Source organism: Cyanistes caeruleus, chromosome 8 (genome assembly GCF_971803275.1).
Source record: "Cyanistes caeruleus chromosome 8, bCyaCae1.hap1.1, whole genome shotgun sequence".
Classification (NCBI taxonomy): domain Eukaryota; kingdom Metazoa; phylum Chordata; class Aves; order Passeriformes; family Paridae; genus Cyanistes; species Cyanistes caeruleus.
The window spans coordinates 9,914,039-10,180,099 of record NC_141708.1 but is presented as its reverse complement, the minus strand read 5'-3'; the positions used below and the strand labels follow the sequence as shown (position 1 = coordinate 10,180,099).

At 42.4% G+C, this 266,061-nt stretch overlaps 3 protein-coding genes and 1 long non-coding RNA gene across 29 annotated transcripts; 3 read left to right on the top strand and 1 right to left on the bottom strand.

Moving 5' to 3' along the window:
* Window positions 1-19,466: 19,466 nt before the first annotated feature.
* Window positions 19,467-112,825, top strand: ADD3 (adducin 3). 22 transcript variants are annotated; one of them, XM_086900351.1, is made up of 18 exons: window positions 19,631-19,747; window positions 30,177-30,320; window positions 53,091-53,136; window positions 87,534-87,757; window positions 98,638-98,776; window positions 100,159-100,310; window positions 100,425-100,505; window positions 101,560-101,709; window positions 102,561-102,704; window positions 102,793-102,891; window positions 103,921-104,103; window positions 104,349-104,606; window positions 105,679-105,798; window positions 107,084-107,173; window positions 107,900-108,020; window positions 108,944-109,039; window positions 109,745-110,039; window positions 112,321-112,825. In XM_086900351.1, the coding sequence occupies exons 4-18, from the start codon at window positions 87,563-87,565 to the stop codon at window positions 112,349-112,351; spliced, it is 2,154 nt and encodes a 717-aa protein (XP_086756477.1). In that variant the 5' UTR covers window positions 19,631-19,747; window positions 30,177-30,320; window positions 53,091-53,136; window positions 87,534-87,562; the 3' UTR covers window positions 112,352-112,825. The 22 variants fall into 22 exon arrangements, with proteins under 22 accessions (XP_086756483.1, XP_086756490.1, XP_086756491.1 ...); XM_086900358.1 differs by lacking the exon at window positions 112,321-112,825 and having other exon boundaries at window positions 109,745-112,134; XM_086900370.1 differs by lacking the exons at window positions 108,944-109,039; window positions 112,321-112,825 and adding an exon at window positions 69,953-69,991 and having other exon boundaries at window positions 19,651-19,747; window positions 109,745-112,134.
* Window positions 112,826-130,272: 17,447 nt separating this feature from the next.
* Window positions 130,273-185,536, top strand: MXI1 (MAX interactor 1, dimerization protein). 2 transcript variants are annotated; one of them, XM_086900347.1, is made up of 7 exons: window positions 139,693-139,856; window positions 140,131-140,353; window positions 141,096-141,228; window positions 157,285-157,314; window positions 180,999-181,113; window positions 182,323-182,494; window positions 183,657-185,536. In XM_086900347.1, exons 2-7 carry the CDS (start codon window positions 140,281-140,283, stop codon window positions 183,818-183,820), a joined length of 687 nt encoding a protein of 228 aa, XP_086756473.1. In that variant the 5' UTR covers window positions 139,693-139,856; window positions 140,131-140,280; the 3' UTR covers window positions 183,821-185,536. The 2 variants fall into 2 exon arrangements, with proteins under 2 accessions (XP_086756472.1, XP_086756473.1); XM_086900346.1 differs by lacking the exons at window positions 139,693-139,856; window positions 140,131-140,353 and adding an exon at window positions 130,273-130,538.
* Window positions 185,537-189,161: 3,625 nt separating this feature from the next.
* On the bottom strand, window positions 189,162-199,475 carry SMNDC1 (survival motor neuron domain containing 1). Of its 4 annotated transcripts, none has more exons than XM_086900350.1 (6): window positions 199,234-199,475; window positions 197,971-198,090; window positions 194,417-194,559; window positions 192,604-192,765; window positions 191,648-191,801; window positions 189,162-190,890 (listed from the first exon to the last, which is right to left on the bottom strand). In XM_086900350.1, the coding sequence occupies exons 2-6, from the start codon at window positions 198,088-198,090 to the stop codon at window positions 190,753-190,755; spliced, it is 717 nt and encodes a 238-aa protein (XP_086756476.1). In that variant the 5' UTR covers window positions 199,234-199,475; the 3' UTR covers window positions 189,162-190,752. The 4 variants fall into 4 exon arrangements, with proteins under 4 accessions (XP_086756476.1, XP_086756474.1, XP_023785606.1 ...); XM_086900348.1 differs by lacking the exon at window positions 199,234-199,475 and adding an exon at window positions 198,721-198,896; XM_023929838.2 differs by lacking the exon at window positions 199,234-199,475 and adding an exon at window positions 198,211-198,731.
* A 7,678-nt stretch (window positions 199,476-207,153) lies between these two features.
* LOC111931304 (uncharacterized) lies at window positions 207,154-264,822 on the top strand. The gene is made up of 12 exons (XR_015290045.1): window positions 207,154-207,296; window positions 207,978-208,108; window positions 253,215-253,307; window positions 254,416-254,599; window positions 256,307-256,478; window positions 256,873-256,971; window positions 260,430-260,676; window positions 261,214-261,335; window positions 261,671-261,733; window positions 261,818-262,087; window positions 263,160-263,308; window positions 264,757-264,822. It is a non-coding gene; the product is annotated as an uncharacterized LOC111931304 (long non-coding RNA).
* Window positions 264,823-266,061: the final 1,239 nt, after the last annotated feature.

The window sequence follows — 266,061 nt, the reverse complement described above, 5'->3', positions numbered from 1 at the left end:
TTTCTCTCAGACTGTTCTCCAGGCTCAGCAATCCCAGCTCCCCTGCAGTCAAGCCTGGCCAGCAACTGGGGTGTTCTCCACACTGCAGATCCTTGGAATGCAATGTAGGGTACAGCACAGCAAAACTTGTAACCCAGTAGAAGAGAATAAAAGGTCTGTCCTGCAACCAGCATCCCAGCATTTGGGAAGGGTCATTGGATGGGCTGGGATTGCAGACTGTCCCTGAGGAGGGACAGGAGAAAGGGGAGTGACCAGGACTGTTATAACAGGAAAATTTCTTTCCTCATTAGCCTCCTTGGGTGAAGCTAATTGCTGTTTCCCTATTATTCTCATCTTATCTTCCAGCCTTATCCACAAGGGACTCCTACAATCCTGGCAGTCTGGGCCAAAAAGGCCCATTTAGTTCATCATACATCAGTGTCCCCCTCGGGGTAAACTACAGCCGTGTTTTGCCTTTGTGTTACTGACCACATTACGCTCACCCTGCAGAATATTTGCTGAGAAGATTCATTTCTTGGAAACCAGCCAGAATCCAGTGATGCTCACACTAAAGCACGTGTCAGGACATTTTAAATGCACTGCAACATTGGCATGATGATCACGGAAATCATTTGCCAATGGTGAACTCTGCAGCTGAATCTAATCAGAGTTGTGAAATGGTCCTTTCAGCCTCCTCTGACTCATAATAACAGTAATAATAATAATTTGGGGTTAGATTTTGAATTTGGCTGTGGCTCTTAATAGAGGGTTGTGGAAAGCTGCACCTGCTGGAGCTGTGCACCAGCCCAGGGAAGGGAGAAGGATCAGTCAGAAACATTTCAAATGTTTGTCATGTGCCTTTCCAGCTCTCCAAGTGGGGACGCCTTTTCCTCTCCTGTTCTGTGGCATTTTTAGTTTGTTTGAATTTAGGACAGTGGCTAAACACAAGGTAATCAGCCTGTGACAGTGAAATTGTTTGTTTGATTACTTTTTGTCAGCAAATCATTATTAAAACACGTTGGGCTAGCTGATGGACCGTGGGAGCAGTGGCAATCAAATACAGGGAGGAAAGAAAATACTTTTTCTATGTGGGAGAGTGACCTGGGGAGCGTGAACAGTATGAAATAATCAAGCTGCTGGCAGATCCCAGCGACCCAGGGGGAGGACACGGGAGGGGAAAGCTCAGCATTTTCGCAGAACTTGCTCCAGGTCTAGAGATGCCATTCTGCCTGTCTGCAGCCAGTCCAAGGAAAACAGCTAGTGTGAAAGCAGGTCTGTCCTGCCTCCTTTAGCTACAACCCCAGCACAAACCAGGAGGATTGAGTTTGATTAATTTTCTCTACTTTGGACCCAGCTCAGGGCAGAAATAACAAGCATTACTGTGGACAGACTATCAATGTGATATTGATGTCTCTATGTAATTTAAAATTAATTAAACCACTCAAAAACACCTTACTGCATTGTCTGGTATGTGCCTCCATTCTGTCTTCCTCATCAAGCTCTTTATTTAATAAAGGTTAAAAAATCTGTGTTCCCATCTCCTAAAAATATGCTAAGGGAAGCAGAAAACAGAAGGGAAAATATTGATGTCTGGAAGAGCTTCTAGGTTGTTACTGAGTGCCTGGTATTGCAGAGCCACATTGTTAAGGTGGTACCCAGAGGTGACTTCTAACTGGTTCTGACTCATTGAGCACTAAAATTTAGATAAATTTGCTTTCCTTCCTTATAAAATTAATAATGACAAATTGATGGATATTCTGCATAGGATTATCATTCCAGAAGAGTAATGATCTTGTAAGAAAAGAAATTTTCAGATCACAAAGCATTTTGCAGGCATCTCCTGCCTGTGCTGGTGACAAGTCCCCTGCCCTGAGCAGCCATGTCACAGGTGGAGGTGTGACTGTGCCACCTGAGCTGCTGTCCTGCCTGTCTGCAGAGACCTGGGTCTGAACACTGCAAGCATCCCAGTGCCACCTGAGCCAGCAGGAGCAGTGTTAAACCCATGGATGAGTCCTGAGGGGGTCTGGATTGCATGGGGGGGTTGGTGCATGCCCAGGCTGAATGAGACAGTGGATTGCTGCTAAAGGCTTTGCCTGGATGAGGAGACAAGGCAGTGCTATTTATTTCATTTGAATAATATATGACTAATAAGTTAAATAAGAGAAAGCAGAATGAGCTTTCCGGTTAAGTCAAAATGTTTGATGCTTGTTTCCTGGGCACTTTGAGTCTCTGGGAAGCTTTGAAGTGGTCCTAATGAACTTGCCAATGTAGATAATGTAAAATCTTTAATAATTAATTTATCAGGCTATCTATGATATATGTTCTGAAATGTTTAAAGAGATGAAACTATCCTTTCTAAGTGGTTGTTTGACCTCAAATAAAATGGTGAAAATTCTGATGCAAAGATCATTTATGGAAGCACTTGAATCTACCTTTCTTTGGATTAATTTTTCCTAGTTGGGCTATCTTTTATGTCCTGATAATGCTTCTTTTGCATCAGATAACAAAAGAGAGAGGTGAGGGAAAAAGACCTGAGGAATAGCAACCAAAATTCCCAGAGACCAACCTCACCAAATGACAGAGCCATTAACTGTTGTAATCTTGATCTGCATCAAGTGATCAAGGCCAGGAAATAAGCCATAAAAGAACTTGCTTTATCTTATCAACCCTCCTATACCCATTATACTTTTATTGTGGTTGTAACTTTCATTTCCTTCACCTTCTTTTGGACACCTGTGGTATTTAGGTTCCTGCTTTGCAATCTAATCACCAAAAGTGATTCCTGCCTGTCTCAAGCATCCCACAGCCTTTTGATGGCAGATCAGTTTGACACCTTGGTGAGGTTGTGGTGTCAGAAGGCGACCCAGCAACCAGTCTGTGACCAGGACTTTTTTTTTCCCCCTCAAAGTAGTGCAGATTGTTGTAGGAAAGAGGAATAGAAACTGGGGATTTGTAGCAGGGGGCTGAGCATCTACACAGCTCTCACCAAGGACAGGGGATGCCAGTAGTGTCTGCCAGTGGCTTGGGACATGTCCTGGCCACTGAACAGATAAAAGGGTGCTCTCAGCCTCACTTCCCTGACACAGAGGCTGGTGCCACCAGCACCACTGGGCTCTTCCATTGCCGTGGCCCCAAAGTGCCACAGCCTCAGCATGATTTCCAAGCTGGGAAACACAGCAGGAGACACGCAAGGGGTTGTGTGGGATCGCTTCCTCCCTGCCAACACGGGTCCAAAACACATTTTTACAAGGTTGCACACATGACTGAACAGTCCCTCCCATCCTGTGTGAGTGTGGGACAATAACCCACCCTCTAGTGTTTGTATTTCCAGGGGCTGTCCTGCAAAATGTCACGTGGAAGTTGTTTTACTCACAATAACCCAAGTGAGTTTGGCCATGCTCACATCTCAGTGCTGGCTGGGCAGGGTCACATACTCCAGCCCAGGGGCACACCTGTGTCCATGTGGGGGACTTTAAGTTTTATAAGCCCAGTTTTCTTCCTATTTCCACCCTAGAAAATTACCTAGCAACAGTTAATGCCGGTGTTTTGGTAGTATATAACAGCAGTGCTGTAATGTGCCAAGACAAGGAGGGGCCTGAGAAAAGCAAAAAATTGTTTGTATTTTCAGCTCTCAGCTCTGAGTTAAATGAAGGTTTCAAACATGTGGCATGAGTCCTCTTGGATCATGTTTAAAATAAATTTTGTATGTTTGGAAACAGTGAAACTAGAAACTGCAACAACAAATGTTGTGTTTGGGGGAAAAGATAGCAGGGAGAGAAGAAACAAGCCTATCTAGAGATCTTATCTTCGTTTTTCTTGGGAGGACAATTTATCTGGCCAGCACTGGAAGCTGATCATGGCTGGGTGGTTCCCAGCAGCCACATTTGGAAAGGAAAGGGAGGCAGCAGTAGGCCAGGTAGATATCTGAGTACTTCCACGTCTGCTCTTCTAAGTTAAATACCAGATGTTCAGGCTTTGCCTATAAACCTTTAACAACATGGATGAAAATGAAATGTTTGCTGCGTTCTCTGCCTGGCTCCATTTCAACACCAAACAGTGCACACACATCCCCTGTCACCTGCACTTGCCTCTTAACAAATGGCCCAGATTTGAGCCTTGTGGCTATTTCCAGGACTCCTTAGTTTTCCCCTGTCCATTCTAGCAGGAAAAGGGATGGGAAAAGCTAGATCTAATGTGTGCAAAAGAGACCACAGTGGTCACTGGTGCAGCACTTGTGCCAAGTGCTTTAGGAGATCATTTGTTCAGCCTGCATAAAACTTCATTCTGCTAAGGAAATATATCCTGATGAATTGCATGTATTTATGGATATATTTGATATTTAAATTTTAAAACTGTGCTTATCACACAACAGAGAAAGCTATCCAGTTTCTGTGCTGCCATTCTTCCTCAAAGTCTTCACTAGCACAAACATTAACAGGGCTCAATGACCTGCCTGTGTTTTGGTCTGACACCTGGGAAATATTTTTATTACACAAGGTTTCCTTATCTGCTCCAGCAATAAAACTAATGGAGCCAGGTGTCTGCAAGGTCCTCTCTGCTTGGGAGGCAAATGAGAGCCCTCCTGTGAGTTCCTGCTATGGCTTGGGATAGTGGCACTTCTCCCAGTGTTAACCCCAGTTTGGCATCTGGGATTGCCAGTGGATTTTGTTTCTAATTAATATATGCAGGGTAGCAGACATTTTTATTTGTACAAACATATAAAAGGGCCACATTTTACAAGTCCCAGCTCCCACCCGAAGCCAATGCCTTTGCGAGTGAGGCCCACTCACCTGCTGAAAAATCCCTTGAGCCTGAACGTGTTGAAATAATTTGGTGTCCCGAGCTGTATAATATATTAAATGAATCACAGTACAAGAAACAGATGTTTATTCCAGTGAGTGCAGGAGTCCAGACACAAAGTATTGGGTTACTGTCTGTCTCAGATAACAGTACAAAGCAGAGAAAAGTTGGGATTAAACATTCTCCATGTGTTCAGTGTAGAAACTTTAAACCTTAAAAATGTAGCCCAGGTTCTGTGCCTGGCTTTATGCCATGAGGCATTCCCTGGTCAGCACCTGGGCACAAACCTGGATGCTGGCACATGCCCTGCACATTACACCAAACTGTGAGGTTTAGGTGCTTTGCTTTGGTGTCTGGCCACATTCCTTAACTCTAATGGCCAAGGGACAGTGATCTGTAGCTGATATCTGTGAGAGATTTGGGACCATCTGAGATCTCATCTATAACATTTCAATTCTTTAGACACTGCTGTCCTGAGATCTAATGGCAGAACTGGGCTTTTCAAATTTGTTGTTTTCCTTAAAATAAAGGCTCATTATAATTGATTAGATGGTTTTGTCTGTTAAACCAAAACTCTAGATTAGGAGTGAGAAAACCTGGGCTGATTTTTTTGTTTTTTTTCCCTGTATGAAACATGAAATATGGGGCACTCCAGAGAAGTCTGGGGGCTGGGGCATCTCTTTCAGGCTGTCTGCTTGACTCTTAGGAGCTCCATACAGGGAATGTTTACTCAAAACTCTGTACAGGAGAAAGCAGGAGCCTGAGACAGCAAATGAGGTAATGAAACAGGTTTCTGTAGAAAGATCATGCATATCCAGGAATGCTCCTTGCCTGCAACCTTTGTGCCCTGCACTGATTCCATTATCATCAGCATTACCCACATGGGTCCTGTTTGGGGTCATTTCTAAAAGACCTGCGGTCCAGGCTGTGCTCTGTGCTTAGGGACACAGAGGGATCTTAGCCTTTGGCCCCACAGAGCAGCAGTCAGTGGAAAGCACTGTGACCAGAACTCCAGCAGCTCCTGTCACCTGCAAGCACTGTCCTTCAGCTGGCAGCAATGGCGGAAAATGGAAAGCACCGTTTTTACATTATAAAATCTGTTTAAACAAACAGACCTTTGCTCAGAGAGAGCTTTGCCTCCTCCCACATCCCACCAATTGCTGTATCACAGGCAGTGCTTCCTGGCTGCAGAACCTGAGCTTCACTCATATAGAAGGAAAGATCTGCTGCTTCTTTTCTGTTCCTGTTTGCATCCCTCACCACACTTGAAATGAGCTGTATCCTGAGTTATTCTTACACAAGCCTTCCCATTGTTCATGTCATGGGTTATGAATTCTCTCCCTTTGAAGAAATATGAGCCATATTATGGAAAAGTGAGAATGATGTTGAGTCTGCACGAGATATTCATGGATGTGACATACAGGAAAAGGATGAGTGCTTTGCTCTGTCCTCATGAATGAAGCCACAGGAAAGAGGTGTGACAGGGCACTGGGTGAGCTGCTGAGAAATTTCCATGGTTCCTGATTCTGCACTGGCTCAATTTGCATCCTTGCCCTGCATTTTCATTGACTGAAAATGTTTCTCCTAAAGGGCTCCTTTGGCACTAAAAGTCTTGTTTCTGCTAAAAGTTGTTTTTTTTTAAATAGCTAGCACTAGTGATTCACACTTAATTTGTAACATTTGTGTCATGACAGCCCATGCTGATCAGGGCACATGTACCTCAGTACAAACATCACCTAGGATTGAGCAGGTTTTTTATATGTTGGGAAAAAGAGGCTGGGAGCAGCCCCACAGGAAGAGATGTGGGGCTTCGGGTTGATGGCAAATTAAATATGAGTCAACGGTGCTTGTCAGTCAAAAGGGCCAACCATGTCCTGGGGTGCATCAGGCACAGCATCACCAGCTTGTCGAGGGAGGAGATTGTCCCACTCTGCCCTGCACTGCTGCAGAATACTCTGTGCAGTTTGGGGCTCCTCAATATAAGAAGGACATCAAACTATTAGAGTGTGTTCAGAGGAGTTCAACTAAGATGGTGAAAGGCCTCAAGGGGAAGACTGAGAGGAGTGGCTGAGATATCTTGGTTTGTTTATCTTGGAGGAGACTGAAGGGTGCCTTCATTGCAGGCTACAGCTTCTTCACAGCAGGCAGAAGGTGGGCAGGTGCTGATCTCTCTCAGGTGACCAGCAATAGGACAGACGAATATGGAATGAAGCTGTGTCAGGGGAAGTTCAGACTGGACATTAGGAAAAAGTTCTTCACTGAGAGGGTGTTGATCTCTGGAACAGACTCCCTGGGGAAATGGTCATTGCACCAATTCTAGAGGATGCTCTCAGTCATATGATTTATTTGTAGGTGAGGAGCAGGGAATTAGATTCAATGATCCTCATGGGTCCCTTCCATCTTGAGATATTATATGATCTTACGACAATCATTGGTCCCTTGCCCATCCCTCCACACTACACTGCTCCTATATTCTCATCAGTACTGCCAGCTGAGCATTTGCAAGCATGGGAGGAAACACTTTGTGCTGACAAAGTCCAAAAGTGCCTCTCTGATGGCTGCAGCCTCCTCCCCAGGATGCTATTACCAGTCACACAAGGGTGTATTTTGCTGGAACAGGGGAAAAAACCAAAATGCCGCAGCCAAAGGCCTAGCGCAGGCAGGTGTTGAGCATCACCAGTCCGGAGCATTTGGAGTTTGCTGCTGGGGCTCTGTGCCTTGTCCCTGGGATCACTTGGCATTTCATTCCCCCAGCCCCACTCTCAGCACTGGCTCACCAGCACGGGCTGCGCTGCCCTTTCCGAGCTCCTTCCCGTGCTCGCGCCTCGCTCCTGGAGGCTGCTATCATGTGCAAAAAGGAAGGAGAAGGCAAAACAAGCGCAGCCAGGAATCACATAATATTACTGCAGTCCTGCCAGGAAACAGACTCTGGAAGTTCCTGTATTTAAAAGCCGGGAGATGAGTTTTATTGTTAGTAGTTGTTATAGCAACCTGAGGTGCTGGAGAGTAATACATGCTCGGCGCCTTGCAACAGACTGACAAGTTCAAGGCTGCTAAATCTTGTTGCCAAGGCAATGCAACACAAGGCAAGAGCCTAGAGAAATGAATACTGCTGACAGCTCATGCCAGCAGGCCTGGGCTGATTAAAAGGGAACTTTTAAAAGTGATGTTAACTTTAAAAGCACAGCAGCAGAAAGGAAAGGGGAGCACAGATATGGAGGAGAGGATCCAGAGGAGGAGAAATGGGTTAATGTCAAGCAACGGGTAAAGGAAAGTGTTTGATTAAAAAGCAATGTGGCTGAACAAGATGTCTTAGCTTGTGATGCAAGAAATGTGCCACATTTTTGGAGGCAGTAAAAAATAAAAGTCACAAAATCCTCACTTTTTAAATTTGTTTAGCCTGGGCACTACTGCTGTAATTTGAATGGGAACTTTGGCTTTTTCCCAACAGTGTTGACAGCAGAAATAATTTTCTCAGTGAATTTGTTTAGTGGCACGGATATTGTTGCTGCTGTAGTAAAAACCATCAAGTAGCTCAGTCAACTTTCAATTTTATGTTCATTTCCAGCCTTTCAAAAATGCTTCATGGCGAAAGGTTAGCTGGAAAAGAGATGAAGCTGCAAGCTGATTATTCTCTTCTGTCTATGATTCACTGTTAATGCTGACAGTATACTCTGAATTGAAGGAAGAATATTACCCCAAGGACCACAGAGTCAAAATAAATGATCAGTGCTGAAGAAATCAGGTAATTACATTAATTTCAACTACACATACAATATTTTGACATTGCTATGGGATACTAGGGTTCTAAAATTCAAATACTGCAGAAGTATCTCAGATACGCAATGATCTCAGATGAACTTGTTGACTTGTCAATTGATTTGTGAATAAAAGCATAACATTTCTTGGACAATTACCACAGCAGTAGTCTGATCCACTCCCACTCATGCCCCATATATTTTACATTTCCATGAATTATCAATAGCTAAAAATGACCTCATGGTTTCCTATTCAATGACTACTCCATCATGTGCAACTTGCAGTACAGTAGTACTTTACCTGACCAAATGCCCTGTGTGGGAATTTGTCCTTCTGGCACCTGTTGTGGATCATGGAAAAGTCAGGCCTGCAAGTACTTTATATTGTAGAAAAATGGGAAACCAAGACATGGGAAGTGATTTGCCAGTTGTGCTGGATTTTTTTTTTGTGTGCACTCCTTGGCAGAGCCACATCTATTGACCTTCATAAAAGTCAAGTTTTTAATTAACTGTGAAATATTTTTGTACTATTTTGAAGTTCTTAAGCTGTGGGCCAGGAAGCAGGCAGGTGACTGGTCATATGCTTGTAGCTATCATTTGGTTTTCAGCAGCTAAATTATATTCAAAAAAAATCTAGCAATGTGTTACTTGCACCCTTACTACTGTTACTGGCATTCTTCCACAATTGCCATAGCTAGCTGTGAGATATTATACAATCAGAAAGAGGGGGAAAAACTGGTTCAGGCAATTGTGAAGGGAACATGGCATTGCCCCAGAGGATGTTTTTATCTGGAGACTGTCCATTAGATAAAGAAACTTGAGAATACGAGATCTCGGCATTAGCTTTTTTTGTTTGTTTGTTTTTCAATAAGAAAGCAAAAAGAAATTCTATTTTTAGTCTTGGTTTAATTTCTCTGCTGGTGATTCCACAAGTGGTGTTATTTCTTAATATATTCAGGAGAAGATTTTGAAGCCCTCCAGAATCTCCTTCCTTTTTCTGAAGGGAAGCATAAACAGAAGTCAGGCTAGTAAAAAGGCAAAACCATATGGGCAGGTCACACAGCAACATCAACATTTAGTTGAACTGCAGGACCCCAGAGCACTTCCAAGACCTGGCTCTCCTATCTGCAAGTCCCATCTGCCCCTAAAGCCTGTGACAACAGGATCCTTTTTGGAAGCTTTCTGGACCACGTTTACCTGTTATGTTGTGTGATGGCTCCTCCAGGACAGATGGGATGCACAGGGGAAGCTCAGACCGCCCAGAAGAACCACGACTGGAAAGCACTGCAGCTAAATGCACCTTGGCACAGCTTCTAAAATAAGGATGCACAGCCCAAGGGCATCCCCCTCTGCTTCCTTCTGCCTCCTGTCCCCATTCCCTGCTGTGCACTTGCTCGAGAGCCACCCCCAGAGAGCAGGGAAGCAATGTGGAGCTGGGACAGTGTGTCATCAAGACAGCTACTGATAGCAGAGCAGACAGAGCTATTTCCAGAATGATTAATACTATTAGCACATGCTGAAGCTTAAGGCTAAACATAAGCTTTAGAGGAATGGATTTTGATGTAAAAAGTGAATAAATGAGACAACTGTCAGAACAATGAGTGGTGAACCCAGTAAAGATTTTTAGAGTAGGAGATGCAAAGCACTGCCTGCTGGCTTGTTTTCACTGAACCTGCTGGTAAAATTCCCACTGCCCTTCAGGTTGGAGAAATAGCCCAGAAATAGCTTGTGGCACAGAAGTAACCCAACCAGCAGGCACCAAGGCTGCTCCCACAACTAATTAACTGCATGGCATTTGAGCAGAGGCACAGCAATGGTAACACCCTGGGATCCAAGGCACCGATCCTCCCCCAGCCCAAACCATGCTCCACTGCTCCTGGAGCCTGTTTGAAGATCTTTGTGCTGCCCTTTACTGTACATACCTGGAGTGCTTTCAGGAGTACCAGTGTGAGGGCTCGTCTGTCACTGAATAAAAAGCACGTCTCAAAAGGGCCATCTGACTTATCCTGTCTTCTCATAATCCCCATTCCAGAGGTCTCAAATGCCATAATTGAAAACCTGCTGTTCATCTTCTGAAAGTCAGGTTTAACTTATTGTAAGCAGCTCCCAGAAGGACAGTATTTTGCATAATCAGTTACAGGGGATATGTGTCGTATTTTTCTGGTTTTCTTCTCCTGACACGTTCCTCACAGGAGAGCAAGCAAATAAAATGTAGGCATAGCTGTGCAATGTCCTCTTCCCTAATTCCCTTTTTTACCCCAATCAGCAAATCTACTTGTTTTCTTACAGCTAGAGCATTGTATGTACAGTTCTTCATTTCCTTTTTGAAAATTTATTCTTTTTTTCCTTACATAAGACATCTCGAGAATAGATATCTTGAATGGATTGACCAAAATCAGGTGGGTTTGTTACTTTAGATCTGTGTCTGCAAAGAAGTCCCAGGCTCAGGGCGTTTCTCTGGAGTAGCTAATTCAGCTTGGGCCCAGCCACATGATCCCCCTTTTGACTCTTGCCTTATGGCCTCTGAGGAATGCTGCATTGGCTGTGAGGGAATTACTAGGTCTTGGCAAGACATGTTAATATCTTTGCAAAGACTTGTTAGGGACCAAGACTTCAGCCTCCAACTATTTCCTCTGATAAAGCAGGGTATTCACAGCAGTTCATTAGTCTTGAATCACCAGTTTGACTTTGAGAGAAATGAAAGTTCCCCAGAAATCAGAGGGACTCTGTAAGTAAAGCTGGCTGATGGTGCCTGCAGGCTTGGAAACAGAAGCACAATGTTGGATCCAGTTAGACAAATCAGTGGCTTTAGTCGAGGGTTGGGAAAATGAACACCCAGGTAGAAGAAAGGTTATGAATTATGTCCACACCTGCTGTAATGGGATTTGAAAGAATCTGTCAGGACACTGAAAAACTTGGACGTGGGCATGCGAATTTGACATTTTCTCCTGAAGATCTGCCCATGTTCATACACCAAGTTTGTAGCAGCAACAGAATTACAGTCTTATTTTATTACAACAGTTGTTTTGGGTATTTTTTTAACACTCAGTGCTATCTTTCCATTAGCATCCAACATTATATTGACAATCCTTGAAAGCATCAGAGCATGAGTATCATGTCTGCAGCTTGATCTCTCTGCTAGGAAGATTGTTACACAGCATGGAAAGAATTTTTTCTATCTCATTTTGAATCATTGATAACAATATCACAAGTGAAGGGACTGTATTGTCCATCCATGAGATGGGAAGGAATCACTCCCACAGCCCCTGCACATTGCTGTCCCAAGCACCTCCTTGCAAGAGAGGCAACATCTGAGTTACACCTTTTGCAAACCAAGAGCAGTTTTCCCAAAGTGTGGGGGGCACAACACTGGTGCACAGGACAGCGGGTCTATCACAGAACAGGTCCCTCCACATCAGCTTCCCAAAGCGCTTGTATCATTGAGCTGAGCTTCAGAGCACAGAGAAGAGAATATTAAAGGAACCTGAGAGCTGGCCCCTAGCAGCAGCCAGCCCCAGCAGCTGGAGTGCTCGATCTGAGGAAGGGTATCTATCAGTCAGATGCTCAGAAAATCCCAGCTGACTCACGGCCCCATTTCTTGGCTGCGTGCTGGCCTCTTTACACCTCTGGTGTTGGAAAAGGAAGCGAAACAGCCGGTTCTCATGCATACGTTCAACAGCTTTGAAGAGCCCCCCAGTTGTAGAAAAATGCAGCAGAGCTGTGAGGTCTGGAGCTGGTTTCCTATCTGAAAGCCAGGCAGGATGCCGGATCTGTAGCTGCACTTCGGCTTGACAGAGGGCCAACTCCAACACCGCTGTTCTCATCTGCTTTAGTGTCAGCTGAACATTTGTGTGCCATTTCCCCATCCAGCATCATACGAGCCTAAACCAGAGACTAAAGTTCCTCCAGCTTTCTTTAGAGTGGTGACATGAATTGCAGTCTTTGTTCAGTGCCATTTGCTGTCACCCAACTGACACTGGGATACAAATCAGGGCCCCAGTTCAGCAGATACTCAGTGACTTGTCCCGTCCCAGCCTCCCTTGGCCTGTGCATGTCCCTAGCTAGACACGTTTGAAGAACTCACTACAGCCATACTTAAGCTCTGAGAAGAAAGCATCCCAGCAGAGGGGCAGAGAACCAGCTCCATCACACCACTCACAGCAGGATGTGTTCAAGCCAACTAATGGGTAATCCTGTGTCTGTGTACCACAAATACACAAGATAACCCACTGTCCTGCTTGGCAGAAGAGTGTTATTGCCTCTTGGGGAAACAAGCCTTCCTGGTCAAAGATCATCCTTGTAGAATAAATAATCAAACCAAACTAATGCATGTGTATGTGTATATATATATATATTACATATATATGTACAGTTCACTTGGACTCATATGACATGTTGCTTATGCTTATGTGAGTCCATCTGATGGGGGAGAAACTGTTAGGGAAGTTGTAACTACACAGAAAGAATGGGAATTTTCTGGTGAGCCTCAGCATGGTAGAGACTGTTCTCAGAGGTCGTAAAAGACTTCTGCAGCCTGCTAATTATACACTAGCCAAATCTTATTACAAACAAGTAATAAGTATAGGCACGTTTGTTGGTTTTGCTAATGACATTAATGTCCTTCTTGATGATTTGCAGAGCTCCAGGAGGCCAGAGACTCAATTTGTACTGATGTATCTCTCACTCTGGTAAAGTCTAGGAAACTCTGAATGTTTGATAGCTTTTCACCATCTATCTTTACACAATCCAAGGTCTGTTTTCTGCACAGTAGTTTGAGCTGCTTCTTCTGCTGTATAACACACGCATTCAGAACTCTAATTAGATAGTGGATCTGTGTATTATTTTCTGGTATGTAAGTGATGGTATGTAGAATTACACATTATTCTTCTTAAAGGGAAATTGTGCTTTTACTCCTCCACAATTTCCTTATCTCCCTCAGCAAAATGGCTGTGACACTGAAGTCTGCTGTTTAGATTAATTTATCTTTCCCCTGTGGAGTCCCAAAGAGTTCAGATATCCCAGTTAAGACCACAGACTTTGCAATTTAGGGTAAATCATCACAGGGTAAAAGACAGACTTGGAATTGGTTAGTACACATTCTGAAGAATTACCAGGATTTGCTGGGCAGAGAGAAGCAAAGGTTTTTCTCTTCTCTCTATCCACATACCTCTGTGACTGATTTGTTTTGAGTTTCCAGTGTCTGTTTGCACAGACCTGATCCTCGGTCCCACTGCCCTTCTCCACTTCCTGTCTGAGAACAAATGGAGACAGTCAGCAGCAGCAATCTCACATCCTTTCATATGAAAACCACTGAACACAATTTGTCCCGCCAGGGAAATCAGTGCCTTAAGTATGTGAGCAATCCACTGACTTCATAGGAATATCTCTGGATGGTTTTTTCTGCCTGCTCTCAATGGCTGCAGTGACAGAAGGACATTGCCCTGAGCACACTCTTGCCTGCTGCTCTCTGTAGCCAGGAGCTCTCTGTAGGCACTGCTGGCCCGTGCTGCAATTTGGGGAGCCCTGCTGTGCTGGGGCAGCGAGCTCCTGCCCCAGCTTTCCATCCAGCCATTCCTAGCATTACACATCCCTGGGAATACACTCAGAAACTACGGATGAGGTCATTCCCAGGAGTCTGCTTAGGTATTTGGGGCCCTTGACACTGAGAGGAACTAAAATCTTATACTCTATGAATGGTTTTTAAAGGGAAAGTGGAACTCTTTTTATAGTACGTTAGCTGTTTGCTAATCTTGAATTGGTAAATTATTAACTCCTCTACAATTTGCTTATCCTTTTTGTTAGATACTGCACTAATACACATTCTTCTATCTTACTTGCCTCCTAAGAAGCTTTGGGAGTGACAGTTACTTATCAAAATCCAAAATAAAACATTATTCAGTAATTAATATTGTTTATGCTTATTAAGAAATCTGAGGCTGATTTCATTGAGCCGTGCTGTCCTTCCAAGAGATCCATCAAGTATGAAAAGCAACAGTTGGCCCAAACAGCTCTGAATATGACTTGATGCTCTAAACTTCAAAACATTTGTCCAGGAAATTACACCACATGCTCCTCTGTGGGCCCCGAGATAGAACAAAAAGCACAGCGTGCAAAGATAATCTCACCACTGAGGATGGGGGATGATTGTCATATATTCAATTTGTCCTGGGGTAATGAAGAAGAAAGTGGAGCTCCAGGATAGCTACAGAGGACCTTTTTCAGACTTACTGAGTCAATGTGCACATCTACCAGCCTCTGACCTTAGGCTCCCACATTTCCACATTCCTCTCCCCCAGCTGGTGTGTGTCTGGTGGCAGCACACCCATGTCAGAGATGGCACCTGAGTTCAAGTCACCATAAATGTGCTGACAAAGGGTCCCTACCTTGTTGTTCAACCAGCATAAACCTTTTGCCTGAGTGTAGATGGTGCTGAGCCAATAAACGTGGGTTTCTTGATGCAAAGGACACGCTGTGCTCCAAATGCATCATCAGAATCACAGATTAGTGATGTCTTTTTAAAAATGTGCTCTGAACATGAGTTTTTCCTTCCAAAAATAACTTTTATTTTGTTCATATTAGAAGAGCAGGATGTTCTTTCCTGTCCAGAAGGGATGAGGAGGAAATGAGAACTATGGAGTTATTTTATGGTATGAGCTACTATTCTTCTGGACTAGTTCTGTGAATCTTGATTTTTTTCTCCCTGGGCTTAGCATTTTATTCCCCATGGACCTCATTTTGCATTCATTCATGCTGATGTTACTCCAGTGAAACTCTCTTAGATATCAAAGGCATTCCTCCATGTTTACAACCTCTCTCATCCTAGGGCAATAGGCACTAGAAGGGAGGCAACCTACTGAAGACAGTGCATGCTAAATGTCTCAATTCCCTTTTCAAATGAGATAAAGTCAGTTTGCGAGACATGAGCGGGGGCAGAAAGCATCCTTTCCTGTACTCTGTGTTCAAGGAAAGAGACAGCAGTTTGGAGGAAATGTGAACGTAATAGACTGTACATTTGTATCCCATTGTACCGAGGTCTGACAGGAAACACTTGGGGTTTGATTCAGGAAAAAGTAAATCGTATCCCTTTATAATAATCTCATAACCCTGGTTATCCTGCAGTATTTGACTACATCCCTGTCTCTAATGTATATATTCTCACAGCTCTCTCCAGAATACCAGAAGGAAATCTGGTCACTAGGGAGCAGGGGAGGCATGGGAAGAGATTTTATAACATTTTCCATCTGATGGCCTTCCTGAGTGGCAGCAAAAGACCAGCAGCTCTTCACTTTTAAACCAAAGGGATTCCTGAGCAGCTGCCGGTATTGACTGCCACCATAAGCAGCTCCTTACATGAGGGAAGCTGCAAACACCAAACTTTGGATAATTTCTGAGAAGCCTCTGCCAAGCCCGTGAGAGCTTTTTGTTGCCATTGGCCTTCACTGTAATGCGTAGATAGTCACAGTGAGTTCCCACTGCATGCACAGGGCCAGAGACTCCTCAGCAGGCACTGGAGAACCCCTTGGTTAGAGGTTCACCCCGCAGCAACATGGAAAAGGTTCCAGTTCTCGGCATTTAGCAACTTTGTTCCTCACACAGCCCGCTGAGTTCTGTGGGATCTGTGCTGCTCCCCAGAAATGCCTTTAATCTCTCCCAAGGGAGCCTGCCTCCCGGGATGAGCAGGGGCAGGGAGTTGTTACTCTCCTTTGGCTGTGGAGAACATGCAGTACCACCAGGCTTTGGCATTTTGCTGTACAGCTCACAAAGCTGCAAAGATTGCAAAAGAAACCAGCCCCCCACACGTGACCCAGAAGAGACGGATTGAGGACATAATGCCCTTGATTGAAAAGGGAGGCACCCAGGAAACCTTGTGGTATATATATATATTTTTAACTAGAGCTAAAGTAATTTGGCATGTGTGTCCCCTGAGCTGCTTCCTAAACCACAGCTGCATGAGGAATTATCTAGCTCTTAGCTGAAGTAACTTCTCAAAAAAAAAACCCTAAAAACAAGAACAACCCAAACATGTAGGTCATTAAAGTGCTAATAAAAAAAAGTTGATGAATCTCTGAGCAGTGCTCTGATTATCTCTCTGTGGGGAATGAAGAACTCATTAACATGAGCTGTATGCCACTCCCTCCTCCTTTCTCTGAGTTTGGCATAAAGCAAGGAAACAAATGTTTGTGGTTTGGCCAAGTTTCTAATGAGTAGCTCAGCTAGGTCCACTGATTAGACACGTGGCTTTATAGGGGTGAAAAGGCTGCCCTACCATGTAAAGTGGCAAAGAGTGGCAAAGCATCTCTGCCACACTGGGTTCCCAAAAAGGAAACACTTTACTTCTTGTGTGGATTTTTTTCATTGTGTTTAGCAAGAAATGTACACAGAGAGGGTTTCTTTGACATGGCCAACAGAGAGAAACAGTGTGAGGTCCAGAGAGAGTAACAAAGCCGGATGTATGTCTGAGGACTCGCTCTCCAAAAATTGTTGTTGCAGCTTCCTATGTGTTTGGTTTCACTTGTTAATGGGGGCTTTTAAATGCTAAGATACAGTCCTGCCTATCATCTCTCCTCCCTGCACTAGATGTTACCTGTCCCAGTCCACAGAAGGATGTCTGCACAGCAGCCCCCAGGCACTGTGGGAGCCCACGGGCAGAGGTCTCTGTTTGCTGCATCACCTGCAGAGGCTGCAGCACAAATATCTGCCTAACTGGAATGGCCCTGACCACTGACTCTCCAGGAGCACCTGGCAGTTGTTTGGAAGGGGGGAACAAAAGCTCCAGAACTAATGGGAGAAGTCTCTTCCATGCAGGAATGTTTCTTCTTGATCATGCTTGTAATCCATTTATAGCCTGAATCATCAGTACTTGTCAGCTTCATAATCTTTCCAAGACTAAAGTAAAACTCATCTACATGCCCAGGAGAGGAAAACTCACCCTACAATAAACCTGAAAGGCATCTGCTGGGATAAGCAATTGCTGCCTCTGAAATTCAAATATCAGGGTGTGTGATCAATGTCACGCAGCACCTTAGCACTCAAATCAACCTCCTGAGACATCAAGTCTGTCCCCTGCTGCTGCAGACAATGCATTGTATAATGACTTTAATAAACTACAACTCAAAAGCAGTGAGATTTTTTTTTCCATTCCAAATACCTCCCCTGGAAAAGGCAGTATTTGATTGCTCTAATGGTTAACAACTCTTTTCTGGTTTACAGCTGAAATCTGTGTGTGGTCAGTTCCTATTCAATCCCTCATGTGCCAGCACCCTCTCTAGCATAGCAGTTGTCTGGGCCAGAGCTCAGAATTCAAGGCAAATCCCAATCCACCAACTGCATTCCAGTATCACCCTCACTTTCAAAACCACACCTAAAGTTTGTAATTTCTTGGCCTTTTCAGGTTCAAAGTTTATTAAAACATGATACAGCTGTAAATTTTTTTCCAAAAGGAAATAAAAATGAGGGGATGAACATGGATGGAACAGTCCAACTAATTCCACGAGTGTTAAACTGAATTAATAGGCAAATTGGAGAAAGCAAATTGCTTCAACCTTCACACATAGTTATATATTCTTCCTGTGCCCAAGGTAAGTTTAGATTTCCAACCAGATAGTTAAAAGTCATGTATCAAATAACAGATGCTATACCACCTCATCCGCTAATTAGTGGCCGGTACCTGCAGCTTCCCATGGCACTGGTGTGGTCAGGTGGAGCCACCTCAGTGCTATGCACACATTTGCAAAGTTAAAACACGTTCTGCATCCTCTCCCTACTCAAATCAATTTCCCTGTGGCTGGGCAGTTTGGTGCCTCAGACACGTTTTTCTCCAAGAACCTCTCTAGCTCCCAAGGGCCCTTGCTCACTTTTCTGTGAAGGTCTTGTAGCTCCAGCACTGATGTGGTGCCAGCAGCCTGCCGTGTCTGGAGCCTCTCTGGTCACCCCATCAGAAGAGGGTCCTGGCACACAGGATCTTCATCCTACCCTGCTCCAGCCCTGCTGCTTTCCCCATGACCACAGTCCTCGAGGGGCTCTTTAAAAGTGAGCAGTGCCCAGAATTAAAAGGTTTTGTCCCTGAACCTACACGGAGTTAGTTAATGTGTGTAATTTTACACCTGTAAGCAGCAGGGCTGATTTCAAAGGGACCTTCTAAGACTTTCAAGCATATTTTACGAAGTTTCTACTTGAGCCTGCTTGTAATTAATTCCTAGCCTGGATCATGAGGACTTGTTGGACTTGAGGACTTCTGCATCTTATAAATACTTAAAAACATAACTAAAATACAAAGGTTTTTTGTTTTTTTGTTGGTTTTGTTTGCTTGGGGTTTTTTTGGTTTTTTTTTTTTTGCATAAAAGGAGAACTATCACCCAATGCTTTTGTGACTTCAAACGCCTGTTCAGAGCCGCTCAGATGTAACAACACCAGCCCTGAGACTGAGAAACCAAGTAACTTTGGGTGGGGAACCAAGACAGGGATGATTTCAGCTGCAAAACGGAACAACTACAGAAAGCCAAGAAAACAAAAAACGGGGAGGGGAAAAAACAATGAAAGAAAGAAAGAAAGGACAGTGTTTGCCAAGATGACTTTAGCATTTTGTGCAGCTTTTTTTAGCCAGGGCTGCTCTCGGCAGAAAAGCTTTCTCCTGAGCAGCACGAGCCATCTGGAGGAGCCGTCTGCCGCCTTTCAGCCCCGACAACTGTTTCAATTTCTCAAAATTTCACTTCCAACCCAGGGTTTTGTTGTTGTGGTTTGTTTGGGGGGCGTGGGCTCTTTATTCATTTTTCCCGCACGCAGCTCCCTGTATCCCTGTATCCCGTGGGGTCTCTCCATCATCACGGATCCCCTCGGGGATCGGTGCTCCAGCCCCGCACTGCAGGTACAGCCGGGGCGCGGGGCGGCCCACAACAATGGAGGGCAGCCGGGGCGGAGGAGGCTGGCGGTGCCGCCGCCCCTCGGCCAAGTTGGCAGCCGTGGAAGGGCGAAGGAAGGCGGCAGTAATTCCAACTTGGCCGAGGGGCGGCCGAGGAAGGGCGGCGGGCGAACCCCGGGCGCTGCCAGATAGTGATCCACGGCGGGCGGGCAGGCGCGGGAGGAGGAGCCCAGGTGTCCCTTCCTGCCACATAGTGCACCGCCCCTTTCCCCGCCCGCTCCCGCGGTGGTGCTGGCGCTCCCGCCGCCGGCCGCGGGGATGGACTGCAGCACAAAGGCGCGGGCCCGCTGAGGTAACGCTGCCCGGGCTGCGGGCACCGGGAGGGGGACGGCGGGCGAGCGGGGGATCTCCCTTCCCGCCCAACGCGGGGCCGGGGCCGCCCCGGAGCCGCGGCCGGGGAAGGGAAGGGAAGGGAAGGGAAGGGAGGGGGGGCGGCGGCCCGAGGCCCCGAGCGCTCCCCGCGCTGCCGCGGCCGCCCCGGGGCTGCGGGGGGAGCGCGGGGCCGCAGCCGGCGGCGGGATGGGGCGGTGCGGGGGCAGCGGGGCCCGCGGGGAACTTGCCCGCGGGTCTACGCCAGCTCTCCGCCGGGGGAGATGCTGCAGTGCTGTCGTTCTGCCTCGGCGCCGGGCTGAGGAGGAGGACGGGGCTTTAAATAATGCGCCTCCGCTCCGAAACTCCGCTAATCAAATAAAACCTCGGGAGTAATTGTTGTAACTACGCTCTGTCCTTGCTCCACCGCAAGGCTCCGGACTCGCTAGGCGTCTCGGAAAACTTCTTAAAATCTGCGTTATCTGGGGGTTTCGTGGTGGCGCGCAGCTCCACCTTCGCCGTGGGTCGCGGTGCGGGGAGCCCGGGGTTGCGCTTCCCGGTGCCGGCTCCGGCATTCCGGTCACGGCAGCGCGGAGCCACCGGCGTGCCCAGCATCAGCCCGGCAGCGCGGAGCCACCGGCGTGCCCAGCATCAGCCCGGCAGCGCGGAGCCACCGGCGTGCCCAGCATCAGCCCGGCAGCGCGGAGCCACCGGCGTGCCCAGCATCAGCCCGGCAGCGCTCGCTGCTGCGGGTCGCCGTGCCCAGCCAGCCCCCTGCTCTGTGCGCACTTTGGAGTTAGCTCCGTTCTGTGCTTGTCTGGGCCAGGAGCAAATTCAAGATTGCTGCCTTGAACTTTAGGCTCCAGAAACGAGCCGTTTGAAATGAGGATTTACGATGGGCCTTTTGGGAGTTTGTTCCTCGGTGTTGGTCAGTTTCCATTTCGCATTAAAAAGCTTATTTAGGAATTCAGAGCGGAGTTATCGGTCAGTGTTCGCTTCAGACTTCAGGGCAGGCAGTGTCTGCATGGCTGAACGATGGGATTTTGGCAGGGAAGCCTTGGAGTGGCTCTGTGTGGAGGGTAGAACATGCCTCAAAAGCAGCAACCCGGTCGTGGAGGTGTGCTGCCTCTGTCTTCTCAGCATCATTACGTTACAGCAGGTTGAGCCAGAATCTGCTGGTTTTCATTCACATGTCCTCAACCCGTGTCTGGAGGGTAGTGATGAGATACCAAGTGGAGGGAAAATGTGTAGGCATGTGCCTCATCTGCGTGGTTCCAATATGTGGAGGAGTTAAGTTTAAAAAAACAAATAGATAAAATCAATGGCAATGAATATCCGGGCCAAAAAAAAAATGAATGGCCAAGGGTTATAAAAGCATGAATGTATGGAATTGCTGAACTGTGTGGGAGAAGTTGCTGCTTAAATGAGCTTTGGTACCAGAGGAATGAGGCTGACAAATGTAACCTTAGCCTTTCAAAGAGCACTTTGGTGTGCCTGGGGCAGCTTCAGGCTGTCTCGCTTACCTTCTGGTCCAGTTGCTGATGACAGGAGTGAAGCACAGGTGTGGCAGAGGTTTGGCTGTGTGTGATCTGCTGGGAAGGGATGGTGGTGGCCTTTGAGGGGAGCGGTGCAAGATGAGGCAGGTTCTGCACGTGTCTACTCTGACAGCAGTTCTGCTGTGAAAGACTCCCTTTTGCCTCCCTGCCAGGGTTTGCCTTGTACCAGGGAGTTCTCAGGACTGCACACCCGGTCACTTCAGTGGCCTTGCTGGCTGGAAGCTGTGTGTGAACAAATTGTACAAACCTACTTGGTGGCATCCAGTACTCACAGGGAAAGAAAGTGCCATCCCAGGGAACAGAATAGCTCTTTGGCTGTTATCAGACAAGCTCCTCAATGCTGATTTGAGTAAGAAGTGCACGCATTTCTCAATGAAGCAAAATTATAATTGTGTGACTAATAGAATATACCAGTTTTAACATTGGATGTTGTCATGTTAACACTTTTAGTGTTGGTTGCATTATTTCTCAGAAGATATTATTACTTGTGTTTAATTTTTGCTGGAAGAATCTGATGTCCCAGGCAGGAAGGGGTGGGCTGCTTAGGGGTTGAGTGTTTAATGATAGAGGTTAGTGCACGATGATGATGATTAAGCACGTCCTTAATTCCTGACCAATAGATGGAGTGCTGCTATGCTTTAGGATATCTGGGGATTTAATGGTCTCTTGGTTAAATCAGTCATTATCCTTGACTCTTGCCTGAGGATTGAGGCAGCTGACATTATTTAAGGGAAAGGTGATTTTAGGGTGGTACATTCAGGCTGTCATGTACACCATAATCATTGAACCCAAAGAGAAGGTCCAGGTGATGTCTCTGACGCCCCAGGCTTTGCAGCGCTTGTGGGGTGGTTGGACAGGAGAGGTCTGGGGGAATGGGGCGGTTTCACTGCCTTGGCCAGCAAGGTGTACTGCAGGCCTTGTGGCAACCCTTTGCTGGTTATGAAATGAGCTGTTGGACAGGGCTGGCTGAACCCAGCTGGGCTCGGTGTAGCTGTGCTGGAACAGTCCCTGTTGCATGTGATGTTAGAGGTGACATTGCACGCGGGGGCCGCCTGCTTTTGTTCAGCTCCACTTGTTACAGGCCAAATGACCTGGCATAAGACTCTATTTGCTGTGAAAATTGCGGGAAATTAACATGTAAGAGATGAGAAATTAAAACTGTTTTAAGAAAGGCCAGCATTAGTTTGGTTTTTTTTGTAAGGGGAATGTTTTATGGATCAAGAGCTGAACTGAAAGAAGGCAAAAGGCTGCTAGTTTTTCCCTTGTTAAAATCATCATTGCCAGTTAAAACTGCAGTGCTGTCCTTGATGCGCTGTGGATGGTTCTAGAATGATAATGCTTTTAAAAAAATAATTTAGAATAATAACTTGTTTCATTTTGAGATAGTACATAAAATTGCTTTTTTGCTAGCTTTTTTAAAAACTGGGTATGAATTTTAGTTTCTTTAAAAAATATCCTGTAACTTTAGCAGCCATAGTAACCTCTGGCTATTATTTCCCTTGTAAATCAATTCTGCATTTTCATAGTGCTGCAGTTTCAAAAACTGAGTCTGTCATTGTTTTGGTATTGACTTGGAAGAATGCAATCTTATATTTTTTAATAGCATTGCTTCCCATTACATCACAGGCTTTTCTTCAAGCTATGTTTTGAAATGCCTGTTGCCATATGAGAGATGGTAGGAGATGGTGGTGTGGCTTCTGGTAGGATTCTTGGGGTTTAGTGGTCTTTTGTGTAGTGTTTTTTGGCAGATGAAGATGAATAAAAGCTACTTGACCCTTAGGGAACAAGCACTAAGTTACTCATTGTTTGTTAATATTAGTTCTGTTTGCCCACAGAGTCTACTCTGCTTCTATACTAATTCTGAGTCACTTGACATGTGGGAAAACAGTTTTGTTTCTTTTCTGTATTCAAGATAACACACCATGGTACATCATCACAAATGGGATTTTGAAGGATTTAATTTAAAGATATCCTAGCAAGTACCTGGCTTTTTTGCAGATAGTTTGTGATCCAGATTATTAGTTAAGAGAAACAACACCTAATTGGTTAGATAAGAAAGTATGTTCGGTTACAGCATGCTCTTAATCTGGGCTGGTGGCAGAGGGATGGCAGTTCAAAACTTTAGAGTAAACTGGAAAATGCTGACTGCTTAAAAGTTGAGATTTTCTACAGATTCATTGAGAATTTGGATAGTGGGAGAAGGCTTGAGAGTATCAGACCTCAGTGGGAGGGTGATGGCTCCCGGTGTTTTATTCCCCCCTGGATCTTTCTAGTCTGGTGAATGTGATGTTGGTATCTGTTTATCTAGGACTCTGGGAGAATATTAAACACAGTTTGTGTCTTATGGTAGTAAAGTCAATTCTGCTTGACAAGGATGCAATCACTTGTTACAAAGTGCTAATTAGGGAAATATTCTAATAGCTTCATTCATTGTTCTCGTCTCTTAAACTGTTGTGGTCTTGGCTAGGGAGAAAATCTTTTCTTGCCTTGTATTGTCTAACTGCTAAAATCCAAGTGACATCAAAGCAGGAGGCTCACAGTTGTCCTGTGAGTCAGCAGGCTGAGGTGAAGATCCGTAAGTCACCGGCTGGTATGGGAGCTGGGGCTTGCTTTGTAACATTCCTTGACCCACAGCAGCTAACAGCTGGTAAATCCCTTCTCCCTTGTGCAGCTGGAATCTCCTGGAGTTACTTCTCCAGCTGAAGTACGTGGCAGTCCTGAGCAGCATGGAGCTGACAGCAGTTTACTGCTGTTCTATTGTACCTGGTGTTACTGGCAGCACTTCAGCCAACAGCTGTGCTGTGTTGGCCAGACCAAGAGGATTCACTGAATTGCATTGAAAGTGTCTGCTTGTTGTCTTCATCTATACCTGTAATAACTGATCTCAAGCTTTTTATTTTTCTTTTTTTTTTTTTTTTAATATTAATGCATATATTCAAGTGTTAAATGATATGGGAGTTTTGTTGTTTCCCTTTTGTTTGACTTTTCTTGGAAAAAGCAAATATCCCCCTGCATATCATGCATTGCTATTACACTAAACACAACATAGGTTAGAGGCCACATGGACCTGCATATTCTGGTTGCAAATGCACAGTAAATGTCAATCCTGGAAGGAGGGTGCTTACCACCCAACCTGCACATGTCCTGATGGTAAATAGAATGCAAAATAGGAAAGCTTACTTCATGGATAATGCTTGCTTGACTGTTCAATACAGTCAAAACAAAGAAGGAAAAATATAATTTAAAATATATATTATATTATTATATCTCCCCCATCATCAATACAGATGAGCTTTTATTTATTTTTTTTTTGGTTACAGCTCTAGAAGTCTTGGCAGAATGTTGTGGGAGCAGTTTGGTACTGAAGCTGTCTGCGTGATTCAAATAAATAGTTTCTAGAGCAATGTAAATTATAAATTGGCTGGGTTCAGAGAGATTGCTGGTATTAATGTAAGTCATTTCATATAATCCAGTATCCCAGTACTGTCTTAACAACCCATATGATGTTTTAGTCTTTATGGATGTATATACAAAAAACCTCTGTATTTATAAAGAGCATCACTAAGGCCACAAAGTCAAGTATTTGAAAGCTTGGTAGTGCTTTCCAAAGAAAATATCCTTAATTTAAGAATTAAATTACGGCATTGGAAAGTATACTTCGGAGCCCTGATGTCAGAAAGAGAGAAGTGTTTTGGCTCAGATGCTCCAGATCTATCAGACACTTAGCAGAAGCAACCTTCAGCCTAACATATGCAAGATGAAGTGAAATTGAAAATAGAATTTTGGGACAGAAACAGTGGACAATACTAGGCAGTGCATCCAGCTCATTCGGTCTGGAGCTGAATACAGTAACTCAAAAGTACTGACCTCACAAGTACCTTTGTTTTTTCCTGACTCAGATACACAACCATTTTCAGGAGTGTTAATGAATTGTATAACAATTTCTCTGGGCTCCTGGTCAAAACAGGAGTAAAACACAATTTAAGCAAGCTGCCTTTCAGTATTATTTAAATTATTGCTACACACCAGGCAACATACCATATTTTCTGTGTATTCTAAACCACCAAAACCTAACCTAAAATTTTGTTCTTGGAACATACAAACCGTATTTGGAGGTGTACCCTGTGGAGGGTCAGATCAAGTGTTCTCAAATGATAGTTTTCAATCAAGCTGTATTACAGTTCCTTGTATTACAGTTCTTTGGAGGCGCTGAGATTTAGGGTGTAAGAACCTGTATATAAAAATAATACCTGGCATTCCTATGCTACATTAGCCAATGTAGCTCTCCTGCTACAGCATTACTGCAATAATAAATGAATACCTACTTCAATATCTATTTCTGTTACTGTATTTAAATTGTGATAATACCCACAACAAGCCCATCATCCTGTTTCAGATCTTGATTGCAGATGAAGCTTTGCACTAAATACCTGGTTAAGGGATAATTGTCCTTACAGCGTTCACAGTTAATCTGTACAATTTCTGGCTTTCAATTGCAACTGTTTTTAAATGCCTAAGTATGTCTAAAAACATAGGCAAAGGCAAAACCCTTTTGGTAACTCAAATGGTTTTGGACATAGCCATCAGGGCAGAAGGTGAAGATGTTCATGGTCTTTAATTCACCTACTAAATAGAAGCTGTTCCCTCCTAGGGCAAACTGTATTTTCAGGCCAAAGTCTGTGTAACTTTGTTATTCCTAAAGTTACTGAGGTTGCAAAAGCATTTGTGGGTATGTGCTAATTCTATTTTTTCTTAAATTTTTTCCTGATTTCCCATCGGTGGGCATAATACTGAATACCAATGAGATTTCTTCTTGATGTGCTGATTGGAATGGGTTGGCTGTGCAGAGCTGTTTGTCTTTGACACGTAGCTGACTTGGCATTCAAAGGACACGTGCATGTTCTGTGTTAAATGGCTTAAGGACTGGAGTGACACAGTTGGAGAGCTTGGCAGATAGCTCTGTGTGTGTGCATGATTTGGAACAAAAAACTCCATCTTCTAAGACAAACTGTCCAAAGTAGATCTCTCAGTCAAATTTTCATAAATATTTTTATTGCAAAGATTTAATCCTGAGCATCTCAAGAAGAAAAAAGGACTTGTGATGCATGTTTTAATAATGGCTAGTACAATGTTTTGTAAAGCCAACTATGTCTGTAACCAGCAAAGACCTCTTTAGGTGTTTGTTTTGTTCCTTATCAACCTGATCAAAATCATGGTTCTGGTATGGAGCAAAAAAAAAAAAATACAGAAGAACTTGCAAATACATTGAAATTTTTGGTGTTTCAAAATAAATTAACCCAATACAAAAGCAGAAACCAAACCAAGTGGTTTTGCAGTCTGGTTCCCCTCTCCATTTTTTTACTCTGTTTCAAACTTTGTTTAAATACTTCTGTAGCATGCAGAGAGATTGAATACATCTGTGTAATGCTAGCATGAGAGAGTCTGTGCTCAAAAACAGGTTAGTTAAAGGAAAAAAAAAAAAATCTTGAAATGAATCCAGGTAGCTTCCTAGTTAAAACATATCAAATAACATAAAGCATGTGAACTCAAGACAACTCACTTTAACTATATAAAACATTTAAGCTGTAAAGCATCAAGGAGGGTTTTTTATAGGTGCCTGGATAATTTGCCCTGAGGTGGCATAGGGGCAGATTGGGTTGGTTCCCTTTTTACATCAGATGTTTTCCTGTGAGCCAAGAACTTGGGGAGAAACTGAAATACTGCTTCCTCTTTAAAGGGTTGTTGCATATACGTTATGCTCTTTGTGTGTTTGCTTAAACTTCAGTGTTTTTAAAGACCAGTGAGATCAGTGCCCCTCGTTTTAACATGTTCTAAGACAGCTCCTGGTTAAAGGCTTGGATTTTTCTTCTCAAGCACCACACCATTCAAAATGGAAGCTTTTGCTGTCTGGTCAGCAGAAAGTGTTCTTTTTCCTTACTGTTCCTAACATGAGTGTCTTATCGCATGTCAGTGCTTCTAATCAAATCAGGTGGCACTTAATGTACTGCCTGGTGGGATCCTGTGTCCTTCAAAGAATCTTAAGGCTGAAAGTCTCCATTACCTGAATCAAGGTACTGTCTCTCAAACTGTGGACCCAAAGTGGCTGATAGAGATGGTTCATTGTGGTTATTTGTTCTGTACCAGAGAGGCATCATCCAGCAAGGGTGGTCAATATTTCAGTCCAGTGCTTTGGGAAATCCTTGCTTAGATGTGGAGATTTCCATCTGAGGGGAGATTGGGCAAACACACACAACAGACCTTGGAGAAGGACGGGAGGGAGGGAGGGCTCTGAGCAGAGACAGGAGGTAGGAGTGCTCTGCTCCACAGGCAGGACCAGCAGCAGCCCAGGCTCCTCCAGTGCTTTCAATGCCAGCAGCTTCATCTGCCTGGTCCTAGAGCTGGAAGAACAGACAGCCTAGCCAGATATATCAGCAGAGCAGTGTGTGTATGGGCAACCCTTTCCAAGAACCTTGAGTGCTGTATGTATGGCACTTGTCACCAACTTTGGGTCTGTGAACTGTTTCACAGGAACCCACAAGACAGACCAAAGTGTATTAGTCTTATTGTCCCAGTACTTGTCTTAGGAGATTCTATCTCTCCACTGGAAAAATAATCAGTTTCCTTGTTAAAAAGGGTTGAAATTCTCCCCTTTATGGGAAAAACAAAACCAAACAAACAACAAAAAATGCCCAGATGTATTGCTTCCTTCCCTATTAATATTAGCTAGTATATTGCATAAAACTAATGTACGTGCAATGTTGATTAAAAAGAATTGGCCAATGGTGAGAGTAAGAATAAAAATTTATTTATAGCCTGGGTTAGCTTTTAACAAGAGAAAATAGCTTGAGGTATACCATGTAACACTAGTGTCTGGCTACTATCAAACATGCTGCAAATATATAGTAACAGATATTGTGTGCAGTAAATTTATCCTTGTAGTAGAAACCTGATGTTGTTGCTATTCCCAGGGGCTAAGTTGAATTACATTATTACTGAGGCTGAGCTAACAGAGCTTTGCTTATAGTATACATACAGACAAGGCGGTTCTTCACAGAGAGGTGACCTCTGCTGTATTTTGGTTTCAGATTTCACAGGGACCCATTTCAAAGTTTTTAGCTTCAGTCCACACCCTGCTGGTAGCTAGCTATAAAACTCTCTTTGAAGTAAGTAAAAAAAAAAAAAGAAAAAAAAAAGTCTATCCTTTATTACTTTAATAAAGTCAGATAAAGGTCATTTGTTTACTCTTTTTGTGACTACACTGCTGCCACTGTTCCTTGTCAATATAATTGATACTTGAAAGATGGAACTAAAGCTACAAAATTACTGGTTGAGCAGTGTGCAAATGCATAGTGTAAGTAATTAATTTTTTTTTATGGCTCTTCTGTTTATTAGTTAACTTGGAGAATGTGCATGAGCATATATTTGTGCTAGGGAAGCTATTATGGTTGACATGGCATAATGTAGTGTACTTCCTCCAAGGTTATTCCACCCTCTCTCCAAAGTTTTTTTTGTGTTTCTCTCTCTCTCCAAAACCAATTTAAAGAACCAAATTAAAGCCCTGTAATCCTGTTTAAGAGCCCTGTCGAATAAGAAGTCTGCATGTCACCGTTCCAATAAATATAATCACCTCTTTAATGCTGTCACTCCTCTCTAGGACTGATTTCCATCCGATTGAAATATTTGGGTTGTACATTACAGCCAAGCTAAAGGGGATATCCTGCCCTTCCCTCCTGGCCCTGTGGTCCTGCCTCATCCTCTCTTGGGTTAGCCCTGCCGCTTGCTGAACTTGTGCAATTCACTGTGAATTGCAGCAGAAAAGCTCCTCTCCCCCTTTCACTGCATTGACTCTCTTTAATAAGTTGAATTAACTCAAGAGAGGGTTGAGTGAGCACTAAGGTGTGCACAAGATGTCGAAGGCAGTGGGGAGAAGCAGGGGAAAGGGGGGATGAGAAGTTGGGGCACTGTCAGTGCCTGGCTCAGGCAGACTCCAGCCCCTTGACCATTGTGTGGTGATAGCTCTGCCTGCAGTGCTGGGAGGCAATGAAAACTGGACCTGGAAGGTGTCCTAAGCTACTCTTTGGCAAGGGGACTGACTGGTAGGACAGCAAGAATGATCAAATCATTTCTCTAGGCTTTATCATACAAGGTAGCAGCCCCCAGACTGCGAGGTTCCCACTTACCCTCCCAGGGCTCTCAGAATCTGAGGGGGAACAGTCGTGTTTAAAGGGAGATTCAGAAATGCAATGTTTTGGGAAAATTACGTATTTTTCAGAAATATTTTAATTAAAATAATCTCAGTATGCTAGGCTGTGTAGCTCCTATATCTCAGCTCTCTGGCTGCCAGTCCTGTGGGGTGTGCTGGTCTTGGGTACTTGATGCTTTCCACAGCAGCCTTCTCTTGTCTCCAGAGCCTGCAGGATCCATGCATAGCACACGATGCACAATTGAATTTTCTACAGTAAAATTCAAAGGGCTGCACAATTGAGTAGTGTGTACCTTTGTTTCTCTTACATTTTCTTTATTTCATAAGTTATGTGTAAGAAGTGGAGGCTAAATTCGGCCGTAGGAGAACTTTATTACATCAAGTAGGCAACACTGTCTATATGTATAGAACAAATTCTTTCCTTGGTGAGAGGGAAGGATGGGGCTGCTCTTGGTTCTTGTAATAAACTTCTGCATATGTTTACAAGATATAATTTTATATATAACGAATTCAGAATTCCATTGAAGAAAATGTATACAAATAAGTTGCTTAGCATATCTCAGTGAGCTGCCCAAAATGCGTAATTCTAGCTTGCAGCCTCTTACATGCAGCCTCTTTGACAATGGCACTGCCTCTCTTCTCCTTCCATCCAGGTTCTCATCAGTTAAATGATGTGTGAGAAAACCTAGCGTTGCTAGAAACAAACTTGGCAGAAGAATTGTTTTAGAAGTGTAATGCTGAGTTCCTAACAGCAGAAAGCTGTTTGCTGTTGGAGTTGACTGAAATTGTTCCAGTGGGTGAGTGATACAAGTTCTCAGTGTGAATAGCTGTCCTGCAGATAGCACTTTATTGTCTTCAGTGCCAGGTCCTCCCAGCTTTCTCCTGCACCTCTCTTTTCCTTTTTTTTCCTTCTCCTAGCTGTAGTGATGAATTGTCTTCCAAAGTTTGCATGTTCTCTGTTTCATATGATATGCAGGCTTCAGTGTAGAGACTTAAGGAGTCTTATCAAAGTAATACTGGCTCAGTCAGAGTAAAGATGCTTTAGTTAAATAGACTATGGCTGTGTTTAAAAATAACAGCTCTAGCTGTGTCAGCGTGTTGGACGACCTGATACTGACTTCAACAGAAAGAGCTTCTGAAAATTGCTTTGCCTGTTGCAGTATTGCCCCATTGTGAACTTGGTTTCTGTTGGCAGCATTTCAGTGTTAGATAAACCAAAACAGAGCTCCAGAATTTTAAAAGTGAGTAGCCAAATAGCTTCAGAGAGAGCTTGTTGTCGTGGGCACCTTTTGAATGGACAAACAGGAACAGCAGCACTTTTGCTCTTGTTCACATTGTCAAAACAGCAGTGCCTGGATTTGGCTGCAAACACCATCCTCATTTGCTTTTAGTTAACTCATTTAACTCATTTAGTTAGTTTTGGGTTCTCAGCTGTTTGATGTTCATAGTAAAAAGGTGATGTGGGCATCTTCCAGCCTCAGATCTGTGTGTGACTGCCATGCTTGCACTCATGTAGCCTGTTGCTTTCTTGTAATAGTATAATGTGTGGAGGGGCTTTCTAGCAATTCCTGTGCAATTGTCTCATTTTGCCCTAGCCCTGGTGTATCTCTGACTTCTGCTGCCTTTCTCTTGCAAAGCACTGATGCTCTTAAAAAGTCTGATTAATTAGAAGTTTTTGAAAATACTTTGTGTATCTGATGTTTATTCTGTTTTTTACAGTTCTTGTCATGTGTGGGTTTTCTGTCCTTTTTTTGTTTCTTGGCAAGGAAGACAGTATTACATTCTTGTATCAAGAGGAAGAGTATTAAGCCTACTCATAAAAAGAAGATTTATTATCGAATGTAGTTTTTCATTTTGTCCACTGGAAATTTTTATTTTTTTTTTTACTCTAACCATACCCAGATTACTGGCTTCATTCATAGGGTCATTGTATCAAGTTTGGATGCTGTCTTTGTTAAATTACGGCTCCTGAGGGTTTTCTGTTACAGAGGTTTCTTCAGTCAGGGGAAATGAGGGTATAATAAAGAGGATTCAAGGACCGGACACAATGATTCCATATAACTGAAACAAACAATGCCAGATTTGGCTGATGTTGGATTTTCCATCAAACTTTTTTATTGGCGTTCATTCATTTTACTTGAAGCAGAGTTTAAAATTGAGGCAGTTTGAGTGCCTGAAGGAACTGAGAGACCAATAGCAGATTATTTGGGCAGTACTCTTAATAACTATATCCTATCTTCATGCATTTATTTTGAATTCTGGGTTGCCTTGATTCAAATGCCATTAGAGCAGTAAATCCAACAGGAGACATCCAGATTCACTGAAAGGACTATCACTAAAGCCTGTCACAGACCTGACTGTGCTTTCTGGAGCACTGATTCCAAGCATTGAGCTCGTGCTTAGTGAGAAGCAGTGCTGTTTTCTGGCAGAGTAAGTACCTGACCTTCATTTCTGTCGCCTCTCACTTTCTGCAACTCCCTTAGCTATTACTGGTATATTTTGTGTTTTACTAGAGTTATAAAATGTTATTAACTGTAATGTGTTAAAATAGGGATAAAATAATCAGAATGCTTTTCAGGATACAAGCAAATTTGCTGTGAAATTCTATAAATAAATGACTCTCATCCAGAAATACAGTGTGTAGCAAGAATGCAGGGTATGCCAGTAGCTTTCTCTCCTTCTCATGTTGAACACTGCCAGAAGGGGAATGATGCTGAATCTGTTTTTCACGGCCTCTGCTATGCCAGAATATTAGTCTTTTGGGGTAGAGAGTGTGCACTACTGCTGTTTTCTGCAGATACTCCTCAAGGAGAGAGGAGGAGGAAAAAACATAGTATTAGTTTTGACATTTACAAACTAAGAGATACTACTGTAAAGCTGAAGTGGAAACTGTAGCTGTTGTTTAAATGTTCTTTTAATTATTTTGGAATGCTTTAGGGTATTTTTCCCCATGCTTATTCTCAAAAGCTTCTGCATCTTTACACATTGGTGAAATTGGGTGCAGTGGTTGAATCCTACCCAGTACACAAAACTTTTCTCTTCACGTCTCTTTCTGCATGTGCTCTTCAATATATCATATCCAATTCTTCATTCATAGAGTTCTAGGAGAAGCTTTCCTAATGCTCTTTCTCTTATTAGGGTTCAATAGCTTAACTTTACCTTCCATTCCTGCATATTTTCTACCTTTAGTGGCTTAGAAGTAAAAATGGTAAAAAATTAAAGCCCTTACAGTGGCCTAACATGTAGCACTTTGGAAGATGAAAACTGGATTCATCATGGAGCAGAAAGCTGTGTGTGACTTGAGTTTAGCACTTGCAGTGCATCAGCCCTGTGCATTGTGATCAAATTTATTGGACACAGTATTTTTAGTCTATTTATGCCATATGTGATGCAGGAGGATTCTGTTTCCTGAAAGAAAGAAAGCAAGCTGACAGAAGGAGTAAAACTACATATTGCCTCAAGAATAAAATTTTAGAAATATTTCTCTGGATTCCAGCAATGGGCATTACATAAGAAAGAAAAAAATCTACCCTGAAGTGCCTAAGTTATTGAAGCATTTGTAAAAGTAGGATTTGTCTGTCCAGAAATTTATTGCAATGTCTACTTCTGACCAGAGATGACACGAGTATGGATGCTTTGTAAAGTCTTACTCATCTACAGGAATCTGTGGGTTTTGAGGGTTGCAAGGTTGTGTAATTCAGTGTGAAAAACATAAAAGGCTGCAGGTAATATCTTCAGATTATTTATTTACCTTACAGTTGCGTGAAATTAAGTTTCCTGAGAGGTCTGAGTGACATTATTTACTGCAAGAGGATCTGATCTTGTAGTTGTTTGTTCTTTGTGGTAAACTGAAATAGCACAAACAACCAGAAGTGTGCAGTTGTGCAGCTTTCTAATTAGAGTGCTCTCTTCGGTGCATTTGATAGATCCTCGTTGGGGGGTGGTTATAAAAGCAGAAAGTAGAACTGTCTTGGCTGTGAGATGCAGTGATTTCCTTGTAGCATCTTATGGGGAGGAGTTTGCACTGGATTCCGACCCACAGCTACTGAGACTTTCTCTTGAGCCACAGTTCTGTCTTTGGCTGAGCCCTGGAGGGAGCAGGAGGCATTCACAGCACTATTTGTGGCCAGCTGAGGCTTTCCCCTTAATCACATTCCTGCTTTGAATTGCTGTTTGGAGAACTTGCTAAGGATGCCGGAAGCCTTAAAACAAGGCAAGCTCAAGTTGGGCTTGGCTGGCTAATTAAGGTGCCCCAGCAGAGCAGTGAATAGCACTCTTAGGTTGTTTTGCCTGCATGCAGATTCGAGGGGCCTGGATCTCTGGGTCCTCTCAGCTCTGTGCAGATAACAACTCTCTGTTAATTCTCAGCTCATTATTCAGATTGCTGTTATATTTAAATATTCTGTCTGCATTTTGGCTTAATCTCTGAGAAGACTTGGGCTGTGGGGTTTTAGGGTTTTTTCAAACTTTTTAACATGAGCTGTGTAAATGCTGCAGTATGTTATTTTTTCCCTTTTAAGATATTTTATCCCATGCTGATGTGACAGCTGTTCATGTTCACCCATCTTGGCAACAGTTAAAACCTTCATGTGGAGTAGTTGGCAACTAGTAGATGAATGAAGGTTTTGACATTTATTTATTAATGTGTCCAGAAAACACCTGTAAGATTTTGAGTTCTCAAGCAATTCCATTTATTTGTCTTCCCTCTGAAGAAAAACAATACACATCCTCATTTGTTTCTCCTACCCCGATCCATAGGTAAACTTCTCAAACTGGGGTTTCTTTTGTTTAAAGAAAACACTTTGCTAGCAAGGCTTCTGTTATAAATAGTGGGTAAGTGCACCTACACATCAGGGCTCTCTTTCTGAGTGAGGCTGTAGCAGTTGAAGTTTGGAGGTAATTTTTAGATACCCTGCAGATGGACTGTATGTGGGCAGAGTCTCTCACATGCATCACGCCCACAAACCAAAGTAGCTGGAAGCACTTGGGTGAGAGCACTGCTGAACTCAAGAGTTGGACACTTCAGCAGCCTCTCTCAGTGGAAGAACCTTTTCCTCATGGAGCAGAAACAAGTGCTTTGCTCACCTCTGGACTCAGAGTGTTTGTTTATCCATCTTTGCCTTCCTCTCTGAACAAGCCGCTAGGTCTATCCACACTTTAAATCAATCTGATTCCCCCACTAAAGACAGGGTTTATACAACCATATATATTTAATCCTGTTGAAAATTATTTTCAGAACAGATGTTTAAAGCTCTTATTAAAGGTTGCTTGGGACATTTTAAATAGTTGCGTAAAATTCCAGTTGTCCCATCTTCCTTTCTCCATAGCAAGTAATTATGTACTTCTTGATTAGAAATTGGCTGGCTGTGAGAGGATTTTAAAATTTCAGCTCCATTCACATAATCTAACACAGAATTTCTTAGGTGAAAGCAGGACTTTCCTGTTTTGATTTTTATTTTTTGACTTTTTCATCATTTCATATGACCTTTTTAATACCTTGCTTGGAAAAGATAATCTAGATTAATCAAATATCTGAGCTTTACCAATAAATGTAGGTGCTCCTAAGTGGTGTTGTCCTCTGAAAGTTACTTAGTTTTATTTTTTAAAGGTCTAATCAGAAGATAATTTGGGGAAAGGATTTGCTTTCTTTTTAACTGTTGGTTCTCAGTGATGTCACTAGTAGTTAACTAACCTAGTTTTTCAAGTATTTTCATTTCTTCAATAAATATATTGAATAGGGAATAGTCTCAATAACCACTGAACATTTGGGGGGTTTACTAGTTTAACTTCATGTGATCATAGATGTGGAGTGAGAGTAATGATTATAGAAAGCGAGAGTTTTTCTTAAGCACTGGATTCTCTATTCATATGAACTTGTCTGGTCTAATTCAGGAGTGTATTTGTTAAGAGGACTGTTCTTAATTAATTCAATACTTGGATATCAAATATGGTGAAAATCTCTTGGGTTCAGATGTGGAATGATGCAGTCAGTCTTTCTGTACTGTTTCTTTCCTGTTTTGAAAAGAGTTTGAGCTTTATTCTAATTTTTTTGAGGCTCTAGATAGGATTTTATAAATTAACAAGTATGAAAGAATGGAGTTTTTATTCAGACTTTACTGATTTTGAATTTAAGACTTATCTGTTGTTTCTGTTCTTTTTGGTGGTTGCTCAGTGTTTTATCAGAATTAAACAACCTTTTATATCCTAAGCAATCCTATAGTACACCAATTAAATCTTTATTTTATATTTTAATTGACTTACTGAGAGCTCTGAATTTGTAAGAGATTTCAAGGATGATATTATTCATCAGAAACTTTGGTATGTTTCAGTTGACTTTTAATTTTTTTTACTTAAAACACTACAAATAATTGCTTAGCATGCCTACAGTTTCCACAGTTATGCAAGCAGAGCTGCAGTAGCTATTTTTGCACTTTGAAAATCAAATTACAAGTCAGGTGCAGTCCTAGCTGAGTACTGTTTGTAGGAAGGAAGACTTAGTTGTAACCTGCATCATTGCCTTCTCACAGCTGGTATAAAGCTGCTACAAAGCAGGGTTTCCTCAGTAGCATGCTCAGGCTTTCTTTACAAGGCTGTGCTTGAATTATTTTTTTGGTGGATTTGTGAAAGGGGAGGGCATGCAACTTTTTCAGTTCTAGGAAACATTTTTTTGTGAGTTAGGAGACTTAGAGAAAGCATAGAAAATGGGTGAGATTCACATAGAGAGAATTTTTCCTCAAACATTGGGTTCAGGATGTAGGCCACATCTGTAATCATGTTTTTAGAAGTGAGTCCATATTAAATGGATTCTCTGCCAACAACATCTGGTTGCACTTTATGTACGTGTTTTCTTTCATAGGGAAAGCAAACCATATGACATAACCCCAGTCAGATAAAATGATTGTTTATAATACTTTGTTTATTTATATAGCACCACAAGATGAAATACATCTTCAGCTGAAAAACCTTGCAGCAGATTACCAAGGTGAGCAGATGACATTGCATTTCCAGATGGCTGGTCTGGGGCACTGTGTTGTACGGTTTATAAACCCTACTTAAAGGCATATAAAATTAGTAGCTGAATTTTCTAATTGAATGGGGGCTAATAATTCCAGGTGCCTTCATGGGGAATGTCCCACATTCTCTAGTGGCACTGTGATGCTGGAAGTGCTCCTGGTGCATTGCATGGGGTCAGAAAGAGTGTTACTGTGCAGTGAAAACCTTCACAGACACAATGCCTTTTAGGACTGGCAGTAACCCTCTGGTAGTGGCAACTGCTATGAGTAAAATTTGAGAGCAGTGATTTGCTTTTATTAAAATATACAGCCCTGCAGTTGCTGTGTTGAACATGAATTGTTCAGACTCATTTCAGCAGGTTGGCCTTAACTGTGATCTTAGAAGTGGCTTCTTTGCTTACGAAACAAACTGTGTGTGGGGCTTGTAGTGGTCCAGCCTGGACTCACCTCTTGGGTTCTGCCTGGAAACAAGCCAAAAGATAAGAATTGGAAATGCCTTGCAAACATCAGTGTGATATCCTGAATTAAAAAGTGTTGGGCTGTGATGCCCTGGGAGCAGGGGGAGCTACACAGTGGGGTTTCAGCTGTTGGAATCCTAAACAACAGATCTCCTCAGCACGAGCCTGCCAAGGTATTGAAAGGTGGCAGCTGTGTCTTTGTCACATGAAAGTTGAGCCACCTGCAGCTGTAGAAAAAGCTGTAGATGGAGCTGTGCTTAACTGGGCATGGAGGGTACTGTACTCCTGAATCTGAGATATTTGGAAGGAGCAATTTCCACGTGGGCCAGCAGTTATTTCAGAAATAGCTTCATGTATCAAAAGCTCTATGGGAGTTTCTCTACCCTGCCAGACCTTGTGTGTCAGTGGGGAACATACTGGGGAGGGAGGCAAATGTCATCTGCTGCAGGGTTTATTTCTTCCCTGAACAGGTTCCTATCAAATGTGCACAAGGAAAGAGCATTTTGACAATTTGTACCCAGATAAAGTATCCTTGTGTGCTTGATGATCTTGACTGAGATCCAGGGTGTCTTTCATTTTGCATTTTTTAACTGATTATTCATACACTAAAGTTCCTTAGAATATGCAGTACTCAACAAGTAATAATTTATTTAACTCTTCATTGCAACTGATGAACTTTTCTGCTAGCAACATAACTTCCTTTTTTGAGTCAGCCAAAAAAATGACAGTGGTTTAGAATAGATATTTCTTGCATTACTCAAACAAACCAGAAATTTAAATATTGTGGCTATTAGATGTTTTAAATTAGGCACCCTAATTAACAGAGCTAAACATGACTTAATTACTTAATGTAATTAACAGAATATCTATTACCTTTTTAGTTGCTAAGCTAAAAGGTTTTTACTCAAGTACAAGCTTTTGCTGTGCATGATGACCCTTTAAAGGCTTTTGGGACTCTGTCCAGCTGGCAGCTTGGCATTGCTGAGCAGATGTGGCTGGTCTCTGGAGAGCTGATCTCTACTGCTTAGCTTTATTAATTCCTGACATTCATATTGATCCGTGGGTCCAAACAAAAGTAAAGAGTCTCAGGTGGAAGTGGCATAATGTGTAGCTTCCTGTTGGCCTTTTCCTGCTTTTTTCAGGATATATTTTGGTATTATTAGTCTTAGCAGTTCTTATTTTGTTGTATGTGCATGTGCATGTTTTACTGTTTCTTGGCTTCATATTCTGTTCTTGGTGATTCATAGAGCATCAAATTCACAGAAATCATGTTCTCAGCACTTTGGAAGAGCTTTCCAAATAATTCTGCATGCTGGTTGTTCACAGGAAGCAAGTGGGTGTGCTGGAAGAGCATTCAAGTTTCCCGAAAGTGCTCATGATCACTGAGGAACTGCTGTGCAGCTCCCTTCTGAGAAGCATTCTTCGCTTCTTACAATTATTTAATAATTAAAATATTGAGGTTGGGAGGAAGTCCATTTTCCTGTAATAAGGACAGGTGGTGTTGAAAAAGCAATTGAAAATGTGTGTTGATTGACTGAATTTGTTTTTTCCCTGAGGTGTAATTTATATCCATAAAAAGCAAACCATAGTAAGTTTGACAATAAACTCAAATTGCAAGTGACAGATTTTTTTCTTCGTTTGGGGAGAGTTGTAATCAGATGTTCTGTGCATGGGAAATCTTTGTGGGCCACCCATCAATATATTATTATCACAATAGTAAAATGAAGTTGTTTTTTTTAAAAAATGTTTGTCAAATTGAAGAGTAAACATGAGGAGTTTATGAATAAGACGAGTGTGAGCAGACATTGGCATGTTGGAGGCACTGATCACAGGCAGTTGCAGACATGGTTCTGAAGGTTACAGGGGAGCATGCCAGCGGGCTGTGGATTTCCCCCTTCAAACACATTTTGTCACAAATAAACATGGTAATTGCTGCAGCAAAGGCTCTGCACTAATGCACATGCTGACCTCATCCCAAGAAACACACAGCACTAGCCAATTCCTGATATAGTTCAGGAGAAACATTTATTTAAATACTTACTGAAAACAGATGTTTGGGAATTTTGTTGGGGTATATTAAAGGCTTCTAAAAAAAAATTTAAATCCTGAACTGTAATTATAGTAGCTGATATTTTATACCTTTCCAATCCTTGGCCTCTGAGGCCATACTTTGATAATTTCTCCAAGGGAAGCACTTGCTGGTCAGACAGTAGATTCAGATTGAGACCACCCAATAGTCACTGGGTAGAAGTCGTGGCAATATGTGTGTTTTCATTTAGTATAAACATTTTTAACTTAATGACTTCCTGTTTCTAAGGATGAGAATAATCTTGCTTAAAAAAGGAGGAGGAATGTTAAAACAGGAAACTTGTGTGCAAGTTTCCCTTTGCTAGCAAGCCTATAGCCTGATGCAAACTTTAGAGAAAGATCATGAGATGTTTTGATAATTGCAACTTGCAATTCCTAAGGTATTTGTCAAATAGTTATGTTTGATTTCCTACAAAACACAAATTTGTGCATTTTGCCAACAGAAATGGACCAAGTAACAGGAGTTTGTTGAATGGAACAGTAAATGAGGAATAAGTTGATGTCCAGGAGAATACAGACAGTGTTTTAAGTGGTGTCTTAATAAATGTTACACTGGACAGGATTTCTGTTTAAGTAGGTTACAGGTCCCTGTTTACGTTTTGAAACCCAGCCTGGATTGCCAGATATTACTATAAAAGAGTAAAAAGAAAAGCTTAGCTAAAACCTCACTATTAGACTTGAATCACTAAAACATTCAACAAATTCAAGTTGAAGGTGTCTGTCCTAGTTTTGTTCACTTTCATAACTGAATTTGATGTACAAGTTCTCAGTGTGACTGCCTTGTAAAAGCGGCTGTTTTTTGCCTTGAGTTCGGCAATTTCAGCAGTGGAAAAAAGTGAGTTGCAGAGATAGGTAAGGGCTTGTGTAAGTTGGCTGAGGTGCACATACTCAGGAAATCTTATAATTCTGTTATACTGTTTTATTTTAGACCTAGGTATGGATTAATTCTGCTGGCCTTCAACATGTAGTCATACAATGTTTGCATCACCATTTAATGGAATGTTCTGTTTGATCAGCACATGCTCGCTTCCCTTAAGTAATTTTTGTTGAAGGGATCCAGGTGTGTGCAGTAAATGCCTTTAGCCTAAGCTGAGGATCTTCTAAGAAGTGCAGCTACTGAGAAGTGACATTTTAAAGTCATGTGTTTATTTTCCTATGTTGTTACTTTCATACATTTTCTTCTTACCCTAAAACTAATATAACCACAACGTGAAATTTAGTATTTTGTGTTTTATCTGTAAGTGTCAAAAGGTGTTAGAAGGCAAAGCCTGGGTGGGAAATAAGGATGAAGAATGGGAAAAGGAGAATGCTGCACCGTACAGCAGACAAGCTTTCTTGTTGCACTTAAACTTTGCTGTCACTGTTAGCCATAGTTGCCACTGAAGTTCCTTATTTTCAGTTTCCAGCCTCAATTTCTTAAGCTGTGGAACTGTCTCATTAAAAGCCTAATCTCCCCTTAATAACATTGTCATGAAATAAGGCTTTACAATTGCTGAAATTTGTCTTAATAGCATGTGGGCAGTGGCCCAAGGAATTTTTTACTACCAGGCAGAGGACAGCAATGGTTTCTACTGCCTCCCTGGCATGTCTAACCAGGGCATTCTCATCTATTCAGTTTTAGCCTTTCCTTTGGTAGGTCACTTGATTTCTGCATGGTTTCTTGCTGTGTTAGGAAGAAGTAGGCTGAAATGAAGAAAATCCTACCTCTTAAACATGGAGTGCATGCTAGGATTCATTTCCACAGCACGCATTAGGAAGTTAGTTGCTTGCTCTGGGTTTGGCTTTTTCCCTCTCTTAAGCTGGTATGTGCTCCTCAGCACAGGAACTTTTGAGTACAGCCACACTTTGTGGACATTTTGGACATAAAACCAATCACACTTTGCTTGAACAAATGTAAAGCACTGAACAAGGTATTTTTTGCTTTTAGTGTTTCTAGCAGGGCAGTAAGAGGTAGCATCCTTCTGTTTGGGGAAACACAATTCATCTCTCTTGGAATAACTCACAGAGTATGTTTTGTGATGAAAGGCTTTAAGGTTCAACAGGAAAAAATGCTTCATTATTATATATATATCTATATATATAGATATCCCACTGATTACAGAAGGTAGTCTTAAGGAAGTAGTGTGTTTTTGCCAAATGAGACCAAAGTTACTTGATGTTTCTACATTGTATTTACAGCTAAAACCATTGTTCTGATTTGCATTCAGAATGATGCATGTGACAGGCCATTATCTGGATTATTCAATGTGTATAATTAGTCGTTTACTTTCTTTTCCTTTCAGAGTATCTATGCAGATTTTAAAAATTAGAAGTAAAAATTATCTGTGCACTTTGATACAGCATTTACATAATTAATTTGAGAGGTTGGTCACAAGGATTTGTTTTGAAGCTTTTGTGCCTAAGATAGGGTCCATTGATTTATGGATAGAGATGAGTATTGATGTGTCTTCTGCAGTGGAATAGCGTTGTGGAAATAATACCCCAGCCTGTGGTAATGGACTTGGGATTTCAGGACTGGGCTCTCGCCTCTGGCCTACAGGCAAGCAGTTTTAGAAGTAGACCCTTAACACTGAGATTTTGAGGTGCACTGATGTTTTCCTTCTGAAAAGGAAAGCTCTGCAAAAAGAATTGTTGCTGCCTGAACCAACACAGCAAACCAAGGAGAATTCCCTCTCAAGTTGAAATTAGCCTTACTCAAACACCTGTATTGAAACTGCTTTAGAAACATTTTATTTTCAATTTGTGATCTAATTTTCATTGAATATAGAGGGGACCTGTATTTATATTGAAATGTGAATTTAGGATAATTTAAAAAAACAAACAACAAACCCTCTGTGTACTCAGAGACAAATTGTGTTGCTGTGTTGTGAGAATGATGGATAACAAGAATTGTTTTCCCTTTGCAGACAGGCACACGTGTGCAACCTCTGTTGCTAAGCAGTGGGTTATGTGGCTGGTTGATAGGAATGTTTCATTTCAAAGTGCACCATGTACCTCAGAAGTTTTAAGTTTTCCAAGGAATTCTGATTATTTTGGCCTGGAGGATCTGATCATCTGGAGTTCCCTGGTGGAGCGTCCTTCACGCCTGTCTGCATCCCTGCGCGTAGGGTGCAGCACCAGCTGGGGAGAACATCCAGAACAGCCCCATCCACCAGCTTGGAGGGCTGCTCTCCAAAGTCCAGTGCTCATCACTGCAGAGAAACCTGCTTGGCATTCATGGTGTGGAAACCTCTCTTGAAAATCAGCACCTTTTTCCTGACCCGCTTTGAGTTCTTGGACAGAAAAGTTTTCTGCCTTACTGGTTAAAGATTTGTTTTCCTCTGAAAGAGGAACCACGAGATGTGAGCAGTCAGATTTTCTAAAAGTCACAGCAGAGCCCCTGCACGCATGAAGGAGTAAACTATATTAAGTGCCAGCTGTATTATTTTTAGTGTCTCTTCCTGCACTGCAGTTGAGAGGAGTAGGCTGGCAGTGGCCGTGAGCTGGTGCACATCCTGCTTACCCCTCTGTGCTCTGCCTCAAACAGATGGGTGCCTCACCAGCGAGGCTGCCAGTTAAATTGCTGGTTCACAATGCCAAAGATCCAATCCCTCAATCAGTTTGGAGGAATTTTGCTTCATGTGCCTTCTGCAGGTGATGCTGTTTGCTACAGAAGCAGCACAAACACAGAAATTTTGTCCCTTGGATTCTGCCCTGTTTCCTTAGAAACTAATTTCATACCATAGCTGCAGACTGAGCATCAAGTCACTTCTTATTCTCTCAGTTAGAAACATGTACAATCAAATTGAGGCAGACTAAGTGCAAATATATTAATCCTCACTTCTTGGCAGATTCTTCTCTTCTTTGCAGCAGATACTCTCCTACTGCTAATTTTTCAACCTGGATGCTCTAGAGAACAGGGCCCATTAGGCTGTGATTGCTATTCCTTTGATTAAGCTGTGAGCAGTTGTCACTGCTGGAAGTAAAACTTATTTTTAGTAGTTTGCATGAAACGTTCATCTTGTGTCTCAAGAAAAGGAAGTTCAGGATTGCCTAAATGTTTATTGTTCATGTCTTTAAAAAGAAAAAAATAGTGTGAATTTTGGGGAAAATTTGAACAGCTTGAAATGGAAGGGAGAAGTCTTTTTTAGCAAAAGTATTGCTCAACTGATAACAGATCTCCTGGGGTTTTGCTTCTGATAAGTAATTTGGCTGTGCTTCCCTAAAGCAGAGATATGTTGCATCTTCACAACACTTCAGCTACTTTTAATGACAAACCATGTTTATTTGCACTGCTGGTCTTTTGTGAGTTTTGGAGATGAGGAAGAAAAAACTGAAGGGACAATGTTGATTCGTTCTAGAAACTGGCATCTACAAAAGAAAGCAAGCAGAATGTGATAGTGTTTGGGGGAGTTATTTCAGTAGTTATTTTTTCATATGAGCATATTCATTACATTTTTCATTCATTGTTACCTCACTGCTGTGCATTTCCTGCTCTAATGAGCTTACTGTGGTTGTGGTGTGCAGCCTACCATACATCTGTAATTGAACTTCTGCTCCTTGGTATTCCAGAAGAGCTGCTGAAGATACTTGACATGATGATTAAAAGTCATTATGCCTCTGAAGGGTCAATTTGTTGAATTAAATTCAGAGGTTCAGCTTGAAAATAAACAACAATAGGTAATTCTTTTTAAGCAAACGCCCCTCTAGAAAAGTATTTTTCTTCCTTGTGTCTTCTAATTTATGTTACACTGTAGTTCTACATTGGCATTTTCCCCTTATACAGATACTAAATTAGCTCATTAAACTGAATTAATATTTTAAATTAGTCAGATGTTTGGGTCAGGCATCACAAAGCATTGGGGCTCTTCAGTTCCTAGTTAAAAAGTTAGCTGAATGTCAAGCATCACTCACTGCTTTCATTAATTTTCCCTGTAACTAAGGCACCAATCTGGCTTTCATTTAAACTTGATGCAGATTTCTGGTGCATGTCAAGTGGAGCAGAGTAAATCTGCAAAATAGCTTTTAATGATAAGCTATAGTTGACTACCTTTGATCGAAAGAGATCATGTTCCATGAAAAATAGGGTTATAAAATACTAAAAGGCAGACTTATACTGCAGCTCAGATAAAATAAAAAATAGGTGGGGTTTAAGGACATGTGGTTGAAAGTAAAACCAGTTTGAAGTAGTTTATTGTCTTCTGCAGTTTGTGATTTTTCTTCAAGTTTCCTCAGCACACTGGATCAACAGTGATGGGAGAGGGGTCTCAGCACAGATAGTTTGATGAAAATACAATTTAAAGAAAATTGCGTGCTCCTCTGTCCTGTAGGAGCCAAGATGCAGCAGTTGCTGCCAGGGGGAGGAATACCATTAAAATGGATACAAGTTCAAAAGTAAATGTTTGTCTATGTTCCTTTTAGAATTGTCTCTGATCTTAGTTTGGCAATAGTTCATTTTATTTGCAAAGCTGTCACTTTTACTGTCTAAATAAACACTTTGGTACAATTACTTCTATCCTAATCCATCATACATGAACTTTCATGCTGTTTGTAAGGGCTTTTGTGAAGACAGTGAAAACTGAGGAGAAAAATAGTAATTTCTGGTTTTTAATTTTTTTTAAAGGCAGCACTAGGAAATGATAAGTGAAATTGTATGACATCATTAGAGCTCATGAGGGAAATTGAGTGAGGTCCTCAGAGAGAACAGTATTTTTTTAAAAAAAATAAGAACTTAAGAAATAACTATGGAGACAAGACAGAAAGATAGTAAGGAGATTTTCTTGGTTCATGAGCAAGTTTGACTTTCTTCTTGGTAATGTAAATACAGTCCAGATGGCTGGAAAGTACAAGATGCTCCCAGGGGTTAGGGTGGAGGTTGGCTGAATTAAGCTTTGCAGAAGTCAAAAGTGAGCAAGTGAGATACAGAGTTTAAAAAAAAATAAAACTGTAGTTGGATTTTATCTTTTCTGGGTTTTAGGGGCTGAATTGACTGTTTCATGAGCATGATTAAATAAAAGAATATAAAGAGACAAGGTTTCTGTTTAAAATGTCGTAATAAAGTAGGATGAATACATACGAAAACATATTTTTCTTTCACCAGTGGAGCTGGTCAGTTTGTAAATAAATCATAACCTCAACTTCCAAATACAGCTTGTTCTAATAAATAAGGGGCTTGATATTTCAGAGATGAGGAAAAGTATTTCAAGATCTTTATGAACATTATTAGCTTTGCAGCAATAATTTAGTGTCATGGATCCAGCTATGGTTTTATCCATAAGTTAATGCTGGAAGAAAATAATATGATACATTTGAGGCTTATGTTGCAAAACATCTTTTGATCGTCTTCTGTCAGGCAAAGATTCCTTGTGATGCTTTTGTTGTGTCTTGATGCAACTGGGCTAATTGCCCCGCTAATCACCATTGGGAGTGTGGGGAAAATCCTCTCCAGCCTCTTCAAACTTCAGTTGCAGGTCTTCTCTTTTATTTCCACTATTCTCTTCCTGTTTGCAGGCACAATATGAGGCAAGTTTTTTCAGTCTCAGAAAAAACTGCAGAATGCCAATAACCTTGCTGGAAATGCTTAGAAATAATGTTGCTGCAGTAGAATGAGAGTAGCACTTCAGTTTCAGAGCTAAAAGACAAAACTGTATGTGAGTGCAGGTTAAGGGGTGCTGTGGATTTGATTGCTTGCAAAATAAAACCAAAATAGCATTAAAGGAAAAGGTTAGAATGGAAAGAAATCAGTGTCTGCCCAGTTGATGGTCGTAGCATCAATTTGGCAAGATTCCCTGCTTAGTAAAAACATCCTCAATGGGCATTTTTAGGAATGAAATGACAAAGGCAGCTTGCAAAAGAAAAAAAAAAAAAATCTGAGAAATTAACCATAGAGTAAGAATGTGCTAGGTCTTGCTTTTACTTTATAGGAGAAAATGTATGGAAAGAGTCCATGTGAATATTGCCTTGCTTTGTATGTTTAGGCAGACCACTACTGTTATAACTGCAAATATTTAACTGTACTTTTTACATGTCAATCTAGTGAGAATGGAGTCTCAAATGCCTGAGTGAGTTGGGAAGTTGGTCATGTTTCCTTATGTGGGAAATGGAACCTGAGGGAGCAGAAGTCTTGCTCCCTGCAGTGCCCATTCCTTTCTTGAAGCTTTGAGGCTGTGTTGGGTCTCTTGGGCAGAGCAGGAGGTGGATGGTCTGTGTACAGCACCAAGAAGTTGCTTCCAGTTGTGCATTTGAAGTGATTTGCCAACACAATGTGTCTGAGCAGTTCTCATGGCAGGAGTTCACGTGGCAGTGGAGGAGGAGGAATGGGCTGATGGTGCTGAAAGCAGAATGCACAAGTAGCGGGACAGAAAGGACTTGCAGTGGATGGAGGGTAGGATTTCTTACAGCCATTGGTAGTCCTGGCGTTTTGGAAGGAGTATGTATTGCGCGGATCCTGCAAGCCACAAGGAGGGAGTGATTGGAGCTGATGGCTTCTGATGAGAAACCAAGAGCAACTTTGAAAATGTCCATGGCACATTAATGGGTGGGGTCAGAGGACAGTAATGGGACTGCAGTAAAAGCTAATGGGTTGAAGTTGAAAGATTGGTAGAAAATGAGAGATTTTGTCTCAGGGAGAAGAAAGCAGGACACCTGTGTTAACAAAAGGTGAGAAAGAGGTCATGCCAGTACTTCACATTTCCTTTTCTTTTTAAAAAAGAACGTAAGATGTTTTTTCTTCCAGGAGAGATTTAAAATTTGAGAGGTCTGGATACAAGAATATATGTGAAGTGAGGGGAAAAAAAGCAAAGCTGGGGGAAAAAGCGGGTTCAGGGGCATTAAATAGCAACTGAAAAATGTTAGGTGTCTCTTTCATCACAATTTTCCAAACCTTGGACATAGCTTGAAAATTACTTTGCTTTAAAGGATTTGGTGTAGCTTTAACCTGTGCTTTTTCATTTTTTGTAAGGAAGGCTAAAGGAGCACTGTCTGCCTCCTCTTGATAGGCTTTTTGAAGCTGCAGTTAGCATTTGTGTTTTGTCTGGTTTGACATACCCATTACAGGAAGAGATGCAGTATATTACAGTATATTAACACAACTCCTCTGTGCCAGTCTCAGCAGGGACCTCACCTCATTGAAGGGAGCAAGGGGAGCAGAATTATATAATGCAGAAACTACTTCCCTGAGGCCACTTAGAAGGTCTGTTGCAAAACTGTACCCAGCTGTCAGATAAGGCCATTCAGGTGATTTCTGACAGTGTCATTTCCCATTGCTTAGACTGTATTTATGTGAAAATTGAATAATGCAGTACTTAAAATACTCCACCTGAAACTAATTTTACTCTTGCTGAGAAAGAGTCATTAAGATAGATACCAGACAGCAATTCTATTCTTTACAACACGAACTGTTGAGCGCTGGGATTTTGTTCGTGGGGTTTATCAGATGACAAAGGTAAAATGAAATAGCCAGTATTGCTATAAAAAATAACCTATAAGTGTGAATTAACACCTTCATTTTCATATGTATTTATTTCAGCCAGAAGTCATAATTAAAGCTTTTACTCTTCAATAGCTTGATTTGTAATATTTTTCTAAAATCAGTCTCTGCTTCCTTATCAGCACCAAAGCTTGTAGTAATTGTAGTGCTAATTCAACTTGAGTATGAATGTTACATAAATTTTGCCTAGTAGTTTCTTGCCTTTCTGAACATGCATCTTGGCACAGTGACTGTAGGAAAAACTAAAAACGGACTGTGCATTTTAATGAAAAGCAGCAAATAATTTCTTGCTTTGCTAGGTATTACTATGTTCTAATTATGGTAATTGTGGTGGGCTGTAGCTACTGCCTTGTTTCACAGTCTGCAGGGCTTGGGTAGTTCTCTAGCATCACCAGGGAGATTAAATTGCAAAGTTTTTGGTGCATATTTTTTTCTTAGGATGTTGACAGCAATAAAAATAAAAGATAGTTTTTGAGTAATGTTCTAAATCTCAGCACATTTTGACATATCAGCTGAAGTGGGGTTTTATTATCTTGTTAAGATAAAAACTGGAAAATAAGTTTTGATCTGCTATTACAATTAAACCAAGCTGTTTCTTAGTATGATTTATGTTTAGAGCTTCAGAATCATGTAAACAGGAGGGAGGGTTCACATGTTCACAACTTCAGAAAAGCTGAATTCTCCAAGACCAGCAGTGTGCTGTAAGGTCAGCTTTTGAGAGTTCAGTGGGCATCCCTTTGAAAGAAAAGATCAAGAGATGCAATAATGTAAATAAAACCTAGCTTGAAAATTTTAGCTACTGGTTTAGTAACTCCTGGTAAATGATTTTGTATGTGAAAATATTATGGGATGTAAAGGCATTGATGATCTCAGAATATGGAAGTGCAGTACTGGCATGTTTTGTTTATGATGGTGACCTGTTCTCTGCGGAGCCATTGGAACCAGTTTGTTGGCAAAGCCTTGTGGCCCTGTTTGAGTCACTACAGACATATTCATTCTCCTTTTAGAAAATCATGGAGGATCTTTCCATGTTCCCCCTTGACAGGGGAATTCCAAAATTTGAAATCTTGTAAGAGTGGTTTCCTTGACTACAAGAGTAATAATCTCTCTGCCATAGATTGTAAACACTTCCACACAAGCAGTCTTTTTATGTCTCTATCTGAAGTTAAGACATTTGTCTGTCTCTTCTACCATCCAAAATTCTTGACTTGTTTGGCAAACTAACTCCATAAAGCTTTGTCTTTCATTGGCTTTGTTTGTTTTGGTTTTTCCTTTTGAAAACAATTTGGTCTCTTTGTAGTACATTCCAGTTTTGTTCTCCTTTTATGACTTGTTCCTCTTGCTTTCCTTCAGCTTGAATTGAGAGAATTAAGTTCAGTTGTAGCTGTGATTAAAATCTTGCCTTAATTGAGTTGCAAATTTGCAATGACATATGTTGGTCAGGGTGCTGATGTAGCACCTTTCCCCATTCCTAGTGCCTTCCTGAATTCTGACAATACTCTGTTTCTTCAGTTGCCTATGTTCATTTATCATATATTTCTCTCTTCACAGCATGAAGTTCAGAACAGAGTGTAAATTTCTTTCTCCACGTTAGTGACTTATTAATTATCTGTCAGGAAAATTAAGTCCCTCTGTAAGTCTGTCTTGCCTTTCCTTTGAGGTGTCCTTGGTACTTGGTCTCTTGGTGCATTTTCTGGTAGAATGTGAGTTCTGGGTGCCATTGATGTACAGATATACAAATATTTCCAGCTTCCTTTGGAGGGATTCATGGTGTCAGTTGGCATTGCTCAAATAATCCTAAATGGAGAAGATGGTGAGGAAATCTATCCATTAGATTTACATGGGATGTCTTCTGAGTTACAAAAAGTAACTTTGCTTTTCCTTCCACTAACTCAGTTGGGTACCAGCCCATGTTTCTGTGCCTTGCTAGCCTCACCTGCCTTACTGTCAGGGAATGTTGTGGGACTGAGTCTTGTTATTGATATACTGAGTTATGGTTGGGGACAGGGCTCTGTTTCAGGCTGACAGGGATGCTAACAGTATTTAGGGGAAATTCGACAAACAGAAAATCACCGTTTGTTGAGTCAAAGGCGCTTAGTAATTAGACAGAAGCTCCCTCTCTAACCCCTAGGAAACATGGTTTTTGTTAAGTTTCTCAGGTGCTGATTTATAGTAAAGATGTCTTGTGGCCCTGGTATGACAGTTCTGTATTCTATTATATCATCTGTTCTGTATGCTGAGTGCTGAGAATGGAAAAGATAGAAACATGGTTAGATTGTCAGTTGTTTCCAATGAAGAAATCTCTGTTTGGTGGAACTGTTTGCATTCCTGTGGTCAGCAGTATAAGGAAATACCATGTTATGAAAAATTCCCAATTGTTTCCTTAAGGGCTCTTAGAGTTGCACAATCTTTTGATGGTTTTGTTTGTTAAAAAAAAAAAAAAAAAAGAACTTAGTTGCCAGCTTTTCAGTTTTGAACTCAAAATTCTCTTAAATATTTACTAGAGTTTTGCTTTTATATTCAAGGTTTGGATTCAAACCAGAAGTGTATTTTCCTAATGCACACTGATCAGCCATTATAATATGAGTACCTGAGGAAGATTATAATTTCATTCCAGGGAATGTTTCTTTGGGATATCCCAACAGTTCCTGGACTATCTATCATTGTGATTACTCATAGTTTCTGGATGCAGCTCTAAAACATTACTTCTCTGAGAGGGAGAGGTAGCTCTCAAGTAACCAAGTGGCTTTTGCACTTTAACTCTCAAGATAAATGATATTTCTGACACACAAATTATTTTGTCCTACAGCTGAAGCTCATATTTAGCATTTAATTTGTACTTGTATTTTCAATATCCTGTTAGGATTTGTGTAGTATGTCTGATTTCTGACATATGTGGTTATTCAGTTGTATTGCAAATTTTTTTGAAGCAGTTCATTTTCAGTATCTGTCTTACTGCTGTCATCTTTTGAGTTAAAATCCATCTCTCTTCCTAATTTATTCATACAAGAATGTATATTGTTATTTTCCCTGATCTGAGAGCTGACTCTCAGTTTGTTCTTTAATGCGTGACTGGTACTCCTTTCCAGATTTTCTTTTTCCCATTCTTGATATGATCTCCATCCTTTGTTACTGATTATATAATTTTATTTTGGGCATGGAGGCATTTAACTGATGAACAAGAAAATGAGCAGAGAATGTGACTTAAACAATTCAAAGTGCAGTGAAGACATTTCCTGGCCAGTGCCTGTGTCAAAGTTTCTTGCTCATACTCCAGGGGTGGATAGAGTGAGATGAAAGACCCCAGTGGATTAAGCAGAGGGAATTAAGTCATGGCACTAAATGGCAGAGAAGTTTCATAATCATCACATATTTTTGTTGTTATTTTAATAATGAGAATTTGAAGTGGGGAGGGATGAATAGCTTGTGAGAGTGCATTGAGTGCTAATAGGGAGAAAGGATGTGAAGGAGATTGAGACAAAGGACAGGAAAAAAAATTTGCTCAATAGCGTATTATGTTTGCAGTGTCACAGTTTCTGGCTTTCCCCCTCAGTGCCTCCTTCTACTGAGAGCTGTAGGAGCTCCAGCTTGTGCAGTGCCCAGAGGTGGGGACAGAAAGCTGCCACTGCTGTGCTGGGGCTACGCTGGCCCTCCTGGGAGGGAGCAGTGCTGTGCAGCTCTGGGGAGACTGAGGTGGTGTTGAACACAGTCAGATATGGGCACCTCTGTATTCTGCAAACCAGCGCTGTTAGATCTAAAGCTAGCAAAATTGGAGAGACTATTAAATTTTCCAGTCTGAGTGGTCTGTCAATGCCTTCTGGAAACAGTAGCTGCTAGCCTGGAGGAGTCTCTTCTTGCCTGTGACGGCTACACTTAACATATCAGGAGCTTGCGTAAAAATAGCATTTCCTTATCTCTAACAGTGTGAAGTAGATGAAAAATAAACTGTACTCATGCCAAGAATAAACAGTCACGTTAGAGTGTTTAAATTCCTGATGCTGTGGAGTACTCACGCTCTAGTATGACATTTTGATGCCAGTGCATTTCTTCTTCTTTCCCCAGTCGCTGCCATTGCTTTGTGTGCTCTGCCAGGGAGCAGTTGGCAGGACAGCAAAATGAGAAAATGTGTCCAAGCCAAATATAGAGCACCTAGGAAGAGAATTCTGTCCCCTAAATCTCCCCTGAATCTGTATTCCTCTCAGGTCTAAAAGGAGACTAAATAGTCTTGTGGTTGTTTACCTTTATTACACCTGTAATACACTGTATAAGCACATTGTTCATTCCTAAATACAAACTTGATGAGCAAGGCATTGATTTTATATAAGTTAATAATCAGGGAAAATGGAAAATTTGAGGTATAAAAAGAAGCAATAACATCTTATCTTTACTTCTCTTGGAAGTTTGTTTTTTGCTTCAGAGTATCTTGTGATGATGGTGTCTCCCAGTAATTTTGCATAAGTCTCACTTGCATTATTTTTGCACACATTGGTTTTTTTGGTTAAAAAAAAAAAAGTTCTTTACTCCTGAAATTCATAGAGCACATTGAATAATCCAGCTTTTGGTGATGATTGAAAATGGGATAACCAGGCTACTGAAGCATTGAAACTGGTAAAGTATTTGTGATGTGATGCTGAGAAAACCTGAGCAGTAGTGCTTGAGGGTACTACAGTGAAGTCATGAAAAAATAAAACGTGAAAACAGAATGGTTGAGTCTGTTAAAATCTGATGAGTTAAAATGGGGTAACAAGTTGATGACAAGTAGCAACCTTGCCTCATGGTAGGCTGATCTCAGTGTTTTCACAGTGCATAAAATGTCTAATTTGCAATGTATAGATCTTAGAAAATGTAGCATATGTTTTGTATGCGTGTATGAAATGAAGGAGTCTGGCCCCTGTCCCCCAGGGTGGAGTGGCTGAGAGAAAAAGGAAGGTGATGGAAATAATTTGTCAGGTTTGACTAAAGATAACTTATGGTCAAAGCCTGTGAAGACAAAAGATGATGGAAATAAACAATTACTATTTTATTTACTCATTTTAGTTTCATGTTAGGAGATGAATGCAAGAGGAACACCCATTACTGCTCCGTGGTGGGAAAGGGTCAGAGCAGGGCGGTTGTTTCCGTCGGAGCTTTGAGCACTAGCAGCCGTCAGGTTTTGAAGGGAGCTGTTGTGTTCCTGTCCTGTGTTCCTGTCCCAGCTCAGCGCCTGCTCTGGAGTTCAGCTTCCTCAGAGCTACGAGGGGAATCGTGGGTTGTGGCTGTTACGCTCTACTTTAAAAATGCAGCAGGTAGCCTAGATTTTCTGAGTTGTAACCTGGTCAGTGTTGAGATTTCTGACTAGGCACTCTTAAATAAGACTTCCCTTTGTGATTTTACTATATGAAAAATGCATTATATGATAACAAAATAAAATGTAATTCAATGAAAAATTCTGAGAAAGAGTTCAAGAAGCTACATGTTGTCTTGATGCTTTAAGTATACAGTACATTCCAGTAATGTTGAGAAGCCTACCAGGAATCAATCATGTCTTTTTTTGCTTTACAGGTCAACTGTATTACTAGAGAAGAGAAGAGCTGCAGTAAAACTCAAGGTACCTAAAACATTTTACTGAATTATTGTTGTGTTCTAGTGTAACAGTATTAAGGAGGAGGAGGGAACTAATCAGTGAACTGCTACTTTTAAAGTGGTTTTATTAAAAACCACAGACAAAAAACCCCATCACAAAAATCTCAATGTTGTACAAAATACTTTTGTGGGATGAAGTTTTACCTCAGCTTTGGTGTTTCTGCACTTGTACATTTATTTGTAAACTTGAACAAAGCTGCATAATACTTGCTCTATATATTTAATAGAACTGTATAGACGTAAGGGTATTGAGGTGTCCTGCAAGTTCCAGCCCCAGTGAGGTGGATATTCTCTCTTTGTACAGTGGGATACAGGCACCAGTTGATGATAAATATCATCAAAGACAAGTGCATGTGGTCTTTGTGAATGTGAATTGCAGCTTTGACATTCTTCAGGACAGTTAGCAGACTTTGCTAATAGCAGTTAAGTGCTCTGGGTTCAGTTCCTAAAGATGCAAAAGGAGTGCATGAAAATGGCAGAACCTGAGCAGCAGCCTGGATTCTACAAGCTGGAACTGGGGAGTCTTTTATACATTTTTCAGACACTTCTCTTAATGTCTTACAAGTATCTCTGGTATAGATAACATATGTTGTGTTGTGGTCTTTATTTTTATAATAATAGGCAGTAAACACTTTTAAAGTGGAATATTTTAGGGAATTGAGTACCTAATCTCTTATCTGAAGTATTTTTTGTCTACACTCTTTTCTCTAGCTCCCCAGGTCTTTATTAAAAAAAGACAATGTTATAACTTGCATTTTCATGTCTGTTATGTAACTAAAAAGACTATATTAAAATAATCCTGTTGCTAGCACTTGGATAGGGTTCTTTTGGGGGATTTTTCTTAGCTGGAGAAACTTTCTTTGCTGTAAGGTATTACCTGTGAGATGCTACACATACCTTGCAAATGGAACACTATGAGGCAGAACCAAGGAAGAAGTCAAAATATTATCACTTCATCAAAATGGAAAGACAATGGCTTTCAGTAATAACAGCTGATTTTATACTACTGTGCACTTCAAATTGAGAGGAACTGAGCTGCCTTCTTCCACTAAAAGTGCATCAACTTGTTACTTGTGAGAAATGATGTAGTGAACTCTGGTTCTTTCTGTCCTGCTGGTGCTAAGTTTGTAGTTTTTGTAGCTGTGTAGGTTGCTTGTGCCACACAGAGCAAAAGCAGTTTGCTGCAGATGAGAGTACAGTTTATATAGAATTAATTTATACTATTAATACAGCTTTTAGAGATGAGCTATATCAACTCTTTGTAACTGATGGGAAACTAATGGGTGTTTTCTGTTTGTTTAAAGAGTGTGAGAATTTAAAAGGAAGGGCAACACAACTTACAGTCCTGGTAAAAACAAAATGTGTTCAGTTCTTGACCTGCTGGTGGTAGTTATGCTTACATTGCAGGTGATATAAAACTACTCATGTCTGTTATTTGGACAGAATTGATCATACAGGAGAGCAAAACCTGTCTGCTGTTCAAGAGTAAAACCAACAGTGTTGTCACTGATGTGTTCATCTATAATGCCTTTCATTTCAAGAAACAGGATAATTTCTTGGTCCTTTCACTTAGGCTTTAATATTATTCAGATCACTGGTTCTGCCTTTAAACTGAGGTCTTCTGTGATGCTTATGGTATTTAAAATACAAGATGTTTTCCTGGGATCTGGGGAGACTGCTAGACATGGAGCCCCAGTGTGACTGCATTGCCTGCAATGTTGGACTGGCTTTTCCTTCAGGCTCCTGGTAAGATGAGAAGCTGGCAAAAAGCATAAAAAGGAATTAATGTGTAGCTGGAAAAAAGATACAAGGGACTCTCAGACATTTTATCTGGCGTCTCCAGTGCTGAAGAAGAGGTTTCTATCTCTTTGCTCATTTTAGACAAGGGATTTTACTCTTGACGTTTTTTTGCCCCTCACTGTGCAGAACCTGTCAAATCCTTTTCCTGACACTTTCTCCCACATCAGTCCTTGAGAAAGACTTCAAAAGAGATTTTTTCCCGATTGCAAAAGGAACCAGGCATGGCCTTTCTTATTCACCCTGCATTTGAAGCATTGATAAGTAACATGTGGCTGGCTCCAAACTGCTGACTTTCCCAGGCATCTAAGAAAACACTGTTAGGAGTATGGTTTTAAAAGAAACTACAGAATTGTTCTCCCTTCTTTGCAATTGCTCTTTTTTGTAATGTGTCCCAAGAGGTATGATTCTTTTCTGTCTGAAGCAGTGAGAATTCACTACTGTCTTTCTGATTAACATATATTGAAAAGAAATGTCAAATTTTTAAAAACTTTTCCATATGGGAAGGTTTTCTTTATTCATAATCTGTGTCATGCTCTTCAAGTTTAACTCTCTTTTTCTTTAATGCCTTTGGATCATCACTGTTTGGAAGTGCCCTAGCAGAAAGAAAAATATTATTTTTAGAACTTGAGACTGAGTAAGAAGAGCCTGGAATTGAAATCTACTGTCTTGCATAATTGTTTAAACCTGCCACAGAGTTTGGCAAAGGTACAGACTGAGAGGTCTTTTCCATAAAAGGTGGTTGGGGTTTCATCTTTAAAGACAGGGTATGCCTGAGGACAGCCCTGGTCCTTTTAATAAGAGTTAAGTTCACCTGAAAGGTGAGGCTGAAGGTGAAGAAGAATGTAACCTGAGGAGTTTTGAGCTTATTCAGTAACTCCAATCTGATTTATCTCATTATAATGATGGGAGAATATGGTAAAATAATGGCCTTTTTATTTCCTGCTCTAAGGAACAATCTAGAAGTAAATTGTACAAAAATACAGTAAGATGCAAGACTAACATAATTCTGTTTTCCAGTCTATCACCTGAATTGATTTTTCTTTTAAAAATAACAATAAAACCCCAAGCCCTCCCTGAAATACAGACAGTGTAGCTGTATTACCCATAACCATTTAACCTGGTAAAATAAAATTCAACATTCTCTTAGCTGTAGGGAAAGCTGCACTCTCTTCATGTTATCCCACATGGTTTGTGTGAGGAGGGATTAGATCTTGAGCTATTAAAACATTCAAAGGACTTTTTGGGGCTGTTTCTGAAAACATCTCACAGAACTCTAAGATTCAGCAAGTTTGCAAAGTTTATTTTTTTATATCTCTCTCTCTCACTGATATGAATCACATTTCTAAGCTGCAGGTAGCATTACTCATTTAGACTTTTAAAATCCCCTTACACATAGTACTGAGGGAGAGGTCAAAGTAGGGCAGAGCAGGACAGTTGCCAAAGTATTTTACATGTTACCAGTGTAGAGTTGACTAAACCTTTTGTCTGTGCCTTGCTGAAGTGTCAGCCTTTAGTGTCCCATTCCCATCACTTGCACACACTCTGCTTTCCAGGACGGCTGCTGCAGCTCTGCTGAAGGTCATGTTCCTAACTAGGCTGCTGTAGGGTTGATGGTTTTGAGCCCCTGGGCTTTCTAATCCCTGAGAGAGGCTAAATGTGTTTGTGGGACTATTTTAAGCATGCTTTTGAGTGCTTTCTTCCCACCCTGCCCAGTGAATCTTGAACATAGCCTCGCCATTCTCCAAACAGCCCTCGCCTTTCCAACTCATCAAGGAGGAATTGGGATGAGCATTGGCTCAAAATCCCTTTAGGTGTGATGCTTCCTAGGGCCAAGCAAGGGAAAGTCTTTAATATGTATTTACTCCTGGATGTGCAGTATTTCATGCAAACATCAAAATATTGTATTCTCTGTCTTCTGTCGGCTACCAGCCCTGATGGAACCATATTTAATCATCTGGAATCCTGGGGTCCTCCAGCTAAATATAAATTTATAGTCCCCTCTGAGCCCCATTGTGAGTGAATTTCCTGGTTTTGGTCAGTTTTTTAATTGATGCTGTTTAAATTGCCCAGATGTGGCTCTTCAAACATCAGTGACTGTAGATAATTCTGTCTGCATGGATGATAAAACAGAATATGTGACACAAGTGTATTTCTGCCTTAAATGCCTGTTTCCAGTAAATATTAATAAAAAGAAGTTGTCTTGCAGTCTGATAACAAAGACAAAATTAAACACGGATTTGGGCTTATGCACATTTCATATAATTATGTAATCTGGTGCCTTGTTCTCTTGTGAATCAATTTAAAGCTTTTTTTTCCTGGTATGAGAGGTTTCAGTGCATAGAAGTCTGAGTCTTTGATTTAATCTCACTAAATATTTGTAGTTGCAGACAGTAATATTCGTTTGTGCTGTATTTGCAATCTGTGTTTTTCTTGTTTAGACTGAACTGTAACCACATTAATTGTGAAGACGATTTGCATTTAAAGTCCTGCATTTGCTGGACTTCTCTTTCCTGTTGAGATGAAGAAACTCTCTGGAACTCAGTTCCTGTTTACTTGGCTGTCTCAACCTTGTCCTGTACGGACGTGACAATGGTGTTGTATCTCTTCCACTTCTCCAGCTTTCCCTGCTGGTTGTAGTGTTCTTGCTGAACTGAGCTGTTCACTGTGACCAGTTCATCAAACTGGAGCTCTGCCCAGATACTCATAACAAATGAAGTAAAATGTGGGATATACATTGTGCAAGTTAAAGTAATCAAAGAGAATTAAAAACTAAAAAAAAAAAAGACAAAAGGAGATACTGTTCAACATTTCTATAGTTGTTGTCTTTCTCCTGGAAAAACACTTGCTTTTTGTGTAGCTCCTGTTGCTTTTAGTACACATGTGAAAGAGCTGTAGGGTTGTTGGTAGTGTTTTTAATCATTATTTTAAAAACACAATAATTTTCAGCATAGATTGTTGTTACAAACCTCAGCACCAAGTGATGATTTTCTTGTCTCAAAAGAGCCAAACCTAAAGTTTCTCTGGCATAAGCAGACTAAATTTGAGTACTCGTACTGCTTCTGTCACTGCAGTGGAAAGCTGGAGTAGCTTAGAAGTTGAGGATAAGGAAGATTAATAAGAAAACAGGAAAACATCACCCTAGGATACTTCCAGGATTGCTGCTACTTCGATGATCCATAGCAGTGAGGAAGGCTTATCCAAATTCCTGCAACCTTTTAAATGCGAATAGGGTGCCTGAAGCGAAGATCCCTCTTTCTCCTCAGGCATGCTGCTAATCCCAGAGTTTGTACAGAATTTCTGTAGCTATTATTTCTCTGTGGATTTAGGAAAAAGACATTCAGTCTTTCCAAGACAGCACAGCTTTCAAAGACTTTATTTCAGTTATGTTAAAATACTGAATTGTTGGTGCTGCTTTTTTTTTCTTTTTGTCTTTTGGGGTTTTTTTCCCCATGAGTACCTGGAACATGCTGAAGAGTGTTGGATTTCTCTTTGCCGTTTCCCCTTTCCTATGTCACTTTCATGGAAACAGTTTGCTGTCAGCAGATAAGTTTCTGTATCTCATTCCCCGTCAAATTCCTCAGTCCATGTGATAAAGGGAGAGGGGAGGAGGAAGAGGACAGCATTCATGTGAAGTCTGTGATTGCAGCAGGGAGCAGAAGAGCTTGGTGGGCACCTCCAGAAGGAACTGTAGGGAGTGTACATTGCCAGGCATGGGAGACAAGCACTGGAGCTCTGGCATTCACCACACAAAAACCTTTCTCAGTTGACACAAGAAGGTTGTTAAACATTAGTAGTACAGATTGTTTTATCACATCCTGTTAATTATAAATTAATGAAGAACAGCTCTGCAAAGAGAAGCTGATGTAATTCTTCGGTTGCTAGTGACATGGTGATCAGATTTTTCAGCTCTTTCTGTATGATGATGGAATTAAAGCTGGAAATGCTATTCAAAATTGTAGACTGGTATATTTTAATGATCAGGCTTACAACTGCAGGAGAACTGATCTGCCTTTGGAAAAATTAAATATTTTTCCAAAAGGTAAACTCATTCTATTTTGCTAACATTTTAGCTATTAATGAAATGGCTTTGAATGTGTCTCTCTAATTTGTACTTATTTTTTTTTTAATTGCTCCATGCCTTAGGAGTAAATCTGTTTCTGATGACTTAAAATTGCTGAATCTTTGTAAAGCATAAAAAACCCAAATGTGGCTAGATGTGTATTAGCTCGCCATTGTGTCTTTACTGTGGATTGTTGGATTTTATCTCATCTGGCTTTATTCACCAGCTGAGTAGAGTGAATGAGGAATATGTGCTTTAAAACTGGCCTTTTTTTTCTAAAGTAGTTATAAACCTTGAAACTCTCCCACTCAATACCAATTTAGCTTCAGCAACGGCCTGTGGGTTTGTGATTTCCCCACCCCTTCACTTATTGAACTGTATTGAGAAATTACAACATCCTTAGCAAATGTTGATATTTAGAAATTCAGTTTTTTGTTTCCCCTCTGCTGAAGCTGGATTTGTATAACTTCTTAACAGTTCAGTTGTAGTAACATGAAAGTTTTCTGTCTGCTAATGACTGATGACTCTTCATAGAAAAGAGTCTGTTAAATGTGGAATTAAATTCAAGACTCGGTTTTGTTGTGTCAGGTTAAAACAAACTCAGTCAAGTTCTTTGCAGCTGATACTCCCTTAATTCTTCTCCTCCTGCAGAGCTTAGGCTGCTAAACGAGGCTTGCCAACACTCAAGTCTCTGCTGGTTATCAGCGTGGAGTGCTAGGAACTGTGATTTGTGTTGTGACATCTTAGGCTGAGGAGAGTCTTGGTTGAAGGGGAATAGGGTAAAAACAATCACTAACAAAGCATGAAGGTCTGATTTCTTTATGCTCCACGTTTAGGAGCAGTTTTGCAGTGGTTGACAGTTGCTGCTACTGCTCAGTCTCTACACCTTGATGTGGAGATACAGAGGGTTTCACATCAAGAATTTCGGTTTGAAGCTTATCTATACCAGTAATTGGAGTACCCTATTTCTCTTAATTTTAAATTCAATTTAATCACGTTTTTTGGACTAACAGTAGTGCAGATATACAAATCAGTGAGTGAGTTGCTGAATGAAATGTGTTTATTCTCCCTGGAAATGTACCATTTATACTTGGGATTAGCTATTAGTTTAAATTGAATTAATTCTTCTAATAAACTAAAGCAGTCAATCCCTCAAATATTACAATTAAGCAACAACAAAACATTCTGTTTTGAGTTCCTTAAACTAAAAAAAAAAGTTTTTACTAAAAAAAAAAAAAAAAAATGTAGTTTTCAAACACTGTGACACACAAGACTACCAATGGTGGTTATACTACGTTGAACAAATCACCTTGATGTTTGGAACAGCAACCTGCTGCCATGAAGGAAGGAAGCAATTGTGTTTCCAGAGCCTGTGGATACAAGTCTCAAGCTTGTTGAAGGCAGTGACATCAGAAAGCATCAGTGTTGCTTTCAGTATGTTTGTGTCTGGGGTAGCAAAGCCCTTCTTACCTGGCTCCCAATTATGTGTTTGTATGATTCAAGTTCAGTGGTCTGAGCTGGGGGACTGAGCAGTGCAATTTCCCTGCCAGCCTTTGCTAGTCATAAAAATGGGAATGCTTGTTATAAGGAAGTTAAAGCCTGCAGGTGGCTTTTTAAAGAATGAAATAGAAGTTGGGTAAAATCTATTGAAGACTTTGAACTTTTTGTTGTTGCTACTTTTCATTTTTAAGAAGCAAGGAGAGGTTTATAGCAGGGTTTAGGAATCTCTTAGCAACAAGGAACCATCTTTCAAAAGTTGAAGGTTTTGCTGTAGAAAATAGAAGGGAAAGAAAAAAAAACCCTCACAAATTAAATTTTAAAGTATAATAAGTCTGGCCAAAAGATATTCTGAGAAACAATTTGCTAAAGATACCAGAGCCAACAATAAATCATTTAAATTGAATCATTTCAAGTGCATCAGGAATGAACATCCTGCCAGACAGACTGGAGAGCTGATAGATGACTGGAGAAATATATGGTAAAGATAAGGCACAGAACAAAAGCCAAATGATTTTTATCCAAGTTGACTTTCCTGAGAGATTTTAGGGCAGAAACTTCACTTTGTAGGTCGTATTTTGAGAATTGGTCTCAAATTGAAATGTTGTTTAAAAAGAATTTTAGAACCTAGAAAAAAGAAGTGCAAATTGCCAGGACTAGTAAGTACCATTTGCCCAAGAGAGCTTATGGTAACCACCAGTGAAGACACTGATCTGGCAACTGTGATCTGTTGCTTAAAATGGCTGTGAGATCAGAGGCAAGAGGATAGACAAACACAATTTCAGTGTATTAAAAGCATTCCAGAAATAGTCAGGGTACCACAGACCTGCAGGTCCGTACAGGCAAGTTGGTATGTTTCATTATGAACAAAGACCACAAAATTAGTAAATGCGTGGGCAAATATGTGGGCAAAAACTGATCTCAGGATTTGAGGGAAGTACTTGTGCATTTTAGATAGATAGCCTTTAACCTTAGGGTGGGACATGCAGTTATTTAGGTCTCATTTTCCTCCTCTTCAGCTTGCAGAGTTGAACTTGCTGTTGGTGTCAAATGCAAAAAAAACCCCAAGCATTTGCTTGTAATCATATAACTTTTTGAAAAATATACTTAGCACCCAGGAACAGAATACTATACCACAATGTAACTTTGTGATTAATTAGTTGGATGTCAATAAATAACTGGACTATAGGAAACAGTGGACTGAAATTAATTGTATTGCCTCAAGAACACTAAATGGCACGTATGTAATAAGAATCTGTGACTGCTGATGTACTTTAATTAGATGTAAATGTTTAATTTTGGTCAAGTTCTGACCACAAGATGTAGGTGAAGCTTAGCTGTGGTAAGTGTGGCATAGTCAGTAAGTAGACTCCTATGAAATCTGCCAAGTCTGAATTTTCTCCTGTCTTTGTATACGATTGGCACACATCACACTGAACGTTTGTGACTCTTTTTCACATTGCTGATAACACACACTTCTTGGTAAGAAGATACAAAATAAATAAGGTAAAGTGTTATCTTGGCATCATACCAGGCTTTAGGAAAAAAATACTGTTTGGACTAAAAGCAGCTTCAAGCTTTTTCATGGTTACAGCCTCTTTAAGGTACTTAATGGTGGTGAAATAGCTTTAAAGTGAAACAGATTTACAAGACCAGCCAAAATGCCCTCTCCAGCATCTGTCAGCTTTATACCAGTTTTGTACCAAAGAATTACAAATTGACCACAGGTTGCCAGAAAGGTCAGGTTACTTCCATGGAAATACTTTCTTTGACCAAATCTCTCCCTTAGGCTTTGGGAATATACTCTGTAGATAAATTTATGCTATTCTCTTTCAAGCATGAAACATGAAGTTTGCACCATTGCTATTTCGCACATGTTATGTCATATGGAAGAAAGCATATGTTTGTAGGTGGGTAATGATAAGCTTGTATGATTTAGAAAAGTATTCAAAAATCCTCTCATTTTCACCATAACTTAGTGTTTTGTGTTTGTCATGAATCATGCCAATTCAACCCTGGCTCATCTAATTGTCATATAAGGAGAGGAGCTTAAATCAGCTTTTACAAAATACACTTTAATGCAGTTTGATGCATTTCTCTGCAATAAACTCTTTATTGCTGTGAATACAGCAAGGTGCTTGTAGTGGGCTGATGGATGCAAGGAGTTTGTTATTGCCTTTACTCCACTTTCAGCATGAACCATTAAAGGATTCCCTGGTATAACGGAGTGCTTTGTTTATTTACATGTCATGCTAACATTGAGATGTAGAGACTCTAGTACCACGCTGACGTCGAGAAGCGTGAGTTGGGCAGTGCATTTGCTAACTTTTTGGCTCATTTTTCTGTTTTGACAGCAACAGTAAAATACAGAAGACAGTCTTTGAGATGCACATTAGTTTCAAGCACTTACTGAGAATGGGAGAGAAAGCCTTGTCATTACTTTAAAAATCATTTATGGAACTTCTTAAACACTATTCCCTATTAAACTTGTGTGCTTTATACTAGTCTCCATGGATGAACATTTTTGTAATCAAATAAATTTGTATTTTGATTGCAAACCCAATAAAATATGTCTGCTACCTTTCCTATGTTCCTCCTTCCTTCACTTTTCCTCCTGTTGTATTCCCTACTTGTTGAGGTTTTATTCCTTTATATTTTTTAAGGAATTGGTCATATTTTTACTTAATGATTGTTACGTTGGCAGCTCCTGCACTTGGTATTCTGAAACCTTGTTTGTGCCTGGTGACAGTTTCTCACAGCATATTTTACTCTACACTCACTGTTGCCAGATCTTGGGATGTGCTTGGCATGGCAAGGTTCTCATTTTATACTGTGTTATATCTCACTGCTGGGAGTTAGTCTGTAATGTGTGTTGTTGACTTGGGCAATGTAAAAAAGACCTCTGAATGTGAGATGCACAGAAAAGTGTATTACCCATTGTGCACGTGAACTGCAAGAATTTAATGAATAGGCTCTTGTTTTTAAATCTGCCACTTGGATTTTTTCCCCCCCTGGGCTAATGAAATAGTTAAGTGATCTCTTCTTACATGTTTGCCTGTAGCTTGTCAGTGTTTTAGAGCAGCACGTGCCTTGCATAACTTGAGATCTCTGCAATATCAGTGCCTACTTGTGGATTGTGCGCCTCTGTTGGAACCACTGTAAGTCTGTGGCGCAGCCAATGAAGTCTAGATAATTACTCACTTCATGCCAAAGAGAGCTTAATTAGACAGTGAATTCAAATAGTATGTAATTACCTAAAGTTAGGCAGAAAGAATTGCACTCTAGGACCTAATGGTTTCACAAACACAAATTCTGAATGTGAAGATGTTAAATTTCAGTACTTAGTACATAATATAGATGGTAAATAAAAACTGTTACTTTAGGACCTAGGAATTTTTCTTTCAAACTGGGAACTTTTAGATGCTGAGCAACTTTATTCCTGATTCACATCTCAAAGAGAGAAGAACTTAAGTCATCCCAAGTGACTCACAAATTATTTAACCATGAAGTATGAACTTCTCTTGCAAGTTCAGATGGTGCTATTTATCCTTAACCATTATGTGATGTAAGCATTTCTAGGCACAATCAAACAACTTCCCTATTTCAGTAATTATTCCAGCAAATGTGATATGTGTTCATATTAAGCATAAATAAAACTATTTGCATGTATTACAGCTGGATATGAAAAGTAGGGACTTTCTAAACCCCTTTTGCATTCTTTTAGCATGAAATTCTTTGCTGTGTATTAAATCTGAGAGGTGTGCACAGCTAAACCTCACTGTTACTCACCTGTAAATCTGATTTGTGACATAAGTGGTATGTGGACTTGGAACCCTCTCTGCATCTGAATTTTAGCCTTAGTGACTAAAATTTATCTCCATCTTGAAGCATCATGCCTATATTTAAATGGTAATTCCTTAAGAGCAGAAGAATTGTGGTTTATTTCTGGGATAGATCTTTCTTGCTTTTAAGGAATACATAGATCTTGGATAGGTTTGCTTCACAAGAGAGAATTTTGCTCTTGAGAAGAAGTAGCAAACAGAAGAGACTAGTCAGTGAAGAGTTGTGTTTAGTTAGCCAGTTGGCATATGTGCATTTGCAAGATTCACTTGAATGATTTCTATTTGTAGTGCACAGCTGAGTTCTACTGATGCAGTAAAACTTACTGTTACCACTTTTAACATCCATCAGTATTTTCACAGCCTTCTATCAAAATATTGCTGAACACTGAACTGAGAAACAAATTTGAAATCAATAACTAACAGCCACTCTAGTTAGTATGGCTGAGGGGAGAGTAATTTTTAAACTACATAGTTTTTTAAGGCATCTGCAGCTCTATCACCATTCCCTACTTTATTGAGATATCTTTCATTTTGAGGTAGGTCTAAAAAAGCCTTTAATCCTTCTGGGATTTTTAAAGCCTTCTCCATGTTCTGCTGTTTAAAAATACCTTTGTCTTGTATTGTCCAGTATTTGGGATGAGTAGAATAGTAAGAAATACAATTACTTGTGTTGCTGAACTTCATGTGAAAAGAGCTAATGGTCTTAGGAAGGTGGCCTACATACCTTGGAGGTCTTGGCATTGCTCAGTGTGACGTGTGATGTGATTGACTTATCACCTCCAGAAACTTTCTAATACGTTTCTAATATGTGAGAAAGCCCGGTTTTGCTGTGGCAGACAATAAGCAACATAGGAAATTATCCCCCAATGGATTTGCCCAATGTTGAGTAGCTAAAAATGAAACTGTGGGAAGAATGATGAGTCCTGTTCTTGCTTTCCAGCAGCAGTGGAACTGTTCATGCAGCAATATAGTGAGATTACATGCAGTCTAAATTGTGCTATGCTTCTGATTTAAAAATGCACTGCTTCTGTTTACCCTTTATTGAGTCACTGGTTCCAAGAGAGAAAAAAGGGATGGTATTTTAAGCTGCTTGTACAAATTCATATCTTCCAGTCTACCACAGGATTTGGATTTACTTTCCTTGGGAAGCTGTAAATTACTGAAAGTCCTCTGCTTTTCTGTTTTCCAAATGATAACACTGCATGCTTGTATAATGGTTTTGGAGATTATACCAACCTTCAGAAGCATAGCTCTAAACTTTAGAGATCCTTTTTTGATAAGGTAATGTTTAAATATTTCATCAGTCTTGTTTGCTAGAAGGGTGTTTTTCTACCATTTTATTACCGTGTGGACATGATATCAGAGTCTTATTTCTGCAGAATGTTTTTCTTTCTGCACATTGGGGCACAAGTGTGTAGATTTAGTATTTTTAGCAGACTCCGTTTATTCAGCAAAATACACAAGCTGGTACTTCATTGCTTTTTTGTAAAGGGAATAGCCCTATGATAGTTACTTCTTACCATAGGTACTGGTCTTGAAAATGGTCAGGTGAAAATACTTAATTATTTCTGTTATTGTTTTGAATACCTGTGCAGTTTTTGAGAGGACTGAGTGCTCTATCCAATGAAAAGGTGACTTGCTGCTACTGAAAATCACCGGAGCTATTTTTTACTGGTGGTGTTGGAGCTGAAGGAAAAAATGCCAGTAATATATATTAGAAGTGTTTTTGGGTTAACAGAGGAAAAAAAATATCTTTTTTTTTGTTTTTGTGGGATTTTTTTTGTTTTTTGTGGTATGTTTTTGGGTTGTTTTTTTTAGTTTTTAAATATTAGAGGAAAAAGTGAGCTGTTCATGTAAACTGGCGAGTTTAGTGGGATAAAATTTCCGGGGCTCAACAAGGTGAGGTTTGTTTATGGTACCAATAGCATCTCCCTTTTATTTTACTCTATGCCTTTCCTGAAATCCCAAGGGTGGCTTGAGGAGATTTCATTCATAGGAAAGACTCCAAAGGACTGAATTCTGCCTTAAGTTCTGGGCCTTCAGGGCTGCAAGCAGTGGTGAGATTACTTACCAATAAGTAGTAATTTCTCTAGTAGTAAGTAGTTACACCAATAAGTCTTACTCTAGAATGGATGGAGCCAAGTCTCCATAGCAACTTTGTTGGGAAAGTGTGATTCCAAGTGAAAGTAACAGCATTTGTAAAGTGCCCCCAGATCTACCTATCTGTCGTCAGCCAATGTAAAAACATCTCGGCAAAGCTGACATAGATGTGCAGGTTTCTGAGCTCATCCCACCTTGTCTCTGCCAGAGATGGTTGTGTCCTGCATGCTGAGCCTGGCTTTGCTGGCTGCTCCCCATTCTCCCTCAGCCTCCCTTTCCCCTAGATAACTTTATCCTCATAACACAGATACTCAGCACTCCAGTCTGGATTTCATTTCTTCCCCTTCAGCTCTGTGTGATCTCGCACACATTCCTGATGCGTTACCAGCAGCCCACATCTCTGAAAGTGCCGTATCAGCTTTCAGTGGCCAAAGCTCCGAGGGGAAACAGCCCAGTTCCTCCATGCACAAACAGCTGGGCAGTTGTGGATGGAATTAATTGCTGATATGCACTGGGCTGTGTTTTTCTTCTCTTGTCATTTCCTTTGCAGCTGTGAAAGGCAAGGTTTTAAGGCTTTGAAAACAGTGCAGACCTTCTCAGTGGGAGTAATGTAAGAGTACTGAAATATGTGTAGGTCAGGATTTGCATACGAAGTAAAACCTCTCCTAAGCTGTAACAGCCAGCACTGTTGATGTCAATATTCAAATTCCAGGTGCATATTGCAAAATGAATTTCTGACTTTGGACTTCCAGCTTGAGGAAAAAAAAATCTCTTTGAGGATATTTGGATTTCTGAAAGCAATAATCACTGTTTGCTGGGCACAGGACTCAGAAGTTGAGTGTTGAAAGCAATCTTTTATGAATATGGTTGTCTTCCATATATACTCTTGGAGCTAATTCATAAAATGGACTGATGCTGCTTTAGCCAAACGTGAAACAGTCAAGTTGCTGAAAGTCATGTTCCAGGCCAGCAGTTATGGGAAATTTATCACGGGGTTGGAAAATACATATGTTATCAACAGGGCTGCACGTCTGCCTCGAGGCTTCACCCAGCCCATAACAATCCGAAAACAAACCACCCATCACAAATGAAAAAATGCTGTCAAAAGATTCTAAGCCCTAATGCTGTCAGAAACTGCAACATGCTGGGCTTAGCTGTAAAATCAGTGGAAAAATATGTGGTACCTGTTGTTGAAGATAATATTTTGTGAGCTTCCAGTATGAAAGTACAACAGATATTTTTCCCCTTGTTTATTAAATGGTTTTATGGAATTATTGCACCTCCCCTACTAGTAGGCTTATGCTGCCACGCAATTTACTCAGGGGAAGGTCTCTAAGCTCTTTTGCCAAAATAATTACAACTCTCGCAGGTATTTTACTAATACATAGTATTTGCATACTGTACATTTATAAATAGTCTCATTCCTGGAATGGATTGTTTAAACAAATATTTGAAAAAGGTTTTGTTGTTTTAAGACCTGGTCTTCACAACTAAATAAATGAAGTTGTACAAATATGCTGAAAATGTCCCCACCAGCTTGGGTTGTGTAACTCCTTGTACCATAAGACGAGTATTTCAAAGGTCCCACTGAAGCCAGGGCCATTATTTGTGGTTAATACTGTGCAGAGTGAGGAAGGGTTGACAGACCAAGATCTTAATAAATAAATAAATAAAAATTGCACAACTCTTGAAAGGAGCCAAACTTTCAGTCTCAGCACCCACATCAGCCAAACTCTTGCAGAAACTGCTGCAGAGAGCTGAGGGATTCTACTTCCAGCAAATACAAAGGAAGGCATCCTTACATCCTGGTTTTTCAGCCTTCCATGCAAGGGATTTCCACTGTGACCTTGTGTCTGTCATAGCTAACAGCATGCAAGGGGACACAAACCCAAGTCTGGCTCACATGGTATGCAGGAAGTTCAGCTGTAGTAATTTGATTGTAAATCTGAGCCAGAGTCAATAACTCAAATCATGGCTGTTACTTCAAAGAATGAAGGTTGCCTCCTTGAAAGGCTTCTAGTTTTTATAGCTATACAAAAGTTAATTATTACATAAGTTGTATGTTATACATATGCATATATATGTTCATATCTTATTATAAATATACATGTATCATAGGCACCCTGTTCCGTATCTGTCATAGTAAGTACTTTCCTGGCAGGTAACAGAAGTTATGGAAACAATTAAAATTCCTGTGCAACACTGGATTACTTATTTGTTTGGAAGAGTGGGTGTTGTTATAGGGAGGGGAAAAAAGGCAGATCTCTACTTCAAAACCAAAGAGTAAAAGCATTCTGGAGTGGTTTTGCCAGGTCTTTTTGTCTGTTTGTGTTTGGACAGAAAGGTCTGAGTATCAGGAATAGAGTTCTGGGGTTTTCACTCTGGTGTATCTTGTTAGTAAATATTTAAGGAGTTATAGAGCTGCAGTTGTTTTTATGGCCAGTAACCAACTGGTGATCCTTTCAAGGCAATAAACAGTGTATGAGAACAGTGTTCTTAATTGCCCCGGCATGTAAGAAGTCGTTAAAGTTTAGAAACTGGTTGTTCTCTGCTCTGCCTTCACTTTAATCTAGTGCCTGTCTGGCTGAGAGATTAAGAGTGGCAAAAAAATCCAACCAGTTTTAAGGAACTCATATAGTAGCTGGACAATTTAATTTCACCCAAGAATGAGTATCTTGATCCAGACTGTCTGCATTTTGTTTTCCTGTGGGTTACATGACAGGTTGGTGGCGTGATTTGCTTTGCAAACCTGAAAATGAATTCATGTTTGTGAATCTTTTAGCTGTGGTTTATTTCTCCACCCTTTTCTCATGAATAAACTTGAAAAATATTTAGGACAAGATTTCTCTGGACTCACCACGTCTGATGGTATCTTTTTCAGTTGTGGTTTTTGTATATATGTACTTCTAAAACAATTAGGAGGTGTGGTGCAGTGTGCTTCCTTGGAGGGAGGAACAGTGTTACTAAAGATTACTGATCTGTGAGAAGAGACAAATGCTGAAACTAACACAGTGGCTGGGAGGAGTCTGTGGCTTTGGCTTTTAACTCTCTTTGGGTTTTGCCAGTGATTTGGAGCAGGGAAGTGTTTGGTCAGCTGTGGTGTAACACTGAAAAGATTCTTGTCTTCCTGACAACTACATTTATCAATATAGTAATAAGTTCAGTGTCTTAAACAACCACCTGACCTGCTACATGAAGAAATTGTATGCAGTTAATAAATACTTCAGATTGTTCTGTATGTGACTGACAAGCCATATTAGACTAATGAAATACAGGATTTGGCAGTACTAAAGCTCGAGACATCGTTGAGTGAACTTTGTGTAAGAGTGGGTTCATTCAATAAAAAATAAAAGGAGCATTTAAAGAGCCTTTTATTCCTGTCATAAAGATGCTTTGTGCTATTGCAGTTGTGTGTTTGACAGAACGGTTGGGGATGGATGCTGCAGATAGTTGTCTTGTAATTTGAGTGTCTTCTATTTCAGACCAGCATGATTTTTATCTTTGGCGTTGTGACATGACTGGTGAGTTACACTTTCTGTGTTTGAATGGAGTTTCCCACTGTAGCTAGTATCATGTATCCATAAATCAGTCTGTTAGCATTGGTCATTCTGCATTTACTGGATGGGTTGAGGTTTGTTGGTTTTTACGGTGTTTTGTTTTTTTGGGGTTTTTTTTAGGAAATGAGTTTTGATTTTGCTTCTGCTTAAGCCAAGGAGAACACCAGACTTTGTAGGACTGGACTCAAGATTTTTGAGTGTTTGTTGGCAACTAAAGTGAGCATAGCCACATGGGGCTCTGGGCTGATTCTGGTGCTGCAGTACAATGGGTCCCTGTAGCTTTGAGGTTTTAAGTCTGTGAAATAAAATTAATCAATTATATTTTGGTTTGTGGTTGAGTTTGGTTTTGCATTTTTTTTTCAATTGTTGTTGGTTCAAGGGTTTTTTATAGGTAGGTAATTTTGATATGTTTTAACACATAGCTCTAAAACAGCTCATTACTGGTCACACAGTTACAGCAATTGTTGAACTGTAGATCCTCATCTCTCTTTACTGTATCAAAGTAGCTCAGCTTCTGTGAGTATGTGTGCTAATGGGTTTTTATCATGCGTGCGAGTAGTAGCAGACTAGATATTCTCCCATATTAGTCATTGTAGTGTGATAGACAATAGGGAAGTCTATTCTCATTTAAAGCTATAGCAGAGTGCATGAGGCAGTGAGGCAGCCTTCATTAATGTATACTGCAATTGTATTAAATTTATTTGATTACATCAGGGAGATTTTTAGGGTAAAGGCATGACCAACTAGTTTTAAATTGTTTATTAAATTTAATTTCCTAGTATCCAAAAGAATTGGTGCAAACTGGTCAAATAAAAAAAAAAAAAAAAGCTAAGTACCCAAGTATTTTAAAGTATATAAACCAGGGAGATGAAAAAAAGCTTCTAACTTTTAGTAGATTAATCATGCTTTCAACATCTGGAATGGACATTTTTCTTAAACACAGTTTTGAGATGCACGCAATATTAGTCCCAAAGCTTTGTGAGGGCAAGCAGAGTTTAGCCTAGGAGGCAGATACTGAATTCTGGCATTAGTTTTTTTTGCATTGTTTCCACATTCTGGCACTCCACTCCATTTCCTCGCCTCACTGAGCACTGAAAGGGACATAAATTGACATAACTAGATTTTTGTGACTGGGGCAAGGGAAGCAGCCTGAAAGATAAACTTTAACCTGTCATCCTGTCAACAAATTTGCATTGTTAGAAAAGTAAGAATTTATATACCATGGAGTCAAGAATAGTATGTAGGTACAATGCATTAAGATAAAGAAAGTGCATAACTGAAGTTTTCTTTTTTTCAGCCTAAAAATAGACTCTGAACATCCCACTGTCTGATTTGCTTTCCCATTAAAAAATTTACTTTTTCATTTTTCTGTCATAAAAAAAAAAGCTTTGACTACTCTCACTGGCCTAAAGCAAGGAAGTCTGAACTATGACAAAAGTTAATGGGAAAATAATGGAAGAATTTAGTCTGACCCTGTAGTTTTGGGACTGCTAACTTCTCTTAGCAGTCTATACTGTGTCTTGAGCTTGCTACAGTTCAGTTACACAACCTTGGGAAGTTTCTCTCCCACTGAACGCAACTGTTCCTTTATTAAGGCTAATGGGAGTCATGTGTTCATGTCAGTGGGAAAGCAGACCCTTAAAAATCTTTCTGGTAGATTTGGTGGAAACAGAGCTCATGTTCGTTATTTCTGTTCTGGGCAGTTGGATGTCTCATTAGCGGAATGTTAATGATGTTCAGTGAACTTCATTATTGGACAAGAGGATGTGGTGAAAATATAAAATGAGTGACTTTTCAATCTTATTGTTTCCTGTATTGTTGGATTAATTTCTGCCTGTTGTGTCCTTTCTCCCGTCCCAGTACTTACACGTTGTTACCTGGAGACTGGTGGATGTGATGCTGGCGGTGCTTCAGCCCCGCTGTCGGGGCTCTCTGCCCTGAGCTCATGCTGTGGCTCCCCTCTCCCGGGAAACTTCCAGTAGCAACCATTAAATTTTCAATCCTTCTGCAACCTCAGGCAGGAAGGTTATAAACATCCAGCAGGTAGGAGCCAGATTTTAGCTGTGGGACCGTCAATGCAGTATCTTTACAGCGACAGTTGAGTGCAGAGAGGGCAAACACGGCTTTGCCCAGCCCCAGAGGGAAGATGATGGTGAGACCCACACCATGCCTTCAGTGAGCAGATGTTCCTGCAAAGCCCCACTAACAAAAACAAACCACCACATCCCCGGCGAGCCGCAGGATGGGCTGGCCCCGACGTGAGGCCGAGCCCTGGGCTGGCAGCGGGAATTCGCTTAGCCTCGGAAAACGCGGCCTTTCGTTTTATCTCGCTGAGGCAACCGCAGGGGAACAATGGGTTATTAGAGCATTGGAACAACACGGGCTTTGAGTGACCCCCGCGGTTCTGTGCGGTGCAGGCGAGGCTAAAAGGAGAGATCGGCTGCCCTCAGAGTTAATTTGGGAGCTGCTGCGTGGGGCCTGGGCTGGTGGTGGGAGTGAGGTGAGGGCGGCCATGAGGGAGCAGGGAGGGCTTCCCCTCAGGGCCGCCTCTGGGAAAGGGAGAGAAGCAAAACACAAAAACAGAGAGCTGGCAAAGTTAAAAGTGTTCGGTTGTTTTCTCTTTCTGGGACAAAATCTGTTTTCCTTCATTCTTCAGCTTTTAAGGCAAAACTGTTGCATTGCTGGTTTTGTCACTGACAGTAGAAGTGGCTGGAAATGGCTGAATGGCAGGTGAAGTGTCCCACCACAAGCAGAAAGGTGCTGACCTCCCCAGTTCTGTGTGGAATGGCACAGGTAGGCTTTTACATCCCATGCAGGGCCCAAAGACTTCGATCTTAAATGTAGCCTTTGGAGGTGTCATCCTCCCTGAGGGTCATCTCCCTGAAGCTGTGCATATCTGTAAGCAATTAGGTAGATGATGCCATTGATATCTCAGAAATTAGAGACCCAGAATCACAGAGTAGACTGAGTAGGGATGCACAAAAATCAAGTCCACTTCTTAGCCCTGCAAAGAAACATCCCCCACAATCACCCAATGTGCCCAGTAAATATTGTCCAAGCACTTCTTGAACTCTGTCAGACTTGGTGCTGTGACCACTGCCCTGGGGAGCTGTTGCAGTGCCCAACCACCCTCTGGGTGAGGAAGCTTTTTCTAATGTCTAGCTTGCTGTACCAAAAATTTGGTTTTTTCAGAGGAGTAGGGCAGTGTTTTACCCTACACAGTATATTCCAGGTATGTATGCTTCTGGTCTTAAAGGTGCACTTTAATTAGAAGCACTCATATTTCAATGCTGGTAAAATATGTAGAGCTACAAAGTGGACATGAATTTTGAGAAAATCCAGAAGGGACACAACATTCAGATGTTTGCCAGTAGCAATACTCTTCTTGTAAAGCAGAAACCAGGTTTTTAGTTCCTCAGCTTTCACTTGCACACGTACCCCTAACAACAAAAAAAAAGAAACCACCCCTCCTGATGACCTGATGACACTTCACTGTCTTGTGTACAATTTTCCTGCATCCAGCACTGAGAGAGGAGCTCATCCAGTGAGTTATTTGTAGGTCAGTTGGTCTTTCCATGATGAGAAATAACAAGGTGATAAAACTAGTTTTATCTTCTGGACTGGTATACCTATTGCATGCTGAGATTTTATGTGGGTTTTTTATGTGTTTTTCTCAAAGCACATAATAATGAAGAATTGTGGCATCCCCTTCCTGGGTACTTATCTACTCAATATGCAAATGTATTCCCAGTGCCCTGAGTAGAAGCCTGCTGGAAGCCTCCCAGTCAGTCCTCACTGAACAGTTCCTGCATTGCATCTGAGAGTCCAGAACCAAGGACTTTGCTGTCAGTTTGGTGAAGGCAAAACAGGCTCTCCATGAAGGAAGAAATATTTAATAGTTAGGAGGTGCACATATTCCTTTTTCTTTTTTTAATCAGTTGGGGAAAAACAAGCGGTGGCAGCAGCTGTGCCATGTGAGTGAGTGTGTCATGAGCCTGCTGGGCAAGGCATAGTGAAGGGCATTATTCTGCTGGGAGGTTGGCACTGGCCATGGCCCTCCAGAGTTGCCACAAAGGATTTTCTGTTCCACATCTAACGCAACAAGCACATTCATATGTTTGCAGAGGGTTTCCATAGAAACCATGTAAACTGTGATGCTGGCAGACAGAGGCAAAGGTTTTACTATTGTAGAGGCCCTTTTGTATTCTCTTTAAATGTTTCAGAGCAGCTATATTTCTTAACTGATACTCTGAGCCTGTGCAGCAATTTGTTCAGATTTTTGGTTTGGTCTTTTGTTTTTCCTCCTCCCCCCCACCCCCCTTGTCTTTTTCATGGTTGTACTGAGTGGTCAGATGAGATGCAAGAATAACAATGAAAATGTAGGGGGTTTTTTTGGGTTTTTTTTTGCTTTTCCTCGAGTATCATTATTTGAATTGACTTATCTTTCTCTTGGTGGCAATGATGCAATTGGAAATGGAAGAAGAGGGCACAAAAAAAAAATCAACCCCTACTAGTTCATTTCTCATTTTTGTTGAATGTTTTTATTGCTCAGGTAGAACTAACTCGGATCACTGCTCACTGGCACTTGGGGAATTTTGAATGTTTTTCTCCTCTCAGAACAATGAACTTACGTCATTTGTAGATACCAGTTGTAACACTGACTAGTCCTTAGTATGCTTTGGGGGTTCATGCTGTTTTTAAATTTATCCTGCAAATTTAAATTTCCAAACATACCTATTGCTTTGTTTGTGTTTCAGGAAGTTCTCCCACCATGGGCACAAATGCTACTTAATAAGAAGAAAGAAAATAATTGGCTCTTCTATAGGATTATCCAAGTTCCCCTTTGATTGTCTGTGTTTGAAAAATTATGCTTGTTCACAGCTTCTGCTTAATTATCATGGGAGGTTATTTTAAATGACTGAACCTGTGTCTGGGCTCATGCTGCAGGTCAGAGAGAGGTCCAGGTACTGCTTGTTCACCTGCTGTTCTATGAAAATGAGATCTTACCTGATCATGCTGTGCATGTATTCATTCCTGCCACTTAACTTTTGAACCTATTGATTAGTTTAAGCCAAACTTGGTACAAAGGTAAAAACAGAATTTGCTTGTGCTTTACAGAAACTGATATCTGGTTAAAGATGTAGGATTTTGATGCTGAGCAGCATCCTCAGTACTTGAAGCACAAGTTGCTCCGTCCATCTGATTATAGGGCACTGACTAAAACAAAATCCAGGTAGATAATAAGTGTAGATAATTAATTGTACTCGATCATAAGTTTGCAGAATCAAGAGACAACTGAAATTCTCAGTTTTAAAGACTAAAACATAGTTTGCTGCAAAAAGGGCAAAAACCTTTTAGGAGTATAAAATATTATGATCTTAAATAGACAAGTAACTATAAGGCATTGTGTTTCTGAACTTATAAAAGTGCTGTCATAATTACACAAGGCAGCACTTAATAATTAGTTTTTGTGGATACAAGAATGAAACAGCCAACCTGGAGAACTTATTGTTGTGGATGATCGTTTCTAACAGAGAATGAAGAGGTGCAATGTGCAGTTAGCTCAGGATGGCTGCTGATTTACTTTTGGACAGCCAGGCATGCCCATGACCTGCTGTACCCTGCCAGGAGCAGCCAGGAAGGGATAGTTTTGTTTGTTTACTTATTCCTCATGTTTTGCTATTCATATATCAGATGTGTAATTATTAAAGGCTTCATATCCAGTGCCTCCTGAATGTGACAGTTAAAAATAACTTAAAAAAAATAAACTATCTGTTTTAGTCTTGTAGAAACCACTGGTCTTCTAGTGCAGTATCACACAGTTACAAACAACATGTTGAATATGACATGAAAATGAACACAGGATAGAAGTAATGAAAACCTTTCTTCAAGTTTCATCCAGCATAATTGTATAATTGAACTCTCTGAGGGATGGGGGTTGTATGCCAGGTAGGAGTGTTTCTCATTATGAATTCCACTTTTCTGAGTTCGAAGCCAGAAGACTCAAGAAAAAGTCTGATCATATAACACAAAACTTTGCATGCTTTCATCACATCATACGGACTGCTTTGCAGTAAACTAAAACTTTGATTAGTTTTGATAATTTATCACAGAGAGAGAAACATGTACTGATCAGGCAGGCCAAAATCAAAATTCCTTAGCAATTTGCCAGAGAATTAAAAAGAACAAAATTATAAACCCACAGCAACCCACAAATGGCATCTTACATGCTTGTTTCAATACACACTGGAAACATCACTCAGTAGTTAAATTAAAAATAGAAATAGAGCTCTCTCCCTGCCCAAAATGATGCAATAAATTAGCAAGTTAGAGGAATGCATCTTACAGGAAAAAAATAAATCTAAGTACTGCCCAACTCTAAAAGCAGCACCTACTCCTACTCTTCCAGAAACCTTTGAGATCAAACTCCTAAGACCAGATTAGTCCTGCAGATTCTTTTTTTCCTCTTTGGATTAAGAAATGAGTTCCAAAAAAAATATGTGGTTCCTCCTCATCCGCACTGTGGTTAAGGCAGAGCTCTGGCTGCCCTGGGTCAGTGTTGTCCTCCACAGCATTCCAGCACGTGAGAGCTGTCATGAAGGAGCCCTTGGCAAGCATCTAATCACCTATTATTCAGCACTTTATTAATCAAGTTTTGTGGTATTTTTTGGGCATGATCTTGTATGAAGATCTTTAATTCTTTGAACAGTGTTAGTTTTGTACAGATGTTTATAAAAAAACCCACGAAGTACTAAACACAAAAGTGAAAAAAATATACCTGAAAGACTAGAAAAGATGTTACTTACCATTATTCATCAAGCAGATGTAAACTCCATAGCCTCAGACATTTTTCTGTATCATCAATAATTTTCTTATGGTATAAGGTGAAATGCTATTTACCCAGGATGATTTCCATCAGTTATTCAAATATTCAGAAAAAAAAAGCATCACCAGAACTCAGAACATAATGTCATTTTTCTAAAAATTACTAACTGACTTTTAAATTTGTTGCTTTTGATTCTTAATGTTAGAGTTGAGAGAGGAATTTGCCTCTACATTTCAGGCTCTGAACTTCAGCCCATGGGTAACGTTGGATACTTCCACTCTATAAACATACACTGGGTTAATTGCAAACAATCAAATAGCATTTTCAGGCCAGGTTTGCTAATGAGCTTTGGAAATTCAAATAAAATTACTCTTAAGTATTTAGTTTTATCTAGGAGACAGATTCATCTAATATATTTGTTGGCTTAGAATATTCTTGGAGTCCCAAACAAAAAAAAAGCCCATTAGAAGTCAAAACTGGAAGAATTGTTTGAGGGAGAGTCTTTAGTGCTGCATGTGACTGATCAAAGGCTGCACACGCCTTCAAAATTGTAACTGAGTGTCTTTTTCAAGTGGAATTCTGGTTACTGGTGCTGCAGCTCCTTCAAATCCCCAGTTAGAGGAGGAACCAGGAAGCTTTTCTTCACTTGCATGACAATGCTGTAGTGTAAAATGAGTGTCTTCTGAAGCAGTCTGGGGTGCATGGCTGCTTGTACCACCTTGGCTGCTGGGAAGTTCTGTTCTCAGTACATTGCACCATCTCCTCTTTAGGCATGAGATATTCATGCTTCATGGAACTGAGATAAAAAGAGAGCATGGTTTAGATCTCTAGGACAAGTGTTCAGTGTGAGCTGGCTGTCCATTGTAGGAGCAATCACAGATGTGTGCAAGTCCCCACGATTTGTGTAGTATGCCAGGATGCACTGTAATACCAGGATGCTCTGTAATACCAGAGTAGTTTGTTGTGGAGTGTCTTTTATTTTATCCAAGTTTCCAGGGCTTACAATTAATGATGGAGGAGGAGAATTATGGGATAACGGTAGATAATTGCTTGCTTGCACTGGAAAATAATAGTAACCTAATTATGAAATATTTATATATTCTGCTTTTGACTTTTAAAATACTGCTCTTACTATGGGGCTTGATGCTGACTCACCCTACTCCTCACTGTGTGTCTTAACAAAGCTTCTGTTAGTAAATCTTCAGCACTTGTTCAGGGATGTGCTGCCTGCTGCTCTGGGCACATCTGCTTCTCTGTTCATTGCTGTGGTTAAATCCAAAGTTAGCCCTCTGCCATCAAGCAGAGCCCTCTGCCATCAGCTGGGCTTGCTTGAAATTCAGTGGAATAGTTTTCCATTCCTGAAGGTGTAGAAGAGCTTTGACTCTCCAAATTCAATTTGCTTTTCTAATACCATGAGCAAAACATGGCAGAGACAAGGAGGTCAAGTTCAGGCCAAGTCAATTGAGATTGATGTGCATATTTATATAGGTTAAACTTTGAATGCAAATGAAACTTTTTTCACGTGCTAGTTGGGTAGTTTGTTGGGGGGGGGGGGGGGGGGAGGATTTAATTATTTTCAAGCAAGCTGAAGAAAATATTAACCATGTGACTATACACAGAAAAAGTGTTTCTCACTATTGTAAATCCTAGGGTTTTCCCTGGGAAGGATAATTAAAGCAACATGCTGTGAACGCAGCTGATAAAGTAGTTGCCTTTCCAACTTTTGAGTAGGTCAGTCAGGCCTTTGTGGTCCTTCTCTGCTCCACACTTTCCCCTGTTCTCCTTCCCCAGATTATTTTTAACTCTGATGCTTTTGTGTAATTACTGTAGACTTCAGCTTCATGGAGAGATGTGCTTAGCATAGTTAGGGAATGGTATTTTCAGGGGTGGAGGACTGAAACATGTGCACTGGGAGAGGCAGGATTGCCTCAAGGCAGCCAGGAAAACATGAAAAATTGTAGCATAAGGTATGTGTAACTTAAGTCCTCTAAAGATGATAATTTTGTAAGTATTAGGGATGCAACTATATCCTCCATCAAATTCTGTGTGTTTGTTAACTTTTCCCTTGTTATGTTTTGACAGTCACAAACAGTTGTTTGTAAATGGACCAAGGAGGGGGAAAAATGTCCCATATGCTAAGGCAAAACTAACTTTGGTAATGGAGAAAACAGAAAGTCTTGGAGTCTTGAATGGGATGAGAAAAGACACTCTCAATATAATCTCTGAATAGTGCTTTACAGTTTTTTGTCCCTTATGCCATCTCATGGCTGCTATAAGCTGTTAGTCCTATTAACAGAACCTTCCCTCTATACCTCAGTTTGAGATTGCCTTTTTTAAGCATTTGCTATAGTAAGGAGATAGCTCTTTTCTCGCAATGCCTAAGGTTTTTTCCCTTTCTAATGGCCAGTCTGTGGCAGTGTGATTGCTGCACAGTCAGGCCTGGTCTTGGTTGGCCTCATTTGTCTCACACTTTCATCAATCCCTAAAATTACTATTTGTAAATTATAGTTAAAACCCTTGAGACAGCTATAACATTCCTACTAAGCCTCTTTTTCATATGTGAAATCAGTATATGTAGTTGTGTTATTTTATCTAAAATATTTTGAAGTTTTAACTATAGCTATCATAAATCAGCTTTTTGAAATGCTGTTGTTTTCTGTTTAATGTGAGAATGATGTATAAGTCAGTAAAATGTTAAAATTCCTTTCTTGAGAGGCTAGCCAATTTATTTTGACATGGTCCAGCTGATATCGGTGTATTAATGTGACTAATGTTATTGCTCTTCATATAAAATTTATGGCAGAGTGATTCAGAAATCCCAAGATGAACTGGGGAGAGTTGTGCAGGGTGTGGTGCATAATATTAATAAAGATACAATTTGTCCTGAAGACTATATGATCGAAGACCTGGAACAATTTCATCTTTTCCTCAAGTTTCCAGTTACAATTGTCCTACTGAGATTAGCTGTTGGCCAGGTTTCCCAGTGCTCACTTGTGAGTAATGGAGGGCGTTGAGCTGCAATGCTGTATGGTCAGTGTATGGTGGTGGTCTTAAATGGGGTCTACACTGAGCTGTTGGTGGTGCTAAAGGTCAGGATTAGATGTAAAGAGAGAGGAACTCCAGGGGTTTGGCTACATAAAGGTTTTCCTGCATGCTACCATACACAAGATTGGTTGTTCATGTAAATATTTGTAAAATCCAGCAGTTGCCTTGTGTCGATCATCTGGATTGCCCACCGTCACAACCTCTGACCCTCCAGCAAAACCCAGGAGCCAGCTGCTTTGGCCATGACATTTTTCAGGATAATCAAACTGCCATAAATCACAAAGACTTTTCATGTGCCCTGGGATTGATAAGAGGTTTCCCTGCACTCCAGTGTCACGTATTGTACCAGTGACCCAGGAGGGCTCCTGCAGTTTGCTGGGAGTAGCCCTTGTTACTCAAAATGGCTCTGTCCAGATTGTCGTGAATCAATGGATTTTAAAAAACTTTAAAAAGAAACAAGCAGACTGGTTTCTTCTATTCCATAACCTTATGCAGATCTGCATATAAAGTGGAATTGTTTTCCCCTGCACCTGTGCAGACCAGGGACAGACCAAGAAAAAAGTCACCAGAGGAAGCTGGAGACTTTGCAAGAGAGAGAGAGAGAGAGGAAGAGTGTTGTGAAATATGGAAGACTGTGACTGCAATCAGCTTTTCCAGTTAAGCTTTTTTTTCAGAGAGAAGTTCTTAGTTTATACTGTGGAGGAACCCAGGTTTCATGTTTTTCAGGTGACACAAGGACATTGTTCAGCCATTGTCTCTGTGTATGAGCTGTGTGTGTGCCTACTTTCACAGCTTAATATGGATAAGTGCTACCAGAAGGTAATCCTTTAATTTAGCTCTCTGTTGTCTACTGACTCATGAAATATTTTTAGGTGACTTAAGTACAAGTGATTATGTAGATAAGCAGAGGCGAGTCTTTAAAAATAAAAAAGTGCTTTTTATTGTCACTTGCGTGAATTGTTTCACCAACAAACTGGATTTCTCCTCTGCTGCTTTTCTGTAACCAGTTTGCTTGTGTGACTGGATTTGTTCTGACTTGCATGTTTTGCATACAGAACATCGTAATCTCAAAGAGTTCATATTGTCTGCACAACCTTAACAGTTTTTGTGTAAAACAAGAAAAACATTCCATGGAGTGGAGCAAGGAAACCATTACACTGCTGACTGCTCAGGTGTCACACAATGCAGTGATGGCAACATCCTGGTTATGTACTGCCTTTCCTTGGCACAAGAGGTTCCACAGTGGGCAGGGTGGACGTTGGATCTGAACTCTCAGGGTTGTACTTTTGAGACTGGTTTTGTCTTTTATCATACTCACAGAAAAGAGTGACTGGATAACTTGCTTATCAAGGGTTCCCTCCCTTATTTTACATGAAAAGCTCATGCAGCAGAGAAGGAATAGCAAAATGTGAATGATTATAGTTTGGGTCTACAGGGTTAAGCATGCAAGTTCATTTATGAAGCTCAACACATGCAAATAGCATTTATGGCCATGTGGTAGAGCATATTGGATACATCAAACCAGCATTCTAGGCTCCGGAAGTTTTTTCCCCACTTGTGCTGAAAAATGTTGGCAGGCCAGCCTGCAAATGTGGAGGTGTAGACTGCACCTGCTACAGGCTGAGTGCATTATAAGAAACCTTCCTTCACAGAGAAAAAAACATCACCCCTGCAGTTAAAGGTAAAGTTACAGGCCTGAAATTCTCATGTTCTGTGTAGTTGTCAGCGACCTACTTAGTTCTCACTTCTTGACAATAAAGTGTGTCTGGCTCAGTTCCAGTTTACACTGAGTAAAGTGTGAGTTGCACAGCTTGACTATTTGCCTTGACTTTAACATTGCACAATATAATTGGGAAAGAATAATGCTTTAGATTTAACACAGCAACACAAAAACAACGTTCAAATGCTTATTTCATAGATAAAAAAATATATCTTGCTGCTATATAGTGTCTTTAATGTGGTGTCTGAAAAGAGATGATAATTTTATTAGCTTCCTCTATTTAAAAGCAGAGCAACTTAAATATGCAGTGCTGGGTTAGACTATTTGATTAGTAACCAGTTTGGTCTGTAGTATGACAAATTGTTTATGGCTGCATTGCTACTGGAAGAAATGGTATTAGACATTCCTGCATCATCATCATCTTTGTTTCTGAACAAACATTTGTGTAGATATGCAGGTAACTGGCAGGGTAACTGATACAGCTGAAAATTAATCCATTATAAAAAAAAAACCAACCAAACAACAACTTAAAAACCCTTAAAAGCATTTGCTGCTATGAATCTGAAGATGTGATAAAGTGAAAAACGTTGAATGTCTGGGCATTATGGTTGGGAAGAGGTATGACTACTTTATTTTTTAAATGCAAATTATTTTGTGTCAGTTTTTAAGGGTGTAGTTTGGCTTGAGTGCTAGTGGAAGGAATTCCCATACATTAGTAAAAATTAGTAAGATAATAAAATTTTGAACAAATGCTACCTATCTAGTTATTTTCAGCTCCATAAATTGAGTTAGAAAATTCTCACATCTGAACACACATCTTACCTGAGCAGTGTGTAAAGCAAGAAAATCCCAAATCCATTATAGCGTAAATTTTAAAAAATATAAGAAAAAGTCTGTCAGCTTGGATATTTGTAGTATTTGATGTCTTCATCAGGTGAATTTCAGAATTAATTTCATTTTGAGGTGCTTACCCAATTTTTTTAAATTTTTTTTTGCCTTAAGAGTTGCAATTACTCACTTCTATGTCATTACTAAAACATATAGGAGGGAGGATTAACAGTTGACTTTCTAGTGCCAGAAAACAGCATTGATGACCCTCTTCTCAGTCCATACTCTCCTACGTATTTCCCCATCCCTCTCAACCATTCCCCCCCATTCCTGAAGTGTGTTGCTGCTGACGTACGTAGCTGGTGGTGTTTGCTAAAGCCAAGTCTTTGATTCAGACTGGAACCTGTTTCATAGGGAGGCTGGAACTGAGATCAAGAGACGCCCAGTTTGCTTCCAACAAGTCTCCTGTCAGGCAAGATATTGGAGGGGGGGTTGGGGGGGAGAACGAGCAGGCTGCTCCTTAAAAACAAGCAGGCGAGAAATCGCAGGAGCAGAAGAGCTCAGCGTGCTCCTGAGAGGGGAAGCGCTCCAATGTGGGGTAACCCAGCTCGAGAGCTCAGACCCCAAATCAGTTGCACCAGTTAATGATGCCGTGCACACACTGCTGGTTTGCAGTGCTGGGAACTCTCAGTAAGATGGATTGCACTGCATAGAGAAAATGGAGATGTCTGAAACCAGCCAGAAAAAATCAGCATAAAAGGTAGGTTAATGTTCGGTTGCTAGGTGATCTAATAATTTGGTCCCTTTTCTGTTACTCTGTCTGGTGGTATTTATTTTTACATACATCCAGCACATTATGAAAGATATATCAAATCAGTGCTTTCTGGGGGGTTCTTTCTCAATATAAATATTCCTCGCATTTGGTCTCCTGCACTTTTTCTTACTTTAGTGCTTCTTGTTTCTCTGACATAATTATTTTTGAGCTGTTTTTGTGGTTTGACGTTGAAAATAGTTATTACAACAAAAGCATTACAGCAGGTTACTTAGATTTGTGTCAGATGGGGATGCTCAGGATGAAATGTCGCAACCTAAAATCAACAGTTCAAAGTTCCTGGGAAAAAACTGAAGCTTTCATTAAATAAAACTTACTCCTAAGTAAAGAGATATACAGCTTCCTAACAGAGAGGGTACGTTCTACTTTCTCTCTGTAGCCCAGTTATGAGTATAAAATACAGAACAGGATATGGAAGCCAAACCCATGAGCTATATAAGGCATCAAAGCACTGGAGGACACGACCTGTTTTCTTTTGTATCAGAATTCAGTTCAGCATGAACCGGGAGGGCAGAACTAGGAGGGGGAAGTGGCGCTAGATTAACAAGTTACGTTGTAGCAAAGACCTTGTGAGCCTTTTTGTTTTACAGCTCCTTAAAAGTATTTTCAGCAGAGATGAGGATTCTGTGTAACAAAAATTTATCCATTCTGACTTTCTGTTCTTAGTTTGGCCCCCCACTGGAGCAGTTGAACCAAGTGTGGGAAAACTGCTCTTCTTTAACTTTAAATCTCTTTTTAGTGTGTCAGCATGTGCATGATAGGTCAAAATGTGGGCTAAAATGTGTGTCTCGGCAGACCAAGAGTGATGGCTCTCACCAGATCTGAGTTTATATGTCATTTCTCTATGTATGTTTGTCCATTCTGACCAGTCTAGATATAGTGTCTTGTTGCTATAGGATCTCTCATTTCTACCTATGCCTGAGTCTCTGCAACCACTCTGGAGCATGCATAAGAAATGTTAGCTAGCACTGTTGAAGAAGTTGGTACCTCACTTTTTTTTAATTCATAAACAGCATTGGAGGGGGTGGAAACCAAAAGCAGCCTTACAGCAAAGCTGATTTCTTCTCTAGGCACAAATATCATGCAAAGGTGGGGGAGAGGATCCTCTAGCATAATTCACAGATATTAAGATCTGGATTTTCTGTAAATACATTTATCTTATTGCTGGTTCTGTGCTGAGAAGGATGTACTGATTTTTTGGTCCCCTAAAGCTGATGGCATTTTTAACAAATGTCCTCTTTAAAAAAAAAAAAAAATCAGTAGAAGATGCAAATAAATAATAAAAGAATGGTTGATTTGTTTGAAAATTTTCCAGGAAACAGTAGGGGTTATATGAGAGTCAGCCTGGGCTCAACAGAGCAGGCATTGAACCAGACCTAATAAGAACAACTGGACCCAACACTCATATTATGTTCAGTAATGGAGGGGTTTTGTACTACAAGGATTTCAATGTTGTAGTCTTAATGGCTAGAGGTAACAAACCAGGCTGAAAGGAAAGAGGAAAAACTAAAGTCCAGTGCAATTAGAAAAATCTCTTGCGTGGATCTTGTGTATTTCCAGTCACATTTGTGCCGTTTTTACAGATGAATGGGCTTTTCTGTCACTGTAAGAATGAATTGTAAAGTAATGGGCTTGAACTAATTATGTCTTATAAACCTATAATAATAACAATAAATGTGTTTTGAAGTTCAGACATGCATGTAGTTGATCCAGCCAACTGAGTCAATCAGCAGCTGAGCAAGTCTCCTATCTGGGGTTAACAGGATTCAGGAATGTTTTAGGGAAAAAGATGGTCAGATAAGACAACTCCTGGGAAGGAGGAAAAGAGCAGGAGTCACATCTGGTTGGTCACCAGTTTAGGCAAGGTTCTTGCTATCTGCATTTCTAGACTGCTTTTAGTTACCTGCAGGTGCTGGTGTGGTGTCTCTTCTGGCTCACATGGAGGTTCTTATCCCAGCACAGATGGAGAACAGTGAAGGCTGATGGGTCTGTCTCACACCTTGTGGCATTAGCCAATGATCTTATAATCTTATGTTGTCTCCTGATGCTTTTTTTCTTTTTCTTCTTAAACCTCACCATTTTGGGCAGGGGGGAAAGGGAAGGTACACACAGGACGGAGGAGCAGAGATGTAATACATAGTTATATTTGTAAGGGTATATTTTCTGAGTGGTGGTCAGATCCCCAGACACTATCCCAAAAGTTAATTCTTCAGAAAAACTTAAACTCCTTTTATACTTTCATCAGATTTTTCCCAAACTCTCACTTCCTTGAAGCAAGGCCCTTGTTTTCTCCCCAGCATCTCCAAACTGATCACACATCCCAGGCTTTCCAGCGGTCAGTCAGCAAATGCTGAATGAACTCCTACTGCACCCAAGCAGCAAATGCAAAACACACCAATGTGTTTCCACAGCCTCTGGAATGAAGCCATCAGAGTTCATGGAGCTTGTCTCCAGGATGTGAATTATACATCCCAGAACACGGTTATGTTCATCCAGCATGCCAGGTACCTCCTGGGAGCTCTGTGTATACAGCTGGATAATGTTGCATCCCAGATGATGTTTTCTTTCTCTCTCTGTCAAAAAAAAAAAAAAAGGCAGAAAGAACAAAGCAAATTAAATCTGTAGTAAGCGTTGCATTTCATCTCAATCCCAAATTTCATCATAATCTGTAATATACAAGAAAGTCATAGACTTGGTTTTCTTGGCTCTTACCTGCTAATGCTTTCCTAGCTCTGTCAGAGGTTTCTGTCTGGTTACAGGACTGCAGTGCCCCAGGATTTCATCCTTGTGCTCTCCCTTGCACTGTCAGCAAAGCTGTTTGGGAATCGGTGTGGGAAACTGGCTGAAAACCAACTTGGATCTTCTGCCAGCTTGGGTCATGGTGTGGCTGAGCAGCAGAGGGTATTACAAGGACTGAAAGGACTTGCTGCAGGCAGGAACAGGGCTTGGGCTGCTGAAGCTGGTTTTGACAGGGGTTCCCAGTGTTTCACCTGGGAAATACATGAGATCACAGTGGAAGCAGTTCAGGTGCTCCACGTTGGCTCACTGTTCACAGAATGCCCCAAATGGAAATTGCAGTGACACAGACGAGGGATGGGTGAACCGTGCCACAGAGGAAGGGCACTTTGATCCACTGATACCAGAATATCAAACCATGCTGTTGAACATAGCTTGACTTGGTCTTTTTTCCTCTGAAGATGTGAATTTATGTAACAAATATTTTTGCATGCAAATATTTTTATATTAAATGTATTATTGACTGTAGATATTTGCATGTTAAAATTTATTTTCATAATACACTTATCCTTCAAATCCTGCTTCTCTTTGTTCCTCAAACCTGAGAAAGTGTTCCTCTTCAGTAGCTTTTGAGGAATGGTGTTCCTGAGCGTGCTTTTGAGCCTAATTCTTTGTATGAAAATTCAGGTGTCTGCTTCTTTCCTTTTGATCCAGTTCTGTTTGTGTTTACAAATACTTATCAGGTTTTTTAATGAGATTTTTAAGCTTTCTACCAAGACATGAAAGTATTTTTGTTGTTTTGTTGTTTTTTTTCTTTTCCTAACGTAATGAGCTTAAGTGAGAATCTTTGCATACAATTGCACACAAAAGGAGAAAATGCTAAAGCTCAGCTGTTTGCCATGGATGTGGCCTCAATGCTGTGTAAACCAACATACAACCTTCTCTGCAATGTTCCCTCAATGTTTCCAAGTGTCTTATGAAAGAGCAGGCACCAGCTGGAGCTCTGTGGAAATTCCCTTGTGGTCCTTGAGTGTCCTGAGGCCTCGACTTCAAGCTGTGGTTATGAGATGCTTTGAAAATGCTGTAATTGAGGAATTTCTTCACAGAAGAGCAGATATTAAACAGGCCTTGTCTTCTGGGTGTTTGCTTGAACAGCTCAGGAAGAAGAGCTGTATAAAAACCTTGGGAGGTAGTAAGTTTAGTGTAAAATGATAGAGGAAAGCTTGTCATAAAATGTACAATGGTCATTTCGAGTGTCACTCCTACCTGTATGCATGTTGTTTTTTCTTTTACCTTGAATAGAGATGGTTATACACTATCAGAAAACTTACTAATGGCTTTTAAACATTTGTCTAGACTTTTCCTAAATTTTCTGATTGTGATAGTTACTCACTTGTTCTCCATTCAGTTTAGATGACCTGGAGAGATGCGAAGGGACGTTAGTTATGCACAGACTTGGATGTTACTTGCACTGCCCTCCTCTGAACTAACATTGTTCCCTGTTTTCCACTTGTTTCAGGGGAAGCCTTCCATCCACAGTGTTGAAGCATGAGTGCTGATGCCAGCCAGGTGGTGATCACTACTCCTCCCCCGGCCACGATGCCTCACAAAGAGCGGTATTTCGATCGCATCAACGAGAATGACCCGGAGTATATCCGGGAGAGAAACATGTCCCCTGACCTGAGACAGGACTTCAATATGATGGAGCAGAGGAAGAGGGTCACCCAGATACTGCAGAGCCCTGTGAGTGCCATTAATGGGGTGTAAAAAGGAAAGGGTGCTATAAAAATAGAAATCTATGTCACAGCTAGATAGAATATCTCTGGACTATCTTCTAAGAAAGGTCACTAAACAGATTATCCAGCATTTTGTTGGTGTGGTGTTTTGTCTGTGGACAAGCAGCCTTTCCTGTGTTGTTTTTTCTCCTGACACATTTATATTATGGATCATTGCAATATTGTAGAAAGACGTGTCTGGCTGCAGGGTTCCTAATTAAAACTTAGGGGCAGGGAAGAGAGTGAAGGAGTCACCAGTCAAATAGGAACAAATTAGGGCATTGCGTGGTGTTCTGCTTTCTGGGTTTGAATATTAACCTATCATTTGCATCAGGAATGTTTTAATTAACATTTATAATTGGGTTAAGTTTATTTAAAAGCTAGACTATGTTCTTTTTATGTCCTTGAGGGTGATCATACTTGGCCATATTAGCGCTCATCTACTGGTTGTGTAAGTTCAGTACTCAGGTAGACTACATATAAAACTATTACATCTATTGAGCCACTCTCACACCAGTTTTAACTTTTACATTAATACCTGTATTCTTTGAGTTTAACACGATGAATACATTGGAAAGAAATACTGTTGTCTTGAGTATTTTGAATCCATGGGGAGTGAGTAAGGCCTGTGGAGTGATCCTTTAGGGGTATCCATGTGTAATGCAAGTATTGAGGATAATGGGACTGGAAAGGGGTTAAGCAGCTTTACAGATCTTTCTGTCTTTAGTTCCTCTGTAAATTGGGGTGCTTCTGTAATTATTTTTTTTTTAAGCTTTTCCATATGTAAAGAGATTGCAAACAGCTGTTAGTAATCACCCTATTATAGTCATCCATGAATAACAGGATTGTTTGCTAAAGTGTTGTCGTGGAGTGTCTCTTGGATCTGTGTGTTGCTTTGAGTATAATGTGAACCTGTTGACTAAGGAATTTATTATTTTTCAAGTTAATTTGTGCAAGCTTGGGTTTGCAGCCAGGCTCTTTTATAAGGAAAATACTCTAAGGAGGTACTGAATAATGTTTTAATCACAATAATTTTATGTTAAATACTCAGTTGTAAAATGTGACCGGATTCTACTCATTCCTGTTAAAATACTCATATTATGAGTAGCCAGGACTCATGGAAAGACTAAATCTTTAGCCTAACTGATGAAAAAAATTGGAGAGATCATTTGGTTTTGTGTGTGAGGGTGGTTTTTTGGTCCTTCTGATGACAGTATTGAATCTGATGACTGTAACTATTTCATTAATATTTTGGGGCATCTTTTGCCAAGCCTGCCAGATGTAATTATTGTCCCTTTGCAGCAGCTTCTGTGGTGTTTTTTTTTAGTAGAAGCAGTGTCAGCATGCAGATTTAAGGAAGGGGTGTGAAGAGGGGTACGAACCCCTGAGTTTAGGCTGCTGTTTTAACAGAAGGGTGTGTGACAGATAGCTGCTGGGCTGCCGTCAGTGTCCTGCTGCAAGAGAAGCTGAGCCCAGCACTTTTTGGAAAGTGACTGTTCAGAGCTGCCAATAAGTTGCAAGTTTTTGTTGTGTAAGGGAAGAGTTGTCCAAATCAGCCAGGGGCCTGCTGCCTGCTTGGCTTAGAGAGAAATGGGAACGTGGGAGCTGAGTGTGGGATCAGGCACGAAAAAGAGTTGTCTGAGCTCCCACTTCTCCTCAAGTATCTCCTTTTATCTGCTCTTTCCCTGATACAGAAAATTTAGACGAACTGTGCTGTGATTTCTCATGCAATGAAATTAAAGCATTTTTATACAGGATCCATGACCAAATGTCCATCAAGCAAATTTCATAATTTATTTGGGGTGGAAGGTATTTTTTCCAGGCTCTAGCTGCTGTGTGCCATACTGTTCCTGGGATTCAGGACAGAAAACATTTATCTTGTTCTTCTGAATTTAAAATTCATCACACAATGGCCAGAAAGTATTGCTCCTGTTACCAGTCTGTGTAACACAGGTTTGGGATTGAATTGATGAGTATTGCCCATGGTGTTTTTGTTCTACAGATGTAGAATTATATTGTGTTAGGAATTTTCATGGAACTTAGTTGCTTTTCTGGATTCTTCCACTTGACAGAGAGAATATAGTTTGAAGAATGTTTAGAAGAATAGGAATTATGAGACACAGTTTAAGGAAGAGCTTGCTTTGCTGGTGGATGTTCACCCAGTCTTAGATATATAAAGGCATATCTTTACCAAGTCTTGTTAAATGCATTCAGATCAAAGAAACAGTCAATGACTCCTCTTCTGGCAAGTATTAGTAAATGTGAAGTGTATCTAGCAAGAATAGTAACTGTCTTATGTACTTGTGTAACTATGTTATGGACTTGAGGTGAGCTTTGAACATGCACTTTCTGTGAGCAGAGGTGCAAAACGAAAGGGTTAATCACTGTCCCATAGTAGGAAGCTTAGGTACTAATTAAATCTGGTTTTATTAACAAATGTTTTTTCTTTCTTTCAAGTAGGAAAATCTAAATCCATTAGCAAGAAAATAAATTAGAGAATATATTTCAGGAACCACAGTATATTTTACTCAGTGCATCTTATTGTAAGGGCTACAGGCCTGACCAGACATCTTCAGACATCAAGCTGCTGCATCTCTCTGATGTGCTGTTTGGTGCCCAAGCTAGTGTGCAATCTGACTACTCTTCTCTGATGTGCAATTTCCCTTTCCTAAATTAAATAATTTAAAAGCTACTGAAAAGCTATTTCCATTACCTCTGATGTTTGCTAATGTCTTGGAGTCTGTTCATAACAAACCTTAAACAAATCATAGTTGTTTTCTGACCATTGCCCATGGAGAATGTCCTGACATTATTAGTGAGTTCTCAGATGTGTTTGCCTAATACTGCATGTAGCCCCTGAGCATCTGATAGCCTGGAGAATCTGATAAACCTAACGTGTTTGCTGTTCTGTGTATGTTAGAAAGGTGGAAAGAAATTAAAATCAGGTGGGCCTGAGCAGCCTGATAGCATCCAGATGTACTGATGGCCAATCCTAGCATAATGCCATTTAGGTTTATTTTAGTAATGTCTTCAGGTTCAGAGGATTCAGGTAGCACATTGTTATTTTTAAAGAAAGGTACTATATTAATGCAGTGGACTAGTTTTATTGCTTTTTGGACTGAAGATACTTGCCCTATAATATATGCAAAATCTGAAAAGATGGGTTGGTTGTTTTGAGGTTTTTTTTTATATTTTCCAATTTAACTCTGCAATTAAAAACAGTTTTGTCTGTATGCTAAACAGTCATATGTTGCTTGTTATGCACAGTAACTATGTCTTTCACAGAGTGAAAATATACTTGCTGTACCATCAAACTCCTTATTTCATTTATGGCATACAAGTCCTTCTGGCCTTTATTTCCTTCTAGCATTTCTCCAATGCTGTCACCATAGCAACCAGAAACTCTTTAAAACACTTTAAAAAAAAAAAAGGCAGTGGTTATACAGTTATGGTGTTTATGAAAACTGAGCAGCCAGTTCGGCACTGAGGAGCTGAATGAACCTACAGACTGGGAGAAGATCCCCACAGCATCATGAAGCAGGGAAGGTGTTGGATCTTCCTGCAAAGCAGGCAACAGTGCCACACTGCTTCCAGTGCAGTGAGACCATGTAAAACAACTATCCATCCAGCAGAAAAGTAACTACAGGCTTCAGCTAATGGGACATTAGTGTAACCTAACAGGAAATTAGGATCAGGGCTAAGACTGCACTGAGGAGTGCTTTCCATCCCTTTGTATTGAGGTATTGGAAGGAAAGCTACAGCTGAGGGTAGAAATGGGAGAGGATGCATTTTTATACAAAAGATGTGCTTATCTATGAGATATACTTCATTATTTTTACTGATGTAAGAAGAAGTTGTGTGTGAAGTGATGAGTTGAAAGGCTGTTTTATGTAAACATAAAAATGCCTGGTTTGTGGAATTTAAATGTGCAGTTTATGTTTTTAATTTACCAGTGAAGTTTTGTGTGGCTTCTTGAGCTGCATTGGATATGTGCTGGCTATTTTTACATGTAAAACATAGCTATTTGGAGCTTGGGGCTTTTTTTCTTAAGTTGAGCTTAGTGTTGGCAGGATCCCATCAAGATTTATTTTAATTTCATGTTGGATCTAGAGAGTGTGTACTAACCCATTGTGACTCTGCAGGTTGTTCAGGGCCACTCTGGCTTGACTCTGCCATTGCAGGAAGGCTCAGGTTGAACTGTCTGGACTGCAAAATGTTGAGGGGTTATGCTGAGGTTAAAAATGTGCTTCTCTACTGTGCCTCCCTTCCTGGCTTGTACATGTACACACCCCCCTGCCTCCCACACTAGCTGGTCTTGCCCAAAAAAAGTGGGGAGATAACTATACAGCTTAGCAACTCTTCTATTCAGAGGTCTGCCTTAGCATATAGCATGCAGGCAGATTTTTCTCCTCAAAAACAAGCAATCCCACCCACACTTGATTTTTTTTCCTGGATATGTTATTTTCAAACCATCAGGACAGAGATGAAAGATGATTTAATTTATTTTTCCCCAGCTTTTGCAGTTGTTCAGCTTACTTTATTTTGTATTGAGTGAACATCCAGTATTTTTGCAATACCACTCCCTTTTGGAGTAGTTTATTTTCTTAAAAATATCAAAGTCCTTTCAGTTCCTCATGTTTTGGCTTTTACTGCTCTTTTCTCAGAGGTTCAAATGCCTTGCACATCCTTCAGAAGCCCCACCCCTTGGCCACAAAGGACTCACAACCTTTTACATCACCTGAGTACCTCCTCACTGGGCAGTTCTGTCACCTTGCATTCCCAGCTCTGGCTTTTGTCTTCTCTGACATCTTCCTGATACCCTGCTGGGAAGTCATGACTCTCCTCCCACTGCAATAGCTTATTTAATTTCATGCTTTCATCATACAACGTGTGCAGCATTTTGTTCACCAAAGGCAAGAGCCCAACTTGACACATTATTGAAGACATACTACAAAACGTCCCTTAAAGACCCCTGTGCACTTGTGACAGCATTTTAAGTGAGAGGGAATTTGTGGTCAGGGTAACATTGTCTCAAATCAAGGCCATCCTCTGGATCTCTGTGAGGACCCAAGAAATCCCTACAATGTATAGGTACACTGTAAATTCACACCAATGTCCTGTACCACAAGTGCACATCATGAAAATTTCCTTGCTTTCTTACTATAACACTGGGTTACCCTTCACTCCCCTCTATCTTCATATTGCTCCATTACACTTAGTTTGAATTGTGGTTTTCATTAGATGTAAATGCCAATAGATACATGTTGAACAATACCTGGAGAACCTTGGAAAGGTTGACTGGTGACTTCTCCTTGGCTGCAGGAGCAAGTGCATCCAGAACACCCTGCAAGAGCTCTGTCATCCCTCCTAGTGCTTCCTCACCACGTGTGCGTGTGCCCCCACCCTTCCAAATCCTGCACTTCCTGAAAAACCCAGTTAATTATGCTCAGAAATGCGTGAGACCCCTGATGAGCTGAAATTTCATTTCTTCTAGCACGTTACCTTTAATTGTACATTCCATTTACATTCATTACATGTCATTTACATTCCATTTAGCAAGATGTATGGTACGGTTTCACTCCATGAGAGAGCACGAGGGAGGGACCCAGACCACCATGCAGAGCAGCAGTTGTGTGAGTGGCTGTCTCTGGGAGCTGGCTGTGTGGAGATGGGCTTGGCAAAGGAGTTCAGTGCTTCAGGTTTGGCTGTAATCATGGGGTATCTCTAGGCTGCTCATCACAGGAGTGAACACTGCTGCAGCTCACGGAGGAAAGCCAGTGTGCACCAGGTTAGAGGAGCTGGAAAAACTGGCACAGGCTGAGCTCTGTGTGGGGACCGCCTTGCTGTCAGCTGAGTCACTAAATCCAGCCCAGGTACCCTTACCCTTCAGTGCAAGTGAAGAGATTATTATAACTTCAGCTAATTCCTTATTACCAAGGCTGCTTCTTTTTGTCTTAACACAGAAGCCCCATCCCCCTTGTTCTCTTTCACAGCATTGACAAACACTTTTTGTGACTCTTATCTTCTCCCCGCCAGCCTTCACTCACTGGCGGTTTTTTTGTGGCCAACTCCACCCTTTTCCACTGAGGGCACCGGCTGTTTGTATCTAAACTTCAGTCTTGAAAGAGCCTGTTAGGAGCCGTGTCGGCTGTTTCAGTGAAGGTCTTCCTCTCCCGGGCAGCTGTGTTTACAGCACAGGAACCAAAATTAACGTCTCTTCGCTCTCGAGGACAAAATACCAGTTAAGTTTTGAAGCTTTTCTTCAGTGGTGGAGATTTGGCTTAGAGACTCTGTCTGGGCATGCTTAGATTAGTTGAATTATGCCCTTTTTAAAAATGGATTTAAGATAGTAGAAGTTATGATCAAAATGGGCAAAAGTGAAAATGGTTGAATGGGTTTCTTATATTATTTGGAAGCTTTTAGTCTAACAGCAGTGCTGCTATGAAAGGTAGGGGCCTCATATCTTTTTTAGCTACTTAACTGCAGAAACACATGAAACTGATCATTACTGTATTTAGTCCTAATGTGAGAATGTGATTTCTCCTCTTAAAGGTTTGCAGTGGTAGGGAGTATTTTTAGATGACTTGTATACCATTATTATTTGCTTATTACTTTATTTCTACTTCTTTTGAGTTGGATACATGTAGAAATCAGTGGTCAACAAAAAAGAAACAACATAGATAGTCCAAATGCTTATAAGCCCATGTACTTCTTAACATCTTTAGAGAGCTGCCTAGTAAAATGAAGAGATTAATACCAAGTTTTTTTTGAAACATCATTATTCTGCACTATATATGTGTGTATCCATGTAAAATAGGTTATTCTAGCAGGTTTATTATTCTAGTTCTTCCTGCATATGTTGACTGAAAAATACTAGTTGTCAACTGGTGCATGCAAATGTTGCTTTGATTCTTAAAAGCCCAAATTTACACTGTCAGCTCACACTTAGACTGTACTTCTGAAAGAAAATGGACGTAAAAGAGTCAGAACTGAGCTTGTTAACTTCACTCTTGAGTTTCAGAGAACAATTGCAGATCTAAGTTGAAAGATTTTTCCATCTAAACTGCCTGAGTCTATGATGTGTATTTGGAAGATGATTGCAAATAGTTCTGGTTAAGTAATTTTATTATATTAGAAAGACTTTGACCTCATCATTCTACTAATGACTCCATCAAGAAAAGCTGTGCATGTTCTGCAGGCTGTGCAGTACCATGTAAGGCTGTCTAAGCTGGTGTAAAAAGGCTGACTACAGTTTTGGAAAGAGTGGAATTCTGGAAACAGATTTAGGAACAGGCTGAGCTGCCCTGTTAATTTTTATTGGTGAGTTGTGGGGAAATTCGTGTCTCAGAGCAAAGTGGTGGAGTGGCACTCAGAAGGTGGGTGAGGTGGAAGCAGAGCAGCAGCCTGCATTCTACCAAGGTCAGGCTACTTGGATGTCTAAAATAAAAGCCCTACTCAGCATCCTCACAGTTGTACATCTTGTCTGAAATGTCACTATACCTTCTTTCCAGTAGCTGTCATGGGCCCAATTTTCATACCATGGGATATTTCCTATGCAGACCTTCAGTATGATGCTTGAAGTGCTGTTTCAGCACAAACAAGGGGGGACACAATGCTTGGCTGGCAGGTGAGGGGTCCCTTAAGGCAGAAGGATGTTTGTGCAAACAGGAAATGATTCCCAGCTGTAGAGGGATGGGTTATCCAGGCTACATCCTTGCTGCGTGGAGGCACCTGCAGGTGTCGGAGTCCAGCTGGGTTGGCAGGATCATGGGCAGCTGTGAGGTGCTGTGCTGCTCACTTTGGGACTTGTACCCCCCTGTAAAAAGTCACTGCTCTTAGTGTCTCATGTCTAAAGTTGTGGTTTCAAACAAACAAAACAATACACGTATACCCAGCGAGCTTACTACGATCCCAGGGCTGAAACTTTCTCTTGATTGAGCAATTCTGAGCATACAGCTGAATAACATAATTTTTCATTCATCTGACAGCACAGTTTTTCCTTTGTCAGCATTTTCTTGTCAAATACTACATCTGAAGTTACCAGTGACCTTTCCACTTGAAAAATACCTGCTTTGTGCCAGAGCAGCACATTTGTCATCTCATTGAAAGCATCTCTCTCCAGAGTGACTAGTATGACTTTTGCTTGATCGCTGTGGGAAGTGTAATGCCCCACATATATAAATATATCACAATCTCATGAATTAAAGCAAAACCAAACCACTTCATCTCCAGGCTCTTGTTAGGTTTCAGCAGGTTCCTGCTGCTCTGGTCAGATCCCAGAATCAGAACCCTGTAATCTAGTAGTTTTACAGAAATCAGTCTTGTGCAGTGAAATAAATACCCAGCAAATAACATTCCTTTAATAGCTGTTATTAAAGTTAAATTGTGGAGCACAAGAAGGTGGTGCCCTTCATAGAAGCCCACTGGGATTACCAGAAATGGAAGAAGGTTGTGTTAGCACGTGGGAGATGGTTACCTAAGGATATACAGTTCCAAGTTTCAAAGGTCTGTAGCAGTGAATGAAATATATTGAAATATTCATAGATATCCATGTGACAGGCTGAAGGCTGCTAGAAAATATCATTATACACTGGCATGTGGATAAATTGCCTACTTGATTTTATGCACTTCATCAATATTCTCACCTGCTTTATAGCTCATCCCTAACCTCCATACTTGCCACTTTCCTGGCTCTTACCTATCTTCTCTTATTTCTAAAACTATTTTTAGGGGAAGCTGCTTGTTTGGTTTAACAAAGCTGTTGATACAACACTAAACACTTATTTCTAATAGTCTGAGAAAATGTGTATCATACTGCTGTTAGCATTAAGGTGCAAAATTAGGCTCAGAAGAATGAATGAAAATAACATGACCAAAAAGCAGAAGAATTAAAAATATAATATACAATAAACTAAAAATCTTTCTGTCAGAAATTTCCCAAAATATATTATATTACATTTTTGCTGCTATAGAAGTAACATTACTTGTACAGGTTTAAAAAAACCTCCAGAAATCTGAGTATGACTAATGAGATTTTACTATTAATGTTTTTGCAGATCTTTTCTATAGTTCTTGTTGAATTGAAGGAGGAATAATTTAATATAATGCAGAGAACTGAGCAGCCTGGTCCAGTGCTCTGCTACCCTTGATCTAAAGTCCTCCCTCATGTTGGGCTGGAACTTTGTATGTTTGTTTCAGTTTATGGCCATTGCTCCCTGACCTCCACTACTTTTCCCCTAGGAAAAGAAGTTCCTGAGGTAAAAGAAGGTTTCATTCCTCTCTCAGTTCCATGTTTTTTCTTTCCTTTTCCTCATCTGCTCCTTTCTCCTGCTACATAGACCTTACCAACAGCAGCCACAAAAGAGAAAAATCTGACTCTGCCTTTGCATCTTCAGGCTGGTGAGAGGTTGTTCAGCTGTTTGGGGGATGCCACGTGAATATTCTGGTCTACACTGAGAGATCTGTGCGACAGATCCATTCAGAGTGGGTGGGAATTTTTAGAGGCTTTACTTAAGGAAATCTGGAAGGTCTCAGGTATGGACATGATCCTGACAAAATTATTCAAAGGAGAGCACGGCTATCTGAAAAGTTGGTAATTAGTAGTCATGGAGATTCAACTGTCCAGCTGAGGAGGCTGTATCAACTAGAGTCCTGAGGATGTCTTTGTGGGGCTCAGTAGCACTCTCTCTTACTAATCAAAACTTGTTGGTGAACAGACCCAAGGGATTGGTGGATTTTGCCCAACAGAGTGGGTGTTTTGAAGGACTGAATTAAAATTCAGTGAAGAAATTACATTTGTCATACAGAACTGTTTTCTTTCTTTAATTGAGAGCAAGTGCTCTGCCAAGGAAGGCAAACTGAAAGGAGCAATTACTTACAGGGAATAGTGTGGAGTTATAATAGGAGCCAGCTGCATGGTAAAGACACCAAATGTCTTTTGGAAGGAACCAGGAGGAATGTTCACAATCTACCTCAGCTTGTGTTGTGTGCAGCTTTGGGTACTGTGAGTTTGGGGAAAAGCTGAAAGATGCTGCCAAAAAGTAATGAGAGGGGTAGAAAATGTAACCCATAAGTTTGAAGGAACAGAATGTAGTCTGTCTTTAGTCTGTAGTCTAGGAATGTCAGGACTGTAGTGGTCCTAGGACAGTGCTGTGTTGTAGGTAGGGACTAATCTGTTTATCATCCAAAGGAACAGGCTTTGTCCACAGTGCATAATATATTAAATTTGATACTATGAAAACTTTTTCATGATATATTTTGCAAAAGTTTATCTCTTGGGCTTGAAGTCACTTTATTCAGAAAAAGAAGGAAGGGTTTTTTTCCTTTGGGGAAGGAAATAAATAGAGAGAAGATAGCATTCCTTCTAGTTTTTGCCTGTCTGTGATATTACTTGAGCATGGAAGAGCTCCAGTTTTCCAGTTGTTCATAACTTTATCAAATTTGAATGGGTTTTCAGAGAGATTACATTATAAAAAAAAAATCCAGCAGAGAAAGCAACACCTCCTGATCAAATTTCAAGTATCTCTTCCAAAACATGGACAACGCTTTAATTACTGATAAAAATGGGTTTAATAATTTATAAAAAAATACATTTTATCTTGTCATGTACTGGGAAATAGTAAATCCTCTGTGATCAAACTCCTTCTTTCTGCCCTCCAAATTGCCAGTACCTAGTTTACAAAGTTTGGGTCAGATGATTAAGTCTGGCAAAGTTAAAACAGCTAAAAACAAAGTCTATGGGGAAGTTTCATGTAACATTAATAAGAGGCAAAACTACCAGCCCCACCTATAATAGAAATAAGATTATCAAGGCCAGGTTTCTGTGATGATTCTCAAATGTTTCTACAGGCTTTTAGAGAAGATCTGGAATGCCTTATTCAAGAACAGATGAAGAAGGGCAATAACCCCACTGGACTGCTTGCATTACAGCAGATTGCTGAATACATTACAGCGAGCACTTTTACAGGTTTTTCCTCATCTTCACTCAGTAAGTGAATTACACATAAACTTTTTTTTTTTTTTTTACTTGTTTCCAAGGCTTAGGAATGCTGGGATCTCCTCTTTCCTTGAATAAAAATCCTGTCAGAGCTTGCTTCAGCTGTGAAGTAGTGCAGATGGTGGCCTTAACTTGCCTTTTTAGGCTTCTTTCTCTCAATTTTTTTGACTTGTATAATGATATCCAAAATGGTTGGAATCATCAAAATCAGTTATTCTATAATTTGTAAATAAAAGTTGAACTGACTTCGGGAACAATATTTTGTTCCCTGTTACTGTTAGGAATTTAATATGAATATAAACTGAGATGTGAAATACATTACCATGTAGTTTATTTTTCTACTTGTGCATATATATTGTTACTAAAAAAAAAAACAACCAACCAAAACCAACTCTGAGGTAGGGACAATACCCCAGCAAACTGAATTCTCAGATGACCAGCTCCCAGAGTTAAGAACAGATTCTAGTCTGCACTCTACTTGTAAAGATGTCACTGGGATTTTGCAGTTAACACCCAAGTTCTTCTTTCCAAGTCATGAAGCACTGAGACATTCAAGTCAATTTAAGTTCTGTGGGTGGACTTCGTATGGGAGCTTACGAGCCTGAAGTACAGTGGCAGCTGTCAGCATTCATCATCTTTGGAGATTTGGTCCCAAAATGGTACTTCAGGGTTTATTTAACAAAACAAGTGGAAGAGAACAGAGAGCCCAAATAACCTCGTGTTCACATCTCTGGTTGGTTACTGAGACTCTGTCCCACTGTCGTCTCTGCTGCATTTGCCAGAGACAATGGGGACAGATCTCAAAGTGCACCCTCCGTTTGTTGAAAACCAAAATGACTTTTACCTCTTTTGCTCTTACCTTCCTCTCTAAGCAAAGGTTGTGGGCTGTCAAAAGGGTATCATGCATTCATGGAGGGGAGAAGGGTATGTTTTTGTAGTCACAATTCAAAGAGAGAAATTGATCTTTGTGATTTCTCTGTTAAGAGGTGATACTTCTGTCTAAGGGTCTGAGAACTCTTGCACTAATCCTAATTTCTTCATTGGGACTGAATTGAAGTGCTAAGACCAAGATATCTCTTCAATTTAGTTTTGCTGGTGTCAGAAGTCCACAAGGAATATCTTCTCCTGTAACAAAAAAACCTCAAAGTAACATGTAAAAATACTTCATTATTGACAAATGTCTTAAAGGACAGTTCCAGTCCTACGCAGGATATTGATTCAGGAGACAGCTCAGGAAAACCTTTATCCAATCTCATAAATACTGGTACTGCTTTGCTAACCATTTAAGTACACTGCATCTGGAAGGTCATGGCATAGCTGGAAATACATTTTGTTGTCCAACTGGCCATCATCTATTTTTGTCTGTTTTTCAGGCCATGGAATGATTACACCCATCAATGACCTACCTGGGGTAGATACCGCCTCGTTTGTTAAGGGAGAAAAACTTACTCGTTGCAAGTTAGCCAGTTTATATAGATTGGCTGACTTGTTTGGGTGGGCACATTTGCCAAATACCTATATCACAGTAAGTATTTTAGAGCAAAAAAACTTATTTAGAGTCTCACCTATTCATTCAAATTATTTTTCTCCCTGATTAATGTAAATTAGATCAGTAATCCATTTCCTGTCTCCTTTGCAGGTAAGAGTAAGCAAAGAACATAACCACATTCTAATCATTCCAAGAGGGCTGTCCTTTTCTGAAGCTTCAGCTTCTAATTTGGTATGTGATTCACCTGCTGTAATAACCAACAAGGCTCATCTTGTTTTCTAAAATACTTTTGTGGCTGCTTAAATGAACTGTAATTATGCTGTTGTTTGGGTTTTTTTAATATTTACCCACCAGATGAAAAGCTGATTTACTGTTTAGATAGTAGCCCCTTTTGTTGCCAGTATTTCTTCTTGGGTTTAGCTTTACTTTCTGTTTCTTTGTCTCCAGCTTCAGTGTGGAGCAGCAAAGTTTTGTTTTCCTGTCTGATGAAGCTCACCAGTAGCATCAGTGTAGCAGTAGCCTATTATAACCTGAGAGAGTGGCAATACCTGTGAAATGACTCTGTAGGAGTAGTGTTATCAGAATCACCTCTTACCTTTAGAAGTGAGGAGATAAAGTCAAATAATCTTCCCCAGGTCCAGCAAATGAGCTGGGTGAAGTTACAAACTGGTATTTAGGCAGTGATAGCTGCCAAATCACACATCTTTTGGTGTAGAGCCTGCCATATGCTCTTCATGTCAGTGCATATCTGTAAAGAAACTGCCTCAAGGTGAAAGGGGTACCAAAATGAGATTGATACTATTACATAGAAAACACAGAACCAAAATACGTGACATATGACTGTGCTATAGTTTTTTGTTGATCCAGGAATTACTGTTTTAATGTTGAATGAAACGGAAGATTCCTTGTGCATTGAATATTCTTACTGGAAATTTCTCAGGCTCTGAATTATCTTCATATTTAAAATGTAGGAAATGCTAATGAAATGCATTTTTGAAAGTCAGAAACAAGGAAAAGTCAGTTAGATTGAAGTAGAATATATCTTGTATCAGGGTCTTGTCCTGACTTCTTCCATGGTTGAACTTCCAACAGCTATCAAGGGCTGGTACAGCAGGGTGGTTTATTGACACACAGATTCATGGCTGCTCTCCTACTTTTTTTTGTGCTCTGAGCCTTGAATGTGTGTGGGGAACTTTGGTGCTAAATAAGAAGGGAAGGGTATTTTCTAGATTACTGAAGTTGTCACAAACTTTCTGAATATCACTTGTCTGTTTGCCTTTTTCAGGTTAAAGTGAACATCCTAGGAGATGTAGTAGACCAGGGAAGCACAGCTCTCAGTATTGACAGTGTGGGCTTCAGCCCACATGTGGCCATCTACGCCACCCGCCCCGACGTCAGATGTGTCATACATATACACACCCCTGCCACGGCTGCTGTGAGTCTTCCTTTGGCACAGACTGAAAGAAAACAGCTTTATCCTATGAACTTAGGGCATATTTATCCTCACAGCAGTTTCATTTTTGTTTTAATGTCGACTCTGCACAGATAAATAAGTGTGAGGTTACCAAATAGAGAGAGAGAGAGGGCTGAGCCATCACAGTGGAATGGCATCAGAATAAACTGATGCTCTGAGATTACTGTAACGAGGTTGAGGAGGTTGTAAAGCAAATAGTTTACATAGGCTTCATTTATAGCATCCTAGATAATATAATGTGCTGCATAAATCATCTTAATTTGCATTATGCAGCTCCATTTTTAAGTGGTTTGATTAGTAGTTACACTTAGTTTGGATTTACCTCAGTATTTAAATGTTATAGTTAGCATAAACTTTAAATAGTCTGTATAATAATAATAAAAATGCAAGGAGACCTGAAAGAATTGGTTTGAAATAACTGAATTCTTATTATTTTATCTAGAAATGCATATATATATATACACACACAAAGTAAAAAGGAATGTATAATTTCTTTTATACTAGCTTTTTGAAGTCATAAATGTGAGAGAGAAGGATAAACCATTAAATAAACTGAGAATTAAGCACAAATAAAATTCACAAAAATTTCCTTCAATATATATTTCCCTAGCCTACCCAGTCTACCAGACTACCCAGCAGCAGCTCTGTCACCCTATTGCAAATTAAACTGGGGAGGGGTGGGGTGGTTGTTTCTAAGCTCTCCCTATGGAGTTTGTCTCTCGTCTAACAAAGTACACCCTGATAAGGTTGAGATGTAAGTTTTAAGAGTTTCATTTTTCCCTAGTTATCAGCATTTAATTTTTATAAAACAGGTTTCTTCTATGAAGTGTGGCATCCTGCCCATATCACAAGAGGCTCTGATTCTGGGAGATGTTGCTTATTACAACTACCAGGGATCTCTTGATGAACAGGAAGAGAGAATTCAGCTTCAAAAAGTTCTTGGACCCAGTTGCAAGGTATTCAACCTCATTTATGCTCTTCATAAACAATTTTCATGTCCTGTTCCAGTTTCTACCATTTAACATTAGTGTCTTCATTTACTAGGTGTTAGTCTTGAGAAACCATGGTGTGGTAGCACTAGGAGAGACACTGGAAGAAGCATTCCACTATATTTTCAATGTGCAACTGGCCTGTGAAACGCAGGTGAGAGAGAATTTATCTGTGTTTAATTTCAAACACACTATAGAGTTACAGATTATATCCCAGAAGGGAAGATCTCTTACATTACACAGTTTTGGAGTTGTAGAATCCAGTAGTCCTGTATACTTGGTCAAAGAGAGCCTGGAATAATCAGGGAATCACCAAGGGAATGGCACAAATACTCATTCTAGGAACACTGACACAGTCTCAGTGGTGTCACACTCTGAAGGGTACAGAAGGTTTTGTTCCATGCTGTGCAGAGTGAGCCTCATGCAGGGAATCTGTCAGATAATAGATTTGCTGGTACTCACTGCATGGGGAAGTGTGACTGAAGATCTCTTGAGAGCCAGCTCCTTTACTGAATATTGTGACAAAAAAAAGAAGCTTCTTTCTGTGATCACAGATCTGTGAAACCAAATTAAAAGAAGGTCTTTAGAGCAATGGTAATGGATGGCATATTTAAAAGTAACTTGAATCACAAATTCAGTTGTTTTCATTCTTACTTTAGCCACCTGGTTAGGTATCCAGATGTTACCTATAACCCATGGAGATCACTGAAAGTGTTCTCACTTTTCATAAGCTTTAAGCCCATCCCCAGAAACTTCATCACTTTGTTCTTGTTCTCCAGTGGTCCTGTCCTCCCAAAGAGGCATTTGCATGTGCAAATGGTGGGCTCCCACTCCTTTCCTTCCTTGCCCTACCATTCATTTTGAGTTCAGACACACTTTCATTTTGAAACAGCTAGAATAATGAAAGATTTTTAATCTTGTGATGCAGAAAGATGTTTTTAAGGTACTCTTAAAGCAAGTGTTTGAATCTGTTTTTTTTTGAAATGCAATCATTAGATGTACTGTAGATGATATAATGTTTTAGCAGTCTCTTGCTATATATTTTAATACATTTTTGGACAGTAGAAAACTAGCCCGAGAAGTAACCGCAGCATGTATTTACGCAACCTCCTGGTGCAAATTCAGAAAAACAGAGAATACGAGAGCTTTTTCACAAATGAAATACTCTTCCTGATGTCTCTAGGTTCATGCATTAGCTGGAGCAGGTGGGATAGACAATCTCCTACTACTGGATCTCCAGAAGTTCAAGCCTTCCACACATGCTGTGGCAGCAATGGGAGGAGGTGGAGTTAATATGGCTTCACAACAAAAATGGAAAGTTGGGGAGCAAGAATTTGAAGCACTCATGAGAATGCTGGACAACCTGGTGAGAGCATGTTTCTGATGGTATCTATGTGATCCTGTAAGGTTTTGAGTGTAGGATTAGCTTCTGTAAAGAAAATAATTTTTTAGTGATACTGTTTCTGACAGCAGTATTCTGTCTTAATAAGAATTTATAATGCTTTGAGCTCCAATTTTGTCCCATCATCTTACAAATGTATAGTAACTTAATAGTAAAAATTTTTATTTAAATTTTTTTTAACATTATTTTCTTATTTTCCTCCTCCACAGGGATACAGAACTGGTTATGCCTATAGGCAACCATTAGTCAGGGAAAAACCCAGACATAAGAGTGATGTTGAGATCCCAGCCACTGTGACTGCCTTTTCCTTTGAAGATGATACAGTCCCACTTTCCCCCCTGAAATTCCTTGCACAGAGGCAACAGAGAGAGAAGACAAGATGGCTGAACTCTCCAAACACATACTTGAAAGTTAATGTGCCTGAGGAGTCCTGGAATGGGGAAACCAGTCCCAGGACTAAGATCACGGTAGGTTGATAGGTTGGACAGTCACTTCGGTTTTGCCCTAGTTGAAAGTAAGTTATTCACAGTTTATATGAGTAAATCTTGAGTAGGATTAGCAAATAAGTTTATTGAGCAAATTAAAATAGGCATTTCAGAGCCTTAATGGCATCAGTACTATGGTCCTCCTCTCTTTGAGAAGAGAGGGGTTAACTGTAAGAGTAACTAACACTTTATGATAAAATTTAACAATGATTTCACAGTTCTAACCATCTCTTCTTATTCCTGAAGTAGAAAACAGTTTTTCTACCACTTCTTCTTGTGCTATCTTGTACTATATTTGGTTATCCACCAAATATAGTAAGGTTTTAAGTCACCCGTGGGTTGTTCTTTTTTTACATGAGGGAGACACGAGCTCTAATTCATCTCTTGCTGCCCCTTTTCTATTTGTGAGCCTACTGAAAACAGCTTTCGAAAGGTCTGTTCGTGCTACAGGCTTTTAATGATGATAAAGATTTTCCCCCTCCTGCAGCTCAGCAAGATGCTTACACTTAGTTTCCAGTCTGCAGGGAGGTGGCCCTCCTGGGACTACAGAGCGTGTTATTGCTCTTCAGCTACTCCCAGTACAACTGTAAAAGCACCAGCTCCTCCTGCTGGCAGGCTGGCAGGTTTCTAAGCTTGAATTTGGGAAAAACACCCTCAGAACCCTGCTTGAGAATGTGTAGTCAATGTGTAGTCAGCAGAGGTGGGGAGGTTGGTTGTATGAACAAGGGCTGTTGATTGACATACCAGTTACTAGAAGCGGTTCTTTTTAAATACAGCATCATTAGTGCACAGGTAACACTGCATTTTTCAGGAATGTATGTCAGTATTTACAAAAAGTAGTCATGTTCAAGGCAACTTAAATCCTCTTGAGCAAACACACAAACCTGTAAAGGAGTTGGGATGATTTTTTAAGTGTCGTGTGGAATTGAACATAAAATCAGAAAGTTCTTTCTTGATGTCTCTTTTTTAACAGTAAAATAACACAGAGAATTATTCCTTTCCCTCATACTGGGTATTTTAGCTTCTATCTTTTTTTTTTACCCCCCTCTTGAAGTGGATGAAAGCTGATGACTCCTCCAAGACTAGTGGAGGAACGCCAATCAAAATTGAGGATCCAAACCAATTTGTTCCTCTAAACACAAACCCAAGTGAAGTGTTGGAAAAGAGAAATAAGGTAAAAAGAAGTGTAATGAAGTGAAAAATGTAACATTTCCAAATACAATTATATGTTCAAGTAATGAATCAGCAGAGCAGTAAAATAACATTTTCAAATGTTTTGATTTTATTAAGAAGGTTCTTACACTGTATGTGATTTTTGGCACCAAAAACATATTTAAATGTGTGATATACATAAAATCTGTAGATATGTATGCAATATTTATATATTTAAATTTTGAGTGCAATAATCTGATGAAGGATGAATGTTAACTATGGAAATTATAGATTGGGAATGGTAGTCCCTGTTATTTAGTATTTTATTTAGTAGATAATTAGGTGTCAACACCAACAGAATTGCTGTGTGTCATCTGCATCATGATTCAGTCTCAGACTCTAATCTTGCTCTGTTCCATTTTAATTTTCCTAGTGCTTGTTAAGCTGGAATTTCTAATGGCAGTAAAAAAGAGAAAATGAGAGATCATTGTTGGACCTCACTGTAAACAGAAATATCTCTCTGCTTTTCCCTTCCAGCATGAAAGACACTGATTATCAGACTGACCAAATACTCCACCCTCAGGATAACTATATTAAGAGATATTCAGGACACTTTTCATTTGATTGCATATTTTTTTCATTCTTGGAAAGCGCTATATCAGTGTACTTGGGGAGTGAAGTGGATTTAGAAGGAACAACTCCCTTCCTTAGAACTGGAAAGGCACCCTCTAATCATCCAGAGATTAATAGTACATGTCCCAGACAATGGTTTTTAAATTCATGCATGTCACTGGCTCATCAAGCGTTTATTCCTAATTCTGTCCTGTAGGATTTTTTATATGATTTGTATTGGTATTTATATCTGATCTGTCGATTTCTTAAGCTCTGACAATTAGAAGCTAGTGCTGTTTAGGGAAAACAATTAACTATTCACAGAAGGAAAACTTTGCCAACCCTTGTCACCACAAAGTTTTCTCCAATAGCTGAACCATGTGTCCTTTATGAGGTGGAGAGGACAGGTTCAGGGGCCATTCCTTGGAGCTTATTTCAAAGTGTTTGGTGTTGGCTTAAATGAATTGCAAGAGCTGGGACTGGGGTAAATATTTGTGAGTACTGAAAGAGCCAAACAACATATGCTGTGTATTCAGAGGTGGAAGAAGAGTTCTTAATTTTTAGGTGCAGTAGCACACAGCTTGATTCTCCAGCCATTCGCTGCTGCCTGTGTTAGTGAGTTTGCAAAGCTGATGGGCATAGGATTTGTTAAAGAGAAATATCTCTTTCTAACCTGGTTTATTTTCTCTCTATAGATAAGGGAACAAAACCGATATGACCTAAAGACAGCAGGACCTCAGTCTCAGCTGCTCGCAGGGATTGTTGTGGATAAAAAGCCAAGTTCAGTGAGTACAACATAATTAACTAATTTACAACTGTTCAGGTTAATTTGGCTGCCTGACTTTCAAATGTCATTTTGGGCCATTTTCATTCTAAATGTTTTCTTAGAACTGATTATTTTTATGCCAGTTTTAGAGGTATGATACATCTTATTAATGTTTCAGTTTAAAGGTTTAAAAGGTTAGTTTCAAGTTGAGATGTGTATGTCAAGTTTGCCACCATTTATATTAATGAAGTAGGATCTTTGTCTAAGATCATTTAAGTGAGAGAGGAGGAACTTCAGAATGCATGGGGCCAAAAATAGCCTTCATTAGTCTGTGGAAGTGATGCTTAAGATAACAATGGAGTCCCAGAAATAGCTGAGTTTAAAAGGTGGGATCTGACCATGTGGAAGACAGCTTTCATTAGAAACAGGCTTCTTATTGGGAGAGAGGGTTTCCAATTTCTAACCTGCCCATATTAATCTTTTCTTGAATAGAATATACTTCCAAACACTGCAGTTATCCTTAATAAGGTTATCCAACATATTGTGGTGAATTGGAATTGGAGTGCTGTACTTCTAAGAGTTTCCAGCTATCCAACAGTTAGTACATCTGTGTTTTAATTCTGTATTCCTGGCCAAAATTTTGTCACCAAACTTTGACAAAAAAAAAAAGAAAAAAAGGCCTGCACATTTTGCTTGTTGCTTCTTATTTTTTAACTGTTAAATTCTGTGGCTTTCTCTTTGCCAGCCAATGCAGTTTGATGATGAGCACGCACCACCGGCACCACCCAACCCATTCAGCCACCTCACTGAAAAGGAACTGGAAGAGTACAAGAAAACCATTGAGCGCAGGCAGCAGGGGTTGGAAGGTCAGCGGTGTGGTTTGAATTGCTGGGGTTTACATTTTAATAATAAGCTTGAAAATATCAACCGTAAAAATTGCGTACATGTTAATTATTAGTGTATACTGCTGGCAACAAGCTTAGAACTAATCATTCCTTGAGATGTTAGAATTCTTTTGTTAAATGTGGTTTGTTCTTTTACTTTAGTTAGTGCTGAAATTAAAGCAATGAAGGGTTTGCAGAGAAATGGGGTTGACAAAAACACAAATAACCGTGATGAATTTTTGTGTCAAAATTGTAGAATAACATAAAGCGGAAGAGTGCACAAAGGTCATCTTAATCCAATTCCTCCTCAGAGCTGACACTAAAGTTAGATCAAGTAGCTCAGATCTGTGCCCAACTGAGCAAAAGTTCACTGAGATGTTTGGCTCTGGCTTCTCTAATTTTACTTCTGTTCTCTCAATGTGCAAATCTCATTTACTTTCATTTTTCACATCTTCTTCCAATACTACTATTCCATAGACAATTACTAATTCAGGGTTAATTTTAATTTTTAACAGTAACACTTGGTGTGAATTCTTCTTTGCTAATACTGTGTAATAAAACAACTTTGCTATATAAGACAACTTTGCTGTATGTCACACTCAGGACATAGTGCAATGGCTTACTGTACCAGCACACTGTGATGAGATAAAACTGTGGGGCATGCTACTTGGAATGCAACCCTGCCACCTTTTTTGATGCTTTCTAATAAAGAACTAATATATACCAATTTTTAGCAGATAAATCCATAATTCTTTAGAGTTTCAACTGTGTATTGTAACTTCATGCTGTTGTCAGCATGAGCAGCACAAAGCTGTAGCAGATCTGTAAATCTTGTAGCACCAGCACTGACACTCTTGCTTGATTTTCACTTTTGCTTGGCTACTAACTTACATCTTGTCCTGCAGATGCTGAACAGGAATTATTCTCAGATGACGGTTCATCTGTGTCACAAATTCAGTCACAAACTCAATCCCCGCAAAATGTCCCAGAAAGATTAGAAGGTATTCCATGCAATTTCTGTACGGTGCCAAGTGCTCCAATAACCCAAGTCCTCAATTCTTCTGCTGCACTTTCACACTTGCATGAAGTCAACTGAGTCAAAAGGAGCCCCCTTTTTGCAAAGTTTGGGTGGTACTCTGTCCAGAAAACCATTTTTCTCAATTTTTTCTAGTACATAATTCTCACAAACAGAAAACAACTCAGGGCATGCTGAAACTTAGATATCAGCCAGGTGGAGCAAATAAATATCATACTTCATTTTACTGAAAATGTTAAAAATAGTTCTTTTGCCTCAGACTTTTCCAGAAGTCTAAGTAGGCATTTTAAAAGGCAAGTTCTCCAATGCCTTCTGTATGGAATGGCTGTGTTTTCATAAATCAGTCTCTTGCAGTAAAATATAATTCTGACTGTGCTTGAGGCTGTGTATGCTGTGTAGACTATATTTGTACATACTCTATAGAGCCTGAGCTGTGCATGCACCTGGCAGAGATAAGGTCAGATTTTTCAGCCCATTTTCCCTTAATGACATTTTGACTGTGTTGTCTGCTTACAGCAACTAAGATTGTGGATAAATGGGAAAAAAACACACCTAAACACTTTGGGTTTCATTCTTTGGATCACAGTCCAGACACGCAGGCTTTGTCTCAATACTGGGTTTTTTGCATGAAAGTGTACATAAATAATTGCAAAATCACTTGCTCTTTCAGAAAATCATGAGGATTTCTACACCCAGAATGCCAACCTAATATCTGTGGAGATGCCAGTTGTGGTGGTGAACGGGAAGGAGGATGCACATGACGCAGAAGAAGATCTCACCAGGAGGGTCAGTCAGTTAACCATGAGTACTGTGGAGAGCGTAGAGATTACCATTAAAGGCTCTGAAAAGATAGAAGAGGCCCTGTCCCCTGAAGGGTCACCTTCCAAATCCCCTTCAAAGAAAAAGAAGAAATTCCGCACCCCATCCTTCCTGAAAAAGAGTAAAAAGAAGGAGAAGGTAGAAGCGTAAGTGCAGTTCTGTTGTGAGGAGACATTGCACATTTTAAACGTTTAAGTTGACCATTAACGACGTAGTGTTAGGGGTGTGCAGTAACTGGACTTTTAAACTAAACAAGTAGAAACTGGAAGAGGTTTTGCTTTAAAGAAACCAAACAAAGAGGCAAACAAACAAAAAAAAACCTTTCATGTTAATTGCAAATTAATTCATCTCTCACTTAGCTGTGTCCAAAATTGCTATGAGGGTTGGAAACATTGATTAGTTTCATGTAGAACTACACTGGCAGGTGCTCAATTACCATCATAGCAAGGTCAAATACCATCACAGTATGCAGCAGCAAGTTCTGCTTGGAGTATTTTGCAGACCTGAAAATTTTCAGTACAGTTAAAGTCTTTATTAAAGTTACTGTTGAGTGATCATATGACTTTTTAAAACTGCTGTCTCATTTGGAAACAAGATCATACATTTTTGTATTGTGGTTTTTGACCATATATTTTATGTTTCTGTACCCCTGTTTGACTGGGTACGTATTAACAGCACACCTTTACATCTTTTTTAAGATTAGCTCATATAAAAATATTATACACTGGCACATAATACTAGGGGAAAAACTGTGTAAGAGAAAGTTTATTTGGAATTATACAAAATGTCTAAAGAATTCCATTATTCAATAACTTTTTTGCCAAATATTTCATTTTAGTGAAATATAATTTTTGAAGACTTCTTTTTTATTCTATCAGTTGGGGTGGGGGAAACCCTTATTTTTCAAGAAGGGGGATTTTATACACTTAACATTGATAATTTAGTTTAACTGGCAAAACAAAAAGAAGATTTTATATGTTCAAATGTTTGTATACCATTCAGTATAAAGGTATTATAAGCATGTGAACCAAGCATTTAATAGTTAGAGTGTATTTAAGAATGCTTGGTTTAGAGTATACTTAATATAGTTCAGGAATCCAGGGAGTTCAAAATCAAAGGATAAAAGCATATAAAATTGAACTGGATTCATGTTTAAAAATTATTTGTGGGTTGTTCTTTTTCTCTTTCATGGTATTGCTAATGAATGAAGAAAAATAATCTCTTAACATAACCAAATGAAGGAAACAAAAATGTTAAAAGGGAAAGTGAAATAGTAGGGAAATAGGAGGAGACAAAGAAAGTAAAAGTTCGGTGATTATTTTTTTTAAATATATGATATGGATTGCAGGATATTTTTATTAAATCAGCAGAGTGACATTTCCATATTAGATGTTTTAAATAATTTGTATGGATTCATGCAGAGTGCAACACTTTGGGTTTTTTCTTCAGTTTCATTCAAATTGTAAAAGGGTCTCGTGAATCTGTGTTGTCCTTTGGATGAACCCAGAGCAAATCAGAGCCTAGTGCCATGGGTAAGGGTGGTACTGCCACTTACTCATTTTTACTTGTGTTGTCATTTTAGTACTTTTACTGTATTGTAAATACAAACTAAACATAGAAATTAACATAGGGGTTTCTTCACTGTGTCAAATGTCTGTAAATCAGTCATCACAATAGGAAGTACATCTTTTAAGATCCATGTGATTCCCAAATTACCGGTTGAAATATTATACAATATATAATTGTTAAATATGGCTGGAGAGTGGTTTGGCATGCAAAAATGTTGATTATAGCATGTTCAGGGGCTGGTTAGCTTTGACCGTGTAAGTGTGATAATGCAATGTTGGAATGGATCCTGGAAACAATTTTCTAGCTGTCACTAAATACTGGAATCAGTGTTTTTAATCATAGTGGAAACTTTCAGTTGCTTACTTTGTTTTTTATGTTCTACATTATTTGTGTTGTATTACAACATATGTAGAAACAGTAACCTGTGAACTACGCTTTTCATAACTTTTTTAAAAATATATCTAAATGAATGCAATGTGCATAAATATTTTTTAAAATGCAACCGTGAACTATTTGCACCTTTTGCTAATGCCTCTATTTACTTGCTTTGGCATAAAGAATGAGCCAGCCAACTCTTGTGTCCTGTGGAAAATATATAAATGTTATCTGAAATTGCTCATAGATGTAATGCTAATTAATGTTAAATCACAAATAAACAGTATTTTAAATAGATGGATTTCATATAGCAACCTTTCTTTTATGCACTTACATCTCTTGCTTGTAGAGAAGATGTTTTGATTATGCACGTTGCTTCTCAAGAATTTATTCTGGAGAAGACTTGTTGCTTGTGCTTATCCTGAGAGCTCTGCAAGAAAATCACCTCATCTTGCTATTGAACAGCTTTTGTCTCTGTCACAGGTGCTGGAGAGGAAAGAGGACAGGCCCATGATAAAAGGCAGGGAGGGCACTGCCAGGCAGCTGTTCTGAGCAGGCATCACAGGTGACAGCATGAGGAACTGGGGTGGTTTTAGTGCTGAGTAAGTACAGAACAAGGTAAAACAGCTCACAGAAATTACTTTAAAAAAATTACTAAGAAAACCAAGGTTTTCTTACAGAAAAAGCTTAATGCAAAGTTATTTGAAGATATCTGTGTCACGCCCTGCCAACATATGGTATATATGTTAGAGCCTCTGAAGCTGCAGAAGTTGCAGTATTTTGGTTTTGTAGCTGTATCAACTCTGTGAAATGTCTTTAAGGACTGCACAAATGTTTATTTTCCTTGTCCTTCCACAAATCAGCCTTTTGTTCCTGTTTACAAGAAAGTCGAAATTCAGCCCTCTGAGTCTGGTGACAGTGTGATGAACTCGGTCCCCATGTGGTAGGGTAATTGTGGTCTAGCATTTTAAATAAATCTTGACCAAGATTTTAGTAATTTTCTGACTATCATTTGTCTCCAGAAACATCTACATTCTGCTTAGTGCTGCACTGATGTGAAAGTAGACACTGTATCAACACAGAGGAGCATCCACTGTAAGACGAAGGGCACACATAATTTTCTTCTTTATGCTCTTTTTATTCCCAAGAGTCTACAAACCACATCAGACCCTTTGTTTTCACTTAAATCTTACTCTTTCACAGTGTTACTTGAAGGATCTGAGATTCTGCAAGCCAAAGCATGGAAATAAAGTAGATCTTTGTAACAGGCATAATAAACATTAAAATTTTAGTTTTGGGAAGTAGGAGCCCTTGGAAAGATTAGCTTCAAAATGGATCATTAATATGATAGGAAATAATTATTGTCATTAGGCTGCCTAACCCAAGAGAGACCAGTACAGAGTGGTGAGGAATTGCATGCAAGCTACCACCCAAGAACACTGAAAAGGAAAAGGATTTATAAAGCTGTACATCCAGGTGATTGCCTGTTGTCTTTTACAGACTGTCTGTTCTGGAAATAAGTGTTACATAGCACACCATATTTTGCAGAATCTGCAGAATGAGGCGTATCAGGCTTTAGATGCCACAAGGAGACAGAATAATGTCATGCTTAGGGCTGTTATAGGCCATTTGAACTCATCTTCTCCTGCTTTGCCAGTTGAGCACGTGGCATAAATTGTTGTCATCTCTGGGGCAAGTAGTTGAGGAGTTTCTATTTTCTACATATCCAGTGTGCAAAACTGTTGAGTTTTCACTATTTCAGCCTGTGGAAACTTCTGATAGAGAATGTACTGTGAAGTAGCCAAGGACAGTGAGAAAGGGCCACGGTGTCCCATGCTGTGCTTGTGGGTCTGATGGAAACTTCTGACATGAGCGCTGATGTTCTCTCTCTTCCTTTCTGTAGACTGGCAGGGAAACACATGCCCTCACCCATGGGGTTGCTGCGTGGGTTGGTGTTTGTTCTTTCAAAGACCCAGCGTGTTAAAAGAGGTGCAGGGCTCTGAAAGGCACTGATTAGAAGCTGCCTGGCCGCGTGTGTGTGGGCAGCTGGAGCGTGGCCAGCCTGGCCGTGGGCATTGCTGTGGGCACAGCAGCGTGCTGGGAACACCAGGGAGGCATTCAGTGATGATGGGCACTTCTGGCTCGCTGGCTGTCACACAGCCTGCAGGAACTGCTCTGTCACAGACTTGCAGCTTGGCCAGACTGGCACAGACTCTTGGGGGAATAGTGGAAAGCCCATCCTCAATATAAACATCGCTCAGCCCTTCACCACAGTTTCTAATCTCTATTTCAAAGCCAGCAGTAATTTAGGTTTCTAAGAGAAAAGATTGACAGAACACAACATGAAAAGACTTGTATTTTTGTACAGCCTTGTCCTTTGGAAGTGTTGGGGTACAGTAGTTGCACTTTTTACATGTGCCAGCTGTAAATGCAAACACACAAAGCAGTTTTCACGTGGAGCACCACACAGCAAGGACAGCTTCAGTCAAGTTTGGTCAACTTAAACGCAAACAAAACAAAGCCTGATGATGGGAACTGGAGGGTGAACAAGAGTTCACACACTGAAATTGTAGTTGAGAGTCCCAAAGTGGAACAGAGCCTCTGGGAAGCGAAAATTCAAGTGGCCTTTAGGTGGCATCAGACCCTCGCGTTTGCTGCCTTTGTTCCCCGCAGACGCAAAGCCATGAACAAAGCGCTTTCAAAGAAGGTATTTTTGGTGGAGATTTTGTGGGCTTTATTCCAATTCCAGTGCAGAGAGATGAAAGCAGACATCTGGCTGCCGGACTCATTTTCTATATTGATTCATTTCAAAATCCAGCAACGGAGCAGGCTTTGTCAAGGAGGCAAGACTCCTCCTCCCCCTCCATCCTTTTGCAGCAAGCTAAGAATGTTGGTGAAGTTTTCTTGCACTTTTTAACTCACTCCACTGAACAGAATAATATCCGTTTGTTCAATATTTTCTCTCTGTCAGCCTTACCCCCAGGCCAGAGATTTCTCACTGTTTCTGGATGGTGGATCAGAAGTCATAGGAGACCCCAGTGGAAGACCACTGGTGCCAAAGGTTCCCACACCTTTTTGCCTCACCTGCTTCCATATCATGAATTCCAGGTGCATTTCCTTCCACATTTGCAGTGGTAGCTCGATCCAGCTACGTATCTCTGGACACTGCTGGAGCTTTTGCAAATTTTTAATTTGTAAATGTTATTTGTAAAAACAAAATTTGTGCCCTGGGTTATGAGGATGGTGAGTAGTTGAACTCTGTAAGGCACAACTGAAATTCTCTGGGTGGTGATGTGGTCCTGGGCATGGTCCTGACTGCTCCCAGCCCTGGCTGACATTGCCAGCTGGTGCTGGATTTGACCTTCGGCATGTCAGCTGCTGGCTGCTCTCTGACCTCCCAGGCACAGCACTCATCCCTCTCCTCCCAAAGGTACAGAAAGTTCAAACATCGACTAAAGCGAGGTGCTTAACTTAATGGCCTGGCTTTTCTCAGAGGGCTGAGCACCTAGCCGTGCCAGGGAGAGCTGCAGAAGAGCACAATGTTTAGCCCTCAGCTTGATGCAGTGAGAGCTGAATAATTCCTGAACTGCAGGGAAAATGTAGCCTCCAACACCAGCATTTTGACCACCTGTGCTTGAGGACCTTGCAGGGACTGAATTTCTCAGTGAACATCCTGTCAGCCCAGGCCCGTCCCTCTCCTCCACACCCCCATGGGGATGGAAAATGAAAGGTTGCTGCAGATGGCTGAATTTCTGTGCCCAGGGTGTTCAGAGCAACTAACTGACCCCTAATAAACGTGCCATGTTGGGGGTCTCTAAGTGATAATGGCAGTGTGGGGACCTTCCTGATCTTGTCTCATAAGCTGGTGTTTGGCACAATGGCACTAAAGCTTGGGGACACTTGAAGGCCCTGCACTGATGGCCATGTGGAGCAGTTGTGTACCGGGTCAGGTGCTGAGCTGGGGCCTCAGAGGTGCTCCAGAGGACCAAAGCTGCCTCATCTTCCGAGCTGTATCTTTGCTGGGTGCTAAAAAGGACCTACAGAGCACAGAACACACTGCAGCAGCTGCAGTTTATACACAGTGCTTTGCCCTTGGATATTGGATACTTTCAGTGCCAATCCTTCTTTAAGTGGATGGACAAGACAGAAGTTGGCTATTAAATCCATTCAGCAGAAAGGGAATGTGGGACAATAACTCCCTTTCCCAAACAGGAACTGCCAATTTCTTATTCCAGTGAGTATAAGCATCCTCCCCTTTCTAGCAGGCAGAGGTGCAGTGTTTTCAATACTTACTCCTTCCATCTGGCTAGACAGCTCTCTCAAACACCAATACCTATAATTACATATATTATGTATATTTGTATATACATATTACACATGCTAATTATATCTACAGAGGCATTAAAACATTTACCCTGCTTGACTTCAGTTTTATTTTAAAGCTGGCAACATCCAACCAACATTAGGAATGCTGTATAAATAAGTAGAGTTTATTTAGATTTATTCAACAGTGTTTACAACTAATAAGTAACCACATCCATTTAAGTCCTGATCTCCTGGCTGGCATGTCACCTACATGTGATCATTCACCTTCAGCTGGAGCAGCTGGTTCTTCCTGGATTTATTTAATGGGGCCAACTTCACAAATGACCTGGAAGAGGTGCATTGGGCATATTTTGCTCTGACACTGTCTGTCTACTGGGAGAGTATTTGGGCATTGGAGTAGTTTTCTTTTAAACAGATATTTTGGGCTGTCTTACTCTACTTGGCTTGATTTCTGCCTTTCCAGTTGCTTTACGGTGCTTGAAATGCCCCAAAAGCCTTCTCAGGGTGAGGGTGAAGGTGCTGTGTCAGTGTTGCCTGTTCCATCCTGCCAGCACCAGGTGCTCCGTGGGGCTACTGGGCCTCTTATGGAGATTTCAAGAAAAAACAGGATCTTGTCCCTTCATTGAAAAAGAGCTTTGTGGAAAGGAAGGGTGGCAAGGGAGTTGGGCTGGATGATCCTTGTGGATCCCTTCTAACACAGGCTATTCTATAACTGATGATTTTCTTATATTGGGCACTTTAAGTTTGAAAGCAACATACACTTTGCTTTCGCTTTCAGTCTCTTCCTTCAGTTTAACCCTCATGAGTGCTGGTGTGAACAGTGACAATGCTGCACAGGGAGCAATTTGGCTCAAGAAACCTCTCCCTCTGTGACAATGGTCTCATCTGAGAGGTTATTTTCAGTCTGTGGAGGATTTGTGTGAGCTGGTCAAAGGCTCTCCTGGGGGTTTCCTGGCAGCACCTCCAGCCTCCCTGAACCCCACTTCAGCATGGCACAGCTCACTGACACTCATTGTGTGCAGCCAATGCCTTTTCAGGTGGGTTTTGTGATGCCACATACATTTCATCAACATGTAAGATCAGGATTCAGCCTTTGCTCCCAGTGCATAGCCAGTGCCGCCCCTGAAGCAGAGGAGGGCTGCTGCCCTCACTTAGTCCTGCTCCCATTTAGGTCTTACCAAGACTGTCAATACCACTGATTTACTGGGCATTTGGAAAAGGCACATTTACTTGGAGAAATCAGCATGATGAGAAAACCAAAGTAGTGTCTGGGTGAATGGGAACACAGTGCCAGGCTCCGTCAGCATCTGAGCAAGTGCCTTCTGCTCCACACACGATACAGCACCTGCCTCTCCAGAGCCCTGGACATCCCACAGAGGGCACAAAAATAATGCAGGATCCCTGAGCAGTGCCAAGGGGGCCAAGGCTGCAGCAGACACGGGTTCACAGTGTCATCTCCATGCGTCAGTGTATTCAGTGGCTCTTTGCACCAGCAAGGTCACAAAACGCTGTGGTGTTTTAACCAGAAATTGTGATCTGGAGCATCTTCAGTGCTTTGATTTGTTCCTAATGAAATGAGGAGATTTTGTGAGAGGCAGCTCCAAGCACTTATCGTATCTGGGCAGGGAGCTGATGCTCTTCACTGAGAGCTGTCTGTGCCCAAATGGGCTTGAAGGTAAAGCTGCAAACTGCCCCTGTGGGATAATCCCAGCTCTGGCAGTTTTTGAGAGGAAAAATAGTTCTTACCATAAATAAATAACTTTGAGCAGAAGTCTGAGGTCTGCAATAGAGCTGTAGAGGATGGCAGAGACTCGTCCACCCTGCAATTCCTGCCTGGGCACCATCCACACTGATCCTCCAGCCTGTGTGGTGGACACCCCCAGCTGGAGTGGGATGGCTGGAGAAGGCTCAGAGCAGCAGCTGCTCAGCCCACCTCCCATCACTGTCATCTCTTGGCTGATACAGACACCAACGCTGAAGTTAAGCTGCTGCAGGAGCTGTGCTGGGCACCCTGCCCTCCTTTCTGAGCTGCTCTGGGGCACAGGCAGGCAGAAGCCAGAAAAACCTGGTATTAGGCAGGCTCTAAAAGGACAAATTCTTCAGGTCCCTGGGTCAGCAACAAGCTTTTCCCCTGCCAGATGAACCACTGAAAGTCAGCTCTGCCTGCCCTGATGCCTAAGACTTTGTAGCCAACAAATGTTTTACTATTTGGAAAATTCTGATTTAAAGGGGCATATTCCCATAAGAAGAGAAGGTCTGGCAAGCAGGAAGCATTCCCCAGTGTCAGCCCGTGGCCAGCATATGGATTAAATAGCTTTTGCTGCACAAAGCCAGGCAGGGTCTTTGAGCAACACAAGTGCATGTGTGCAAGTGCCATTTTTGGCAGCTGCTTTTAATTTGATAGATGCAGTTACAAATTGATTTTAGGATTTGGGAATTTAGACAATGCAATTCCTCCAGTCCTAAAGGAATGACAGCACCTCTTAACTCCTATGTTAACCAAAATGTTGTGGCCAGGGGCTGGGATGGCTATTTCCATGGTCCAGCTCCAGTGGAGAAGGATGGAAGGATATCCTCCCTGCCCGCCAGTGGCTGTTGGATGCCCTGTGCTGCACTTGGGGCAGCAGGACTAATGTCAAGTTATGATGGCTCCCTTCATCCCATTACTCCCCTGATGGTGCAGTGTCTGTTTCCTGTCTCTGTGAGTTACCTTGCCAGTCTCATTATGCCATGTGCCACTCCATCCAGCTGTGGTTGTCACAGCATTTAAACACAGCAAGGGGGAATGGGAGTGTAACAGCTTGTCTGAAATATCACCTAGGCAGAGAGATGAAATGCCCCTTGCATGGTAACATAGTGAACAGGAGCTGCTGCAACAGCACTGCCAAACCTCTGCCCATCCCTGCCTCCAGCCCAGTACCTTGGGAACCACCACCAAGGTGTGATTTGCCACTGGCCATGGCTCGCCTCTACTGTCCCGGCAGACAAGATGAAAGTCATTAGAAGTGAGGATGTGCAGTAAATTACCAGCAGCTCCTGGAGACCTGATGAGCAGGAGAGAGGTTCACTGCTGCATCACCTGCTCCAAAATATGCTCAGGACCACTGCTGCACAGGAACAGGACCTACCCACGGATGGGTTCTCCCACCCACCCCAGGGAGAAACATGCACTGTGGGTAATGTGCAGCCCTTTGCCCACATAGAGGCTTTGGTGTGGTGGAGTTGGAGGAAGCCAGGAAACACCCCATTCCTGCCTGCCAAGGATACAGCTCTGCACAGAGAGCAGAGACACATTCTGGAGACCCCCTGACCCCCAGGCAGAGTATTTGGCCAGGGCTCTCCAGCCAGCCCATCCTGCTCTGCCGGGGGCTGACAAACTCCTCTTCCATCTCTTGGTGGGATAAAAACCACCCACCCTATTGTTCACAGCCATCCTCTCAAAGTTTATAAATAAACCTCATTTCCCTGCTGTCTTTGTGCTTTTCCATTTTGACGCGCCCTTGATTTCCTCCTGTTCCAGAGGCCTTCAAACAAACAGCTCCTTTTTTTGTTGTTGGTTTGCTTCCTGGCAGCCCGTGTCTGAGCAGGCGCCGGTGGCAGTGCCTGTGCCTGGGTGCACGTCGGGTGCCAGGTGCCAGGATGCCGAGCGCCAGACAGGGTTATCTGACAGTTTCCCATAAATTACCCCAGGTTGTAGGTGTGGGAGTTAATGTGCAACTTGGTGACAAAGCAGCTGGTTTTATTGCATGTGCAGCATGTTAGTGATGGGAGGAGGATGCTGACAAGTCCGGGGATGGGATGTGGGAGCCTGGTGCCATCCCAAACAAGTCTTCCTTCTACAAGGTGAGGCAGAGCAGTCAGGCTGCTTCAAATCCAAGCATGAAGTGGGTGATCCACAGGATTCACCCCTTCCCAGACAGGATCACACCTCCACTGTCCTAAAAATACTGGAGTGTTCAAAACAAAGTGATTGCCCAATTAATTTTAATGGTGATACTTAATTTCTGAGCATTTTAAAACTCACTTCTTGCTGGCAATTTGCAGCCCTTTAACAGTGATTCTGGTTACCAGCATCATTTGGGTAAATATTTAAGGAACACTAAAATCCACCAATGATCTATATAACTGCCCTTCTCTCTGTATCAATATTGGGGATTGCTCATGTAATTCATGGCTGTTTTAGATGTGGTCATAAACACAGGTCTGTGCCATGGGCCAGCAAAAGGGAGGGCATGTTTTGTGTTTTCAGCACTTGCATTGCAATGACAGGCTAATTTTTAACTCTTTCCTTCTAATATTCACAGCAGGTGATATCTCTGTCCACTGACGAGCCTGGGGTACAAGCAGAGCAGGGATGCTCTGAGCATCATGGTGCTGCAGGGTGAGATGTGGGTATGAATGAAGCTTTCCCTTTTTGTTCCTTTGTGACTACTTCTGCTGAAACCAATCTCCTGAGAAACACTGAGGGCTAGCACAGGTTTTAGGACAGCTCTTCTGCTTCCGAAGTTAAAAAAACCTGTTGGGTTTTTAATATCCAGCTGGGTCATTCCCAAGCAGGAGTGAAGTTCCCATCTCCCCTGTCTTAACCACTAAGGTTAAAAAATAGCAGGGAGAGAAGTCTTAAAATATCCTGATACCTAAAATTCAAGGAGAAGAAAAAGAAAAGCCAGGAAAAGGGATGTGCTGAGCTGTTACAACACGTGGGCAGCCCCTGTGCTGGCACACGGCAGCCCAACCCTGGTGACGATGTGGGTACTCATGGTTTCACCCCAGCTCGCCGCAATGCAACCGGGTGTCTCCAGTTATTCGACATTTCCCTTCCTCCTCCCGAAGGCCGAGACGTCTGTCTGTCCATATCCCGCCCATGTCTGGAGCCACCAGCTCCAAAGGGGAGCAGAATCAGCCGGCGGAGTTTCCCCGCTCCGCTGCCTTTGTGTGCAAACCGGGTTTATCTGTATTGTTTGACCAGCGCCAGCAAATTACACCCTGCCTAATGCGTCGTTAGGGAGAGGCAATTAAATACCGACCCAACGAGTATTGCGGCCAGCGTGACTGGGGAGAAACAGCTGCAATCTGCATGGCAGCTGGGAGAGACGGGTGGAAAACATGAACCTCTTTATTTATGTCTTTGCTCTACCCTCTGCCGTGTCTGGCAGCCCGGCCGGGTGAAACCTGCGCGGGGCAGGGTTTGGCAGGGAGCGGGCAGGATTGTGCCTGGATCCAGTGAGTTTTCACAGGTTTGACTTCAGCCCAAGTGGCTGGCGGTGCCCATCCTGTGTGGTGCTGGGTCAGGTCACCAGAGGTCACAGGGCTTTGCTTTTGCCCTGCAGAGCGTTCCTCCAGCTGCTTTGCAGCCCCGTGGGCTGTTCTCGCAGGCACATCCTGTACATCCCTCCAGGATTTAGTGCTCCAGCTCTGTTTCCCATCAAATCAACCCTGTTTTTCTATGGCATCTTTTTCAGTGCCCTTGTGCCCAAGCTCCTGACACTGAGCTTGTGACAGTGCCACCTCACCAGCAACCTCCTATGCTGTCCCCAGGTGAGATTTTCTGTCCCCATCCTGCTTCACCTGCCATGACCAACAGCACATTCACATCTCTATGCCTCAGCCTCCAATGCTGAATCACCCCAAATGTTTTGCAGACCACGAATGCTGTTGCTAATCCTGGACACCCTAATGAATCATTTTTTCTCCCTGTGTGCTGTGAGCACTCTAGGGGAGGGAGCCATTTTGCTGTGGCCTGGGGTGTTTTCTCAATGTTATATGAATAAACAGGGGTAGGTTTGAACCAGGATCTCTGGAATCAACTTCCTGCAGGTGCTGAGAGAATTTCTGGGTAGATTTAGAGGGCTACCTTTGCAAACACCATCTTTAAGAATCACTGAAGTGATTTTTGTGGTGAAGTGCTCTGGCACCTGGAGCAAGTGATGAGAAAATCATAACTGGAGTTTCATCAGAGCCAAGGATTTAAGCTGGCTGTGTGGAACAAGTCATCTGCCACCAAGTTCAGCTGAACATCTGAAATGTAGAGCAGATAGTTTGTGCTGCTCGCTGTCACCAGCTGTCTGAGAGCCAACAGTCCCAGGCTGATAGAGGATTTTGTGAGCCCTAAACAAAGGGTGCACAGGGGTTTCCCAGGAAGGGAAATACCCATGGCACGCAGGGCAGCACATCAGTAACACAGAACAATCGTGTTCCTGCCAAAGCCATTGCCCACAATCAGCTGCTGATTTAAGCAAGGGTATTCTGCCAGGTTGGCCCTATCAGGGACCCACAGTCACTCTTTCCTGCCCCTGGTTTGGGGCATTTTATGTGGTTTTACTCTGCAAGTTGTTTGCTCTTTGGGTGATCCTAGAGAATCTGGGGGAAACAAGAGTCACAGGGAAGGGCACAGGGTCAAAAGTGCAATGAACAGCACACTGATTATTGTCTTTACAACCAGAGATTTTTCTAAAGCAGGCAGTGCAACAGATTAAATCTTTTCTTCAGCTATCTGACAGCACTGTGAGACTTGTCATGGGTAGAATCAGAGCAGGTGAGGATTAGTAAATGAATTGCAAAGTGAGTAACGCACTGGCTGAGGGGAGAAGAAGGGCTGGCGGTGTCACCCCCACTCAGCAGCTGAGACCTGCACAAGAGTCAGGAGCAGCAGCAGTGGGTTTTGCTGTGACATGACTGCCATACGATGCAGGGATCTCAGTCTATTGGAAGCCACCCGTGTGGGATTGCTGTGGGCAGCAAACCAGGGGCTGGGATGCTGAGACTTGTCCCTGGTGCTGGTGCAATGATCAACCACAGCCAGGGTGAAGACAGAGGCAGGATCAGCGTGGGAGGATGCACAATCCTTCTCCTTAGTTACAATGAGGGGGGCAGAGGAAGATGAGGAGAAAGCTGTAGAGAAATACTGGGGGGAGAAAATAGCTTTTAAACCACAGATAATGTTGGCACATGAACAAATGGGTATTAACTGGTGGGGGCTGCTGGGAGACTGGGAAATTTGTGAAGGGGATTATATGACGTGGCTGCCCAGAATAGTTGGACTAAATGACCCAGCCTATCCCCTCTGGTTTTGCCCTTCCCTTCTAGCACCAGGTGCTTGGAGTAGCAGCAGGGCTGGTCTATTTGTATTTGATTAGGATGTCAAGAAGTAAAGAATGAGGAAAAGTGCATCCAAACACTGCAGTGCTTTTTCTGTTCTTGGGATGCACCAGAAAACCCTCCTGCTTCTGCGGTCTAAACCTGCCTGCCAATGGCCTGCTGAGGCACAGTGAGCTGTGTTAATGGGAGATGCTTGTAAGAAATGAAGGAATTCTTTAGGCAACAGCAATTACACTGCAAGAATCACGAGTTGTCTCTTGATGCATTGCTCCAAAACTGAACAAACAGAGCTTCTGTCTGGTGGCTCTGGATGCTCCCAAGGTTCCTTCCAAAGCAGAGCTCCTCCTGGGAAGCATTGTCCCCTCCAAGCCATATGCTCCCTTGCCCAGCTGATGTCCATCATTGTGGCTCCAGGGTCTGCTTTCCCCAGCCCACTGGGGAATGGCTGTATTCCCCTGCCCTAACTGGTGTGGCATTAGGGCCAAGAGCAGCATCCTTGTTCCCCCTAGTCTCCAAACCAACCCCAGTAGCCTTTGCCCATCAGGTTCCTGCAGTCTTTCCCTGGGCACTGACTCTTTCTTCTACCAGGAGGTGACTCCAGTAACTCCAGGCCTGAGCATGACCTCTTTAGCCCATAGCATTTCTTCTTAAGTTTAACAAATTTTTTAACTTAAACTCTTATTCAGACTTTTATTTGGAATAACCAGCATTCTTCCCTTGCTTTGAAGAATTTAATTTTTCACTATTATTTAGTTGCTGCTGTTGCTGGAGTCAAGTGTCAGCTGTGTCCTGATGGATTTCCCCACCTTAACACCCGACCCAGATACTACAAAGCCCAAGTTAGCCATGAAATCCAAGGAAACTAATTTTACTGTGCAAATCTGAGGATGTCCTCTTTGTAGAAGCTGTCTGAGTCTGAGCTGCAAAAGCTTTGACAAAGCAGAAATAAGAGACAGTCTGGGGAAGCCAAAACTGAGCTCCTGCCCCTCCAAAACCCTGGGCATCATTTCTGCATGTTCTGTCTTGGGGGGATGGCTGGAAACCTCCCAGGACATTTCCCCTTGTAAAGCCTCTGCCTTTCTTTTCCTCTAAGCTTTATCTTTTGCAGTCAGTTTGCCAAGACACAGGGCCTGGGGGGGTGAAAGGGAAAAATGAGGCACCTGAGCAGGTTCAGTTTGTGCACAACCCCAGAGATGCCTGGTTTCATAGCAGTCACCACCTCAGGAAGGCTCCCCTGAGTTAATGCATCAAAACACAGGAGGGACCAGGAGGTCGTGCGCTATGATATCAGTTAAAAGGCCAGGTGAGTGAGGGACATAAGGCATTCAAAAATGAGAAGAGGCTCAAACCTCCATTGGGAGGAGGTGTGGGATCCTCTTCCTCTGCTCTTCCCACAGTGCATCCTGCTGGGCTTGTCCTAATGGCTCCTCAGCCCAAGCCCAGAAAGCACAAATCCCAGAAATGTGTTGGATGTCGATGTGTTGGATGTCACATTACTGTGTCTAACATAAAAACTCAAAGCTGAAGCATGCAAAATTGCACACTGAGAAAATGACAAGATCCTACTGCCTGGAGCAATGTCAAATGGCCTTCTCTTGATCTGCCAGCCCAGCCCAGACTCTAGGATCAATCACTGTATTCCTAGGAGTGATGTAAAGCTTTCAGTTGAACAGATAGAGAACTAGATCCTCCACTTGGCTCTTTTCACCAGGGGAGACACCCTTGGACCTTTTGCCACATCCATCCTCCCAGTTGCCTTAGCAGGTCCCATGCACTCCTTACAGAGCCACCCAGACCCACTGGGAATATTCAGCATTTAATCCACCCACCAAGAGATGTGCCTTTTTTCTGCTGGCACACAGCAATTTCAGACCATATGTGTGCTTTCCCTTAAGGGTGGGCAAGAAAAATTCTTTATTATTTTTGTATCAGAACTGCATGGCAACTACTGTGAAAGGCCAAGTGTGAACAGCAGAGAACTAGTAGGAGCTGAGATGAGCTCGTGCCATATCCCAGCCTCTGAGACAGAAAATCTACTATTACAGAAATGGAGAGTGGGGAGGGAAATTAGAAGACTGGAAGTAAAAAAAAAGCTTATTGTAAAAGCAGAGGTCATAGCTCAGGTTTGCCTGATGAATGCTGAGATCAGGGAGCACCACACAGGATTTCAAGGAGGATCAATCCTTACAGGATTGTAAGGAGGGATTTCAAAGGAAATTAAGTAGAAGCTTTAGAGGCAGGATGAAACTGTAAATAACAGCATCATAAATGGATCTGAGAGAAGCAGTATGTCAGGGCAAGGCAGGAGCAGGCAAGAGGGACCATCACCACTATTTGTAGCTTAGTTATTTTGAGCACACACCAAAAGAGAGCATCAAGATCAGACAGATCACAGAGCCAATGCAGCAGCGTGGGCAGCTGGAGACACCCGGAAAAACCACAGAGCTTCCTGAGCCCCAGCAAAGGATTGGGATTGCTCAGGAACTGAGGATCCACCTTATGCATGACAGCTGCTGGAGCAGGCACTCGAAACCCTGACAAGAGCCTTTCTCCTGGGGCACCTCTGAGTTACCCTGATCTCCTGTTTAATTTAGGGAGCAATTAGGGAAGCGAAAGGCCATTGTAATGATGGCTTCATAAGAGGGCTGGATACATCGCCCCACTCTGGGTCTAGCCAAGTGACAGTCAGGCTCTGATGTCATCCCTAAGGACATTGAGCCTGTGGCTGCAAACATCTACCAGCCCCACAGAAGGATGTGTGGCCCTGCTGTAAATCACGGTCCCATGTCACGCCTTGGGACAGGGGACAACAGGCAGCAATAGCAGGTGGCAGCCGGGGGCCTGGCAGGACAGCCTGGAGCCAGGGCTCCAGGGGAGAGCTGCATGTATTAATTATTGACTAGTGAAAAAAGAAGTATGAGATTTCACTGACCTCTGTGTATCTCTCTGTGCAGGCAGATTTCTGCACCCCAATTAAATCATGCTTGGGCAAGGAGAGGGGCAATACCTGCAGTCACCACTGGGCTGGGGCACTTGGCTGACCATAAGGAGTGATGACAGTAACACTAAAAACTTCCTGGGTCCAACAGCAAAACCAAGGTTTTAGGAGTCACCCAGGTTCCATGAGAGATCTCCCCCTCCAGGGTACAGCTGCTCCAGACCAGCTCTAGCCCATCACTACCACAACAACTGTGTCCATTAAAAAAAAAAAAAATTATATGTGATAGCCTCCAAACAATTTTTCAGTATCTTTATACCACTCCTGTGCAGCAAGAAATGCCTGCCCATGGCAGACAGGCAGCACAACTATCACTTAGAAAATGAGTTAGTCCTTCTAAAAGGACTGCAGCAGACTTTTAAAGGCAGGTGAAATTTTATAAAAGGATTACACTGGGATTAGCCTGAAAGGAGAGAGAGCAGGTGCTTCCAGGAGCTTTTGCAGACCAAAATCCAAGGTTGTCTAGGCCCTCACCCTTTAAAACCCCTCTGAACCCTGCCAGATCTGTCCAGGGGGTGATTTACACTGGTGCTACCACTGGAACAAACTGAATGGATAACACCTGCGATATGGGGAAACATCTGCTGTGTGTGATACCACCAGAACAAGGTCAAAATGCACCCACCAAAGGGGAGACACCATTTGTGCTCAGAGCAGTAGCCCTGTTTTCCTCTGTTCAGCCCAACATGGGCACTACACACAGGTGTGAGATGATTCCCATGGCAGAAGGGAAGGGAGGCTCACTCTACTCCAGGGCTTTCTCATGGCACCTCACATGACCTGGCAGCTTTGCACCTAAACCCACACCTTGCTCTGTTATGCAGCACTGCAAAATAAAGAGCTCCAGCAATCTTACCTCTTATCTAACCCAATCCCCAAATGATGGGGTTGATATTTCCCCCACTTCTACAGGTGTGAATTTATCAACGTCTCTGTGGGCAGCCAACCTCTGCACCCCTGGGCCACGCTCCCCTTGCTGTGCCACCCTGTACTGAGGGCAGCCTGCAGCCACAGGCTGCTGATAAAAGGTCCAGGGATCTCCCACACTGTGAGTGCTTGCCTTGCCTGGAAGCAGGGGCCATGCCAATGGTGTGGGCTGTGGGGCTGAGCCAGTGGCTCACCCCATCTCACCCCAACTCCCATTTCCATGGGCCCACACGGCTGTACTCACATCTTCCACTTTTGTCTGAGAAGCAGCTTTCCCATGGCCTTGCAGAGAAAAAATTGACAGTGAGACTTCAGGATGAGCTCAAAGGTTGAACAAAGTACAAGAGAAGGGAAATAAAGAGAGGATGCCCTTAACTGGCTGTATTTGTAAGGCTGCAGTGGATGAGCGTGCTGGACCACGACTGTTGAGTGTGCAGAGCTGGTAATACTGCAAAACCTCTTCCTTTATCACTCCTTCTGTGCTGCCTCTCTGTTTCTGTGTGCTTTCCGCTGCCCACCCTTTTTTTTGTACCCCACAGCCCATGTGCCCTAAAGCCTCCATTTCTCTTGAGCCAGTTCCTTTGGAATGCCTGCCCTTGGACCATTCCTTTGGGAATACTCTTCTCTGTGGAAGTGCCTTTAAAGAGAAATTATCCTGGAACTAAGCTAGAAGGGAAAGGGATCAAAATTATGATTATTCTGGGTTCAAACCTGGATGTCACACTGGAAAAGGCAGTACCTGCTATTGATGGCTGAATCAGCACCAATTCATACAAAACATTCAAAAAATCTCTAGAGGAGTGTTGTGCATGTGCACAAGGAGGACCAAGAAATGCAGCAGGTAACAGAGGATGCTGCCATTAGGCAGAAGATCTACAGTATGGACTCTGGATGGCCATACACATCCTCATCTTCTGGGAGAGGGGCTGAGATTTTTAAATTATCTGATTTTTAAGCAATCTGATGCTGGCTGCCTCTGCTGCCTTTGGTGTGCTTACAGCAATACTCTTGTACCTTAAGGTGAGGTCATGGAAAGCCTTCTGCCCGATGGTGAGCCAGCAGAGAGGTGCCCTCAGTGCCCAGCCAAGCTGGACAGCTGCTTGTGTCCAGGTCTCCAGTGGCTGCAAGCGGGGTTGATTAGAGCAGTCACACACCAGCTCGATCCCTGCACAGTTAGAAAGCCAGTGACTTTCTGACTGATGTTTTAATGGGAGCGTTCGCCCATGCACGCTTGTAAAGCAGGAGTCGTGTCTTATCTCAGCTAGTGAGTGGAGCACATAAAAGCCAAGTACATTCTGAGTCCTTCACTTGTCTGGATGTGCCCTATGGCTCAGCTTGTGTCCCACCTCCACCTCTGCTCAGGTCAGCCCCTGTTTTCCCGGCTGAAATCCTGCTCTTAGGGACGGCCAGTCTCCTGCGGGTGCTGAGCACGCCTGAGCCTGGCAGCGGCGGTCAGTCCCGCTCTGCTCCCCGCACGCCAGGCTCTGCCTTCTTCTCTTCTTCAGGCCAAAGCTAAATATTTGTGCCCTTCTCCCTACATCACCCCGTTCTGGGCTGCTAAATGCAGTGATGGGACAAGTCGTGGCATTGTTGTTGTGGCAGCAGCCATGCGGTGCTGCCAGCACGGAGGAGGTGCCATATGGCCACGGGAGAGGCTGGGTTGAGCCGCACTGCACGGGGAGCTGGCCCAGCCCCGGCATGTGCCGTGGGAAGGGCATGTGACCGATGAAATCCTGCAGCCATGCTTCCCAAAAATAGCTGCTGGCCCCCAGCAGTTGAGAGCCGCCGGGATTTCATTGCATGCGCTGCAGTCTGGGGCACCGTCCCCTCTCAGATGATTCAGGTCCCCGTGATGCTGCGGGCTCCAGGTACCAATTAACACTAATACAGCACTTCTAAACGCCACCGCCTCTCTTCTCTGCCCCCCAGCCAGTTCCGGTCCCTGCGAGACCCACGGCAGCCAGGTGTGAGCAGGTCCCCACGCCCCAGCACATCTCTGGGGCGCTGCTTCTCCGCAGCCGCTCCCACAGGGCTCCTCAGTGGAAGCAGACCAACCCGACCGGCCGGGCAGGAGCGGGCTCTTGTGCTGCAAACGTAGCGCCGTGTTTCGGCTGTTGCTGTCGCGGATGGAAGGGGAGCAAGGAGGGTGTTGGAGGTCACTTGCTGCTAGTGGAGTCCACTCCGCCTACCGCCTCAAAATTCATGGACCCGAGACTGCAAATGACTCCTGAAGTGCAAATTCTTGCCCTTCCTCTCAGTCTGGACAGGTCCTGCGCTCTCTCCTCCGGGCGCAGCTGCTCTTTCTTGCCTCCCTGACTTCAAAACAAGGGGAAAACAAGCTGTAGTGTGCCCAGCCTTGACCCCAGGTCTGCAGGGATGGATATGGAGCGGGTAAGGGAGGCTGGTGCATCCCTTGCCTGCTCTCCGCCTTACATATACTTTGGAAAAAAATAATTTATTAATCGCTTTTAGAGTCTGAGCCCAGAGAGAGCTTTCCGGGGGACAGTGCTTAACAGAGTAATGCCAAAGTAATTTGGCATTAAACCGTCGGTGCTTCATGCCGAGGAGCCCCTTTGGAGTTTGGGGCTGTGCCTGCAGTGCTGGCCCCCACGGCTGGGCGCAGCATGGGCTCCCCAGCCCGCCCGTCAAGCTGAGTGCCTGATCAAGGACAGACCCTCGGGCAGTGGCGAGAGGTGACACGGGGTGACAAGGGGCAGGGCAGGCCCGGCTATGCCTCTGGGGACGGGTGCAGCTGCGCCCCACCGCTACACCGGCACCGCCAGTGCCACCGTCCCCGGGGGCGCGGTGCCACCACCGCCGGCACCCCTTTCCAAGGGGTCGTTCCCCTCTGCGGAGCTGTAACACATCCCAGGGCTGCCGAGCGGCCACCCGCCGGTCCCCCCCGCCCCGGGACAAGCCCGGCCCTGCCCCGCCGGCCGCCCCCCCCCGCGCCGGGCGCCGCGCAGCCGCCGGCGCTCGCACTCCGCAGGCGCGGCCGGGCCGGGCCGCCCCGCCGGGGCGCGGGGGGGGCGGGACGGCGGCGGCCCGTGGGGCGACACAGCGGCGGGGCGGGCGGCGGCAGCGCTGGGACCGCGACGGCCGCCGGGCTCGCCGGCAGACGGACGGACGGACGGACGCACGCAGAGCCGCACGGGAAGGCGGCGGGGCATGGGGAAGCGCGGCCGGCCGCGGAGGGAGCCGCGGAGCGCAGGGGCGGCCGGAGGGGCCCGGTGCCCCCTCGGGGACATCTGCAACACGAGCCCCGCCGCGGGCATGGACACCTTCCTCTACAACGTGCAGGTGCTCCTGGAGGCCGCCAGCTACCTGGAGCGGATCGAGAAGGAGAATAAAAGTAAGTGCGGGCTGGCGGCCGTGGCCGCGCGTGTGCGTGACCGCGAGGCGGTCAAAGGGAGTATGAAAAATAACCCAAACTTTCGGCTGGCTGCAGGGGCCGGCGACGCAGTGACAAAGGGCGCCGGGGCCGGCCTGCACCCCCCGCGGCAGAGGCGTGCGTGCGACCCCCGCCGCCACTGGGGAGACCGGGCCCCGGGGGGAAAGTTTGGGATGGAGAGTGGAGCGGGACGGCGCGGGGAGGGGGGGCGCATCTCCGGTTCTCGGGGAGAGCGGGTCCGGAGGGGCACCGAGAGGGGCCGGGGGGACAGCGGGCCCCGCGCGGGGCCAGAGCCGGTGGCGGAGCCGGAGCGGCGGGGGAGGAGGCGATGACACGTCCCTGCTCCCCCCGCCGGGGCATGGGCAGAGTCACGTAGGCAAGTGGCAGCGCTCGCCAGGTAGCCGGCGGGGAGGAGAGGGCAGGGCAGAGCAGTGCAGTGCAGGGCAGGGCGAGCGTCCGGTGCGGGGCGGCGGCCAGCCGCGCCGCTAGCCTCCTGCTCCGCGGGCGCGGAAAGAGCGCGTAGCCCGCGGCTTTCCCCCGCGGAGCGGTCTCCCGAGCGGGCACGCGAGCCGCGAGGGACGGCGGCACCGCGAGGAGGACGCGCTTTGGGAACAAAGGGGCGGCAGTGGCCCGCGGCGGAGCGCGGCCGCGGACCCCGCGCAGTGGCGGAGCGCACTCCAGCGGCGCTGCGCGCCCCGCCCCCGCGGGCGGACACATGGTTCGCACATGGAGCCAGCGCGCCGCGCTCATTGGCCGTCGCCTCCCGGGGGCGGGGCTGCGCGTCTCGCTCCGCCAATGCGCGGCGCCGGGGTCCCCGTGTGACGTCACGCGTTGCCGAGCGGCCCGGGGGGGGCGCGGGGCCGGGGGGGGCTCGGCCCGGGGGCTCCGGGGACCTGCGAGCCCGGGGGTGTCACCTGCAAACCTCGCCGGGAGCCCCGGGCTCCGCTCCGCCACCGGCGCTTTGCCCTCGGTTTTCTCTGTTATTCTTTGTTTTGCCTTTATTTTTTTTTTTTTTTTTTTTTTTTTTTTAATTTTTTACTCTTTTATTTTTATTTCTCTGCCCTCCTCGGTTTCATGTTTGCGGATTTTTTCCTCCGCGGGAGCATGTGGTGCGTTTTGTTTTCCGTTTAACTTTACAAAGGGATCAGCGAGTCCCTCACCACGCGTCTCCATCGCACCATCACCCTCTCCTCGCCGTTCATCCCCTACGGCAGCTATAGGTCCCGTGCAGGTGACGGTATAGGGTGCCCTTGTTCTGCGGGAAAAGCTGCGTGCACGCAGGCTCCCAGGGAAAGGGATCCCACTGCGGAGGAGCTGCCCTGCCGCTAAAGCTGCAGCCAAAAGCCCTTGTTCTTTGCTCGCCCAGAACAAATCCAGGCTGCTTTTCTGTTTTTGAAAGTTGAGTTAATATTGGGGTGGGATTTTTTATTTTTTTTTCATGTTCTAATTGTTGTTTCATAATGAATCTGCAAAGCCAAGTGTCTGAGGAGCTGAGCTGCACCGCGAGCAGCAGCAGCAAGCAGGAAAATGACAGGAGACACCAGCAAGAATTGGGTTTGCATGTGAAAAGAGCAGCACCCCTGGTTTGGAAATTGAATGTGAGACCTGGTTTGTTTTTTTTTCTCAACAAGCGCTCTTGTTGTGAAGGAGAACTGTCAAAATCATGACTGTTTTTCGGGGTAGGGGAAGACAGAATTTTCCTTGCCGTTTAGATAGATAGTATCTGATCTTTTATACACTCCATTTAAAAATGCATCATTTCATACAGTTCCTTGTTTGGAACTGGCAAATGAGTAGGACAGCAGTGTATAGGATTTTTTATTGCTAGATTTTTAAAAGAGGTGTTTGTATCTAAACAACTCCATTCCTGAGCACTTGTTTTCACTGAAGCTTTCACTAGTAATTGTTGGGGTCATAATGCTGGAAATTGTCACTTTTATTAGGCAATTCTGCAAAACCTTTCAATATTTGAATGCACAATCAGGACATTTTAGGGTGAAAAGTCCCATTTAACCAAAGGTTCAGCTGGTGAACGTGCTGTTCAGAACGTGATTGTCATAAACGAGGCAGCTTTTACGTGTTGCTCCCAAACAAAGAAAAATGCTGCTGGGATTGGAAAACAATCTCTGAGCATTACTGGCCCTATCTAAACTAAGGAACAGCTGCAGAAGCGGGAGGGTTATATCCTAATGTATATACATCTCCTTTCTGGGAAGGAATTTGCATGTGGAGCTCAGGTTATTGCACCAAGAGACTGCTGTGCCCTATCGTCTGCCAGGGCAGGGGTGATTCCTCAGTGCAGCCAGCCTGGCAGAGATGTTGCTAATGGCTGGTCACTCCTCATTACAGTGTCTGAACTCACAATTACCAATAATAGGGGAGGCTAGCTCAAAAAAGTTTGGTGATGGAGACTGCCAGCCTCGGTTGCAGTCAGACTTGGTGTTTGCCTGCTTCCTGCAGGATGCCCAGGTCATTTGACCACGGTGTTACGCAGGGCTGTAATGAGCTATTTTGGTGTTACTCCCATCAGGAAGGTGGCTGAGTCACAGCCCTGTTGTGCCAGGTGCTGTACATGCAGGGGAGTGACAGTGCCCTGCCCCAAGGAAACAGTCTTAAAAAAATAGAGGTGACAGGTAGGTGTTTGTCTCTTCCTGGCCAGGATGGGTGGCAGGGACAGAACTGGGTAAAGCACCAGGATGCTGGCTGGGATCAGCATCACAGTGGTATGGAGCTGATGGGCTTCAGTAGCCAAAGGAAGGAATTTGAGGAAGGGCTATTAAGGCTCTGAGAGCTCTGGTGGTTTTCCTCGTAGTTTTACTGTTTCTGATAAACCACACTCGGTGTCCTCATTCATTCTGCCAAGCCTTTGGTGGCTGTGCTAGGTTATTCACCTTCTCAAAACACTGTCCTCAGCAGGAGCAGATGCTGATCAGTAGAGAGGCCCCCAAGAGGTTGACACAACCTCTTCTCTTGTGGATCCAAATGCTTGGATATCCCAGATGTGCATGTCACACCTCCTGGTGATAGAGGAGCAACTACAAGGATGTTTTCAGCCCCCAAAACACACCTACCCCTGTCTGCAGGTCAGTGGTGCAACGCAGACAGCGGAGCCTTCCATATCTAGGGCAGGACTTCCAGATAAGGCATGATTTTCCTACCTGCCTGAAGCTCAGGGAGAAATATGGAGACGATTATGATTTACATTTATAGGTCCCACATCCTATCGTTGTGGGCATGAATAATAGCAGAGGGGCCCTGGGTTGGCTGGGTGGTGTGGAAACAGAACCACAGGGCAGAGAGCCATGGAGCAGCATAGGATATACTATGGCAGGGGGAGACAGTGTTCAGGAGTGGCCTCTCAGCACCACCCTTATAGTATTCACTCATATTTTAAAATACTAGAATAAAAATTACCTGTGTTACAGTACAGTGACAGGGAAGGTTAGATACTTCTTATCAGACTCCTTGGGTAAGCTGGAGTATTTTAGCTACTGAAATATAACTGAATTATTTTTCTGGGTGAGAATAACAGTGCTGCCTGCCTTACTGCAGTTCTCATGGTGAGACCATAAAACCCAGTCCCAACACACCTTGCTAACTAACATGTACAGTTTTCCAAATGACCTGTTTCTAGAAATTTAAGCCTGGTATCCAAGGAATAGAAACGTCATATGAAGAAAGTTACAGTTGCTGTTTTCAGAAATGAAAGTTGTGCTATGGGCAGCTCTGTTGATATATCTGTAACCTGTGCAAATGCCACTTCATGAATAAGCATGGCTGAAAAACTGTAGCAGCTGAAATGCTGGAATTTGGAAGATGTTTTTAAAGGGACTTGGAGTAAACTCAGCTGAGGTTTAGTATGTGTCAGGCATCCCTCTGTGCGTGTGGACTCATGTTTTTGTCAGTAGGAGTTGCACAAATACGTGGTGAATGCTTCAGATACGATGACTTATCTGTAATAGGCATGGTGTGTAATGCATTCTGATCTCACTACCGATACAGACCTGTGTTGCCATATCCTCTTCCAAAAGCATGAAGGCAATCAAATCTCTGTAACAGGGGTGATAAGTTCACAAGTCTAATAGAGGTATGCATGCATGGGACAGTGGACCTTGGCCCCTCACAGGAGACAGCTAGATCTTCTTCAAGCGCTGGCTATGTTTATTGATCTTCTGACCAGGAATAACAAATGGGTGATCTTAGATTTGTCCTTTGTTCCTGAATAGTTCTCTCCAAGGGAGAGAACAACTGAGCCTTGGGGATGAGTTAACAGTATCTTCATCATGTGTCTCCTTTCATTGTTTATGTGCTGTTTAGGGTGTTTTTCTGACAAACCAAAGAAATGTCAGAAACCTGTAATTAGCAGAGGGCAGAAGAAGCTGAGACTGCCTCTGGTTTGTGTGCAGAGCTCCCATTGTGTCAGTGAGAGCTGAACACATGGCTCAAGGTCAGTGTAGATGGTCTTGGGTCTTATGCTGATGTGATATATAGAGCAGTGTGGGACCCCTTTATTTATATATTTTTCATCCAACTCACAGTAAACCCCTTTCATTCCTCCTGGTTCATGACCTGGCCACAGTGATTCATGTGTTAGCCACTTCCACGTTGGGGTATTTTGACTCATGCTGTTTGGACCTCAGCATAGAATTCAGAAGGAAGCCACAGCAGGAGAAATGATAGGGCAGAGGTAAAACCATGGAACTGTGCCAGAAGCACCACTGAGAACTGATCACATCCCTTGTCAGCAGAGCATCCTGAGCGCTGGCAGAGAAGCACCTTCTGCCACTGGCTGAAGAAGCCTACCTTCTTGTTATTTAGCTGAAGGACTCTGTATATTTTTTCTTATGGGAATTCCTCTTAATTTTGCAGCTGGATCAGTTAAGCAACTTAATCAAAATCACAGAGTAAGTCACTGACTCAGTATAAATTTGGGCACAGCACAAGTCTGAGAAAAGAGCACATCTCCTGGAGAGAAGGAGCAAGTGGCCCAAAGCGCCAATAGATCTGTGGCTTTCACCTTACTGTTTGGCAAAGCTTAGTCTTTGAATCAGTGTGCACTTTCCTGTTCAAACTCTTGGACATCCCAGAGGTTTGGTTCTGAGAAACATCTGTCCTCAGTGATGGATGGGTTCCAGATACCAGTGGGAGTGCTGAAATGGATTATCTGATGCCTTGTGAAAGAATAAAGCTTCCGGATGAGAAATGAGGCCATGTCCTATAGGCAGTTGTAGGTCCATTAGTGAAGGTATTGCAAGCCTTGGAATGGAGTTGAGTAGGTGTGACTTGGGTTGTTCTCCAGTCTGCTGCTGCAAGTCCTGCAATACTGAGCTATTAAAGTCCTGACTACAACAGAGACCTGTTTGTTACAGTGTATGCTGATATGTTGTTCCCCTCACTAGAGGAACAGGAGTGGTATGGATCTGCTGTTCCCAGAAATTTGGGGAATCACTGAATCTTTGCACTGTTTTGAGAGTGCCAGAAAATGGTTCCTACCAGGGATCTCTGTTCATGCTTTGATTGCACAAGTGTTAGATTTCAAGCATTTGAAAGCAATATTGAGAGTTTGGAGGATTTTGTGTGAAGGTGGGCAAAGGAGGCACTTATGACTGTTGCCATCTTGATGTTCCTTCCAGAGAATGCAAATGGTTGGGGATAGGAGGATTTTAGCAAAAGACAAATACAGAATGAAAAACAAGGCAGCTTAGCCAAAGGGATTGTCATTATTGAAAATAACTTCCACGTTGCAAAGCATTGTGTTATTTCTAAGGTTTGTGTTCAAAGCAGAGGGCTGGGCATCTTGATTTGTGAGGCGTGTTCCTGTTCCACCTCTGACTTAGGGTGTGTCTTCATGTGAGGAATTATGCTGCTTACACCTCAGTTTCCCTTCCTGCAGAGTGGAAAGAAAATAGCTAAAGCAATTTCGGGTTTGAGGAGCTTAAAACACTACTTTTGGAAAGCTCTTAGAAAATTTCCCTGATGGAAGTTGCTAGTTTAATGCAAGTGATGGTGATGTTGATAAAAAACAGATCACATCTGTTGTACTTGATGAAAATAGTACAGCAGCATTTCAGATGTAAATATTAATTGATTTCTGCACTGCAGATTTCTTCTTGGATATTTAAATTATTGCTAAGGAGGAGGGAAAGGCTATCAGAGAGATTAACAAATCCATTATTAAGGCTGGAAATGGAGGGTTGCCGAAGTGCCATTTAATAAAATGTAAAAAGCCCCTTTCTAAAGGGCGAAGCAGCAGAACACACAATGAAAGTGAATCACAGCTGCCAGAAGGGATGCCAAGCAGCAAGCACTTATAATCAGAAAACTGTACTTACAGATCATTCGGAGCCACTAAATTAAATGATCTCATTCTCCCCTAAAATACTCTTCTCTTAGCCCCTCCCCAATGTTGCCTGTGGATTGCTCAACCACATTTAAAATCTGACTTTGGGGGCTTTTTGGTCAGCAGTTGAATGGCATTGGGCCTCTTTGTGCTATTTACTTTCCACCCACTTTTGTTTCTGTCACACTCTGGCATTTTGCAGGCTGACCTGCCCACACGAGCACTTGGGATGGCAACTGCAAGATTTTACAGATCTGCTGTGGCTCCATGGTTTACTTGCCTCTTCTCTAGGGCTCCTTCTTTGGGGAAATGTCTCACAGTTTATTCCCAAATTTGTCTTTGTTTCACACAAATTTATTTTTTTTCTAATTGTACATTGTTTACTGCAGAAACAAAGACTTGGAAGCTGAGCTGAAGTGTAAATGCAAGGGCTTATCCTACATCATTTCACACAGAACTGATCCTGCTGTTACTTCATTCCAGGGCTGATTTAATTCACCATGTATATCATGGTCCCCCTCCTTCCTCCTCTCTTGTTTTGTATCTGTAACTTTACCTTCATGAGATGAGCATACCACTCTGATATGCTTCTACCCCTTCATTTTCCAGCCATGGCTTTCCCTATTTAATCCCTGGAGTGGCACCACATATCTCCCAATGTGCCAAAAGAAAAGCTAGAGGATGCTCACAAGGGCCTGTTTTGAAGGGATTTTGTGGCTTCATCATGAGTTTGAGGGGTTGGAGTTGTGGGGTTTTGGTTTTTTAATGTTTAGTATTGCTAATTCTGAGAGGCAAATGGCTTGCTGGTTTTGAAAGTAGGTTAAAGGAAGCACAGTTAGAGCTCAGAAATGCTCTTGCATTAACCTCACTGTTGTGGAGATATCTGTGCACCTGTGTCCTTTTCCCTAATCCAAGATCTTATGAATAGTCCTTGAGACTGCTCAAGTTTGGAATTTTCCATGTGCTTTTAACAGTCTCCTCTATGGGCAGTTTCCAATGTAGAAATATGAAGTGGGGAGAGAGAATACTTCATTCCCTGAGTTCTCCCCTGGACAAAAGCCAGTCTTTACATGTGCTGTGGTCTGGCTGGGTGTAAGTGGTGACTGTCCTGTCCGAGGAAGGGCTGGGACTGGCTTTCCCAGAATGAGGGAGGGATGTCCCTGGAAGTGTCCCAGCTTCCTTTATTTTTCAGCTATCCCACCTTAAGAGAAACAAAACAATTCAACCCCTAGAGATTCAGAGATGAAAAGGTCTGTGTTAAGAACTGAATAGTGGTATTATTTTTACCTCTATCAGCTGCAAGCCTGCAGTTTTCTGAGGAAACCTCAGAAATGGTGAATCAGCAACTCGTGTGTAGAGAAAAGTTAGCTACCCTGAATCCACTTTTTTCAGGCCTTCTCTAGCTGAGTGCTGCCAACTCTTGCACCTCCATCACGAGTCTCCTGATACTTTGTGCTCTGCCTAAAGCCCTTGCTACCAGACATAAGCCATTGATTGAGAATCTCTGCTTTTTTTTGGGACTTTTTTCAAGACACTTTTCTGTCTCCCATTGTGATGGAAGAATATTGGCAAATGTAACCAGTCATGGTCTAAAGGTTCAGAAAATAACCCCAGTGAGAACTACAAAACAGTCTTCAGACGGTTTCTAAGTCAGGCTCAGTTGGAGATTCAGATATTCACTATGGGTGTTCTGATTCTGATCTTGAATGTTCTCTGAGTGCATTCTTTTTGAGTAAGTCAAATATTTTAGAGACTGGTATCATACAATTCTATATTGTCAGGTTTTTAAGCTCCATTCCAGCTAATGGTGAAGTTGGTAAAATTCAGGGTGATAGAACTCATCCAAGGGTTTGTACCTGCATGAAAATCAGAATGTAAATACATTATTAAAATTCTGAAAAGACTGATCATACTGAAAGGTGCGTGACAGCATTTGTAAAAATGTTGAAGTGGTCACTGTTGTGCCTTGTTAATGTGCTACTTCAAGTACAGTGAGTTTGCTGTCTATGGTATCTCTTGTCTATGCTCTTAAATCATCTGTGCACATTGAAAAAATGGGTCATGCTACTCAGCCTCTCATGGAAAACAATGTATCAGTCGCTTCAGGTGGGAATTCCTGGCACCTTTTTTTTTTAGTTACATCTCCTCAGGTGAGATGTGGAAAGTTTCCACACTGTGGTTTTGTTTTTGTAGCCTCTCTGCTTTATCCTTGCCACAGCCCTGTCAGTTCCATGTGGGTGGGGATGGAGCCATCGCCTGGAGGGCTGTGTCCAGTTCTGGGCTTCTCAGTTCAAGCGAGACATGGAACTCCTCGAGCAGCTGCAGTGGAGGGCTACAAAGTTCATCAAGGGACTGGAGCGTCTCTCACCAGGAAAGGCTGAGGGAGCTGGGCCTGTTTAGCCTCAAGAAGAGATGACTGAGAGTGGGTCTAATCAATGTCTGTCTGTTTGAAGGGAGGTATCAGAGGCTGGACCAGGCTCTTCTCGGTGGTGCCCAGCAATGGGACAAGTGGTAATGGGCAGAAACTGATACACAGAAGTCCCACCTGAATATGAGGAACTGTGCAAGTAACCGAGCACTGGCACAGATTGCCCAGAGAGGTTGTGGAGTCTCTCTCACTGGAGATACTCCAGAGCCATCTGGATACAATTCTGTACATGTGCTCTGGAAGTGACCCTGCTTGAGCAGTGAGGTTGAGCTACCGCGGTCCCTCCCAACGTGATCCACTGTGTGATCCTGTGACCTGACCGCCAGCACCTCAGGGTCTGGCTGGGCACGGAGCCATCTCCTCAGGCGTGGGGACACACAGCCGTCGCCTCGGGAGGGTCGTGCGTGTGTCGCTGCCCCCGACACGCTCCGGCGGTGCCTCGGTGCTCCCGGGAACTGCATTTCCCAGCCCGCCCCGCTCCGCTCCGCCCGCCCGTGAGCGCCGGGCAGAGGTAAACAAAGTGCTGCGAGGCGGCGGGCGGGGCGGCGGCCGGAGGGGCCGGTCCCGCCGCGGGGCTGCCGGGCTGAGGGGGCCGGGGCTGGGATCCTGGCAGGGCCCGGCGCGGGGGTGAATCGGGCTGGCCGCGGCGGCAGGGCTCGGCCGGGCACTGGGGACGGGGCTGGGGCAGGAATAAGCTCTCGCCGCTTCCCGGCGGGAGCATCCCGGAGCGGGTCCTTCCTCCGGCATTTCCTCGCGTGTTCCCTTGCCGCCCCTCGCCCTCCCAGGAGAGCCGCCCCCGGGACGGTGTGACGAGGCCCGGGCTCTGGGCAGAGACGGCGATCCCCGCAGATCCCCGCCGCAGCCGCCCCCGTGTCCAGCGGGGAAGCCGGGAGCGTGGGGCGGAGGGCGGCCCGGGGCTGCGGAGCCCCCCGGCCATGGAGCAGGTCCAGATGATCAACATCCAGCGGCTGCTGGAGGCGGCCGAGTATCTGGAGCGAAGGGAGAGAGGTAATGGGGGGAGGATGGGCGCCCTCCGTGAGGGGAACGGGTCTGGGGTCAGATCCCCACCGAGGGGGAGAGTGACCCCGGAGAAGGGATCAGAGCGAGTGTTTGCTGGTGGGATGCTGGTAAAGCCCCAGCAGTGAAGGGCTGGATGAAGGATAGGGCTGATGAGTCCTCCTGGAGGTGGTGGGTGAGGTGGAAGGTTGTTGCAGAGTGGGGGGGATTGACGTGGATGTGGTTTCTGGGAGGAAAAGGGGGGACTGGTGTGAAAGTTTTCCGCTGGGCAGGAGGGATGGTGATGGGTGGCTCTGGCTCAGCAGAGACATCTGTGGCACAGTGAAATACATCTGGCTTGCCTGGTTCAGATGGGTTGGGCAGGAGGAGAAAGATGAGGCGCTCTCTGGACTGTCATGGATTTTTTTTAATATTTTCAGCGTTTGAATGGTGGTGTCCTTCCTCCAGGGTTGGCAGAGACTTTATACTTCCCTTCTTTCCTTTTCTCCAACTTCCAGTCCACTTCCCTGTGAATATATCCTCAGTCATTTCCCTGAGCTGTTGTGGTTAAGGGCCTCCCCAGCTAGGCCAACGAGTTAGTGGTGAGGCCTGTCTGCTGACTTCTTTCCTTTTCTTTTTTTTCTCCTTTTCTTTCTTTTTTTCTTTCTTTTTTTTTTTTTCTTGGTGTTGGCTTTTTGTTTGTTTGTTTCTCTTCTTTTTGTTTTTAATGCCTTGCCTGTTGATTCTCTTGCAGAGTGTGAACACGGCTATGCCTCAACCTTCCCCTCAGCTCCAAGCCCAGGACTACAAGACCCAAAGCCCACGCGGAGGCTGAGCCGGGCACGGAAATACAGCGGCAGCGGCAGCATTGCCAGTATTGCCACCAGGTACGATGTGGGCAGGACAGCACAGGGAGCAGGGCTGGCCGCGGGGTTGGAGCTGCAGAAGAAAGTTGGAGGCAGTGGGGAGAAACTTGCTCTCTTGGCAAAATGGGAAGAGACCGAACAGCTAGAGGGATTCAGAGCTGGGGCACACAAGTGCAGCGTCCATTCTGGATCCATTGCACTGGAAGTAGAGGGGACACAGGGGAGCTGGATCTGAAGTGGCACTGCCAGCTGACACCATGCCAAGTCTCAGATGCTGCAGAGGAAAGTGGAATAGGGAGATCTGTTCATAAGGTTTAGGGAGGAGGTAGGCAATAGCTATTCCCATTATATACAGCTGATGTCTTTCCAACCCAGAAATCACTGCTTTTAAGGGATAGTGCATGTGCAGCCTGGGTGCTTTGGGATTATAATGACAGGCATGATTCGAAGCAAGGAAATGTTTTGAAATGGATCCCCTACAACAAATGGGAGAGAGGGAGATGACTGACTGTAATGTACAACATGTTAAAAATTCAGTTCAGGAAAACAAAGCTGTCTTTCAGTCTGTCTTCCAGGGCAGTGGGATTTCCCAGCTTTTGATAGCTTGGTAATTGTAGAACTCCATGTTTTTGACACTTTTCTTATTATACAATGCCATGTTTCTTGGTTTCTTAAATCTAGAAGAGACAGCAAGATTAAGCCGATCGCCTGGTGCTGTGGTTGCATCTGCCTCTTACTTCTCATTCCTGTTTTTTTTTTTATTTTTGTTTGCTACCTTCTGTAGGTCTGTTCAATCCTTGTTGAGACCTTCTGGGATAGAGAAACTTCAGAAACATAAAGTGTGCCTTTGAAAAGGCATTTGCAAGCTTGCTTTTGCTGCAGCAAGGCCTGTGCAATCCATAAAATGGTGGCAGGTGGCTCAGGTGATTAAGGCTTTCTTAGGGCCATTGGGAAGGACCTGTAAAGGCCTAAGGGAAAGGTGCCTTTGCTTGCAGTGATTCTGCTTCCACAGCATTTGATAATAAAGGTTATTTGAAGTGATGGTAGGACACCTTGCTGTGGGGAAGTTTTCTTCATCAGGGTCAGCATATCTTGAGCTCTTTGTATGCTGAATGTTTGTATTTGCTTCCCTACTTCATCCAGCCTCTCCTAATTTGAGGGCAGTTGTAGCTCTTTACTGTTTATCATGAACCAAAGCCCCCAGTCCTGTGACTTTGTGTAGGAAAATGATGGCAAATGCTGAATTGAGGTCGGTATTTTTCCCTCTAGGTTTCCCACATACTATTTTTCCATCCCACACCTCTTTGTCTCAAAGGCCTTTGTCATGGCAACCTGCCCTTCTCCAGAGGAGGGCTGGAAGCACATCCCCCTCAGGAACTCCTTAGCACTGAATCCAGCAGCCTGTAGGCTGGAGAAGGATGCAGAGCACTCCCAGTCCCTGGGGCCAGGGTGCTCAGCAGGCCCTGCCAGCACAGAGCCCCAGGCACAGCTCTCCCAGGGCAGCTCTGGTGCTGACACCAGCCTGCTGGGCCCTTGAGCCTGACAGGCTGAATATGTTCATATGGGGGAAAAGGCAACAGAGAAGCAGAAAAGGCACTTTCTAGTCTTACTTAAACCTTCTTTGTACAAGGATTACTGAGGCCTAATTGAATCTTTAGAGTGAGAGTGTTCTTACCCAGAACATTGTCTCCCGTGGTTGTTTCAGCCTCAGGGACTGACCATATCAGTCTGTTCCAGACTGGTCTCTGGCAGAGACCTGAGTGGATCTTTTGGGGAGCTCAGACCTTACATGCACAGTTGGAAATGGAAGTTTCTTTTAGCACAAGTCGTAGCAGCTTGCACTTGCTGTTGGAGATGGCAGGCCTTCCAGATGGCTGAAGTGCCGGGAAGTGACAACTGTGAAGTTTAGGGTGCCTCCAAATTCACTGCAGTGTCTTTTGTGTGATGCTGAGTATAGCATCAGCCTTGTTTAAGAAAGGCTCTGTATCATCTCTTCCTGTTAAAATCAAAGGGGCAATTCAGTAAGTTCTGTCTGGTGGAGTTGGAATGGACTTTGAATTAAATATCAAGTCCTTGATGAGGAACAAAACTTACATTTCATGTGTAGACAAGAGATTTTCTTAGATTGCTTTTGTCTCAAAATGTTTCATTAGTGTAGAGAAATTATGCATTTAGATCTCACGCAGATCTTGTAATTGAACAGCCTCCTGTAAAAATGTCTCTCAAACAACCTTGGGAAAGTGACAGTGTTTTCCTTTTTTTTCTTTTATTTATACACTTTTACAAATTTGCACATGTACATTGTTGATGGTATTTATTTAACCAAAGAATCCATTATTTTGTGGTGCAGGGTGTTTATGAAGCCTAGTTGCTTGTTTGATTCATAGTTTAAATCCAAGTATTTCCCTTCAGCATTTACAGCCCAGACATGACAGCTATTTCCTCCCAACTGGCTCTGTGCTGTCATTGCACAAACACCCAGAAAGTTCTGAGGAGCAAACAGGCAGTTCTGAATGGCAGTGGTGGAGCAAATCTTGTTCTAATGGAACTATGGTGGTCTAACAGTTTCAGCAAAATAGTTATTTTCTACCCCAAATAGGGGTGTGCAGATAAGAGGGAAAACATTGCTTCATAATTTCTAATTAATGTGATGCAATTTTAAAGAAGGATGTTGTGGCTCAGGTTCTCTTTTCTTTTGCTTGTCTCCATTGTGCAACCAACAGCGTGGAGATTGCTGCAGAGGGCTTCGCACTGCAGTCATTATCTGCATGAATGTGCAGTGTTTTGTGTAGATATTTGAAAGACCTAGTGAGTTTGAGATAAAACATGAATGTGTTTAAAAATACAGTTTTGCTTTAGTCACAGATATTTTGGTATGGAATATTATCCACCTGCAGAAAATAAGTGGAGAATCACAGTCATTGTTACCTGGTCTTTATAATAGACAAGAATCCTGCTTAACATGTAGATAAAAGCTGAAACCCAAGCAAATTAAAAACCCAAATTAACCAACATGTGTTACATTTGAATTGAATATTGCCTCCTTAAATTTGCTCTTGACAAAAGAATCTTCTATTTTTTGGAATGGGATGAAAACTGAGCAGAGGTTTGTTACAGCATGTGGTATCACTTATTTAGTGTTACTTTCTTCAGAAGATGTTTCTGGGGCAGAACCTGAGTTTTAAAAAGTTCCTAGAGAAGTGGTCTGTGCTGGGAGTGCAGTTCTGTGGGTACATTAACTTGCACACAATGAAAACTGTTCTCATGAACCCTACATGTGCAGTTCTAATAGACCCAATTATTTGAAAGGTTCATTATAGTTAGTTAGGATTAGCCTGGTTTAATATTTATACATTTTGGGAAATAATTGAGAAGACTTTTTAATCAATTTAAATAATTGTGTCAGCAGGAAATAAAATAAACAGTAGGGCTGCTAAATTATTTTTTCCCCCAGTAATACCATCAGTTTAATGAAGTTAAGGTTTACCACAAAATTTGAAAATACGTTACAATATTAGATTGTCATTTGTGTTTTGTTTTTATTTAGGCTCTCAGGCATGTAGAAAGCCTGGGTTTTTTTGGTCTAATCCTGGGGAAATACCAAGCATCCTCCCAGCAGCACTGGGAGACCTCAGCTCTCCCAGGAGGCCCATGTTGTTAAAGGCTCTCAGATAATCTATTGCTCAGTTCCATGGGGGAGGATTTGATCTCTGTCCAGTTTCTTTTTCCTTTCATTTTCCTCTCTTCCCGTTATCCTCCCTTATGTTTGGGGCTGCTTCCCAAGGGCCTTTCAGACACCTACAGTCTGGTAGCAGGTTGCTTACAGAGCTTGGAGTCAGCAGCTGTGATGAGTATAGTAAGGCATTTTGGACATGTTATCTTGGAAATCTGGGTGTCTGGGTTTCTTTGCCCTTCTGGCTGTTCTACTGGTGCAGCTCCTCATTTTCTCTGTCGTTGCACTCTTATCTACCCATATGAAACTTTTTTCCCACTTCTAAATCCCATCACTTGGTTTCGTGCTGGATCTTCTCTGTAGGCCTTTGCTCTCATAGCCTTTGAAACTCTCTCTTGAGGGTCCATATGGAGACTGTACTGCTGAAACCCCCAGGTATTCTTGGCTTTAAGCTTGGTTTGCTCAGGGTGGCCCAGAGCAGGGACTGGGAGGGGTGTGTAGGTGTGCATTACGTACTCCATGAGCCTTAGGTGATGGCTTCATGTGGCACAGGTTCAGAAACACGGGTGCAGAAGCTCAAAGGATGTGGCTGCAGGTGAATCTGCAAGTCAGCCTTGGGTGTCTGGTGCACAAGAAAGATGATTTACCACAGTGCAGCTGTACCTCACTGTGCAGGGGAGGAGTAGGGGGGTTGGTGAACACTGCAGTTTTAATATATTATATGTTTTCTGTCAAAGGAGATTTCCGCCCTCTGCCCCCCACATCGTGCTGCTGACTGAGTTCTGGCAATTTTCACTCCTTCCCAGAGCCTCTGGAGTTAGGATAGTGCTGTAATTATGATTTTATTGGGAGAGAGGGTATGCAGGTGACTGAGTGGTTTGCCTGTCTTGTGTAAGGAATTTCTGAAAGAGCAAATTGCTGTGTCAACTCTTGTTGATCTATTTTTCTGCACAAAGCCCCTACCCCTTTCTTCATGTCCCAGAGACCTGGTCTCTGAGACTTTCTGTCCACAGCTTTCCTGCTTCCTAGGCTCTACCAGTTACTTGTTTCTGGATGATACTTTGTTTATTTGCTTGTGAGGTTTTTTGGGTTTCTTTGTCATCCTCTTACACTGGATCACACCTCTCTCCACAGCTAGTGGGAGTTGAGTTTTGACTCGCTGTGTGTAGGTGGGTTAGAATCTGGCCCTTGTGTAATATGGGGGCGATAGAGGCTGCGTTCTGCCTCAAGCCTTGTAGTGAAGCACTATTCATGGCTCAGGACCTGGCTTTGCTTCATAGAGTACAAATCCACACGTGTAAAACAGAGAACGTGTGAGATCTGCTGTGCCATGTTTTGAGTTATACTTCATTTTGATAATCTACAAGCAGTATGATTAGTATCTGGAATCTTCATCTTGCTGTTGACACTTTGTCTGGAAGTACTTGGAGACAGGATCTTGTCTCCCAGTAGAGGGTATACCTGAATATGCTGATTAATTTTTCAAGAAAGGGAAGCTGAACAAAGCTGAGCTGTTCAGGATTGCTTTTCTCTTAGAGGTGTTGAGGGAGACTGGCCACTAATATTGAGTATAGTGAGGTATGTGCATGAGTTCTTTTTGAGAAAGCATAATGAAATATAAGTATTGGGCTGGGAAACTGGATTGGTGGTCAATGCACAAGAAGCAAATCACCCCATATTCAAATCCCACTGTCTTTGTAGGTTTGTACTGGCATACAGGTGCTCAGAGAAAGCTGGCAGGTAGGACTGCACTCACGTAACTCTGTTCAGCCTCAGCACATCTCCTCTGCCCATTCAATGTAATTTGTAATTTGTAACTTGCAATCTGCAAGTGTAGATAAGCAACTCCCAGTGATGCTGGAGTTTCTGAACCTGCCAGCACAACATTGTGTGAGATCCTGTCATGATTTGGAAAACAAAAAGTATCCCATGTAGGTGAGGTTTTGTATACAGTGTCTTCTCAGTGGTGCTTGGCTTTGCTGTACAACTGGCAGGTTACCAGGGAAAACACAGAAAGTGGGGTGAACCCAGTAAATGGCATGAGAAGCATAAATCCCACTCCCTGGTGAGGAATGAGGCCTCCAAAAGTGCAAGAGCTGACGTAGCAATTTCCATGGATGAACCCACTGTGTTCCTCTTTGTCACCCTGTTTATTTTACAGCCCTCCAAGGAAGAAGAACCTGCAGAGCTGCAGTTCCTGTTTTCCTTTGTGTATTAGCAATATAGCTGTATCTAGGCATATCTGGGTGGCAAGGAGTCTATGCAGAAACCTACAATTCTAGGCTCAATGTATACTTTGTACTTTCAGTAGTTGTAAAATGTAATTTGTGTTCTCTTTAGACAATCCAGGTTGTGCAAAGAGGCCTTTGTGTAAACTAGAAGTAGGCCCAGTTGTTGATGTTATCTGCAACTGAGCTGTAATTCTCTGCTGCAGCATCTGTCTGCTGTGAGGTGTCACTGTGTGTGGCTGAAGGCTCATGATCCCTTTGTCCTCCCAGATTTGGGGGAATCCTCTTCAGGACTGTGCTGTTTTGCAGCAGTGGGAGTTAGGGCTCATGCTGTTCCCATTGCAGCACTGCCCAGTTAGAGCTGTGCTGCAGCTGCTTTGGGCTGATTTGCATCACTGATCACAGTGCTGGTGTGATGACAGGAAACTTCACATTTTGGTTCTCATGTTCTCAGGGTCTTTTGAAATGTGAAGCTTGTTAGACCCAGCCCCTAGAGAAATTTGGTGTCCTGGGGTGGTGGGGAGGGTATTTGGGCCAAATCTGGTCAACTGTTCCCGCAATTGTCTTGTTTTCTCTTTGCATTGAATTCGGTGTACAGGCAATTCTCTGGTTTATTGTGTATTCCTTGTCAGTTGTTTTGATTTTTTCCCATCTCAGCACACTTGTACCCTTTTTATATCTTTTCTGTGTAATGCTTCATCCACAACACATGCAGGGATTTATCTTCATGCTTTTGTTTAACCTGACCTGGTGCTGTGCTCAGCAGTGAATTGGTTGTCACCTGTAGTGTTGTCTCCATCTGCTCCCCTGTTTGTAGGTAAGACTGACTTTTTCCCTTCTTGCTCCTGATTGAGCTTTCAAATCCATTTCTATTTCTGACCCAAACAGACTGGTCAATGTCCTGCTGCTGAGTTAATTGTCTTGCTTGTTGGAGTTCCTGCTGTTCATCATCTCCTGATCCCTTCTGACAAACTTCTGCCCAAATTCAAAGACTGACTGCTATTTGTTCTCCTCCTGAGAGTGTTGGCTCTTACTCCCTACCTTCTTTGAACCAACAAAGATAGGATTTGTTTTTGTTGACTTATTTTGGGCTCTCTTGATCAGAGGCTGTGGGTCTCTGGGGCTGTGCACTTGGCTGGCCTTTGCCTGGATCTCTTTTCTATGAGACACTGCCTTGTTGATTAGCTCAGAGAGAACAGGCCTGCTTTTTCCATCTTGCTGGATATATTCCCATCTCTCTTTTCTGTGTTCCCTACTGTACTTTCAGTCCTTTCATTCTCTGATATGAAAGTGATTTCACTTCAGTTCTGTTGCTTTATGAATCCAGTTTGAAGTAGCCTTAGATGATTTCCAATATTATCTTAATTACTTGTTTATACTTTGCTGCTTGCCCTGTGACAAGCAGGCATGTGGACTGAGAGCAATTCTTTTGCCTCAGTTTTGATTAAAGTTCCTCTCCATAAAATAGTCGATTATTTTCTGAAAGCTTCTCATTTATCTCCTACCATCTGTTACACCATCAAGAAGGGAGAAGTTGTGGAAAAGGACAGATGACATTGGGATTGCTGTTGGGACTGCTGCTCCAGTGGTCATTGCCCAGGTGCCTGGGTAGCACTGAAGCAGCATTTAGGCATGGTAAGGTAACATGGCACCGGTTCTGGTTTGCCTTCAACAGTGAGGCTACAAAATGCAGCAGTTCATGAACTGCTTCACAAGCAGCCTGGCCATCTGGGAGCTGTGGGAGGTAGCCACCTTGCAGCCTTCATGTTAGTTGGTGCTGCTTGTGAGCCAGAACTGTAAGAACAGAGGAAATCGAAGCTCTTCCATTTTTCTCAGCTTTTATTTTCCATGGATTTCCCAAAAGCTGGGTGAGTGTGTCTCTGTTAAGAGAATACAGTCCCAGACATAAGGACAACTGGGTTCTCTTCCTGATTTTCTTACAACCTGTGGAGTCTTTGTGCCTCAGTTTCCCTAGTAGAACATGTAGCTAACAGTAGTGTCAATTTATTTTCCTGTTTTAAAGTGTACTTCCCCTGCCTTCATCTCCAGGCACAGTATTGCAGCAGTATAGTTGTAACATGAGAAATAACTAACAAGCCTAAATAGAAGTGAAGGAAGTCTGGCCTGGCCCACAGCCATACAAATGCCATCAGTTTCTTTTCAAACAAAGCGCAGTTCAGTCAGGTGGTGTTTACTTAAAAAGCCTCATTTTCCCCAGTGCATCTGAAGGCAGTTTCTTGAGGGCAGAAGATGCGTGTTTGCAGAGAAGTACATGTTCCCCAAACAGACTGCTGCACTGTAGAGGACACTGCCTAGGCTATTTCTGGAAATGACCATCTTCCTCAAAAGGGTAATGTTATGTGTGGGAAGAAGCATGGTATAGGGCAAGGGCCTGGCATGCTGGGCCCTTGGATCGTTTCCTGAGTCTGCTGCCGAAAGGCTGCACGATCTGGGCACGTCAGATGACCTACATGGGTCCTACCATCTGCACATTATATGGTTCCCACCATCTGTACGTTGGGGTAATGCACACACTTTTCTAATCCTGTTTTCTGGAAGCAGTATAGATGTTTTGGAGCTTGTAACTGTTTGAAAGAAGATGAGAATTAAGCTCCTAAGTTTTCTAGGTAGATTTGAAAATTGCCTCCTGTGTCTTTATTCTTTTTCTGTGAACCACTGCAATGCAGGTACCAGGAACTGGGATACTGGTTCTGATGTGGCCTTGGAAGGGACAAGTCCCTGACCAGGTAATGAGACTCACATATTCACATATCCTGCTGGAAGTCAGCAGGACAGGAACCACATAGAGAAGTATTTGTATTTTTCTGTTCTCATTCCTTGTCATGCTCTTCCTTGTTCATGGGAGAGCTTGGAGGTGCCATGGTGACATTTTTCTTCAGCAGGTCATGAAATACACAGTTTTCTCAAAGTAGTTAAAAAAAAAAAAAAAAAAGACTATAATCTGTTTACAAGAAGCTCAAACTCCCTTGCACCATGGATCACAGACAAAAATTTTGCCTTGGTAAAGGCAAAAATATTATTTTTCCTGACATGAGAATCTACCTGAATTGTCCAAGTTCCAAATTGTTATGGAAGATACTGTCTGCTGCATGTCTAAGGGGAATGGAGTAGGGTTTCTCTACTGAAATGGCTAAGGTACTTCACCAAGTGAACTTAGATCAGCCTTTGTCTCTGATCTGTGTGTACCAGCCCCTTTTGACGTGGTTAACTGTGGGCTGGGAAGAGAAGGAAGTGGTTTCTGTAGGACTTTTGCTCGCTTGTGGCAGAAGTTAGAAAGCAGACAAATGGAACAATGAATACCACTTTAGAGAACTTGCTTCACTCTTGGCTGCTGTGTAGAAGCTGTCAGCTGCCCGGTGTCCAGTCAGCAAGCTCCTTTCAGGGCCAGCTTGTTATGGGAGAACCCAAACTGTCTATTCCTCACACTGATCATTTCCAAGATAGGAGCCAGATATCTGGACTGTGGAAGTGCTGGTGGTGCACAGCCAGAGGGGGCACCAGCAGGACTTGGGTTTAGAACATGTGAAGTGGCCCAGAGAACCAGGTCTTTGGGGGTCTTCACCATAGTGCTCAGAGGTACATGAAGATGCAATTCTGATTTCTCTGTTTCTTCCAGTTTGGAAAGTGAGGATGCATGACAATAAATGTGCTTTTGAACTGCCCAGCCACTGCTCTCGGTGAGCCTGTCAAAAAGCTGTAAGGAAAGCACCAGTTCTGTATTCAGAGCAGGGCTTGGCTTGAGGCCACACGTTGAACAATGAAGAGAAAACAAAATATTGAATAGCTGCTTGTTCAGCAAACCCAGTTCCTCTTGGCCGTGCAGGGCCCTGCAGACAGTTTTTCCCTAGCATTTGGGGCTAGGATGAGCATGTAGGGTCTCAGGTGGTGCAGAAAAAAGCCTACACCAGCACACTTGCTCCCAGCCTGCACAGTGGGGAGGGAAGCCAGCTGGGGACTTCTTTACTGGCCCCAGACTGCAGCACTGAATGCAGACAACATTCCTGCTGTTACATCTGGCTTGGAAAACCTTTCCCTGCAGAGTGCCACCTTGTGCTGCTTATTAGGACGTTAGTCTGGTTTGGGGGAGCTCAGCTGTGGAGCTGGGATAAACTCTCACTCAGCAAGGAGGAGCTGTCTTCCTACTCTTTTCTCCCGTGTGCTGAAAAAGCAGAACATGCATCAACAGAAAAATGTTGCTTCCCCAGCTGAGGGTTATGTCTGATATGTCTGCTGGTTAAGTTTTACCAGTAAATAAATGCTGCTTTGTTATTGGCTCACAGTTTAGATTGTTTTCTGGCACTTTGTACAGTGGTGTTTGAGAGTCAGGTTAGCCCACTTGGCAGACAGCGGGCAAGACATCAAGGCTGGTTTAGGTTTGGGTTGTTGTTTTTTCTCACTTTCCCACTTACACTTTGCAATGGTTACATGATTTTTTGGGGGTATTTGACCCAAGAGTCAGATGGCACGAGTGTTCATGTTAGCTGTCTCTGGGATGCCTGAGAACAGCTACCTTATCCTGGGGTTCAGGGAACCCAAATTAAGTACCCTGTTCTGCTACAGGTTTCTTGTGTGACCTTGGGAAAATTATTTCTAATTTCTGTGTGTTGTTGGTGTCCCCCTGCATAAAAAGTACTATGGAAGACTTAATTTTGAAATGTTGCAAGCAGGAATAATGGTTATGGGGAGCAAGTACCAAATTGAGAGAGGCTGTGTAAATACTGTAGGTGACTTTGAATATATTTACTTCTTTAAGGGAAGTATGCAGTATACTTTTAAAAGTTGTTTCGACTGAGTCTTGCAGGAGACTTTCCCAATACTGTGTAGAAACCATGGGGTAGGGGACTTTCTAAAGTTGTGAACCACATGTAAGAGCTCTCTTCCACTCTTTGAGCTGAAAACAGACCGTGGGGCCATTTCTCCTTTTCCAAAGATGAACAAACATGAACAGATGCCAGTACGGCTGCGTTCCCTTCTCTGTTGGAGACGGAGAATGTGAACTTTGGAAAGGGTCTGGCTTGATCCTGGGAAAACAGCTTTGATCAGAGCCTTAGGAGGAATCTGATACCTTGTCCGTCTAAGAGCGACAGAAAAACTAGCCAGAGTTTGGGGCCAGGTTAATCTGGTGCATCTCCATTGACGTCAGTGAGAAGGTGAAACAGTCTGTTCCATCCCCTCACCTCAACTCCTCGTGGAGAAGAATTTACCCTGGATCTCAAGGCCAGACAGTGTAGGGGATCATGAGGTAGTAATGGCTTAAGATAACTTTTGTCTCTGGTATTGCTTGGAAGGAAATGTTTTGTTAGATTTGCTGATATGCAAGGCTGAGGTGATGTTCTTGTTAGACTTGAGGCTGCTACTTGCTAAGGGCATAAGGGTGGCAGCAGAAGGACTCCTGCTCCGGCTGTGCCATCTTCTGTTCAGCTGCATCTTGCTCCTGCTCACTGTAGGAGCTCATGGCAGTGCTGAGTACCATAAGTTGCTATGTTCCCAAGGCTCCCCTGCAGTTCTCTGAGGACCAGACTTCTGGGCCTCCCAGAGGTAAGGTATGTTCACAACTCACTTAGAAAGAGCCCTTGAGCATCTCTATCTGGGCAGGAAGAGTTAACTCTTGTGTAGCTTTCATTTGTCTTGCCATTGGGATGGAAGCCTCATGTGCTGCTGCTGGTGAAGGTTCTTTGTGGGCTTCCCAGGCTGGCTTCTGCACTGGCTTCATAAGCTACTGTGGTGTTGACCCACTTGGAGCCCTGGCAAAACACTGGGGGTCTTCAGCCGCTAAGTTCTGTTTTGTGGACACAGATGGATTTAAAATGTAAAAAAGCTGTTGATCACCCTTCTTTTCCATTATTTTATTTTGTCATTTTTGAGGAAGTACTTGCATCAAAGAGAGCAGTAATGTAGTGCACTGGTTTCAGAAGGGTTGGTTATTCTTGGCTTGGGGAACAGAAGACATTTCCTGCAGGGGAATTTAGTGGCCCAGTGAATGGGTGTCGGCAGAGCCAGAAGGTGGGAAAGGTCTGTAAAATGAAGAAGAATGAGCTTGTATATCATGTGATGATGCATAAGCAGGAAAGGTAGCTGAAACCTGAGAGAAGTAAGACAGAAAGCAGCTGGCCTGGTCTGCAGATGAATGTTCTTGTTTTGCTAAACATAATGCAGGTAACTGTACCCTAATTTTCACAAATATCCCACAAATGGTGGGATATTTATTTCATAGAAGCTGAGTGGGGTGAGTGAATTTGGAGGAGAGGCCCTGGATCTGTGTAGGCATTAAGGATGTACTGGAAGAGGGCCCTTAGTTATGGCCAGCAGCACCTCCTGAGACAACAGTCTATCTGTTGTGGTGCAGACGGAGCTCTTGGAGTCCTGGATTCCTCTGGAGCCAGGAGTTGATGCCAAATACAGGCAGGAAGATTATCAGGTTCAAGAGAGATGACAGGATCATTGGGTCTAAATGCCATCTGTGTACTACATAGGACAAGGGCTCTCGAGGGCTGTGTTTTCCTCAATAGAAAATAGTTACCTCACTGAGAACCCATACCAAAATGCAGATGTTCTGCAAATGCATGTATTGGCCCATTTATCAATAAAAAAAAAGGTCAGCTGTGTTTAATGTCATATGGCAGCTTTGATTTTAATTACAGTAAAAACCCCAATGACAAATGAATTCAGTGCTCTTTAGAGCTTGTTCCTTTCTGGTGCAGTTAGTTATGTTGCCTTACCTGTGCCTGGTCTAAGTTTGTCTGCCTCTGCCCTAGTAGAAGAGATTTTATTTAAATAAAGAAAATGGCGTAAAGTGGCAAATTAATTAAAGATTCTCATTTACTGGGGGACTTCAGTGTAGCTTAATGTTTCAGCAACATCTTGTTACTGTGTTGGATAGCAAGGTTGCAGGCAGTATCACTGTAACTGGCACAAAAAGGTTGTTGCATTTGACCTTAAATTAGAATGACTGACAATTTCTCTTCCCCTCTTTCTTCCTATTTTGTATGCAGTTTCAGGTATCTGGGGTAAATTGGGATAACTTGAGTTTGTCCTCTTTCAACTTTTTGTCACTTAAAATTTTGACAGGGACTGCTCTGCTATTTTTGTTGTTGTTTGCTTGGCTCCTTTATCTTAAGCTTCTGAAACTCATTCTTGATCTTTTTCCAAGCTGTTTTCAAAATGCAGTGAGCAGGGTCCTCCTCCTTAATAACATTTCTTCAGTTTTTAGGAGTAGTTATCAGTTTGGGTGTTTTAAATTGACTGTTAAAGAACCGACTGCTATAGAAACCTGACTTTTAAATGAAGACCCTGCAGACGGCTAGAGCTTGAGCTACTTTTAAATTACAGCTGACATTCTGAGCAGTGCCAGTACCTGTGCTTGGTCTTTTGTTTTCCCCTCTGAATGTGTTCATACCCGGCTGGCTCTGGTTTCAGCTTTGCAGGTTCTGCTTGCCCTGTCCACCTGACAGCAGGGATGTGAATTCCCCTGGTTGGTGGTCCATGCTCAGCAGCAGTGTCCTTGTTTCACTGGGTGACACAGGCTGTGGCTGTCAGCAGCAGCACAGCGGTGTCACTCTGAGCACACTGCTTACTTGCTGTTGTACAAGCAGAGTGTTCCCCAAGTTTTGGCAATAGTTTTCAGCTGTGATGTTCATGCTGTACCCATCAAAAAGCTGGTGATGGTGCACAAGGATGAGGCCTTGATTTCAGTCTGCTGATAGTCTGAGTTCTCAGTGGATGATAAGACCGGCTCACTTAAAGAGATCCAGTTACATTTGTTTCTGTATTTCTTTTTCTAGTTGTATCAGTAGAGGTTCCTCCAATTTTTTCCACTTCACTGACAGCACTTCCTTGTTTGACTCCAAATAAATCTTAGCCCAAAGATGAGGGGTAAAAACTAATCTTTAGATTAGGAGCTATAGAAAATGAAATTAATAATGAATAGAAGAGAAAGGTTTTTTTCCTTTATGTGTTGTCCAAGCAAAAGGAAACTGTTGCAGAAAATATGAGTTAGTGAATGGTGATAGTAGGGAGCAGTGCTGGACTTTTTTCCTGAATTTGGGTGAAATAAAAAATTAAAACTTTTCCAAATGGTCCCCAATGAGACTAAGCAAAACATAGGCAGGTAAGAGAAGAAGCCTCCCTGTAGGATTCATTAAATGCTGCTGAGATTCTTTTGTTTACATTCAGCTTCAGTGGGAAGGTGTTGGGGGGGTTGCTTTTTTTTCCCTGCAACAGACGTGGTTAAAAGTCACAGTGAATATTTCCTGACTTGGTGAAAAGCCTGTGACCTCTCTCAGTTGTCTTGTTCATCAGAAGGCAGATAGGTAATAAAGAGTCTCCTGTGTGAGAGGAATAAGGAGAACCTGCTGTTTTAATTTTGTTCACAGCAGTGGGCCAAACTTTGTTCTCTCAGTTCTGGCCTTGGTAATTGGCTCGATATAATATAGGAATTCAAGCCATTGCATATCTTTGGCCTTATAACTGCTAATGTCATAGCCAAGAAGAGTGCACAGTCTCCTGCAAGACCATACAGTAAAAAAGAACAATAAGCATGTTTCAAACTACATATGTGCAGTGGTTCTAATGGGTCTCAGCTCAGTCCTGATGAGTTCATTTGGGTTCAAGTTGCCTGGACAAATGGATTTTGCTGGTTTAGACTTGGGAGGGTGAGGGGAGGCATGTGGGTTTGTGAGGTTTTCTGGACTAAATATTATGTTGACATTTCTGATTCCTGGGAACCAGGGTGAAGGCATCCACTTCTTTTGGGAGGGAATTGAGGAGTCTTCTCAACATGAGGTGTTTGACTATAGTGTGCCTTGCCTTTAGGGTATCCCATAATGAGCAGGGTAGCTTGCACAGGTATGTGGTAACATTCTGTTTTTCATCTGCTCTCAGCCATGGTCAGCTAAGACTCATTTACCTTGTTTTTTGCAGACATCCACAGTTTATTCATCATTTTCAATGAGGTTCTAACACCTGTTAGGTGCTCCTCCTTCCTTTTTTTGGAGAAGCATTTAATTATGACAGGGTTTCCCTTGGAGCACATCCTCCATTCAGTTCTCTAATTGTAGAATTCTCTGTGGGATTCTCCAGATGGGGGATAGAGGATAATCTTCTCAGAGCTCCGGAAGAAATGCGATGCCAAATTAGAGAAAATAGATCCTTTTTATTAAGCTCTTGGGTTCTTTTTACTCTTATTTTAAGGTGACCTTCTGTTAAAGAGAAATGTTGGACAAATAGCTGTCCTTTTAAATAATCCTCAACAACCTTACCTGGGCTAGATAGAAATCCTGAATGGATTTAAACTTTTTTAGCCACTTATTCTATGATCACAGAGGCAAGGAGAATGAGCTTGCCTGTTTCCCCTTTGTTTCTAGTTGGTTTCATTTTCAAGCTGCAAAGCTCTAAATTAAGGAGTACTGGCAGTGTGCTTGATGTGGTGGGCAGGTATAAAGACAAAGCTCCCTCCTTTGTTGAGTGTCACAGTGTCACTTTATGGGTCACTTCACTGCATGCTGGTGTTGTGGCAGTGCTGTTCCCATCCCCAGGGGGTTTCCAGGCATCCTAAATGTGCAACACAGTGTCAATGTCTGCAAACATGGCAGTACTGGCCATCCTATTTTGTGCCCAGATGCTGGCCATGTCTGCTTCTGCTAAATTGGCTAAATCTGTCATGTGATGGCTGAAGGGCTCCAGAGACTGTCCCCACAGAGCCAGGTCTGCTGGAAGGAAGGTTCTCATGTCTTTGATGCACAAATTAGTGCTCCATGAGCTCCTGTGTTAGCAGATGATACTGATATTTTTATAGGGTGAATGAAGAAACTAAAGTGCACAGGAAAAACTTCAGTCCTGTACTAGGTTGGTGGCAGTGCCAGAAGTCTGGAGGTGGCAGACTCTGATCCCTTGTTCTAATCATTGCTCTCTTTGGGATTTTGTCTGCATTTAAGTCTCTAGGGAGTATTTCCTTTAGCAATAAGGGTACCAGCTTTTGCACTGGAGGGAAGGAACATCTTGCCAGCAAGGAGAATGAGGTTACAGATTTTAATGTATGTAGTTGGTTGGCTTTGCACTGTGATGTGCCAGTGAGGGGATGTGTACAGCTTGCAGCAGCTGAACTTTAGTGCTCAGAGATCAAAGGTGGCTAATCCAAATTATTTTTTTATCTTCCAGGTCTACGCACAACGAACTAGAAAAGAACCGGTAAGTAGCTAATGAGCTGAATTCTAAAAAATGTAGACCTACTGAGTGTAATGTGCTTTGACCTTACCCATGCAGGTGCTGTTTGATCAGCTTAGACAGCTGTGAGTGACCACACTGCATCATAGAGTTTTAAAAGTTGGGGGGAAGACACAAAAAGATCTGAAAAAGCAGCTTTGTTTTTGGTTGGGTTTTTTTTCTCTCTCTCTGAAAAGGCAAGAAGTGACCCAGTTTTGTGACTAATCTGTATGCAGAGTAAATACTGTTCTTCTCCTGACAGTGAAATCTGATTGGGGCCCTTTCCATACATGAGGTTGCTACGGGATCAGGTTTCTTGGGCACTGGGTACTATGTGTTACCATGAACCGAAGGGCAGAGCCCTGTGCTCTGCACCTTCTCCCCCCACCCCTGCACTGGGCTCTGATAGTCTCTGTAGCACAGAAGAGAATACCATTGTCCAGAGGCTCGGAGGTCTGGCTACTGTGGCACTCCTGCGGAGACTCTTCTAACCTGCTCTAGGATTGCACCTGTTTATTCTTGAATCTGATGTTTTAGCAAGCCCTGCAGTTTTGTTACTTGGCTGGCTCTGCTATGTGATTCAACTATTTTGTAACAGGAGTTAAAGTAAGACAAATACCATTGAGACAAGGGGAGCTAGTTCACACACAGATCAGATTATCGCCTTCCATTCAGGATGCTATAGTTAAGGTTGTGTCAGGGTTTCCATTATAAACTTATCTTGGCTCTTCTGTGGGATTTTAGGGGGGCTGAGGGTGGGTGTCTGTGTTTTTTGTGGCTGCTGTAACAAAGGCAGTGCTCTGGCCAGCTGCTCCTATGAAGAAACCCCCAGGGTGGGAAGGAAAGCTGAGTCTAAATAGGCTGATTGCCTCCTCTTCTCTCTTAGCAGCCATCATTTAACAAGGGATGGGAGGACTGTGAGGATGTCCAAAGACACACAGAGGCTTTGAGCCAAGTGTGTATTTTCATTCAGACAAGATCTTCCCATGTGGATTCAAGAAAATTGGAGCTGAGTACTTCATGAATTGTGTTGCCCTCAGTTTCCCCCACATCTGCCTCCCCCTAGCAGCAGCAATGCTGGGAAGCAGCTTGGTCTTTGCATGGTGTGGGTGTTTTCTTCCAGCCTGTGCTTCTACCTCATCGTATTTTTGAGTATCTACAGAGTTGCCATGGTCTTGTCTCTCTGAGTTGATGCAGTGAGGGTTTTTATTCAGGTTATGTTGCTCCCTGAGCTTCAGCCTCTCCAGTCACAGGCTGAGCTGTGCTGAGGAGTGTTGGCTCCTGGGTTTTCCCATGCTCTCTCCGGTTCTGTTTACCAGTGAGGGGAAGAAAATGCAGTCCTTGGGTCTGACCCAGAACTGAAGGTGCTATTTTCTCCATGACAACAGTAAACCGTCACTAATCTTCAATGTGCTTATTTGCATATCTAATTGTTACTGCAAATGCTGCTTGCACTCAGTACAGCTTTAGAGCAGAGCTGTCTCCATCTTTCCCTGTACCAGGCTGGTCCTATCACAGTGGCCAAGTTTGCATGGATATGTGATCATCTTCTAGCCTGAGGGCAGGTGGAAAAACTTCAAATTCCATGTGGGTGAGATCTTAGCAGCCAGTGTTGCATACTTACTGTCCAGCTAAGGACTTGTATGGACTGATGGGGTTGGGATGTGCTGGGTACCAGTTGTCTGTGTGAGTTGAGGAAGTTTCTGCCTTGATTCCCTGTCTTTAGCTGAGAACAGTAATATTATCTGAGGTAGGGATACCATAAGGACTGACTATTGACTAGCATGTCAAGAAGTGTTACTCATGACAGGAGTGTTATTGCATGAGCTTCCTCTTATGTCACCTGTTCCTGAATATTGACAAGGTGTTTGATTGCTGCAGAATTTGTCCTTCCACTCTCCGCTGGTATAATATCTCTCTCTTCCTCTCCTTTTGTCTGTTATTCTCCTTAGTCCCCTCCTGCTCCAGGCTGAAGATTCCTAACCATCAGCCTTCTCAGCAAGGTCTTTCCTCCAGGGCTTCCCATTCCGGGGCACTGTATTCCAGGTCTGTCTCAGACATGGTTTTACAAGCCTTTGGTTTTCATCCTTCTGGGAAGGGCACACGTATGATCACATTGATTGCTCTGTATAGGCAAACTCCAATATCTGGGAACTTTGATCAGGAATCTGATGTTCCTGGTTTGGGATTGTCTGTCCCTTGATTAAGATGCTGTAGCTTGATCAGCTACCCACATCTGCAAACCCAGCTAGATACTGTGTGGTGCCTTTGCTGTGTTTGCAGTGTTCATTACCAGTGATTTGGGCAGCGAGTTTCATACTGGAAGCATTTATTTTCAAACTCTACAGCAGTGTTGTCCAAGTGAGGGGGATTGCTTCCTGTGTTCTCCAGCTCCGTGTTTTATTTGCTGTGTTGTTAAGTTTGTCAGTGTCTCCAGACTTAACTGTTGCAAATATAAAAGCCCTGATACTAATGGCTTTGTGGCTGACAGGTGCTCATTTCCCCTATTATTTGAGATTATTCCTTCTGAATCTCACTGTTATCTCTATTATTGACACACACTATAATTTTCAAAATTGTCCACTATTAGGTCTCTGACTCTGTTTTTTTCCCTTCTTGTCTGTGAACAGCAGTCTTCTTATGTTCAGTTAAATTTTGGTTTAACCCATTCAACAATTACAAAGGGTTTGTTTCAAGCAGTAGCAAGAGAATATTAGTAAAATAAAATGCTCTTTTTCTTTTTGAATATGTGATTTAACTTGGACTAAGTATTGCAAAGCCAATGATGTTTTAATATATACCCCTTTAATGTAGAAAACCACCTGAAAATATATTTTAAAATATTAAAGCAATTTTTAAGGTCTACTGCTTGAAAATATTTTGCTCCAGAAACTCCACTGGTTCTGCTAAGGAGCTGTTTGATTTGGTACCAAAAATTAGCTGTAATATTTAAATGACTCCTCGTCTGGCTTTGATTTGGGTTTTTTTTATTTGAAAAGATTACAGTGACATTTATATAAGGGACTTCATTTGTTGTAAAAGATTAAAGTTAATTTATACTTATTATCTGTCATTAATCCTCACACTGAAAAATTTTATCTAATGGGTATGTGTTTCAGTTTATCTCTGCTCAGGATGAGTCATAGCTTGCGTTTAAACAAGAAACCAGTGTTCTTCTCATCTGCTGCAATACATAACTAAAATTATACTTTCTGGTCCTTTAACACACCTACCAAAAAACCTGATGTGTAAGCAACACTTCACCATTTTCTGAAAGAAAACAGGATAAAGTGTGTGACTGAAAGATGAACTTTGCAAGTGTAATATTTTCTCAGAAAGGACAACAAATTAAATTCAGGCTAAAGGTAAATATTGTATGTTGTACAGATAGTGATGTTAGCTGTTGTCTGTGAACATTTTAGACACATGCCAGTGTTAGGAGGATGTGGTCAGTGTGGTATTAAGGGCAGACACACAGCTCTGAGGTGACTTCCTGCTGCTCTGTGAAGTGGCAGTTCTGGTAGACCACCAGAGTGGTCTGTCAGAAAAGTTATGTTTCCTGACAGAGCAAAAAAGAGTTTTGTAATGCTATTGATCAGATTTAAAAAATAAAAAATAAAAAACAAAGAAAACCACCAGCATTTTTCTGTATATCATACATTGTTCTATTAGGTTTTGATGGTGATTGCTTTGTAATACAGCAGAAGGAAGGAAAACAAAGCTGAGTAATTGGGTGAAGAATGAGTTATGAGAGCATATTTTTCTTATGGTAACAATAATTCAATTCAAACAAAAGATGGATTCAAGGAGGTAAAGAGACCTCAGGATCACTTAAAATAGAATTTTCTGAAGATCTTGCAGAATTCGTAGCTCTGCAAAAATACATCATTTAGAAAGAAAAAGGAAAAAGTGTAAAGAAGACAGACTTCTAAACCAAGTTGCTAAAAGTTTGTTTCGTGTAAAAGCACAGAGTGAAGTGGTGTAACATCCTTTCTCTCTGATATCTTTTGAGATGATCGGAAGCAAAGAAGACAAACACATAGCAAGGACCAAGTACTGTGGTTTTTAGCTTGACTCTTACCAGAATCCCCCATCTTCACCCACTCCTTCTTTGACGTGAGAGACTGTTTATTGCAGAGTGGTTCTCCAAGGCGGTTTCTCACCCAGAGCTGACTGTTGTGCTCGGGTGCCTATCTGAGGTAGTGGATAAGATAAAGAAAACACCCTACTGAATGTTGAGGAGAGAACCATGACCTAGGTCAGCTTGCACTGAAACACAGGGGCCTTCTGAGGCTCTGCAGCATTTGCACCGTTTGGTTCTGTTTCATTAGAACAAGGGCTTTGAGTGTGTCTTAGGAAAAGCATTTAATGCAGGGCTTTGAAACAGTGCAGGCAATCTGTCTAGGCTGGGAAAGATAGGGGGAAGGGAAATGAAAGTATGGTGAATCCTTGCTACTCTGAATAGACAAGGATGATTGTGCTTTTGTAGTGCTATATATACTTGCCAAGGCAATCTGATCAGTGTTTGTCTTGAACCAACTAATCAATGTGGTGTTGAGTTCAGTGCTATTTATCAGGAGAGCTGGAACAAGAAACTAATCCAGTAAATTTCATTTGTTCTCTGGAGTGGGCTTTGTTTTCATGCTAACTTCATGTAGCAAACGTTGACAGTACATATTGTTTTCCTCATTAATAAAACTTGGAACCTGTGGTGTTCCTTGCAGCAGTCAGACCGTGTCCAACACAGCTGAGCATGCATCTTTCTTTGACACATCCAAAGGTCAGAGCATGCACTGCTCCTTGTGGGAACTGTAGCTGAACTCTCCTGTCTCCAAGGCCAGTGTGGAACAAGAGCTGGAGGTAGTTAGCTGTCTTCAACTCTGTTGTTTGGATGACAGATGCCTCTGTTTTCAGCTGGGACTAACAATTTTCTACAGAGCTGCAGCATGTTTCTCTGTTTTAGGAGATCTGGATAACTTATTACAGTGCTGTTCCTGTTTCTGCTTAACCTGGAGATGGTGAAGCTGGTTGTTTTTGGAGTAAGGCTGTCAGAGAGCTGTTCTTTCTGGGTATGTTCAGGCTCAGCCAGTGTTACTTAGTGTCAGTCTGCCTTTTGCTATTTCTTTGCATTGCTCTGAGAACTCACCAGTCACTGGTGTAACTGGGGAAGGCTGACCCCCACACTTGCTCATTAAAGTGCCCTGTTGGGCAGAAGCAGCATTTTGATTCACTTAAAACTGAAAGTCTGCAAAGGCTTGGTTTTACAGTGACTGGGTTGTTGAACATTCTGAACTCTGAGTACAGCTGCTGCAAAGGGACAGTTAGTCTCCATGCCAAGATTTGAAGGAAACAAAACGATCCACGTTTTATTGCAAGTCCTTTAGTACTGCTCATATAGGAATTTCTAGTTTCAATATGATTTATTTTATTATTCAAAGTGATGCAGTGAAGAATGTATGCATTCCTATCTGTCATCCTTTCTGCTCCCAGATCTCTGCACCTCCCTTAGGAATCCAATAGCCGTTGAAGAAAGAAGACGAAAAAGAACAATACCGCTATTTTGGATAAACTGTCACAAAGAAAAATGTTTTTGTTTCAACAATGTTGCACAACAAAATCACTGTTATAAGCCATTTTTCAGAAACAGATATTTATCGCAAAGCCCTTCTTAACTAAGATGTGTTTGGGACACTTTCTGATGTGTTTTTCTCCCATGGTGTAGCAAGAACTGTCAGCACAATCTGCTTGGCCTTGTCATAATGGTCTGATGCTGAGAATCCTTTCAACGTCCTGCCTCCCAGAAGGGAGACTTGAGAGGAAGCCCCCATCTTCGAAAGAAACATTCTCTGCAGTCAGATCTCTGCACCAAATGAGAGGTCACCAGTCTGATTTGGAGTGCATCATTGCCAGCTGTGGTTCCTGAATCTCTTCCCAAACTTGCATCCTCAGTTTTCTGCTTGGGTGCATTGCCATGGTTTTCTTCCAGGCTGAACCCTCTCCAGTTCTGTATATTTATGACTGTCCTCAAAAAATTATAAAGATTGGGCAAATGCCCTCTGTAATCAGTGATCTTGGACCTCTGGCTCCAGGTAGGAAGTAGGAAGTCAGGCATTCAGCTTTCCTGTTTCCATTTTCAGTCATGTCTTGGCTCTGTACTTACCATCTCTCTCCTAAATGGATCTCTGGAGGCTTTGTAGGCTTGCTTTTTTGTTGTTTTTTTTTATTCCCAGGGTGCTCTTTGAGGTGCTGAGAGCCAGCAGTCCTGATGCAACAACTTTTCTTGTTCAAGTGACTAAGATTGCTCATGGGCCTGAAAGCATTTCTAGCTAAAAGCCAGTTGGGAATTTCTGTTGTAGGGAAGATGAGGTAATAGGAATATAATTTTGAGACAGATCACCTGTTAATGACAAATTTCAGGACCTTGTACTCTTGGGGCAGAAGTTGGAGTTGTATATGTTTATCTACATCTGGTACATGGAATAATTTAGCCTGTGCAGACTTGGAATAACCAAAGGAAGTGGGATAGGAAATGAACGAAACATGCTCTTGTTCTCTTTCCTGTATGTGACCCATTTTTACCAAAGTATGACAGCTTTGATAACCTCTAACCTTATATTCCAAGGCAAGATGGGAAGAGTGAGATGGTCCCAGGTGTCTTCTGGTGTTACCTCTGCCAGGTGAGAAGCAGGAACATGGATACAGCTGGTGCCTGGATGAAGAAAGGGAGCAGGGACAAGTTTGCATTGACCCTGTCCTTTGCTCCATTGATCCACATCTCCGGCCAGCTGCTTGCCTTTTCTCTCCTTCACACAAGTTTCCCCTGTTCCACCTTCCTTCAAAACTTCATTCTCACTCCTTGTGTCCCTCTCAGTGTCCTTGTGTCCCTTCAGTGTTGGCCAGGGCCAGGAGGTGCTGCATGACACCTTCACCCATAAGGAAAGAGAAGAGGGACACAAAGTGGAGGCACATTTGCTGCTTTGGGAGGCAGCAGTGTGGTCTAATTCCTAGTTTTGGGTTCTGTGATGGTAAATTAAAGTGTGTGACAGGTGTTCACAACCTTGTCTGGAAAAGTAGAGAAGGGCTTCATCTTGCAATTGCTGAGGTTCTTGCCTGGCTGCAAGTGGTGCTGGTCACCCTGAGTAGTTTGCATAACTGTGGGCAAACAGACCTCACAGGTTTCCTCCTGAACAGTGCATGAGAAAACCATAAAACAATTAAGCAATAATAGGCAATGTGCAATCAAGGGTCAGGGATTCTCCTCACATCGAAACAAATGGATAACATGAACAGGGCTACGTCAGGGCCATGGCAGAACATAGCAGTAGATGGTTGTCATCTACCAGTGTTCCTTCTGTCCTTGGGAGATTGAACTTGTGTGGAAATAGAGATCATCTCTGCCTCTAGTGCTCTTTGTGGTTGTTCCTTACAGTGCCTATGCAAGATTGAAGTATCCTGTTTTTCAGAGGTGAAAGAGACTTGAGCCTGTTAGATGTAGGTTGAATCTCAGATAAAGATTTTGGATTTGTCTGAGTCTGGAGGAATGCAGAGGGATCCCTGCATGAGTCATGTTTTCAGCCCAGTATTCCATTAAGGAAGCCTAGGGGCTGTCCTTTGAAGCTGTACTTTATGGGTACACTGCTGCCTGAGCATCACTTCCCATTAGCTCTGTAATAAGATTTTCTGTCCCTCTTGCCTGTTAATTATTTACCTTTGAGAGTACATTCATAAAGCAACATGACTTATTTAGGGAAAAATTAAAAGCTTTTGCAAAGCATGAATGCTTTTTCTCTTTTTTTCTTCTTCTCTTTTTTTTCTTTTTTTTTTTTTTTTTTTTGCCTGGGAGTTGAGTACTTATAAGGCTCAGGATGAAGAACAGATTGCTGTGAATGGGAGATTTTGCAAATGAGCATGTTCAGCTCACAAAAGGTGAGGCAGGGAAGGGGATGTAGCAGTTACAGAGTGATCTTGTAACTGTCTGTTCAAGGGTTTCTGCACAGGAGGGGCTGAGGGAAAGGAGGATTGGTATAGAAAAGCTTATTCATGAAGCCACCAGTGGAAACAGGACATGAGTTTGAAATGCAGTGTTACTTTTATAGATGCATGGACCATGTATCAGCAGGTTCACACATGGTCCAGACTGATAGCAGTTCCTGTGGTTAAGGGTGTGGTTTTTATCATAGTAGGTAGTGAACAGCTGTACAAAATTTAGTCATGCTTACAGAGTCAAGTGCAGGCTGCTATCTCTGAGTTGTCTGGTTCCTGAGCCAGGGTGGAATATATAAAAGCATCTGAATCATTTAGAAGCACAGCTTTTAATGGCTCTTGGGTGAATACTTGCTCCTTCACTTGGGCAGTTGTTGCTCCTCTCTAGTTGTCTCTACAGCGCTGTAGTTATGCTGAGTCATTGGAGAGCAGTGCCAAGGGTTCCTTACTGTCCAGGACAGTGAATAATGCAAAAACAAAAGGAGAACATTGGATAGACACTGCTCTTCTTGTGATTAAATGAGTGTGTTTGTAGTAAAAGGGTAAGGACCCTTCCATGTGGGTGAAGGTGGCAAAGCCATACAACCATCAGGAGGGATATGTAGAAAGGTAGTTGATGCCAGACTTGATTTTGCTGCTTATTTGTGTATGGGAAGATCTCCCTTTGAGCATCCCAGGAAAGGAAAGGAACAGAACAGAAGGTTCAGAGGTGAGATCAGCCCTGAGGAGCCCACTGTGGCTGTCACTAGCCTTGAAGAAGAGCCTGGTCAGCCAAGGGTATTCCAGGACCTGACAACAGGAGGCCACCAGCATTTCCATGTACCACAGCAGTGTGTTCCTCTCCTCTTTCTCTCAGAGCTGGATTGTGCAGGAGAGATTGCTTTGGCTCTCCAAGGAAGTTCTGGGCAATGTGTCCTCCACGTTTTCCTCTCAGGAGACTTTACAGTGCTACTTAAAGAAACAACCTGCTGAACAATCGGGTAATTCATTCTAATTCCACATGGCCAAAGCCCAGCCCTTAGATGGGAATTGTTCTGTTCTTTCTAGAATCTCAATGAACTTGTTCAAATGAGTCATTCTAAAAGGAGGAGCAGTGCAGCAGGTTTATTGTAGAAATCAGAGGCTAAAACAGAGGTTACTTTGTATCTCTCATGTCTTATTTCTACCTATTTGGCCTTGTTCCCTGCGGTGGGTTGAGTTGTGGGTTGCCCAGTCAGGTTTTGCCCAGCTCTGTGGGAATCTTCCATCCAGCTTGGAAAATACCATTCATTAGCTACACTCTGGCAATATCAGGAAGCCAAGTGTGGGGCGAGTACGCACGTTTGCCCAGATGCATGGTTACGTGCAAGCACACACAAAGAGCTTGCAGTCAAAACCTACGTGCCCTTCTCTTTTTAACGGGGGAAGACAGCCCCAGCTGTGTATACAGCTTGGTGTTTCCCTTTGATCTGTATTTGTTTCCAGTGTTTCTCATAGAGTGGATCCTGGTGCTCCTCAGAGCTGTCTGCCCTTTTCCAAATTTGCAGCTGTGTAACTGCACAGCTTGCTGGGGTGCAGCCAGTTTCAGCTGGGTGGGGGGTTCCTCTTCCCTGCAATCCCTCCCGTTGTTTGCTTTGCTCCTGGTTTTTCCTTGCCACGTCAAGGAGCTGTCTCGTTCTGCTAATGGAAACAGTACCTTGCAAATGCCTCAAGATTCTCCCTTTTACTTTGCCCGCCTGCTCCCACACACATGGCACTAATGCCCTTTGCCAGCTGCAGCTGCCACTCTGGAGCAGATCTTCTTCTCTGTCACCCAGGTCAAAGCTCAGAGAGGTTTCCAGAGATTCAGCATGCTGCCCCTGCAGCTGACTCAGGCCCTGTGCATAAAGGAGAGCAAGAAACTGTGTTCTTCAGATTTCTGTGGTTTCTGAAGTTTTCTGAAGCTGTCAGGGATGGGGCTGAGAGGGACCTGCAGTGCTCATTTGGTGCCCTCATGCCAAGGCAGGATAAGCTCCATCTAAAGCTTTTCTGGCAGGTGCCAATCTAGCATGGCCTTAAAAGCTTTTGACAGCAGGATTGCATAGGGAAACAGTGCAGCCTATTGCCCTGATTAACTGTGGTTACTGCTAGAAAGTTTTGTCTAACATCCGACTAAGATAAAAATTATTTCAGCATTGTTCAAGGGAAGAAAAAAAGCTGTCCTAAGCTGAGTGCCTCTGTGAGTGTGAAGAGTTCCAAATGCTGAATATAGCAGTCAACTTTCATAGAAAGAATCACTCTATTAGACCCTCAAAAGTATGCTGAGGAGTTCTGGCTGAGATAGGCAAATGTGGGGGACAAAACCATTGATCTTTTCTTTTTCCAATGCATAAGTTTCCCACTTCACTTAACCCAAAGAGCAACTTCAGTGCCAAAAATGTGGGAAACTGGATGGGAACACTTCATCTCCCATGGATATTCTACGTAATATGACCCTCTTAGGAAATGTGCAGAGCCTGTTCTCCATATTGTGACCTCTTCCAAACTTTTCTTGGCTTGGAAAAGCAGCTTATAGGCTTGGTGTTCATTGGAAAAAGCACATATGGGGATACATTTCAGTGAAGGGATGGCAAAGGAAGAGGAGAAGTGAAATCTTATACCTAGTGTGATATACTTCAGGAAAAAATGTGAAGGCCCACTGGAGTCATGAGTGTCTCTTGGAGTTTCTTTGAGTTGTGTGTTGTGGTGATCTCTGTGAAGAGTACATGTGGTGGGGAAAGAGCAGAATGGGAAGGGGTTTGTACTGTGTGCTGGGCACACTGGAAGTATTCAGCAGAAGTCAGAGTGGAACGCTATGGTTCACAAGCAGGGGATGCCCATGATCTGATCTGATCTGATCTGATTCCCATCAGATATTAAAGGTTTTCAAGAAGTAAAAAGTTTTATGACTGCTTGATTTCAGTGTCAAAAATACAGCCTTCATCTTGTCTTCCTAATTATGACTAAACTCCTTTGAAATTCCATTTTGAGAATTTCTTTCGACACAGGTAAGAGAAGACAGATTTATGCTGCATACATGGTGTAGTATGGTTGTACTCCATATATGGAGTAGTGAGGAGTTACTGATCCATTTTGGGAAATGTGGCCATGTTGTACTCTGAGCCTTATTAATTACTGGAGAAAGGTGGCTGAATTGGCTTCCCAGAAAATTCTAGTTTCTTGGCTCTTCCCACACCCTTGTCATTGCTGAGCTACATGAGCACCTGAAAGCCAAGAGTAGCTATAGCTGTGCAGCACTCCATGAAGGAATTAGGATTAGCTCCATTTTTGTGGATGAGTGGTGTGTGCTTCAGCTCCTGAAGGATTTACCTGGGGTCATGCAAGCTGTCTGTGAACAGGTCTTCTTCCCACTTAAAGGTCTTGCCTGTTTTCTTCCTTGCCTTGCCCTTTCCTACTTGTGGAAATGACGTCTCGTTTGCTACTTCGCCCTTCCTGAAAGTGCCTGCAAGCTCTGCCAGCTCCTGGCTAGCACAGCATTAGGAAAGTCAAAAAGTTCATCCTTCTGATTTGCAGTTTGGCTCTCATGCTGAGGAGACCCACCAAGGCTCTTTCTAGGTTGTGTTTGGAGAAAATTACCTTTTTTGGTTGTTTTTTAGCTACAGTTTTTAACAGTAGTGTTTTTTCAAGCCAACAAGGGGTCATCCCCGGATGGGATGCAACACAGAAATAAAATATCTGATGGTGAAGCAGTAGTGAATCTTGCCTAAGTTCATGAGGCCCTGAGAGTAAGCACTACTCTCAGGAGCAAACAAGAGGGTGGGACTGTGATGATAAAGTGGTGCTGCTGCAGGTATTTCTGTAAGGTCATGTGGTTATTTTCTTAAAACTGCTGTGACAGCAGAGCAAATGGAAACCAGTTTCCACCAAACCAGAGGAGTAGGTGTTAGAGCTCCTCTCTCTTTTTCTTTGTCTTTTTAAATAATTTTTCTTTCCAAAACAAGCCATGAACCTCTCACTGTCTGGTTTGTTCCAAGTGGGGTCCTAACCCTTTTCCTGCTGGGAAAGTGCAGGGTCAGCAAGTGTAAAACAGCTAATCCTCCTACAAATGTTAATTTACTCAAATACAGCTGTTCTTGGTTTGGGGGAATCAAATTTGTATCCATCTGAGACATTGAAGGCCCACACAGGGGTCATAATGGTCTTCTCCAGCTGACCAAAAGTTCACTAGGTAGAGTGTCCTGTGCTTAATATAATGATTTTTGAGCCCTGTTGGAAGCACTAGAAGTTTTGTAGTTGAGCTGAAGCAAATGAAGCGATTTGCATGTGTTACAGATACATTTTATCTTTGCTTCTAGCTCAGGGAAGTTGTTTCCAAGTAGCCAGCTCCATGCTTTTTCCTTGTTTGAAGTTTGAGCTGTCTTACATCTCTTGGGATTCTGAGAAAGAGTTTGTATTAGCACATCACACCAGCTAAACAGAGGCAAGGTGTATTTTCACACTCTCTGGTACCTCCTTTCAAAAACTTGTTTTCTTCCTGGTACCTCTCTATATGTGAGATCAGAACATGGCTCACCTGCTGTCAGTGTGCTGGGAGCTATGCTCTGTTCAGCCTCCCCTCCTGAGTAACATGTATAGGTAACTTGAGTTAAAACCATTTGTCACTTAATGTTAGCTAACTCCTAGACTCTTGAAATACAGTATTACTTTTTTTTCTGTGCAAAAATCTATATCCAGTAGGAAAAATGCTGCTAGGATCTCTTAAGTTCTCCTTCCTACTGTTTTTTTTCCAAACATACATCTAAGAATGACCTTGGCTGGTAATTCATTTTCCCTGGGAAGTTTGAGGTTAAATTGAAAATAATTTTACAAGGTGAAATTACATGCACTGCTTCCCTTGTTCCAGATGTATGCCCTCTATACCTGAAAGGTACAGTAGATATTTGATGACTCCTTAAATATTTCTGACAGTGTGAAGAGATGTTAGATGAAGAGCACATGCTTTCCTTCTGGCATAAAAGATTTTGTGTAAACAAGTATGTCAAATGGTCACATTCTTAGAATATATTTTCATTAGGAATTTTCTTCCATGAGTTAAGCTTCAGAAAATAGATGTATGTGATGAAAAAAATCTTAGTAGCTATAACTCACCTGTGTAATTTTAAAAACTATGTTAATGACAAAAAAAACACATCAGAATCTATTCTTGATACTGACAAATTTCCTACTCATGATTTTAAAAACAGGAAACATATTTTCCCAAATAACAACTTGATAGCATCCTTTAGTCTTTCAGTGATGTACAAATGTCTGTCTTACAAAGCAAATGCTTGCTTCTTTCAGCTGGTTAATGAAAGTACAAGTTTGAAACCTGACTGCATTTGGAAGGCACCAAAGTCCAAGATCTCTTTCAGTAGTATTGCAGAGAAGCAGAGGCTTTGAGGTACTGTGTGTGCTTTTACTGCTATACAACCTGTGGACCAGGGGTAGCTTTTCCACTGTAGGCAGGAGGCCGGTCCCTGGCTGCTCTCCAGCTGCCTACTGGGAAGCTGTCTGCTACCTCAGGTTCTGCCAGGCTCAAGTGCAGGCATGGGTCTTCGAGGGTCTCTGCAGATCCTTGCCAATTCATCTGTTTTCTGGTGTGCACCATCTTTGATTTCCTCTGGAGAGGCTGGAAGGACCTGGTGGCAGTAGATCTGAGCTGGAGAACTTTCCCATTGCCAGCAGTTTTGGAGGCCATTAAGGATTATGGAGTGAGAGCATCCCTGCTTCTCAGTGTCTGACCGCAGAAGCCTTGCAGGAGCCCAAAATACCTCTTCATTTCAAAGGCATGGTTCTTAGCCAGGAAACCTCTGAACACAATAATCAAGAGTAGCTGGAGAGTTTGGAAAATCTTGGCTATCTTTGCCAGTGACCTAATTCTAGCAGTAAAGCTGAAAATCCGTAGGTTGCAGCAAAGCAGGTTAGTGCCTCCTCTGCAAGGAGGCAGGTTTCTGATGAATGGCACAGCTGCTTTGCAGGCATGTTGGCAGCATGCAGGAGGATGCTGCACTGACTTGGCGGCTGTGAGCACACTGTGTATCCCTAGAAGGATAATTACAATGGCATTAGTGAGAACCAGGGCACAGGACACCGCTGGCTATTTAAAGAGCAGGTCTATTTTTAACCACCTTTTAACAAAGATGGAGTTTTTATTAGACTGGGCTTTAAAATTAACCAACCTGGGTTGTATGTTGATGTTTACAGCTTATTTTGGATGTTCCCTGATAGTTAAATGCAGGATTATAACCATATCTTATGGCCAGGACAGGAAATTGCAATACCTGAATGCTTGGTAGCACATTGAAAAGTTGGTGGCAAATGATCTTGTGCAGGAGGTACTTACATGTGGCAGTACTGGTGGCACCTGGACTGTGTTTTTGAGTCAGAAGGAGAACGTGATGTAGAGCATTTGTGGCCTGTGGTGGCTGTTTGGTTTAGCATGCTGTTGTGAGCACAGCTCAGCCTAAATGGGTTAGCTGGTAACATTGTCCTTTGTGCTACACTAAAATATAGTTAATTATATATTCACCAAGGATTAAAATACTTTCTGACTAATGTCCAAGATAGATAATAGGAGATCCTTAATATATAAATTCAGGGGAAAATCTGCTTCAGAGCATGTTGCTATTTGACATCTCTTAATAACTGTCCAAATTTCTTGCAAGGATTGGCATAGAGGAGCTGGGAGTAGGGAAGAGAAAGTGGCGGATGGGCACTGAGGGCGGTGTTAGTTCTGTATGAAAATGAAGGGGTGAGAGAAAATGCCAGGCACTGATTGATTCCATTCCTCTGCTGGGCAGATGGCCACCCATGCTGCTCTCGTCACCTTTTCATTGTGAAGCTCAGGTTATTGCATTTGATCATTTTCTACTGAGTTGAAGCAGCCTTGTCTCATTGGTGCCTCTGAAGATCAAAGGGGTTATGAAAGGATGAGCAGTCATGTTACCGAGCAACTGTGAGTTCATTCTGGAGGAGGCACCTTCCAAAATGGCATAATTTTTATTACTGTGAGCATCAGTATTCAAAAGTTTTTGACACTGCCTTTTCTAGTTTTGGAAGTCATGAGATTACAGGTAGTCTCTTTTTTTTAAGAAACTGCTTTATTCATTTAAATTAACCTTCTGTCTTCTAGCCCTATAGTTCAAAGAAGAAAACCTCAAGATGTGCAAAAAATAGGACCCAAAGACCCAGAAGTTACGCTGTGAATAAAATTAGTCCCAGGTATATAAATTCAGCTTCAGAATCTTAGTATTGCTTTAGTATAATTATTTGGGATCTACTTGATTTAGGAATTTTGAGTGCAGTCAGGGAATGTTTCAATGTGCATTTGGCAACTGTATACTTGTTCCAAAGAATTTCCAATCCAGGAGACAGTCAGAGAAGAGGACAGAAAACAAAGCCTGGGCAGGCCGAAGGATGGCAGCTAGTGATAACAGAGCAAACAGTGCTGTCAGAGAAGAGAGTGAAAATGAAGGTGATAGAAACTCAGTGTAAGATAAGAGCATCCTACTCCTTGAAGTACTCCCTGAGATGAGAGTGGGACTCCCAAGTTTTCAGAAGTGTCCTGTTCACAGCTATGTCTGCAGTGCTGTGGCTTTGAATCCTGGAAGTGGATGCTCTCTCACATGTCCACGTAACTCAAATTGTATGTAGGCCAGCCCCTGCACCCATTGAACAATGTGATTTGCACTTAACATCTGCACAGTGTGAGCAGACTGATCAGCCACTGGGAGATACAGCTAAAGCCGTCAGTTACCACTCCATACAGCAGCCCAGGAGACACCTGTCTTGCAGGAAATGCAAATCTTTCAGCCAGATCCCCATATTTTACCATAGGATTGGAGGCTGCCTGATTTCCCATTCCTCCATCCCTCTTTGAAAACCTTGAAGTAATTAATATGCCTTCAAAATAATAACATAATTAGGAGAGCCCTCTCAACAATATTCATTTTCATACCCAGAAGGATCTCAGGAAATGCAGAGATTTTTGACAGCTGTGTGATGCAGAGAGAGATGGAGAGAGCATGTCTTTCTCCAGACTGCAGTAGAAGGCTAGAAAGATCCATGTTGGAATAGACCAGTGGTGGCAACGCACTGGCACAAGGTTTGTTGGTCTTGCAGCTTCTGTTTGCCAAGAACCTGAAACTCTTCCAGAGTTGACATCAGGGATGAGTCTTCCCATCTAGAAGAGTTGGAAGAAAAATAATTTCTGTGTAAGGTGCACTTGGCCATATGCTCATGCTGCAGTGCAAGGCTCACAGGGCTCAGGGACAGTCAGGGTTTGTAGCATAGATGCTTTTAGAGTGTCCAGTGGAGAGTGTGGCAGTACATTTTCAGGTAAAACCCTTGCTTTATGCTTACCTTAAGGCTTATGGCTCCTGTTGCAAATGGGGAGAAGCGTTTGTGTGCCCCCAAACTGGCCATTAAGATACTTCCTTTCCCAGGGTACCTGGTTTTGATTTTGTCACTGAGGTGGCGTTTGGACAAAACGCTGCAGTTGTGGAGCACATCAGTACATTGCTGTTTTTATTTTGTTTCCACTTATGGGCTTGAATCACGACTGCTTTCTTATGCACTGTGCCACCCCTTATCTGCCTGATACGTAGCTTGTCATCAGGCAGAGGTGCATTGATTTGTGTGACTTTGAAAAACTGCATTGCCTTGGGGTTGGGGTTTTTTTTATTATTTCTATTATTGTTCTTACCATTGTTAGGTCATAGATCTCATAATTTGTGGTTTGTTTTTCCTTTGCTCTTGATTTGAGAATACAGTTGGGTGCATGTTCATCTCTAACTTTTGCAGACAGACCTGACATGGTTAAGATGAAGCTGAAAATGGTGCTCATAGAAATTTTTTTTTCCTTTAAATTCCTGTTTATAGGATGTTGTCAGGTCTTTTTATTGCTGGTCTTAAATTTTCATTTCTTTGTTTATTTAAAATGGTAGATCTTTACTTCTAAAAACTTAAATATATGAAGGATTTTTTTCAATTAATTTTCATGGCGTATTTTATTAGCATTTGGAGTACAAATACTCCTACATGCCAGGGACCCATTGGTAGAAACTGACTGGAAACAGGGTCAGATGAGCAAGTATCTTCTTCCAACTGGGAGCAAATCCATGAAAATAATCATGAGACTTGATTTAAAATCCAAAAGCAAGGCTTGTTGGGAGCGATTTCACAGCTCAGGTGAAGAATATTAACTTTTAGCTGTGTATTTGTGAGCCAGATTTCCTTCTGAAACATGTGTCTGTGGTGCCCTGTGGAATCAGGAGTGTGAGTGTGTTTATTGCAGGCTGGCTGGGCGCCACCACAGCGTTGTTGCGTGGCCAGAGGGCTCACAGCAGTTGCATAACACGCTGCAGCACCGACAATGGGGGCTCAGCCTCCTCCTGCCTCCTCCAGCCTGCAGCCAGGTGCTTGGAAAAACCTCTTTCCTCACTGGAGACAAGCACTCAGTAAAGCAGGGAGCGGATACCTCGCTGAGAGGGCTGGGCTGGGGGGTCAGGGACAAGAGTAAGGAAAAAACATCAAGTCGTATGATGGCTGTTGGAGATAAGCAGCCTCTGACCTATGAATTGCTTTTAGAAGGAAACCATATTTTCCCTGCCCTGTGGTTTTTGCATGTGTTTCTCATTACTTTTATCTCAAAATCATTCTCATACAGTGAATTATTGATGTGGGGTCACATGTGTTTCTCCAGGAATTGCTTTCTTTAACCAGTGATCCTTCCTGAATTTTTTAGGCAATCTGTTAGGCTCTGAAATCCAAACAAAGTTGGTGGTTTCTAATTTCAGGGTTAAATTAGATTCGACTTTGAAAAGGCTTTGAGGGAAGAGGAGACATATGATAATGTCCTTCTCCATGTTAGGATCCTCCTTCTTCTGGTTCTTCTGGTGCTTCTTTTGGTTTGATTCTATTTTTTTAACATCTCACAGAGATCAAGTGTCTGATTTAGCCTCAGTGGAACTTGAGCATATTCCTAACGTTGAGCACATGCTTAAATCCACTGTTGAATTCAAGCCCTATAGACCTGGAGGCATAAGTACAAAAATATCTGGGAAATGCTTTTCTTTTCCCTCAGATGCTCCCTTCTTTCAACATACAAAATTAAGAATTCAGCATTTTGAACTGCTGCTGGAGGCGAGTTGGTCATTTCCTGCTGGGAGGGAGGCTTGATCTTTTAAAGATGGGAAGAGACTTTGTGTGTGTGTGTGTGTGTGTGTGTGTGTGTGTGTGTGTGTGTGTTTTGCAGATGTTCAGGCCTTGATTCAGCAAAGTCTCTCAGCAGTGTCTGATGGGGGGGATAGTGCTGAGTCTGGTAAACTGCTGCTCCAGAGCTGAGTGTGCACGCGTTTGCCTGACTCCTCAGCAGAGCAAGTTTCTTTTCTCAGATTCCATTGCTTCTGCCCATGGTGAAATCTGGCAAGAATCCTGCACAAATCCCAAACCACTTCTGGCAAAGAAGCTGCTGTCTCTGGCAGTGCTAACATTCAGAGATGGCTCATGTCTGCAGCATTGACCAGAGGAGGATGGAGCAGGCGGTGGGGGGTCACCTGCTTGTCAGGGGGTGCACAGGCACTTGGCTGAGCCCTCCAGAGCCCAGGGAGGGAAACTGCCAGTGGCCTTACAGCCCTGGGCTGGCCTTTGCAGGGACCCTGTCAGGCATTGTTAGGGGGTTAGGTTTCCAGCCCCAGTGTAGCCACTTCACGACCAGCAGAGACACGGCTTGGAACTGCCAGCAAAGGTCCCTCAGCTCTCTGGGGACTTCCCAGGCAGGGAGGAAGCTGGTGGCTTTGTGCCCAGTTTGGTATGGTGCAGAGTGTTGTGCTAGGTTGATTCCTACCAAAACTCCTCAAAAATATATTCAGAGGTTTGGGGGAAGGAAACAGAGACTTTTTTTTTTTCACCCACACCTTTTTCTGCAGTGCAGTTTTGATTGAGGCGAAAGAGAACCCAGTTCCTGCAGTGGGATTTGCATGTGTGTTGTACACTGAGACAGCTGAAGCTATGAGCAAAAAGCACGCATAAATAAAGGCTTCCTCCCTGTGCTTTATATAATCAGAGTGGGTGATGTCATTGGGAGCTGGAGAGGAGAGCAGGCTGTGGAATTACAGCCCTCTGCAGCCAGGCAGAGCCAAGTGCAAGCAGGGGCTGCACAGAGCAAGAGCCTGACTCCCTTCTGATACAGGCTCAGGACAGAGGACTTTGAAGGGGAGCTGGGGGGTAGAAGTAGATAATCCAGATACAGTCAGATAATCCAGAGTCAGAAGCTCTTGCACAGGCACAAAGGGAAGGCAGGGAGAACAGCAGGTGCCCAGTGAGCAGCACTGGGGCTGCCATTTCAAGGGCCAGCACTCCCTTCCTCCACATGCAGGCATCTACACCTTGTGGACCTGCTGGCAGGGCTATGGGGCTGCTGAGCTTTCTCATCCTTCTGTTGCAGTCTCCTGGCTCATTACAGCTCCTTGCAGAGAAGAGAGGGCATCCTTGCCCTGCTTGCCCTCTGCATCCCAGAGGAACTTGCTTCTAGTCTCCTCCTGGCCCCACACAGGAGGAAGCACAAGCAACAAGGGGCCTCTGTCCTAGCCAGAGTGGCCAGGTGAAGCAAGATAAAGGGTGATCCTCTGCTCTTTGGGACAGGGCTTGTGTTTGGCTCTGAATTTCTGAGACCTCTCAGGTGTTCTGCTCCTTTTTTGGCCATCCCAATGCCCCCCAACATGGGAATCTCAAACGGGAGTTCCCTCTCATCAAGCTGAGCAGGAAGAGGGGACCAGGCAGACCCCTTGGGAAAGTGGAAAGCCCCCTTCTTTCAAATACTTCAAAGATTTCTCTTTCAACACATCAAGCACCTACAGTGTGCTTAGGATGCTGCTGAGAGAGCTTGATTTTTTCCTACTTTGGCAGGAGGAAGGGCTCAAGCTTCTCCCATCTCCTCTGCAGTTAGCATTCAAAGGCTTCAGCCTCTGCTGAAACTGGAATTCTCCTTCTCATCCTCTGGCATCCTCTGGCTTCCTCAGGATCAAGAGAGCAAGAGGCAGCAGCCCTTCGCACCAAGCCTGCCTTGTTTCTCTGTTATATAACAATATGGGCTTTTAGACTTGTTTTTCTAGATATTGGCAGATGCGTCAAATATTGGCATAATCCAGTGGTTTACATGGAAAGCTGTCTGGCTCTGTCTGGAGGCTGCACAATGCTGGTATTTTCATTGAAAACAAGAGCCTGCATCATTGTCAAAGCCACATTGCAACAGAGTCCAGGTAAACAAGGGGAAAAGACACTCACATCATGGCCTGACCTGTGGAATTACAGCTGCCATGGGGCAGCTCCAGGACTTGATAAGAAAGATTAATGGCTTTGTGATTGCTTTCTCTCTGAAATGGTCTTTTAGCAAAGTCTTCTGTGATGGTTTTCAAAGAATCACAAAATCATTTAGGTTGGAAAAGACTTTCAAGACCATTGAGTTCAACCTTTGACTGATCACCACTTTGTCAGCTAGACCATAGCTCTCTGTGCCACATCCAGTCCAGTGAGCAGTGACTCCATCTCCTCCCAGGGCTCTGGAGTTTTATTTCTGATGCACCCAACAGTGTGTCGGACCTGTAGTATGTGCTCTGTGGTTTAAGAACCCATCATGGCCCACTGGGGCTATTGGAAGTTAAGAGAGGTCAAGGACTGTGATTGGGTTAGATTTTAAAAATAAAAAAAGGTAAGGAAGATATTGAATGCTGCGGAGGGGTAAAAGCTGGGGAAGTTGTTCAGTTTGATCTCTCTGAAGGAAAGCAATGTGCTCACATGCCAGGACAGTTTGCAGGCTTAGTTGCTTCTTCCTATCCCAGTGTGCCTCAGCTTGGAGTGCAAAATAAGGGAGAATTCAGTGGCAGCACAGAAGTAATGACTTCGGTCAAACCTCTTCTAAACCTGCCTTAGCTCAGCTAACACCACCTGCCCCTGCAGTGTGCTTGCAGCCCAAGTCCTGCTATGTGCCACTGTGAGCTTATCAGCTCATACCACACTCGTGTCCCAGACAGGTGGCCCCTCCTGATGCCTGGTGTGCTGGCACAGGCCATCACCCCTGCTGCAGGCCACAGCCTTTGGCCAGCAGCCAGCAGAGCCATGGACAGGAGTGGCTTCTCAGAAAATGGTCTGCATGAGCCTGGGACAAGCAGTAACCTTCACTCCACTGCAGTCCTGGGGCACAACAGAAAGCTTTTCAAGTGTCTGGGGTTTTATTACATGGCTGGACCTTTGCCTGTAGCTTTCAGGTGCTTAACAGGGTTGATCTTGTTCAGTCTGCATATAACCCAGCTTTTGACGTGGCAGATCAGTGCCACCCTTTTGATCGCTGTCTCAGCAATCCAGCCGGTGCTTGCTTCTGTCTGAAGCTGATCACTGGTTCCAGGAATTGCAGTTCCTAGTGCAGCACCTTCCCAGTTCCTGGTAAAACACGGTACTGAGAATCAGCCCAAAGCTCAGGCTGTAGATGTGTTGTCCATTTCTCTCTGCATTCAGGAGTGGACTGTGATATCTTTGCCACAGGTTATATGTTGATTCCCAAACTTTTTTTTCCTGTTACACAAATAATTTTCTTTTTAACCTGGGGCTGGGAGCTGTCTCCACATCTGTGTACATAGCAATCTGCTGTTAGGTGGAGCCCCCAGAGCTGAGCTCTGCCTGAGCTGTGTTTTTAACTTGGGCTAATCCATAGGTTAAGTGTGTGGTTGGAGCTGGTCCTTGTGCTGTGAGGAGACACATGCTGCTCTGTGCTGCAGCTTGATGGCTGTGCTCTGACAGCTCTGACTCAGTGACTTGCCTGTGTGGACATTCAGGAAGTCTGTGGCATATCCAAAAAAGCATATTCAAACCCCAAAGTGTCTTTGACCAGAAGATCCTGCTCCTCTTCATTTCTGTGTAAGTCAGTGTCCAGTCTCCTGTGGCATGACACAAACTATAGTGCCAGTGTGAACCAGCAATACTTTTTCACTGCTTACCCTTTCGGTCATCATGGGACACAGGGCAAACACCTGTAGTGAGTGCACACTCCTGACCAAGCTCTGTGTGGAAAACTGGCTTCCAGGTAAAAAAATCCCCCCATGTCAACCATATGGGTTTAATAACAGTGGGGTTTGCCCTAGAGCAAACTGAGAAGCAAAAGATGAGATTGATGTGATTACTGTTCTTTCAGTTTGATTTTTGGATTATGATTTCCCTTTCCCCACCCCTGTATTTGTTAATGTTTAATGGAAAACACGTTTTCTTCAAGGCTCTTGCTGGTCATATGCAGCCCTGTGACTGTTATTGAGACAGAATGATGAACCCTTTGTAAAGAGATTTATGGTAGAAACTGTGAGGAGCTCACAGCTACAGCGGGGCCGGTGAACACTCCCCTGTACTGACAGTTCATCAGCAAAACCCCTGACCCTTCCACCCTTAATCATCCTTGCTTGTCACTGACATAATTGCCTGATTACAGACTCCTCTCCCCCACCCCTTTCAAACTGGGTGCAATAGTGCATTTGAAAAACAAATGGAAATGGACTGTCCATACTGTTTTTTTTCTTTCTTTCTTTTTTTTTTTTTCTTCTTCTTCCCCTGCATTGAGATGGATCAGGCTAAGATTCAGTTTCTTTGTCCATGAACAGGGGCTGGGATAGGCTTTCAAGAGTCTTTTGCACTGGTGTTTCTTGCATGTGAATGGTAAAGCTGATGTCATTGTGTTATTGATTGGGATGACAACTTTGGACATAAATCATTAATGTCTGGGAAAGAGAGAGGGAGGGGAAAAAGGCAACCCACACTCGATAGTTTTCCACAAATCTACTGTTCATCCCTGCATATGTGATCCAGAGGAGGAGATGGTAGGAACAGTTCTCTGCAGCCTGAGGACAATGTATGTTGCCACTGCCACTGAACCATTTACCCCAGAACATGTTGCCATATTCTTCAGAAAATGGATCATATCACCAGCAGTGCTGTTGTGCTGGAGCCTGTCTTTGTAGATGTGAGCCAAGGTCAGAAGTCTGCCTGGGGGAAGGTCTTGGGTTCTCTCATTCCCACAAACCTTGCACCCCTAGCAGCATTTCAGACCTGGGCTCAGGAAGGGGTAAGAGTGCAGTTTTTTGGGAACTGCTATTCCTCTCGCTCCTTTAATTGCCACCAGGGATTGTTTCAGTGTTTTGAATTGACTATTTTTTCATTGATGATCTTAATTTCATGCATAAAGAAGGTGTTCAGGTCAGTTCATAGCAGATGTCCCTGAGCTACCAATGAACGAGCATGCAGGGGGTAGCAGTCATTCAAAACTGCTTTCACAGAAGTTCTTCTCAGCAAAACAGACAGCAAATAGCTCAGAGAGAGTGGAAACCCATGAGATACTTGTACCATTTTCCTATGTGCCTTTGCCTCTGCACAAAGTTTATCCAGATGAGTCAGATTATCAGTTCAGAGAGGAAGAAAATAAACAGTGTCTGTCAGAGGTTAGCAATAATGCAAGTATTGGTGAGCAACTGATGTTTGAAGTGTAAATAGTTTAGCAGCAGTGCTGGTGCTGGTACCTGAGGGGAGTCTTGTGATGCGTGGAAACAGGGAAACCTGAAAACTGAAAACTGCCTTGTAGAGGGGCAGAAGTGAAAGAAATTACATTCCCTTGCAGAAAGCATGGCTCTGATCCTCCTGTTCTCCCCTTGCAGCCGAGCTCACCTCCGCCTGTGTCTAGAACGCTTAAAAGTTCTGATACCGCTCGGACCAGACTGCACCCGGCACACCACGCTTGGGCTGCTCAACAAAGCCAAAGCACATATCAAGGTAAGAGCTGCCTTACCCTGCTGCTTTCAGCATGGGCTCTTGGGAAGTGCAATGCAATTGCTCATCCTTGCTGCCTAGAACTAACTCTGTTGAAGGAAACATGACACTGTCAATAAATAAATAAATAAATAAATGAAGGAGCAAGCAGACCTTGCCCCCTTGGTTAGCCATTTATCATTGCCACAAGCCACACTGTTGGAAGAGTTCATAATGAAGTCCTTAACTACAAAAATGATGGATTTGAAGAGCAAGGATCTTGTTCTGTATTGTGATCATTTGTTGACAGCTACATCTCTTTAAAGAAAAACATACCTACTGTTGAATGACTGCATTTTGATGGGAAATGCAGCTTTTTTCTGGTGTGCTAATGAGTTTCCACTGCCAAAGCATTAGGACAAACCACAAGAGTGTGAGACAGGTTTGGCTTGCTGGAGTTCCATGTGTGAACCTTCCAGCTAGTCCAGCGCTCTTCTAGCTCCACTTTTGGCAAAGTGAGACATGAAAAGAAAATGCAGCATTGTAAGAATCTGGGAGAGGCTGAAATACTTCATTGCAGGTCAGAATATAGAGAGAGAAGATGGGTGATGAGGGAGGAAAAGTGCTGCCAAAGGGACAGAGTTAGCCTGAAATGACTCCTCCTTATGCAATGTGCTTGTCATAGGAAACAAAGAACAGTGCCCTGGTAGATTTCCCAGCTGTGATCAAAGAAATCTGTAGTAAGTTATGTAAATCACTCACTGAATAGAAAACTGTTTCTGAGAAATCCTTCTAAACCATGCAGTAAGGAACACAGAACTCCCAGGGCACGTTTTTCTGTTGGAGCAGCTGGTAACAAACCCTGGAGTAGATGGTTTGGGGGTTTGAGGCCCCTGCGTGGGCAGAAGCGGTAATGCAGGTGTCTGATCCCGGGTAGGATGACCCACAAACTGCTGCAATTCACAGCGTTTCCCCTGGAGAGGCTGAGTCCTCAGAGACTCTTTGTACTAATGGGTATGATTTATCAGGACCTGAGAGGTGGAAAGATGTGGGGAGAGGGCACTGTGCTTGGAGACTGCGCGGCAGCTTGGTTCAGGGCACTTGCAGCTTGAAGCCTTCTGAGACTGGGAAGGTCTAAGCAGTGGAGCACCTAGGCAGGTGGCAGGGCAGTGGAGGTGGGAGGGAAGGAGAAACGGAGAAAACTAATTACTGTGTTTTATTTGATCATGTCAGAAACTTGAAGAGGCTGAAAGGAGAAGCCAACACCAGCTTGAGAACCTGGAACGAGAACAAAGATTCCTAAAGAGAAGACTGGAACAACTACAGGGTCCTCAGGAGATAGAGCGAATACGAATGGACAGCATTGGATCTACCATTTCCTCGGATCACTCGGACTCGGAGCGAGGTGGGTGTTGCTGAACCAGCATGGAATTGCCAGGACTCTGTAGTGAGAGAATGAGATTCATCCATTTCTTACCTCTCAGCTTCCCCTTCTCATGGCCTTGGACGTTTAGGCTGCTGGTTCTGCTCTCACACAGGCACATACATACGCATACATATGGAGAGTTTAGTGTTTTGCATGAGTTCTAAGTCTGGAAGGATTGTTGTTGCTGTCAACTTGATCTGATTTCTGTTGTATTGAAAGGGATGGTAAAGTTGAGATGCTTGTTGTGATTTTTGGTCTGCTGAATCCCATGGCAACACAAAGAAGAAAATATAAGAAGATATTAATGAGACTGGAATGAATGTTTCACACATTTCACCCCTCTGCTCCCCCATCAAATTTCTTGTAGAGTTCATCTTCTCAGTCAAAACTGGCTAGAGATACCTAAATGGCTAACTGAATTAAGATTACTTCCTTTTTGAAAATATGCCTACAGTGGAGACAACATTAGGCACAATAGATGGTTTGATATTTACTGACAGACCAAAGAAGCTGCATAGTTTGGGTGTGAGTCTGTAGTTTAAAACAAAAATCTTTTGGAAAATTCCTGAACAATATGGGAACCAAGATACCTGGTTAATTGGCTCTTTGCTTTTAAAGTCTTTCTTAAAAACAAGATGTCTGTTCCAAAATCCACTAAGCATGTGTGAGAGTAACCCAGATTCCCATGGTAATGCATTGTAATTGTGTGTGGTCCAGACTTTAGAAATATAGTGTCAAGCAACTAGCTTGTTTAGGGATAACTTCATGCTCCATTTTCTCTCTTGCACTCAATTTTATCTGTTTCTTATTTTCTTCTGACACTGGGGTATTAGAGATCCAAAGGAAGAGGTAGTGAGACAAGCTCAGTGTGTGGGGTGGCTCGCTTATGCTGACTGTGTGGCTGGCATGTGGAGGAGTGAAACCCCTTTGCCAAATCCCTACAAAAAGCTCCAGGCTGGTATTAGTCTTTTTATAAATCATGGCCACAGCCCATCCCATCCAGGGGGAACACTGAAAGTCTTCCTGCCAGATGACCCCTTCATTCCCAGTGTTGAGGGAGTCCCAGGAGCTCTCTGGCATGAAGGGGGCAGTTGGGTGTGTAGTGCTAACCCGTGTGCGTTTCTCTCATTTCCCTTTCTAGAAGAGATTGAAGTGGACGTTGAAAGCACAGAGTTCTCCCATGGAGAAGTGGACAATATCAGCACAACCAGCATCAGTGACATTGATGATCACAGCAGCTTGCAGAGTATTGGGAGTGATGAGGGTTACTCCAGCGCCAGTGTCAAGCTCTCGTTTGCTTCCTAGAACCAAGTGAGACAACAGTGCAGGGTGAATGATTTCACTGGGGTGATCAAACTGGGTCCTAGATGCCAGTATCCTCTTTCAGAATTGACATATTGACAGCTAGACCTGGAGAGACCTGTATATAAAGCTTTTTGGGTAAAGGAAGCCGCCCCAGAAACCCATATTTGTTCATTTGGTCATGTTACCAATCCCAATTTCTGCTGGCAAAAAGTTAGGCCAAACACTAGTCCCTTTGCAGTCAATGAAATCTGTTTGTTTCTGTGGGACCTGGATCTAGACCTTAGTGATGAAACACTTTGTTTTGAATTTATTTGAAATTGTTTGAAAGAGGATACTACTCATCCCTCTCTTTCTGTCATGAGATCTGAGAAATGTCAAAATTTTCTACACTGCATTCAGGTTGAACAACCTAATTTAGGCCCTTCTGAAGAGCTTTTGTGGTCCTAAAAGGACTATATCCTACAGTTTATCACAATCTAATGCTGTCATAATGTACTAGGAAATCTAAGAAGGCTAGGAATAACAATGACAATAATGATTAAGGTCTCATTCTGTGCCCAGAGGGATAGGGGCAGCGATGTTCAGGGGAGAACACCATTCAACTCAGCTTTCTGTTGGACATCATTTAAACAGTGAGTACCTCTGAAGCGTGGCTAAAGCAAGAGGTACACACCTGTAATCTACCAGCACAGGGTGGGCTGTCGTGCCTGGGGCTGTGCCAGTGCCAGCAGGTCCCTGGTAGATGTGTGCCCCTCGCAGGCACACGGCCAGCTGAGGGCAGAACGAAACCAGCACTCGAGAGGTGACACACCAGACAGTCATGCCCAGATACTGAGCCACTATGACCTTTTTATTTGAAGCGATTTTTTGATAAACATTTGTAAATGTGTTGGGAGGGAAAACACCCTAAGTCTGATGCATCTTTTTAGAGCTTGTCCATATGAAACCTTAGATGTCTTTTATATGAATTTATGCCATGAAAAGATCTCTGTTTTGATGAAGCACTTGACCCAATGAAATGCAAAGATCCTTTTTTTTTGCCGTGCACACAAAGGATGAAGGCTGTGCTAAGCTGGAAGAGGCCAGGTTTGGTGGGGGTTTCTTCAGTTTTCTTTGTAGAATCATTCCCTTTGCTGACTTTTGAAGTTCCAGTCCAGTAGTTAACCTAGTTAAGCTCAGCACGTCTCTCATGTTAATGTAACGTTTTGACTGCACGTCCTGTTCCCAAGGGCCTTGCCATCTTATCTGTGCAGGTGCTGTTAAGAGCTGTTATAGCGAATGTTTTCTAATTTTCTCCAAGACAAGCATTCTAACCTGCACTTTGAGGGCTTTGCTTTTTTATTTTTGTCTTTTTAATGGCCAGGATTATTTTGTTTTCCAAGTTTTAAAAACCATAATAGAGTCTTCACCTATGGCATTGTTTGAAACTTTGTATATCCTTAAGTAATTTAATTACCCCTCATTACTAAGAAAAAAAAAGAGGAAAAAAATGCTTTATAAAATTCATAACTTATTGCTGATTTGAATGGGTTGTTAATTTCAGTCCTTTAGATTTTATTTTATTGTTTTAGATAGGGTTGGGTAAAAAGAGGTAAAATAAAGTAAAAAAATAAAGACAACCATATTTAGCAGTGCAGTGGAATTGTGTTTAAATGTTAGCATATGGTCCCCATTAAAGTAGCACTTTAACGCCATTAAACATTTCTGTATCTGAAATGAGTTGTGTTCGTCCATCTTGGTCATTCCTGTCACTTCAGCTGACTGCTGTTCTTCTTGTGCCCTTCGGTCCTGCGGTGACATCCTGAGCGAGTCTCATGTAGACTTCTGCACTGTGAGAAGTTGCCTGTGTTCAAATACTCTGATGTTTCCCCCACTCTCCAAAATGTGTCATTCCCTGTAAGAGGCACAACACACGTGCATGAGTAGAGAAATAATTTTTCCATGGCTGTAATGAATGATTTCTCTTCAGTCTGGGTTTTTTTAAATTAATTTGCATACTAAGTTTGCATCTGGTTGCAGTTGTTAAATGTGTTTTCACTTGTGTGCATGTAATCCAGTGTCTCAGTCCATCTGTTCTTCTTTCTGGGAGGTTACCTGGCAGGAGCAGGAGTCTGCCATAGAATGAATTAAGTTCTAGGTTACAAATGGAGCCCAAGGGCTTTGAAAGAAGAAATGCTGCTTGGATTTATGTTTGGGGTCCATATGATCTCTGGATAACACAAAGCTCGGAACAGTGTGTAGAGTGGTGAAAAGTAGGAAACTAGCTCTAGCAAGACCTTATTTATTTATTCATTATTATTCTCCTTGGAAGTGTTGACCACTGGTAGTGCTGATGCTGAGCAGTTGGATACCAGTGGAATTTATTTATTCATGAGCCCTTTTCTATAGCTGTCCCAGCACCTCCTCTTTCCTGTTATTCCTGTTTGTGTTAAATGCCCACTTGGGGAAGAAATGCCACAGCTGAGAAGCACTGAAGTTCAAGGGATGGAGAATGGTCATGTTCTCCTAGCTGGTATAAAACAGTGATATGTCTATGGTTGGAATAAATGCATTTGAAATGTTTGTTTGTAATGCTCTGGGGCAGTTTGGTATCTCCTGCCTTTTCTAGTGTTGTGGTCTCAAGGAAAACAAAATTAAGAGCCTTTATAATAACTCCAAAGACTTGGGGTTGGTTGCTCTGGTGCTGGTGAGTTCTTTGTAGCAGATTTCAGATAGAGTTTTGATAATTTCTTACGTGATGGAAACATTTCTCTAGCCTTTCAAAATTGTCCTGCCCTGATTTGTTTCTGCTTTGTAGACTCTGCTTTTTCTTACCTCACACAGCTGCTGTCCTCCTCAAATCTCCTTCCACTGGTCTAGTTTCTCATGTTGTAATGTTCAAGATGATAAATTTTTAGGGAAGTTGCTATAATCTTACAAGAATGTGGTGACCTTTCCTGTAAAAGCAGAATTGGATGCACTTTCCTGAGGCAGCCTTCCCATGCAGTAGGCACACATGCACATACACGCACAGCTCTCTCATAAGCTCATTCTGTCAAGTCCTCCTTCTGTAAATTAGATCCCCGGTGGGTCTCTTTGCTACAGACAAACCCATTAAAAAGACCATCCAGCATTTTCCTTCTTTTGACACAAGTGTATTATGGAATGTCATCTCGTGTCTGCAGACAAGGTGGAGATGACTATCTGGCTGCATTTGTCACGGTTATCCTGTGGCGAGTTGTCACTTGAAGGTCATTTTAATGTCCATTCCATTAGCAGCATGTTAGTGACGAAGGTGTTCTCACATCTGTCTGTCTCAAGAAATCTGTAGGTCAATAGAAAGGGGGTTAACTAGACAGCCTTATCATTTTCTGGGATTTGTGATTGTGTTTTCCTTTTGTCTGTTTGTTTGCTTGTTTGCTACTATCTGTTTGTGCACTCCAGCCTCCTGCTTTTCTGCTTTGTTCTCTTATACACGCTGTTCCCTGCTTGCTGTGTTGCCCTGTTGGAATGGATGAAACATTTTGCTTTAGTGGAAGTAGGATCCATCGGATGCTCCAACTGGAGACAGTCATTCTGTTTTGTCCCCACCCAGGAACATAAGCTTTTTTTGTGTCATTTTTTCTGACACCAATTGGAGAGAGAAATCAGGATCACTTCCTAGAAGAGAATGGTAAAAAACAGGACTTTGTTCTAGATTAGAGAGGTGATAATAATGAAAAACCATATAAAAGCAGAATAAAGTCCTATTTTTATTTCCTGGAGCTTTCTCCCATGCACATATTGTCCAGTGCGTGAGAAACTCCATGACTTGATAGTGACTGAAACTCCTCTGCATCAGCAATGCAATCTCTGAATAGTCCTGTGGGACCCTCGGGGAAGAGGAGCGTGTCCTTCTGCCCCTCTTCCCCAGTCTGCACAAAATACCTAGAAAACACTGATGTGCTGTCACATTTTCTTGAAATGTGCCACCAGATTTGAGTGACATTTGGCAGGATGAGTACAGGAGAGTGGTGTCTGCACAGACAGTGTTTTCCTTTTACTGAAAGGCAGGTTGTTTAACTGGGAATAATACACCAGCCCTAGCCTCTGCTTCTCTGCTCATTTTCTCCTGCAAAGAGGACTGATCCCTTTAGTTGTTAGGCAGAGGCAGGAGCAGAGAGTCTGTGGGTATTGGTATTGTGGCTGTGGTACTCAACACCTTTTTGGAGGGGTTCTGTTCAGATGCTGCTAAAACTAAAGTTGTGTTACAACATGCATATGTTTAGACCCCTTCAAAAATGCCAAGGATCGGGGATTGCTGAGCAGCCTCTGAGAAGGCTGGATGTGTCGTTTGAGGTGTGGGCTCGTATGAGCTGAACACTTGAGTCACACAGTGCTGCTGGCCTGGCTGATGCAGGTCAAAGGCGTGAAATGTCACTTCTTTTGGGAAAGATCTTGAACACCAAACATGCTGTAAAAGCTGTGGGTAGCAATTCATTTTTATCACACTGGAAGAAATCTGCCAGTGCAGGCCTGGAGCAAGTGGTGAGGTGAGCTGGGTAGTTTGGGCTTCAGCAAGTCTTCCAACATCTTGTCTTGCAGAATGCTGTGCTGCAGACATGTGATGAAGCTTTATTTTAATACAGCAAGGATACAGCTTCAGCAAGGATTAATTTTCATCGAGGGATGTTTAAGCTTCAGCAAGGACTGTCCCTTGCAGGGGAGGTTCACACACCCCTTGTGTTCTGATGACTCACACCATTGCTCTCCAGGACCAGTGAACTGGTATTTATTTATGAAATAAATAGCCCTGGGATGGTTTATTGACTGTATTCATTGCATTAAAGATAAGCAGATGTAGTGTATGTCAGGTATGAACTGAGCCTTCTTTTCCAAAGACTATTTTCTATTAAAAGAACAGGTGGAGTTCAGAATAGGCTTCCTGAAAACTCCAGTTGTGCCTGCTTTAGCATGTGTCAGCTCTGACTTCAAAATGTTTCTTTTGGATAAATGAAAGGGACAGTGGATCACAGCCACCTGTGAAAGACGACAGGTGACCTTCCTCAGCATGGAGCTGTCAGTATAGCACGACTGGCTCCCAGTTAATGTCACTGCTGGGATGTCTCTCTAGCTGCAGGCTGCAGTACAAACTCCCTTTCTAAACAGCAGATTATTTTACTCGTGAGATGTTTTCTATGCAAAAGAAAATTTAATGCCCCTGGTACCAGTGAAGATGAGGAATTAAGCAACACCTACTTCATCCTGCAATGAGTGTGTTTTGAGTACGATATTCTGTCCAGCAGATTGTGCTGTACTCACCCCTATCCTGATGATTTACTATTATCCTTCCCCCATAAATAATTCCACTTCACCAAATATATCCAGCAGATTTTAAACACTTTATTTAATAAAAGTTAAACATACAAAACTGAAATTAACACACTTTGTATTCATAAAAATCACTTTCTCCCAATATAGGGAGAACCTTTTTCTATGTATGGATTCTAAACTACCGCTTGTAGAGTTTAGCTTGAGTTGTGACTCAGGTAACTGATGGACATTTCCACCAATCAGTGCATCAACAATTGCTGACGTGACCTGATCTAGTTAACAAATTACAAAATGAGCTACATTAACATAATATACAGGGAAATAATGGTCGGGGTTAATGGACAAGACACACATTTTATTTAATGGGGGAAATAGCTGATGTACTCTTGTCCATTAACTCAGCCCTAGATTTTACAAAAATAATATCTACATTGTATACAGGGCTACCCATTAACTTCTTTAAACACATTACGGGTTCAGAGGTGGCATCACTACCGTAAGTGCAAGACAAGGAACAGAGGAAAGCAAATCACAGAGAGAGTACAAAAAAGCAAGAGCTTTTACACGTGGATTCCTGAAGAAAATTGAAGGGGCTCAGCAGCACTGTAATACAGCTGAAGGTACAATGGACACTAGGGCCAGTCAGTTATGTAAGGACAGAAACTCCCAGCTAACCTTTACTCACTCACAACTAACTAAGTGGGATCTAGGCATTTGTATCTGCTGTGCTGTGGTTCTCCTTGTCTGGATGGAGGTCCAGGCACAAGCTGTCACTGCTGTGACTGTACCAACAGGTCTGCAAATGTACCAACACACCTACAATATCTACAAGGGAGGACAGGACAGCTCCTTTCCACAGCACAACCAGTTACACTCCAGCTCTGATCCCTGAAGATGGGTGGGGACTCTGAAGTACAGTTCCTTGTCCTATGGTTTTCTGGTTACATTTCATTAACTTCCTATTATAATTTGATGAGTATTTATAAAACAAACAAAGAAAAAGGACTAACAAGAAACAGCATCTCCTCTGCTTAAATTCAAATGCAAAAAATTTGGACTGGAATTAAGTCAAATTTGTTGTTGCTGAAACATAAGTGATCATTAGTAATAAAGATCCTATCAGCCCTGTTCTGCCCTCATTTACAGCTGTACAAATCAATCTGCAGTGGATTTCTTAGAGAGTTACTTAAACTTCCTTAGCAATTCCATGTGACATGTAAGCTCTCTCCCAGAGCTGCAGCTACTCTGCAATGCTGAGTGTGTCACAGAGAGCACTGTGACTACAGAAAACAGGGAGACTCTTATAGTGCCATTTTTATACCACCACTTTTTATAGAGGGGGAAAAAAAAACCCTTCACTACTGGTATGACTGAAAGATTCAAAGCTGCAGACAAATACTGCTTTGAAAGTAATAGGCAACAGCAGTTCATGAACATTTACCTGCTACAAAAAGTTTAATGGTTGGGGGGGTTTAAATCAATAGCTGGAGATTTAAGGCTCAAATCAGCTGAAGCCAAAGTGATGGTGACAAAATGGACTACTCACTATGTGCCAACAAATAATTTACTTTTAGAAAAATATAATGATAAAAAGGTAAGTGTAAAGCCCTGCAGAGATGAAGTTCCACTCTTTTCATCTGTTACTGAGGCATCAGATGCCTGACATTATATTTAGAGGTATCTTGATACTGTGTCATAGGTTTGTCTGCAATTCCACATGTTCCAACGCCAACCTTGCCAGTTACACTCTCAGGGGAAGCAAAAATACTCCTTTTCACCTGGAAAGAAAATGAAAAACACAATTTCTGAATAATTACTAGCTGGATTTTACAAAAAAAAACCCCAAAAAAACAAAAAACAAGCAATCATTACCATCTGAAGTGCTGCAACATTTTCAACTTTTGCCCTACAGATGGGCACACTTTCTAATGGCCAGCTCAGCAGTGATGTGTTGTCACTGAGTGAAGCAATGGGGCTGTGAGCTTCTGGCATCTCAGTACTGGATGTACTGTGGTACTGACAATCTCAGGTCAAGCCAAATAATGACTAAAATTTACCTCTCATAAGGGCATCTCTAGTTGCTCAAAAGGAATATTGAAGTTTTACCACTCTGTCTGGCAGCTCTTGGTCAAGCCAAGACAGAAATGGAATAAGAATTTATACCCTCACTACTTTTCTTGCCCTGCACTTGCTGTTCCAAGGCACGTCCTCAGCACTGTGTCTGCTGGGTCATAAACAAAACAAGAAGCCAAACTTGGAGGTTTAGAGGGGCCCTCAGGTTCTTGGCTCCAACAAACACCAGCTGGCAACTGATGCAAGCCCAGCTCTCCCAGCCAAGTGCAAGCTCACTCTCTTAGGAGCAGCAAAACAATCCAGTAAACCAGGCATCTGAAGTGCACAAAATACAAAAATGCACACTTTAGAATCCCAAAGACACCATGTTGCATCCCTTTAAGCATCTCCTTCTCTCTCCCAAGGTATTGCACAGAAGTCTATGCCCTGTTGCTACTCACATACTGACAAAAGTAAACAAACCTGGCCTTTTTTGTTTTTAGAATAGGCTCTATTGTTGAACTGTTGCCACTTGACTTTCTGGTCCTCTCGTTCCTGCTCAAGTTCTTTAATTCTCTGAGCTTTTTTCAAAGCTTTCTTCTTTTTATACTCTCGTTGCTGGGCTATCATCTCTTTTCTGGAAAAAAGGAGAAAACCAAAAAACAAACCCCACATTTTATGTTTGTGGCTCTTCCAGTAACAAACTAAAATCTGCCTGTAAAACAGATATGCACATTAGTTTTCCAGAAGTAAAATACAGAAATAAAGCTTGTAAATATTCACCATTTCTAAGAGGTAAAAAAAATCCCCAAAACCTAAAAATCCAAACCAAATCTTTCCATTAATAAGCATTACCTTAATTATGTATTTGGCATAACAACAACCACCAGCACACCTGAGAAGCCCATGCCAAACACAGCAACCCATGGGACTGGATGCAATTCATTTCTAAATGGAAAGGGACCTATCAGCACTACTCCATTTCAGAAACATCTTGGGTTTGGAAAATGTAAATAACCCACTGGAGTGAAAAGGCCAAACTTTTCTGGAGGTCTGCAGGACTCTGATGCTACCAATTATTGGACAGGGATGGAAGGAAAAGGACAAAGTTTACTTGGAAGGTATGAAAGTTGGAATCAATCTATGCCACAATGCAGCATCCTCAGAACAACCTTTTAGAGGAGGAATCATTGGCTGTAACAAACTCCAAAGAATCATACGTAATTTTTTTTCTTAAGTAAAAAGAAAATTTTCAGCCCTTACAAATACCTTCCTGTGTTAGACACAGCAGGATATTATGTAAATGTAAATCTAAAACACAAACCAAAAAAACACCTATTTCATTAACCAATTTTTATAGCTGAGGGAGAAAGAAAAAACAACCAACCCAAAACCAACCCACAAAGCAGCATTCAGACTTCTGTCTGTGTATTACTTACTTGGACATGGGTTTGTTGCCACTGTCCTCTTTTGCTTTCCTTCCCTCTTCCACAGGCTTCAGGTTGAACAGAGGTGTGACTTCAGCATTGCCATATCCAGCAAATGTAACCGCAGCTGTTCCATTCTCCTCATCTATTTCTTCAATCTCAGCTTCGTAACACCTGTAAAGATATCATGGCTGTAAGCATGTGAGTAAAGCTTTAATACTCAGCCCTTCAACACTTACATCAGCCAGCTAATGCCACTAAGTGAAAAATTTGCAGATACCAGCCTTCATTTTCAGGGGGAATACACAAATCGAAACAAGAGATTCTTGTCTTAAGGTCAAAGGGACACAGCTACAAAGACTAGAATCTGCTGTATTTTACCTTTAGTTTCAACAAGCAATGCCCTCACAGCTACCACAACTAATGATTAATGATGGGGCCAATCTAATCAGCTATCCTGATCCGGTTTTAGTTCTGGCAGGACATGGGATAACAAAAGAAAAAAATACTGCATTCACAGAATTAATTGAGGACTTTTAGAAAATGTCAGCACAGAAGTGAAAAGCTTTGGTTGCATTTTTCTCCATAGGACAAAGAATTAAGAAAAATAACTTTTCTAACTTCAAGGCAAAAGGATGTATCTAGAGCAAACAGAGGAAAAAAATGAAATGTTTCACAGACAATACTCCAGTTAACATTTACTAAATTAGTGTATTGTGTGTTTGCAGTGGGCCAACATCTTGAGCTGAGTTAGGTGAAAACATGAGAACTCAAAAGTCTGGCTAGCTCTTTATGAAACTGCTCACTTAAGAAATGCTGCAACAGAAGAAGGGTTTTCTAAAAAAAGCAGAACAATTAAGTCAAATAAGATGCACTTCAGTGAACACTCTGACACACTCTTCCCCAAGCTCTAATCCTGTAACCATGGGATCACACCAAAAAGAATGACCCAATGGTGACCTAAGACTAGGAGATTCAGTTTTTAAGTTCTAACACAAAAACGTTTTACTCATTAATAAACAGAAGAACTGTTCACTTTTAGATTAGTTTTCTACTTAAGACATCAACAGCTATACAAAAATATTTACATGGTTACTACATTGTTAAGAGAAGCACATCCATGGAATAATAGAGCCTCTCTCGAAGTGGTAACAAGTGGGATATTGGTCCTGCATAAACAGTTATTTTTTTAAGCTGCAACAGTTACATGATTGCAGTATGAAAAGTAACTTCTACATGTTTATTTCAAAGTTTATGGAGTGAGAATTATCTGCTTGGGTTCCCAGAACTACACAGGCTAACACATAGGAGACTAAACCCAAAATGTTGATTCATTTTATAGTTACATTGCATAATTAGTTATGTTATATCCAAATCCAGCATTTTCAATTAAAAATTTAAAATTAATTTCCAATTAGAGGCCCAAACTGAGATACAGCAAGACATTTTCTTCAAAGTAATCAATGACACATATATATGAATGCAAAGATAAATTATGAACTACACATCCCAAAAGCTTTACAAAAGACTGTCCTAACTGACCAGTTCTTTCAGTCTGCCATTTATTACATTAGGAAATAGTAATTTACAAAAGCTACCCTCCTTTTATATGGTTAGTGACAAAAAGCCTGTTCTTATAAAATACCTTCCATTTCTTTGCTATTTAAAATACAGACCTTTAATAAACAGTTCAAGAACACTTAATACCACATTTATTTCTTAATTTTTTTTTTGTCTTTAGTCACCCTGGTGAATTCAAACTGAATGAAAGTCTCTTACCATTGAACTATTTCATGTAACTGTTAGAGAAGTTTTCTACACTTACTGTCCATCCTCACTCCATATGGCCATACACCTATCCCCAACCTTCCATGAGTGACTGGGCAGGGCGGATGCAGAACTGTCAGAACTTGCAAGAGTTTCCGAAGGTTGTGTTGAAAGGAGATCTTTGGTTAACTCTATGACTTCCTATAAAAGACAAAAGCCCACAAAGAATAATTTTTCAAATTCCTCTTACCAAGCATATTTTTACCCCAAGCTTACTGCTTTCGGTTTGGCTTTTAAGTTACTGTATTATATTCATTGTTGACATGTGAATTACACTCACTTTGGTTTTTTAATAATTTAATTAAACTCATTAATTGAAATTGTAGATAAAAATATGTATGGTCCTCACTGCACTGCTGTAAAGCTGCCCATGCCCTCCTCAAATTTTCAAAAAGTAGCCTATTATTTTTTATGGCATTTCTCTCATTAGCTGAAGTGTAGTATCCAGAGTCAGCATGGCAGAGCACCCTCCAAGCTGCGAAGCCCTCTCATTTTGTTGGAAAACATCCAGGTGCACACTAAACTGATTTCCTTAAGTCATTTTGATAGAAGTGCTTGTTTTTTTCTAAATTCCCTGATTTGAGATTTCAGGTCAGGCCTACCCTTGCTAATCCAAGATGACAAAGTAACAAAGTCTCCCAGTTCCTTTACACATTATTCGTTTGCAGGCAGGAGCTTGCAAAAATCTCTCCCAGTTTCCTGTAAATGTTACATTAAATAATGACTAAGCAATCAAGACCTCTTTTTCACTAGCGCTAATAGTCAAAAGAGACAGCACCTAAAGAGCCATGTAAACTTTCTGCATAATGCAAAGAAACTTAGCCAGCCCTAAAGAAGAAAAATTCTTCAGTTCTTTGGGTACCTCAGCACAAACCACTGTCACTCTCCTAACAAACAGTAAATATTTAAGTCAGAGGAGAGTGACAGTGTTCAACTGAGGCTTGGTGGTGCCTGAACTTTTCTCCCTGTTTCACATCTTACTTCAGCTACCTGCATAGAAAGCTCAGGAAAATGTGGTAAAGGAGCTGTTCATCGTCCCTTAAGAACCTAAAGGATTGTAAGCACTTCCCAAGTAAGTTCATATAACATAAACTTAAATGCACTTTTATCTGATAAACTATACAACTAGCATCAATAGCCTAACAGTTTCTGTTGTAGCATGTTAATGTCTGAATTTCCAACAGCTAATACAAGTTTTGCTCTTTGCTTTGGAGGAGCTGCTGGTTAATAAGTACTCCAGTGAGCACAATCAGTAGCAACTGTGAGCATAGGAACACACAATTACTTCTACCACTTAACTCACCATTTTCCCAATACCACAGCCAAAGCACAACAGATTTTGCTAATCAAGTTACCTAATTTGAGAGCATACAGCATTAGCCTAATTTTCCCTCCCAGGTGCAAAATCTGTTCCTCAATATACAGGTAGCTGTATTCTGAAAATCCAGGAAAAACCATGGCTTAAGACAAGTTTTAAGCAGGTCAAAATATATCACATCAGGCACAAGCCACTCCTGAAAACAAGTGTTTCAGGTATTGCAACTACCAGTAACACCAAACTGTTGGCTAATTCTTGCCTCAGAGATGGCTTATTCCAGAACTTGGATGTGAATTGTTTCAGGCAAGTCTACCAAGAATCCTCTGAATTTAAGAATGGCCCTTACACACCAGGCTATTAAAATAACCAAACTTTTGGTAAAAAAAAATCTTCATCTGATATCCACATACCATAGTGCCCAGCTAACAAGATAGAGATTGATTTTATTGCAAGCCACGGGACAGTCTCAAATCTTTAAGAAAAGACATCATTCCAAGAAAATTTCTGAGCAGGACTTGGACTACCACAGCAGCTCAGTACAGCCAAACAGGTTGAACAACATGGCTTGGTGCCACATCCCTGTGATAAGGAGGTGTGACCCATAGGGAACACTACGTAGTTTGCCAAGATTTTTCCAGACCAACTGGTCTTCACAAAGCCAAAGAGAGCTCTACACTCCAAAGCACAACACCCACAGATCTCATCTCCAGTTACAGAAGATGACAACTGCCATCAATCCTAGAAAAGGTAAGTTTGGTTCTTGGCTGCACAGACACTGTCCTAGAAATGCTTTGGTGAATGGAAAGTGAAAAGCTAAGTACTTGTAACAGTTTCTTCTAATATTCAATATTGTTACTCAAGAATAATCTAAGCATACAAGATGCATCAGGATTTATAATAGGAAAAAGATGTTTCAATTACATAGTAACCATCTTTTTGAACAGACAAAAAGCTGTTTAGTTGGGACACTGACGCATCAAACCCACTTTTACAGTTGTTTGCTTAGTTGGCATATATCAAGTCTGCAAAACATTGTCATTTTCAAGGTGGAACATACGGATAGCAAACCTTTTGGGGACGAAAGTGTAAAGATCTTCCCCATTCTGTGCAGAAAGCTTTTAATAAAAAGTTTGCAAGTTGTCCTTTCACATCAATGATCTCTGCATATCAAAGCCGAGGTCGTGTTGGTATCGGAAATATCATCCCATATGGGTTTTGCTGTGCATTTTAAAAATATAAAAATATACACATGCTTTTAACAGTGTACAACAGAGCACATTCAGATGATCTATAAAGTGCCTTGTGGGCACAAAGCCTTTGCAGTTTAAAAGGATCTAAAGATCACTGTTTGGAGGCACCACTTGTGTTTTGGTTTTGAAGCCCAAAAACAGTTATTTCCATACAGAGCAGTGGTCACTGAACCTTGCACTGGGTAGTTTTATATATTTTTACACCTGATGGCTAAAGCAATCCACAACAGAAATGAAGCAGCATCTTGCACTCTCAGGACAGATTTTAACAGCACTGCTGGGATTTGCTATATGCCAATGTGTCTTCATATGCATAAGAATCTAAAAGACCACTCATGCATTTAAAATTATGCTGGTGGCCTTCCTATCACTAAACCACATTCCAAGGACCAGAAATGGGTTTCAGCTGTTAGGAATACACTATGCTCTTGTGACAAGTGAAATACACAACTCTTTTCCTTTCTTGTATAGAAACACAATCCAGACTCAGATGCACAAGGAATACAGAACTATGCTCCAAAGCTTTTAACACTGCAAACGCATTTAATGAGCAAGCAGGTTCTGGATCAAGTTATTTGAGAACTCAATAAAAACATCATGGTAATCCAAACCATCAGGCTTCAGCAATCGTAAAAGCAACAGAAAAATAATGATTTTGAGAAATGCTTCAGGGAAAAAAAATTAAAACCCATCACACAGTAAAGACAGCACTGGCATATCTTTCACCTCTCCAGCCAAAGATTATAGTAAAAGAGTTAGCTGTATAATTTAGTACATCTTTTTTACCCATCAAAAAAAAAAAAATTAAAATAGGCTATACCAAGTTTAGGTTTTTCTAAACTAAGCCTACCATGACTATATCAAACTATGTGGAATGAAAGTAACTAACCCAGTAAGTATCTATTTTTGTTGTAGGACAAAAATTTAGGAAAGATAAAACACTTGTAAGAGGCCCTGACGTTTCACCTACCCTCAAGCTCTCACCTGTAAGTCTTTCTTCAGTTTCAGTAAATCCTCATTGTCTGCATTGCCAGATAAGGCAGCCTCGACTTGCTGGAGCTGAGCTTTGTAGCTGGCCAACTGCTTAGCAAGGTCTTCTGACATCTGCAAGGAACACACACATACAAACCCCACATCAAAACAACAGCCTTGCTGCTTTTTAATCACACCTTGTGGTCCAAGTGAGGTGATAGAACAACAACAACAAAAAAAGGTGTTACTAACATGCTAGAAACACAGCTCATTAAGTTTCAATGATGAGTATTTGTTCAGTAATTTGACTACAGATACCCGCTCATTTAATTTTTGTGCAGTTCCGGCTACTCTCAGCAGACTTCTGAAGAATAGAAGGCTTAAACACGTGCGGTTTAAACAGGGTACACGCACAGCTTACAGCGTGTGAGCAGCGGGGCCTTGAGCGAACCTCGCAACTCCCCGGCTCTTTAGAAAATGAATGCGGGTCCCCAGCAAACCCCGCGCACTGCGGTGTGTGCCCTCCGGGTGCCGCACACCGCGAGCCTCAGCACCGAAATCCTCCGAGGCACCCGGGAACCGGCGCCTCCCGGGGCTCCCCGTGGGCTCGGAGCGGGCGGAGCAGCGCGGGACAAGAGACGGGCCTGGGAAGGGCCCGCGCTAGCGGGCAGGCCCAGGCCGGGCCCAGCCCAGGCCCCGGCTCGCTGAGAGCGGGCAGGGGCTCAGCGCGCGGGGCCGGTAGGGCCCATCCGGCGGTCTCACCTCGGCGGTGCGGAGTGCGGGCCGTGCCCGGGCCGGGGGCTCCACTCCGGGGTCCCGTCAGGCCGCGGCCGCTGCGCTCCGACTCCTTCCGCCGCCGCAGCCGGGGGTGGGGGGGCGCCAGGGGGTGGGGCCTCGGCCGGCGCGCGCCGGCGCTCGCGAGAGCGGTCACGTGTTCTGCCGGCCTGCGACCGCGTCACGCGGCCCGTGGGTCACGTGGCGAGCCGCCCCGCCCACACCCCAGCGAGGGGGCGGGGCCGCGGCTGAGGGGTCGGGACGGGCCTCGGGGCGGATCCGGCCCGCGATTTCAAAATTCCTTCCCAGCCGAGCCGTGCTGGGACTCTTAGCTCGAGAATGGTGTCAGATTTGTGCTGTCGGAGCACACACTCCTGGAGGGGACCGGGGGTCTTTCCTGGACCCACAGGCTTGCTCACTTACGTCTTTGTCCCTGACAGTATCAACTACAGCAACACCCTCTGGCTATTTACTTGATCATCAGAACCATGCAAAACTTACTGCCAAACAATTTAGAGGAGAGTAAATTTCAATATTCGTCCTGCAACAGGAGAGGAAACTGAAGGGAAAAGCTCAGTAGCTTCTTCCAGCCTGGCCCAGGAAGAAATACATATTTCTGGTGGAAAGCCAGTGATTAATTTAGCTGTGAGCCAGCCAAATGAAGCAGATGCCCCAAAATTTTCTTCGTATTAACAAGAGTATCAGTGTCTCCTGCAAACATCCTGTCCCTCATGGTCACAGGCACATAGTGCTGCACAGGAAGCTGACTTCACTCATTGGCTTTGTTTATGTATTATGAGGAAAATATATCCACTGTGTTCTATGACATTTGCTGTATGTCCTCAGAGGATATCCTGACTTGCAATGAAACACATTTCTGTACCTTGATGTATGATTTGATAATGAAAATACAGAAATTACTGGACACTGTTCAGAGACAGTTGATGAGACAAAGTGTAACACTGAAAATAGCAACAGCAACTTTTTGGTATTTTCATTATTATGCAATAATAAAGAAGAAATAGCTAAGGAAACATTTTCTGATAAAACTTTGTGGACAGATCAGCAACTGTTAAAACACATACAAATTTTTCAATACAGAGCAATCCTAATGACTTTGTGAACATCTATCAGTTAGAATGGGCATTATTACAATCAGTTACAACTTCACATTTCAGGACAAGAAATCTATACTGTATCTGTAGGATCGAAGTGACAGAGAGGGACTGAGAAGACATCCACAGTCCAGCTATCTCCAAAGGTAGCAACAGCAAAAAAGGAGAACACTTCTGTGGTTCCATCAACAGGAGCAAGCGTAAAGAAATATTTTTTTCTATGAAAGGTTTGATGAGAGTTAATATTGAAGTCATTTTATGGTTATATAGTCGAGCATGTCATTTATAATAGAGTATGGAGTTTTATGGGGTCTGCAGACATATAAAAAGAGGCACCGACATTATAATCTATATATATTATATATAGGAAGACCAGCCAGATCCTGAAATGACTGATCTTTAATTCCTACAAATTGAAAATTCTCAGTAATTGCATCCTTAAAACTGGATTTATCTTCACCCAAAAATAGTGACCTTTTTTTCTCTGTTTGACTAGAGAAGCTCTTTTATACTATATTGAGGAAAAGCAGTGTAAGGAGGACATCTTTGTGCTGTCTTACAGATTACATTTTTTTAGAAATATGTTTTACAGTTCATTAAATGTTTGTTGCTTGAATGGATATGTACATAGTAGCACATTAGCATTACTTACAGCAATATATATAACTTAGCAACAGAAAAAAAGGCAACTTATTTGGCCTTTACCAAAGACAAACTCTGTTGCCATTAGCATTGGGGCCTTCAGCTGCGATTCCTAGTGGGAAGCTGTCTGACTGACCTGACTGTACTTGCGGAACACCGAGGTAAAATTGGGCTAACTGGAGCCTTTGTGGCTGTGCTGTGGCAGCGGGGAGCGACCGGGTGGTGGCCGGGAATGGCACGTCTGGGTGGGAAGATGAGGTTTGCAGTACCGGGGGTCTCTGAGCATCCCTTGGAAGGGGCTGCCTGCCTTTAAGGCAAAGTGATCCGCAGCCACGCTTGGCTTGTCCAGGAGGTGGTAGTGGTGCTGCGCAAGACGTCTGCATCGCCAGCCGTGTTTAACTGGCTACTCGGGAAAACAGCTCTGCTACAGATCCACAATTCCACCTCTTTTTTACAGTCTGCTGCGTGATTTTTATGGCTAAATAATAGGAACATATATAGGTAGTTGTTTTTGAAGGTAACTTGGACTATACAGCCCTTTGAAACATGGATGTGCTTTGGTGAATAAATACATTTTAAATCTGCAACATCTGCATTCCTAGAAGTTAAATCCTGAAACATTTGAGGATCAGAAATCCAACTGCTGAGCAGCAACCAATGCTGTGAAGATGTTAGTATGTCAAAATGATTTAATGTACTGTTTTTCAGCTTTGTATGGGTGTGTTATTGTACTCAGCACAGACCTAGCCACTAGCAAAAAATTGGCTTCTGCAAAGAAACCGGTCTGTCCTCATGAAAGAAATTGCAACCCAAGTCTAGGCCAGAATGGAGACACTGGATCTTTTTATCCTTTTCTGGTAGGCTGCCAGCATAGCAGACATTGCCCAGTGTGTCACTCTTGAAAGTTGTTGGTATATTAATTTGTAATAAGAAAATATTGTATTAATATTTCAATTTTCAGGGTGTTTTGTTTTCCTGAAGGTGCAGCATTTTTTTGTTCAGCTGTCCTGTGCCTCTAAGCAAAATTTGCTTTATTTTGGGGGAGGGAGTTACCATTTGTCATTATAACCAGAGGTGTCAACTTTGTCCATAGATGCAATTATGCAATATTTACCATTATGAGGCATTTTGTTGTTGTTGCTTCTGCAAAATTTATTTCTACAGCTTGATTTTGGATTCTTTTCTGCACTGGCTGTTTAAGTCTGGCTGAACTTAGCAGTTCAGTAGTTTGGCTCTTATAAAACTGAGTTATAGAAAGAAATGCTGCTTGCCCAGGCACTTGATTAAAATACACACACTATTGAGAGGTTCAAGCGCCTCTTTGCTTTAAAGCATGGGCTAAACATCTCTCAGGGAAGTTCTGTGTGTTGCAAGTCTCCATTTTTTGCTGTTTTACTCTCCTGAAATTTGTCCTAATGGTCAGATTTTTCAATGCCTGCTTACACAGAAGTTTGTGTGGAAGGGAAGTCGGCTAGAGTGTGCATTCCTGAAGATGATTTGACTCTTTACAGCAGAGGTAATCAGTACAAGTTGTGGTGCTCAGCAAAGAAACTGAGAGTTCAGACATGTTCTGTCCTCTGAATTACTGTAGAAATTATGTCTCTGGTGAAAAAGGCACAGTTACTAAAACTGAGGAGGAAAAGTGAATCAGAACTTGATGAAGAATAAGATGCAGGCTGGGGCAGCATGGGGATAAGGAGAAAATATCAGAATTAGGAAGAATGGACTGAAAACTTAGATCCTTTATGATGTCATTCCACTGCAGAGGAATTTGAGGCTCTTGGATTTCCATTCCCTTGCAACTGACAGCTTGTGAGAATGCCAGCCTACGTGGGAAATGACAGCCTGCCAGTGTGATCTTTTACTTTACTGGCACAAGCAGAAGGTCCGTTTGCTGGGTCTTGATCAGGCCTGCACAACACAGACAGTCAGATGGAATTTGCAGCTTTGTGTGAGCCTTCGGCTGGGAGCAATATCCCAAGTCTTTTCTCTGAGATGCTCTGCCATCTGCATCACGAGTGTCAGCCCTGGAGGCCTGGGCACTGCAGGAGAAGGCAGCTGCACATGCTGGTTCTTCTTGGGATGCCAGCAATTGTGCTCCTGAGACTCCTTACCTCCAGAAGGTGTTTGAGTGGCGAGAATGCTGAGAAGATAAGGGAAGTCTGGAAAGTAGGGAGAAAGGGCCATTGCAGAGGGTAGAGGAGCCTGGGAGGATCAGAAGAGGAGCTGAAGCAGCAAGCCAGCAGTGTGGGAGGTTTGGGAAGCAGGAACTTGAGGTTAATAATGGGAACAGCGTGGGGGTATTTTGGTTTGTGTGTGGGGAGGGACCTGGGAGGTAAGGAACAAGATGGACTGCTGTGATGGATTGTGGGGCTGCTGTGGGGGAGAGGAGACCCAAGTCCTGCATAGTGAGGGTAGACAAACAAGAGGGTATTGTATACATGGGGAGAGGGCAGCTTGTAATGAGCACATGAAAGGAGAGGGAAGGGGATATGAGGCGCAGCTGACAGCAGTGATGACTGTGTGTGTTTTCCCCAGGACAGGGTTGCTGCCAGCTGTGTGCCGTGCACTGGCTGGGGTTTGCGGCAGCTGGTCAGGAGCCGCCCACCACGAGCTGTGTGGCCTCTGGGTGCTGGTTAGCTGCTCTGCTGTGCCCCACAGCTGCAGCTCCATGCCAGCAATCCATCTTTGGTGGTCCACCCCCACAAGAGCTGCACAGGCCTGGTCTGAGCACTGTTCAGGACACAGGATTTACAGTAACCAAGAATTTACAGTTAAAAATAGGCAGTTGTTTGTGGGTCCTGCGCTGCTGTTTGCTGAATTTTAAATGAAAGTGAGCTGAAAGAAGAAGAAGAAGAAGAGAGCCTTGCAAGAGGGCTACTGAATAGCCCTGTAAAGAATTTGGTTATTCTCCTGTGTAGGAGTATCTACATATTGTGAGTGATGTAGATCTGTGTATGGAATAAATGCTGAGAGTGTAAACTTAGAGCTAATTGCCCCATGGGACTTGTAGTCGAGAACTGACCACAAAAGCTCTGATTCATCTGGAGGTAACCTTGCTACCATATGGGCATGGTTATATTGCTTTTATGAGCTGTCATACATTCCTAGGTTTTAAAAGTTCATAGCATCTTGGCTTGAAAGAGCTACCACTCCTGATCAGTGTTACTTAGGCAATATGAGTAGTTTTGGGGACAGTCAAAAATAGGAAGGGATTTGAAACAGTGTTACTTATTTATAAAGAGCGTTTTGATGAGTTTCTGCCTCTTCTGAAGTTAACAACATAAAAATTTTAATTAGTCACATGGACACCTTTAGACCTCAATACCTCTTGTTTCTTTGCCCTCCTTTAAAACAAGTGGTAATAGAGATATCTTATGTTGTAGAAATGAACACTGTAAAAATGCTGCCACATAGTACTGATGAATATCAAATGAAATCCAGTGAGAAAATGAGGAATTCTCTTTCTAAAATAGAATTCAGGGAGTTCATGGCAAATAGTGAGTTCTACTGATGCAGAAGCAGATTGTGATTAACAGGCATCAGGGCAGTATCAAAGACTATTGTAGTCTGACTTCATCATGCCACATTTTACTTCCATCCTGTGAACCTAGAAGTTACCAGCAGTTAACATTTTTATTTCTGAACTTTGATAAGTTTATTTTTGCTAACTGTAGTGTACATGAACCTTTAAAAAGGTTAACTATGCCATAGTAGCTGTAGAAGTCACACACATTGATGTGTTTCCTTTACCAATATAAACAACATGTACAATTTACATAAAATGTAAAATATGTGCATCACTATTCCAAACTTTTCCATCCTTCATTCTACTGACAGACTTTCAGACACATTTTCCTGAAGTGAGAGAATTTCTGAAGTGTGCATGTAGTGGTGAGAGATGGCATTCACCCATCCTGTTGCATGAACAAACTTGTTAAACATTCCTTCTACATCATGTTAGTCACTACTTGAGCAGCAAGACTGCTTTCATGTGGTTTAGCATCCTCTTCCTGGTAATCAGAGTGTTTGGTAATCAGAAAGTGTTGTCTTACATCCTACAGCTGATCCAACACTTAGAGAAACTGGAAATCCTTCTAAAGATGTTTCCTCTGAAAATGAAACTGAAATGTCTTACAGAAATTGTCTTGCATGTCATTATAGCCGTCTACAGATGAAGTCAGATTGGATCCTTGGCCAACAAATGGCACTTTGCAGAGGTTCCTAATAAAAGAAGAGTATATCAGATGAGCATTTAGAACTATTTTTATCAATGTTCCTACTTACATGTCATCTGAAAGAAAAAACAATGGAGCCACTGGTGGATATTTCTTTAAATGCTAAACTTAATAAAAACATACTGTGGTATCCATCTTAATGGGAAACCAGGATAACAGGTTGCCAAGGATCTAGTAAAATACAGGCAATTTAGAGATATAACAAGATTTGAATTTTTGTTCACACAGAGATGTCAACACCATGTTTGGATGCTGGAATAATTTTTACTTATTGTATATTGGCTAAAAATCTATGGGAGGGGTTTGGTTGGATTTTTTTTTTTTTTTAATTTTTCTTTTAAGTCTCATCTTGCACTGTCTAAATGCAGTGCTATCTACATCTTTTAATTGCAAAGAGGAAAAGGTGTAGTTAATATTTCGTGCTGTTTCATATGCTGGAATGAGGATTTCTATGACAATTTTGATTGCTTGTGTTTGCTTTCAGTTCTCCAGTGTAGTTATAGATCTGAAGTCTTTCCAAAGTTTTAGATCTGCAGGAACATTTAGCACTCAGCTAAGAACTTTATTGACTCAGGGATAGATGATGGATTCTGATTAGGTCCTCTGCAATTGTGGGGATATTTGTCCTCATCTTGGTCAATCCTAGCCACATAATTTGGTGAGAGGGTACAATATATAGTTCAATGGAATTTGAGCCTGTACTGTTACCAGCAGAGAGAACTTAAACAAAAAAGCAACCAACGTCCATGGGAACAAGGTGACATTTTTTGTCAGTGACCATTATAATGGGCATGACTTGATACTACTGCACCATCTTTTGAATGAGGCAACGTGCCTGTAACATGAATTATTGAGATGCATGTGCTTTGCTCTGAGTTTTTAATTTCATGCACTGAAGTCAGGAATGTACTGAACTATTTCAGGAGGGGTGCAGGCAAGACCATATGCAAATACCTGTTCCTCCTATGTTCAGAAGCAGAATTTGATCTGTAACTTTTACTTGAGCATGAGAAATCACAGTGTTTTACAGCATATATAAGGATGGACAGCTAACCAGCTAAACTGCAACTGAGAGCTCAGCCTTCTGTTTGAAGGCTTGGTGGGTTTTAAAGTTTGGGGTTTTTTTAAGCATTGGTTTCAAAATTGCCAAGGGATTTGCCAGTCAGGCATATAAACATGAAAACTTAAATATAGATCCAAACTGCTGAAAGGAGGTGCTGATCCATAGATTTATCTAGAGGCAGATGACTTATGTATCTAACTTTTTTTCCCATTTCTATCCATCCTCCCACACCTGATGAAACTTTTTAGATTTGAAATGTTGGGAGGCCACGTACCTGAAGCAGCAGTGGGCTTGTTTAAACACCATTTTCCGGTATTAGTTTTATAGATCCAGAGATGACTAATAAGGAAGTTTCTTCATTCAGTATTCGTGGATGACCAATTTTTGCTAGCATGAAGAACAAAGCTGGTATGAGAAGGTCATGTCGCCCAGGGAGCAATTCAAATCTCCAGAGTGAGTCATGACTCTGGTATCTTAAGATACAGAGAGACAACATGGTGCAAAACTCTAACAGGGATTTTTTTTTTCTTCTGCCTTTTTCACTCTCTGAGATATTTCCAAGCAAACTTATTTCACTAACACTCCTGGTATCAGTATTCCTAGATTTAGGACATTTATTTGGGGTCTCCACCTCCCTTTTATTGTAATAGAGAGAAGACGGTAGCTGTTTGGTAAATCAGAATGGTGTCCATAGGAAATACTGTTAGCATATATCTAGATGAGTTTTCATAGTACATTTCTCCTTTTATAGTTACTTGGGTAATTTGAATATACATTGCAGCGGTGGAGAAGGTGTTTCCTTTGTCAGGCACAACACAGCATGATTACCATATCAAATTATTGCATATCCTAAAATCATACTGATGTTAGTGGTCTAAAGGCAGTAAACGCACCCCTAGATGTGATGTACCTCAGCAGGTCTGTTCTGTATCAGAGACTGCTCTACAACAGAGTTGCTGGGTACATGGACCACAGTTTGCTCCACACTCTCCTCCCAGGATCACTGCTCAAGTCAGGAGGGCAAGATATTTGCAGTTGGCAAAGCTTTTAGTGGCATCTTCAATTAAATCAGTGTATCTCTCCTAATTCCATTTCCCATTGCACTAAAACCCCCCTACCAGTAGATGATGATGCTTTTCAAACCATTAGACCATATTAAAAGTTTAATCTGGGTAATATGTAAAACCAGTAACAGAATCAAAGTTCAATAAAATCTAGGCATGGTTTCAGACTAATGTAAAACAAGACAAAATTAGGCTGTGATATAATTTTAAGGCTAACCTGGAGGGAGATCTTGTCAGGAACTGTGGTATAAAGTGGCTGTGGTATTAGATCAGCTATAGTAATACCTTTTTTTTTCCAGTGAAACCACTTGGGAATTAATCTTCCTTTGGGGAAGAATCTGCTTTGGGGCATCTGTATAGATCTGAGAAGGGAGACAGTACTGGTTTTGAAACTTTAAATCACTGTGGACTAGTCCTGTCATCGGTTGTATTAATAATACAGGTAATTTCAGTACAGAGCGTTTAGTATAGATTGATTCACTTCTTTTTCAGAACCCGTCAAGCTTTCAGACAATGTATTTACATTTACATGGTATTAAAGAATTCTCTGTCAAGGCTCAAAGCAGCTTCTACAAAAATGCGTTGATTTGAGAAATTTTTGAAAAGCTGCAATTTGCTTATTGGAGAAATTGTTGAGAGCAAGGAGGAAAATTTTGTCATAAGTAGATGTCAGTATCCTTAGCACAGAAACAGGAAGAGAGGAAGGAGAATAGAGAATAATAGAAGGAAGGAAACTAGGCATGGTTTAACCTACAGATGAGAGTTAACAATTTATGTTCTACTGCAGGAAAAAAATTGCAAAATTGAGCCAATGTTTAGCACATACCCAATGGACATGCTAAACTAGATAAAATGTATATTCACCTCAAAAGAAACAGAACTGTCTCATGGGGCTGTTTATTTTCATTAGACAAATTGACCTCTACAGTTGTCTTCAAAGCTATTAACAATGCAAGCCAGCATGGAGCAGTTTTGCTGTGGTTTGCTTTCGTGTAAAAATGTACTTAACAGTGATCATAAGTTTATTTAGGCGCTAATTCTGTAATAAAATAGCCTAAGTGCAGTTTTAATAATTTTTACTTTACAATTTTCTTTTTTTTCCAATGTTTTTTCATTAAGATAGACTTTCACTTGAAGAAACTTCAAGTATATCTGTCGTTCACTTGGCTGGGGACAAGTCTCTGAGATGCACCAAGATGTACAGATCCTCTGGGCAGAATGTGAACAACCAGTTTGGAAAGCAGCATCACACAGGTAGTATGAGGATGTGGGTGCCAGTGCAAGGGCTCTCCCTATCTAAATTCAACATATGTGTAAAAACTGGAGGTAAGGTGCAGAAACACAACTATCTTAGGGTTCAAAGGTTGGTTACACTCTTTAGCCATCTAGGAATCCTGCATTTCTGGTTTCATACAGTTGCTCAAGTGGGCAGGTTTGATTCCTTTTGCTTCATGTGAGCTTCTCAAACAGAGGACATGCAGCCAACTTGTGCATGCATGCATGTTCAGAGTCTGCTCAAGCTTGTGAGGAAAGGTAACAAAGATACCTCTTATTTGTTTGGTGATCCAAAGAAGGCAGTTATTTCCAGCTCTCATGGAAGTGCCAGGCTTTGCTAAATCAGATCTTTCAGGCAGAGGATTTGTAGGGATTACATGGAGAGGGTGACTTGAAACCTAGATGCCTGAGGTATTGATAGGGGTTAATTCTGCCAGAGATTTGTAATTAAACCCTGGGCAATGTTATTTACCTCTTGTCCTTGCTCCCCATGTGCAGAGTGGGAACACCATGGGTAGAAGCTCACAGGCATAGAAGCACTGCCGGTTGCTCAGGCTTCTCTGCCAGAGCACATAATGAAAGCGGTGTGCTGGGTCGCTCAGCTAAGTCATTTAGTTTACCCATTGTCGCCTAAAATAGCGTCAAGTGAGCGTGACGCATGCTCTGCTCTGCTGAGGCCCACAGAACATATGTTGATGTACGGGCTGGGAGCCCTCTCTTCCTCTTCTCTACACGGCCAGCAGACATCGCCTTCCTCTGTGCGTGCTGGCACTCTGGCCCTCGTCTTCGAGGGTGTGGTGACGTGGAGGCGATGACGGAGCCAAGGCTTCTGAAGCACATATCTTCAGAGAGCTGCTGCTCACAGGAGAAGTTAATATACATCAGGTAAATCTGCGGCTGTAAATGAAACCTTGGGACTCTTCCTCAGCCGTGACTAATCCTGTGCACACTGTGACTCAGCTGGTGAAGCATTTATCAGGAGAGCTCCCAGAGCACTCAGCTATAAGCCTGTAAATAAAAATATCTTGTCTTCTTGTAGCAAACAGAATCATTGAACCTAATTTCATTGCCTGTTCCTTACCCCTTCAAAAATAAGCCGCCCAAATATTTATAGCCATACAAGAGAGGAAACATCATTGATAGTAAACACACTGTCTTAAATTCACATGTGTTTGGCTCCTGATTTCCAAGTTCAAAGTCTCGAAGCTCTGGAACCTGACTCCAAATTATTTTGGGAAAACTTGCTTTTGGTCTGCTTTGTGGTTTATGAGCTACATGGTGATGAAACCAGATATAATTCATCAAGTTTATAACATCACCAACCTGTGTATGTTGGCTGAGGTTAGTTAGAAGAGACTGTGAAACTCACAGGGTTTTTTGATGGACTTGGAAACAGAAGTTAAAATAAGTAAATTATTCATTGTTTGGTTACCTCACAAAAAAATCCGTGCAAAATTCTAGGCTGAATCCAAACTGCACATCAGATTTATTCTAAAACAGGAACGAAGGCACGCAGGTCCTATCACAAATCCCTGCAAAGCTGTTTGGCTTATTATACTTTCCCGTATTTCATCGTGGTTTCTTTGACCTTTTGGCTAAGTCAACCCCTCAAATAATAAGTGCAAATTTTCTTTCTCATTTTGGCTCAATTGTAGCATTTACTGCAATTTGTTATTGAAGCCTGCATCTTGCATTTTGGGGTTGTTTTGTTGTTTATAAACTGCACCTGCCTCAAGATCTTTGTGCACAATATGTAGCACCATACCTCTGGTCCAGATAAATGTACCGGGAGTATTGCTGTCGGTGTGGCTGCCCTAATCGTCATAAGGATGCTTTTTTTACAACTCTTAAAACTCTAAAGCATGTCATTGTTGTTACCTCTCATGTCAATTGATACTGCCAAACAGGTTTTCTGTATTATTTTGTATTCTGCTGGAGTCCAGCATCATTTTTCCATACTCATTCTTTCATGACAAACTTTTCTTCTTTGAATACAATCAGTGTTTTCAGAAATTGAGCATTTTCAGTGTTTTAGATATATGTTTTGTTCACTATCACATGGCGGGCTTTGAAAAGTCTGTTTAAGAGAACCTTTAAACCAAATATATCCCAAATAACGCATTTTCTTGCTGAAATCAGGAATTAGACAAACATTAGCTAAGTACGAAGGCTGTGTTTGACCTTTGAGGGCTGCTCTAAAAAACAGTATTTCACATGTTCTGTATTTGTCCTGGTTTTTTTTTTTTGTTTTTTGTTTTTTTTTTTGTTATGGGTAGTGTGAGTGGATAGAAACAACTTCATTTTATATGGTGATAAAATTGCTTGCTGTGAAAATGTAATTACTTGAAAACGTCTTAGTTGTGCTTGTCAGTCGTGCTTCTCACTTTTGTTGGAGACACTCAATCAAGCTATTGGGCAGGGTGTGATTAGTTCATTCAGAAAAACAAATCATCTCAGGGTGTCTGTTCATTATTTAGACTATTTGTCCTTAGGTCATCTGGATTATTCCAGCTGGAATATGCAGTAGGTAAAATTTTACAATGAGAGTCTTTTGCTAAATGTGAAACAGAAGGGAGAATCCCAGCCTGCATCTCAGTGGGAGGGAATTTGTGTGTAAAAACTGCATTTGTTTTGACAGACCACCTTACAGGCAACGAATAGTTCCAGGGCTAAAGCACTGGAACCAAGGCTCTATGTAATTCACAGGTATAATACACATCTCTGTGTTTCCTTATAACATCTTGCCTGAAATCAGCCTAGTTCTGTCTAGCAAAACTACTTCATTTCTTATCTGAGATGATGCAGACTTGTTCTTGCCATAGATTTGTGTCATCAGGTAAGTACCCACATAGTACTTGGCATGAGACTGTCCTTGCAAATTAGAAATACACCTGCAAATACATTTTAGAGATGCTGAAATTTCTCACTGCATGAAGCTGACACATATTCAATCAATTTAGCATGTTTCGAAGTCAAGAAAATGCAATTGCAGGTTCTTTCTTCTTTTTGTGGTGTTCATGCCAAAGAACCCAGCTGGGTGAGTTTTGGAACATGGCACTGTGACACCTCGGGGTCCTATCTGCAGTGTGCCAGCCACACAGACACCTTGCTTGTCAGTTCTTCCCCCCCACCCCTCAACAGCAGTTGCAGTGTTCACAGCTCCCCACTTCTCAGCTATGGTTCTTTACAGGACAGGTAAGCTGGCAGATTTAGCTCACAGCAAAATTCCTTTGGATGATGAAAAGATCAGTGGATACTTGAAAATTAACAGTTTTATTACCATGAGAGGAATAAAATGACCTGTTTTTTCACTTTAGAAGATCATGTCGTTCCTGCTGTTTGCTTTTCAAGTAGTGTGTCATGCACCAATGGCACCTGCCAAGTACCAAGCAGGCATTTGAGTTATTTGTGTCATCATTCTCAATGGAATAAATGGAAGCGGCTTGGGTGAGAGCATACAAGGCAGTCTTCATACAGCAGCCTGTCTCTTTGCAAAGCAGCTGTGAATTTAATGGGAATATAAATGAGAAGTGCCTGATAATTAGGCTGCTGGATGTTTTAGCATTATTATTGTTAATTTCTAAAAATCTATTAGATAATCCAGAGAGTTCTGTTGAGAAGCATATATTTTTACTTTTTAGTGTCCCAAGCAGGGTTTCAGCTGGGTGACATAGTAAGTTACAGCTCCTGATAGGAAGCGGGTATTAGAAGGGACTTAAGGGTCCCTCAGAGATGAAAGGAAGAGGACTGTGATGGACAAGATGAATTTTCCCTTTGCTCCTTCCACCCCTGAATCCAATCATGCAATCCTTACATGATTTATTACTGATGTGATTTATATACTTTTTATAGTGGCTGTGAGAGTAGGTATGAAAATTGATTTCTGTGGCGATCCAGTCTTACTTGCGCTTGGAGACAGGATATTGCATGGTGCTAGTTACAGCCTTCCCCATTTACCCAGTCAGCTTCTGCTGTCTTTACCCAACTGTTCTCTAGACTGCAGAACAGCATTCCAGATCATGCTTTGCTTCCCACAACCTCCATCCTAATCCCTTGGCCTTTTCTACAGCGTTCACAATTAAATGCTAACAATGAGTTGCCTGGGAAAGCAGTTGTGTGTTGCAGCTGAATGCTGTGCCAGGTCAGCAAGTTTGTGCGTGGCTGCCTGCACCTCCTTCCTGTGCCAACACAACAGGCATTCTCTTTTCCTAGACTCTGAAACACGGAGGTGACCAAGTGCACTTCCACTCTGGGGGGTTGATTAGGGAAGGGAGATAGCAATTTACTGCAGCAAAATTGAGATTGTTTAAGGGTTACACGGAAAGATTCTTTCTGTCCTTTGCAGCATCCTTAGGAGGAGCAGCACCTCATTACTCTTGGTTTACAAGAGTAAACTACAGTTTGTTTTGCTGTTTGGGATGCAGCAATAGCATCTTGAAATGCTAGATCAGGAACACTTCTTCTACAGCATTACCTGAGACGAAAATGTATGAAAACAGAGATTAATTCTTTGAGATTTATCCTGCTTCAGCTGAGAATACGGTCCATGTGCACAGGCATCTCTGTAATGATAGATCTGACTTGGCATGTGAATTTGGCACTGAGTGACAGCTCTATACCAAGTACTGCCCAGATGGTGAGCTCTTGTAAAGCTTTGCTCCTTTTCCTCTCAAACCTTATTTTTTGTATCCTCACATGAACAGGCAAGAGAGCAATGGCTGACTGACAGCAAGGTGAGGGGCAGAAGAAGTGGGATGGCTCCACTAATGGAGGAAAAAGAGACTAATTCTTATTGTCTTTTCAAATATGTGTCAGCACTTACTGTCAAAAGGAGGATCCTGGTATAGTTGATCATGGTTTGTTGTGGCTGAAGCAGAGATACTGGCATGACGAGAGGCATCATCATGAGTGGGAGAGAGGGAGAGAGTGCTGCAGTGGCTGAGTAGATCATGGTGAAAAGCAGGAGGAAAGAGACACTGGGACAGTCACTAATGGAGTCATAGGTTAAGAGAAGAATGAAGGGACACCAAGGCGAAAGATGTAACAAATCTATCTAAAGCTCATTCTGTCAGCAGCCTGCTATGGTAGGGTAGTAGCAGCACATCCATTTGGAGCTGAATATTGCCTCAGTCATTGTTTTCATAATCCTCTTTCTACTCTAATACTGCAAATTATGCAAATGTGCCAGGTGCATGCTGGGTGCAGGATGCTGCTCAGAATCCCTCATGAGCATGCAAGGCTAATAGGCAGCTTTTGTCCAAAGCACAGCTCTTCCGCATGACTCACAGTACTGGCTGCTGTTGGAAAATCCAGCAGGCTGTTTTGTTTCTCCAATATGCCACCTGATAGCTAAGGTCATGTAATAGGTTCTTGGCACTCTGGAGCTACTGTGGAAATGTTCACAAGTGAATAACTAATCACCTTCCAGATTCATGCTGCCTGCTTTGATATGGTGGGGGAAAGTGCAGTGCTAGTGCAAGGATGCTGATCCAAGAGGAGGACACCTTAGTTCTGGATTCTCTTTAGCAAGTCATGAGAACTTGTTCAAATTGTTCTACAGCGGCATCATTCTTTACTGTGGTGGTTTCCTTTCCATCAGGGGTTAATTATTATCCCTAAGAGCACAACAAAACCATAATACCTCAGATGTCTCTTGCTGGTGGCATGACAGATGCTGTTACTGTTGTGGCAATCGGCACGATTACCTACCACATAAGGGTGGTGCTAGCTCACTAAAATTAGAAAGAACTGATGGCTCAGCCCAAAGTAAAAACATTGTTATTGTGTGACTTGCTTGTTTTTGGCTTTTAGCTAACAGTTGTCCCATCAAAGTGAGGATAATGCATAGCAGATGAAGGGCGTGATTTCAGTGAACTCTCCGCACAGGTGATTCATATGTTGTTCTATTTGCTTTTTTCTCAGTTTAATTTATTGTAAAAGACCAGCTGCTAACCCCAAACATATGCCAGGGAAAGAGATATAAAAATGCAGTGGAACAGAAATCTTCCTTTTGGATTGTTTCAGAGTGTTTGCTTACAGGCAGAATTCCTGCTACTTGGGTTTAAAGAGTTGTCTTTTCCACTACCTCCAAACTGATTCACTTTCACTTGTGATGAGAGGCATTTAGCATTCAGCTCCTCAATTTTTCTGTTTCTCTATTCTCAGTGAGTAACTCCAATGTCTCTTTGGTTAATTAAAGTTTACTGCAGGAGAAGCAGGAGTGGGTTGAGAGCACTGATGAAGAGATGACTAACAAAGTAATCGGCATGTGATTAAAGTGTGGGCTGACAGGCACAGATTAGCCCTCCCTGGACCCTGCTTTTATCTTAGCTCCATGTTTGAAATAATTCTGTGTAATAATATATAGAATTTCTATCCCATCTAGCTTATCACGTTAGAGCAAACTAGACAAAATGACTCAATTTCAAACAACTCTGATTCAGCTCAGGCTGCAGCCACGCATTGCAAATGTGAGGTTAGGTGACTGACTCCTTTGTTTCTTTAAAGTTCTTTCCCTCTATGAAGTATAGCGGGGAAAGGGTTGGTCAGAGTGGAAAGTTGAGGTGGCATTTTTATAAAGCCTTTTGAGATGCATTGGTGACAGTCATGTTACAGAACAATTTGTGAACAGGCAGCAGTGGAAGGCTGATGTTTGAGTGGTGGATAAAACACAAAGGGAAAAATAAAACTTTTCTCAGAGGGAGAGTCACCACGTACACTTGCGCAGAAAGTCATTTGCTCTGTGTGGTGACTCTAAAAGATTTTTTTACCAAAAAAAGGCATGATTTCATTTTTTTTCTTTTTAAATTATGAATCTTGTTGGGTTACTGGCAGCTGCCTGATGCAAGATGACAGAAAGACCTGCTTGAAACATGTCATAGTAACACTTCCTCCAGCTACTCATACCCTTTTCTGCTTCTGTAATTTTGGTATCCTGTGAGTCTAATACTGAGGCATTACCTGAGCTCCTGTGCAGGAAACTAAAGAGGTACCAACAAGCAGAGAGAGCAGTGAGATGTCTGTTCCCCCTCCCCAGATTCCTTCATCTGCTGCTATGGCCACAGTGAGGACTGTTTGGAAACTAAAAGGGCCAGCATCCAAGCTGAAGGTACCAGAGGACATGGCAGGGGAAGGAAAGAGAAATCCCAGGAGGTGGTGATGTCCTTGGCACACCAGAGGCACAGAGATGACTGCCATGCAGTGCAGTGCTGAGGTGCTCATCCCATCGGAGAGCACAAACAGCTTCATCTAAACTGCCTGAACAGCTGCTGCTGGCAGCACTTTCCATGAAATATAGAAGTCATTACCAAGAAAGAGAACTTAAACCACTAAGTTATTCATGGGTTATTTGTGGAATCTTAGAGTAAGGGAACAGAAATAAGAAGAAAAAAAAGAAAAACCAGGAACCCTTAGGTTCCTGGAGAGTTCAGTAAAGTTTTAATATGTCATTTTTCTCTGAGCATAGCCTGCAGTACCCAGTACTGCCCATGCTCAGCAGCTTTCTTTTGGAAGGTGCAAAATTGCCACTTCTAGCTGCTGCAGATGTTGGGGAACCATCAGGAAACTGTCAGTGCAGTGCCATCATACTCAGTGGTAGTAAAATAACTTGCATAACTCTTATCAAGGTAGGGATAGTACATCTGAATAACTCATTCCTGATCACTGCTTAAGACAGTTGTGACAATCTGCATTCTTTGTTGATGGAATATGTGCCAAATTAGTCTAACAATTTGAAATTTTTTTCTTCTTGCAGGATAGAATTGGTTTACCTCTTTGATTTTAAAATATTCTTTTAAAAAAGCTCATTTGTCATCTGCTTAAACCTGTCAAATGAATGTTTGTTTTCGAAGAACTTACAAGTTAGAATAGTGTCTTAATCAAGTTTCTTGGCACAGCATTTAATGATGCTCTCTTTAAAGCCAAAACAAAAACCCAGGGATGCATTTTTTACAATATAAAGTGAAAAAATTAGATGCTTCATGCCATAATGAAGCATGGGTGTTTGCACATTAGCTGAACAGTATCTACAACTCCTAAGCTAGTTGCTCTCTGTATACAGAAAAACAAAGTAAGTCCCAAAAACACAAGGTCTGTGAAAGTCATAAGTCATTCTTTAGATAGATAGGATCCTTCAGGTTCACAAGGCAGCTCACAACCATTTTGAGTGTTGTGTTCAGTTCATCACAAAGCCCTTGAAAGTGGTGCAACTATAACCCCAACCTCCTCCTTCTTCTGTTTCAATTCTTGTTTATTTAAATATGGGACTTCATGGAAATGGCTAGGAAAAAAGGCTGTTAAGCACTAGGTTGCTCTTCTCCTAGAATTGAACAGTTCAGGTTGACAGTGACCTTTCAAAGTCATCCAGTCCCTCATCTTTATCATCGTTATCGTGGAGATAAATGTGAATCGTGGAGTCTGAATGTGAATAACACATTAGGATGGGAGGGTGTTTGGAGTGGCTCCCTCCACCCTTCTTGACCAGGTGTGAGCAGGGAGCAGGTTTTAGTGTTGTGGGCTGTTTTTTTTAACTCTGAAAGAATCTCTCTGAATGCCTGTGGAATCAGTTAAACTGACTGAATTTTTTGTTGGTGGGTTTTTTTCCCCTAATCTGATTTCAAGACCATTTTTGGCGCTCTTTTTTAGATTTGAAAGCCAGGTGAGGGTTTAAAAAAAATTGTGAGGGAGGAGATACTGTGCAATGTAGTTTGAATTGCAGCTTTCAATACACTGAAAATTACTTTTAAAAAAATAAAATCATTAAACAACTTCCTAGACACGGCAGATAATTTGTCAGTGGTTTTGCTTTTTACAGAAATGTTGCTGAAGTCATGTTGACCAGCTTTCATGCCAGGTCCCTACTGATACTAGCACAACAAAAAAGGCCTTTTCTCTCTTCCTTTTTTTTTTTTTTTTTTTTTTTTCCCCACATCTGGAAGTAAAAACACCCAGTATATCCAGTCAGGTTGCCAGTGTGGGTGTCCAAACAGCCATGCCAGCTCTAGTGGGAATTATGTGGGAACTGGAACTGCTACACAGGAAATTTTGGGGCAACCACATGCACAGTAACTTTTGAACCAGTAACTCTCTACCGTAATAGTCCTGGGTCTGGCCATACCAATGAGTGACTAATTGGCTTCCTTGGAACAAGGAAGAGAAGCAGTTTTTGGCGTGTGGTTATCAACTTGCAGCTCAAGATAGGCAGGTGATGTGAGCTCCTTCTTTGAGTTCTGTCTGGGCTTTTGTATGACATTTCAGCACCAAACCACCAAGGAAATCTTTTGTGTCTGACCTGCCAGGAGATTCCTGGGGTCTCTGCAAGAAACTGCAAGATGACTGGGGATTTAGCAGGTAGCTAGATTCCATTTTATCATTTAGTCTCCCAGCTTGTAATATTTTGTATTCCTTCAGTCCTGGCTCTGTAATGAATGTTGCTTTGTTTCATGGCAGTAAACACAAAACAATCTATCTGTCTGTGCAGCTGCCATCAAAGGTGTCAGTTTTGGTTGACATTTTGAATGCTGTCGTATGTGCAGCTTGGAAACCTGTTGGTCTCGCATGTTAAATTGCTCTGTAATAAAGTCTGTTGAGAGAGAATCGGAGCTATCACCTGTTCCATCACCAAGGGAGGCTATGAAACTGCTCCCAAGGACAAATAAAGAGAGCTGAAAGTTGTTTTCAAGCTTCCCCTTTGCTTGTCCTGAGTGAGGGGATGGGGGAGGAAGGACCTGCTTTTTTGCAGATGGTAGAATGATTCACCAGTTAATGGGATCTTAGAGCCTGGCAAGAAGAGATGTCATTAGCTGTGCTGAATGTCTGTGTGATGCGCACATTTGGTCCAACGTATAGCGCACTCGTGTGTGCTCACTCTGCTGGCTGCTCACTCCACCAGCTCCTCTCTTACTCCTCTGCTTACGCACATCAAATGCTGCTTTTGATAAGCTCTGATTTATGGGCAAGAGACTCTTTAATGGAAAAGTGCTCTCATCTGCTAGGATGACAAAGAGCTACTCTTTGCTTATTAATAGTGGCTTAAGAGACAACGTGTTGGTTTATCAGTGGTCAGATACACAATTGGGTTGCAATTTTCATTTAAATCCCCCTCATTTTAAACATGTTATAATATGAGATCATTGTAGCAACCACTGTGGTCAGAACTTCTTGAAGTGAGTTGCAAAATACTGGTTTTATTAGTGCATTCAATATTCATTAGCCTTTCACAACTAAGTAACTAACTTTCAGGCTTCAAGGATTCCAGGAATTACTTGAGCAGTGGGCATTATTCCTAAATCTTTCACACTGAAACCAGTGTTCAAACATCATAGCACTTTAGCAGTGGCTTTTCCCATGACCACAGTTCATGGGATAGGCTTCAACTCTACTCATGGGAAGTTACACAAAGTGGTAAAATATGTTTTAAACTTTAAATGAACCAGGCTGTCACAGAAGGTCACTTTTGTTTTCAGGTTGCAGGTTGGTTATTGCCCAAAAAGGTAATTTAGTTTTTGTGTTATAACACACTATGCCATTTTAGAACTCTCAGTATTTCTAAGAGTAAAATGTTAAAAAAAAAAAAAATTAAAAAAGGACTATATCTGTTTTTAATAGGGAAATGTGTAAATTCTTCAGCTGGAGAGTTCATTGTGTCTGCGTCAGTCAGCTGAGTGACTCTGTTGTGATACTAATGCAGGTCTGACTCTAGGTTTAAAGCCTGAATTTATATAACTGAAAAACTCGGCACATTTATGTTGAGAGAAGTGAGTAATTTTTGTTTTCTTAAGCTTCACCTGATTTAAAAGCTTTTCTCCTTCATTCTATTTCCCTCCTCTTCTGTTCTTGCGTATCTGTTTTGACATGCTACCTCACAAATAACTGATCCTCTCTTTCTTCATAGTAAAGAGTTGTGGTTTTTCAAAAAATCTGAAGATGTATCTCACAATATTCCATTATAATTTAGCAGTTTAATATTTAATAATAATTTATTATTCTTAGAGACATGGTACCTCCTTCAGCTTAACTTCTTTTATTTGCAAAGCAAATCTTTGAAGAAGATATATCGCAGCAGTCCTGCCTTTATTCTAGTTAATAACAACAAATTGTTCAAAGATTACTATTGTCTTTAAATCTTACCTATCTTAATCTAAATAAGCTTTCAATGGCAGGTAGGTCCCTTCTTCTGAATTGTTTTAAAAGATAAGAACAAGCATATGACTAATTACCTTCATTGCAAAATCATACATAGTTATTTGCTTTCTTTGGCCAGCTACCTTACCTGCTTGGGGTGTGCATTATATCAGGGAAACCAGCATGATTCATAATGGAGTAGAAAACAAAGTGGTAGAAATTATACCAGGCTCTGAATAATAGCCATTTGTAAGATGCCACTGTCATATCTCAAAGGGGTTTATAGCTGCTGTTTGACTTCCAGCTGTCTACTACTAGTGATAATGTATTTGAGGACTGTATTATGTATCCCATGGTGAAAAATTTGCTCACATGGTTTCCCTGTAGTGAATACTGAGATTTGGATGTGCCACTCTATTTGCTCTTGATGCAGCTGGTGTACAGCAGGCAGCATTGTGCAGGCAAGGGCAGTGCTTTTTTGCAAGAAAGGTATTATATACGAAAAATCCCAACCCTGTTAGCTTTGCAGGCTCTCCTGCTGCAGCATGCTGCCAGTAGAGCTCCTGGAAACATCTCTCCTTGATGCCACAGACAGCCACAGTTGCCAGCTGTCTAGCACAGATAAAGCTAGAAAGAGATTTCACTAATTCTGTCATCAACAATCCAGGGTAAATAATTCTCTAGTTCTGCTCTGAAGAATGCATACTCAAAAGTGGAAGGAAGACAAATATTTGGGTTAAAAAAAAAATAGTTCTAGTAAATTGTCATCTTGGAAAGCACCTCTGTGATTTGAAGCTGACAGTGATAACATGGCATAATTGATAGCATGGCTTAATTGGCCTACTGTGGTCTACTGTGCTTAGTAGGGATGGCTTATTAGGGAATGACATTAACATTTCCTTTGTGTTTCTTTTCCTGAAATGTACTGACAAGATTACAAAAAGATTGTATCCATAAATAAGTGGTTTTGTAAAAAGTTACAAAGAACTAAAGAGTAGTGTACAAATACTATCAAGTTCTTGCAGGGATGTAGAGATACAACCTCATTTTACACACAGTTTAATGGACTCAAGATAGCAGTAATAAGTTTCAGGTAACTGAAAGTGGAAAGCAGGGGGCTAGGTCTTAGCTGTCATTTGGAATTAGCTGCCTGTACCAGCAGCATGTCTGAAATGTGCCTGGGACTGTCCTGGCTTGCCTGTGTAGGCTTTTTTTTTGATTCACATTATCCTCTGACAAGTGAAAGGGACCAGAAATACAAATGCTGGCTTGGCAAAATGGGGAGCATGTTGTACATGCCCAGACCAGTCAACAGCCCAGGATATTGGCTCAAAGCCCTGGCCAGAGAGGTGAAAAATGTCATCCTGAAGTCAGACATCAGCTCTTTGGCCATCCTGGTTTTGTCTGAGCTAACTGGTCATCAGTCAGGTACCTTCTGAGACCAGCTGTACCCAAATAGGCACAAGCTGTGGCCAGATTCTTCTGCAGCATAGCATCCTGTGATTTCTTTGTTCCTGACATTCTCAAATTTTTAAATCATGTGCTTTGAGGACAGGTAGGGTGAAAAAAGTGAGTTTGCTACAGTGCAGTGTAATATACATTTTATAGGTTATATACAATATATACAAAAGAAGAAGGAAGGGAAGGTGCGGGAAGGGAAGGTGCGGGAAGGGAAGGTGAGGGAAGGTGAGGGAAGGTGAGGGAAGGTGAGGGAAGGTGAGGGAAGGTGAGGGAAGGTGAGGGAAGGGAAGGGAAGGTGAGGGAAGGTGAGGGAAGGTGAGGGAAGGTGAGGGAAGGTGAGGGAAGGGAAGGGAAGGGAAGGTGAGGGAAGGGAAGGGAAGGGAAGGGAAGGGAAGGGAAGGGAAGGGAAGGGAAGGGAAGGGAAGGGAAGGGAAGGGAAGGGAAGGGAAGGGAAGGGAAGGGAAGGGAAGGGAAGGGAAGGGAAGGGAAGGGAAGGGAAGGGAAGGGAAGGGAAGGGAAGGGAAGGGAAGGGAAGGGAAGGGAAGGGAAGGGAAGGGAAGGGAAGGGAAGGGAAGGGATAAAAGAAAAAGGAAATTAGCTCTCCCAGCATTGGAATGTGAACAATTCTTTCTTATTAGCCAGGAGCAGTCACCTCAGGAGATGGTTATGTGTAATGAACCAGTCATAAAGAGTGGGAGTATGTTAAAAATCAAGAAATGGAGTGGAAGGGAGGCTGGGAGGTAGTCTTGGAAATGAGTAGTTCTCTCCCACTCAGCAACCCAGTTCCATTATCTGAATCAGTATAAAAATACCCACCCACCCGTAGGAATGCACTAAGTCACTCCCTCCATGCCACATATCTCTGACTGAGAGTAACTGCTTGCTTTTGCGAGCCTGGAGTGGATCTCTGTGGAGTGCTTGAGTAGGAGGTGAAAAATCGGCAGCTAATGTGATGGCTTCTGGGTTTGTTTTATTTATTCTGAAACAGTTTTTCAAGCCCAAACAGCAGCCTGCCAGGGAAGGTGTCTCTGCTTAGGATTCATTATAGTTACTAACAGGAGCAACATGCCTCTGGCTAATTACACTTGGTTTGTGAGTGACAGCCTTCGATTGGACAGTGTTGCACTCCCCTCCTGGGCAAGGGGTTCCTTCTCAGGTCACAGATTAAGTCATTGCTAGATGATAATTTCATGGTAGGTTATGGCAGTACATGCTTGAACTGAAGACTGCCGCTGCTTGACTCTCAAGCTAGTTTTTTCACACATCTCCCGGAAATTTGAGACAGGGACCAGATCCTGCATCTCAGTTACTGCCAGTTTGTAGCAGAACAAAGATCTTCTTGAAGAAATTTGCCACTTCAAACTATCTCTAATAGGAGCTGGATATATATATGGATATATTCAATAACTTGGTGCAAAGCTGTCCAAGTTGTCCATGTGGATGCAGGAACAGTGGAGGCAGGTTTTTGGTTGGGATCTTCAAGATTAAGTATTTCAAAGAGTGACTTGTCTGGACAATCTATAGGCTTTTGGGTACAATTTCAAGAAACTTAGGAGCTCTTGAAAAAACAGGTTGCTGTCAATAATAATTAAAACATTCCCCTTTGTCATTCAGTCTGCTAGACAATGTTTCTGACAAGCATTGCTGTGACCCTATGCCACCTTTGACACCGAGTGTGGGGTACAATTCAAAGACCCATCTGCTGGTTCATTAGCAGCTTTTGGTCCCCTGGTCTTTGTTGAGACCAGTGCTTTAGAAATGTCTTGAGGAATGTACAATTCCTATAGTGTTTTGTGTTTTGAACTGAGGTGCTTAAAGAATGTTTGTGGCATTTTGCTGACATTTTAAATACCATCTGCGACCCTTAATGAACACAATGTCCCTCTTCTTGCCCTGACTGTAGTTCTCAGTTTGCACTACTGCTGATGTGGAAAAACCATGCAGATAGCCTGCTATCAGTATTACTCTCTCTATGAACTATAAAACTCTTGGCTGTGCAGAATGGAGAGACTCTCCCCACTAGTTACAACACTTGACATGAAAGATTTTTTTTATGAATCTGGTTTGAAGTGCAGCAGCTCTTTTTACGATCTGAAATTATTGGTTCTCTTTGCCTAGGGGAAACCTGGCACTGCTTAAATAACTGAAAAATTACTCATTTCTAAAAAAGTCAGAAGACACTGCTTGTTTAGAAACAACTCTAAAATTTCCTCCTAAAATCATAGCTCCCTGTGCATAAGGCTCACAGCAGTCGTCAGTAATGGTAAGTGGCTGGATTGTCAGCATTGTCCTTGCATTCTTTAAATGAAAGAGAGAGTGGGATTTGGGCAATGATAAGTATTAGCAATATACATCTCACAAAGAGATTTCCCTGAATTGTTGTGAGGAAATGTCTCAACTTTGACATTTAGGAAGGGTTGGGTTTCTCCAGTAGAGGGGAGGTGATACCCTGAGGTTAGCTGTGTCTCTTCAGCAGCTCAATCACTCCAAAACTTCCTCTTCTGGGTACCTCATTTGTCAGAGACAGGCCAGCTGTTCTGAAAAGTCAAAGAAGAGTCTAATCTTTCTTCCTGGAGGGTATATGAGTTATGGAGAGGCAGGAGAGGAAGGAAGGCAGGGGAAACAACTGGTCTCTTCATTGCTTTTCTTTATTTCCGTTTTCAAAAGGATTATAAATGTCACTTCTCTTTTAATGTATCTGGAAGCTGAAGCATTCCTATAATGTTAATGGTCATATGGTTTTGGCACCACTGTAAGTTTTCTTTGTGCTATTTTTCATCTCTCTTCTTGAAAGAATAATCTAAGGGCAAGATAGGTAGGTGTTTATCCTTTCCCTATTAGAAAGCTTGTGTTTGAATGCCTCCTGGTTTTGTTTTTTTGTTTCTGTTGGTTCTTATAAAGATAATCTAAAATAAGTCAGTGGTCTTTATCACTCCAGTAACAAGCAGGGGGCTACCTCATATAGAGTCTTTATTTTTCTTCTCCCTTCCTAGCTATAACCCATTAGCTGGTTGTTTTAGGAAAGAATTGAATGAATGGGTACATTCTTTCCTGTCTTTCCTGGAATGTTCCTCAGGTTGACATGTATTGAGCAGCAGTAAAATTTGCCTTGTGTTTGCCCTTTGACTTCTTTGTAAGTAAACTAAAGAAATGAGCTCATAGAGATGTCATTCAGTTTTGGTTCCTTTTGCTTGCACAGAGTTCACTTAACTTTCTTTACAGAGAAATTTATGAAGCTATAATTAATATCTTTTTGTGTACCTTGAAGTACTCTGGTGAGCAGAGCCCTGAATGCAAAGGTTTAAACAGCTGAGGCAAACTATACCACAATGTGCTTAGAAAAGCATTTGCAAAATGCTTTGTGAAATGATGAAGTTTGCTTCCCCCACACACCTACATGTGATGCATCATGCACTGTCTGCCGAATGAACTCTGGGGTGGACTGGAGCAGAGCCTTATCTTTAGAGACATGTTACAGAAATAGAGGCAGTGAAAGGAGAGTTTTTTGTCTCTGTCAGCTGCTGGCTTGTCTAAAGGCTTAGTCTACTTCTATTTATTTGTTATAGGACAATCTCCGATTTTGTTTCAATGTCAGCTTGGTAGATAGCAGAGCTTGCTACCAGCTCAAACATTCTTTTGGGACTTTGTTTTTGGGACACAATATAAAGAGGTGAATAGGTGAGAGATGGGAAGCTGAAATGCCTGTAGGCAATACAGGTGAAAATACAGCTATCAGCTGTACAGCAGGCTATGCTTCACAGCCTCTAGCCTCCTGTGTTTGTAATGGATGGTGTAGGCTGTAGGCAGTGATGACTTGTCTGCTAGGCTGGTTCCTCCATTTGCTGCTCTTTTCACATGAGTAACTTTTTTTAAAAAAGTAAAATCCTTTTAAAAAGCTTTGGGACTGATTGTGGTAAAACAATTTAATTATATTCTATTGCACACACTGACTACCTTTGCAATAACATACCTAAATATGGGGAGTGGCTGAGATTGGGTATAAATGTTATGTCTTGAACCCAAATGCAGTGGAAATTAAACCTCCAAAATATGCAGACAATTTGCACATGGAGACTTTGTCATATGCTAATGCTCTCATTTCCAGCACATTTGCATGTGCTGGTGAATGAAATTCCTCTCCAGCCTCTCTTTTCTCAGAGGCATGATTTATAGCTTTTAGCCACCCACAGTCACAGAGAAAGCTGGGAACAGAATCTGACTCCGAGTTGACTTAACCATGGAACCATCCCTCCATGTGTTGAGTGGGTTTGGAAAAGTGCAGGAGGATTGACCTGGTTGTTACTCCTAAAGATCAATATTTCATTTCTCACCAGAAGGTCAGAAATGGGGAAAAGAATTCAAAAACATAACTGAAATCCACCAATCTAAAAATTATGAAGTCAGATATGGAAGGCTGCTTTACTCTCTTGATACTCATATGCCTTATAAATGGGACAAATCCAGGCTGTTGGTAGAATTTTTCTATTTATTTGATTTACATATCTTCCCTTGTTCCTTGAAAAGGAAATGCATGAAGTTGTACCTTTCTGATATGTATCAGACTTTTCTGTTCTGTCACATTGCTGTTTATTTTATAATGAAACTCTCTGTGGTTCATCATAGCCATTTCCCAAAAATACTACTTTATATGTACATTTAGTGTCTTAAGTTAATTGACAATTATGCACATGTGCTCAGTTCAACAATGTTGTCCAGCTGGCTTTGTTTGAGCAAGAGCTTTGTAAAAAACAACTGAGCTACTGTAATAGGGTCAGAGTAGCCAACTAATATTTGTTATATCCTATTAATTTACATAATTTCATCAGTGCTTTATAATCTCCCTCATGTGATGACATGAAAGAATTTTGCTAACAGCAGTAATCTGTTAATAGGACTTGGACTATGCCCCATTTTTAAGAACTTTAACCAATCACTTCATGAAATTCAAGGAGAAAGTGGGTTATAGAATGATTTTTAATGTGCTCTGCTGCAATTTCAGTTTAAAATTGTTCTTTGTTGAAATAATTGAAGTTAACTGATGACTATGCTGACAGCATAGGAGAAAAGAGAAACAGAGTTCAGCTGAACCAGTTGGAAGGTGGGATAGCTCTGTGCTTTGGTTTGCCAGACCTAAGGTCTTTGGGAAAATTATCTGATCCCTCAGAGGTTTAGTCTGCCCTGTGGTAGGGATGATATGACTGCTTCCTACCTCTGCAGTGCTTGTGGTAATAAATACCTTAAAGATTATGAGGTGACAGAGCTGGGTTAGTGTTGCACTAACCTCTTCTAACAAGTAGAAATGAGGGCACAGTGGTAGTGTTGAGTTTTCAGCAGCACGTTTCTTTTTCTCTTTTCCCACTGTTCCAACTTCACCTCAGCACAAGCAGAGGTGGGAAAATGTCTTGAAAGTGCTAGTGGAGTCTCAAGAACTGAGTAGCAAGTAGGTACTTGGGTAGTAGGTACTACTGCTAGGTAGGCTAATGGAATATCAGTCCCACCAACTTATTTAGGTAAATTATATCAGTGATATAATCAAGGGCAGGTTTTTCTCTTGTTCCTCCCACCAAGGTGTAGCTTCAGTTTTTAATTATGACCTTCAGTGTGGTTTAAAAATAGGTCTATGCCTTTTCCCTTTGTTTTTTTTCCCACTTGTACAAGAAAGTATCTAATCCAATGCAGCTTTTTCAGCCGCTGAATATTTACACTGATATCAGAGACCTGGTTCTAAACCAGACAGTGGTTTGATGAGTTTCTCTGCCAGTGCTTGGTGTAATGAGCAAACTGTTTCTGCTGGTTCTAACCCTAATGGAAAAACTCCCCTTACTATCTGTACGTCTTTCTCAATCTTTTTGAGCGCAATGTTTTCTGCAAATTGTGGTGACAGGAGACCAGTGAAGAAGATTCTCATGTCACTGGTTCTGCATCAGAGTGCTGGACCACCCTCATCACCAGATTTTAATAAACAAAAACCAGAGGCCATAATCAGTAGGAGAAACTCTCATGAGTGGAATCAAGCAGCAATTTGAAGTTGTGTTGCCTGGTTCCTGCAGCTACCCAGAAGACAGGTATACTCTGTAGCCTGTAAAACAGCTAAAAGTCAGACAGAGAAGCCAAGGGAAGGGAGTAGAGAAGTCTCTGTCAGAGAGATGCCCAAGAGAGGTTTCGGAGCAGGATTCTTGCCCAATATAACCTACACTGGCTACAGATTGGTACCATACAGTGCTGCAGTCATGTAGCTCTAACTTCCTCATCTGGAGTTCCAGGAAGGGAAAAGGGAGATTCTCTACAGTATAGTTTTTCTTATATTTATGTATCTTTTGTCTAGCAAAGAATACTACAGTGTTTCTTTTTTACCCAATGCAGATTTTCTGGCCATCTCACCATCATCTTTCATCTGTTTTAACTTCACATCAAAAATAGCCATGTTAGCACTGAAATTGTCACTAAAGCCTCACTGAAATTACTGTGATGTGTTACTGTCAACAGATGATCTATATGTCTTCATTTACATTTCAGGCAAGCAGTCTCTGAAAATGCAAATACATGGTTTGATGCAGTATGGGCTGTAAGGAGGAGGAACAGATGTGTAGGAAAGCTTTTTACTACTGCTTCCTTTCATCACGGTGATGATAATTAGGCAAAGGAAGATATAATTTTATTAGCATGTGTGTATTGTAGAAAAAAGTATTAGCCAGGGCCTGTGACTCACTAAAGAGAGACATGGAAAATGCAAAATCTTACACTACACAGCTCTTGGGTTCAAATCTAGCCCAGGGTGTTTGCTGGATACTGTTGGATATTGAATTTCTTATTACAGTAGCAATAAGCAGCTCTATCCAGCACACAGACACCAGGTATTAAGCACAACAGCAATGTAGTCAACAGTGGTCATGTTCTAAAAAGTTTACAATCTTAATATTTCTTTAAAAACAAACAACAATAAACCAAAATCAAACAAAGTCCCAAAGAGGTTTGAGGTGCCAACATGCTGGATTTGGCCTCAGGAAGACAGCCTCCCTTAGATTTCCCTTGTATTCTTCCAGCACCTCTGTGCAGCTCTGAGGATACTTCTTGTGGTTCTCCTATTCCACATGCCCAAGGCCCATGTAATTAATTGATAGCTTTACAGGGTGCTGGGTGTGCAAAATAAGCCGTCCTCTCTTCTTGACAGTGATTCTCATTGCTGGAGAGTTGCACTTCGCCCTCTGACTTTTCCAGCTCTTTCTCAGCAGTTCCATTCAGGCATTAGCTGGGCTGCCCTTAAAGGCTGTGGTGGTTCTCCCCACCTTAGGGAGTTCCCAGGCTTCAGTGCCAAGTGTTGTGACCAGGGCAGCTGCATGGCATTTAATTAACTGACCATCTTGCCTTTGGCAGCTGTGATCAGCAGTCAGGAGTGACAAAAGCCCTGGACTTTTCAAAGTACAGAAAGCACAATTTCAGCAGTGGAATATCCTTACAGGGAGGGAAACTAGGAAGAGGATGCAGCTCTCACATTTCTGGAATCTCTGGTTCTTCAGTACCCTGTATGTTACAGTCCCTTCAGCCTCTATGCTTTCATCCACTGAAACTTTTTGTTCCAGATTATTTTTTTGCTAGGGATCTTCTTGGAGCATAGAAGGTGAGTTTGCCTTTATTTGCCCATTTGCTCTTCATTTCTTATTATACTAGTAAATGTAAGGAGTATCTTTAGACTGTTCCCTTCCTTTACACCACTAGTTTAGCAAATCCCTAAAACAGGGAAGCAGTCCAATATAACAGGACAAACAGATGGAGAAACAGCATTCATGGTATCTACAGTAGTGTAGTGTTTCTTGCCTCTTCCTCTTGTCTAGAATCTGCCATGTCTGGTAGATGCTGTAAAGATAGGATACTAAAGTCAATGAATTTCAGGTCTAACTCAAAATATAGGTATTTCACTATACATTTCTTCTGTTGTTTTTAGTTTTTGCTGCTTTGTTTTATGTGTTTGTTTCATCTGTAGTACATCAAAAGAAAAGAACATACAGTTCAAGGCAGGTTCAGTAATGAAAATACGTCAATATCAAATCCAAACAATATTGTAAAGCTCACACTGAGACTTCTCCATATGGTATGTTGATATTGCCAGCCAAAAACACAACATGCAACTTCCAGAGCTGGGTTCGGTGAACTTTTAAATCTGTACAAAAATAACTGGCGACAGCTTTCCTCATTGCAAAATCCTTTCTACTCTCTCCCAGAAAGAGCTGTTCCCCTGCCGGTTTTCAGCACCTCCTCCTCCCCGTCTGCTTGTTCCTTCCTCCCTCTGTTCTGCTTTTTCTCACGTTTATGTGAATATTCTCCATCCTCAGTTCTTGTGACGGAGAGAGGATGCATCGGAGCTCTCTGCCCATCTTGCTTTCCAGAGACATTACATCACCTGCTGCTGAGCAAAGCTGATTCCCTGCAGCTCTCCCCTTCCCAAACATGGTCTGTCTTGGATCAGTCCAGTTGTCTGGGTGTGTGAATCAGTATTGTTGACCAGTCTGCAGGGTATGCTGGTTTCCTTGTCCTCAAAATTCCAAAACAGCAAGCAGTTCCCCAGTCCTGGAGCAAAACAAACTTGTGGCTGAAACCTCAGCTCAAGCTGAGGAGAGTGCAGCTGTGGGGTGATGTTCACTGACCACAAGATGGATGAGAGAGGAGGCCAGAGGCTTCCCCCATCACAGACATGTTCTCTGCAGCCTACATGACAGTGGACTAGATGGTTCTGCTTTTTCTCTCAATTATTGTCCCTAGGTTTGGGAGCCTGCTACTGCTGTAGTTCACAAGAAGAGCCAAATAGGATGTTAGTGGGTAATAATTTACCGTCTCAGTGTTGTAGGCCAGTAAGAAGTGAGGGTAATGACCTCCAGCCTTCTTTGTAGGTCACATGATTCACTTGGTTTTTATCAGGAATTATTCTAATATTGCACCTCTGGGTATAATACTCAGGATACCTTTCATAGATGTGATTTCCAGGAGAACTATGAAAGACCTCTCCATCAGAAGTTTTGGTGTGAACACAGGATTTGTGATCAGAGCATGAAGTACTTGTTGCGCTGAAGTGGGAAATCAGGGTGCAGAGTGCTGAGCTGGGAGCAGTGATAATAGCTGCATGGGCCACTACTGATGGCAGTGAGATGTGGCCATAAGGTGATTGCAGGACAACAGGAGGTGACAGCATAAAATGTTGTTTTCCTGTTGCTATTTCCTGGGAAGGCTATCTGTCCTCAGATTGCTGTTGCCAATGATTTGATTTGTCTCTTTTCTGTCTCCCTAAATAACGCCTTTTTATCACATCCTACTCTCTCACTACTCATTTGGGCTGTTAAGTACCACCTGTTATCTACTCATCTTTTTCATGTGAAGAATCCTGCTGTGTTAGTGCATTCCTGTTCCTGGAAGCAGAGCTTATTGGGTTAGTCTGGCTTGTGGGCCACACAGGTATGGGTATTAATGTGATTTATGCCAAAACCCATGAAAATGCCAAGGACAATGACAGGCATAATAGGTTCCATTAAACATGTCAGTGTAGCTATTTGTTATGTTCTTTGATTAGGTCAGTTACCTTAAATCCTCCATCCCTGAGGGGGTTAAGCCACCCTTGGGGACTGTCACAAGGGACTCCGGGGCCAGAGGTGGTGTGTGCCACACCTTTGTGCTTGGTTTGTGCCGATGTGACTGTAAATGTGGGCAATGTCTGCATGGCATGAGCCCTCTGATAAATGGAGCAGTTAAATGAGAATAGAGGTCCCTACATCAGTAGGACTTATTCATGACATATAAGCACTTTTTCAAAGCTAATGTTTGATAGACATTTCTTAGAGAAATGGCTCATCTTTAACCTCTGGTTACGCAGTGCAAAAATGTGCATAGAACAGCACTGAGTGGGAATGTAATGAATTAACCAGTGATTAATGACATCCAGCTCAAGAAAGGCTGTTACTTTGAGGGAATAGAGGTTTCCTCCTGTGCTGGTGGGGATTCTAATGAAAAATGTGTCATTGTGGAGTAACCAGCTGACATGAGATCAGTAGGAAAGTCCTTTTTTTCCTATCACTTCTCTTTTTTGAGCCATATCTGTCCATCAGTGTAGAAGGGAAAATGCATCATAATACTGTAAGGCATGAATTAGAAATGACAGGAGAGATGATAGTGGACATCACAGAAATGAGTCAATGCTGAAAGAGGTGGATGAACAATATGAACACCAGAAGATGTTCTGAATGACCAAAAAAAAGATATTTTTTACACTATGGAAAGAGTCGGAGGTATCAGTGGTATAAAAGGTTGAAATAAAACTTAAAAAAAAAGGACATGTCTGGTGAAGAATTAAAAATTTTAATCCACTTAAAAATAAGAAGTAAAAAGATGTTAAGTTAGCTTAAGTTGGAAAATCACTTCAAAAAGAGACAAAAATGAGGTGTGCTTCTTTCAAAATCTGATATTTTCCATGTCTCAACAGACATTGTAGGCCCCTTTTTTTGGTGAAAGCCAAGGAGTACTAATATCACTGTGTAATATCAATTGTGTTAGTTATAATTTTATGGACATCCCATGAAAGTATTTCTGCGGAAGAAATAATTTTAAACAGATGCCTAAGGTTTCTTTAATAAGACACCCATGTAATGGAGCTGCAGTACTGTGGAATCAGTGGAAACTTGATTTTAATTTTACTGGTTATTGTCATTAATAATGCTATACAAGCTTTGTTTTGGCTAATCATAGCTAGATTTTGGTGCAGGGGTTTAGGGACAACTGTGTAGTTTTGAAGTACATCTTAGTAGTACTGCTAAGCAGGTTTTTTTCATTCTGTTTCTTCTTTCTGTTTTTTATTGGTATCTTTCAGGCAGACTGTATAATTGTAATACTAAAGTTGAAGGAATTGGGAGTTTCTCAGCAAAAGGTCTAGTAAGAAAAATGAACTAACTTAAACCAGAAATATATCATAGAATGGATTCAGATTTGGCATAAAGGGCAGAAAATTAAGGTTGTAAGGAATACATATTACCTCCTTGAGTCATCTGGGGTTTCTCCACTGAACCATGGCAGCACAAGGAACGTCCTGGTTAGCATTGAGGTCCTCTCTGTTCTCCTCCCTGCTTACTGGCATTGCTGGGAACTTTCTTAAATAAAGGCAAGCTTTCAAGTTACTGGACCAAAGGATTCCCATGAATTGCTTTTAAGGCCTTTTCTGGTTTTAAGTATCACATTTCTCCCCACCTGTGCTCTTCTCAAGAAAAGGAAAAGAAAGCAGTTAGAATGATGCAAATTTCATTGCAATGTGTTTGGTTTAATATCTCTCAAGCTCTTCAATCATGTTACCTTGCTTCATGCTGTGTTAGTCTCTGTCAGGGTAGAAAAAAGAAGCTGTGAAAGGATGATTTGCAATGCTGATGTGCTGGAAATATGAATCTGTTGCTGCATGCCCACCACTCACGTTATGTCAGAGTCTGAAAATACATCCATCCTCTATGTGGCCATTTTTAAAAGTCGAGCCTCAAATTTTCTTCCTGGGCCACAAAAAGAGCCGGACAGCGGTGGGTTCAGGTGTGATTACACTCCAAGACTGGCATCCTCAGAGTGTGTACATGCCTCCAACCTTAGCTCCATGGATCCTATTCTTGCCCAGAAGATTTTGATAGCAGGTGTAGGCCAAGGACAACTAATAGTAGATCACAGGCTGAATTATTGAATTCACTTGTCACCTTCATGATTTTAAGAAAAATGTGCTTTCACGTCATCATTAAGATCACATGAAAAAAAGGCTTCCCATGACTGCTGTCCAACCAGAAAGCCTTATATTTTATCTAAAGTGTTATGTTTAAAGCAATTTTTTGTGTATTGGGTATTCAGAGAACAGGGATATCTCTGCAAGCATAAATAAGACAAAGTACCCAAGGAATTTTTTCACCTAAAGCCTACACCATTGGGTTTTTGCCCCATTGAAACAACAAGTCTTTTTTCATGTATGTAATTTCTTTCATAGGATGCTCTGGGTCTTGTTCCCATGGACATATACAGAAATATCTTCTTGGCTGGCACTTGCTGTGATTCACTAATAAAAGAATAAGTGTTAAGTCGTGGTGGCACAAGCCTTGGAAACTGGAGCTCTGCTCATAGCCTGAAAGCAGTGTTTGTGTTCAGATGTGCAAGCGCAGCAGCAGAAGAAACTATCACTTGAAGCTTTTTCTGATAAGTGCATCTGTGAAGTCTTTCCCAGCAATGTGGTTTGTTAAGGATTTAGACATGTAATTATTGTTATGTTGGGTGTCTGTTGTGCATGCAAATCTTGTATGAATCACTAAGAAAACAGTTTTGTCTGTCACATGCAACTTCCACTCTGTCATCTAGAAATGTCTATAGGGAACATATTTCCTGTGCAATGCCTTGGCCCCTAAGCAGTGTGCCAGGGTCTTCTAGTGCCAAGCTGGAAATTTAAAACATTCCTCCTCTACCAGGAGCAAAAAAGTTTAACAAAATGCTTAAAAGCTGGTCATGGCAAGATATGAGAGATTTTGTGACAACTATTGACAAAGACAGTACAAATTGATTTTAGAGGATTAAAAATATGGGCAGAATGATTATTAGGTTTAGGCTTTATCAGGCTTTTACCTCTGAGAAGAAAATAATTCTTCTCAGAGGTAGTGCAAAAGAGAAATCTAGAAAATTAAAAGTGGTAAAGAAAGCCAGAAGGGACAGGGAGATTAAATAAAAGCAGCAAAAATGTCAAATTTGAAAGAGTTTAGAAGAGTGATAGGTGTGGGTCTTGATCAGAAGCAACAGTTGAGTCTAGACCTGACTAACACATGGTCACTGCCTTTCTTAGCCAGAACCTGAGGCAATCCAGAAGGGTTTATGTGGGCCAAAATTAATGACACGTCAATACAAAACATTATATTGTTTTAATTATCAGCAGTAAGCTGAATCTTAGCAGAATAAACCAGCCTGCAGAGAGTTTCCTGGTGTGCAGAGAGATTGTGTGCCCAGACTAGCTCCTTTATAGTTAGCAAAAAAAAATAATGAGTAAGCATGAAGAGTTTATTCTTCTTTGAAACTCTTATTTAAGCAAGCATGATGACAACATATCTTAATATAATCTATAATTATTTTGAATACACTGGTAGTCATTTTTGGTTTTGTCAAAGGCTAAGTAGTTACTTCTCTTGGCTTTCCTTCAAGTTCTTTAGGCTCAGGGTTTTTTGAGGGGAGGAACATAGGTCTTCATATTTCCTTCCCCTTTGCAATCCTTCAGTGAAGTTATGGGCCTATGCGTGGGAAGTAGTTTCCAATTTTATTCCTGCAATCAGCTGTGGTTGCAGTGAAAGCCCTCAGGAGATCTGGCTACCTTATGCTTTCTGCACATTAGGTAGATAATTTACAATTATCATTTGTGACTTTAGTTACTTATACATGCAAAAGAATATAGCTGCAGTGAAGATTTCTGGGGCCCTTGGAAAAATGTGAGCCCAAAATTGATAGCATTTTTATTTCTCATTCTTAAAGTGTATTTGAAGTGAATCTGAAGTCTGGAATGAAGAACTAAAATTAGTTCATTGGGCCAATTAAACTTGTTGGTCCTTTGCAGGATGATTAAATGTACTCTCCAGGAGGAGAAAGGAAATTGCATCTTGCTGAGGACAAGAAAGAAGTGGTCCTAAAGACTTTTTGAGAGGTTCACTCAAGAAAACTGCTTCAGTGAAGGTTAATGAATAAAAACCACTTTGCACAATTACAGCTACCCCTGCCCCATGCTGGGGACATTGTGATCACTGAAGTGGCATTCTTTTGTTCAGGAGAGGCTTCTTCCACCACTGTGCACAGCCCCAGGCACCTTCTGATGCCTTGATTTCAGATGGAAGAGTTTCCTGCTTTGTGACACCCACGTGGATGAGCAGCATGTGGAGTTACTCCACCTCAAGCTGTGTGGTGGGAAAAGCCTCCTTCTGCATGTGTGCACATCCCTTCTGTGTTCAGAGCTGCCTTGTAGGTTTATCCTGGAAACAGGCTTAGGCCAGGAGTTCTTGAGCCAGTGCACACACACTGTTGGCCTGTGTGTTCTTGTCCATCTGGTGAGGCAGATTAGAGCCCGGGCTCTGTTTGAAGGTGAGCTCTGACCTGCCCACACTGCAGGAGGCTGTAGATTAAGTCAGGGGAAAGGAGATCAGTTGTTGTTATATTCCACCATGCTCCTACTAGTTACTAGGCATGGGTATTCCTCAGGCAGCTCTCTTCTTTCTAAGAGACCATTTTGACCAGGAAGATTTTGAGGATTTTGCATACTGGTTTGGGATTTTAGGATATCTCACAGTCCAACTGCAAGTGCAGAGCATGAGGTCCAGGGCTCCAGGTGAACTGTAACTACAGTGTATGTAAAATGGAGTTGACACCATTGTGGACATATCAGACTACTCCTTCCTCATGTGTTCCCTTACATAGATATCTACTGCATGACTATTTCCCTCTGAGGTGCCCTGTGAAAAAGTGGATAGTCTTGGGCCTATAATGAACTATTTCTGTGTGGCTGTGAGAGCCAAACCCTAAGTGGTTCCTGGCTTAGTTTCTTCAGGAAAGGGTGTGGTGCCTCAAGTCTGTGTTCCTATGGTTGTGACGCTGGAGATGGCCTCAAGAAAAAGGTTCCATGGTGAAGCGTCTTGGATTTCTGTAGCTACTTCAATACGTTTCAGGACACCAGGAGAAACTTTCAAAGGAACACCTGTCCTCATATAACTGATGGAACATCCAGAACTACATGTCATGTCCAGGTCTCCTGCCTTGGTATACAGCTACTGTCCAAGCTCCTCCACAGTCCTCCAAAAGTTTTGTGCCAGATCTGTACCCAGTCTCACAGGACAGATGTTCTGGGAACAACAAAGAATGAGGCTCTCAGAATCTTCTCCAGAGAATGTGAAGAAAATTTTTATCTTCAACAATTCACATGCCTGCTTTTTCCTCATTCTTTGTTTGACAAATTGTTTTCTATTTACAGCCAGCACATTTTAATGCCTTCTCCCTCCCCCCAGCCTACTGGGTTCTTTTTTTCTCCTTCTGACAATGTTACCATATGGTTCTATTATTCAGAGATTCCTCAACATGTATTGCAACAGTCCTGAAAAATAATTAGGTGCTGCTGTGGTGTAAAAGCACATCTGTGATCAATGGCTTCCTCTAGAAATTATGGGATAAAATGTCCCAAGACATTTTTCTGTCTTTCTACTTTCTCTCTGCCCTTTTCTGCCTCTCCTGGCCCCCCTAAAGTATTGTAATAAAGGGAAGAAATTCTGTGGGAACTGCTATTTTAATTTTCTTTCTTAAAAGCACTGCACAGTGTGATTGGTAGATTTTTTTGAGCTGTGATTAGGGAAAGAAATCTCTGGGGAGAAAAAGGTATATATTTAGCCTCTGTACATTTAGAATAGAACTTAATTCTGTGGTGATAACCAATGATTTACACCCTTTAATCCAAAAGTCCTCCCGTGCCCTGTGGGGAATACAACATATGTCCAGCAAATTGGTAACCATATGCTTCAGTGAACACATGCTCTCTCAGCCCTTCCCCTGCTTCGTTCCATTCATGGTTCCCTGCTAAAATGCTCTGGTCTCACAATTTATTCTGCCTTCATTGAAGTCCTTGTGAAGAGAAGAGTTATTTTCAGATTCCTTCTAGTATTGCACATTCTGTGTTTTTGCAAGGTTTCAGGCAGTTGTTTTTGCTGGGGAACTTCACAAGTGAATCGATGAGTTAAAGTTTTCTCAGCTCCTGATGGGAGTCAGGCATATCTCCTACACAACTTTTTCTCTCAAGTGTGTATTGGGAAAATAAATTAAAATCAAGGTTCTCAAAAACAAGTTTTACAGAGGCTCTTCAAAACTGATTTGTTCCTAAATCCTTTCTTTCACCTCCTCGTTTTATCAGCCCTCTAGTGTTGCCACTGAAACTGTAAAGATTGTAATGAATAATCCTTCTTTGTCTATTTGGCACATGGTGAAATAGAAAGAAAAGGGACACCTATATATATATTTCCTCTTTGTGGTCACTTTTATACAGAAATGCTGTAACAGAGCAGCAGCACTGTCTGAAAGATAAAACTAGTTCATGCAAAGGGGGACCAAATACATTAGCCTGCAGCTACCCTCCTCCAGCAGGAAAGATTATCCCAGATAAGCAACAGCAGGGTAATGTTGAGCAAATTAGCTTGACTGATGAACCCTGAACTCTTGTCAGTATTAATGCCTGCTAAGTTAAGCAGGCCCAGGCTCTATTATGAGGACTTATCCTCATAGGCCAATGCAAAATAACCTATTTTTTCTCACAAATGTCATGTAGGAAGGGCTCTGGGTCTTTTCCTATGATCCCAACAGGCTTTTACAGTTTTGGTTTTTTCCCTGACCTGAAGGAGTCATTGTACTGACAGTGGCTGGAGGTGACTGGCTTTGGTGGTGCTCTGGTGCTAAGTTCTTTTCATAAGGATGGACTTTGTTTTGTGTTTGCACCATGAGGAGGAGCCTGGGCTGGCTCAGCCCAGGACCAGTCCCTAGGCATTGCTGCAACAGTGGTAACCCAGGCAAGCTAGTCCTGATTACCTTTCTGACAACATGGTGTCTTAGAGTTCATTTGCCTTTTCTACATTTAGACATTTGTTTTCTCCCACTGCATACCCTTAAGCCCTTTCCAAAATCAAACTTAGAAAACCAGAGCCCATCAGTCCTCTATCAAAGGGTGCTGAGTGAGCACAGCATTATGAAGGTTTACCACCCTCTCTTCCTCTTAGCAGCCAGGTGCTAAATGGTCATTTTGTGGAGGTTTTCTCAGAGGGAGGTAGAAAAATGTATATATTGGAGACTGTCATGGCAGTGGAGTCAGCCTGCTGCCACATAAAAACCCTACTGCGCTGTGGGATTCACGGGCTGGTAGAGGACTGGGTTGTGACTGATGTGCAAAGGTGCTGACAGTGTGTCTTCTAGGGTGTCAAAGCTGAAAAGCACCTCTTCTTGTCTAGCCTTTCTCATGGAGGCAGCCTGCTCTTTAGCACCAGCCAGGGGACAGCAGTGAAAGAAAGGTGGCATGGGGAGCATCGATACAATGCCAGCAGCCAAAGATGGTGGGAGAACCTGGGGTGATGGGTGCCAGCTGCTGGGGTTGATGAGCTGAGGCATCCTAAGGGGCACCAATGGGCATCTAGAGTATGGAACTGAGCTTTGATTCAGTGTGGTTTAATGTGTTGAAGAATGGTTTCACAGGTAGTTTTTTTAATTATTTGGGAAATGAGGTACAGGAGAAATGTGACACACTTGTCTGACTCTTCATTTCCTCCCTTATTCTTTCATTCATGGGCATTTCTTTAAGCCATAAAGAAAAGCATTTGCTAAAAAGGAAAAATACACCTTAAATATTTATGGATATGTATTCGAAAATCCTCTGGAGTGAGTGGCATGATTGGTGTAGGATGTGAACTCTCCTGGGATGTCAGGAAAGGGATGGGAAAAGTGGGTGCTCTGATTTTAGTGCTTATCTATGGGTTCCCAGTGCTTCTGAGGTACAAGAACAAAGATCAGCCTTTTCTTTGAGCTCCAGCATCTGCTGGAAGGGGCCTTAGTGATACATGTTCCCATGAGGAAGAGAATATTTGCCCTGTCACAATGTCAAATTCTTTTCCCTTCCTCTTCCCAATTTGGCATGGTGCTTGCATATCTCCTTCCCAAGGGTATTTATTTGGTTTTAGTTGCCTAAGGGGCAGAAATCATGATTTTTATTCTTGCCTCTGCCAGAATATTCTTGTAACCTTGGGCAAGCAGATTTCTGTGCAAGACTGAAATAATCTTTTATATAAGGCAGTCATTCCCTATTTCAGAGCAGTATGAGGAATTTGGTTCACATTTATAGGATTCAGACCTGAGTTGAATTTGCTTAGACTGGTTAGGAGAATCTGAGGTTGAGACTTGAGTTCAATCTGTTCAGTTCATTTTTGAGATTCTCTTGGGGAGGCTGCTCAAACTGAAAAATCTTCCCAGCAGATAGGCTAAAATATCTATGTTTATTCTGGAGGAGTAACACCAATAGTGTATATGTATCTATATATATAGATAGACATAAAAATTCTCCAGAAATGTGTAGACTTCAGTGGAGGAGCTATTTTTATTACAGGAAAGGCTCAAAAAGAAAATATCCCTGGAAAGCTGTGCTATGTTCATTGAGTAATGCTGTGTGTGTCTTTGCTTCTCATCTACTCACTGGAAAGGAGTGACAAACAAAAGCCCTTTTGTCATGAAAATCACACACCAACCTCTGCCAACTGTCAGTCAGAGAAACAATAATTTTGAGAGCCAGATGTGCCACCCACCAAAAAAAGGGTATGTGAGACTGGGTTAAAGGACAGAGAAAGAAATTTGCTCTCATAATAGTCTACCACAACAGTGCAAAAGCAGTTCTGCCAGCACTGCTCCTCTCCCCCATTAAGGGAGTTGAAGTGACCATCTGGCTTTCTCTGGGTTCAAGTTTTCATGGGCACAGTTCCCATCAACACCACAAAACGGAAATAATTTGTTCCCAGACCTGATTGCAACACAAGTTGTAATTGAGTCCTTGACTGTTACAGTCTAGATTGGGCCATGGGCTAATTTAGGATGAACCAAGAATATAGATGGGAACAACTATGACAAAGGAATGTCATAGGTTGAAACAAAATCTGGCCACATAATTAAAAATTGAAATAAAAAAATCCCCAAGCAAGCACAGAGGAGTTTATGAGGCTATTCTTGTTCACATGACGCAGTCTCATGGTTTAATGCCACCAGCAGTAATGACTTCACCACGTCCTTTCACCTTCCTGATGTCAGCTGGTACTTTTGGGGACTCAGGACTCTTTGATGATGCTGCACCCTGCACACACATGTCCTACTGTGGCTTCAGAATAGGAGCTGGAACAATGGCAAGTGCACTGGAGTAAGTTGAAGGAGCAGTTGAAGGGAACTATCCAAGAAAACAGCTGGTTGCTTTAGGTGTATGCTGAAATCATTGGAATAATATAATTTTATATTGATGTTGTAGCTCTGAGACTGACTTCAGGCTATTCAAACCAGTCATCTGCACAGCAAGCCCAAAATTACAGTGCCATGTGCATAGTTTGCCTGAAAGGACAAGCAAAGGGAGTAATCACAGTGACAGTCAATTACTGCACCAGAGCAGCTTTAATAGAGTAGGGTATCAACAGGGACATCTGCAGTGGCTTTTCAGCATTTACTGGAACAGTGGCAATTTTGAAGCAGGAAAAATATTTCACAATAGTATTAATTCCCTTTTACCCTCAGGTAAATACGTACACCATAATAATGTTATAGGTATTATGTAATGCAGGGATACTTTTGTCCCTGGTAGCTGGCTCAGGGTTCCTGCTATCCAGAAATTTCCAAATGCTTTATTTGGCATGCCAAATCACAGGTGCTCATCTGACCCAGCCTGGTGTCTTCTTGTGGGTGTCAGGGGCATGTAGTACTGGTGTAATTGTAATGATCAGGTGTGTGGTTACTTCTGTTTTGTTTTTCACAGGAGAGTTACAAAGCTGCTCATGACTGTGCTGCTGTTCCAAGAGGAATTTCTTTATATAACACAACTTACTCCCTGCTCTGCAAACTGCAACTCTGCTAGGTACAAATGGGTCTCCACCAGCAACACTGGGAGACTGGCTAAAGCATAATATAATCTTCCTTTATAGGAGCACCCTGGGTACTTCTGGGATTCTTAGTCTTCACAGCACTCAGTTGTACTTTTGCCTGACATAGCCAGGAAAGAGTTGCTGATAAAATCCCTTTCTCAAGGATTGTGTTCTTAGAAGCCATGTATGTGGCCTGCAGCTTTGTTTTTTTGTTTTTTTCTGCAGCTTCGGTTTTTTGTTCTGTTACCCACAGATATTGTATATATTCAATTAATTTCCTGCTTTTCAAAAACATTGATCAAAACTGTTCTGTGGGGCTGCACTGGCCATTGCCCAAAAATATTTTATAAGGGCTGTACAGCTACTGACAAAAACAGCAGAGTATGTCCATCAAGCCCATAACAAACTACAGACTTATTTCTTCTCCCTCTCCCCCCGTAACTCCTCTCTGCCTCAAAAGAAATATCTTGATATTTCCCATTGATGAAGCAATAATGTGTTACTCTTTACGAAGTCAAAAAACCTTCCTGACTATAGCACAAAAAGCTGCAAACCAGACTTTCAAAAGATAATAATGCTTTAGTGCAGCTACATACAGGACAAAAATTGTTTGAGGGAAGCAAGATGCCAGAATTAGAAATTCAATGCCGGAAAACAGCATGCATTTCCTGTCACTGTGATGTTATTATATAGAAAAGGCTGCTGCCAGACCAGCTCTTCTGTGCATCTCTTTGATAAATAGAGAGAATCTACCCAAATATCAGCCCCTCTCTGCATCAGCTCAGTGATCTTCTTAGTAACTTGTGAATAACTGGCTTTAACAGACTTGCTCTGATATAGCCAGCATGTAAAAAAGTGCTTCTTATATAAATTTCTACCTGGTTCATGGTGTGACACCAAATCACTCCTTCATTTGCTGTTTTGTTACATGAAGTGTTGATTTGGGCAGCCTAATAACTAAATGGGGAACCAGGAGGCGTTACCGGGCTCTCACACTCTTTGCAGAACAGATTCACTCAATATTCATGGCAAAATCAGGGATACAGCACATCTCATTCTCCTCCAATGGCATGAACTTGGATCACTCTCAGAATCAAATCCATTTGTGTTCCCATTCCCCTGGTTCACACCATAGACGTTAACTGCTGATGTTCAGACTTGAAACATGTTTTTCTAGATAAGTTCATCCTGGTGCTGAGCTCAGTAACTTTTGGGTTCGTTTCTTTTTGTGGGTTTGTTTGGGGTGTTTTTAAAGCACATTCCTCAGCTATATATCCTTGTTTTCTGTTTGAAAATCTACAGAAGAGTCCAACTCTGCCATGGTTAATGCAGACACAGGTGATGCAAGAGTGAAACAAAGATCTGCAAATTCGCTGTCTCCTTCTTTGTTCCCACTGAGCTGTTGTATCAAAGTTCATGTAACATTGCAGAAGGTTGTTTTCAGCATTAAGATCTGAAAAAAGATGGAAATTCTGGGTCCTGTCAGTGGTTTCTTCACCAAGTTCTGACTTGGAGATGGGCCTGGACTGAAGATTTTAACCTTTTGCTTTTCTAGTGTTTGTGAAAGCACAGATTCCAGTTTGGACTAAAATCCTTACAAATTAAAATAAGGTACATTTACAAATCAAAAGGCCAAATTCTTAAATGTGTGATGGGTTATAACCCATGTAAATTATATGCCTTTGCTTTTTACCAGCCCAATGAATCTTCTAGATGGGGTGAGTCAGATAACGGGTGAAAGTTGAACTGTTACCTTGTCTCTCCAGAGAGAGGTTTGGAAAAAGTCTTGTCCACATGCTGCAGTGATGAAACTGTGGCCCCAGGGATAAGCAAATCCAGACATTTCATTCACTCTCCCAGGACTTGGCAGTTGAGAGCTGTTTCCACACTGCCAGGACCCGCCTGTGCCCTTTGCACTGCCTGGCATCTGTGTTAGGGGACTGGGGGAAAAGGTCTGAATGGCTCTTGTCTCTGCTGGGAGAGACCATCCCCTCAGGGTTGAGATATTTGCTAAAAGAACATCTCACATCCAACTGGTGCTTATGCTGCTCCACAGGGAACACCGCGGATAGAGGGAATCAAGTTCAAGTCTCTAAATTGATGTTTACAGTATTTCTTTATGGTTTATGTTGTTTCCCTTGCAGCTTTCCCTGCTAAAGAGGGGAAGTGTTCATTTGGGAAGGATGTCTCATTTCAATGTGCAGATTTAGGACCAATTTAAGGCTGATATTCTTTTCAGAAGTGCAGAGCACTCTTGAGATTATTTGATGTTGCTCAGGCAAGTGGTATAGGGCTGCCACTCCCACATGCTCTAAAATTAAACATTCGCAAATCACAATCTCAGAAATTCATTACTGGGATATTCAATGCTTCACATCAGCCCAGCTTTACAGAACTGCATGCACAGATATCCAACATGGTGTTTTCTAAAAGGGAAAAATCTGCTGTCACAAAACTTCCTCCATTAAAATTTAATGGCCTGTACCCACATGAGGCCAGAAGAAATGGTGCAGTGATTCTCATATTTTAATGTGTAATTATGTGTGTAATTAATCCTGAAATATTATTGGCTAAGTAAATATAAGGAAACCACTCTGCCTTGGAATTTATTTTTATTTGTATCATATCAATGCTAAAGACTCTCAGTACATGCAAAGCAGATTGGTTTGGAGCTGATGAAGCAAATATATATTTCTATTATTATGTCTGACAGATGCAGAATGAACTTTCAGTAAAAAAGGTCAGCATTCAAACATGTCACTTTGCAGGTGGTGCTATTATGCTGCTACTGCAGTTCAGTTTCTGGTTTCCTCTAGGTCATCTTCAGTTTCTCATGAAAGTTCAGCTCAGAGGTGAGCATGCTCAGTGGGGATGCTGAGCATGTAGTCTAGCATGTTCCAAATTAAAATGGATTCTGTAGAGTGCTTGCAGTGTGGATTTAGTGCTTTAGGTTTGCACTGTAGACAAAAGCAGCAATCGTGTCCTCCCTGGAACATCTGGCTACATCTTCCTGCCACCTCCATTCTTGGTGCTGGCACTTGGAATAGGGAGAAAGATTAGTTTCTGCCTGTCCCAAGACTTTTCCTTTTCAGGATTTTGGTTTTCAGCTGGATCAGCAGTCAGTTTGGCTCTGCACCTAACCCTGTGATGATCAGTACACACACGAGAGCTGATGGCAGTCTATGGCAGGGCGGAGGCAGACTCAGAGTGGCTTCAACTGATGATGGAAATAAGTCCATAATGAAAGCTGCTAGCCTGTGTTACTGCTGGTTCTCCTTCTACCTCTGTTATAGCCATCCTACCTTCGAGTTCTTGCTGGATTTCCTCCTTGGAGTTGATTGCAAATTCTTCCCTCTCATTAAGTTCCAGCTTTGATGCAGGCCACATTATGGAGTCAAATGGAGACTCCAGTTTTCATCTGATTTGATCTGTCTGGGGATTTACCCTCACCCTAAGGTTTCACTTCTTGCTTTTCATTCAAAGGAAATACAAAACCTGAAACAAAAATTAGTTGAAATCTACAATAGTTCCCTTGCTATCTTTTTGCTTTTGCTTGCAAAGGCATGGAAACTGTCTCTGAGTGGTGCTGAACATCATCTTCAATTTAATTCAAGAGGTCTTTAGCAAACTTAGCAAGCCAAGGTGTAGGTTGGGCCCAGAGCTGGCTATGCAGCTGTGGGTGTTAGGTTCGGTGGTGAGGGGTTTTTGTTTTTAGGGATAACCTCTGCATTGGGATTTGATCTCCAGGTCCTGCTGTGTGTTTCTAAGGCACATTGGCTAGATGGCGCTGGGACACACTTGTGTCCTGGCAGGAATGGGGCTGGTTTAGGATCAAGTCAAAGGATTGTTTGAGGGTGAAAAAAATACAGCCGACACAGTTTTTCAGTGCAGACATGACTTCATGAGTATCCCATGCAGGGCTGAAAGGCAATTTCTGCAATTTGTTGTATCCTCCAAGTCCTTATATTTGGGACAAGGCACTGATGAAGTGCAGGATCATTCAAGATGTCAGTAGAGTGGGAGTCTGTCAGCAAGTCTGCACAGGATGTCCCTTAAAGGGTCACCTGGTGGGGAATGGCTCTGCTTCTCTTCTGCATGAGAAAGATAGTGTGAGATTAGTGAGACTGCTGCTTTCTTTGAAGAGCTGGGAGGCATGATTTAGGGGAATTAGTAAACTTACCTCATTCCTGATATCTAGGCTGTCTCATAAGCAAAGTCTGAGCTCTATGTTGTTTGCAAACTGAGAACTGAAATGGGAAATACCTGTTCTGTGGTTGCTTTTATGAGAAGAGGACTTTTAAGGGTTTCTCGTCAACTGAAGCTATACAAAGCTGCACTCACTGTGAAAACACTTCACCTCTGTTCTGAGGGTATTAGAAGATTGTACATGTTTTTTGTGACCTCTGACCAAAGTCCCAATGTATCTGGGTTGAGCTTCTTCACAGGTTATCTGTGATGGTTTCAGCCACTCAATGAGGCCCTGTGCAGGTTCTGAGTGCTTGAACTGGTCTCCTTCATAAGACAGCATCATGTAAAGCAACATGATCCATTCATGGCCCTATAAAACCATGCAAAATGGGAGAGGACCTCTAAAGAAGGTTCTTACAAGGCATCTCGGGTTTTCTTGCTTGTCACCAGTCATCTCTTCTGGACATCCTTTCTTGACATGATGCTTGTCCCCAGATGGAGACATGTCAGTTGCATGGCACTGCACAATGAAGGCTATTTGTTTCCCACCTGGCAGCTGGGGGATGCCTGCAGCCTGCATTGAGCTCTCCCTCTGTGACTTACTTCTCTCCTGAAAGGTTTCCACTGGTAATTCACAACATTTTTTTCAAAGACCAGCATTATTTTGTAGGTTTCTTTTACTCGCTGCATCCTACCGATCCTGCTCTCTTCCAGCAGCTGTGAGCAGATAGCAGGGTTGATCCAAACTGCCTCCACCAGAAGCTCTTCTTTATATCTATCCAACATCTCCAAGTTTCTGTGGGAAGACACACCTCTAAGCACAGATTAAATCAACATCTGAAGAACTCTGAGTTCTGGGCAGCTGTTTCTCTCTGTTAGAAACTTGGCTGGGGGAGGAGCTGAAGGCAGTCAATGAGCAGAACTGACTTTGGTCTGTACCCAGGCCATTACAACTCTGCCTTTTTTCAAAAGTTCTCTATTACAAACAAGTAGTAGAGAGTCTCTAGGGCAAAAGATAGCATTTATTTTGTGGCTATTAATAGTTGCTTGGGATTTGAAGTCCTGCAGCAATTAAGTGCCTTAATGTTGGGCTCATAAGAGTGCTTTCTCGCACCTGCCTCTCTTAGGAGCTGTCTATCCTCAAAGGCTGAGTAAGTCAGACAGGAGAATAGCTAATTGGGCATGACTAGAAATAGCACGAAAACTTAGTAGAGGAAATAGCATTCCTCATGGGGATATCCATGAGGCAGCATTGTGAAGGAAGTGGTTGAAAGCCATGAAAGTTGTGTCATGGTAGGCTGAGTTGAGCAAAGTGCTGAGGCAGGGAATGGTCATGGACTGCTCACAGATGACTTCCAGGTCCAGTGGCTGGATGGAAAATCCTGAAGCCCCATGAAACGCTCACTTTTCAGTGGCCTGGCAAGACTGGCAAGCAGGGGGGATATTCTTCAGAGGTTGGGTGTAGCTAAAGTCTATCACTAGGTAATCCTTCTGGAGTTGTCAGCAGGGATTTCTGCTGCTTCAGCTCAGCCCACTCCCAGGCAGAAGGGTTAGGGTCAGTTGTTAACCTCTGCTGGCCTGCACTCCTCCAGAAGGGTGAGAAGCACAGGCTGCTTTGTATATGAAATTCTCAGTCTCTGAGGAAAAGGCACTGCCCAGACCAACCATTGCAGCTCTCCCACCCCCAGTTATCCCACAGCTTGGTTCCCACGTTGTAGCAGCAGAGAGGAAACAGTGAGCTAGAGCAAAGGCATTGCTGCTACTTAGTCACTTCGGCCACTAAACTCCTCCTTCCAGGCTTTTGTGGAAAGGTGGATTTTTCTGCAAGTCTCAGCTTTTTCCCCTCTCATCTGAGGGAAGCTCACCGGATGTGGGACCTGCCTTTTTGGGTGGATGTGCTCTTTCTTTTATCTGCAGGTCAAAGATTGCTTCTAAAATCAGTGCTTATAATGAACCAGACAAGTTGTGAGGTTTTTCTTAATGAGGGAAGGGAATTTTACCCAAATAATTATACTTCATGTTACACATGTATTTCCACCCTATATGACTTTTCTTGTTTTGAAATAAGCATGTCCAAACAGAGCTATACTGGTATTTTTAGCATTATAATTATGTTAGCAAGTTCTGAGTGAAGACCAGCTTTTAGATACCAGGGTTGTTTTGTAGGGTGAAAAACATTACAGACAACCATTATGTTCTGATTGCTGGTAATCTTATGTAGTTTTCTTCTATTACTTATTTCCACAGCATCACCTTTTCAGTCTGTTCCAGAGTTATCTTTAATTATCTGAGGACCTTTTTCCTTGTTCCACATCTGAAATAAATAGCTTTCTTTTATAGGCTGAATTTTTTGCAGTCACAAATGCAATCTGAAAACATGCCTGTTCTGAAAAGCAAGTGTAGAATTTCATAACACACAAGACCCTTCAGACAGTATATACAACATGTGGCTGTCCCCACAAGCCCAGCAGCACTGCACTTAATAATTTAGGCTCAGCATTATTGTCAGTATATTTTTCAGATGGCAACAGCTTATGTCATGTGAGAGGGAAGGGACATTTCCTAGCAGAGTGCCCTTATGTACAAGCTTAATAAAGACACCTTTAGAAGGACTCTGTCATTAATTAGAATCACAGTTCCCCCCAGGATATTGATGCAGGCTGTGCTTGCAATGTGTGCAAAACCACGGCTCTTGGAAATAGGTTTGGTGAAGCAAACAAGAAACACGCGGCATCCTGAGATTCTCCACCTGAGGAAAAATCAATGTTGCTTTCCTTAAAGTACTTGTGAACATCAGCACCCAGCAGTCAGGAAACCTTATGAAAGGAAGGGGCAATAATTTAACAGATCATTATCTGTATTCCAGTATGGACAGAAGGTCAGTTTTGCTGGGCAGTGTAAGCACGAATTAATGCCCAGCAGCACCAGGCCAGGGTACATCTGCATGGTCATGTTCCCCTGCCCAGGATTAAGTGATCCTGAGATGGTCCCTGCTGATGCATTTAAATGGCTTCAGGAGCCCAGCAGCCCCCAGCCCTCTGGCAAGGCAGAAGTACCACATGACTCTCTTCATCTGACCGTGTAGATGCTTCCTGTGGTATGGGACGGGCTGTGCTGGCATCTGTGTACAGCACAGCTTGTGATGAATGCAGCCAGAAAAGTCAAGCAAAAGATCCTTCTCTTTCAGTGGCAAAGGCTTGTGCATTGTCCCACAGTTGTCTCACTTCCCATCGGTTCCCCTGGTTCACTGCGGAGCCCTAGAGGGGACCCTGGGCTGTACAACCAACTGGTTCCCAGTATGCAGCCATCTCACCCTGGGCATCTTTTTAGTGAGAGGAGAGGCAGTTTGTAGCAAAGCCACATGGTCAGTAGTCTGATGCTAAAATTCTTATGAAATAGAGATCTAAGAAAAGTTTCAGTTACCCAAAGTTCTCTGCTTTTTTCCCAGCTATATTCAGTTGTCTCAAGGAAAGTTTGTTACTTCTCTCCAAAATCTGCCTTCCCAAAGGGCAAAGAGAGCATCTACCAAAAGCCCACATTGAATAAAGGAGCTTTTTAAGGAAATCAGTAGGAAATTGAGAAGAAAATAATTTCAATTTTACCCCATCCTGTGGCCCATTGTGGGGCCTGCTGGGCTTTGCAATACTTGAAGGTCAGTGTTGGTGCCATTTCTTTCAAGAGTTAAGCAAAAAAACATTTCTTTCCAGCAGAATCCAGAAGATAGGACATCCCAGCTGCTGTTGCACACTGGGCTCTTCTCAAGAGGAGAGATGCCTTTTTAGAACCCTGACTCATCTGCCCAAGAGCTGTCCTGACTACTTTGTGGAAGAAGGGGGTGTTCAAGATGTGCTCTTGATCTACACTTGTTGGAGTTTGCCACACTACATAAATTAGTTCACCACTGAGCCAGAGTTGTGTTTCTGTAGTCTAGTGGCCCAGAGACTTTATGTGGGACAGAGGTGCCAGTTTCAGTGACTCCTTCAGGCCCTTAGACAGGGCTGGGAGAAATAATGGTACTGGAAAAAAAAAAATCAGATTTTAGCCCAAGTCCATATTGTGAATGCTGGGGTTCTTGTATTTGGACCAGTTGTGTATCTGCTGAAGTAGAGAATGGCTCAAAAGGCAAGAAGAGTTGTGAAGGGAGCCCATCACCTCAGCAATAGAAATGACAATAAACAATGGTTATTTCTTCCCTGTTACAGGTTTTGCAGGATGCCCTAATTACCTTGACATTATTAGTGCGGAAGTTGTGCTCTATCCACCCACTAAGTACAGGAAACATGCCCAGTGTGTAATTCTATCCTTCACCTCACATGCCTCCGATGGGCTGGAGTCTGAGAGGAAACTGAATAGCCTGGAAAGGTTAGTCAGAGACAGTGAGAAATTAACCCTTTCATTTTCACTCACTGTCCATTATTTTCTGAAAGTAGAATTAGCGGGTGGAGCACAGATGTTGCCTTGGAGAGGCTTAGAGAAATCTTGCAGTATTAGATCCAAGTTTCACATAATCACAAGGGGTGCTTGTTTTGCAACTTGTTTCAGATAGGTTCAGTGAATGAGAAAAATTTATTATGGTTTGTTACTGGCTATTTACTATCATGTCACTAAGGTTGAAATCAACGTTGGAAGTTCCTCATGTCAAACTGGGAACAGAGACACTGCACAGAGCAAGGAGTTTGCAGTCTAATGTATGACATGTAATAGATGAAAGAAGAGCTACAGAAGAGAGGCTGGAGTCATTGTCTTTATTTCCTAAATATGCACATTTAAAAGAAACATTAATAGTCAAAAGAGGCCTTGCCATTGTAGACTAGTTATTTCCTCTCCATGTCCTGGTTGGAATGGGTGTCCAGCAGAGCAGCAGCTCACCAAGCCTCTGATTATTCTGAGTGGACAGGTTCAAACCCACCTGTGGTTCTGTGTCTGAGCTGCTCAGAGGTATTTACACACTAAAAGGGTGGTGCAGTCTGGGTAGCTGGTAAAAGAGCAGACACAGGTGGAGAAGGGAATATGGGGAGGCACAGAGGAGGATAAGAATAGATGAATTTTGTCGGTGCAGATGTATTGTTTGAGTTTTGGAATTGGAAACAGTAGAACTATATTCATTAAGGCAAGAGAGGCGAGAGAGCAACAAGCAAGAAAACTGTAAGTTAAACACAAAGGTTGAGTTGGCTTGTGTGCATTTGAAGTGATGCTCTAATTTGTATCTATAGGACAACAAGGATTAAATAGAGATAATCTCCTTACAATGGTTTAATTGGTACAGGTGAGTCAGTTAGCATCAGGATTGTATAAGTGTAGAAATAATTGTTTAAGTAAGTCATGGCAAAAGGATTGAAGGAAATACTGGAGAGTAGAGCAAGACGTATTCATAGAAATGTTTATTCCCTATTATAGTCACTTGGAATGAGGTAAAGAACAAGTCAAAATAACATTTCACTGTCTTATTTGCACACTGAGTACAGGAACACAGAGTCTCTGCACAAGAAAAAAAGGAATTGGCCACATTTATATTAAGAGAGTGAAAAAGAACTTTGCCTTTCACAGTTCATCCATTCTTGATTGTCCATGAAGGAAAGGACAGGTCTATAAATTTTATGCATATAACTATGAAGTGTCATTGCAGTGCTCTGAAGTCTCCCATCTGTGAGTGGTCTGTTAGGGCAGGGATGCTTTTCATGGTCCATTTTGAAGACTGCCATAGGAGGGAATTGCTATGCAGGAGACTTGGCTTTTGCTCTCATTTGTTCTGTGTGTTTCTCAATCAGACATAAAAATCATTCTGCTTGAAATTACCCATCTGCTCTCTGATTCAGGACAAAGCTACAAAAAAATCATCAAGACAGATCCTTCTCCTCTCTCTACTCATTACTGTGTACTTGAAAACTACAGTCAGCTCTGAGAGTATATTTTTATTTGCATTTAAACACTTCTCTGAAATATTTGCTGTAGTAAAGTAGGAAATGAGGGAGGGTGAAAATGCAAAAGTCCCAAAACAGTATGAATCCTGAGAACTTCAAGTCTGAAAGTGTTATAATTGAGTTGTTTGTGGTTTAAAGCTTTTCTCAAAACTAGATATTAGATTTACATGAAATGCTCACTTTGAAACCATGATTTGGATGACTTGTCATGTTATGCTTTGTGGGTGGCTTCTTTGTTTATTTATTTCTTAAGAAAATAAAATTAATGTTTTCTTTACCCCAGTTGAAAAGAGTCATGTTGGTTAATTAAGAACTTGATAGGAAAAGTGTAACATTTCTGAGCTTACTGAATTCCTCTGTTTTCCATACCTCTGCTGATAATGCAATTAAGGATGCCTAGAGAAGGGGTAGGAGACAGCTTGGTTGTATTCATCTTCTCCAACTTTTAAAAATATCCCAGTATTGTTTTGAAAAATTTGCAGACTAAGCACTTTCAGATGATTCAGCTGACAAATTTATTTCCATTTTCAAACTTGTTACTGTGAAAGGAAAAATTGCAATTTTCTGGTTGCAAACTTCTTTTAAGGACAACTGACTCCTGCTTATTTTGTAGCATTTGCATTTTGGATCAATTCTTCCTGTCATCAAGTGACTGGCACAACTGGAATAACAGGCTTCTTTCTGCCAGTTCCTTTTATGGATTTGACAGAAAGAGTTGCTTTTCCAGCAGGTCCTGGAGAAGCACAGGTCACATTTGTTTTCCTGCTCTTTCCTTCCAGCAAGGTGGACATCAGAGGAATGGGTGCTGAGGAAGTGATGTGAGGAGGTGACACGCAGCTTCTTGATGGCACTGTATGGGTGCCCTGGGATTATCCTCTAATTGATGCCTCTAGGCTGGCGGAAGATGATGTGGTGCAGGAACAGGAACATGAAGGAGGAATGCAGGAGCTTTTGAAGGCTGATAATGCCTTCTGTGAAGCCTGGAGAACAAGCATAATCCGTTTCAACCAGAGACCAGGGAAATAACATTTTAAAGCCAAGCAAACAACTGATTGACCCAGGAAGGATAATTAACGAAGCTGAGCAAGAGCAAGGTGCACTAAGGCCCAGCTTGCATTGTGCTTTGACAGAGACTGGCTTAAATTTCCCCACTGTGTTTCTGTTCTCTCCTCCTGGCCATATGTATTGTGTGGCCTGCCTGAGCTGCCAGAACACAATCTAGTTAGGACATTTCATCACAGATCAAATTAAATTCCCTACTGCTCCCTCCCATGACCCTTCCTGTGACATTTACAGCATTGAAGTAAATTGTTATTTTGAGCTGCTTCTGTATTCCCCTGGAACCCAGCAAGAGGAAGGAGCCTCTTCATGCTGGCAGTGGGTGAGTTAACTTTCCAGTAAAGCCACAGAGAGTCAAATAAATCCAAATCGTTATTAGTCACCTCAGGAGCAGATCAGCCAGTGGCCATTTCAGGAATCCACACGGGATTTTGTTTCTGATTCTCTCTCCCTTCCAATGGTTAAGTCACAGCCTGCTTGAGACCCACTGATGGCTGTGCCCAGTCTGGGCTCAGTGCTGGCTCCCCAGAGCCTGACACATAAACAAGAATGAAAATATTTTACTAATTTCCTACAAAAACTAGATTAGCCCATCCCTCTTCATAGCTACCAATGCTTGAAAAGATTGGGAAAAAACAAATCAAGCCTTTATTTACTAGCAATTTACTTCCCAGAAAAAGCACTTAACAGGCATGCAAAGAGACTGTGACACTTCTCCTGACTGGGGGTGAGATTTTTTATTGCTGGATTTTTCTCTCCTCTTTTTGCCAGGCCTCACCCTGGGGAACCTCTGAAGGCCCAGATTCTGCAAAAGGTGGAGAATCCTGTTAAATCAGCACTTGTGTAAAAGCCTGGCCCTGGGCACCATGCAGGGTTGGGAGTATACAGCAGTGAGAAAGGTGTTTTCCCTCTCCTCCTTGGGGACTGGGCTCCAGGGCATCCAGCTGATCTGCACTGCAGCCCAGCAGTGCACTGATGGGTGTGTGGGGCAGTGCTGTTTTGAGTTGTTTAGGGTTAAACTGAGCCCTGTAGAAACAAAAACCATTTCCTCCCATCAAACCATGATCCCACACCTGACACTTGACCTCTGTGGTGGTGAACTCTCCAACAGCAGCCAGGCTGTCACCTTGTCTTGTCTGTCCACTTATGTCCTTCACTTGCAAGTGGACAGCTGATAGTGGAGCTAACTACGTGCTCCTGATTTTCCCATGTTAATAAATTCCTGCTTCCTCCCACATCAGCTTTTCCTTTGTTGTCATCACATTCCCCCCTCACTGCCCAGCCTAGTCCCAGCTCTCTGTTTATCAATATTCTGCTATTATTAGCTGGCCCAGAAATGCATGTTATAGCACTGGTACCATGAGAGCTGCAGGGTGCATTTTTCTGTGTTATTGACATCCTTCTCTCTGCTGTGAAAATATCACCTTCCTCTTCTCTGGCACTTTCAGTCTGTAGTGTTGGTAAGGCAAGAACATCTTTCATCCTACTTTTGACCAGTCCCCTTTCCCTGCCATTAGGAGAGATGGTGATGGCTTAACAAAGAGCATGATGAAAGCAGAAGTGGGTTCTCCTATCTGGTTTGTGTTGTCTGGGGTAGATGGACTCAAAACAGGCTGAGCTGACCACAGAGTGGACTGGCCCCAAAGCTGACAACTAGAAATAATTGTGTTTGTTCTTGCGCAGGGCATCTTATGCTGACTGCCCTAAAGGTGGACTAATCACCCCAGGGCTCAGAAATGTGAAGAACTGAGAAACCTTTATTACTGTGTTGCTGAAGTAGGTATTTTCAGTAGTAGTTGTATTTCTTTTCTCATAAAAGGCACACATAATAACGTAACCAACTTCCTTACTAGTGGTATTGAAGACAGCTGAGATCAGAATAATTATTTTTAAGTAGAACATATGGTTGCTTTTATGTCTGAGTGCAGTTCCATTGCTGCTTCCACTTCATCCACTCTACTAAATTTTGCACTTGACTTCTTAAACACTTTGCTCTAGCAGTGTCTGTGTCTAGCTCTAGTCTGTTGTTTAGGCAGGTTAATTGTTAAAATCTGCCCTTCTAGACTTATCTACCTGGAAAAGTTACTTTCATGCTTGAGCTTGGCCGTTGGAAGCAGGGGCTGGAGGCTGAGACTTCACTGCCTTCATAGGCATTACCAACCTGGTTATTTTGATTTTCTTTTCTTGTGCTTTTCAAACCCTATTCTGTTCTGTTCTAATCTACACCTCTGGGAAAAATATTTACACTTGGGGCTTTCCTCAGTTAGGGGTGTTTTACAAAAGTGGTCATATCTCTGGTAATACCCCTTCTTCAACTGAAAAGGAGAAAATTGGTTTTCAAATGAAAAGCCTATGGGATGTAGTTCCAGAAAGCAGCTTGACAACCTTCACACACTTTATAAAATGTTTCTCAGCAAGATATAAATCTTTCTTCCTTGTTGCTGTTAGACTCCTGACACAGCCATATGGCACACAGACACTTGGATCCGGTGTTAATCTGTTCTCCCCCGTGCCAGCATTAGTCCTGGTGCAGCCCTGTGGCTGTGGGGACACAGGGTTCCACTGCAGGGAAGGCTGAAGGAGGGAGCCAGGGAGAGGGCAGGCATTGCCTGTCTTGCTCAGATATCTACAATTTCAAGTGCTGTTCCCCCAGTACAGCCTAGAAGGGTGTGGCTCCTGTCATATCAGTGCATTTTAGCAGCTACCTATCACTAGATCTTTTTTCCCCCCACAATCCTGGTCTCTGTCACCTTTTCCCACCATTTACAACAGTTTCTCGAATGGTGCTTCTTGAATGCTTTGAATGATCTGGTTAAATTGTTATGCTAGAAAATATCTGCTCCTCCCTTTTCATAAATTTTATTTTATTTCACATTTTTCTGAGCTTGCAGGGCTAGGAAGCTGGATCAGCTAGAGCATATGGCTGAGCACTGAGAGGAGCAGGATCTGTTCTGTTTGGGCTCACCCCACGCTGTTGGGCCCCACATGACACTTGTCCCTATGCCTTGGATGGCAGGTGATGCTACTGCAAGGCTGTGGGTCCTTGTGTGAACCAAGCAACAATTGAGGTAAGTGTCCCACCGTGGTTTGGTTCTGCTTTGCAGAACCTCTCTGACAGCAAGGAGCAAGCATAGTGTGTGCTGGTGCCTGCTTCTCCAAGTCTGGGTCCCAGAGAGCACATGGACTTACACTGGCCAGCACTCTGTTCTTGGAGACCTCAAGGATGGATGCTGGCCAGTGCTCTCCTCTCCAAGAACCTGTTGACACTGCCTTTGGTCATGGTGAATAAATACCGGCTGTGACATTGGCCACCTTTCAGTGACACCAAATTAATGCCACCGTTCTCAGATGCTTGTGTTGCACTCATCTCACCTTCCCTCTGACATCCATTCCTGCAGCTCTCTGGGCACATGTGGCTTCTGCAGTCCTCTGGCCTTTTTCTTTTTTCCTAGCATAGCCTCAGGATGGTGGGAGGTGAGTATATTGTGCAGCTCTGTGACTCTGCTTGGTGCAGAATCCTCCAAATCGTGCATGACAGGAATGGAAAGCTGTGACTTGATAGCTGCCTGGAGGAACAGGGCTTACCGAGCCAGCTGACTGTGCAGCTGGAAGAGGTTAAAAATTAGCTCTGCAATAATAGATGTGAGTAATTGACTTTCTGCTGGTTTTGTAAGTAGTGCCAGTGTCATTCCAAGCAACCTGAAGTGGGAAAGGGCAGGGGGAGAGGGAGGAATGGGGTGGGGATGGGCAGGAACTGGAAATATTTGTGGCTTATTATATCAAACAAAGAAAGCCTTTGATTTTTGTAAAGGGAGAGATGCTTTGGTCATGCTCCTCTGCATGTTTCTCTTGAGAGGGTTTTATGTATATTTTCCTCCATTACCCCAAAGACATACTTATCCACTTAAGTTACAGTGCCAAGAATGCTGAGTCTTTACCATTCATGCACTGAATGTCTTCAAAGGACACAGACATGAAGAGGGGATTTTTTTGAACATCCCTGCCATGCAGGGACCAGGTGATTTCTCCTTATTTCAAAAACACTTAACATGGTGAGGCATCTTTAGCAAAACTGTCGGAGATGTAGCACAAAAATCAGTTCCCCCACCATGCTTCAATTTTACTGCACGGTTGACCTGGCCTCATCTCAAGCAGAGACCTGCCAGTATTTCTGTGACCTTGATGGTGCTGTACTAATCTGTGTGTGTCTGGCCACAGAGCCAGACTTCTCTGGTGCTCAGAGGCTGTGTGCTTATTTTGCTGCCACTTGACTGCCACAGAGGAGCTACAGGAGGTGCATTGGAGAATCACCAGAATTTAAATAATTTTTTTTATTTCATTTTCCTGTCTGCAGTCACAGGGTAAAAGAAGTAAGGTCCAGTCCCAGGTTCTGCACTCTACAGCCAACCATGTAATCTGGTCTAAACCAGGAGCACACTCTGGCCTGTCAGAAGTTTCTCTTCTGTGTATGGCAAGAGCCACTGATTTTAATTTGAGCCAGAACATGGGTTAACTGTGCAGTGGAGAAATATCCCCTGAGCAGCTTCTCAGGATGTCATCATAAGTCTACAGTTGTGGGAAACAGTGTGGTAAGACTTGAATTTCTGGTGTTAAAATTGGAGCGGAATGATATTGCAGGTTTGGTTTTTTTGGTTGTTTTTTTTTTTTTTTAATTCATCAAAAAGAAGTCACCTTGAAGGTCATCTTTTAAGAATTCCTTGGCTGTTCCTGACAAGATGGTATGTGAGAAGCAATACTATTTTCTGTGAAAACAGCTCTGTAGAGAAAGGAGAGAGAAGGAGAAAGAGAAGGAGAAGGAGAAGGAGAAGGAGAAGGAGAAGGAGAAGGAGAAGGAGAAGGAGAAGGAGAAGGAGAAGGAGAAGAGATACAAGTTCCTGTGCTGAAAGATGTGATTATGCTGGACAAAGCACAGAATCTATTATGGAGGTATTAATTGCTTGCATCATTTATGTAGTCACACATTACACCTGCTGTTTCTGGTAGGAGTCAAACACCAGTAGTGTTTTCCATTCCAAACTGGATGTGATGCTAAAATACCAGGAATTGCAAGGAACGGGCCAGAGCTGTGTTAAACCAATGACTTAACACAACTTAAAAAGAAAAAAGCCACACAGGAAAACCAGATTATGAGATTTGCCACCATTCAATTTAAAAGCCATCCTTTCCTGTTGTTCCATGAGCCCTGGGCTTTCCAAGTTCACCAGTCTTTCCTGGGACAAGTGACTCATGAATCTGATAGGAAAATGCACCTGTTTTTAGCCAGAGGTTAAAGCAGCTCTCCAGTTACCAGAGTAAACAAAGAATTTATTTCTGTCCTTAGCAGTTAGCCTGCAAAGTCCAGGAACACAGGAAGGTTGGCAGAAGCAATTAGGTTTGAGCCAAGTTTGCTGAAGTCAGTAGAAGATTTGTGACGTCCATGGTAAGATGCTCATAGATGCCAGTAGGATTTGGCCCGTGTCTTTTGATAGAGGGGAAATGGGAAAAAAAAGTTGGTGCAGTGATTGTGCTGGCAGCCAAGGACTCCAAGGAGCTGGAGGGTGTGGGATATGTATTCCCTTCTCTGGCCCAGAGCTGTCTGTCTGTACTCTTGGCAAAAGAGCAGCTGTCAGTCACAGAGGTGTGATGGGTATAGACACATTTGCAACTGAGAATGATCAGACACTGCAGTAATGGCAACCATGCAAGTGGCCAAAAATATTTGGAAATCAGAGTGTTGGATGTATTGGCATCATGGAAGCTGAAAGGTTTCATGAGCCAGGAGTCGCTTATTAATCCCAGCATGAGAAATGAGATGTGTTTGATCTCTATTGTGGAGATCATTATAAAATGCAAACACAACATTAGCTTGTTTCAGGTCAGCACTCAACACAGTATAAAAACAAGATGGATTTTAGCCTTTATTTAACTGGATTTAACTACATGCATGAGCTTCAAAGTGCCTAAGGTCTAATGGATGGTGACCTAAGGTCTGATTGAAAAAGCAGCAACACCCTAAACCTTAAGTTTTTTTATTAGACCACTTGGTATGACTGGACCATGTGAGGTTTCAGGGAGACATGGTAGGAATAAAGCATCCAAAGCATTTGCCAAGATTTCTACCTTTACTCAGAAGAATCTAAACACTGATCTTGCCTGCCCTCTGTACCAACATGGCTCAGGAGCTTGGCTAGGACAGAAAGGTGACAGTGTTTCCAACCACACCTCCCTGAAAAGCCTGCAGTGCTCTGAGACAGAGCATGTTGATACTTGGAAAAAAAAAAATCAACCACTTGACTTTTCAGTTTGGGAGATCCATGTGGCTAGGAAATGCAAAATATCCAAATTTCAGGAAAAGAGGCAATCATCAAAGGCTCAGTATCTAGATTTATTTTTTATTTAGAGTTAGCATGTCAGATATTGTGACAGTCATCTATTTGTATCTCTGTGATTGATTTCAGAGAATCCTATTCTTGGAAAGTACAAAATCTCTCTTTTTACTTTGGATAGCACAACACAGCTTTTTGTCAGCTCTGTAAAGGATACCAGCCCTCAGCAGTCTCCAGGAATCACCTCAGTGGACCAACTGATGTCCACCTGCTTTGTCTCTGAACCACACAGTTCAGAAATGTCACATCCACGTCCTCCTTGACTGCTGAGTGCCACCCAGACACAAAGTGGCGAGGACACCTGATGGGTTGTGCTCAGCAGGGTGAGATTTGCTGCCTGTTGTGTGCAGCAGTGCACCCATCTACAGCTGGGGCACAGTCCTGAGGTGCCTCCAATGCCTGACTATTTTCTGGCAAGGAGACCCAGTCCAAGGCCCATTGATGTTGTGTGCTGGACTGAGATTCCAGATGGTGGTTTTGCTCTCCACACCCCTTGATCTTGGAAGACCCTCATCAGACTTCTCCCTGGGGAAGCTGGTAGCTCATGACCCTGAGGTGGGAAGTCTCTGGAATCCCAGGCTGTGTGCATTATGGCCCTTACCCTCAGTGACTTGCTTGAGTGTGCCTTCAGTGCCTGAGCCATGGGATCAAGGAAGGACCAGCACTAGGACAAGGAATGGGGCAGGAAATCCTGACCAAGTCACAGTGGCCTCAGCCTGGTCCTGTTGAAGGTGTCCTGAAACTACTCTATAAGACTGATCCTCCTTAAAGAGTAATTCAGCATTCCAGAGGGAGCAGCTAAATGACAAATTTAATTTGATTTTCTCCTATGTCCTCTCCCTCCTATATGTGCTCCTGTTCATCGACAGAGCCCATTAATTCTCTGTCAGCTTCCTGCTTTTGCTGTGGTTGAAAATGTCCCATCATTCCGTTTTATGCCTTTAGTGAGTTGCTTTTCATTTTCTTGTACTTTATTTTTCTTTCACATCCACTTTGTTAGACCATGTTCTTTTGCATCTTCCTTAACTCCCTATCTTTTAAAGAAATTATTTTTATATCTCAGAAATCTTACATGGTTTAATCATGTTGGCCTACTTTTTCTTTCTGTTTTGAATATTTTTTACTTGATGAGGAGTCTGCTATAGAGTGTCTCTAAACAATCTGATGTTATCTCAAACTACTTTACTGGTTTTAGCTACTGATTCCAATGAATTTCATCACTTCTATATGATTTCCCTTTTTAAAGCCAAACATTTAGCTTGATATTCAATCTACGTAGTTCTTCTGAGAACTTGAGTCACTTTTATCTCTCTCTCTGGCATGAATTGTTCTGACATTTATACTGTTTAAACCTGATATAATAGTATTTTACTAATTAGATTTTTCTAGAACGTTTCCCAGTTACATAGATTGCCCATATCTTTATTTGAATTCCAGCATTCTAGTTCATCATCCCTTATTTTCAGATCATTGCCATTTGTACCAAAATGGTTTTAAGAGTGATTGCAGACTAGCTACTATTTTTGTGTACTTTGTGTGTGTGTATGCATGCACATGCATATTACTTAATTAGGGCTTCATTTACAGAGACATGTTTTTTCTGTTTCCACTTATCCACATTACCTTCTGTCCTATCCTTTTTCTTTACAAAGAGGTTTGAGAGCTTCAACCAAACTGTGCATTCTTATACCTCTCCCTTACCCTGTCTTTAATTTAAAACTGTTTTTAAACTCTGATTCCATTAAGGCCCAGATCCTTTCTGTCTTATTTACATAGATGTCATTTTTTTCTACATATGCCTCACTTTTCTCAATAACTTTCCCCTTTTCTAATAAACCCAGCAATGTCTATAACAATAGTTTTGAAAACTTCAAACATTTATTTTGCATACATAGAACTATTTAATATCACTTATCATTCATCTCCAGGTTTTAAAGTACTCTCCCATGCTGCTCACTTGTGCTCTTCCCCTCGCCACAGTTAATAACACAATCAGTCATGCTGGAAAGTTACACCCAGCCAATATTAGGAAATGCTCCCTCCTGTCTTGTAAATCCCTGGTGCCACCAGCAAGAGTGGAGGAGGAGGAGGTGGAGGAGGCAGCATTCCAAGCATATGGATTCTCAGGCAAGGGAAATGAAGCTGGGTACGTCACACATGCTGCTTATCGTGGTCACATTCGCTCATGGTAAAATCTTTCCCACTGAACAACGGCTGGGATTCTCACCATCTGCTGCTCCAGTGGGAATTTTGTGCTCCTTGGAGATTTCACCCTCATGCTGCCTCACAGTACCTCTCAAGCAATGGAGCAGCCCCTTCCCTCTGCCCCAGTTGTGCCACTCTTCCTGCCCCTCCTTGGTGCAGGCACAGGGACTCACCCAGCCCATGAGCAGCGAGGAACAAGGTATCACACCAGCATCTCTGTGTGGTTAAACTGAAGCTCTTCCATGCTGTGAGGTGGTCTCTGCAGCATAGACAGGCTTTGTGTTAACAGCATTCTCCTGTCCTTTAGAGGTTTTCCTGCTGTAATGCACGGGACTGATCAAAACTGGGATGCACTGTCTCATGAGCAAGACAAGCACAGGATGAGGGACAGCAATGTGATATGCACTCAAGGAGAACAAGTGTGACACCTCTCCTGTTGCCCTCTCCAGCAGCTTCCCAAGGCTCCCACCATGCTGATTTCCCTCTGATCCACGACCACAACGCTGTGCATCAGATGTCACCCCAGAGCAGCACAGCTCTTTCCCAGGAGATAAGTGAGGGGTTTTTTTTGACTACACAAGAGTTCTCCTGAGCTTTCCCATGATGGGAGGGAAGGTGGGAGGGTGGAGATCCGGCTTCCTCCCTGTCCAAGTGCCAGCCCCGTGGGCCTGCCATAGCACTGCTGGGAATATCCAGGGGCATTATGCAATTTGCAGAGGCGGTTTTTCATGCTGCCTGGCAAGGCAGCGTCTGATAATGGCTCTCCCTTTGTTTGTAACACACAATCGAGCTCATGATCTTCTCTCCAGTGCAGGCAGCCCACGGTGTTATGTCCTGTACTGCTGTGATGACGAGAACAGAGTTGTGCACAGGACAGGGAGCCCTGCAGCGCTTTCATCAGTGAATCACTGCTCCAAGTGCTCATTTGGCACAAATCATTAGTGGTCTAAAAGGACTGGAATAATCTAGCTAGGCTCCCGGTGAAAGTGCAGATTGTCTCTTTTTTAGGATGCATGGGAAACCCTTCTTAAATCTGTTTTTAAACTTTGAATTTGGCTTCTGAGTAATGCCGCTGATTTCATTTTTCAAAGGTCACGGGAGAATTCTCTTCTGCTATCTCCAAAGGGCATGACAAACGTTCCTGTAACAAAGTAATGAATTGTTCAACACAATGCTCTTAGCAATTACCTTGCCATAAAGGTATTTGCAGCAGGTACAGTAAGATAAACCAGTTTGTTTCCTATTGTTTTTCAAAGAGGAAAAATTAGGGTAAGGCTGTAGCTGTTTGGTGGTGAGTTTGAGGAATAAATATAATTTGATGTATTTGCTGAATGTTTTAGTGGGTCTTAAAAGATCCTGTAATAGATTTAAAAGTCTATTTATAGACTATCCCTTTTAGAGGTTGGAAAATGTATTCACTCTGTATTCTATGTACCTATTTAAATTGCATCCAAATTTACAGTTTTCCATAACATTAATTTAGCACCTTTTCTGAATGCTTCCTCTCATGTAGTCCTTATTTACAGGATCCTGTATTATTTTCCACAGTATCATTCTGCCTCTTGCATGAGAGCTCTTTCACATTTTGGACTCAAATTCCCTTGTAACACGGTGAGCAAAGGAGTTGGCCATGCAAGAAATTAGAAGCAAAGAGTACAGTTTGTTACTGAATGCAAATCTGGGTTTGTTTGGCAGGAGGGAAACCAACCCTGAACCACCAGCAGCAGTGTGCTGGCCTGTGAAGTGTCACTGCAAATCCGGTTAGACAAGTGTGTGCCTGCCTCCCTGACCTCTTCCACTTGGCAGTCTTTTCTCTGCATTTTTGTCTGAAAGGCTAATGGGGGAGTGAACAACAGGAACCAAACTGCCCCTCCAGCCTCAAGCTGGGCCCAGTACATCCCAGTGCACATGCCCTGGCTGATTGGCTGGGTGGAGGCAAAAAGATTTCATTGCTCTGGCATATGGGTAAGTAGAGTCCAGTGCAATCAGCCATGTGTTTTTTCACCAGCATGAAATAAAAATGAGACTAAGGAGACAGAGCCACATTTGATGTAAAGGCTGTTTGTGGCTATGTAATGGGCAGATGTTCATAACTGCTTTTGCTGCAGAAGAGGAAGCAGTGTAACAGCTCTCTGGAGTGAGTATCCCAGGAGAACACCTATTTTCTTGGGGCTGGGGGCTGAGATGTAGCCCCTGGCTGGAGAGAGGACATCAATGCTGGATTTCCAGTCTCTGTTTGAAAACCTGGGTGACCTTCACTGCTCCAGCAATGCCTGTACAAACAGAGCTCCCCTCCCTGAACTTTGGTTCACACACTGCTAGTAAAAAGAAAGATTCTGTAGTTAAAGCATCAAGAAATAGGTACAAAAAAGAAAAGTGTCTGTAGCTCTGCCACCAAGTTCTCCTGCATATTTGCAGGTTAATATACAGAGTCTAGCCCCATAGGGCACCTTTTCTCATACTTGTCTCATCGTGTTGTGTCTGGGCTTTGCAATAACTGTCCTGTGGGGTAAATCATGACATCCTTGTATTACGTGCATTTGTGTCCAGCCTCAAAATGTTATTTCATTCCCTGAGGTGAATGCTGTTATCAGGAGAATGAAGTGTCCCTGTCCCCTGGCAATTATTCATTAGGTAAGATTTAATGTGTGTGTGCAGGACTGGCAGCTACCAGTGGATCCCACTGGAGAAGTCTGTGAGCCAAACTTATGTCAGCTTTCAGGTAGGGATAGGTGAATAACAGGAGTAAAAATAATAAATACTAGAAGATCAGGAGCAGTTTGCCCAAAACTTAACCCAAAACCTTTTCTTTTCATCTCATGGCCAAACTTGCCATTCAGATCAGAAGGCTGGGAAGATTCAAGGTTGGTTTGCACCCACATCTAGAAAAAATCACAGAGCTGCACTGAGGCAAAGCAATGTTTGGGGTCACAAACCTGTGACTATTTGTTCTACCCATAGTTCTTGAGGTCTGAAAAGTGCTTTAACTTCTTGTGGTTTTTTATACACATCTGACACCAAGATTCCTGTTTTCCAGTTCAGAAGACTGTCTCTGCAATATTTACTGCCTGAAAAAGAACATGCAGCTTTAGTTGCATGACCTTTGTGTGAAGAATGTCTGTTAGTGTATATAAGCAGAAACTAAGGAACAGCACACAAAAGCACAGCGGACATTAAAGAATTCAAGTAAGTGGAAAGATATTAATTGCCTGGCAGTTAAGAGTGGGGGATTGATGAGATCTCAGGCAAAATCCTGTTCCTCTGGGTGGACTGCCAGAGGAGAGGCCTATGACTGGACTGGTTGACGTAGGAACTCAGCACTGGTGGTATAGACTGGACTTCAAGGCTTATTTAAAGCTACTCCAATACAGTACAGGTGCTTGGGAGTTGTGGAGGGTAAACCTTTTCTTGCATGCTCCAGCAGTGAGGATGTACCAAAGGGAACAGCTGTTGTCACCAAAGCTGGTGACATTACAGCTCTTGGGGCTCTGGAGATTCTGCCTGTTTGGCTTTTCTTTTTTGCCATCTTCTATCTGTCTGTTATTCACCCACAAAATTACATAATATATCAGCTAGAACTGCATCTGCCTGCTTAATGAATGGCTCATTATCTAAGGAAGGAAACAGAGAGGGGCAGAAGCTTTTATGTGCCAATAGTATTGCTGAGATGTTCATGTGCATTACAGGAGAAGGAAAGGGTATAATACGTCTGTCCTAATTTATAGCCAGATGGGCTGAAAGAGTCAAGGTGTAATGAAGGTCAGCATAGCTGACCTGGTGAAGGCAGTGGAAGTTACTCTCTTGACATAAAAGCAATTAATTCTCCAACAAAGTCCCTCTTTCATGCAGCAGAACAGAGTGAGACAGTCCTCTCTATATTTAAAAGTACTCCCACAGCTTTGATCTTTTCCATTTTCTGGAAATGTAAGCTTGCAAAGAGGCTCTGGCCTTATCTGGGATGATGTATTGGGCCATGTGGTGCTGGCCTTGCAGAGCAGTGTGGGCATGCCTGCTGTTCCCTATCCTGCATCATTCTGGAAAGATCTCCAAATGCTCTGGCTACTGCAGTAAAGGCACCATGCTGCTGCATTGCCCAGGTACCCTGCCTGCTTGGAAATGCCATGACATCACTTCTTCTCATAACAGCGGGTTTTGTCCCCTTTCAGTCACACAGATGATATTTAGCTATGAATGAAAATTAAAAAGCAAATGGGAGTACCAAAACTCCATCTCCAAGGACCTTAAAATGTGGAAGTATGTAACTGTATGGTATTGAAAGCAACACTTTAGCCCTGCATACTCTTCAGTGTCAGATATACCCCATTCCAATCAGTAGATTATGCCAATCAAACATAGGTTTTTCTTTTACTGATTGTTAAAATAAACACTTGTTTTGAGCTCAGGACAGAGCTGTGTCAGCCAAGTTTCGGTAGAGCTTGTGGCAGATACGTACTGATTGAACCATATGGTGGGGGGTTTCTGTGCTGCCTGTGGTGGTGGGAGACCAGAATGTTGCTTTGGGTTCCCCCAGACATAAAAATCCATTAAGTTTTGCAGCTGTAGTTTCATTTTATTTCACTGTGACTAACCTTCTTCTTACTTGATTTTATTTCCTCTATATGTTTCCCACACAGAACATGGAAGATTCTAAGTTACATTTTGAACAAGTTTTATGATTAACTTCTCCATCTATGTGAGGTGAGCCTGGGTTTTGGTAATAAAATGTGCTGGAATTGTGGGTAGAGGGAAAAAGAAGATTCCTCAGTAAGGGTAAGTGCTGATGACTTTGTTAAATTCAAGGTGTAATATGCTATTCTGCTGACTTTTGCCTTGTTTAATTACCTTCTGAATCCCAAGAAGCTGAACCATGCCTCACCAGCTCATTATATCCCCTGGGTTTGCTCTCCCCACCAAATAGGTGCTTTCCCTGCAGCCTCTGGAGGCTCTTTGTTGCTGTTCTGATACATCAAATGTGTTTGTTTTGCATATTGATGTTTGTGTTTTTCTGCACTGCTTGTGTTTTCCAATTCCTTGGAGCACTGAGGATGCTGCTGATTTGTCAGAATCACAGTTGGATGCTGACTTGAGATTACTGTCAATGGCCTCATTATGTTAACAAAGGATATTTTAAGAAATACAAAAGATGTGGCATTTTCTTTCTTGGGAGAGGGAGGGGGAGAGAGAATGTGTGTATGAATGGACTTACACTGCAACTGCCCCCACTCTTCAGCTGGAAATGACTGTCAGCCTCTCTCCACTTCGTAGTCAGAGTAATGATGGCTTCTGATTTGTGTTTTGGGGCTGCTCTCAGTGTGCTTGGCTCACCCCTGCGTGCAATTCTTCCTCCTGAAGAGCTCCTTGCTTCTGCCGTGGCACATCTAAAGCAGGCACAGCCTTCATAGATACAGCAGTGCGACTTGCAGCATCACAGCATCTTCGTGCAGTTACAAGTCAGAGGTGTTGTGGTCTCATTCCCTCCTTCGAGCTAGCACTAGGCATTGTGGCTGGAAAATTAGTCACTTTGGGAAACTGAGCTGGGAGAGAAGTAATGCTGTGAGGGAAAAAGTAATTAATTGCATGTCCACTTCCCTTCTGGAGGAACACAGCTAAGTGTGACCAGGGCTAGGGAGAAGTCGGCACCTTAGTTTGTTCTGCTCCCTCCAGAAATTCTTGAGGAAGAATATCAAAGAGGAGGATATTGACTGCAAATCTTCTGTCATTAATGAAATGGAGACTTGTGCACAACCTGTAGCTCTGAATCAAAGGGAGCAAGCTCTTTCCCTTCCTCCCTGCTGTCAGGCCATCAGAAGGTAGTTGGCATATCCCTTATTAAAGGAAATGCGGTCCTTCCCTTAAGCTTGTCTGCTCGGTGGTGTTCTGTAAACACAGATCAGTAAGGTGTCGCAAATCCTATCCTATTACCAGCATTCAACAGCAAA

Bases quoted from the DNA above. Each gene is read 5' to 3' on its own strand.
- ADD3 (XM_086900351.1), top strand. From the start codon at position 87,563: ATGAGTGCTGATGCCAGCCAGGTGGTGATCACTACTCCTCCCCCGGCC. The intron at 101,710-102,560 runs GTGAGTCTTCCT...TTTATAAAACAG, and splicing joins ACACCCCTGCCACGGCTGCT to GTTTCTTCTATGAAGTGTGG. The intron at 104,607-105,678 runs GTAGGTTGATAG...CCCCTCTTGAAG, and splicing joins GTCCCAGGACTAAGATCACG to TGGATGAAAGCTGATGACTC.
- MXI1 (XM_086900346.1), top strand. From the start codon at position 130,355: ATGGGGAAGCGCGGCCGGCCGCGGAGGGAGCCGCGGAGCGCAGGGGCG. The intron at 157,315-180,998 runs GTAAGTAGCTAA...CTCCCCTTGCAG, and splicing joins AACGAACTAGAAAAGAACCG to CCGAGCTCACCTCCGCCTGT. The intron at 181,114-182,322 runs GTAAGAGCTGCC...TGATCATGTCAG, and splicing joins AAGCCAAAGCACATATCAAG to AAACTTGAAGAGGCTGAAAG.
- SMNDC1 (XM_086900350.1), bottom strand. From the start codon at position 198,090: ATGTCAGAAGACCTTGCTAAGCAGTTGGCCAGCTACAAAGCTCAGCTC. The intron at 192,766-194,416 runs GTAAGTGTAGAA...ATATCTTTACAG, and splicing joins ATATGGAGTGAGGATGGACA to GTGTTACGAAGCTGAGATTG. The intron at 190,891-191,647 runs GTTTGTTTACTT...TTTTCTTTCCAG, and splicing joins CTAAAAACAAAAAAGGCCAG to GTGAAAAGGAGTATTTTTGC.